At 40.6% G+C, this 256,399-nt stretch overlaps 3 protein-coding genes across 5 annotated transcripts; all 3 read right to left on the bottom strand.

Moving 5' to 3' along the window:
- Window positions 1–584: 584 nt before the first annotated feature.
- Window positions 585–8,750, bottom strand: ZNF622 (zinc finger protein 622). Of its 2 annotated transcripts, XM_062500470.1 has the most exons (8): window positions 8,701–8,750; window positions 8,236–8,437; window positions 5,957–6,565; window positions 4,307–4,576; window positions 3,397–3,559; window positions 2,480–2,592; window positions 1,493–1,636; window positions 585–907 (listed from the first exon to the last, which is right to left on the bottom strand). In XM_062500470.1, exons 3-8 carry the CDS (start codon window positions 6,561–6,563, stop codon window positions 780–782), a joined length of 1,425 nt encoding a protein of 474 aa, XP_062356454.1. In that variant the 5' UTR covers window positions 6,564–6,565; window positions 8,236–8,437; window positions 8,701–8,750; the 3' UTR covers window positions 585–779. The 2 variants fall into 2 exon arrangements, with proteins under 2 accessions (XP_062356454.1, XP_062356366.1); XM_062500382.1 differs by lacking the exon at window positions 8,236–8,437 and having other exon boundaries at window positions 5,927–6,565; window positions 8,701–8,748.
- A 4,139-nt stretch (window positions 8,751–12,889) lies between these two features.
- Window positions 12,890–81,407, bottom strand: RETREG1 (reticulophagy regulator 1). 2 transcript variants are annotated; one of them, XM_062499636.1, is made up of 9 exons: window positions 81,178–81,407; window positions 67,260–67,366; window positions 65,465–65,495; window positions 22,903–23,029; window positions 20,956–21,040; window positions 19,619–19,756; window positions 17,734–17,798; window positions 16,437–16,563; window positions 12,890–13,539 (listed from the first exon to the last, which is right to left on the bottom strand). In XM_062499636.1, exons 1-9 carry the CDS (start codon window positions 81,405–81,407, stop codon window positions 13,034–13,036), a joined length of 1,416 nt encoding a protein of 471 aa, XP_062355620.1. In that variant the 3' UTR covers window positions 12,890–13,033. The 2 variants fall into 2 exon arrangements, with proteins under 2 accessions (XP_062355620.1, XP_062355629.1); XM_062499645.1 differs by lacking the exons at window positions 65,465–65,495; window positions 67,260–67,366; window positions 81,178–81,407 and adding an exon at window positions 32,634–32,668.
- Window positions 81,408–96,831: 15,424 nt separating this feature from the next.
- On the bottom strand, window positions 96,832–186,034 carry MYO10 (myosin X). The gene is made up of 39 exons (XM_062499623.1): window positions 185,876–186,034; window positions 169,078–169,265; window positions 161,701–161,835; window positions 160,562–160,686; window positions 159,651–159,664; window positions 159,442–159,526; window positions 158,672–158,775; window positions 156,471–156,600; window positions 155,426–155,544; window positions 154,579–154,725; window positions 154,299–154,399; window positions 154,012–154,078; window positions 152,847–152,939; window positions 152,052–152,120; window positions 151,790–151,872; window positions 150,242–150,350; window positions 147,408–147,488; window positions 125,475–125,599; window positions 125,228–125,342; window positions 122,006–122,112; window positions 120,843–121,052; window positions 120,502–120,541; window positions 119,171–120,073; window positions 117,815–117,938; window positions 116,292–116,535; window positions 113,953–114,048; window positions 110,482–110,575; window positions 109,649–109,704; window positions 107,999–108,141; window positions 107,363–107,557; window positions 106,104–106,261; window positions 104,694–104,817; window positions 103,426–103,723; window positions 102,496–102,703; window positions 101,788–101,924; window positions 100,875–100,995; window positions 97,783–98,235; window positions 97,224–97,415; window positions 96,832–96,942 (listed from the first exon to the last, which is right to left on the bottom strand). Exons 1-39 carry the CDS (start codon window positions 185,984–185,986, stop codon window positions 96,832–96,834), a joined length of 6,015 nt encoding a protein of 2,004 aa, XP_062355607.1. The 5' UTR covers window positions 185,987–186,034.
- Window positions 186,035–256,399: the final 70,365 nt, after the last annotated feature.

Raw genomic sequence — 256,399 nt, 5'->3', positions numbered from 1 at the left:
ACAAAACACACTGTCAACCACAGTATCTTCAGAGTTTTAGGCAGGAAATGCAAAATTTTGATTGCCATTCATCTAAATGTTAAGATAATTTTGAGCGGTTTTCCAGAAATGAAAATTCATCACATTCGACATAAAACAACTATACTGCACATTATTAATCCAGCCCTGAGCTGGAGCATTAGCTAAGCACAGTCAGCTTCTGAGGACAGTATTAATCCTGGAATTATCAGTGCATTTCTTCAAACAATTCTTACTTAACCTTCCATGAAAGTCTGCTCTCAAATTTTCACTTCAACAGTGCCAGCTAGAACTCCAAACCACCCAGCTAGTATGTCTGGCACCACAACTGAAAACATTCAATACACTACACCTGAAGCATTTAGATCCACGACCTCCTCTTGGCTTCAAACATTTAGTAGAATTGGAAACAGAAGATATTCAGATGAATGACAATGTCAACTGGCCCCCATAAATGACCTGCACAAAGATGGGTATGTACCCCATGGACTATGCATGTACCTTCAGTCATAGCCATGACTACTCTGCCACATGTTCCACTGAAGATATTTTATTGTTCCACTGAAGATAATTTATTTTTAAGTTAGGCCCACCTTTATTTCAGAAGAGACCAGTTCCCTGCCATTCTTCTTTTTACAAAGGAAGGCACAGCAGCAAACACATCAGCATTTGATAGGTACCAAGTCCATTTTAATAAGAGAATCTGCAACCCCAAAATCATTAAATTCCCCTCCCCAGCTGTAGGCAGTTCTCTTTAGAACTCAGAATCTGACTTGCATCCGGAAATGCATCTGCTTTGTAGCATTGTTACTCATTCCTGTCTTGAGCATCCACTTTGACTTCATCCTCTGCAGGTACTGCATGTCACGCTGCTGAGCAGAGACAGCCCCTGCAGGGAGAGAGAAGGAAGAGAGATGGATCAATGTCTGTCACCTTTCTTACAACTTGTATGCAAACCAGATGACCTGCCCATGTACTTCAGCAGTTACCTGCAGGTTTTCCTTTCCATACTGGCACTTTTCACTTCTCTCTGGGCAAAGCCCAGTTCCCTCTACAAATACCCAAGACTGTGATTAAGGCAAAAGGTTGTTTAGCATTGCAAGCATGATTCTTGTATTTCAAAAGTGGATATAGACCTCAACACTGTTCCCCAACTGGAAAAGCATTCTGTCAAAACATGACTTATGTTATATTGTTAAATAACAAGTGTAGTGGCTTGGACAGGCAGAAACCAAGAAATCTCAGGAAGTCACCAGAGATCACAAACAACAGAATGAAAAGCCTGCACAGCAGCTGCAGTGGATTTTAGAAACAAACTTCCTGTATCTGCTTGGATGTCAGGAATTAAAATGAACCAAGTAGAAGACAAACTACTGCGTAAACACCACGTGTAAAGCAAAGATGACCTCTGGAATTGTAGAGTGCTGACATCCCAGAGCCTCCTCCTCTGCAAAGCCCTGCCATTGTCACTCACCTGCCTGCCCCGTCCAGCCCAAGGCTCGGTACTGCTGCAGCACCCGACCCACAGCTTTCTTGTTCTTTGCAACAGCCACGGCCCTTGTCACACCAAAACGCTGCTTGTAGTACCTCATCAGGGAACGGTGACCCACTCTGGCACCTGTTCACAGCAGGGGACATCTTATTATCCATCACGAAACAGCTTCTGAAATGGAGTACTCAAGCTCTCTAAAAATATGGAAAACCCCTCTGCTGAGAAATGTTTTTAAAGGGTCCAGAACCTTAAAAATTTTAGAATTATTAGGAACTCAACGTAATTACTGTAAGAGCTGCTCGAAGAAAAAGCACAAAATGTGCTGCAGTTCAAGAGGGCCTTAGCTCAGGTAACAAACAGGCAGTTATCAGAAAAGATAATTTTAAATAGTGGAATGAGCAGAGAGGCAATGCTGTTTCACATAAACAGTGAAGCCACTTGCTGACATTCAGGAAAACTTGTGTAACTGCAGAGTTGGCAGCACTTCTCAGAATGAAAGGGCTGAGGTCCCCTCCTACAAAATCACCAAACAAAAAAAAAGCAAGTGAGAGTGCCAAATGCTGAACTAGAGAAAGGGTAGTTAATAATTTAATTTACTGAATTAGGTAGGAGCTGGCTCTCTACAAAAAAAGACCCCTACACTAGATAACCTAAGTTATAGCCTCTCCAAGTTGTACTCAAGCAAATATGGAAACTCTTGCTGGAGTATACTATGAGAGTCATATGATAATGAAGATGTAAAATGGGCAGAGCACCCCACTGCCACTGTCTACATATCAGCGCTGAAGAAGCTGAACTACTTGGCAGTGAAAATAATGAAAGGTGAGGACATAACCCCAAAGACACTTAAATACAAAACTACCTTCTCCATTCCCAGAGAAAAACACAACAATGGCCTGTGCTGCAGGTACTGGAGGCTGATATGAGAAGTACAGAGAAAGCAAGTTATAACACAAACTCTGTCCCCACCTGATGGAAGGATCAGCTCCATGGTGTCATCATCATAATCCAACTCTTTCTCTGCCGGGTGCTTTCCAGGACCCTCCACATCTTTCCCATCCTCATGATCAGGGTAACTGCTCCTGTGGAAGAGCAGCAATACATGGTTTAAAAACGGTGAGTAGCCACAGCTATCCAGAACCACTCTACAAAAGAACCACTGTGCACAGCTACAGCAAGGCACAAGCATTGTCACTTTTCACCTGCCTTGGTCTAAGAGCTCCTAACAGCAGAACCATGCCCTGAACAGGACCTGGAGACAAGGAATCTCCTTCCGCCATTCTGTTCTGTAACTTGGCACAGGTTCTGCTGCTGCACGCTTAACAGTAACTCATAGTGAAATGCCAGCACAGTGCAGGTCACCACCTCTGCACAACTACTGAACAAGTGCTCCCAGAAGCTCCACCTGTCACCATAATATGAGGTATTTCTGACCAACATAAACACAACTTAGGATATGTTGCAGGAATTTCAAGAGGCCTCTAAATCACAGCAATCCTGTTCAACTACAGCTATACAACAAAACTTATGTAAGAAACCCACAGTAAGTGTTAAGTTCACAATCTATTTAAAAGATAATGGGAAAGAGTTATGACCTTTTATGGCCTTTGCTGGTGCACTGAAATCTCAATTCAGTAACAGCAAACATAAAAAACAGAATTCAAAATGTACTTCGATGTAGGACTGGCAACAATGGTAACAGAAGAAGACAACCAATCTTATTGTTACCATTACTTAAAAGAGTAGGGAATCAGCAGCCCAAAACAAGTACTGGAACCCGAAACACCACTAAATTTTAAGAATGAATAGTAGTTTCTAATGTAATATTTAACTGTACTTTTGTCTGTCCCCACCTGTTTGTCCCACTCAAAGAGAAATGACCTCACCTAAAATCATAGAAATCTGCAAATTCCAGGGCAGCATCTCCATCTGTGAAGAGTTTGCAGTGGCTTTTATCATTCATATGAGCCTGGACTGCTTCCGTAGAATAGAAGGATTTCCCCTTTTCATTGCACCAGATGCAGATTTTCCCAACACCAACTTTCTCTCCTGCAGAAAACACTGGTAATTCTATTGGTCTGAACAAAGTCACCCTAGTCAGTAATTAACATTTCTGAGACAAAGCCTTCCCAGCTTCCCAGGCAGAGAGACCTAAGAAGAGCCTTGAGCCCTTAATTTCCAGGATAACCCAGTTGTTCCTATGCTTTGACGATATGGGCCCATCAGGGACAACTCTGGTTATTTCAAGATTTCTTGTGACAAGATATGGGTCATTAAGTGTTCTCGATAACAAATTTCACACTTCCAATAAGTTTTTCTATCCAATAATCCAAAATTATTTTCTTCTCATCATTACTTTTAGACTTGAAGGATAATATACTTTTCCCTAGCTTTTAGCGCTCTCACAAGTATTGTAAACCGGAGAGACAAATATTTGTGACTCACTGGTAGGACAATACAGCTCATATTCAAGCTGTAGCAACAGACTTTTGTCCCAAGTTTCACCTTATCTAAACAACTTTCTCAATATCAAAAAACTATGTGAGACCTACAAGGTACATGACCATGTTTGCACATCCAAGTTTTCTCTCATTCTCCCTGGAGAGACTGTGGTCCTGCTCATGATCAAAATATTGATCAGACAAAAAAAAAAAAAAAAAAAAAAAAAAAAAAAAAAAGCAGCGCTCAGACAAAAAAAGTCAACCAAAACCAGAACATTTGGTGTCCTATCCAAATGCAAATAAGCACTATCAATATAATTATCCTGAAAAAAAAAGAGAGAACATTCAGTCATACCAAGATACTTGATTAGTCCTCTGAGATCCACAAGGTACTCTATGTCTGGAATAAAGAAGCTGTGAATTTTTGTCATATGTGCCACATTTTTTGTGAGAGATCTTGAGTGATGGGGACAGAACAAGCAGTCTGTGACTGGTATGGCCCCAACAGCAGGAATGCTTTCAGCCTCTGCCTGTTGTTCCTCTTCTTCCACACTTTCCATCTCTTTGTCGGAGCCAATGTCTTCATCAGAGCCAATGTCTTCATCAGAATCCATATCTTCCCAGTCTTTTAAAGGAAGTTTAAAAAAATACATATTTATTTTATACTTTTCCCAAGGAAAATAAGTCCCAAGTAGGTTAGAATAAGCCATCATAGAACATATTATATTTTTTGTTCTTACAGCTAAGTGCCATTTCCAGGTGCAAGAATTTACCATTGCCAGTAAAAGACATTTCTTTTAAAGATGCACAGCAAAGCACAAGGTTGCTCATAAAAACCACTGGCAGATCTGATACTTTCCCCCCTCCATTTTCTCAACTATTAACACTTCACTGCTGTTTCTAGGCCTCAAATTTAATTCACCACAGTGCAAGAACACAAGCATGTCTCACTGAAAGCAAGAAACTCTGGAAACATCAGGAAAATACTTCCAGCAGTGAGAGAAAACACACTCCTGCTCACACACTTAAAAGAACAATTAGCATTCAGAAACCTACTGCGATTTTCACAATACAATTTATTACTAACACATTGGTACTAGACAGGTGCAAGCTGGCTTCTTTAGGTGTTATGATGTATGTTCAATGCTTTTTCTCATGTAGAACAGATTCACCAAACTGCAATTGAAATTTCAAGAGCACAAAACTGCTGTAACAGATGCAGTAACGTGACACATGGGTTTCAGAAGCTGGAATGAACCCCCCCCTCATTCATACCTATCCCCTTGCTACAAGCTCAATCACCCATTCAACTGCTCCAATAGATGTGTTTGGAGCTGCACTGTCAATTACAGCACTGAAAGCATCCAGGTTAAAAATAACCCTTTTCTGGAAATTCCTAAGTTCTGATCTTTTCAGCTGTCTACTTTCCAGGCTGACCTCCAACACAAAGCTGTATTCACAGGAAGTATAGCTGGGGTGGCAACTCTTAAACCCGTTTTAACACAGACATCAACATGCTGAGAAGTGATGCCATACAGGTTAAAGAGCAAACTTTCTCCTCTGGTCTTGGTGGGCAGAGGGAAACAAAACCAAACACAGTCCCACCTCCCTTCAACAGATCAGGAAATGAGTTGGGACAACAGCAAATGATCGTAACTGGATTTTTATTCATTTATTTTTCAGAAGTAGCTTTTACTAGCTCTCTTAAAAGGAAACCTCCTTTGACATTTTATGTGGGAAATACTGCTCATACTAGTGACTATTTAGTTAAATCTTTACATGCATTAGTGTCTGTCTGTAAGTTGAACAGCTGGCAGTTCAGACATTTTAACACAGAGTCCTTGACTGCAAACATAGGCCAACCTTAACTCCTTTGTTAAATTGAAAATTTAATCAACAAGACCTTTTGTGATGGAAAACGCTGCACTGCAGAAGTAGGAGGAACATTTTGCTCAAACCATAGCTCACCCCAAACTATCTTCTGTCAGTGTGTTTACTGCCTTACCTTCTTCATTATCCTCTTCTTCCTCTGCTTGCTGCTTAGCCAGCTTCCTTGCTTGTTGTTCAAACCACTGCAGCCGTGGAGGTATTTCTGGTCGTTCTCTGCTCTGGGACAAGCTGCTGCTTTCCCTGGAAACTGGAGAGCTACTCGCATTACTGGGAGGTAGAGGTGTCTTCTTTGGAGACGAAGATGGCTGGGCTCTGATGGCTTGCTGAATAGCTGTGTTCATTTCATCTTTATTTACACTCTCTGGGGCCAGCCCCTTTTCCAGATTCTTTTCATTTAATATTTTCACCTTCTTGCTGACAGCTTGAACAGCTTTCTTCTCCAGCTCCAGGTGCTTCTTGGACTTCAGGTGATTCTCATAGGCATTGAAGGTGGAGAACCTCTTGCTGCACACTGTGCAGTAAGTGGCAGTGATTTTGTTCTGCTCCTCTGCTACTGCTCTCTGTGCCAGGACTCTCTCTTGGAAATTCTCAGCAGTGACAGGAGGCATGTCAGCAACTTTACGCTTCAGGTTGTACCTGTGCCAGTCGGTTTTGTAGTGGGCACGCTGAATGTCACCATCCTTGAAAGCCACACGGCAAGTGATGCAAGTGTAGGTAGCCATTACTAGAAAGTGGCAAAAAAGAAAATCATGCTAAAAAAAATTAAATAAGAGACACAAAAAAGCCCCAACACAACATCCTGACAACCTTCTTTTAAGGCAGTATTAGACACACAACTCTTGCACAGAATTAAATTTATTTAACACCAGCATCAGCAATGAGTGCAGTACTCACAGGCAGGAACAAGAGAGGAAACTTATAAATAAAAGACTCTGAGTTTACTTGTACCACAGCAGCAGCTGAGCATTCCAGCTATGGATGCAGAACGCTGTGACTGTTGGGATTAGGATGCAGAAGAGGGGCCCTAGTCACAGCAACAGTATTTTAGAAGCTCTACACTATTCACTGAATATCAGTGACTAAAGGCTCTTAACAAGCTCATGTTCTGCCAACTGTAAGACTTTGAGGAGATCAGTGATTCCTCAGAAATAAGGGTAAAAAAGAGAAAACCTGCTTACAGGCCTATTTTCTATTTTCCAGTGCCTAATTAAATGGCAAGAAAACCCTGTTACTGCATTTAAAAACAAGGCCTTCTTATCTACTTTGGAGCAGTGCATGTAGTGTTGACAATACTTTACCCTGCACAGCTGTTCATCTGGAGATGCAGTGAGCCATGCCTAGATCTAGCACTTGAAGCCACTGCTAACCCTGGTCTCCCTCCACTTCCCACCATCCAGCTGAGCTGTGTTACTGGGGCTGGTACAGGACAGCTGCAGAGCAGTGACCTGCCACACTGATACTGTCCTTTACAAACCCATACATTAAATTTAACTTTGTAAAATTTATTTTATTTTTTTAATAACAAAGTTGATGGAATCTCTTAAAGGCTCCAAAAGCAAAGAGAAAAAAATCCTTATCTGGAGATCACAGAAAGCACCTTCATCTTTTAATTGATTTAGAAAAACTATGGCTTAATCAGGAGAAAAAAGAAATAATACATAAGGATGAGGGGGTCTGAAAGCAGGGAGAGGAAAAGCAATCCCTCCCTGAAGCTACTAGCAATGAGAAGCAGTGGCAGAAGTCATCAACATGTAGAGTCAAAACACACTTTATGAAACACTCATTCCCTGGAACCACTGGGCTTCGTACTTATCACTGCTTGTGCTATCTACAGTGTGACAGCTACAGGGGGGATGCAGAAAATAAAGGCCATATTATTTTATCTGGAGCACTAAAAGCATCTACTCAGTGTAACGGATGCTTTTTGTGTTTCAGAGAAAAACGTACTCTCCGCCCTCTGAGAAATCCCGAGTATTCGGTCCCTGCCCCTCTCCCCACCCAAGAACCAACCTTGGCCATAAACCACTGACCCAGAGCCACGCTGGCTGTTAAGTGATAAACTCCTTGCAGGACTCTGAGGCAGAACACTGTTCTGGTCCATGACGACAGACAGAAGCCACGCAACACTGCCACGGGTGCATCTAAAAACACTCCTTTAATCTCCTCCCGCTCCACCCCACCCAAAAGAAAGCAGCTAAGAAGGGGTTTGTAACTAAGAGAAAATATAACCATAAGCCTTCACCTCTGACTACTACGTGGAGTCATGTTTACAACTCAAACTGCATAAACCAGAGGAACACCAGAGTACCCCTGTAGTTACACGAGACCTCCCCATGGCCCGCCCGCACTTCCCCCTCCCGGTTTAGGCCGCAGGACCGAACCTCCGAGTCCTACCTTGTGTGGGGCTCAGGAAAACGACACCCCAGGCACTCACAAGCCCGCAGCACAGCCAAGCCCTTCCAGACAAATCACCACCTCCCCTGAGGCTCTTTATTGATTTTTATCTGCCTTCGGTTGGATTTAAACTGAGCCCGTGTCCCAAATCTTGGCACCAGGCAGGCATGTACCACACGGACAACAAAAATTCGGGCAAAGCCTATGGGTAAATAAATACAAATAATTTTTTTTTAAAAAGAGATAAGACAGGGCGTAGGCGGCAGCAGGGAGCCACCAGGCCAGGCGTGGACCAGGCCGGGCTCACAGGGAGCCTGCATCCCAAGGGAGCACAGCCGGCTCGGCTGGGCCACACCGCCTGTCCCCCACCCTCGCCGTGCCGTGCCGTGCCGTGCCGTGCCGTGCCGTGCCGTCCCGTCCCGTCCCATCCCATCCCATCCCACCCCCCAGGCCCGGGACACGCACCTGCGGCCAGCGGAGCTGGCGGCGCCGGGACCGGAAGTGGCCGCGCGGCTTCCGACGGGAGCGGCCCGCGCCCGCCCCCTGGCGGCCGGAGGGCGCGCAGCAGGGGCGGTGCCCGGAGCGGAGCGGGGAGCGGCCCTGGGGGCTGAGCCGGGGTGCGGCGTCCTGCCGCTCTGAGGGCTCGGGATTGCTTTGGGTTTTGTTTTTAATTTTTGTTTCGTTTTTTTGTTTGTTTTCACAGAATCAGTCAGGTAGGAAAATATATGTTAGATCATCGAGTCCAGCCTGTGGCCGAACAGCACCTTGGTGTCAGCTAGGCCATGGTACAGAGTGCCACATCCAGTCTTCCTGAAACACCTCCAGGGGCCGCGACTCCACCACCTCCCTAGGGCAGCCCATTCCAGTATCTGATCACCCTTTCCGTGAAGAAATCCTTCCTAATGTCCAACCTAAGCCTTCCCTCTTGCATCTTACGACTTCCTTGTGCTATCACTGGTTACCTGGGGGAAGAGGCTGAGCCCCACCTGGCTAGAACCTCCTTTCAGGTAACTGTAGAGGGTGAAAGGTCACCCCGTTTGTTCTTACAGGGTTTTTTCCATTTCTGGAAGCAAACACACAAGGAGATGATGAAAGATAAAAACTAACACATATTTATTAAAACAATCAATATAATAGTTCCATGTTTACAAAACAGTGATCAGGCAGGTAAAGTGCTGCAGAATACTTAAATACGGACATTTTGTAATTCTCCAGTTTCTGGTTGCCCGGGTGGGGGTTACTCACGGACTGCGAGGCTGTTCATGTGCTGAGAACAGACGTGGAGACTACAGGGATTTGTTCAGAGAGGCTGGGACAGCCTGAAAAAAGTGCAGAACAAACACAGAACAAGTAGAACGAGTATCTCTTCAGATCCTGTTACTTTGAGTTACAATTATTTAACCTCCTCTGCATAGAATAGTATTTTCTCCCACTAACAAACAGAAGAATAGGTCAGTAGGTGTGTGCTACGTATGCATGGAAACCCGGTGTGCTGGAAACGGGTGGTTTTGCACTGGATTCGACAAGCCTAAGGCCACCAATCTGATGGCGATCCTGTCACCCACGTGTACGGACACAAGGGGAAGTTTTCTGAGTATGAAAGAGTGACCTGCATCCCTGCCCTGACACACGTCCTTTTCTTCCATCCGGATGCATGAAGAAGCCACTGCAAGGCACAGGAGGGTGAGCCCTTTACTGCCAGGTGCGAGCACGCACACAGCACAAGCAGCACCGATCCCAGGGCAGGATCACACACTGCTACCCCGCGGCACTGGCTCACTCCATGCCCTCTACGCTGCCTGTGTGCCTTTTGACTGGAGATCACACGCAAGCAGGCTTCCCGTGGAAAAACTGCATGTTTCAAAGCTGTGTGCTGCCTTCTACTCCCTTGCCTGTCTTCCTGCCCATGCATTCGGTTTGAAGGACGGGAAGGTGACAACAGTGCTTGGTAGGAAAGACACTATGGACCATTGCAACAGGAATTTTTAAAGGAACTGATATTTCGTGGCTGCTGCTATAACACAGAAAAATGAAGTTTTCTCAAGGGATTTCTAAGTGAGGGCTCTGTGGAAATGATCCACAAAGGAGAGAAACATTTCTTTGTATTTTGCTGGTGAACTGCTGGCAGTGGAATGTATTGTATCCAAGCAAAGTGTTTCTTACATGTGGTTGTGTGGAAGGGAAGATGTAATTTCCTGCAGAAAATTAGACATCTGAGGAAGAATATTAAATGTTACAGAATTACATTCTTCCCATTACATAGTATTTAGGGGCTTGAATGTAATTGAGTGCCCTGACAGCAGAAAAAAAAAATCTAAAGACACTCAGATAAGCAACTGTGTCCCTAACTTTAATGCTTTAATGATTTACTTGTTCAACTTTTGGTTGGCTTTTCCTTTCTGGAAAAAAAAAATAAAAAAAGGAGTTGCACTGGAGAAAAATCAATCTATTTACCTATCTTGAAACCAGAAAATGGGTAATTTACAAAAAGTCTGAGAAACTCCTCCAACTGCTTTTCTTTCTGATCTAGTCTATTATTCTAGAAGAGTGCCCCTGTGTTACATACTTTTATAACTACAAGTATTTTTCATAAAACAACAATAAAGTGCACGCTGTTACAATGCCACCATTGACAGACAGCTAGTCTGTCCTGACAGTCTGCACCAGAAAAGCCTGCGAAGGACTGCTCCCTCCCTCCTGCCTCTCCCTGTCCTGCAGCCTGTTTCCCCTTCTGGCACCAGTACTTCTGGACAAGGAAGAACTCAGTTGTTTGGGGATCCTACAAAGCTTCATCAGCAACCTGGATTTGTACTCTTTTAACTGTACAGATTGTCCTAAACATGCGGCAAGGAAATGAGGCTTTTAAATCATCTGAGAACATTTTTAAACTCACTGATTTTTCAACAAAAGCTTTTTAAAATTTTGGTTGGGTATTTTACTTTTTTTTGTTTATTTGTTTTTTCCAAATGAGAAGAACAGGCTGGTGAAAGCTAAAGAAGAAACTTAGCAACTAAGGTTGTGGAAGTGACGTGGGCCATGTTTTCTAATGATTTCCAGAAACTCGGGTGTTGAGATACTGTAATTTTGAAAGCTGCATCTTGTGGGATCTATATCCAGCATCCACATATTTCATAATGTATTTGATAATGAAGGCACAGGCTTACCCTTTTATTGGTAAAGGACAGCAAACACGGCCAATATGCGTTACTGACACAAAAAGCACAAGCAACAATAAAGCTAGTGTCAAAAAATCTCAGCATCCTTCCTTTTGCTATACTCTTTCTGGCCATCTGCCTATTTTTCCACCTCAAAAGGAAAAAAAATACAAAATGAAGTTAATTTCAAACACAGGTTTACCTACATATATATGTTAGTGGAAGATTTTTATTATCTGTTGCTGTACTTCTTGAGGGTCCTAGATAACAGTATTTACCTCTTCAAATGCCAGCAAATGGAAATTTACTTGAGTAGTAGTAGCAGCTGACATGGTCCCTCAACTTTGCTAATGGTTTGCTTCACATTAAAAAAACTAGCTTTATTTCTTCCTATTTCTTGGATTACTATTGCTTGGTATTGCAATGCAGTTTTGTCACAGGTGAACAAAAAAGCCCTAGAAAAATAAGTTATCTGCTTGAGATCCCATGCCATTCCCTCAGCATGTGTGGACTTTAAACTGGCAAATAATTTAAACAAGTTCTTTTTTTTAACCACATTTAAATTACATGCCAAGAAGAAGATTCTGAGTGTCTTCTCTAGTGACTGACCTCACCAAATGCTTCTAAATATCTCAGAATAATCAGCTTGCGACACAACTTTTGTTGCAAGTGGAAGCAGCTATCATAGAAAAAAAAGCCAAACCAAAACCTACAGAATCTCGAATTAAGGAAGTGGCACCTAAAAAACCTTTATGCTTTTTTTTTTTAACATCTCTAATCTCTACTCCAAACAATAGCTACCTGCACCTGCTCCCCAAAGGTTGTTCAGTTTACACAATATTCTCTTTAAACATAAAGATTCATTGGCTGACTTTGACATGGGCAATACTGCCAAGGACCAGACTCCATCATGGAACACAGCAGGTGGTCAGTCATAAAACATGCCACTTTACAGCTCTACAGGCCTATAACAGCAAAAAATTTGGAAATGCATCACCATATCCAAAATAATTCAAAGGTTTCAAGTATGAAACCTAGGGGGTTTTATAGTGTTGCACGTATATTTAAACTCACGTTGTGCCAGTTAATGTGTTTCATATACAGTAGATGCACTACACATAATGCTAACTGCAGGGATCCATAATTTCTGGTCGGACTGAAGGAGGTGAGATGCAGTTAATCTCACTGCAGCCCTCTGATAATTTGCCCTCACAATATTAATTGTATTACATAATTGGAAAACTAGAGTAAATAAACTACCAATATTGAAAATTTGGCTCAGGACCCCAAAATAGATGGTTGGCAAAAAGGTAAAATAAACCTTTCTCTCAACTGTTTTGAATTGACTTCCACCACACATCTGCAACCAAACAGCGAATAGATAATTCATTTCCATGCTATTACATTGAGGTATAACTACCAGAAACATTAAACTATCAGTATTAGCTGATATTTATCCAGTTAATTCACTCTGCATAAGGGAAATTATTACAACACATCTAAAGGGACAGTTAAAGCTTACAGCTCAGAATTTTCTTCTCTCTCTTTTTTCTTTTTTTCTTTCTTTTTTTTTTTTCATATGATGGTATTTTTTTTTTGTTTTATATTTAATTTCTTCTGTGTTACCAGCTGCAACTTCCAGGTTAATGACTTCCAAGCAGATTTGACAGGAAGCCTGAAGACTTCTTCTTTTCCTGGGATTCTGCTTCTTGACTTTGTGAAAGTCCCAATTCTTTCTCAATCTGCTCTAGCTCCGACTGGTCAAGCAGTTCAAAATCGTCAGCTTCCTCTGTGTCTGTCTCCTCGCTCAAACTGGGCGCTGCCTGTGAGGGAGCTTGCTGTAGGGACTGCAGCTGGTCTTTGATGGCAGCAGACACCGCAGCTGTGATGACATTGCCAGCAATTCCACTCATTAAATTAACGGTTTGGTCACTGGTCAAAGGCAAGGACAACCCTGCCGTGGATGGTCTCTCTTGTCTGGAAGCGTGATCTGCCTTGACATCACTTTGCTCTTTCCTTCGTTTTTGCTGGGTGGGCAAACCAATGCTTGAGTCATCGTCATCATTTGTGCCAGCACCATTTTCTAAAGAGGGAAACTCTAAAAGATCTCTAGCGAAAGCTTCTTCATGATCACTAGGTCGGTCAAAATCTATGACAGCATTAACAGAAGAAAACAGTGTTAACACTCACAAAAGGTTTCCTTTTTCCTTTTTCACAAAAGGCAGCCATATGTAAAAATGCAAGTAACAAGTGTTCTTCTGAATACATCTACTAATCCCTACTCTAGCAGTCCTCTAATAGAAGGAGTTTTATGTGACATCTAAAACAAAATGGTTTTGAAGTCAAAAATCTAGCACCCCAAATCAACTGGTATGAACCTAAGTCTTTGAACAAATGAACTTTCTAAAGCCAACTTTTTTTTAGGTATCTATCTGTATTGAAACAACCCATGCAAATCTTCAGCACAGCTACTTCTAAATATAGCAACCACATGAAGTGCTAAAATTTATTTTCCTTCCCAATATATATAAACTACAAATATGTAAACATGTAAAGATGTGTTACAAACTTTTAACATGCATATGGAATAATAGAAAGAATGTTTTATCCATTTAAATAAAGATATAAAACCAATGCAAAGACCAATTTCTTTTTCCTTTCCTGGCCAATGCTTCTACTATAAAGGAAGCAGAAAATGGAAACTCTACAGAAGATCAGAATTGTTTCATGTTTTCAAGAGGATAAAAAGAATGATGTAATCAAACCTTAAATTTTAATGGCTACATTCATGAATGACACAGTATGTTATTAGACATGTGTAAAACATACCATGCAGTACATGGCCTGTGGAAGAGGCTTAAATAAGCACAAGCAAATACTTTCATCAAGTGTTTGAATCAGAAAGTAAAAAGTAATCAGTTTGAACTTACTTTCTATGAAAACCAGCAACAGGAGCCTGTTGTAGGAGCATTCATAAGAATTAAGGAAATAAATCCTAAAAATGACTCGTATGTAATTTTCTCCATTTTCTTTAGGAAAGACAGGCTGGGAAGACGAGAAGGAAGGGTTGTGCTGCATGTAGAGTGGTGGCTCTAATGCCTAGAGCTTTGACAGGAGATGAGCCAGTCCTTGGATGCATCCCATTTGGTCTTGCATTTTTGTGTATGTTCCATTTGCTGAAATGCTCCATGGGGAAGAAGAGAGGATGTTGCTATTTTTCACTTAGCAAGGCTTTGAATAGAGCCAAACTGGTGAGTGAACAGGGTAAGGGAACTGTAAGATGGGTGGAAAAGTGGCTGGACTGCAGGGGTCAAGGCAGCAACACAAAGCTTCATCAGCAACACAAGGTGCAGCTGGAGGCTGGTTATTGGTGTTGTCACAGGCACTGAAACCCGCACTGTTCAAGGTTTTTATTAATGACTGAAGCATACTCTGCAAGTTCATGGGCAGGAAGGAATTGCTGTGGGGCATGTCTATTTGATATTCTGGAGGTCAGGATGCCTTCAGAGGGACCTCAACAGGCTGGAGAAAGGATCAGACTGAAAAGGAACATCACGACATTCAACAAAAGAAAATGTGAGGTCTTGCATCTGGGATGGAATAACCTGTGCAGCAGTACAGGCTGGGGGCAACAAGACAGAAAGCAGCTTTTCAGAAAAAGATCTGTGGGTAGCAAGTCAGTGGTATGCCCTTAAAGCAAGGATGGTGAATCACACACTGAGCTGTAGTAGCAAAATTGAAGGCAGAAAGTCAGTGGAAGAGATTCTCCTCCCCTGTTCAGAAACTGAAAGTATACATTGAAGTACTTTGCCAGTTTTGACCTCTCCTGCTCTAGACAGACAATGGCATACAGGACTGAATACCCTGGAGGGCCAGCATGATTATTTAGGGGGCTAGAGAACAGGATGTATGTAGATATGGAGACAATGGGCCTTGTTTGGCTCCAAGAGAAGGTGGTAAAGGGGAAATCAGTTTGACTACTGAATGGGAAGGTAGAGAGAAGATGGGCCTGACTCTTCTAGAAAATGCACAGTGAAAGGAACAGAGTAAACTGACACAAACTGGAACATGGGAAATTTTGACTCACTTTAAGAAAAAAACCTTTTTATCATGAGGGTAAGAAAATATTGAGAAGGCTTTCCAGGGAAGTTGCTGAATCTCTACCATTAGAGGTGTTCAGAACTCAAGTGGTCACAGCCCTGAGAAACTTCATACAGCTTTAATGAAGAGCTTTGAACCTGCTTTGGATAGGAAGATAGATGAGATGAATGACAATTGCTTTTTACAGCTTATGGTTCTGTGATGATACAATGCTGTCTATTTACAACTTGAAATATTAGGAAAAACCTGAAATTATTAATTTGGCCTGTAGTATCAACCTGCTTGTTATCTACAGGTAACTTTTCCTAGGAGAAATGCAAGATGAGCAGAGCAACAGATCCACAGGTGAGATTACACCAAACTACTGTTGCCCTAAATTTTTATTTCAGCAAAGTGTTTACTGATAGCTTGGTCTGTAAAAAGTAAGAAACTTTTTCTGGTCAAGATCAAGCCAAGTGCTTGAGAATCTTTTCCTAGTCTAAGTTTTCGTAGGCTCATTGCTGGGTTTCTCAATTTCTAGTAGTAAAACCTGACAATACTTTATTTAATTGGCTGTTTAACAAGTTAGTGTATTCACTGTTTCTTCTTCAGCTTTTATTTGCTTATCTTACCCACAAAAGCATTGGTAGTAATTTTAAAAGGTTTACTTGCTTAGAAGGTTTGGTAGAAGAGAGTGCTACGTCTGGCATGTATTGAATGTGTTGGTTTTACCCAGCACTGTTTATTTATTCAGACCCTTGCTGATGTACTTCAACAGTTTTAAGATGAGGACAGTTCTTATACAAGATGTATCCCAAGCTACACAAAACACTAAGATTAACCTCAAATTAGTTTCAGAGAAAAAAGTAACAGTCCTGAAACCTTCTGTCCTCAAATTGTCTGACAATCTTGAGGTACCTTGCGTGTGTGGAATCCACTGATGATACCAATGAAGCTGTTACATACCATCAGATGTGTCAGTCTGTGGAGAATACCCCTCAGATAAGTTAAAGGTCCCATTATCGGTCCAGGATACTTCTGAGACATCTGTGTCAGACACTGACAGCTCTTTGGCAACAATTGCAGGACTAACCTACAAAGAAAACAGTCCCATACATGGTATTCTTATATTAAAAAAAAGAAAAAATCTTCACAGATTACACACTACAGAAAGCCAATGCTTAGAGACTGAAAAAAAATCCCTTTTGTATGTCATAGCAACATAAATCATCTCCTATTTAAGCCTAAATTGAAGAAACATGAAAATACTATACAATAGTTAGAAGTGAAGCATCCCTCTTTCTAATAACTAAAGGTTGTATTATACTAAAGAAGCATAGAAAATGCCTGTTATTCATTCTGAAAGCAATCCTACTGTAATGAAAGCAACATGAGCCTGCAAATACAATATATGCATAATGTAACAAAATGAATAAACTTGGACCAGAAAAACCAGCCCAATATCTATCTGTTAGACCATCAAAAATTAGCTGACCAAAAAAAAATGATTATCCTTTACCAATTTATTCAACAATATTTAGTTTTGTCAACTACAAATTTTTATCCCATGGGATATTTTTTGGTCTTTTTTTCCACCCCCCCAGCACAAAACCACATCCGAAGCAATCATTGTTGAAGTCAGGCTTTACAAATCCTGCATAGTAATTCCTATTAAGATTATTTTTTAAATATTAACTGGTATTCTGATTATAACAGAAAAATATTTGCCATACAATCACTTAGAATACTAGGAGAAAAAGGAGAAATTTGATTGTTCTCATACAAGTATCTAGAAAGATTTTACAGATAATATACCTATTTGCACCATCATTGAAAATTATTAGATAAGTTATTTAAAATTATTTGACAAATTATGTAGGTTTTCTATTAATATTTCCCTTTTGTATTTTAATTTGATAAAAGTCAACTGAAATTTCACTGTTGGAAATAAAAGTAACCACCTTTGCTTTTAAATATTAATGTAATCATTCTACAGCCAATACAAAATAAACACATTCATAGGTCAGTAGGCCAATGAAACCATTACTTTGAAGGCCTGAAGTCAGAAATGCAGTAGGCTGATTAGTATAAGGCTAAAGGTGGAGACTATGAATCACTTCTAAAGCATACTGCTTAGTTCAGGAACACAGCCTCCTGGGGAGGTTAAAATCTTCCTCAGAAGAACAGAGACAGCAATCTAGATAGCCTCCCATTATCTATATAGATTTTAAAAGCAAGACAGGGCTGACTGAAAAAAAGTCACCTTAGGACACAGAGCTGATATGTCTAATTCACTGTCATCTTCTGTAGGTTTTGTTTTTGCTGTTTCTGAAAGAAAAAAGATATATTTTTTATCCTGCTCATGACAACGGGTTTCTAGGTTCAGTGTGTGTTCTCTGTCACACAGCTTGTGTAGCATAATAACCTTCCACCTGCTGACACAGTGCATCATTTATGTGCTATGCTACCAGGGAAACAAGCCTGACTGAGAGACTGGCTGCTTATCAAAATACAGCAACCAAAGAGGGAGAAAGAATGTTATTCTGAAAACATTCCAGTAGATCTATTTACCTGCACTGTACTTCCTTCAGGAGTCTTTGTTGCTCACTAGAATGTCATCTGGCAATAAATATCTCTCTTTTAGACTACACTGCTGGTAAAATGCACCGGTGTAATGTACTGTTAAACTAGGCTGTGTAGTCATCCCACCACATTACTTTACATGAGAACGTGCAATCTTCTTCATAATTGCATGTAATCTTCATTCACGAACCCCTTCTTCTGCCAAGACCCAGTTACCCTTCATTCACAGTCATATGCAAATATGCATACAAAGCATCCTCTGAAAGAATGTTGCTCCTTATAGAGAAGCAGAGATACAAATTTTGTGTCCTCTGTCTGAGAATCTTTCAAACCAATATGACATGTAAAACACAGCCATAGTGTTCTTGGTTACTTTATCCTGTAACTTGCTCTTTCCTCTCTTGTGCCAACACAAGGTTTGTGAGCCCATGTGGTGAATCCAAGGGGCAAAGCAAGGGAGAGAACTTGTCTGGGTTAAATGAAACTGGAAGATGACATGCAGGAAAGAACACATCTAACCTCAACCATTTTCCCAGTGCTGGCTTATGAAGTTTATTAAACTATAGTCTAATCTTTTTCTCTGCCGGTTTCACTTAAAAAACTGAACAAGTAGAATAATGCATGAAAGAAAATTTCCAAAGCATTATTCCTTATTTCCAGTTACTATCACATTACATGTAAGAGAAGGGGAAAAGACACATGGTAGTTCTCCTTGGGTCTAGGAACAGCACATTGTATAATCAATTGCATATGGTTACAAGAAATGCATGTTTTAAAGCAGATATTAAGTCTACTGATGTAGCACTAATTAAAAAGAGTAGGCTACCTGCAAGTAGTGTGACTACACTACAAAGGTTTAATTACCAAAACTGGAGCATGCACAAAAAACAAACTAATACTGTTCATACACAGATTTTCCCTGAAATAGCTTTATTGTTTAGAATCTAAAAGTTTCCAGTATTAGAAAGATTTTGGGCAAGATAGGCAAGATTTTGTTATAAATTGATTTCTCCCCTTTCCATATAGAAACTTTGATTAATTTGTAGCTGCTATTCTTATATACTTTAGGAGTATTTGGAGAAGAAAACAAATTCCTTTTGCTGGAGGGAGTGAAACCATGGCAGATTTAGATACAGGAACAGACTTTTGTCTCTTACTGAAAATTCTGTTATATATTTATTTTGAGAGTTTTGAGTGAGTCTCTCTGCTGGGCAAGTTTTCCATATCTAAAGAGAGATAATCATTACAAGCTTACAGCAAGTAGTTTTTTTTCTGAAAACTTATAAGCAATACATTTAATTATGTACAAAGAGCTTGCCTTGTTTTTGTTCATGAAGTAATAATTTCTTTATTATCATACCCAGACATTTGATATACATTGTCACTTCTTATAAAGCTAGTAACAGTACACAGGCTCAAAGCAAGAAATAGCTCTACAGTTGACTTCTTAGGACAAACCAAATCTTCTTCAAGGTGAATAAAATGCTATGCATACAGAAATATATTGATATTATCTAATAATATATATCATATAATAATATATGGGACTATAATTAACTACTCACCAGATCTCTCTTTTTTCTTCTGGTTGATATATTCCACTATTCCAAAATCTAGTTTCATCAGAAAAGCCTTTATTTTGCTGCACAATTTCTGTCCAAATTCATTGCACTTAAGGAAGGGACATAAAAAGGCACACAATACTGTGATAAAAATGAAGACAGAGAAAAAAATTGTATTTATTTATTGCTGTACAAGGAGTCACTCAATAAAGCTTAAACAATGCCTTTGCAGAAGATAACTACTCATTTTACATAATACAGTTAGTTTTACATAAAAATGCACTGTGAAATGCCCATGTCAGACACTTTTGTGGTAAATACAGTTTTCAGGAGCCATTCCTACTCATCACAGAAAATACCATTATGATCATGTCAACTGACACCTTTTTTCCTATCAGTAAGATATGATTTATGGTCATGATAACATTTATCATTACCTTGATTTAGCCTGATTTGGGTATCTTAACTTGACAAACATGACTATGCAACATTGTGCCAGAATCAACACACTGAAAAAAACTTGTAAGCTGACTTCCACATGACAAAAAATTGTATTTTTTTTCCTTATATTTAACTTAAATTAGCCCTCCTTCAGTTTAAAACCATTACCTCTTGTGCTATTGCAACAGGCATTGCTCAAATGTTTGTCCCCAGCTTTCTTATAAGCCCTCTTTAGGAACTGAAAGGCCTCTCCCCAGAGTGTTCTCTTCTCCAGGCTGAACATTCCCAATTTGCTCAGCCTGTCTTCACAGGAGAGGTGCTAAGTCTCTCTGATAATCTCCATGCACCTCCTTTGGACTCAACAGGTCCATGTCATTCCTGTGCTGGGGATGCCCAGGACTCCAGGTGGGGTCTCACCAGAGCAGAGCAGAGAGGCAGAATCCTCTCCCTGGCCCTGCTGGCCACTCTGCTTTGGATGCAGCCCAGGACAGGACTTGGCTTCCTGGGCTGTGAGTGCACATGGCTGGGTCATGTCCAGCCTCTCCAGCACTCCCAAGTCCTTCTGGGCAGGGCTGCTCTGGATCTGTTCACCCCCCCCGACTGTGCTGATACTGGGGGTCACCCCAAACCAGCAGCAGCACCCTGCACTTGGTCTTGTTAAACCTCATTAAGTTGTCGTGGGCCCACATCTTGAGCTTGTCCAGGTCCCTCTGGATGGCAACCTGTCCGTCAGACTTGTCAACTGTACCACAGAGACTGGTGTCTTCTGCAAACTTGCATGAGTGTGTAAACAGGTATACATAAAAATAAATAAATAAATAAATACTCCCTTTACAGAGACCAAATAATAAACAGCACACACATACACAAATCATGACTGGAAAAATGACCGTACTTACACAAGACATAGGAGAGGACAACTCCAGGAATGTAACTTCCCAAGACAGTGAAAAATGTACATATGCTGCAGACTAGTAGGCAAAACTGGCAAAAACATTAAAATTCACAATTAACACTTTCATTAAATGATTAGATCATTTTGCAAAATAAAGATGTTGCATGCTAGTGAAGTCTAGAAGGCAGTGCAACTTCGAAGTTTGTTTTTTAAAACTGGGAATTATTTTTAACACTTCTGGTGAAAATAAGCATCAAACAGTCCATTTTGGATAATTAGGATGCATTCCCTCTTCTACCATAAAAACATACTATTTTTATTCATTTACTGTAAAGCTTTAACAAGCTGTTGGTTATTGCTAGAATTACTAGAAATTATACCCTCATGGCATGAAAATAGACTGGACAATTTATATGCATGAAAAAACCCATCTCGCTAATTGCAATATTACAGTGCATGCTTACAAAAGCAAAACAACCTTCCTCCAGCTAGAGATCTCTCCCCTGTTGTGTTATTTTGTGAAACTGTTTTCGCTCATATGCTGGTGAGCAATCTCTTGATGCTTGTTAGCTACTGTAGCACCCCTGTTAATGACAAGACTGAGCCAAATTTTCAGTATAAAAATTGAGATTTGGCCTTTGTGGTGACTGAGACATAGCAGTATATTTTTCACAACTGCACATTGCTCAACTGATCTGTTGAAAGTGTGCAGAGAGGATCCATTTGCTTTTGGAGCTGAACTGCAATAAAATGGTTAATTCAAAGAATTGCAATAACATGATTAACTCAAAGAAATTTTGCACACAGCATTACTGCCTAATTTGCTTCTAATTATAGCAGTAAAATAATGACATAGCTTAGAGAATGAGGTCAGGGAAAAGAAATGAAAACATGCTATCAAAATTATATTTTCTAAACTAGTATTAGATATCTCTTAACATACAGTTAATGTCATGTTACCACATTACTGATACTACATGTCCTTCCTTCACTATAAACTTACTTCTTTTAAATGTAACTTTATTGTCCAAACACACAACTGCTCTTTATATAATTTATTAATTTTTCTAGATAATTTTCATTCTTCTATGATTTTTTTTTTCATCCAGTTGCTCATCTGTATTTTCAGTCTAAACTGCTAATATTTGAGTGTGGGACTACATACTTTCTATTTGCTAATTCTGAATGGCCTGTTTCCAGGAAAGATTTTCTGGCAAAATTAAGAGAGATTAAAAGAGGAGAAAAAGCCTTGTAATCTTCTTTTAACTTGTATTTTAACATGTATTTAGCAATACAAATATAAAAATGAAATCTACTATTATCATAATATACATTTACATTATTCATATTTCTCTTTGGAAAAAAAAAAAACAAACACAAACCTGCTTCACTTTTGACTAGAACTAAATAATGATATTATTCAAACTTGGAGGAAAAAAAAAGCCTTACTCTTGCTTCCCCCCTCATGAACTGGCTTCTCCAGCTAAATCCAGTAAAAAAAAAAAAAAAACACCAACTAAGTGTATAGGAGAAAAAATGCCACAATAATTAGAAGGAACTCTCTTCATACAGCTATTCCTGAAAACTACAGTTATTTGATAAAAATCCCAATGTTTACATTTAGGATCATGCCTATTTACTTCTTTAAGTTTTCATTAAATTGTGATGTTTTATATTTCCTTCAAAAAGTCAATGGAATAACTGGAGAAGTTCCAACAGTGTAAGGGGATGGACTGTATTGCTATAAACTTTACTGTGAACAGATTTTCTCACTGACTACCTACACATATTCTTCACAGAAAAAAAAAAAAATGTTAGCAGAAACTCATGACTGCATGTGTCAGAATATACGTTTTTATTTTTGCTTGTTCACTTGGTTTTTTTTTCCTAAATCTCTCTCACCTTTTTATTAAATCATATAGAACTGTTAATCTTACTGGGGAGTGCTTACCTTGCCAGGGTTTTGTTCCTTAAAGTGGGACATTTCTTGAAGAAATACAAATAAATTCATCAGTGTTTCTGAAATGCACTGATTTATTCTGGGTCTGTAGTCTTGACTGGAATCGGTGACTTTCCAGCTGAGTAAAACAAACAAAAACACCCGACTTTGTTTACAGCTCATTTGGAAGTTGAAACTGGTTGAAAACATCATGTAAAGCCTCAGCCTCTGGCAATCCAATGGCTGTTGTTATGCTAGAGACACCTATGCTTATTTCTTTGTATTTTATATTAAGCTAATTTGATCTTTTTAACTAAAAAAAAAAAAATTAAAAAATCATCTGTTCAGTAGTAGAAGTTTTCAGTCCATACAAAAATTACTGCTTATTCATTCTGGTCATATGAAGACATTGAGTTCAAGGCACAGTTGTCATCTAAATCAAGCAACTGACCCCAGACTTGTTTTTAATATTACCTCCTTTTTAAAAAATATACCATAGTACTTTTCATTGCCACAAGATGGCCACACATATTAATACATTTCATTTTATGCATATAATCCTTGTGCTTTCTCTTTTCTATTTTTTGGCTTGTTCCGCAAACTGTGATGAAATTGCTACCCAACCCAGAAAAACAGAAATTGCTCTTGAAATCTTGCTGTTTACATTCATCTTCCTACTGAATTTTAATTTTTCTATTGTACTGAAAGGACTGTTTCTAAAGCTTATCTGATAACTGTTGAGTAGTTTTAATAAAATAACAACCCTCCCAAAAAACTGTACCAAAGAATTTTTGGAAAACCATGGGATAGCGTATGTGTGTATCACATTTGGGGTTGATCAGTTTATCCAATATTGAGCTTAAATGGTCACATCATACACCTTTGTGGAGTATAACAAGGCTATTTTATAAAACAACAAATAATAACGCAGACATACACAGGCCAGTCAATGTCAAGTCAAACTGGTACAAAGAACGGAGGAACCACCACGCAAACACTGAGAATCTGAAGTAAATTCGACACCAGCTTTATTGAGTTACTTTTTGCACAATGCTCTGCTGAGTACACACAGCTTTGATCACAGCGAACGCAAGCCGGCCATGAGCAACGCCGCTCATTTCACTGAGCTATAAAACCCATTACACATCTAATCCATCACTGCACCAACAGTAAACATTCTGTCACAGGCAGACTGAATTACAAGGTAAATAAGGATCTGCATTATGAAAAAATGACTGTACACGGGTGGGTGCACAGCCATAAGGGGGACACACGGACGGTCGGATCAACCCCCCGACTCCTATCAGCTACACACGGTCTCCGCAGCCTGGTTTTTGTAAAACCGCACCATTTCGGTCAAAAATGGCCCGCGGAGACCCTTCCCTGCCTCCCGGCTACCCTCGTTCGCCAGGAGGTGGTGGCACAGCCTCGCGGGGACACAGAGGGGACACACAGGGGACACAGACACGCTGCCTGCGGCACCGCGACCTGCGCCGAACAGCGGTTTCGGCCACAGCTTTCCCCCCCCAAAACTGGTGCCCTATTCCTGACCGCATTGTAGGATTTACGGTATTGCAGTGGCGTGATTTGCTCCTACATTACAAAATGGTCAGGGTGAGGGTTTTTTCCTCCTCTTCGAGGAAAAAAAACCCCAATGAACTATTAAAAACAGCACACCTGTAATGCATAGGATAAGAGCCCTGTGTCTTGGACTAGGTGACTTTTGCAAGTTCCCTGCCATGCAAGGCACTGAGTGCAGGTATCTGTCCGCGACAGAGGATGCAAATAAAACCATCACTCACAGAGATCACTGCAGGAACCCAGCTGGAGGGATGAACAATGTTACAGAGGACTTTCTGTCTGCATCCCACCCACAGCAGAGATTTCAATTTCCATAGTCTCTGATAATTGTTTTGGCCTACAGGAATGGCAATTTTTAGGGATAAGCTACTCCCCCTAAAGAAACACTGCTTCCAGCTTCTGTAAACCATTCTACAGCATTTATAGTAAGTATTTTAAGAGCTGCCCATTTATTCCAGTACTGAAAACTACTATTATGGCAGTGCTCTGAAAAACAAAATCCTTTTACAGACCTTTACTCCTACCTTTTATTTTAAATTCTTGGCAATCAGAGTAGAACTTTGTGGAAGCACAAAGCAAAAATGAACAGGTCTGATGCCTGCTATCAAATTAGAGCTTTGAAATACCTAGTACAACTGTAGATACTAATTTTAATAATTTTAAGCTAATAGCAAAAATAGAGGGGGGAAGACAAAAGCATAAAGTATAATAAAAATGCAAACTATTTTCACATATGCCAACCACTAATATAAAGACAATATAGATTAAAGAGAAGGAGCTATAACAAGGCACAATGGGATAACTAGCAACAATTTTTAAAAATGCAAATTATGAAGAAAAAGTGCTTATTTGCAGGGAAATTTCTCTGCAGTTGCCTCGCTTGGTGACAGTGATGCTTTCTTTAGTCAAGTTGTTGAAAGCATGAGCTGCAGTGCAGATAAAATATATTGCTATATGCTTTGGCCCTGTGGTCCACGTGTGGTGCATGGACAAGAAGACAACCAAGAGGAGTGGAATTTGTTAAAGTACAGGTGAAACTTGCTTCAAAACTTTGCAAACCCACTACTGAGTTCAACAAAAGAGTACTTGGCAGCTGCTTATAGGCCACAAGAAATCATAAAACACCTTTGTCAGTTCTACAACAGATACAATTTTCTATTTTACAAGGAACACGAGGGACTATTTTGAAGCCTTATTCTGTTCTTAAGCAATTAGAGGTGTAAGGTCAGCTTGCTGATCTTCAGTGTGAGCACCAGATGCACATGCTGCCTCTTCTTGTTCACACCTCCCAACAACTACCAGCCTTGGTGATATCTATCTTTCCTGGCTTTTTACCCTGAGCCAAATTAAATAGCAGTGTTACCCACAGTCCAGAGGGTTGGAACAAGGGGGAAGCAACAGGTGAAGGGGGAGTGAGAAAGAAAGGAGACACATCATATAGCTACATACATACATATATATATATATATATATATATATATATATATATATATCATATATATACAACATATAATGTATGTACACAGAGAGGTTATGTCATGGCCCTGTAAAAACAGAGATAACTATTAAGCCTGCATTAGATCAAAAGGAAACAGGCACACAGTGACGTATACTCCAGAGAACTTAATTTTCCAATGGTCACATTTAAAGATAGAAAGGGAAAAAGAAGACATGTGAAGTGATGTAGGTGACGAATGTGCAGTGCCTGACTATGACATAAGCCAACCAAGAATATAAATCTATTTCAGCATAATATTAGTGGAGTTAATTAAGGAATTCATAGTACCTTAATGCATTACATAAGTGTGAACCCTGCACTTCTTGCCGAAACAGCTCTGGGGACTGCTGTCTGGGTGCTCCTTTTGGGATAAGTAGCCAATTCTGAATACTTTCAAAGGCCTTTGTGGATCATTTAGAAAGAAGAACATTTTATGCTCCCATTGCTTATCCTTAGTTTGATATACAATGCTACACTTTCATCCTAAAACTACCATTAATAAGGTTGAGGGTGTTCAGAAAAAAGAAATTACTCACATCCTTCTGACTGCCTATTGCATCATTTCAATAACTGAGCAAATATATAAACTGTTGCCTAGTAATTGTAAAAAAAACCTACCCAAAACACTCTACCACCCAGACGCTTCCACTGATCACAGTCACAAACCCTGGCCAGAAGACCCAGTGGCATTACATTCGCTAAAAATGACTTATGGTGTCATGCTCCCATTTCGTAGCTAGACATCTGTTCAAGCAAAGCGCCATCACATTTCTCTCAGAAAGGTCAGCAGATCTCATGTTACTGGTTTGAAGATCTCTTCGTGATGTGCTGGATTTTTTTTAATTATGCGTACACAGTTTTCTATGTATCTTCATGTAGATACGCTACTCAGAACTGCAGCAGTGACAAGAGAACACCATGATGTGGTGGATCAGAAGGACTGCACCCACACAAACACAGAGTTAGTAATTACAGAGCTTCTAAACCCTCTTGATTTCCCAACTGTAACCACATACATTTGAAGCCTGTGCACTCTGTAATTTTCAGGATAACTTAGAATGTAGTAGTCAAGGTGGAAGAACTGAAAGTTACATTCCCAAAGATATGTAAATCAAAATATAGGCAATATGACTATTTGGTAGTTTTTTTAAAAGGAAATATATGGAACTTATAGAATGGTGCAACTGTAAGGGTTCTGTAGGTCAAAGGACAAACAGGCAACCCAAAATTCATCCTGAAACTTAATCAAATGAAATCCAGTGTGTAAACTGTTAGCAAACCCCAATCAAGCAGGTCTACCTTTTCAGAGCTTTTACAGGCTTCTGCTGTAAGAACAAAGTCACCACAATGCAGAAGAGAGTGATTATAATGATACAGTTTTTCTCTGAAGTAAAAATTTTATACCTGAAGACCCATAGAAAAAAAAAAATGTAGGTTTTGAAATTTTTCTTCTAAATTATTAAGGTACAGAGATAAGGGATTTAAAAAAGTATCTAGACTAAAAAAATTTTTTTAGCACGGAAATATCAGGAGTACATATACTGAAAATGAAAATAAACACCCCTTTATCTTTTCAAAATATAAAATAGTGTTAAAAGGAAATTTTACAGTTAGGTATATTAAAGTACCAATGGCAAAACCTCTAAAAAGTACTATTGAACTGTGGTGGAACACAATGCACTATTGATTAGCCTTTCAGGCACACAGCGGAGCACATTTGTGAATATTATGTGCACTGTAAGAGTGGTCAGCATTACTAAACTCACAGCACAGCATCCCAATGACCTATGTGGCTAATTTTAAAGGTGACTATGTAGAACTGGGCTCTATCCTGCACCACTTTTGGATCCTATGCAATCGTTAAGTATACTAAAATAATTGTAATTGTGTCATGTGGCCATTACCAAGTCATCAAGACCTGCAATTTGAATGAATCACTGGGATACCATGTAAAAGTGTCCTTGTACCTTGCATCTTGTGGAAAGACTTCTACAAAAGAAAAAGCAAAAACAGGAAGCACCTACAAATAAACTCCATTCTTAGACTTCAGGGAGAACTTTCATCTACAACTTCTTTGCTCCAAATATTACAAAGCCTTTCTAACAGAAATCTCTTCAACTTGGTAAATATCCACATGCACCCTATTTCCCATTGCTAACCCACAGAGGCTGCACAGATTTAGGCTCACTAACATGTCATACTGTGGCTAACATTGTTTAACTAATCACATTTGACCATCCCTTCAATGGGATGCTTTGGCATTTGAGGCTTTGGCACCCTTGGAATCTCTAAGATATAGAGACAGATCTTGTTTTTAAATGGAAGCTGGAGAATGTAGTTATCAGCCTTAAAGAGTAGCTAACATTTCCCAATCCCAAAATCTCCTTTAACTACCATACCTCCAGTAGTTCAAATACATTGTTTATAAGAACTAAATGAATTGTGTTAATACTGTGTAACACTGCTTCTCAAACTCTTAAAAGTATTTTCTTCTATTTCCATCTGACAATTCAATTTTGTGCTTTTTATTAAGAGTGGATCAGTCCAATTTGCTGTTCCTGTTTTGTTTTTTTTTTCAAGGGAAGGTGTGGAGGAATAAAAAGCTGAAAAAATATCTTTCACAGCTTTCCCCCTTTCATTTCCTGAACAAGATTATTTTTTTGTTACATTACTGTACAAGAAATATGTTTAAATCACCAGCATTTGATGAGGTTGGATGTGCCTTTCTCACTGCACTGCATAGCAGACTGGTGGAGCCATGTGACAGATAAGCAACCTTTCATCCCAGACTCTATATACTCCTTGCACAGAGTGTTAAACTAAAGCCATAACTGTATTTTCTTCTCTTCAACTGACACAGGAATATTTTAACACTGGTGTCCTGCTAAACAATATAAATCCAATAAATTAAGGTAGTTTTTTTTTGCTTATATTACTAGTTGAGAACAAAGTTGTCTGAAAACTCTTATAAAAATACACTGAAGTGTTCTGCAAAGAGCTAGGGCAATTAATCCTGTCCAACAGACTGCTTAAACAAAAAAAAATGACCCATTACTAACAAGATTTTATTTGGAGGGCATGTGTTCATCTCTTCTATTCAGGTATAATACATCAGTCATCTTACGAAGTCTTAATAAGGAGCTGCATTGTATTTCTTCAGCTGGCCAAACACGATCTGGTTAATTCCAGCCTTTTTTGAAGGGGATTCCAGTATACAAGGTCCTCAACACAGCAGACAGTATTAAATGTCACTTTTTGCTGAATGTCCTGCTAAGACAAACAAAATATACTCCAGCTAAATTGGGGCATTTCATTGTTGAGCTCCTCTGGGAAGACTCTGGTGAGCAAACTGGTAGGTCAGCTCTCACAGGAAACCCTTCCTGTGAGCTGTACCACTCCCATCCAGTTCCCCTGAGGAGAACAGCAGCTACTACTGCAGTTCGAGGTCATTCAAAGCATCCTCTGACACTCAAGTGCCATTAGTCCAAATTCATTACTTAGTCATTAAAATTTTTTAAAACTTCTCTTTGCATGAAAACTGAGTGTTTCAGTGCCATGTAAATACTATTATTGACTTGCTTTCTGTTTAGCAAAGACTATAATGCTATTTACTATGTGCTGCTGTCTTTTTACCAGAATGATCCAAGGGCTGGGATCTTTCAAGTCAGGTTCCCATTTGTAACTGTTACAAACACAAAAGAGATGGTTTTGTTCAGGAAAATAAGGAAACTCCTTAGCAAGCAACAAGACCATAAATCTAGTTCCATCTGCAGAACTTTAAACAGATCTGCCCAGCTGTTGGAAGCAATTCTTTTGGAATTATTTTTCTCTTGCAGACAACTCTTTTAGTGCGTTTTCACAAAGTCAATTGATTTTCCTCCTTCAAAGCCTCCATATTCTTCAACTGGGACATAACTAGCTCAAGGCCTTTCAAAGTCAAACAGCTAGGAATGATGAGCTTAGTATTCCCTGAAGTGCAGAACAGCTGCACAAAAAGAAACAAACAAACAAAAAACCACACCACCCAAAAAGACCTGTATTTCCAAATGCAAAAGAGTATTTTCTAAATTACTTTCTGTGTTACCTAGCAAGATGACTGTAACTTTTTCTGTGCACAACTTCATTTTGACTCTTTTCCATGGGTTTTAATGTATTTTGTACAAGTAGGTTATCACTTATATTGTGATGGATTAGTGAGAGTTCCTAAAGCTGTGTTTCCATCACTTCAAAACCAATATTCACAGTGTCTTTTATACATTTTTGACTATCATTAGATTCCTCACAAAATGCGAATTTAAAAAAAAAAATTATACTGTCTTACACCAAAACTGTAGTGCACCTGTTGATAAAGAATGACTGAGGGAAAATATCTCCTTATGCTAAACTGTTTTCAGTTTACCTGTGGCCACGTATTTCCTCACTATTCTTCCTCTGTTACAACACGTGATCATGTGCCAAAACAAAACAGAAGATACGAGTGGGTACTTGCTCTTCACAATTCTCTGCTTTTTGGCTAGCCTTACTAAGTATTTGTGCATCTGTTCCTTTGATTATTTTTCATTTTAATTTGCAGTATGACTAACACAATATTGACCAATGCCACATATTTAACTATGATGTAACAATGTTCATGAAATACACTTGTGACACAGTATTACATGTTTTCTGAAGTAGGACATGAACTTGAGAGGAGAGAAGATGTAAGAAGCATTTGCATCTGAGAAGGGCCTACAAGGAGGGTAGTGCACTGAAACCAATCAGGGATCAAAGCTCATTCTACAAAAATATTTTCCACACAATAGTACTGCTCTCCTTTTTTAAATGCATACAAGTTGAAGCTTTGATTCGGTGTGCCCTTAAAATTACATTTACAATTTCTTTTTTTGCAATTCTAAGATTAATTGATCCTGTACAGTTCCCATAGCTCCTCCTTCTATCCCCTCGTTTAACTTGGACCAAAATATTCTGACCTCCACCAAACCTCATTAGCACTTCTTTAGTAATGTTCTCCAATTATATCCTATTTGTAATGACCAAGACAAAAAGGCAAATCAATTTCAGAAAAAGAAATTGGAACCTTTTGATTAAACCACATTCTCAAACCTTTTTGCTCAACAGTGAAGACACAAAAGGATGAGGGATGAGCATCAGGGTCAGTTAATTTAATGGTAGGTTCAAAAATGATAAATGGGCAGAGCAGGCTCTGTTATGTTTTTCCAGGTTACTGCCAAAACCTCCCAACTTTGATAGAAAAAGAGGTCTTAGAGTCTTAGGCCTTCTGTTTAGCTGCCAAATCTTGCTGCAAGCCTTTATAGAGAAAAAATTGTGAACAAAAAAAAAGATATTATTACAAAGCTGAAAGCTTTTTTTTAAGGGGTCACACTTATTTCTGTTTTTCTTTATTGAAAAATAATCAATTGAACTAAGTGGAGACCTCACTAAACATTTTTTGAAGAACAGCATTTAACACCTTTGGTGATTATCAGTAATGAGTCAACATTTCCTTAAGAGAATAAAAAATGCTACCTGCAACTACAATTACTTGTAATCTATGTCATATATATTTATAGGGCACAACCCAGATATCCGTGCAAACGGAAATGTGTAGGTGACCCCACCTCTGCAGAGACCCAATTGCCCCTGGGAATCCATTCACCCATGCTCATCCAGTTAGGCGGCTGTGCTTGAATGTGCTGCTCTGCAACAGACAACCAGATCTCCTGCATTTCATCTCACAACACGCCGACAAACATACTGGAAAAACAGTCAGATAAATGTTCGGATTTAAATTTAAATAGAAGAAAGCAAACCCAAAGCCGTAATGAAATGCCCAATTCTGATCCCTGTAGTTGCTTAATTTCTTAGATTTGCCTCTGTATTCTGGCATTTTGTTCACTAACTTCTAAAAAAAGGCATCTATTTCTACATACATGACAAATACTCTTTTTACAACATCAAATATTTAATCGACACCATTTTAGAGCCAACATTTTGATTAGCATCCAGACTATAAAAGTGTGGATTTTAAGAAATTTACATTATAAACTCTGTCATAGCTAAACATGAATAACATTTACTTTTCAAATACCTATTTTAAAAAATATTTGTCTAAATTTAATTAGGGCATTTATTTCACATGAATCTGTTGAATCACATTTGAGAAAACAGTATTTTTAATACCGTTATTAAGTTTTTGATCCAATTACTTTGTTTTTGTCCTGACTGTTGGTTTGATAATTAAAACAAAGGCTGAACTTCAGAAAAACAGGCATACCTCAAAGGGACACAGTGCCCTATCTCACAGAAATGAGTTAAGTGTTCTGTCAGTAGCATGGCTCCAACTAAACTATTTCCATGCCTGACATATTGAGGCTTTGATGGAAGACTGACCAGGTAGAAACCACACAGTATTTTTTCCCTTCGGCTTCAGTTGAAGAAGCACCTCAGAGCTGTTCCATTTACCCTCTATCAGACACTAAGTCTCACATCTCCCTCCTGAGAAGGCTAGCATTAGAGGCAAAGCCCTCAAGAAGGAGAAGATTGGTTACAACGCAGAGAAAACTGATCTCAGGCTGAGCACTCAGGAGCACACACAGATTAATTACATGAAGCCTCAGTCCCTGCTGCACTGCACGGGAGGGCCAGCACAAGCGAAGTACAGTACCTGTCATCCTGTCCCAGATCCTCACTGTCTGGCATTTCAGATGTAAGAGGGAATTCTCAGTCTCTCTCTACCAATCTAGATAATCCAGGCAACGATCTTCTAGTCTGTTTTGTGTTTTAGGAGCCACCAGCCAGGCACCTGTGCTGCTCGCTGCCAGGAAGAATGCTCCTTGCTCAGAGAGCAAATGTTTACAAGACATCCTAAGTGCTGCTGGTCTTGAATGAAGTTCAGAGCGGTCGGCTTTGATTGGCCGTAGCTATAAATAAACAAGTCGTGACTCACCTCACACACTATGACAGGGTGTTTAGTAGCAAGCACAGTCCAAAGCCAAACAGTTTGTTTTCCTTCTGGTCAGGTGAGGGAGAATCACCACCCATTTAGTACTTTTATGTTTCTGTTTCTACTGGAAATCTTCCTCCATGTGTCCCATTTTTCTCAGGTGTAAGCAGCAACCCAAATGATGAGAAGCTAAATTACTCACACTTTATTAAAGTGAAAGGCTTGAAAATACGAGAGTGAAGAATTTACTCTTAAAACTATGAACTATAAAAAATTCTTTTTTCCCTCCCTGCAAAGTGCCACTCACAAGCTGTCAGAAGAAGCCAAATTATTCTCCAGTTAGTAAATTCACAGATGAAAAACACCCACAAAAACGTAGTAATTCTTTTAAATAAGGAATTGGAAGAAAAATGTTCAATAATGATTAATTAATTGTTTTCAAGGTCCGATGACAAGATCATCTGCCACAACTAATCTTAGATAGGAATACCAGACGCTGTGCTGAAGGAGTCCTGAAAAACTAAAGTATGCTGACAGGGAGAGGCTTTCTGACAAAATACTTTGATTGCTTCTGCAAAGGTGAATTGAATATGGATTTGCTCCTATGGCTTTTCCTCCTGTTGCTGCATGCATGACAAGGATTCTGTCACTCCAGCTACACCAGCTATGTCTCTATTAATTTTCAACACCCCTGCAACCTTATCTGTGTTGGTGAAGCTTTGTCACACAGTCCAGACTCCAAGGATCCCGTATGTCTGTCGTTCAGCATATGACTCAGCACTGCTCCTTCACACAGCTTCCTTCCTCCATTGAACAGGCTGACCTGTTGTTCTCAATATATTTTCAAATCCACATTACGTCCAGACATTTTCATGTAAGAAATCTCTTTTTCTAGGAAGGAACCCAGCAAGATTTACACCTGCCTGTCCTGCATGAGACAGTAATAATTGTCCTGGGGATATCACATGTTAAAAATAAATTTAAAAAAAAATAAGCAAAGCTGGAAAAAGAGTATGCCATTTACCTTTGAATTGCTAAGCTATATATGATGTGTTGTGAGTAATACATAATTTCTGGAAAGCTGCTTAACTTTTAGACTGATGAAGGATTCTACCCTTTTTTTTTTCACATAAATTTCTTCAAATGGACTAGTAAAATCTAGAAAAACTGGAGTAAAGTCCTCTGACAATTATGCAATGCAATATATAAACAAGCATTAATAAGTGTCCTGCCTACAACTGAGTGTTTCCATGGTCACCAATACCTGTATATTCCAATGTAATATTTTTTTCTTTCCTTTTTCTTTTTTTCCTCTTAATTCTGATAGTTATAGATGAAATAATTAAGAGGTGAATTTCTTCAAGCTTACCCTGAAACAACAGAGCTGCTAAATTCAAAAATCTTAATTAATGAAACAATTCTGTGTAAGAGTTTCATCTTCAGATCAAAGTTGTGATGTCTTCTAATTAGGAAATGAAGCAAAAGAAATAATTTAAATCTGTAAGCACATATGAGCATCATTCAAAATTTAAATGCAGCATCAATAATGAAAGCAAACAAAACTGAACCTCTTATCAACTTGGTGTGCTTTACTTTGCATCCACTGCAATATACTCTTACACAACCACATACATTTACTATGTAAAATGCCCTTTTACAAAATATCCCATTGTAATGCATTTGATGATCACACTCAGAAGCTGGAAAGTTTTCAGTATCATATCAATCTCTGTATTTCAGCCTTGGAACTTGACGTACTCCGAAGTCTTCAAGTGAAGCTTTGGACTATTCATTTCTTGGTCACACTCTGTACAGAGAGGTTATTAATACAGCAGAAAAACTGCTTACTTTTAAAATTCCTTACAACTCTTCCAAGCCCTCACTGAAGCAAGAAGGATAATATCACCTTATTTACTTATTCATAAGGAAGACCTGGACAGATTTGGTTCAAAACTGTCTGTAACTTTTTGTTGTGTTCCCCTGCCCAGTTGTTGTTGGGCAGGGCAAAGTTCCAAGGTTTGTGAGTGCTGGCCTTTCAGGTGCTCAGCTTCATGGTTTCTCACACAAACCTGTACTTTCCAGCTGGCATAAAAAGACCGGGAGAGCAGCTCAGGCTTTTCCCACAGGCTTTATTATCGTCCGTGAAGGGGTCAGGCCACAAATCCAAAGATGGGGGATCACACATGTACTTTTATAGGGTTTGGGGGAATCACAAGTAAACCAATGGAAAACAGGGTTAACACATTTTGGCCAACTACATTATCTTTCTCTGTTTGGGACAACTAATTATAAAGAACCAAACCTAACCAATAATATTCTAAAAAGAATAAGAAGACCTTGCATTTTTCTAGCATGAGTCATTTTAAACAAGTAGTTTTTCTTATCTCAAAGAAGGTTCCAGGGGGCTGTCACAGGACTAATTGCAGAGGGATTCATCTCCTCTACACTGTCTACTAAATTAGTACCTATCTAAAATGTCAAGGACCTGTTAGCTTGGACTTGGAGCATTTGTAAAACACTTCAACACTCAAAGGCTAGTTTCTACTGGTATCACTGCTCATCACTTTTGAAAATCATACTTGAGAACAGTATGAGTGCATAATTAGTGGAACTGCAATCACACTGAAGTATTTTCCTTGGTATCACAAAGAAGACTATTTAGAAAAATCATCTCTTTTTTTTTTTTTAATCATCCCAAATTCTTCTGCATCCAAGGGAATTAGAATTTGTATTGGCCCATCTGGAGATTTCCTGCAGATCAGGTTCCAGATTATTTCACAGTGGCATGAGATGGAATGACCTCTCCATGAACACTTGGGTGGAACAGCACCAGGTGAACAGAAGTACTGTACTGAATCAGGCCAAAGGACTTTGGCATCTTCTACCGTGTCCAAAAGGAACAGTCAAGGGAAAAATACATTGCTGCCTTCTACATATAGTCTTACAGACTACAGCTTGTGGAGATTTATTTTTTAGCTCTGAGTGGACTTCCATCCTATGATAACACCTGTAACATCTTGTGGCAAGGGCATCTGCAGCTTAACTGCATATTGTTTGGGAACAAAAAAACAGCCAACCCCCATCCAATATTGTCTGCCTTGGTCTAGCCACTTCAACTGCTTTCCAATAAGTCTTATACTGGGACAGGCAGATGACAGTTAACTCTCTTGATCTTTTCACAGTGATTTATTGTTTTCACAGATCATTATAGTTAGGTTTTGGGGTTTCTTTATGGGACTGCAAAATTGAAAGACAAAGCTGTTTAGGAAAGAGCTTACCACTTTTTATCATTGCTAAAAATCAGTTTTAAACTTCTCCAGTACAGAAAACACAAAGTGGCTAGAAATGACAGAATAAGGAAGGAAAGTCTTTTCCTACCCATGTTATTTTTCAAGGAGATTCTGATTTCCTTGCTTAGTTGATGCTGAGCACTGCATTAATTGCACTGGACTTGAGTCACTCTTGTCTGTCCTAAGTTCCTTCTTGCCACTTTTGAGGCCTCAATTTGCATGACTAGTGCTTCTCTGAGCAACTTCTTTGTATGAGCAGCTACATTCCAGTCTTGCTGTGTCTCTCTCACTTCTTGCAGTGTTTTCTGAAATTTTCCCTCCCTTAAGCTCTGATCTTTTTGTTCTTCAACAAAAAGAAAAACCCTTTCCACCCCTTCCACCTTACAGCGAATTCCTTCCCCTTGTTGCTATTACTTCTGAAAGGAACATGGAAGCTCTTGGTTTTGTAATCAGGAGGAAGAAGATTCTATCTACAATGTCCTCCTCTTGGTTAGCTCATTCAGTTTTAAAAGCTCTGTTTTGCTTACCTGTTTTCACACATGTAAGCTCCTGCATGCCCTCAAACATCCTCACTATTCTTTTGTAAATTCTTCCTCTGTTTACTATAACCAATTTAAGGTAGAAGAGACCAGAAATGTAGTCATTTCCAGTGAGAGCATACTATTATTTACACATTTCAAACTCTTTTCTAAGTTGTTCCTCACGCTCTGTTGGCTGTCATAACCACATTTTTACACAGAGCTTTCCAGAGTATATAAAGCTTTCCAGCTTTATATTACTTGGATAAATAAATTCTTCTTGCTTGTATATAAAGCTTTCCAGCTTTATGTTACTTGGATAAATAAATTCTTCTTGCTTCTGCTTCTCTCCATTATCAAGCTAACTAAGCTAACCTCTTCTAGACCTTTCTGGAAACTTCCTTGAGAGCTGTTGAGTTAAGAGCTCTTCCATGTCAGGTATGAAGACACCCCAGAAGATGTGCTGGCACACAGATCCAGTTGACGCATTGCCTGACATTGCTTGATCAGGGATCTTACGAGTTCTGCTCTTGCTGAATACGGACTTGGACTGAACATGTACCATAATTATTAAGGAAACAGCCTTTTCCCCAAAGAGTATGAACATTTATGCAATTTTTTTCTTTTACAGGCAGGCACCAAAGACCGTGGAAGTCTTCAGCAAAAGAAAGGAAATAAAAGCTATGTTCTTCCCAGAGACAAGGAAGCATCCTTATTGAAAAGCTAAAAAGGATTGGAAGTAGTGTCACATACACCGTTTTACACACTCAGACAGACACTGACAATGCTCGAGGGGTTTAGGAGCTAGGTGGTGTGTCCCATCCAGGCTGCATGTTTTCAGAGACTTTAATTAATCAGCCTTTTGTATGCTTTAGCTGGACAACCAGCTCCAGAACTACTCACAACCACTGCTGCCTTCCATGTCTCCTCTCACCTAAAAGGAAAGACAGTGCTTTCAATGTATAACCCTGTTCTAATTATTCAGCTATGAATCAGTCTCACTTCCAATAACGTGAACTCCCTACTGTATGCTTAAAGACACCCTAAAAACCCTCAACTGACAATAAAAAAAATTACATATATATATATACACACACACACATATATATACACATAAAAAATACCACATCCAAAAGAACATCTAGTTTAGTTTGTATTTCCAGAACTAATGGAAAAGTCTAGCATTATACTTTAGTTTGATAGTTTCAACTGATGTTATCTTCAGCAACAGCATGGGTTTAAAAACTGCCATCATTATCAAAGACATGTTTAGGATGAAAATTAATGTGAAAGGACTTTTAATGCTGTTGAAAAAAAATCGTGTTATTAACATAGATACAGTCCCCCAAAATGGCCTATTTTCCCTCTTTTTCAAAATGAGAAACTGAATTAAGTGATCACATTTGTGTGTGCGTGCAGGCATGGGTACGTTATATATTTATAAGTACACATATATGAAAGTATATGTTTTACCATAATTCATCAATTTGAAGGACATACCCAATTTTCCTGTATTTTCAACCAAAATTTGCTACAAGTTTCCTGTCCTGATTCTTTCTATGTAAAGCTGACTTCAAACTGCAAATACTTATTATATGTACTTAACTTTGATGTCTCACTGTGAGGTATACAAAGGAGTCTGGTTTTAAAAGAGAGGAAACCTTTAATACAAAAGTGAATGAAAAAATCCTCAAACTAGACCTGCTGAACACACTAATTTCTTTGCTGGGTATTATACCAGGTGTAACCACAAACAATAAGCAGTGTGCTAAAAAAGATGAAGACACCTATTACACAAAAAACATAGCCTGGTATTTAGCAGTACCAAGGTTCAGGATTGAAAAAAAAAATGAAAAAATAAAATCTTTCAACAGTCAAAGACCAATAAAAGCAAAGAAAAAAAGTGCTTGAGAAAATTTTTCTTTCTTCATGGAATTCTGCATGTTATGCAGGATTCTTATTTGTACCTGGATGAAATAATTAACTGTTAAACATTTTTAAGATCACAAGCCACATTTTCAGAAAAAAAAAACCCAAACAAAGAGCATTCCATTTTGACAAAAAATAAGTAGAGCAACATTCAAAAAGCTAAACAAGATACCACATGCAAGAAATATTCACTGGGAAGAACAAAGCACATGAATATGTATTTTTAGAGAATCATTAAAAATTGAAAGCAAACTGACTATCAACAGACACCAAAACCTGGCTTGTATCAGCAACAATGAACTGTCACTATAACATTTTAGTGTTTCTCACAAAGCACACATAATAATGCTCCCTGGTGCATGACAGTATTTCTAAGTTTCAAACACAAGCAGATAGAGGAGTTAAAGGAAGTTAGAGACACTTCAACTGCAGTTTTTTAAAAGCAGATTATCACATTGTAGTCACATGAAGATAGCAAATATCGCTCTTTACAAATATGACAGATCATGCTGGATTTGTGTGACAAACAGAAAGGAGCTGGAGACAGGAAGGTAGATCTTACCACTAAGGGTGAAAATCTCAACTGCTCTGTGACTTTTTGGCCATGGAATCTTGTTAAACAGCTATAAAAGAAACATATATTTGGAGGCAAAAAAAAAAAGACTAAACAAAAAACCCAAACCCACCTAGCATCGATGTAAACAATTTCTAACGATAACTGATTATTTTTTCAACATTTTCAAGAAACCTTTTACATATTGTTTCATGCAATTATTTGATTTATTTTTCTACATTTCTACCAAGGTACTAGTTCATCTCATGATTTGTAATTCAGTCAAGTCACATTAAAATGCATTTTCTTTTCCCTAGGCATACATGCTACTCAATGTTTCAAGAGAAACCTGTCTCTTGGTTTGTAGCACTCTGAATCTGCTTCTTCTCAGCAGTTGTTTTCTTTTCCTACTGACAAAAAGATCAACTACATGAAAAGCAGACAATAGAGCAAGATACTCAGACCACATACTGAGAGCATCTATGTCTAAAAGACGTTTCTGGTTATGCTCACAGTTTGCTTAGATGACCCACCACTACTTCAATGCTGCAATCATACTATGAACATGAGGATAGGAGCCAGTTTTCCACCTAATCATATAATTTCTTCTTTGGTGCAGTGTAAGAAAATCTCTCCAGAGAGGGATTACTGCAATTGCAAGCCATAACTACATCCAAGTCCAGGTCACCAGTTCGGAATTAAACCTTAGAAGCTTAACGATGAATAACTGCAGGACTTCAAGTACATTATAATGTAAGCACAGCACACAGTCATGTACCATTCATAATTTTCACTGACACCAACCCTACTCTTCTGTCCCCGCACAAAGAGCCAAAGTTTTGATTAATAGTAAGAATTGCTAGCCAAATGCTTTCATAGTAGGTATGATTCATTTTGATTCCTTAAGCTCCACAGCCTTTTTCAATGCCTGTATAGTGGAAGTGAGACAGATGACTAAATGACTGCAAATTTATTGACTTACTAGCATTAACTTATCTATTTGTTTGCTTACAATGTGACAAGAGATGAACTCTCCAGTATTTACATGTCCAATGGTAAAATTACAATCATATTCTCTCCCTTTAGAAAGAGCTTTTTTCACTAGAATTGCCTTTCTTCAGTCTCAGTGTGGTAGTTTATAAAACTGTGCAGCTGCAGCAAAAGAAAAGATTATTAAATTGTCACTAACATGACTTCAAGGCCATATTTTCATCTGATGGCAATCTGTATGCTCAATCTATATCCTACTTTCCAACTCCAACACTTGTTACAGCAAATTAGCAATTCTGATATACTGTAAGAGAAACAGTAACATACAATTATATAAGCAAAGTTTAAAGTATCTACAAACTTAAATCAGGGAGAAAATGTCAGAGTGCATGCCACTTTAAAAGGCACATACATACTTGTGTACCCTGAACAACCAGGTGGTTTAAAAAAAATATAGGAACCTGTCACCACAGTTCATATTACGTTTGGACCTCTCATTATAGCCCTACTAGCTGAAGAGAGAAAGCAGACATAAACTTCTTAAATGCTAACATCAAAACTTAAAGAAAGTAGTTCTTCACACAGTATCACTTGTGCCAGCATAGAAGGGTAAGATAGCTAGTAATGAGAAGCAGCAGCAAGAAATTCATTATACAAAGCAACAGTATGTTTCACACAATGGCAATTCATACACATACACAAATTAGAAGCTGGATAAGATGGTTAATTCTGAGTGCACTGATTAAAACAAAGCTAACTTTATCCTGAAGTGACTGGGTAAATCAATTTCTTCACAGTTTCTCTAAAGTGAATACTTGTCAAACTCAACCATTCTGCTTTTTTAATATCCAGCCCTCTGTGAAACATCTGCAAATTTAAAGCAACGGGAGGCCGAGGCAACACCACACAGCTCCATGGAAAAGCAAAGAGGCAGCCAAGACTGCAAGAGAGACCTCGGCGCTCTCCTGCAACCACACCTACCCCCAAAAACTACAGTCCAATGGCGCCTGGGCTAGTAGAAGTCAAGAAGGGTTCAGAGGAGGGATGATGACCAGTGAGGGCCTGCAGCTTAACCCATTTGTCAGCAAGGGCACCTGCTGAGCTGTGACTGTGAGGAATCCCCTGCGCTGGCCAGGCGAGCCCTGCCAGAGCGCTCAGCCTGAAGGGCAGAGCACCCGATAACCTGCACCCTCAGCAGAGGATGACACTGCTGAGGGGCTGACAGAACTGCTGGGGAGACAAAAGTAACTTCAGTCAGCTAGGCTTCTGTCCCGAAGACATATCTGCCATCTCCTACTCCTTTACTGTTAGCTGCTATTTAAATTCAGTGCATTTTGTAAGGTGGTTGAGAACACAGGTAGAGACCATTTGTATGGTACAGCATGTCAGCTGATCCTGTCATCGCTAAAACTTCCTTTTCCCTCATTTTTAAATGGACATCAAAGATGTATAAAGAATCCTTTTTATTAAGCTGTATGAAATACATTTTAAAAGTACAATTTGCTGCTAGAAGACTGAAAAACTAAGTTTTCAATTTAGAAGTTGCTTAAATATAAATTTGTACATATCTATATAAATATGTAAAACACACAACAGCTTTTGCTGTTTCCTTTAGAATCTTGAATAAAGATCATTGAACCCACCTCCCTGGACACTCCTATAGATGTTCCCATAAAGTAGGAGGGTGGCAAAAACCCTCTCTACTCAGACTTTTACTTCAATTCAGTGAGGTGGTTTTTTCATATTAAAAACCCAACAAACCACACACACGAAAAACCCCCAAAAAACCTAAATCCAAAATAAAACAAACACATAAAAAACTCCCAACCCCAAAAATAATTTATTTGGGAAACATTCAGAGGACTTGAAATACAAAATTATTCAACTGCTTTTCAGGTAACCTGCAGAGCTTTCCATCTCCTTTCAGAAACTAAGAAAGCCACAAAATTTCCATCCACTAAAATTATTCATTACCAAAAAAAAGCCTCTTCAGTATGTTTTGAGATTGATTACTGATTGAAGAAATAAGCATTTTCCAAGGTAAATCTGCAAGGATTTTGAGCAAAGCATTTAAACTTTTAACAAAAAAGTTCTACTTATGCGCCATTTTCAGAAACTTCTGTTTACCATCATATTGAGTTTCCAGCTGAATTCCCACACTTCAAGATTTCAATTACAATAAAAAATATGTGATCCAGCTTACCAGTTAGGACAGAAGTTGTCAAGGTACACATTCTAAGAAAATTGTCTATTTATGGTGAACACAATGGAAACAGCTTGCTCCCGTACAGCCCTGACATAAGAACTTCATACAGCAATTGTTCAGACACACCTCAGTTTGTGTTCTAAGGCAAGCTACAAGTATTTAGAACAGTATTTTTTAAAAGATCAGACATGCAAACCTCAGATATTGTTGCTCTGATTAATTATATTACTCTGATCTCATGCCTAAATGCATAAAAGCGCAATGTCAAGGTACACGCTGACCTTGCAACTTCCTTGGAATGTGGTGGTAGCAAGAGGCACTCCATCTAAAACTGAGCAACAGCTATCTCACGTGCCCTTCTCCGATTTCTCAGAGTTTAACATTTATACACAATTTATATGCAAATGCAGATATAAATAGCTACATTTATTTCAGTCTTATTGTGTCACTCAACTGAATAAAAACTTAATGCTTGTATTACCGAAACCAGCTAGACTGGGTCTGCCAAAGACCTATCTAGCCCTGTGTCCTGGCTTTAACACTTGCCAAACTGAGTACCTGGGGATACCTAAGCAACAGAATAAAAATATGGGATAATACATAATGATAGCTCCACAAAACAGAACAGAACTTCTAACGATCTGCAGCTCGGGGACTTCCAAAGCCAGAGGGGGTGATTTTTTATTTAAAAGCCTTCAATTAATTTTCTTTAAAAAATCTGCCCTGTAATCTATATTTAAAATCCATCTCTAGTTCTAATATTCACAACAATCATGTATCAAGTATTTTTATTTTTCCTCAGCTTTCTGACTGCTATTTTGATGCCTCTGTATTCCAGAAGTGTGAGAGGGAAGGCATGTTTTGTGAGGTATTTTGAGAGACCTCTATTGTATTTCTCTTTAATTATTCATTTTTTCTTTTCAAAAAACCTACCTCATTTACTTGTTCTTCATAAGGAAATATTCTATTTGATTTACCTTGTTGCTATACTCTGGATTATTTTTTCTCTTGTACCATTTTCTGGAAGGTAGCAGGTCAGTCCCACATAGAGTATTCGGGATTTGGATATAAAATAGATTTACAAGAGCGGCATGTGACTGTCATTGCTTTTTCCCTGCATGTCCTTTTTACTGATATATCTTTTACTGATATATCTTTAACAGTAGTCTGTTAATCAATGCTGGATTTGTGAGACAACATCTTATTCATGAGTGGTTACAGTTACCTTCAGACACTATTATTTTATATGTGAATTTAGTACTGCTACTTCTGCATAACGTCACAGTTATCTACACTGAATTTCAGAAGCTATTTTACCGAGAAAGAATCCTGTAGGATCTTCTAAAATTCTTCATAGTTGGTCCTTGTTTTAATTGAATTATTTGGTGCCTGGCCATCCTACTATTCACTGCCTTTTCAAATCCCTTATGAGTACATTTGCCACAATAGCTCCAGCACAATTAGCGAATATTTTTTTTATTCACCCTGAAGTTCTCTTAAGCATTATCTCCTCGCTATGAACTGACCTACAGTAACCTCAATGGCCACAACTGCATCAGTGATCTATTAATCATATTACTAATCCAAGCACTCGGTAAAAAAAGGCTGAACTTCTGAAAGAGGAGCTAGGGAAAAGGGAAAATCTAAGCTAGGGAAAGGAAATGTGTGTCATATGGTGCTGTGGCCATAACATCCAAGTTGGGTCGGGAGAATGCGTGGGTTTGTGCTACAGCAAATGTTTATTTCTGAAAATTTTATTTAAACTGTTTTATTTAACTGTTTTAAATTTTATTTACTATGTCTGATTGTCAGTATTAATGAGTGTGGAAAATGGCAGAACATGCAGAATATGAGCATATGTTACCTTCTGTTTCCCTTAGTGTAAAAATAAAACACTTAGAGCTGTCTAGAACTTATCTTTGGTGTTATTTAGACTCTAAAACATTTTGAATATTAATTAAAAATGTTTAAAGCATGAAATATATTTAAGTAAGTAAACATGCAACATTCTCTCCTATCAATAAGAAATAAGAGAAGAAAATGAGACTTGGAAGGAATACCATGAAGTTTGTTTCAAAACAGCTGAGCTGTTTTACTCAACTGTATGTTGAAACACCTAAAAGAATATAATATGTTATTCTGCTGATAGGGTCACATGCTTGAACAAAACTGTGCCAGGACATTCCTTACTAAATTGGTGACTAATCAGATGCTGGGCTGGGAAGCACACCCTCACATGTTACAACCACCCAGACGTCTGCAGCATTAAAAAAAACAAAACAAAAAAAAAAACCCACTATACTATATGTTCTTGTGTTCCCTATAAATAATTTCCATCATGCGTTTTGTAATCTAATGCTTGCATTTGGCAAACCAGATGCAATTAAAGGTCAAAACCTGACTACTATAGAAAGTACCTGACTACTTCTTCTGGTGTTTCTCTTGACTATCACCATTCTAAATATTCTAAGCAAGGATGTCCTCTTCCTTCCATGTCAGTGACTACTATATATTTCTAAATACCTTGTTTCATTGATCACAAATGTTTCTTGCTTCTTTTATCCAGTTCCCAAATTAATCAAAGTTGTCTGCTTATTTTTCCTTCTGATTACCCTCAGATTTCCATTATTCTTTAAAAATTGTTTAGAATGTGAAAGTTTGACAGAAATTAACTCAATAGGCTGTTGGGAGACCAGCACTTTTTTGTGTTGTTTTTGTGGAACAAACACTACTCTTCTCAAAAAAATAAAATAGCAAAAGCACCATTTCTGCCTACAAGAAACAATTCATATAGGCCAATGTTAAAAGAGGATAAAAGCTACTTGTATTTGCAGGAGAAAAACATCTTTTTCACATGTTTAGCATAAGCCATTCCATTTCCTTTTCATGCAGTCTTTAGTGATAATATAAAAATACTGAATATTATTTAGCTTGCTACCCATTTTTATGGAGTTTTTAATCAACCATCGCTAGACTTACATTTAAGAAAAGCCATTCAAAAATGAAACAATCCAATTTTCTTCTTAATGCTAAAAGGAGTCTCTCTATTTAAGGTAACACTGGGGGCTCCCTGAATGCTACAGTTTATAAATACCCTTTAAGATGACAAGTCAAATGACTTCAGGATTGCAAGTTATCTCTCACAGTTGTTCAACTGTTAAAATGGAAAGTGGTAAGAATAGAATAAAAACACCGAAGGCAAAAATATTACATGTGCAATGGAACAAACGTAGCACACAGGACATGACCATTTTAACATGATTCTTTTCACTTAAATTTACTCTCTATCCTTAGAACATGTCCACTTTGGGAACTTCTCTCCTGATGAGCAATTTGAGGTCTGTCATTCCATTCACACTCTTACATTCATCAAAAATGCAGTTATCCTTTACTTATGATCTGTCTGGTATTTGTTGCCACAATATTCTGCTAGTTTAGGCACTAATTTGATGCAATCCACCTAATTCTAGAATAATGTACATTTTAAAATGTAAAAAAAAAAAAAAAAAGAGTAAAAATAGCAACATTACATTTGGAAGCAAAACAAACCTCTAAGGAAGGCAAACATATCCAGCAGCTCTGTGGTAATCAGACAGGCTGCTTCTGGACTAGGCAATAGTGATATTTATTTTATGTTGTAAACCTACAAAGAGCTATAAAAGGATGTTTCAACTGTATGTAAGGTTTCTGTTCTCTTTAGCAAGGCTTGATACCTTGGTACTCTACAAAAGTATTATTGCCTATTAACCAGTTCAAACCAACAACAATGTGCAGCTAAGGTCTGACTGTCCAGACATCTTACTACATCTCTTTGAAGACTCTGAACTAGAAGAGATAGGCTTGCTAACTTGGAGAACTGCCCTAGTAAACAGATGTCCCTTGCAAGGAATTTACTTTTTCCACTTTGTGCAGTCTGAAAAGCTGTGGAATACAGTATCTCCACTTGAAAATAAGCAATGAAAGACTGCACTCCAGTCAGTAACTGTCATTTCTACTGTATGGATATGAAGTCATATGAAGCTACTTCTACATAGTCACAACTACAAATTGCAAGACATATGGATTCCCAACAAAAATTAGAAATTCCCAGAATACGGAATAATTGTTCATAAATCTTTATGGATTTGAGATAAATATTTGGGATGAGAACTGACAGAGACAGTGACCAGTTGTTTTGTTCAAAATGATGTGATTGAATCCAAGTTATCTCCTTTCCCTGTCTGAGCTGGTTGGTAAGGCTGTTGCCACCCTTCAAGAGGCAGTTCTTGTAACTTGAGCCTAGTAAGTTCAACACATGAGTTTAAGTACATGACATTACTTTTTGGCTGACATTTTCTAAGATTACATCCAAGCCTCTTGGATCCTTCAAATGGAAGAATCTTTATCTAAGATATGAGGGGTCTTTGCCACTTTCTACCACATACACTCGATTGCAAGTTTCACTTTCTTATTGACAAAATACCTGTCAATCACATCCCTGACAGGTTTTCATGTAATGCTATTTAGGCCAGCAGCCAAATTAAGAGTGTATCCTTATACAGCCTGCCGATGAAGCATTCTATTTATAGTAACAATTTTTAAACAGAAACAAATAAAAAACCAAACCAAACAAAAACAGAACCCAAAACAAAGCATTTATACTGAAAGTGCACTAATATCCAGAATTGACAACAATATGTAAGTGTGCATGCCAGTACTGAGAATTTCCAAGCAGCTTTGAAAAAGAATTAGGGAAAGAATAACAGATGCTATGGTTAGCATGAAAAAGCTGACCTGCTCAAGAACAGCCAGAAAACATTTCATTAGATTCAGGAGGTAACCAGATATTGCCCTTTTAATTCATTTGATACTCTCTGTGGTGGTGTTGCACTCCACAACAAGATTAATTGCTTGCTTCACAAGGGGTCCTTGAAAACAAGAAAGAGTAATCTGAGATGGATGGTACCAGCACAATTCCTCTGCAGTTTTTAATACAGATCTTCTCTCCAGAGATGTCCACGGACTTAAGTCAACCCATGAAGATGGGATAGGCAAGTATTTTAAGAAAAGCTTGTAGCTTTCACTGTAGGACCAAAGTGCGGCCCACATCTCAAAACAGAAGAGAGTATGGTTTGTTTTCCCTGTAATTAATAGTTTTGAAGCTTTAGCTCAGTTGGTAAAAAATACTGGTGTCAATATTGCTGTATAAGTAAGAAATATGAAAGTATTAAAAAGTGAAGGACACCTCCAAATTCCCTTGCTGAAAGCTGGGAAATCTTGCCAAACAGCAGGCGACCACACCATCCAAGTCTGCAAATTCAAATGCAGCACCTGCCATACTTGCTCTTGTCTAAGATGGAAGTCTAGATCTAAGCACTCCTTACTGAGTGCTTACTGCAATTTTCTGTATTTGCTTTATAAATTTCCTTCCAACTCCATCAGCTTTAACAAGTTCTTTTATTTTCAAAGTGCTAGAAAAGGGCTGAACTAAAAAAAAAAATAATACCTTGAATTCTAGCTGTCTTCTACCTCATGTTCACCTAGTGCTGTGATCAAAATTAACATTCTATCATTACAATAAACACAGTGATAAAAAAAATACATGAGAAAGTTGAGATGATGGCAGGCAGCAGCGGGGAGGTTGCATTTTTTCCCCAGTGATGACAACAGGGGTGGCACATGACATGCCAGTGACCATGTCAGTACTGGGTCAGCTCTGAATTAGCAGCTCATAGATTGTTCACAACAGGCAAATCCACCTGCCTGCGCTCACAGACGCTTTAACAGAACTTCATTTTAGACAAAGTGGATCCAGAAGCAAAGCTCTCAGTTCAAATAACTGAACAGTGACTACAGCTCCATACTTCAAAATATTAAACATGGACTAAAGCTGGCTTTACTATATGTTGAAAATTGCTGAAGAAAAAAATGCACTATGTTTAAATAAAAGATGACCAACAAAAGCTGGATATCCACCTTCCCATCACCACAGACTATGACCACACTTTCCAGCTGACTGTAGCATTTAATTTCTACCAACATGTAACAAAGGAAATTAATTACTGATTTACTTTTGCACAGGATGCAGCATACCCTGCAGGTTGCACAGACTGCACTTACATCAGGTATTTATTTCACACATTTATTCACAGATACAGAGACTTCACTTGAACAAAGTATTACAAACTTAAAAAAAAAGAAGTATTGCAAACTCAGTTTATGTAAGTATAGTAAAAAAATGCATCTCACAGTACCCAGATAAACTTTTTTTCCCCAGCATGGAGGCAAACTGGTAAAATAACAGAAACATTAAGTTTGGCAAATGCTTTCAGATCATCCAGTCCAGCTGAAAAACTAGGTGTAAGGATCACCTCCATGTGAAATTGCCTTGAGTTCTGTCATGAAATTAATCCTTCTGGCTTAACAAAGGAATAATATTTGTTTATGCCTGAGAGGATACAAACAGAACACACACCCACCCCAAAAAGCTTTCAAAAAATATGCTTAGAAATTATAATTGAAATCACCTATTTGTGAGAATAGCAAGACCAAAAAATAAGTGTCAAGTAAGACTATATGAGTTGTTCTTTTGAATCTCAAAATTTTAATTAAATATTTGTATAAGAACACTTCTGTTACCAGAACAGAAGAAAAAAAATTTCCAGAGGTACACGACAGCAGTCTTCCAAATGATTCATTAGTATCTCAGTACTGGAACCCCAAAATAAACAACATGGAATGCTTACAGAGCTCTCTAAATAGAACTGAAAGTTTAAAATAATTTTGAATAATTTTGATTTAAACTTGACAATGGGGTAGAAGAAAGGACAAGATTGTGGGACAAATAAGTAGAGTAATAAATTTCTCTAAGAATTACAGTTTATGAAATAAAACTAGGAAAAAAAAGGGCTATCCAAGCAATTTTAGATCAACTGCTCTCACTTGGATATTATAAAGATATTGAGCAAGTTAGTAACAAAGCTAAGAAGCCGTTAAAACAGTCAAGGAGGATTATCAGTATCCAAAAAAGTAAAAAGAAGGCACATTTCTTTTTTAAAAGCACACAGCCTGTCCTGAAGAAAAGATGAAAGCATGTATCTCAACTGCTACAATGTTTTTGAAATTCTGCTATATAACACTTAAAAGCAAACTTCAAAAATACATATTGCATATATGCAATCCCCATGATTTCACATTTATTTGAAAAGCTATACCAAAGGGCAAGGACAGGGTATTAGAAGTGCCTCATTATATGAGACTGGTATATCCTTAATATTTTCATTCAGTATTTACCTTAATCCTTCAGATGAGGGAGTTGCAATACTCCAGGAAGAGTGGCAGACACTGGATAGGACAGAATCAGGGCTCAAAATACATAGGAGCTCAGACTGGGAAATGACACAAAAACAACTACCCTAACTCATCAGGGACCCATTGTATTTGACAAGCCAAGTGCATAACCACAAAATGGGAAACAACTTATTAGAAAAGGAGAATGTTTTTATTTGAGTTATTTACAAGTCTCAAGAAAAAAAATTTACACCTGAGGTGCATTTACAAGACATTTACCATATACAGCACAAGTCATGCCTTTTACATAATACTGATATAAGGGCTTACTTATGATGCTCAGTTTGAGCATCATGCTCAGAGCAATACAGATACTGACAGACAAATAATGACAGTTTCTGAAACATAACTGGCTTAGAAGATATCCTTGTATAAAAAAATCAGCCCCAGTACAATTCTGCTGGTCCTTGGCTTCTGCCCTTACATCTTCAGAAGTTGCTCTTCTTGTGGCCAAGATAATGTTTAACCTTTAACTTTAACTAACAGGTATAGAAGACAAGTAAGGCTTACAGAAAGAGGAATGCATTATTTGTTTGGTAATTCCAACATTTTCTCCTCATATATTCTGTGCAACCTCCATAATGAAAGTTGAGTTGAGCTTCTGGGGAGAAGGAAGAGAGGAAAATGCCTTGTGATGGCTAAGACATAACTGAGATATAACCAAATTACTAGAGAACCACAGAGATTAGGACTTCTAACGTTTGCAAACCACTCTATTTGAGGAGAAATTGGTTATATGCACTACATATTATTTCTGGCAAATATAAGAAAAATAACAAGTCAAACAAGCCAACTATTTCTACCAGTGAGACACCTACAAATGCTGTGTAACATCTCTCATTTCCCCTCCCCTTAAACCAAAAAAGAACCAACCGAACACCAACCTTTTTTGTGCAATTGTACAGAAAAAGGTATTAAACATTTTATAAACTAAGTGTGACACTTCTGCCAAAGTTACAGCATTTCTACTGAAGTATTGGGTTTTATTCCTGTAAGAAAACCTTTACCAGCATGTTGGTTTTATCATGTATCAATACAAAACAAACAAACTGTTGAGGGTTAGTTCTCTCCCTTTTTCCCTCTGTGGAATTTTCCCCATTGTCATGCTAAGATACCTGTTGACTGGGCCCTGGTGACAAGGGGGAGGGGACGGGAGGGAAGAGGGAACCCCGCGAGATTCAAACAGCCAGAAGAGGAAGCGGAAGGCTGGGTCTCGGCCCATTTCCCCTGCAGAGTTCGGACGAGAAGGACGATCGCCGCCTGTGTCCCATCCCAGCGTCGGGAAACCACCATCGGACCCTGCCCTGCTGTCTTCTCGCTGTGAACTACCACCATCCAGCACTCTGCTGATAACCGGGACCCACACCGTGAGTGGAGGGCTCTCTCTCCATCTCTCTCTCCCCCTGGGACAGCTCTGCCATCACCCCCAGCCCTCCTGCGGCTCTGCGGGACCCGCCCGCCCCCAGCACCGGGAACTGCAGCTCAGGGAAAAGGTGCCTGCAGCCAAAAAACACTGGGACTGAGTTACTGTTCTGTTTGTGGGTAATTTCATAGCTGTTGTTGTTCTTGTTTGTCTTGTTAGATATACTAGTAAAGAACTGTTATTCCTACCCCCATATCTTTGCCTGAGAGCTCTCTTAATTCCAAAATTATAATAATCGGAAGAATCACATTTTTTTTCAGTCCAAGGGGAACCTTCTGCTTTCCTTGGCAAACACCTGTCTTGCAAACCAAGACAGATTTTGGCCGCCCAACGTGGGGCCCGAGGGCATTGAGAGAAAAGGGTGAAAAAGGAATAACAGCTCTTGAGTTACCTCAGTTTTGTGTTAGGTGGCATCATGTTGTCCAGCTTACCGTGGTTTGGGCTCCATGTGGCCACAGCTTTATCTCTCCCATTTGCAATCCCTTACTTGAACATGGGTCCTATAACTCAGGCTGCTGTAACTATTATCCAGTTCCTTTTGTGGGCTGATAACGTGAGAAATTCATGGATTTTTAACTTCCTCTGGAAGGTGGGCACATGGATTCAGAGCTATCACACTCTAACTGTATGTTTTTGGGGTTACTTTAATAATGGTACATACTGTGAGGATATGACACCAGGGAAAATTTTGTCCCAACCCCTTACACAGTTTTTTGGGTCTGCTCCACCAGCTTTTGAGGGGTTCAAATCTCTTCTAAGCAGTAATGATATCATACAGTGGCTGACATTGCTAATAGGCCTTGTAAACCTGTTCTATTTAACATTCCGAGATGAGGGGAGATTGACTTGGATGACAACCTTGATACGTCCCCCAAGGAATAGGGATCCTGCCCCAGAGCCTGGCCCTGCCCCAGAGCCTGGCTCTGCCCCAGAGACTAAGGATTCTGCCCCAGAGCCTGACCCTTACCCTGCCCCAGAGACTAAGGATTCTCCCCCAGAGACTAAGGATTCTGTCCCAGAGCCTGACTCTGCCCCTGCCCCAGAGACTAAGGATTCTGCCCCAGAGACTAAGGATTCTGCCCCAGAGACTAAGGATGTTGCCCCTGAGCCTGATTCTGCCCCAGAACTCACCTCAGAAAGGAACCATCCAGAGTGGGTGGGGTTTCTAGTGAAGGAGATGGGCCAAATGCTGAAGGAGTACCTTTCCCCAGCTCTTGAGAAACTCTCCCCCTGCCTTAAAGAGGGTGAACCTGATGGTGCAGCAGTGGAACCCACAAATGTTACATCTCTCCAGGCTCCAGCTGAACTGCAAGGGCACTCACAGCCAGCAGTAGTTGCCCCTGTGGAAACTAGAAAGTCTAAGGTGAAAAACAAAGCACCTAGATAATAATGATCAGAAAGCAGGGCCCTCACAACCAGCAGGGGAGCCAGAGGTTGAGATCGTCACGGAGTCCCTGTCATACGAGAGTCTCCGTAATCTGCGTAAAGATGTTGTGCGAAGGGGGCATGAGGCTTTTACAACGTGGTTACTGTGGGTCTGGGACCTTATGGGTACAGGTGTGCAGCTGGATGGTACTGAGGCAAGGAATTTGGGACCCCTAACCCAGGACTCAGGTGTGGATCACATATTCGTAAGGGAACCAGGCCCCCTTTCCCTCTGGGAGCGGCTTTTAATGAGTGTAAGAGAGAGGTTTGTCCATAGAGAGAGAATGCAGGAGCACCACCATAGAATGTGCTGGAAGACTGCTGAGGAGGGGATCCAACAGCTGAGAGAAGTAGCAATACTGGAGGTACTCTTTGGGAGGGGTGGACAACATGACAATGACCCCGACAAGGTCAGGTGCACAGGGCAGATGTTGTGGAATCTGGCACACCTGGGGCCATCTCAATACACCACATTCATTGCAGCCATTAATGCTGACACCAACCACGAGACAGTGGGTTCTGTTGCCAATAGGCTCAGGAATTTTGAGAGTATAATGAATGGTCCAATGCAGGCTCAGGTCTCTGCTGTGATTAGGGAACTCAAAGAGGAGATGAGAGAGATGAGGGAGGAGATGAAGAAGGTCAATGCAGCACCAGTGCGAGTCACAGATGCCAGAGTTAGAGCCCAACGCCCCCCAGCTAGGGATAGAGGATACACCCCACGAGCTGACCTGTGTTTTTTTCTGCGTGACCATGGGGAAGACATGAGAAGGTGGGATGGGAAACCCACTTCTGCCCTGGCAGCACAGGTGCGTCAACTCAGGGAGGGAAACACTAACCAAAGGAGCTCCACTAAAGTGAAGGTAGCCTCAACTTCCCATAACCAAGATGCAGGGTATTACAAAAGGGAGGATGATTTGTCAGATCCCCTTGAGGGAACCTCCAACATGTATGCCCAGGAAGGAAATAATAACCAGTGCTAGAGGGGCCCTGCCTCTAGCCAGGGAGAGGCACGGGAAAACCGGGTCTTTTGGACGGTGTGGATCCGATGGCCTGGCACATCAGAGCCGCAAAAACATAGGGCATTAGTTGACACTGGTTCACAGGTCACCCTAATACCATCAGAACATGTGGGGGAAGAGCCTGTTTCTATTGCTGGGGTGACAGGGGGATCACAGGAATTGACTTTGCTGGAGGCTGAGGTGAGCCTGACTGGGAAGGAGTGGCAGAAGCATCCAATTGTGACTGGCCCAGAGGCACCGTGTATTCTAGGCATAGACTTCCTGAGGAATGGCTATTACAAAGACCCAAAGGGACTCAGGTGGGCTTTTGGAATAGCTGCTGTAGAGGCAGAAAACATTAAGCAATTGAACACCTTGCTTGGACTGTCAGAGAACCCATCTGTAGTGGGACTCCTGAAGGTAAAGGAGCAGCAAGTGCCAATTGCCACCTCCACAGTGCACCACAGGCAGTACAGGACAAATCGAGATGCCGTGATCCCCATCCACAAGATGATCCGTGAGCTGGAGGGCCAAGGGGTGGTCAGCAAAACCCACTCACCCTTCAACAGCCCCATCTGGCCTGTGCGCAAGCCTGACGGAGAATGGAGATTGACTGTGGACTATCGTGCATTGAATGAAGTGACTCCACCGCTGAGCGCTGCCGTGCTGGACATGCTGGAACTCCAGTACGAGCTGGAGTCCAAGGCAGCAAAATGGTATGCCACCATTGACATTGCCAATGCATTTTTCTCCATTCCTCTGGCAGCAGAGTGCAGGCCTCAGTTTGCTTTCACCTGGAGGGGCGTGCAGTACACCTGGAACCGACTGCCCCAGGGGTGGAAACACAGCCCCACCATCTGCCATGGACTGATCCAGGCTGCACTGGAAAAGGGTGAAGCTCCAGAACATCTGCAATACATTGATGACATCATTGTGTGGGGGAACACGGCAATGGAAGTATTTGAGAAAGGAGAGAAGATCATCCAGATTCTGCTGAGAGCCGGTTTTGCCATCAAGAGGAGCAAAGTCAAAGGTCCTGCCCGAGAGATCCAGTTCCTGGGAGTAAAGTGGCAAGACGGGCGGCGCCAAATCCCCACTGAGGTCATCAATAAGATCACCGCGATGTCTCCACCAACCAACAAGAAGGAAACACAAGCTTTCCTAGGTGCCATAGGCTTTTTGGAGAATGCACATTCCTGAGTACAGCCAGATCGTGAGCCCTCTCTACCTGGTCACCCGGAAGAAGAACGAATTCCACTGGGGCCCTGAGCAGCAGCAAGCCTTTGCCCAGATCAAGCAGGAGATCGCTCATGCTGTAGCCCTCGGCCCAGTCAGGACGGGACCAGAGGTGAAGAATGTGCTCTACTCTGGAGCCGGGAACAAGGGCTTATCCTGGAGCCTTTGGCAGAAGGTACCTGGTGAGACCCGAGGCCGACCTCTGGGATTCTGGAGCCGAAGTTACAGAGGGTCTGAAGCCAACTACACCCCAACAGAGAAGGAGATCTTGGCTGCTTATGAAGGAGTTCAAGCTGCCTCAGAGGTGATTGGCACAGAAGCACAGCTCCTCCTGGCACCCCGACTACCAGTGCTGGGGTGGATGTTTAAAGGGAAGGTCCCCTCTACCCACCACACCACCGATGCCACATGGAGCAAGTGGATTGCCCTCATCACACAGCGCGCCCGTATCGGAAACCCAAATCGCCCTGGGATTTTGGAAATAATTACAAACTGGCCAGAAGGTGAAAATTTTGGTCTTGCCGATGAAGAGGAGCAAGAACAAGTGACCCGGGCTGATGAAGCCCCGCCATACAACCAACTGCCAGCAGATGAAACTCGCTATGCTCTTTTCACTGACGGTTCCTGTCACATCGTGGGGATGAACCAGAAATGGAAAGCAGCCGTATGGAGCCCCACACGACAAGTTGCACAAGGTACTGAAGGAGAAGGTGGATCAAGTCAACTTGCTGAACTCAAAGCTGTTCAGCTGACCCTGGACATTGCTGAAAGAGAGAAGTGGCCAAAGCTTTACCTTTACACTGATTCATGGATGGTAGCCAATGCTCTGTGGGGCTGGCTGGAAAGATGGAAAAAAGCTAACTGGCAACGTAGGGGAAAACCAGTCTGGGCTGCTGATGAGTGGAAAGACATTGCCAGTCGGGTAGAGAAGCTACCCGTAAAGGTCCGTCATGTAGATGCCCATGTCCCCAAGAGTCGGGCTAATGAGGAGCACCAACACAATGAGCAAGTAGATCAGGCTGCAAGGATAGAGGTGTCACAGATAGACTTAGACTGGCAACACAAGGGAGAGTTGTTCCTGGCTCGATGGGCTCACGATGCCTCAGGTCACCAAGGCAGAGATGCTACCTATAAGTGGGCGCGAGACCGAGGGGTGGATCTCACCATGGACAGTATTTCCCAGGTTATCCATGACTGTGAGACGTGTGCTGCCATCAAGCAAGCCAAGGGAGTGAAGCCCCTCTGGTATGGGGGGCGGTGGTCCAAATATAAGTATGGGGAGGCCTGGCAGATTGACTACATCACACTGCCTCAGACACGCCAAGGCAAGCGCTACGTGCTGACCATGGTGGAAGCCACCACTGGATGGTTGGAGACCTACCCTGTGCCTCATGCCACTGCCCGCAACACCATCCTGGGCCTGGAAAAACAAGTCCTTTGGAGACATGGTACCCCTGAGAGAACTGAGTCAGACAATGGGACTCATTTCAAGAACAGCCTCATAAACACCTGGGCCAGAGAACACGGCATCGAGTGGGTGTACCACATTCCTTATCACGCACCAGCGGCTGGGAAAGTGGAACGGTGCAATGGGCTGCTTAAAACCACCTTGAAAGCACTGGGTGGAGGGACTTTCAAAAACTGGGAGATTAATCTACCAAAGGCCACATGGTTAGTGAACACCCGAGGTTCCACTAATCGAGCAGGCCCTGCCCAGTCTGAGCCCTTGAGAACACCAGATGGGGACAAGGTTCCAGTGGTGCATATGAGAGGTATGCTAGGAAAAACTGTTTGGGTTAACCCTGCCTCCAGCAAAGACAATCCAATTCGAGGGGTGGTCTTTGCTCAAGGGCCAGGTTGTACCTGGTGGGTGATGCAAAGGGATGGAAAGACCAGATGCATACCCCAAGGAGACCTTGTTTTAGGGTGAACTACCTACAATACTGTGCCTGTATCTGTAACTGTATGGATGTCTATAATTTGAAGATTTTAATTTGATTTGGCATGATGGTAGGGGAAAATTTGGGGTGGATAATGTTGAGGGTTAGTTCTCTCCCTTTTTCCCTCTGTGGAATTTTCCCCATTGTCATGCTAAGATACCTGTTGACTGGGCCCTGGTGAAAAGGAGGAGGGGACGGAAGGGAAGAGGGAACCCCGCGAGATTCAAACAGCCAGAAGAGGAAGCGGAAGGCTGGGCCTCGGCCCATTTCCCCCCGCGGAGTTCGGATGAGAAGGACGATCGCCGCCTCCTGCCTCTCTGTCCCATCCCAGCGTCGGGAAACCACCATCGGACCCTGCCCGGCTGCCTTCTCGCTGTGAACTACCACCATCCAGCACTCTGCTGAGCACCAGGGCCCACACCGTGAGTGGAGGGCTCTCTCTCCATCTCTCTCCATTTCTCTCTCCCCCTGGGACAGCGCTGCCATCACCCCCAGCCCTCCTGGGGCTCTGCGGGACCCGCCCGCCCCCAGCACCGGGAACTGCAGCTCAGGGAAAAGGTGCCTGCAGCCAAAAAACACTGGGACTGAGTTACTGTTCTGTTTGTGGGTAATTTCATAGCTGTTGTTGTTCTTGTTTGTCTTGTTAGATATACTAGTAAAGAACTGTTATTCCTACCCCCATATCTTTGCCTGAGAGCTCTCTTAATTCCAAAATTATAATAATCGGAAGAATCACATTTTTTTTCAGTCCAAGGGGAAGCTTCTGCTTTCCTTGGCAAACACCTGTCTTTCAAACCAGGACACAAACAAACCCAGCAGAATACATTACTTGAAAAGGTAGCTAATGATTTGGAAATAACTAGACAGAAAGCAGGAATAAGGTCACAAAATATTAAAAAAAAATTAAAAATTGAAGCATTGAGAGGTTTTTGCAATGTAGACAAATCTTTCTGCAATCTGCTTTAGGTTTGATCATTTATGAGTAAAGTGCCTTAAGGAAAAGCCCCCACCACACATATTGCTGCCTGACTTTTGTCAACACATTATATAAAACAAAGAACAATTACAATCTGGTATTTGAACAGTACAGTGGCTACTGAAAAAGTATGGGTTTAGGCTGCAAATAAAACTCAATTTTCATTTGCTTTCCACAAGTATGCATCCACTTCCTGAGGGACTGCAATACACTGTGATATACTAAGAACATCTGGAGGAATCTTATTTGAAGCAGAATTGTTTGGGGTATGTTAACCAGCCACATATATCTTCCAAAACAAACTCATAGGAAGATATGAGCCAAAATGAACACAATAGCAACTGCTATGAAATACCAAGGCTGAAAGTCTTTGAGTACCTCAGATGCCTTCAGATTACACTGAAATAACTGAAGAAGCAAATATTTGCTCTCTGGAGCCTATTTGTATCTATTTATCTGTTAGACAATATTCTGCCCTCTGCCTTGCTGTAGGTCTACAGGAAGTATTTTCTTCAGTCTGTAACCAGACTGTGTAGTTACGTAGGGCTGTGTGAGGAATGGATCCTGTCTGGATGACCCAAACAAGACAAAGAGACTGCGCAACAGAAACTGGAACTGATGTAGCTGTGTTTTAGCTCTGACTGGCCCACATGACTACCCTTGGCTTACATTACCTTTGTTCCTATCTATTACATCAAGGAAATGGATTAACAAGTACAGAACAGGAACAGTTCTGCTACAGCCTTAATCTTGTTGGAGTTCCTAATGGAAGAAGACCTCTTATTTCCTAATCCACTCATCTGCAAAGAAATCTCTTTGCAACATCCTGAAGGACAGGACTTTTATTTTGAGATACAGTGAAGCAGCATATCCTTGGTGTCTCAAGAGTGATCTGAATACACAATCATACTGTGCCTGAGACTCATTTCGGAGAAACTTTTCGTACATAAAGAGGTAAATAAAGTTCCCGTTGTAACTGCTGTGGATTGGTATTCCCATGTGTTGTGGCAAGAGTCAGCTTCTTATTGTAACCACGAGTAGCAGTCAATGGCATCTCCAAAGCAGACAGGCCTTCAGATGGACAGGGAGCAATGACACAAGGGTTGTAAATGCCCTCATTGTCTCACCACCTTAGGCTTCCTTAATATATTCAAGGAAAACAAACAGTCACCATTAAGACACAGCATACCTGACCAGCCTACAGACATTTTTTTGGGGAAGACATAGATCAGGATATACATCTCATGAAGTATTTCAAATCTTTCTCCACTGATCATGAAATCAGACTAAGCAGACTACGTCAGAAATATTTAAGCACATGACTCGCAGATCGCCTGAAGCAAACCCATCAGGCAAAACATATGCAAATTAAAGGTATGTAAAGCCTCTGATACAATAAACAAAGCATGGTAACTAGATGAAAGGGGCAACTGTCTCATTTATATTTTGGGACAACACGAGAAGAGGTTTTTTTCATTGCTCTCTATGACATATTAAGAATAATCTTGCACAAGTGCATTATAGAGTTATGATTAGGTTCAAAAGATTTTTTTCTTCTTCTTCTTGGAAAAAAGCCCAATAGCCACACATTATGTGAAGTCTGTCAAGCTCTGATTGGTGCTAGCACAGAATATTGTTCTTCAGAACACACTGACCACTGTAATGCATACAAATGTCTATGAGCTGGATTGATGCAAGTGTGAAATCAGTGTAGCTCAAAAGATGAATTCAGGTCTGAAAAAAACCTTAATTTGAATCTGTTCTGTCACATCAGCTGACCCAGTAATGGATGTTGTTACCTACCAAACAGTATTGTTGCCTAGAAGTGGGCAGCTCTGAGAGTCCACAAGTATCACCACAGCTAACTCTCATAAAAAGAATCCACAAAGAAGGGACTGGAGGAGAGAGGTGGTGAAGAAGAGGAATGTCTTTGGCTTAGAAAATAATCTCTGTGTGTCTGTTTGTAACCTTCCATCAGTGAAGGCTGCTACTTCAGAAATACCCCAGTTAGCTAACTACCCAGCTTCAAGAGTGCTTCAATATTAACCCATGGTTTTTAACATCAAGTCCTAAAGTACTTCAATAAAGACAGCTGCCAGTTAAAAGCTTGGACCAAGAAGTGTCATTTTTCTCTTTGAAATGTTACTGTTTCTTCTTACAGAATTCCAAACCTTCATTGACATGATCATATGAGCAGCAGTGGATGAGACATGCTGTTCATGGTGCTGCACTCGCTTATTTTACCTTCCTCTTGGGAGCAGAGGAGAACATGCGCTTTGGGAATAGTAAATAACCTTTCTTTCAACCTACAAGCCCAGGAGGACTCCTTCAGGATTTATTTTCACAGCCCAAATGATTACATCTAAAACATTCAATGTATAATAATAGAGTGTTGCCTGGAAAGGCTGACCTGGAACAGAGACTAGACAGAGCAAAAGGGATACAATAGGTATTTACTGAAAGGATACACCTTGGGCAGTGCAAGAGCCCAGCTGGGGTTACACCCAAATCAAATCCAAGATGGATCCTGGTCATGAGTCTTTACACTTTTATAAGTTTTGGTTCATCTACATAGTGGAGTCAATTATCCAACCACAGGCCCAGGCTATGAAGTCTCTGTCCCCTGGCTTGACCCCTTTCCCTCACTGTTGTTTATGCTTTTTGGGTACTAGTTGTCCTTGATTCTCTAGCTAGAAAGGAATTATTTTGTCTAACTACCCTGTAAAGAGACCTCACTAACACAAAGTTTCAGAGTTACACACTAAGCAGCAGAGATTCTGAAAAATATAAAAGCTAAAACCCAAGACATCAGTAGTAAGCGGTACATGCATACTGCAGTCTGTGTGGCTGAAGCAGCCATTAGTGCAGCAGGGAACTTAACACCACCACTGGTCAGGCAAGGCTCCTCCCAGAAGTCAGTAGCTTTGGTTTGAGAAAATAACAAAACATAACAGCAGACTGAAAACAAGCTATGCAGAGCTGCTGATCTTCAGAGCATTAACTCCTTTCTTTCTGGCTTATTCTGTTCAGTCACTCTCTGATGGCTATTTAAAAGGACTGTGGCTTAGTCCCTTCTCAAGCTGTCAACTAGGGGCTTTTTTTTAGGCTTGCTATAAAAGAATAATTTTGTGTTAATGTTAATTTGACCTTCTTAAGTTTGACCACTCAAGAAATGAAGGTGTGCTACAATTCCTGTGGATATTCTAATACATCTACTGACAAGAGAAGCATCAGATTTCACAGAAATCTCACTAGGATAGGGAGAAATAAAACAGCTTTATAACTAGGAAGAGTAATTTAACAAGTAATCTTTTCCAGTGCTCCTTTAACAGCTGTCACCCATTTTTCAAAATAAGCAAGGCACCAGTACAGCAGTTCCTCAGAAACAGAACCAGATTAGGAAAAAAAAGGTGCTTTTTCCCTAAGGTTCAGCTTATCTTCAGTTTGAAATTTTTAACTTAAAATGGTACTAAATTACTCCAGTAGAAAAACAATCACAGGTCTTCTTACAAAGACACATTTTACAGTGAGACAACAAGCATTTTATATTTAAGTTATGGCAATGAAAAAAGTGAGGCTGTGCTTGCTTTGACTAGTCAGCAGCGCTCAATGAAGACGAAGGAGGATCAAGAACAAGTGCCACAAATTAACAGCATTTTCATTGAAGTACTTCAATCTCTGACACTTGGAATGTACACCCAGCAGACTAAATACACAATGCACATCAATGTTGAAAAAATGCAAGTTTCAGAACAGTCACAGTTGGTAATTCACCCTCCAACTACCAGAAGGTTATCATTTCACTATAAAACTCATCAGAAATCAGTGGCACCATTTATGAAACATCCTACTGTCACAGTGACTGACTTTGATATTAATTTTCAAAACCAGAACCGCATAACAAAAAAGTAGGGCAGGAAATGAGCCTGTTCTGATAATTTTTGGTACTTTCTAGCTATATCTGATTTGATAAACCAAACTGTGTGTGGCAATTCTGCCAGGCACTAGAATTGGTCAGTTCTGCAGTTAAACCACTAAAATAGCTCTTAGAACATTTTTCACAGATGCCAACTAGCACTTGCCAAAACAATCCAAAAGGAATTTCAAAGTTGGCAGAGACCAGAAATCCTTTCCTGCCTGCACACAGTCATTCTGCACAGTCCTTAAGGCAGTTATAAACTATGGATGCAGGGCTGTAGGGCCATGATGCCAAAGAAAAATCATGCACACATTTATTAGAATAGGAATTGTCTCTCACTGAAAGTATCACAGATCTACTACATTTTTTCTGTGTAAGCTACTTAAGAGCAGGTGATTCTCTGCTGGATATGCAGATACACTTGGCACGTCTTGCTCTTATATATGATAACATGAAAACAGTTTTTCATATCCAATTTTGAGTAAAATGGAAAGGAACCATGCACCCAACCTCAACATCTTACAGAAGTTCTTTCAATTTCAACACAATTAACAGGCACATTTACAGTAGCACTCAGAAAAAGAAAAACCTACCCACAGTGCAATCAAATGCAAAGTCTTTGTGTGAAAGTATAAAGGATATAAATGAAAGGTTGGGTGCAACAGTTGAAATTTCATTTATGTCAAACAGCGTCTCTTAAAGCTGCCTTAAGGCACAGGACTATGAAGTGTCCAAAGCAATATCTATTTTTAGGGAAGGTACGCAAGAGCCAGAGAATTGCAAGCCACTAAACACTCATCTCCGCTCTGTGCAAACTGTCAGGAAAACTAACAAAGGACATGCATGCCTGTCCTAATGTAAGCTGTAAAGGACATCCTATCACAAACCTTCTGCCCTTTCAAAAAGTGAACCTGCTTTTAGATGAACATTCATGTTCATAAAAAATCACCTGAATTTCTGAGAAGGCTTTCAACAAGGTCCCTCATCAAATGCTTTTATGGAGCCTGAGAAGCCATGAGAAATGAGAGGAACTACTCTGGTAAAGACAGAGACCAGTTTCAAGGAACAGCAGAATTTAATCAAGTACCACATGATTTCTTGCAAAAAGGCAGATGAAATGTGAAGAAATTAAAAGAGAAAAAAAGCTCCAGAAACTTTTAAAGTCACATTGGCTTTAAGCTGATCTTTACTACTACTACTATTACTTAACTAGGACATTACCTTGAAGTGATTATGTATCCATGAAAACATCATCTCAGAGTTCAGTAGAGGTTTAAAAAAAACCCTATCACGTGTTAGGATTTGTCATGAAAAGAAGGGAGGGACAACATATAATCCAAGAATCTTCTTGGATGCTGAATGCTATTTGTAATTCTGTCCCCCCAGCAAAAAAGAGCACAGATATGGAAGAAAAGTGCAGCAAAGTACAATGAAGACATCAAAACTCAGAAAACCTCTATTTTGGGAAAAATTAAGCAGTCATGAACTGAAAGAAAACAGGACAGGACAGAAGTTTATAAAAGTCACAGCTTGCTGGAGAATACTAATGGAGAATAATTGCCCAGTATTTCTTCAAACAAGAAAAAAATGTGAGAAGAGTTACAAACTATTATAGAGCAGTAAACAAACAGATGACTGTTCACAAAGCACGTGGTTCAGCTGTGGATCTCTGTGCTACAGGATGTTGCCAACAGCAGCAGTTTGTAAGAACAAAAGCAATGAGACTAACTCACAGAAGGTCCACCAAGAACAACTTGAGGGGGTGTGGTAGGGGTAAGGTTCAACTGGAAGCTGCAGAGAAAGTACACCAGGAGAACCTTGCAAGCTTATCTGCTTTAATGCAGGACATTACCCAAGGTCATGTTTCTCCTGGCTGGATCCCTTCATAGAGCAGATGCTGGGCTAAATGGACACATACAATGCTTGTATTATATTACCCAAGGGCATGAGCTATGGTGAGCTCATCAAATTCTCTTTTCCACTCTCTGCATTGTTTCCCCACAGAACAGCAAATCAAGTCCAGGGTTCTGAACAACTGAAAACCTGAATCCAAGTTATTTAAAGTACTGTTTATAGTCTTTTCATTAAAATCAAATATTCTGGTTTGGAGACCTGATGAACTGGGGAGTAAGAGAAAAAAAAAGTATCAGACTGCAGAATTATTTTTTGTGGAAACAAAAGACATTCAAAAAACCTATGTTTCCTTCAACTTCACAAGTAATTTGACTTTCTTTGCCTTCCTCTTCTCAAATGTGAACAGACAGGTAAATTCAGATTCAAAACCCCAGAAGACAGTAAATTTTCTGTAAATTTACAGGTGGAAGAGATGAAACATAAATCACACTAATCAACTGTACCACAGCAATAGCTTCTCAATTAAAATTTTTGAAGAACTGCCACTCTACACAGATACACAAAGTAGCAAAAGCTATAACAAAAGAAGCATTTTACTCTGCTCAGTTAATGAACTAAGCTGTCATCAATTCCACATTGCTTCATATCATGCTTATAGGAAAGTCTGACGAGATTTCATACCTGTGGAAGTTTAGAGGTATGAAACTGAACAGGAGCTGCACATCTGAACTACTTTCTGTAATTTCTATAACACTGGTATCTGTCTCTAGAAGGAAAACAAAACCTGGCATCTTCCCTTTTTTAACTCTGCATTACTGTTTCTTCACTGTCAGGCTATAATACAATAGTGTACCAGTGGTTATGCTTTCAAATTATGTCAGATGTATGTATAATAAATCCTGGTGGTCTGCTTAGAAGAACAATGCTTTAAATATGAAACCTTTTTTTCTGAAAATGGATTATCTGCAAATCATTTAGACATTGCTTATACTGCTGCCATGCTTAAGGAATGGTGCTCCCCAGTTCAGTGCTCCCACTGAAACACTCCAAACCATACACTGCTTGCTCACTCCCCCATCACCCCTTCTCCTGTGGAGGGCTGGACAGGAGAACTGGAGACAAAAAGGCAAAGATCATGGACTGAAATAAGAAAAATTTATGGGCAACACCAACTAGAAACAACAACAAACAGCAATAGCAACAATATCAGAGTATATGTGGCAGGTGAATGATTCATACACCATGTGTAAAACTCCAACCACACCTGATCCTGCTGCCACACTACTTGACCTGCAAGTGACTCCTGCCCCCATCCCTGGAAAATGAGAGGTGGTAGAGAATAACCTCTGGGTCCTGGCCATGCCCCTTCTGGCTACATGCCCTTTCTGGCAAAAACTAACCTTGTCCTGGCCACAAATTAAAAAAAAATTATATACTCTGCACTAACATAACATAAACATTTGCCTAAGATAGGTCAATGACATGTCAACTGGCTTCAGAATTATTAATTTCTATTCATATGGCTATCAACTAGTATTTATTGGCAGTTGCAACGATCAATTACTTGTGTTGATTTAAAGAGAAACCCCAGCAAGCTTACCTACTTTCAGTCAGCAGTACTGGTATAATGAAGTTCTAAAAGTTACCTTCTTGACCAACACAGTATTATTCCACTTTTCAAAGAAAGCACTCGTTCTCAGAAAACACAAAACATGATAATCCTAGTGTAAGAAAAAGCATTTCTAGAACTATTCTGATATATTACTCTATACTTTCACATAACTCAAATCAGAAGAAAGAATTTGTTAAAAGCTATGAACAAGCAGTAATAAACTTAGAGAGTATTTTCAGATCAAAATAATTCAGCAATTAATTAGAGGAAAACAGACTTTAAAAAAAAATTCAAGGCCAACCATAAAAAATAAAGGAATAAATAACCATGCATTAAAAATAAAATACCTACTTGCTAGTGATGGCCCTCCAAAGCTGCGCACCTGCAATTGTAGGAATGTAAGATGAAACACAATGCACTAAGTCAGAAATAATTTTTATTCATAGAACACGTTCAGAACTGGGACAAAATGACCAAGGAATTCTCTGTATCAGTAAAACAGGAAAGCTATGTTATCTTTATCTTACAGTAAACGTTCTTGAAATGCTTTCTGTAAATTAACATACAGTTAAAATCTAAATGGAAAAAGTCAAAAACTTCTATGGCTACATTTCCACATGGAATGATGTCATGAAGATGATAATCTACATAACTTTTACATCAGCATACCCTTTACTTTGACAGCTGCCAACCACTTTACATTCCTCATGAATCTGTAATAGTCATGCCATCTAGTGGCTGACTGGAAGCGTGAAGCAGCGACACAGATGTGTTATACCGAAATATTTTCTGGTTTTTGGAGTGGCACTTCACTGATTTCTATTCATTACCACGAGACTCCTACAGCATTACTTTGAGAGCCTGATTTTTCTTGAACTATATCTACAATGGCATCAAAGAAAATAGTACAATAAATGAGTTGACTACAGCAAATAGTTATTTTATAAACTAGGAAACACAGGTTTTCCTAGCCTCATCTCTAAAATGAATGGTTAAATAATCATACAAACAGGAGAGTGGTACATCGTGGATTTGGTCACTACAAAAATATTATTTACAGGTATGAGTGAATTTACCTAAATCATTGCCTACCAGCTAGCAAGGTATTCAATGTTTGTGGTGATTTATGCAGCACAGAGCTTAAAAAATCAAATTCTGCTTAGCTTTATAAGTTGGCCCCTGGGCATGTAATACTCAAGCAGGAAATATAATGGTAACCAAGACTCCCAGAAAAGGGAACGCCAGTAAATCATCCTTCAGAATAGGTAGAAAATACCTGCTGTAATTTAGCAGGGAATAATGGGCTTTAGTAGTCAGAAATTACATATTATTACATTAAAAAGGAAAACCATGCTTCTCTGACATCTATTTCTTACTTTTGTACTATGTTCAGATGTTTTTTTAATAAAACACTTTGCATGGGACTTAATAACAAGCAAAAGGCAAAATAAGTATCTTGGGGAAAAAAACCCCTAATGGCAATGAAAATTAAAACTTAGGATGAACATTTTGTCAAAGAATTTTCAAGATGGTAATAAAGTACAGGGCAGGAATTGAAAAAAAAAAGAAAAAAACAGACAAACAAACAAAAAAAACCACCAAACCAAAAAACCTCCAACAAACCAGAACAGCAAACAAACTCAAAATCCCTTTCAAAATTATTCATAATTCACATAAGACTTTTTACACTCTGGAAACTAAATGCTTTACAAAGTAAAAAGAAAATATTGCTTACTTCTTACTACAACTGTGCTAAGATAGGTAATTTCTCTATCTATTTACAAATTCCACTGATTTATATTGGATGTCCCTAAATTTCAAAAAATTATATCATTAATGTTGGAAGAAGTATGAATGTTTATGAAAACTCTGTATTTTAGAAAAGATGCATTTTTCAGACCTAGCAGTTAAGAAACAAGTATGACTGTCCACTCCTTACAATTACACTCATCTAAAGGCTAAAACAAATCTCCCTCCCTATAAAATACAGCAAAACTTCATTGAAAATAGACCATCACAGATCTACTATCACTCTCTAAAATTAGCTGATACTTTTACAATAATCATAATATTGACCCGGTTTTAGTAATGAATTAGCATGCTCCAAATTGGGTGTTTAAGCACAAAACTCTATCAGTAAACTTACCTTTTAGCTTTGAGAACACCAAATCCTTCATTATCTGAAAAATTAACACTCCAAGTATTACAAGAGAAGTCAGATGATACACTCTCCAAGGGGTCAATGCAACAAACCTACAATGTCAAGAAGAAATAAAGGTTGAATACTTTAAAACTCATTGGAAGCATGCAAACACTGACAGCTGCTACTAATACCGAAAATAAATAGGAAGAAATAGACTCAGATTGCAATAATTGAATTCCGTTTCTCCCCACAACCTTTCCATGAGAAGCAAGTATTGAGAGGTCTGAGCATGACATTCAAAGATACAAAGATTAAACACTGAGTTTGTAGTAGATTTTTGTCCATACATTTTTTTACGCATAGAGAAAATAAAAAAAAAGAAAATATTTTAATCATTGCACAGAAAATACTACTTTAACTGTGGTCTCATTAAAATTAATTGTCTTGGCACAATGCACCAAAAAAAGGTTAAAAATTTTCTTTTGTTCCCTACAGAACCTATGTTTAAGCAAGATTTTCATACAAATCATTGCTTCAAACACAAAAATGAGCATAACACTAAAACTTGTCTTCATAACAAGCTTTCATGAATTTTGGTTTTAATTACATAATTTTTTAGAACATGTCTATTCAAGTCAAACAGACCTAGACTCAGAAAGTATGAATTATAATCTCATGCACTGCTGACTTTGCTATCCAGGTGTGTTTGCAGATTAGCTCTTCTATCTGTTTTACTGGTAAATATCCTAACTCACAAAAGAAAAAAAAAAAAGGGGGTGTGAAGTAAAAAGAATTAAAATTCAACTAAATAAATAAAAAAGCTAAGGTATTTTAATAGCTGTTTTTGAGCACTTTAAATCAGAGTTCTGAATAGAAACAGAGAACAAGTTATTTTTTCCAAGTAAAAGCAATTAACTTTAAAAAGTTGAGCTTAGCCAAAACCAGTAAGAAGCCACTGTCCAAGGCCCTGGATCAAATGAGAATACCAACAGAAACAAAATCGTACAAAACTGGGATGATTTCAAGAAACCTCTCAGATTTGAAAACAGGGCTGCTATCCAATGAGTTTCTGCTGCAGAGGTTTTCTGCAAGAAAGAGGGAGAAGGGGAGTGAAAATTGCAAATGTAGCCACTGCAGGAAGCCTAGAGGCACCCTTTGAGCACACTTGGGTTTTTTTAGAAAGAAAATCAACTTCACAATATTTCTAACGAGATCAAGACATACTGCTGTAGTAGCAAACTGCTCCAGTATTCCTTGAAAACCTCAAAAAGAAAGACTGCATTAAAGAAAATGTCCATGCCACTAATTTTCACATTTAACACAAACTTGTAATACCAATCACCTTGAGCAGACCAGTATATGAATTCCAACACAAATACAAAGCTCACTCTGAAGGTTTTATCCAAGTACAAATGGTTTTTGTATCTGTAGAGAATTTTAAGACTATTATATAAAATATATTTATAAAATCAGCATATTTGTATAATTCAGACAGCTCAAGAAAATCAGCAGAGAAGTATAGAGAAAAACTATTACAATGCAACCTCTATCAAAACTGCCCAATCATAGCTCACTAAATCAAAACTTGTAACAGCTTTGCATGTTGTCCTACTATTTTTCCTGGTAATATTATTAAGCATTAACAATCTTTGACTGCGTGTAAGTGTTAAGTTTGACACGTGATGCTGTATAAAAAAATCAAGTGAAGAATTTTTTCTCCAACTTCTAGGCAGCAGAAGTTTCTAACAAATGCAGACCTTCAAATCGTTTGGGCTTAGTACCATGTCCATTCTATATGGTCTTCATGGTGCTTGTGCATGAATGTTTACAGAATGACACAGAATGCCCTGACTTAGCAATTACCATCTGCGACTCTTTGTTCTTTGCATTTGGTCTCAAATACGTACACCAATACAAAATTTGATATACAAGTGTGTGCATGTGTGTACGTATACGCACATCTTATTAGTTTTCAAGACAAGATCAGATGCTTACTAAGAAGGCTTAGTGTGTCTTTCAAAAAATGCACAGAACATGTTTGACCTACTTTATGCTCACCACTAAACCATACTGTTAGTTTCACTGCAATCACAGCTGTCACCTGCTGTTAAAAACAACTGCACTAATGCGAACCAGGATTAGCAAACAAGGATTAACAAGGTAGCATCCTCTCTGAAAGATGGGAGTTTCCAAGTCATATGCTATTCCACCTTCTTGATACTGCAGTATTCCTGCTCCAGTATTTGAGGAAAAAAACTGTAATCTAGTTGAAGCAGCTAATGTAGTCACCAAACAGGGACTCTTCATTTTTTTGGAAAGCTTTGAATTGTTCTGACTGAACCTCCCATGCCTTAACACTACCAGCTTTTTATCTAGACTGTGATATTTGCAAGAAAGACCATCCCTTGTGCATTCATTCATCCAGCTTGTGTCAGCTCTCAGGTGCCAGAGCAACACAGATAGAAAAACTGTTTGTGAGACAATATGTCAGAGATCTGTGTCCTTGAAGCCCTTCCTGGTGAAAAGCTGATAAGGTCCCCTTGTACTTTTTTGGCATACATCTATCATAAGCTTATCAAACAGTTAGTTCAACATGCAAGGATATGAAAACCAATTATTATGTTACTACCACTGTCAGGATTCAGAATTCTTCTAGGAATTATCAACACTGTGCACAGCAACTGGAATAACAGTTTCTGTGGTACTTGTGCTTATTAATAAAGGGCATTTTTCCCCTTCTTAAAAAAAAAAAAAGAAAATATAGACTGTGCTCTCAAGCATTTCTAACACACACATATGAAAAAAATAAAAGGCTCCACAATGAAATATTCATATACTGCACTGAAGAATGCTATGTAAGAAAAGCTTACTGAACATGCTCTCTTTTTAAAGTAATAAACAAAACAGACTGAAGTTCAAATTGTTTAATTTCTTCTACAAGTGGTGTGCAAGTAAAAAACATTACTAGAGACATAACTAAGACTTGTTTCCCCCTTGAATGTTTTTTTGGGGGGAATGGGGGAGGGGTTAAGAAAGCAAAGGTTAAAACAATGTACAGATTGATGCATTCCAGATAACTACAGCAATTAACAGGTCAGCTTGCACAACAAAGGGACAAGAAATTCTGCTGTAGGTAGTGCAGGACTGCAAAAAAACCCCAGTCATGAGGCACCCAGGACTCCGTCCCCATCCCTGGCTGAACAGGCAGTCCCTGAACAGGAAAGGCCCTCACTCAGACACAGCCCCAAGGCTGGGACACAGCCACCTACCTACCTTTGAGGGTGCAAGGAATGCCTGCCCCCTGCACTGATGGCAACAGTGGCCTCACTGTGAAGGATGTCCAGAGCACTCAAGTGAAAGAGCTACTGGAGGAGCTAAGCAGGTGGCAGACCACTATGGAGTAGGACTTTCAAAAGCTTTATTGTGTAAGAACCCAACCAATGTGCTCCAACCTGAGCACATTTGACAACTGATCTCTGGTTGTCCTTCCAACCTCTGTTCTTCTTTGTTGAAAGAATGCAAGTGTGAAGGAGTCAAGCCTGCTACTCAATTCCACTGTGGAAGACTGAGAAACAGGAGTTATATTTTTGTAAACTGAAACAGGAGTTATACCAATGGATAATTAAACAGTGGTTGCCCACAAAGATTGTGCAATGTCCAACCTTGACGTCTGTGAAGACAAAACCCTGAGCAATCTGATCTGAATTAAGTACTGATCTTATTTTGAGCTGCAAGTCATATTAGAGACCTCACAAAGCTCCTACCAACCTGAATGGTATTTTCATTCTGTGACTATTTTGGGCTAGTAGAAGTGGTTGGCAAATATTTTTCAGTAAGATGTTGACCTTAGAACATAGAGAGAGGCCCAACAGTTTCTGTTTCTGGGCCTGCTTATACTGAAGCTGTATATGACGATGAAATGATTCTAAACTGCACAAGTAAGAATCAAAACTTGACAACTTGCACAATTAAAAATGTAAATTCTTCAGCTGCATGATGGTAAACCTAAATATGGAAAAGTAGCCTAAGATACCTTCTCCTTCTTTTCTCCAGTTCTTTATCATATGGAATGGTCATATGTCAATACTGTCAAGTTGTTGTATCAAAAAGCAGGCATCTCACAGTGCACCAGAATTGTCTCAGAGCACCTGGGACAATTAACTGCACAAGCTAGATTGTACAAAGTTATTCAAGTGTCATGAGCCAGCTAAGAAATTATGAAGGTTAACAATATCATACAGTATTGCAGTCAGTAAACATAATAAAAACTTGTGGGGCATTACAAAAGCTATTTTTAATTGTAACATGAGATACAGGGAAGGCACAGACCTACCAAATTGTTTCAAATGTTAAATAAATTAATTTGATTCTTTCATTTCAGCTGTTAAGGTTTTCGGTTTTTTACAACACATTCTACAACTATGGATGAATTGCACTTTGTAAATACAAAACATAACACAAAACATAACATTTAATCAAAAATTAAAATATTTAAATTATCAGCAGCCAGTGCTAGTTATTTCTGGAAAGCCTTAGCAGATACATTTTTAATAACCATCTCTCCTTAGAGGAATTCCAGAGAAAATCACATAAATAAATGAAAGCTGTCAATAACACAGATGTGGGCATAGAGCTTTGCTTTACCATCAGTTTTTATGACACATTTATTGGCTGCATGAGTGACTTGTGGCCTTCAGTTCTGTTTTCCACAAACTCATACTTACATCTTAAAACCAGGGGCCAAAATCTTCAGAGTAATTCTGTGGAGTTCTAAAGAGCGCAGGCAGGTATATAACTGTTTCCTCATCAAATGTTTAGGTGAAAATTTACTGACACCTTTCAGCCAAAGCTTTCCATAGAACTGGTCTTCTCCCAGTCAGACACTGATAAGCAAGCATGGCCCTCCCCTGAGCACAGAAAATATTTCTAGCACATTCTGAGAATACTAATCTGCCAATTTCAAAGCTGTGTGTATTTTGCTCTTACAGGGGGACGACGTAACACTGTTTCAGACAAACATCTACAGTGAAGGCATTTGAGTAAGGAAAAGATGTGGTAATAATGGTTTCCTGGTGGTTACTGTTTCCTGCTTGGAGCTGAATGTAGACCATTCTTCCATGCTTACTGCTGGAGCCATCAACACCTATCTGGCTGCAATCAATTCTGATGACCATCTCAAGCAAGAGTTCTGGGTAAGGGGACTTGTTTTCTTCTAATTACAGCATGAAGTACATTGCCTGAACAATGTTTTGGAAACACCTGGTAAAGGTAGCTTGTACCTTTACCGTTCACTCGGTCAATAATCTTGTTTGCCCTTCTTTTAATCAAGAAGGAAAAATATATATTCAACTCTATTTTATTTACAGGCAATTTAATGCTTAGACTCTCCTAACTGAAAAACCACTCCAAAGCAGGTTTGCGAACCCTGGTTTTTAGGCCTACAAAATGCACAACTTTTATGTGAATTGCTCTTCTATATAAATGATTTCCATACTAAGCCTCTGTAAATATCAAAATGCTGTATCTACAAATACGGAAATCCAAGCCTCAACTATTCAAAATGTTGGAAATCAGAACTCAGTAATCCTGTATTTTTCCTATTGCTCCTTTAGTACACCTCGCTGTTGGGGTATAACAGTAGCTGGCAATTAAGGTTTCTCACCTTTCTCTCATTCTGATGAGATGGGAAGGAGAACAGAAAGAAGTAAAAGCTGGGGCTTAAGAACACTTTAACAATTTAAATAAAGTTAATAAGAGTAACAATAAAAAATGAAATGTGATACAACAAAAAAAGAGAGGAACAAAATCCAAGATCAGTGATGCACAATACCACTGCTTATCACCTGCTGACCGGTGATCAGCCCAACCCCATCAGCTACTCCTTCCAGTGGGTAGCTCCTGGCCAGCTCCTCCCAGTTTGTGTGCTGGGCATAACACACTGTGGTTTGGAATATCTCTTCAGCCAGCTTGGGTCAGCTGTCCTGGCTGTGCTCCTTCCTGACTTCTTGTGCACCTTCTCACTGGCAGAGCATGGAAAACTGGAAAGACCTTGACTTAGGGTAAACACTGCTCAGCAATAACTGAAACATCAGTTTATTATCAACTTTGTTCTCATACTGAATCCAAAATACAGTGCTGCAATGCTGTACCAGGAAGAAAAAGAATTCCATCCCTGCAGAAACCAAGACACCTGGCCTGAGCCAAAGTATTTAGATAACTTTTCAAGAATTATAGTGCAAAAATCCCTTCCCAATTCCTACACAAAAAGTGTAGATTTTCACTTAAGGCAGAGTAAGTCATGCAGTTATACTTTAGTTATACAAAAAGTTATACTTCTTTTGGTAGAATCTCTTTACAGAATAGATTTTGATAAAATACTATTATATTTATAACATATTTAACTGTCAACCTATATGTCTGAAAAATACACAAAAAATGGTACAACAGATTCTGTGTTGAAGGGAAGGAATTACATGTAAAAGCACATCTGCATATGTGCTGTCAAAAATTTTAGAAGGAACAAAGACTTAAATTCAGTCTAAAAAATCCTCCCCACCCCCTCCAAAAGGCATAATGTGTCAAACAGAGGAATTTCATAAGCATTTACTCCATATCTGATGTTAATTAAATATAAAAATATGCACACCAGCACTCTGGGTACCTTGAACTTAGAAAGCTGTATATCTGTTTAGCTGAAAACCTGTGAAATGTTGTAATAGAATGCTTCTTAAAAACACGCACATTAAAAGTGTTTTAGATCATGTCTAATTTAGTAGAGAAAATCCTTCCATAAAGACATAAATTAGAAAGAACCAACATTTTTCACTTCAACATTTTCTTTAAATAAGAGTTCCATCCAAAAACTTAGGTACTTGAGATATTTCAGAGTGAAATGAAGCACTGAAAAGCAGCTGATTTGTAACCTATGTGCCAGCTAGCAAAGAGTGTTCCATTGGATAGCACCCAGAAATCTAAAAATTCTCTCACTAGGTACATAAGAACAAACAAATAATTTAAAAAAAATAACCCTCAAGCAGAAGAGGCATGCTTATTATTCTAAAACTTGAATCACTTTTTAAATTTTTTTTCTTTGTTAAGACAAAGAAAACTCAACTATCAACCTTTTATTCAAAGAGCTTATTTGTCAGGTTTCATTGAAATGATTAGGATCGTATTTATTCAGCCAGAAAGCACACACAAAATCAGTTTCTTTAGAAAGCCTTCTAGAACTTAGCAGGGGGGCAAAAAAATGAATAACAAATAAACCTCTTGTCTTAAGAAGCAGACTCCCAGAAATTTAAATTACTGTTATTTTGACAGCCATCTGCAGAAAGGTGAAGGTGTGTGCACAGGTTTCAGGGCAAAAGCAAAGATTGGCTGGACAATGCTAAGTTAACACATAGAACAGGAAGTCAAATAGTGTACTTTCTCCACCCCAACTCAAGAAACCAGCTCTTAAACTTAAAAATAAGTCTAAATAAAACCAAAAATAGTTTAAGTCTCTAAGAAAAAAAAAAAAAACAAACACTAGAAAAATCGTTCCAATGCTTTGCATTTAATCACCAAAGATAAATGTGCTTATAAACAGGTACATTTGGAAGTATATTGATGGTCTGGGAAATAGGATTAAGTTAATAATTTCACATGGCAAAATTATCTTATGCTGTTTACAAGGAAACTTCTTGAGGAACGTAGCAGTTAGAATCATGTTTCAATATTTGTGCTTTTGGATCGATTTACTGCAACCTGTTCCATTCAGACAGGCACATAAAAAACAATTGAGAAGGAGAAAGTTTAAATGACCTAAACTACATACCTTCAGAGTTTACTGTGACATCAAATTCAACTGTTACATCAGTGAAAACAGGGGATGATATTTCCATGCAAGTAAAAATTATTTTGATTTAAGCACATAACATCAAATAACCTTGGCTGCTTTGTTTTTGCAGACAAATGCCCAGATGACCTTAATTAACCTGTGCTCTGGCAAAGTACAGAAGAAATCTTAATCCCATTTTCTCATACAGTAGCAGCAGTTTGAGCAGTAGCACCTCTACCATACTGCCCTAAATCTCCTTTTCTTTAATGCTCTCATTAGTCCTGTAACATCTACCATGGAGCATAGCATAGCCCCCTAAAACGCCCATTGTTCTCAAAATTCTACTTACTATTTGAAAGGTCTCATTATTTTTAAGCATTATACAAAGAAATTATAATTTCTCTCTTCAAACAACTGCTTTAGACAAAGCATATGTATGTTTCAGCAGGACAGAATAAACACAAGCCATGCTGCACTTCCTTTCTATTCTCCTTTGTTCTGGATTTCCATCTTCCATGAAGTTCTCATCCTAGATTTGATCTGAAATTGTTTAGTAATGCTTGCTTTTCCCCAACTACCCCACTTGATTTCTTTTCTAACTGATCCTGATTTCATCTTATTTGTTGAAAAATGCTGTCAGCTGTCCAGGTTTTTATGTAACATTGTCTGGCTCTTAAACAATGTCAGTGTTCATTCCTGTAAACTAATCTCTCAGCCAAAAGTATGCAAACTGTCACTAAAAAGCTGTTAATGGCTTTTAATTATATTTGCTAACTAAATCAAATTAATTTAACTTTCTGTTCCACTTTTCTACCTCCAAAGCTTTCAAAAGTTATCATAATTTGTACTGGAAAAGTGAACATAAACCTAAAACTGCCTGAGTAAAAACAAATAGGCCCTAAAATTATATCACAACTTGTGCTGAGGTTGGAATTTTAGCTTTACTTGAGGAAGAGTAGTTTTGGAATACCACCTTCTAGGAAGCAAAAAACAACAAACCAGAAACATTTTTCAAGCTTGAAGAAATATCAGCAATTTGCTATACTACAGCTAGATGTAAGAAAATAAATCTCAATACCAATAAGTTACAAAGACCTACCAAAAGGCAGCAAATTAAGTTAGAACTATCAGACTAGAAGAAACAAACTAGCAACCATACAAGAAACCCATTCAAGTGAATGCAAAGAGAATTTCAAAGCTGTCCATGCCAGAATTTTCTTCTCTTTTCTGACAATGAATGTATTATCATTACAAAAGAATAATGCCAATACTTAACCTACTCTACCATTCCTACTTGAGTGATCAGAGACACAAACTCTTAATAGAATTTAAGGCAGGAGTATTCACTTTTGTGCTATCTCAATACTTTGGATTTCAGGAAAGTAATCCCAAAACAACTACGAATGTAGCTCTAAGATTTCCTGCAACAAAGACAGCCAAAGGCCAAAATTTCCCACATTCAAAATCATATTTAGCATGTGAGTTTTCCTTAGCTATAAGGAAAAATCCGTATGTGTTCTCCTGACTTGGAAGATATTACAAATTTAATTAATTGATCTGAAGACCAATATACTACAAACTGACCTCAGAGTATCAACACCCTGCCTTACTTCAACTCACTTAACTTCCCTGTATTTTTCTTTATGTTTTGATTTCCAAGATTTCTTTCATTCCAATTCTCACTTGACATCTTGTCACCAAGAATGTCCTGAGTAGTTCTCCTAGACCACATCCCCAGTGATAGCCACAGCCAGCGCCAATAGTGAACAAAAACGTAAAGTCCACAAATATATAAAACAGGGCTGCTGCATGTCTTAAAGGTCAGTTTCGTTCTTGTAACAAAGAATAAAAATGCAAGCATACTGCTCTCTAATTGGGCAGAAATCTTGCTTTATAGGCAAGCTGCCCATCAAGGTATAGTAGTGGTAGCATTTACAAGTTGTGTGCAAATACATGAAAGAAATGCTTAACTTAGTATTGCTTTTTTACATTGAAAAAACAAATTAATAAATGAAAAGTACTTTGAAATCTCTCCGTGGTATACTTTATCATTGCCAAGCAGAGACTTCAAGTAAGAGACACTTCAAGAACAAATCTTAAACTGAACTGGATACTTTAAAACAAAACAAACACTTCAATAACAACTCCTAAAATAAACTGGATACTTAAAAACAAAATACACCAAGTCGCTAAACTCTGAATGTGTGTTTTGTTGCTAACATTTAAAGAGCAATTTGATTTTCTGTCTGGAAAATACACAATCTATACCTGATGCAATTCAGATATAAGCAATATTGTTTTCCCTCGATTGTTTCTATCAGACAATGGAAATATTCACTCGGTCTGAGACCAAACAAACAAACAAACAAAAAATACGGGTACAGATGGTGACAAAAGACTATTTTTTAGGGCAAATTAGGCCTGCACACCTGTCTAAATCAGGAACTGATACTTGCATTTTACAGAGTTGGTCAGTTACTTTGTTGGGCCGGTACAATAACATCATGCAATTTTGGTAACAACACACCTGCAGTAACATGCAAATACACCTTCCGGGGTCAGAAGTTATATTAAAACCCTCAAAGAAAAATGTGGATTTGGGCTGGTGAAGAGAACAGCAAACAGGTTAATGCAGTAACTTTGTTCCACAAGGAGACGGGAAAAGAGGAAAGATCTATTACATCTTAGTCTTTCTGCTACCTCCCTTCACAACAAAATCCTAGGGAAATCAGAAAACTGGGCAATTGGTGAACAGATGTAACTGGTGTATATAGGGATTACCTTGCAGACATTAATGTACCTAGGTTCGAAACATTTATCTGCAGATAGAAGACATATATTTGAAATAGATATATGCAAACTACAAAACACCTGGAACAGTACAGAACTACTGAAAATAAACTTGTCCCTCTGACCTTGTAGAAATTTAATATTACAGACAGGGAGAACAAAAAGCTGCCACTGTCCCCTCTATTCCATTCAAACAGCAAATAATAATTAGGATACAATGCTAGCTTAAAAATCTAGCACTGAATGTTAATATTTGGCTAAGATTAAGCCCAAGACTGAAAGTTATCAGTCAACAGCCTAACACTTAGAACACCTGGAGTGAACTTCTGGGACCAGCACAGAGTTTCTCTGTTCTCGGGCTAATCACTCACTTTTTCAGTAAAAAGGCTGTAAAACAGGGGGGAAAAAACCAACCTTCTTTTCCTGTGTTATTTTGACTTTAGTCTTCAAACTACACACAGCACAAGAATCTAAATAATATTTCAGATGGTTAGGTGCAAAATAATATACATAAATTTATATCTACAAACCTTGTTCATTTTATGGATTTTCAGTCAGGTTCATTTGGGGCAAGAGGCTTACAGCTGTTCATGGTGAAAAAATAATGGATGTGGTAACTGAAAAATGCTTTTTTGGCAGCCAGATTTGTCTACTTTTATTACTCTCATGTTAAAAGGTCTACAATTATCTGTCAGGAATATTTAAAGAAGACAAACAAGGAAATCAGAATTAAGTTAGTAAATTTCTTGTACTTACAAGAACAGTATTTTAGTAGTAACTGTCCTTATATACAATACAATGGCTAGGAGATTTTTAACGCAAAAGAGGCAACTATGGAATATATTTTTTTAAAGAATCCTGTGACACCAAAGAAACAGTTCACTCAGCAGCTCCTACCACAACAGTTTACACAGGAAGCATTTTGATGGGTATACATACAAGAACTAAACTAATCATGAGAAAAACAGTCCTAACAAAATTAAATGGATAGAAGGACCTGGTGTTGCTTTTCCAGAATTCAAAAAACCGTAAAATTAAACCTCACCTCCCCTTTCTCCCTTCCACCAGCGCTGTTGCTGTATAGTGGGAAAAAGTCTCCTTCTCAACTCCAAGATCCTAATTAGAGACTGAATGCACTGGGAGTCCCCCTGTGGGGCAGGGATACTTGCAGGCACACGACAAAGAAGAGGCACATGAAACACCAACTAGGAAATGCTCCTTCTACCTACAGGCTCCAGCCAGCACAAATCCCTGTTAGGAGAGACTTCCCAGGCAGCAGGGGTGGACACTTGCTCCCAGTGCTGAAGCAGTAGTGACTGTCTGAATCATCACAAACCAGGCTGACCAGCTGGATCTCAAACAAGAAGAGGAGAAGCAGCAAACACTGTGCTGCAAACACTCGCAATTCCAATACCAAAGCAGGGAAATGTGAACTCAGATTTAAATCATTGTTTAATTTTCACAGTGTCAGATTTCATAGGTTTGTTAACAAGATCTTTCCTGGTGCTCTCAAACCACAGAAGTTTACTGGTCATCATTCCTGCTTCTACACATTTCTTAGTCCATCGACACTTTTCCAAACTCCCTGGCACTAGGATAGTGAGTTTCTTTCTGAGGTAAAATACCACCAAATTAAAATGTGCAATCTGTGCCCTGACTTCTGCTGTTCCAACTCATCTTGAAAGTAATAGAGTGAGCGATAAATTTTGATAAAATAACTTCAAATATTGGTCACATAAGCTGAAAGTAAGACTACCAAAGGAGACTTCCTACAAGCATTGAATAACGCAGGCATTTTATACCTTGCTTTTGATCAAATCTCAGAAAATAACAGCCAATGGGTTGCCCAGCAGCTACCATTGCTTGAGACATGGAAATGTATTCTGCTAGATGCTGAAAATTTTATCAGAGCCACATTGAAAAGAAACATAAAGCATTATGACTCTTCCAAATGGCAGAAAGAACAGGTGACCTCTGAAGTACACAGAACATGAGAGCAAAACCATGTCACTTTCTCAATGAAAGGATGTACCATGGATACCTAAGAGCAAGACAGATAATAAAAGTCAACCTAAATTAGATGTCACATGCACTCTGCTCCTGGGATCAAAAAGGATAAAATGATTTTGAAAATATTTGCAGATATTTTCTTGTGCAGCACAAAGCTCCAGAAAAGTTTCTTTCTCTGACTTGGATTTCATGTTTAAACATCACACTGTTAGGGTTATAGAGAACAAAAGAGAGTTTGCTATTAATCCACAGCATTGGTTGTTTACCTCTTGCTCATTTAGGAGGAAAGGAGGCAGTTCCAGCCGAAGGAAACACTAGTCGGTCGTAAGAGCCTTTGCAGTATTATTAGACAGTGCACTAATTTATCAATTGCTCTACATGATCAAGCAGACATAAAACATCATTTTAGATCAGAAAGCAAAAAAACATAGGCACTGGCAAAACCTAAGTTCCCGGGAAAGCCCTGAAGAAGTTTCACACAGAAAGACAACTTTATTCCTACAGAAATTAACAGAAGAGACTTGACAAACACAACGATAAACACATGCCTATGTCATTCTCTGGGGTTTATTCAACTGAAGTGTCTCCAACTATAACAAGCTTAGTCCAAAAAGAGAACTGGTGCACTGCAGTAACATTCCGGCTGTGCCCACTTCACAAAGACTCCACTAAGTAGGCCACCGATTTGGAAAAGCACACATACCCAAAGTGAACTCTGAAGTACTGGACCAGGGCATCAGCACAGCACTGCCGATGGGCTCGGGACCTGATTTCAGCAGGTTTCAAAACTCCGCACAGAAATGCAGGCCCGCGGCTCATCTCGGCTGTGACAAACGCGAGTTCTGGGAGGGGCGTCCTGCAGCCGCCCTGCTCAGCTTCCATGTGAGACTCCTCACCACCGTCACCATCACGCATCCTGCCACGGGATATGGGGAGAGGCCGTGTGTGTGCGCGGGGCTGGGGCAGACACCGACGGTGAAAGAAGCCGGCCAAGCAGATGCACCCAGCGCCAGGGCCACGGCCGGACCCGGAGCGGCGGCGGGGGCAGGGAATGCCGTGAACGCGCAGGTGAAGCGAGAAGCGGGACCTTCCTCGGCTGGGGGCTCGGGCCAGCTCCCCCCGAGGGGCGGGCGGGAGAGAAGGGCAGGGGGAACACGCTCCTCGCGGGCGCCCAGGGAGGCGCGGGCCGGGGGGAGGAGACGCCCGGTTCGGGCGGGGCGGCGGGGGCCGGGCGGGGGCTTTCCCATCCCGGGGGCGGTCCCGACCCCGGCCCCGGCGCCCACCCCGGCTCGGCGGGCTCACCAGAAGAGCAGGTTGGCGCAGATGAAGCCGCCCAGGCTGCGGAGGGGTCGCTCCCAGCTCAGCGCCGCCGCGATGCAGCAGCCCACGGCCAGCCCCGTCTCTCCCAGCGCCGCCGCCGCCCCGGTCCCGCCTGACACCTCCGTCGGCTCCGTGTCCCCGGGCGCCGCCACGCCTGGCTCCTGCGGGGCCTCCGGTTGGCGAGGCTGCGCGGGCACCGCCGCGCTCGCCATGGCTCGGTGCGGCCGCCGGGCTGCGGCTCGGCCGGGCGGAGCTGGAGCTGGAGCTAGGGCTGGGGCTGGGGCTGGGCCGGGCCGGGGCGGCGGTGGCGGGGGCGAGGGCGGGCCCGGGGCGGAGCGCGGCGCTGCCCCCGCGTTACCCCGCTCCCGCCTCCGCGCAGGTGCGGCGGGGGCGGCGCCCGGCGGGCGGGGACGGAGCGGCCGCGATGGCGGGCGGGGGAGGCGCCGGGAGCGGGCGGGCCGGCCCGGGCCCGCCGGCCGCGGAGAGAGTTTCCCCGGGTGCGGGAGAAACCGGCGGGAGTATCCCTGTTCTCTGCTGGGGGAAAGCTGGGCAACCCCGTTGCGTTCTGTATTTGGGAAGGTGGAGCTCACCGGAAAATGTTGCCAGTGAGAATCGTCCTTCATGTCCTCGTCGCGTGTATGTGCCGCTGCCAAGCACGGTCGGAGCGCGTCCAGGGGAGGGCCACCAAGTTGATAAGAGGACTGGAGCACCTTCCCTACGAAGACAGGCTGAGGAGATCGGGGTTGCTCGGCTTGGATAAGAGGAGATTGTGTGCAGATCTCATAGCAGCTTTCCTGTATCTGAAGGGAGCCTGCAGGGAAGCTGGAGAGTAACTCTTTGTCAGGAACTGCAGTGATGGCACAAGGGGTAATGGGTTCAAACTGAAAGAGGAGAAATTTAGGTTAGACATTAAGAAGAAATTCTTTACTGTGGGGGGTGGTTAGACACTGGAAGCAGTTGCCCAGGAATTTTGTGGATTCCCCAACCGTGGCAGCATTCAAAGCCTTGAGCAGCTTGGTTTAGTGGGGGGTATCCCTGCCCATGGCAGGAGAGGTGAGATTAGATGATCTTTAAGGCCTATTCTAACTCCTTGACATTCTGTGATTCCATGATTCTAGAATACCAGTCCCCAAAATGCTAAAAAAACCAAATGGAAGTAAGTTGCCATTGCATAATGCTGGGAGCTTGTCAGATCACAAAGGAGTCTATGGCAGTTTGGTGGCTTACGTTTTTTTCCTAAATATCCAAGAAAAATACTTAAAATCTATACCGTGCTGTCCTGTCATTTGCATTACTGCCTATCTGGCCAGCCCTAGGCTCCAGATGGAAGCGTGGCTCTAGGTTCAAGCTGGTGATGTGTGTAATAGCTGATGTGACTGCTGGGAATCTGAATTCTGGGGAGCATGCCTGATGAGAATTGTCACTTGAGCATCTGTTGCTGAAAAAGAAGAACCAAAAATTTGAATCATTGAACATGTTTCACAGGGTAAAGTGTGTAAAAGAAATTATTACTGCAAGAGCAAGAATAATAATTTTGGATTGGAAATTGACATCTGTTTCAAGCTTGAGTTACCCTGTTAGAATGTGGGGTTTTTTTAATGGGAAAACGAGTCGCATCCACTTGAAGGTCAATGTGTCTTTTTTTTTTTCTCTGAGGTAAAAGAAGACAAAATAAAATTACAGCATTAAGTTGTAACATTGGTTGTGGATTGCAAGTCTACTGTGTGTTTTCACCAAATAACCTTGGGAAGGAATTACTCTGTTTTTCTTATTCCACATGCTCTCTCTAGCACCTGAGAAGAAACATACAGAATGTTATTCTACATAGCCAATAAACATTTTTCTAAAGGACATTTTAGTTTTTTGCTAATTAGTCATACTTCTATGCTCTTATGTCTAAGAACCTGCAGCCAGACAGACCTACCTGAATAATAAGTCCAGCTAAAAGGTGATTAAGTGTTGTCTCTGAAAGTCTGAGAGAGCAAAAGGAAAGACACAGGCTCCTCTAGTAACCTGAAACACACATGGAAATGACAGGGAAGTAGTTGCAGCAAGGCTGGAGAAATACTTTGTTCTCTTGCTTCAGTTTTGTGCTGATGAATAAAAATTTGTCCTAAAATGACTTGGTCAAAACACGGTGTTCTCCGTGTGCTGGAAAGCAGGCAGCTGTCTCCTATGTGTGCAAGCAGCTGCTCACTGTTACTGAGCACTCCTCCCGCTGTCACTTGGGCATCTCATGCTTTCCTAGGCTGAGTAGTTGTTTGCTTCCCTGGTTTTAAGAGAGGGAGCAGAGGGAATCCTAACAGGAAATCTTAACAGTCCTCGGGAGTAAAAACAGCCTTTTTGCAAGGAAAAGGAGGTAGACAGATGGGCACAAATGAGAGAGCTTCTCCTATATTCACCCTTTTTTCAGGTCCTTTTTGCACGTTGCTAAGCTGCTGCTCTAGTGAACACTGTCCATAACTTGCAAAAACCATCCCCGGCTTAGCCAGCGGCAATTTACTTTCCCTTGCTGGCATTCAGTTATTTCAGTAATGTGGGCAGTTCTGTCCAGCATCCAAATCTAGCTAACGCCAAACAGTTAATAGGTAAGCCTGGGAAGGAGTCAGATGTTCCTTGTGCACTTTTAAAGTGACTATGGGATAATCGGACTCGGAAAGCAAATGAATAGGTTAGTGTTAAAATTTGGGTTTAAGCAACTGTAGGACAATGGCGATATAATCCCACTGCCCTAAGGATTATAACTATAGCAGGTTTGAGGCAATCCTCCCTTACTAATATTCCACTTCTTTTTTGAAACATGGGGATGATTGTATGTTGCCCCTGCCTCAAATTTTTAACTTCTGCGACACTCCTTCCAATCACCAGTGTTCAAAAAGTCCCCCCCTCTCCTCAGAAAAGGAGGGATGGAATCTGGGGAGGGGGAGGATGAGGTGAGGTTTCAGTGGAAACGGTAGACTGCAAATAAGGGAACTCTTTTGGGTTTTGATTAAACTTGCATCCATTCTAGATTATTGGCCTCTGCTTTCCTGACATTTACCATGAAGGATATGGACAAAAATTAGTGAAAAGCTCTTTCAGAACAGGTTTTTAAATTTAGCTAATGAAAAAAAAAAAAAAAGAGTGCTTGATGGATGCCAGTTCTCCTTTTTCACCGGTGATTTTTCTTGGGCTTAGTTTATATGAATGATTTTACTGAAAACACTCTGATACAAACATTAGCGGGAGAGAAGATATGGATGCTTCATTCCCAGCCATTGAAAGTTCAGATGTTTTTTCAGAAAAAAAAAAAAATGTAGTAAACAGGTTGTCTGGCTTTGATCTTCCTGTACTTTGATGTTTTGCCTGCCAGGTTTAAAAGGTTTATGTGCAATTTGAGTTTGGGTTGGGAAAAAGTAGGACTAGCAACCAGTGAGCAGTTGCATGTGTGAGCTGTAATGCACAGAATTAGACTAGGGACTGTGTGGTGCTAGGGACTACAGTGTAAATGATGGATGAAAACCAAGGGGAAAGCCTTGTAAGTGGTTGTTTCAAAGAAGTTACAAATATAAAAGCATTCTAATGCTTCTGAAATATGTTTGAAAATGCTGATGTCATCATAGAGTAAGTATTGAATTCAGCTGAGGATTCTAACTCAAAATGGAGTGGAATTCCCTATTTTTTAAGCTTGTTTTCCATTAGCTTCATTCCATCACAGGATCAGAGACTAGGCTAGTCTGGAAGGAATGCCTGTAAGACATTTGGTCTGACCTTTTTCCCCACATATACTCTCAGCACCCCGTTACTTGGCTGTGATGTGTTGCTCTATGTCATGCCCAGATCAGCTCTGATCATCTATGAGAGCTGGCGATTCTGCAATAAACTCTGGGCAACCTGTTGGAACATCTGGCCACATGCATTGTGAAGAATATTTTCTTATTATCTATTCAAAATATCTTACTTCACCCATTTCCTCTAATTTGGTTCTGCACCTTGTGGGGAAGGGCTCTGGCCCTATCCCTTCTATAACCATACATCAGGTACTCTGTAAGTAGAGCCCTGTTAACCTCTGTCTTCCAGAGTGAGTGAACCTGACTCTCCCAACCTTTCATTCTATGTCATCAGCTGTGTGCCACTGACCTTCCAGGGGCTCTCTGGACTCCTTCCAGTATGTCAGTGTCTGTCTTGTCTTGGGTTGTCCCAGACTGGACAAAGTATTCCATATGTAGTCTCACAAATGGTAGGAGCGGAAGAATTGCTTCCCTTGTCGTACTAGTGACCTATAATTAGTGCAGGATTATTGACTCTTTGCCCAGTTGTACCCACTTTCTTATTTGTCTCTGCTTTGAGGCTGAGGAGTTGTGTCCTAGTCACTCTTACTATTGCAGCACTCTTGTGTCTTAGTCACTCTTAATAAGGTATGACTTTGAACATCCATCTTTGCTTTACCTGATTTTTTTTCTGTTCTATAACTGAAATAAGATCTCTCAACAAGAAATAACTTTCATGTGTAGTTCTAGTCACATCATCTCTGCATTTGTTTGAACTAGGAACAGATCACAGATTTGAATAGTTTCATAACACTGTGCTGTGGTTTGCTGGCTTGCTTTTGTAATTATTTCTAAAGACTGCTTTCTTTTTTTTCTTTTTTCTGTAACTAATGAAACATCACCATTTTGTCCCTAAGTGCTAACGTTCACTTCAGAGCCTGCCATACAGCTCATTCTAGTACTGGGCTTCCCCCCTCATCTCACCTCACCTCACCTTCCTCTCTTACCTACTTGGAATTTATTTGCCATTTCATTGGCAACTATTCAGTTTCATAATGTCATGCATGCTTTTTTAGTCTGGACTTATCCTGACTTTCCTAAATAACTTGATGTCATCACTAAACTCTAAGCTTGCTCTTCGTCATTTTCCAGTTCACTGTTCAATAGGTTGAAGATTATAGAGCATCTACCAAACCTCAGGAATTATCTCCTTCCTTTGTTTGGAATGGATTGTTTGCTCTTACTGTCTGTTCCGTACCTTCTAGCCAGTAATTCATCCACATCAGGCCTACTTATGTAGATACATAGCTTCTTGTAAGCCTTAAGTGATGAATTTTGCCAAAACCCTTTTTGAAACTGGGGTAAACCAGACTGCCCTCACTGAGATATCTGTCAGAGAACTTTAGCAGACTTCTAGGGCAGAGCTTTATTAAATAGAAACTATGCTGTCTCTTCTCAACAGATCATATTTCTTCAGGTGTCCACTCATATGCTTTATTATAATATTGAGTAGTTAACATTAAAAGTCTTTAGTTGCCTTGATCCCTCAAAATTCTATCAAGATTGGTATCATAGGTGACATACATATCATGCACTTTCAATTAATCCTATTTCATCCTGAAGCTTCATGTATGCTATTGTGGAATTTCTCCTGTGTTTTTTCACCAAACTCTGATATCTTTCCTAGTTAACATTTAAGTGTAGAATAACTTTCCAATTAATAATTGGCAAACAGTTTTCTCCTTTGATGCACACCCTCTTAGTCTTTGCAACATTCCTAAGGTCTCTATTGAGGAATATGTTTGAAACTACATCCCAAGCTCTTTGTTCTTTTATTTAGTTGTAATATAATATTTAACTATGGAACAGAAGTGCATTAAGTGTTCTCCTGTGATATCCAAAATACAATTAGGACTGTGACATGTCTTTAAAGTATTTTATGTACAAGTCTCTGCATTTCAAAATACTCTTGTGTTCCACTGAAATATTTATCTGTTGGGCATCTGGAATACATGGGACCTGATTAACCTTGTAAACTAAAACTATGTGGTAGCTTGGCCATGGCTTTGTGCCAGATGCCCACACAGCCACTCCATAACTCCCCTCCTCAGCTAGGAAGGGGAGAGAAAATATTATGAAAGGCTCGGCAGTCAAGATAAGGACAGGGAGAGATCACTCACCACTTACTGTCATAGGCAAAACATTCAGCTCTGGGAAATTAGTTTAATTACCAATCAAATAATGAGAAATAAAACCAGATCTTAAAACCACCTTCCAACCACCTTTCCCCCACACCTCCATACTTCCCAGGCTTAATTTTACTCCTGATTTCTCATCCTCTTCCTCCCCACAGTGGTTCAGGGGAGCAGGGCATGGCGGCTGCAAGTGAGTTCATCATGCATTTTCTCTGCTGCTCCTTCCTTCTCAGGGGGAGCATTCCTCACACTCTTCCCCTGCTCCAGCATAGGGGTCCCTTTCATGTGGTGCAACCCTTCAGGAGCAGACTGCTCCAGTGTGGGTCCTCTGTGGGGTCACAAGTCCTACCACTAAAGCTGGTCCAGCGTGGGTTTTCCACTAGGTCACAGCCTCATTTGGGCATCCACCTGCTCCAGTGTGGGGTCCTCAGTTGGCTGCAGGTGGATCTCTGCTCCCCCATGGACCTTCTCAGGATGCGGAAGGACAGCTGCCCCACCACGGGCTGCACCATGGGCTGCAGGGATATCACTGCTGCAGTGACTGGAGCAACTCCTCCCTTCCCTCTGCACTGACCTTGGTGTCAGCAGTGTTGTTTTTCCCTCATGTTCTCACTCCTGTCTCCCACCTGCTGTTGCACAGCAGTTTTTTTCCCCTTCCTACATGTATTATCCCAGAGGTGCTATCACCATCACTGATGTGCTAGGCCTTGGCCAGCAGCAAGTCTGTGTTGGAGCTGGCAGGCATTGGCTCTGTAGACATAGGGAAAGCTTCTGGCAGCTTTTCACAAAACCACCCCTGCAGTTCCCCTTTCTTCCCCTTGCTGCTACCAGAACCTTGCCATGCAAGCCCAATACAAGGTGCATAATACCAGGCGGCATAAGATTAAAAATTTAACACAAGTGACAAAAATATATGAGTGTTGATGCTGCTTCTTATTCAAAAATGCTAGTGTTTGGGACTTTTTTTCCCTCACTGCTAGAGGTTATGCTTCTTAATGCCTGTGTACTTTTAAAGCTTAATGAGTAGAACTCAACAATGAATTAATGTGTGGAAGAATAATGCCTCAAATTTATATTTTTTTGTAATAGAGCTCATGATCAGGAATCTCTAATATCTCCCACATCAGATATTTCTTTTTGTTTGGTAAAAGTGTGCAAGGACGGTAGTAAAAATTATAAGCTCAAATGCAATGTTATTCTTTTCTGAATCAAGGTTTTATAGAATTGAGCTAATGTAGCAGTTATATACACTTATTTTAGCAATTATAATTATTTATATGTCTTGAATTATTAGAAAGAATAGTATTTCTGATTTAACTGCTTAGGACTTGGGACAACAGAGTTTACAGAAGAAAATGTATGGGTCAACAACTATGGTCAAAGCCAGTTAAGCCACTTAAAAAAGTATTTTTAGCCCAGAAATAGTACTGTATGGCAATCTCATAAAATATTTATGCAACAATTTATAGGTGTTTAACGCCAAACTATGCTGATCTTCTTGTCTGTGTAATCACACCATGTAGAAGATCAGTAAGAATAATTGATTTTCATGGATCTAATTTTGGAGCTAATTGTATCCTGTAATCTCTTGGATGGCATTACCTGTTTGATTATATGTGGTGGAGAGTTGATAATGACTTTATAGGTTTAGTTCCACTCTTTGGTGAACTTTTTGTGAGAGCAGGCCAAGCAGGCCAGCAACCTTTTTGAATCTAGCATTTGTTTAGAGTTTTTGAAGCAGGCAAGCTAATACAGGAGTTGCCATTATCGAGGAAGAATCAAAATTACTGTGAATCAGCAAGTTTGGACATTTTGGCTTTATTTGTAGAAAGAGGGATCTAATTAAAAACATTAGGTGCAATGTTAGGTTTAGTAAACTGAGAAGTTCCTAGAGAGGTAAATGACTAAGTAGAGAAAACTGGACACTGGCACTGTACCTAGACATCTGAATGTTGTAGCATGGATGGGGAAATATTCTCTTAGAAGGCAGGGTGTAAGAAAGAAGGGAAATTTCTTTCACAATGCAGAATAGATAGTCTTATTTATATGGAATTGTGCAGAGTGCATGCAAGAGCCTTCCTTATGACTGAGAAAACAGAACTTGAAGATGGAATTTCATCCAAGCCTACTGTTTTTTAATTCTAACGCATTCAAATGAGAGGATGTTTCACAGTCACAGAATGGGTCAGGTTGGAAGGGACCACAGTGGGTCATCTGGTCCAACCTCCCTGCTCAAGCAGAGTCATCCATGTTCCCTAGATGGCACAGGACTGTGTTCAGACACTTCTTGAATATCTCCAGTGAGGGAGACTCCACAACCTCTCTGGGCAATCTACCCCAGTGCACAGTCACCTGCATATAAAGAAGTCCTTCCTCATGTTCAGGTGGAGCTTCCTGTGCATCAGGTTTCTGCCTCTTGTCCTACTGCTTGGCACTTAGAAAAGCCCAACTCCATCCTCTTGACACTCTCCCTTCAGACACTTATCAACACTGATAAGACTCCACCTCAGTTCTCTTCTCAAGGCTGAACAGGCCCAGTTCCCTCAGTTTCCTCATGATAGAGATGCTCAAGTCCTGTAATCATCTTTTTCACCCTCTGCTGGACCTGCTTTAGGAGCTCTATGTTTTGTACTGAGAAGCCCAGAACTGGACACAGCACTCCAGAAGTGGATTCACCAGGGCTAAGCAGAAATGCAGGATCACCTCCCTCGACCTGCAATGCTATTTCTAATGCACCCCAGGATACCATTGGCCTTCTTAGTCATAAAGACACACTGTGGGCTCATGGACAGTTTGTTGTCCATCAGGATTCTCAGGTCCTACTCCACAGAGCTGCTTTCCAGCAGGTCAGGTCCCAGCCTGTCCTGGTGCATAAGGTGGTATTCTCCAGGGGCAGGACCCTGAATTTGCCCTTGTTGAATTTCAGAGAGTTTTTTGTCCATCTCTGCAGCCTGCCAACGTCCTTCTGAAGGGCTGCATGGTGTTCTGGGGTATTGGTCACTTCTCCCAGATTTGTTTTATGACTTCAGAATTAGACATGCCATCACCTTTCTGTGTATTGAAGTGAGACTGACTGGCTGGTCAGTCCCTTGAGTCCTCTTTCTTGCCATTTATTTTTTTAATACTGGGTTGACATTTGCTTTCTTTCAGCCCTCAGGTACATCTCCTGATCTCCATGATCTTTCAAAGGTGATTGCTAGCAGCCTTGATATGATGTCCACCTGCTCACTTCAGGATTCATGGATGCATCTCATCAAGGCATATCGACTTGTGATGGACTATGTGATGTCAGGTTTGCCTAGGTGTTCTCTGACCAAATCCTCCTTGACTAAGGGCACGTCTTCTCCTGATGTTAGTCTGCCTTTGTCTCCAGGGTCAGAGATCCATGAGGGCTGGTCTTGTTAGTGATACAAAGAAGGCATTCAGCAAGGGACACCCCCTCCATTTAGTAACAGTCCCACATTATCCTTTGGTTTCCTTTTGTTATTGATGTATTTGAAAAAGCCCTTCTTTTCCTCCACATCCTTGGCCAGATTTAATTCCAGATGGGCCTTGGCTTTACTTGCCTATTTCTGCTTACTCTGACAACCTCTCCATATTCAAAGTGACCTGACCCTACTTCCATCTAGTATATACTTCCCATGATTTCTTGCTCCTCAGGATGCATTGTTCTTGAGCCTGGAGGAAGTGATCCTTGGATATTGACCAGCTCTCTTGGACCCCTTTTCCCTTCAAGGCCTGTTCCTATGGGATTCTTCCAAAACGTCCCTGTAGTGGCTAAAGTTAGCTCTTCTGAAGTCCATGGATGTAATCTTACTTGCTGCCCCCCTTCCTCCTCACCTGTTACTGAACCCCACAATCTTGTGACTACAGCCAAGGCTGCACCCAACCTTCACATCTCCAAAAAAGCTTTCCTTTCCTGTTTGTTTCTGAATTGAGCAGTGCACCATTCCTTGTGGATCCTCCACTACCTGTGTCAGGAAGTTGTCATCAGAGCTTTCTAGGGCCCCCCTGGCCTGTTTGTGCTTTGCTGTGTAGTTTTCCAGCGGATGTCAGGGTGGTTGAAGTCCTGACATGAACAAGGGCATGTGACTTTGAGGCTGCTGTAATTACCTGTAGAAGGGCTAACCCACTTGGCCCTCCCAGTCAGGGAACCTGGAGCAAACACACAGAGTGTCAGCCTGACTTGTCTGCACTTTTATCCTGACCCATAAGCTCTGGACTCGCTCATCATCCACCCTGAGACAGAGTTCCAAGTGTTGCCTCTCAGAGAGGGCAACTCCACCACCGTGCCTTCCTGGTCTGTCTCTCCTTAGCCATGTGTATCCCTTCATGGCAGCATTCCATGGTGGGTGCTATCCCACCACATCTCTGTAACTGCAGTGAGGTCACTGCACACTCTCACTCCTCCTCGTTTCCCTACTGCGGGTTGGTGTACAGGCATTTAACAGTATTTAATATTCCAGTGGGGGTCCAGAGGGATACTCCATAGTCCTGTGTAGTGTTTGTGGTTCTGTCTGCTTGTACTTCATTTAAATATCTCCTCTTAAGCCTCCTTTTGCTACTAGATTGGTTACTACAGTTCTCCCCTTTCCTAAACCTCTGGCAAGTCTGGCCCTGTCTCTGTTCCTATCCCCCTTATTGTTTGTCAGCTGCTAAATATCAGGAGTGTGATTCCTGTCTGCCCAAGGAGATGTGTGTGTGTGGGTGTCAGGGAGCAAAGGAAAATTTTTTATGCAAGAACTTTTATGCAAGAAAAAAGGAAATAACACCTGGGCTAAACTCCTCTTGAGCTCATCAGAAGTACTGTTCCCAGGAACTTGGGTTGTCTGATGAGCGCCTACTTTTTTACAAACACCTCAGAAAATTATTTTTCTTGCCTGAATAACCCAAGTGGAACAATGTTTTTGTTATCAAACTTTCAAAGAAATTACTGACCTGAATTGCTGCCAGGATGGAAAATTACTATGACTTAAGCCAGCTCTCTTGCAAACCTATAAACATTAGTCCTAAGTGGGACCCTGTGAACTCTCCAGGACCACAGTGGGCTGCAATTAGCAGCCTCTTTCTGAGTGGGGCCTCTCAGGCCCCAAATTTGCTATATTTGGAGCCACTGACAGACCTTGGGTGATACCTCTGCTGCCTGAGCTTCAACCCTTCACCACTTGAAAAGATGCAAAGGCATCCAACACATGCTGAACTCAAGGGGGATTTTTCACAGGCACATACTCCTTTAGGTCTGTGTGTGTGCAAGTGTGAATATGCCATAGAAAATTTACTATGAATACTGGTCTCTTAGATTTTTAAATATGTTAGATTAGTAAGTTAGGCCTGTGAGCCACAGCTCTGCTTGCGGTAAATTCTGTAGAATATTTTGTTGTTTGAATTAGGCTATCAATTTAGTGCTCTTAAGCATGGTTTAAATCTCTGGGTCTAAACCACTGGTCACTTCTGGGACTAAGTTTGGAAAAGGGGTCCACTCTAAACCTTGTGACTCAATAGGTGGGTTCTCCCTCATCCTTTTTATCCTTATCCTATCCTATTCTTACCCTTTTTCCATCCCCCAGCCTCCACGTAAGTTTTAGATTTTAGATTTAGGTTGATTGGTTTTTGATTTTAGTCTAATTTTCCTCTGTTTGCTTTAACCATCTAGTAAGCAGTAGGGCAAACCTTTAAAAAAATTTTGTCACGCTTTCACTTTAATATTAAACCTGCTTTGGCTGGTGCCTTTTAGCTGGTGATTCTTTGAGCAACCTGGGACAGTTGTTTGTGAGAGGTGGAGAGCAAGAATAATGAGAAGACTTCCTCCCTGTTCCCTCTCCAACCCCAATTTCTTCATAAAGACCAGGTAAATTCATACTACAGTGGAACCACTCGGTGTATAGTTCACTTCCTTGGATCACTGCTGCCCTCTCCTGCTGGCTTCCCATGGCTGTTGTGGCATGGGGATTTTTTGTATTGCACCAAAGGCCTTGTGTGTGTTCCGATGTTATGGGAGGTTGTGGAATGAAATGCAGTGATGTTATAGGGCTGGGCTGCACAAAGAATTAATTTTATTGAGGACAGTGCTGTCATAGGTGGTTGGTACCCTTTTGTACTTCAAAGAGTTGTAAATTATGTGTAGTGCATATGCTGTGTGAAAGACTGTCAGCACTGAAAAAGCAGACACTGTTCTGGCCATGTTTCTGTAAAATGGACTTGGGCCAGCATGACTGGCAGTGCTGTAGTGTGCCTGTGTTGGGCATTTGAGCTGTTGCAGACCTGTGAGTACATGTAATGCCTCAGAAATGTGGGGCTGGAAACCTGGGTTTCTGATGCAACACTTCTGAGGGGAAGCAATTTCCTCTGCATAGCTTCTCTAATTATTAAGAATTCTGGCACCCTCACAAATGGTCGTATTGTATTACAAGGCACAGGGAAAGTGCTAGACAGAAGCCTGAAGATGTAGGAGGAATTTAGGTATGGCCAGCTAAGTCCAGAGGAGAGCCACAAAGATGATTAGAGGGATGGAGCACCTCTTTTATGAAGACAGCCCGGGAAAGTTGGGATTGTTCTACCTGGTTAGAACTCCAGGGAGGCTTTAGAGCAGCCTTCCAGTACCTACAAGAGAGCTGGAGCAGATTTTTTAAGGGCATGTAATAATAGAGATAGGGGTAATTGCTTCAAAATTCCTTGAAAAAGGGCAGGTTTAGATTAGATATTAGAAATTCTTTACTGTGAGGGTGGTGAGGCACTGGCACAGGCTGCCCAGAGAAGCTGTGGATGCCCTGTATCTGGAAGTGTTCAAAGCCAGGCTGGATGGAGCCCTGAGCAACCAGGTCTAGTGGAAGGTGTCCCTGCCCACAGCAAGGGGATTGGAACTAAATGATCTTTAAGGTCCCTTCCAACCCAAACCATTCCACAATTAGATGACTTAAGGGGATGCTAAGATGAAGCTGTACAATTTTATTTCCATTGCAGCTGACATTATTCCCAGGCCTCACTGCATGGTTTCTGCCCAGCCTTGTGCTCTTGCAGGGTGCCTGCCTGGTGGGCTCCTGGGCTCTCCTTGGTGTGGCTGTATTCCACCAGGTGCAGTCCAGCAGTCTCAAGGCTGCAGGAATCCAATGCGTGCTCCCAGAAGGTTTTTGACAGAGTTGGTGTAACTACCAGGGGTAACCACCATCTTCCAAAAGGGAATGAGTGCCAGTTCCACAACTGGGGTCAGTTCCAAGCACATGGGTAGGATTTCCAGTTCCAAACTCAGGTGTGTCTATTATGTTGCAATTATTTTGATAATCTGTGCATTTGATCTGTTGAGTATCAACAATTACAAATTTTTTCTCTTTGCCTCAGTTATTGGACTAAGATTTGCATGGCAGGTTGATAGACTTGGCATGAATGAAGAAGAGAAGCTCTTAATTACAGTGATGTAGTGACAGGCACTTCTGTGTACTGACCAAGAGCAAACATCCCTCCCAATGGCTGAGAGCATTAAGAAGTCAGTCAGGAAGCAAATGAATCAAGTAGTGGTGTCTGCTTCTCAAGACTGTGACCCTCTACAAGAGTGTCATCTTGTGTATTCCTGAGTTGTTAACCAGTTACTGATTATGATGATGTGCATGGACTTCTCTGAGCATGTTTACACACAGGCAAAATCAAACTTCTTTGCTTGCTGGCTGAAAGCATAAATTGTGCCATTCCAAGGATGCCTTTTTAGGAGCAGCTAAATTCTTTCTAAACAACTTGCATATAGGGGAAAAAAAAGTCAGTCTCAGATACTGGGTGTGTAACTATACATACCGAAGTTGTAGTTTCTTTCATTCTTCTTGTCTTCCTTAATTTAAGTTCACCTTTTCTGGGAGGGTGGGGATATGAAATTACTAGTGTGATTTAGCAAGTCTTTAGGGACTGAGGGGTGGTGTCACAGATGGAGTGACTAGAAGTATCTGGCAGTGGGAGGAGGGTGGAGGATTTCTCAGAGCAAGCCTTATAGTCTACAAAGGCTATGCACAGTATAAGGGCAGTGCATGCTGCACTGCCACGATGTGACTGGCTAATAAAAACAAGCCATCTTTTTCATCAGGGCTACATAAATAGCAAAAGCTTCATTTGCACATTTCCTGTGGCATGATATTGCTCAGCAGTCCTTCCCTCTTTGTGTGTAAAGACACATTGCATGGACAAGGGCACCTGCCCCAGAACAACATACAGCACATGCACCTTTCCAAGTAAAAGCGCGCGCACACACACACACACACACACACACACACACACACACATATGTAGCCTGTGCTGTAGGTTTGCCTCCTGAGAAGACAGGAAATTAGGATTTTCTTGCAAGTCTGACTCAGCAGGAAATAGAGACAGAGCACATTAGCACATTACATGTATTTTCTTTATTGCTGGACTTTTTTTCCCTGTAAGTAGGCATGATTCCTTAAAGGCTGAGGTTTTTAACAACAGTAAGGTTTTTCAGGTTTCTTTTTTTTTCTTTTTTTTGCTGTGGACAAAAAGATACCTTTGAACAAAGTTTTGCCTTATATTACAGTATTTCTGTACAAAAATAAAAGTCCAAAATCAAATTATTATTAGCCGATATTCCCCAATTTATTTACAGGGTACTGTCAAGAACCTTTATCAGGCAACCAGGTAAAATAGAGAACTCTATATTAAAGCAGTTGCATTGTATAACGTTGCCTTCTCTAGTCAACTCTGAAGGGCTCTGGCCTTTGGCAGTCAGTCTGGGTTGAAGAGTCCAGCCAGAAGTATAAAACAGTGATGTCTTTAAAAAAAAAATTAACATTAAAAACTCAAGCTGACATTATGGAGAACTGAACTGATAACTGTATTTCCATATTAGGGTAGTCTATAAATATTCTCAGCTACATCTCTCTTTATCATACAGCAGATACAGAATGCAGACTTCTGCTACTTATAGGGTAATACATATTTGCAAAAGTAAAATCAATGTATGAAAATTTTGGAAATTACTTGTTAATAAAACTGCTTATAAAGTAACCATACAATTGTAACAACTATAACTCTGAACTATTAAAATGTACAGAAAGACTGTTTACACCATTGCACATACTTATTCCCTTTGCTTCAAAAGACTTGTGAAACACAGAATAAAATTTGTCAAATTTTACTGACAGCTCAAATATGCATGCACAGTGTGCACATCCATGGAAGCAAGGGGAAACAAAGTGTTGGCACATCCATCAGGAAAGCTGCCAGCAGCGCTCCAAAAAAATATACCTTGCTCTTCTTCCCTACCCCTTCCCACCTGTATACAGGCCAGTAGATTAGTGCAGAAAGCATGAATATAACTTTGTTTTCAGTGTTCTGAGAGGACAAAGGAAATCCTCTTGACTTTCATCAGCAATTTTAGGTCAATGCAAGTCAGGCTTAATATTGTAAGGCACTTATTACTGCTTGTATTGCAGTGGATTGAGTCTTAAGGCATTTGTTACATCAACTGAAGGTAATAATGCTTTGGAAAGTTTTGAATGAGTCAGCAGTTGTAGTATGTGACAATTTCAGCTGATTTTCCCCTTCCCCCCGTGGTCTTTCTAAAACATTGAAGATATTTTCCATTGAAGCTCTGGTTCTTGGTTTGCTTGTCAACAAAGGTGATCAATGTCCCCAGGTCGTACTGAGGCCAAGGAGTGATATAGTCTATTTAGGGTGCAGTAGAACTGGTTTTATTTTCACCTGGAGCTGCCCTGACTTCCATGACTACTCACAGATCGAGAGGTGCTGTAGCGTTTTTTCACGATCATACTGATGTAAGCTTTCATCAGCTTTGCAACATCAACCACCTGCCAAGAGCATGAAGAGCACAGTTCTTAAGGTAAGGTAACAGTATAGGAATGAATTTCTTTGGACACTTAACAGTGTAAAACTGTCAAGCTTTCAACAAAACCCTTTTGCAGCTAAACAAATAAAAATACCCAGCACTTCTGTCTATGTCATTCTGTCTTCCCTTTAGCTTTACAGGGATCTTGAACAAATCTCCAACATTTCCAGCCCTTCAAGAATTGCTAAGTAGCCTTGCTATCAGAAAAGGAAGACCACAACAACAAAACTACCTTACTCTTACCTCACTAGTTTCAAAAAGCAGTTCTCTTTCATCCACCACGATCTTGTAGGTGTTGGCAAGTGGAGCACCAAATGACAAGATATGTTCATATTGGAACACCTCCAGAGGCCTTCCTTCCCCACGCTTGTAGACAGAAACTGCATCAGCACTGACTCCAAGCCACAACTCCTGTGGGAATCCCCCTTCTTTGCACTAGATAAGAAAAAGTAAATTAACAGCAAGGGGAACAGTGGGAGCACACAACACTTACTGTTGATGTTTTTGTCTGTAACCATTTGTCAAAAGGTGTGCATTGCTTGTCCTTCTTTAAACGTAGCCCTTTATACTTCCTATACTTGTTTGTAACCTGTCAGAATAGCATTCTGTCCCTCTGTTTTACGGTTAACTGGTGGATTTAAATAGCTACAGTGCTTGCCAATGGAGTAGGCTTTTAATAGCTCAAAGTTTATTGCATCAGCTGTCTGAGCATTGTGATACTGTATTTATGGTTTCACTGCTCTGGAATGAAATCATCACCTATACAGTGTAAGCTGTAGTTTGAGTGTTCATATGGTCTTACCTCTACGTCAAAGAGTGTTGAACCATAGCCAGGCCATTCCTTAATCAAAGCCATGTACTTTGCCATGGCCTGCTCCTGATTCATCCTCTGGAGTTTTTTCCATTTGTCAATAATACTAGTCCTGCAAGCTGAGATTTCCTCTTTGACCCACATGTCTAACATCTGATCCTCCTCAACCTTCTGTTTGCTGACTGAGCCACTGCGGAAACTCCTCCGCAGTGTTCCTTCAAGAAAGCTGGCTCGTTTCTTCTCGGCCTTCTCTGATGCAGTAAATGTTTTGGTCGACTGTGTAATCCTAGACTTCAGCTTTTGCAAGGGATAGACTTCCTCCAGTTCTGGTATGGTGGTGTGCACAGTGTAATCTCCCTGAAGGTACTGAAGACGCAAAGCTGCAAGGACCTGGAGGGTTTCCTCAGGAGCAGGATAATGTCCTTTAATCACTGCTTCATGAGCCTGTCAAAGGGAAAAAAGGTAGCTTTTTATAAAGCAGCCTTTGAAAGAAATATGAGAAACAAGGGGAGTAGATTTACTCCCAGGCAAACCCAGGACCTGAAATAAACGATCCATTAAATAAATCAAGTGGGGTAAATGTCTTGGCAAATTTAAACTGGATAAGACTGGGTTTACCAGAAGAACTGCAAGGCAACTGAGTAACCTGCTAAATGGGAATTACTTTTACTAGGACAGCTTTTAGTGAACTCCCATATCTAAGAGTAACTGAACTGTGAAAAAGGAAAATAAAATGTAAAGGGAAGAAAACAGTATCTAAACAGATCTAAATCTGATTGAGAAGAAGCCATCTATGTTCAAGGGCACTAAGAAGAAATGGATCTCCAGTTTTGTTTACTGCTATCAATAATCCGGCTGTCAAAGCTGATGTTTCCAGCCAAACAAGCCAAAATCTACGACAGCTTTGTAATTTTACTGAGGGGAAACAGTACATCTTCAATGGATCCCAGATCAAGGTAGTACAACATCTACGTATTACTGTGCTCTGTAGAATCAGGGATGAGATTCTGAACCAAGAAGACTTTCAAAATCCAAGCTCTCTGCACACTCATTCAAACATGTGAAAATGTGCAGCAGCTAGGTTTTTTTCTTTCGTATGACAGTAGTAGAGAAAACAAAAACACACGTCAAGTCTGGAGATCTAGGAATTGCATGTTTAGTAAACACAGAGATAACTCACAGCTAAGTAACAACTAGCTTGTTTAGGTGTACGAAATGTGCCTTTAAACATGCAAAATTATTTACCTGAGATTGTACACATGCAGAAAAAAGAGCTGTCTTTTAGAAATGGAAGGAGAGTATTTTAATGAGGAAGAAGAGCTAAGAGATTTTCTTCAGTGCATAATGATTATTAAAGGATTCAGACTTTAAAATAAGGGAGACTGCAGAGTTAAAACTGATGACAAAAGGGAATTTTCATAATTGCCTGAAAAAAGTTGATGACTGACATCAAAAGCAGATAATTAAAAAAAATAGAACAGATTTGATGTTAGAATGTAATGTTACCTCTTCAAGGTATTGCTGTAATATTGCTGGTAGGGATTGTATGTCATGCTTTATAACAAATACTACTGGTTTTGGCAAGACATAAAGTATTTGGCTAAACACTAGTCAGCACAGAAGGCTACATGAAAACAATCTGCTTCAGCAAATGTGCTTGTTTTAGCTGTTCATATAGAAAACTGCCTGAATCTGCCTCTTAAGCCAATAATATATTGTAGCAGATTGGATGCAGAGTTCTCATAAATTTTCCTCTTGCTGTTTGAACTTCATCCCAAACATAGGCACTGGATGACTCCTCTAGACGTAACAACAGACAGAGAGAATGGCCGTGTTTCTAAGCCCAACTAAGGCAACCTTTTGCCCAGATCCTTCAGCCAACAATAAACAGTTCTGGACTGAGCTACAGTAGCAGGCTCTGGAAGGACACTTTTGGTAGGCTTGTGGGGTAATATGATGCCTTAAAATGTAAACTGAACAAGGAAGAAATACTGTACTATACTACAGGGAAGATGGAGAAGGGGAAAACCCTTCATATGCATGAAAATTGAGGTATGTCAGTTCTTGGTCATATTAGTCTTGCTCACCAACAGAATGTCAGTCTTCATGTTGCAAAGAGCCAGAAATCTTAACCCTATACAGAAGTCTTTATCTGTGTCTAGTGCCCACTGAAAGAAGGTGGCTACTGGAGGAATTTTTAATTATTTGCAATATAGTAGAACAGGAGAAGATCAATCAACAGTAATAAATGCCATCAGTGAGCTTATGAGTATCTACAGGGATTGCTATAACTGAAATCCACCTGCCAATGCATTTAATTTTCATTAGAAATCAATTAAACTTATTTTATGATTTGAAGTGTAGCCTCATTCTTGGCTCAGCACATTCACTAAGTGGATTTCTGTTCATCACAGCTGTCTTACCGTTACTGTAAGACAGTATACTATTATATATATATGTATACACAGTATATTATTATATAGTATATTATTATTATTATGTATTATTTATATATTTATTATGTTATATTATTATTTATATTTATTATTATAGTTTATTTTTATTATAAGATATTATATATAAATATACAGTATACTATTATACTGGACTATTATTCTATGGTACGTATGAAATGATCAGTTTTTTAAAAGATAAAAGGCTATTGATCAATTAGTTCTGTACAGTTGCCAGCAGGAATCTCTTATTTTTTGCCAGTTACACTTTTTTCACTTTATTTCTTACAGTTTCTTCAGAAAATGGTTTGAGAAGAGAAAAATTAAAAGCAAATATTCTTTTTAAAAGCAGTTTAGATCCAGTCATTAATTTTTCTACCACTGTGCAAACAGCAATTGACAAATAATGCAGAAGTAAGAAACATAACACTAGAGAAATCATACATGCTTCACTTATGTTAGGAAAGGCCTATTTTGACCACTGAAACATTTCCTTTGCTCTTGATGCTTGAGTAGTAGTGCATTCAGTTGAACAGAAGCAAAATAGTAACACTCACTTTGCTACCTAGATCTCTTGCTTTTTTTCCCTCCTCTTAAAAAGTGCCTCAAAACAGAACCTTTGTTCTTTACCTGCTCAAACATAAAGGCAAATTCCACGCTATCTTTTGGGACATTTTCTGTGTCCAGGAAGCAGTAGAGCTTGAAGTAGAACTTCCAGTGCATCTCCCCAGCTTCAGCAGTGGCAGCAAGCCTGCATCATTGTGTTAAGAGGGAGAGAGATCAGATCTGTGAAATCAAACTCTTTTCTAAATTGCCACCTGTGGAATCTAAGCAAGGCATCAGCTGAACTTTGCTTAATGTGTGTCTGTGTACTTAGAGCCTACAGCAAAATCAAATCTTGACTCAGTTCTCAAGTCAACGGTTTCCAACCCATATTCTCTTAATAAATGTTGGTTTTTGGATAACTCAGGTGTTAATAAAACATAATTAGGTCCTGTAATAGAACTGCACAACACTTAAAACATTCCTTTTCCCCCTGTTTTTATATGGATAAAGGGGGCTGATTGCCATGCATAAAAAGGATGACAAGTATTTAGGTTTGTATTACATTTTCTTACTACAGTGCTATGAGTGGTTTCAATTTTGCTGGTAAGAGAAATGTTGTGAGGTGTACTGTGGTGACTTCCATGTGAAGTCAGATAACAGTCAGAATGGCAGTGACTGCCTGGAGGTCAGTTTTCACAGCCACATGGCCAGTAATGGTGGAAAAATTTGTAGTAATGGAAAAGAAAATGTGGAAATAGTGATGAGAAATATTGCTCTGCTGGTGTCAGGACAGGAAAACCAGCACAAATGGATAGGTGGCTATTAAGTCTTTTAAGAAAACTAAGGAAAGAGATCTTTTTGTTCCAGAAATAGCCATGTGTGTAACTCAGCTGCATCATCACAAACAAGCAAGTCAAAGAGAAAATTCAGCATTACCAACATTGGAAATTTATTTAATTACTACTTATTAGAGTGAAGAGAGGAGAGGTACACTCACTTTTCAAACTTTGCCAAGACATCAGCTACAATGGTTCTGCTTTCAATTGCTTTATCTGTAGTTCCATTGTATTCAAACAAAGCAAACATATTTCTGCTATCCTCCATGGCCAAGCCACGAATTAACTTTTCAACCACCTAATGAAAAACAGCACATGAAAAAAGCTTAGCATGGAAAAACCACAGAGTAAGACAGATACATAGAAAGAAGAACTAGGTTTTACTTAGGCTAAAAATGTTATTAACTTGTCCTCATCAGCATTATTGATTGCTGTCAAATTCCACTGTCATTTTTATTCTTTCAGAATACGTATGTGCTATCTCCTGACCAGATATAACCCCCTGTATTCCAACTCATCAAGAGTCTTCCAGTTTTAGGAAGCAGCTTGGCTGTTATGCACACCAACATCTACTGAAGTTTCTCCAATAATGCTCTCTGCCTAATTGCTTAGTCTTTCCTTTAATGCTTCCTGTAAGAAGGAACTACAGTTGGGTAATCCTCTGCAACACAAAGATATATTTTATAGCAGGGATTTCTCCAGAACATACTGCAGGGAGGGACAGCACTGTAAACTTTTCCTTCCCATAAAGGAGAGACTGGCAAAGAAAGTCCCAGTGCTTCCAAAGTGTAACAATACTGCTGCCTGCGAGTGGCACGTGAAGTGACATGCTGATTTTGTTCCAAAGACATTCTGTCACCACTTCTCACCTCTCCAGCTGTAGTGTGTGAGTTGATTGTAATCTTACAGGAGCCCCCACCATGGCAATAAACTGTGGATGTCATCTCCTGCCTGCCAATCAGCGCTTCTATTTCATCTCGTGACGGCACAAACTCTCTGTATTTGGTTTTCTTCAGAGATTCGTAAGTAAAAAGTGCGTATTTGTCCATTTCAGTTCCTGGAAACTGGTCACGAACCCTGTGAGACAAAGCTTATTACTTTAAGCTGCCAGTCTGTGAAGCTCGCTTATTTGAGAATTTTTTCCTCGAGAGTATTTCTGTATCCAGGACACTATTTAACTGACATGCTCTAAGTACAGACAAATACTTTTAAATTATTGAGTTTGCTGGTGGACTAACTTTCCTCATGACACACTCTGCATTCTTCCATTGCATCACAGCAAGAGGAACTCCACATTCAGGTTAATGCTGAACTGACAATGATTTATTATTATTTAGTGTTCACTGATACTTTAAAATCAGATTTGTAATTGTAGATTTGTACCTCAAATACACCTTTAAATATGATACTGTTCTTTTATGTGCACGATGCATATCTCATAAAATAAAGGCAAGCAGGATGAAGAATTTTTAACAGGTTGGTTTGGACAGTTGAGAATGGGGTCTGGGGATATGGGCTGAGTTAAGTTCATACAGTTTAAATATTTAAGTTTATGCAGTTACAAGAAGTCCCCCTTTTGCCAACATTAACGAACTGTGCATTCAACTTTGTGGCACTTTGCTTGATTCTTCAAATGTGTGTTGTTCCATCCAGACCAACTCATACACACTTCTTCTCTAAGTTTCTTTTCAGATTCACTATTTGGCATGGCCAGTTTCTTAATACCTTTTCAAGTCTCACTTCTAGATATCTAAACACTGTTACAACTTGTGGTGCTTTAGTAGATCAAAGGTTCTCACCTTTTGAGATGAAACTTGAGATATTTGAGGATGCTGCGACTGGGCAGAAATGTGCAACTCATGCAGGTGAGTATTTGCCAACTATAGAGGTTCCCCACGCTGCCAGGGTTAGGCACTTTATTGGTTTGCTTGATGAGCTGACAGTAGAGCTCATCTCGGAGGGGTCGTAAATCATGTCCTGTTTGGAGGATACCTTGGATTATAGGGATGGGATCAGACATAGACTCCAGCTGCTGTAAAGAATTAAATATCTTGATGGCTTCATCCTGCAGAGTTGTATAACCTTTGTCTTTCAGCACTACAAAAGAAATTTTGGGAGAAATGTGCTTAGACTGAGATATGAAAGAAAAAACACTCAGGCGTTATGTGGAAATTGCTTAATGCTACTCTGTGACCCTTGTTATGCAGGATATTAGAATCTATATTTTCCATGTCAAATGTAGGATGCAAACTCATTTTATAAGTCAATTTGCTACTGAGATTTGTTCCAGATTTAATAACTGAAAAGCTGTGTCTTGATTGATTATTTTTTGTGACTGAGAATTTTTCCTTTCAGAGAGTCACACTGCTAAGTGTCATATCACACTCCATATTAACTTCCTACCCTCATCTCAAGGATGAAACTTGTGGTCTCAGTAATATCTTGTTTAATATGCAGTTGCTAACTAAGATATCCCAATCCTTTTAAGGACACCAAGTTCACAATCATCAATAGCTCTGAACCATTCATTCCAAAGAGACTTCTAAATTAGTGTTTGGATCAAGAATATTAAAATGGATGATTACACTCATTTCAGGACTAAATGAAGCATTACTTTTTAAAACCATGTACACTCCTAAATGTTATTTCCCATAAATAAGGATTCCTGTCCCAACTTATAAAATGTACACCTGTTAATTGGAAACTGTGGCTGTTGTAGCTTTCCGCACGGGGTAGGAAGCAACAATAATTTGAGGAAGAGAATATGATTCAAGGAGACTGAGTGAATCAGGTTTAGTTGCTTATTTCAGTGCAAGACTTTTCAAACTCTTCTTAGCTGTATTGCTGAAAGCACTAGCAACCTTACCTTCTTGTAACTCTTGCAGGAACACCTCAAGCCCAAGGCTCTGTGCTAGGCAAACTGCTATTCTCAAAAGAGAACAGAGAAACTTGTATATTTGTATTATAAACATGCGTTTTGCTACCACTACTTGACTGTAGACTTAGAAGTTCCACCTATGGTTTAGTATTTCAGAAGGAAAAGTAGTTCCATTATTGGAAAACTTACAATTTAGATTGATGTCCCCATATGGCAGTGGCAGTAATGGTGAGTGCAATGGATGATGAGTGTAACGGAGAATAGGATTCCTCTTATAAATCTGTTCAACCACATCAGCATTCAGGCAGTTTTCCTATAGGGGTAAAAAAACCACAGGTTTTGGGGTCCAGCTTTAAGAATAATGCAGTGTCTTCTGCCCTTAGGTTGGTTGTAAAAAACCTGAGCAATCAGTGTTACCAACACTGTTTGGTGAGAAATCCAGTTATGGGTTCTGTGGCTGCCATGGCATGCTGTGGGCTATGAATGCTCAGTACCTGCTAACCTCAGGCCTTGGATAGGCTTGCTTTATCTGTGCAGTAAAAATAACAAATTACAGCAGAGCTGCAGGCCACCAAAATTAAGTATCGTAACAATTTTTAAAGTGTGTTTTCATTTTATATTCATTTTTAATCCAGTAATTCATAATGGCAAATGTGACATCTGTATTCAAGTTTTATTTAAAGTATTTCTCCTGCATAACTAACTGCCTTTCAGTTAGAAACTGCACAAGCTACCAAACAAAACAGTCCAAAATGCTTCTGTAAATCTGGTGCACCCACTCTGACATCCAAATACTGCTCTTACAGTTCTTCTTGGGCCAAGTTTGACAGATGTGTGACCACTGTCTTCTATCAGTCCTGAATTCCGTATGTTTCACCTACTCTGAAGAATAGCATTCATTGTCTTGGAACTGAAGACTTAATATCTCTTTTCCATGAGAGAAGAGGTGACAGTCTCTAAGGGAAAATGTCAGTAGCAGCTCTCCCCTCTTGCCTATTTCTTTGGTCTCTTGTGAGAATCATCCTCTCTCATAAATGCACATTAGGACAAAGCTCCAGAAGGACATTCTCTGGCTGTGCATGCACTGTCTCCAATGAGATCATAAAACAGTAAACATTAATTGAATGTTTTTCTCATGACACGGAGATGTGAGATGCTTACCGCAGGCTATCATAAAAAAAGAAAAGGACCATAATGACAAAAATAAAGTCAGAAGAACTGTTTAGTCCACATCCTGGCATGCTGCTTACTGTGAACTAAGCCAAACATGTCTGCTAACTCACGAACCTGCACAATGTGCTCTACTGCCAGGAGTAACCGTGTCTGTCAAGTTACACAAACCAATAAAACTTGTTACTGTTTTAATGACAGGAATTTAGCCCTCTTGCCCTTCAAGCTACACTTCAAAGTTTGCTCTTCTACTGTTTAGATAGAAATTCTTTTATCAGGTCAGAGAATACATTCAGGTTTCACAATTTTAGTCCATGTCACTGTGTAATTAAAATGTAATTTTCTGCATTATTACCCAATATGGCAAAGCCAAAACAAAGATTTAAGGAAGCATTCTTTCTCACCCTGCGCCATCCTGCTTGTGCCTACCTTAATATCCTGAATAAGCTGTTGAGTTGGAGTATCAATGGGTGCCTTTGTGTCAATCACGTTCTGGATGGCACTTGACCAGCGGGTCGCCTCATTAAGCAATTTCGTATGGAGGCGGTAACAGTGTTTGCGTCCGTACACAGTCACATTCCAGTAACCTGCCACAACAGCAAAACTGGGCATCATACAAGCTGCACCCCAGCAGACACCCAGGGCTGCATCCCACATCATGCCAGAAGTCTTTCAGGAACTAAAATTTTGCGAGTTACTAAGTAGCACAATACAGATACTGTGGTATTAAAGGAGATTTCTCCTATAAAGAAGCCTAGGAGTAGCCTCAGATGACAACTATTCATGTAGCCCCATGTTTAACCCAGTAATCCTAGTAAAAATCACTGTAAGACAACATTCTTAATACTGTGGAATACTCTTAGGTCCTTGTAGCTTGTAGACCCTACTTCTCCAGTCCTGTCTGTCACAGGAAAATCTGAGACAGACTTGCTTTGTGTGCAAGAGTCTTTCATAGTCTGTGGCACACGTACAAACAGGCATAAAGCACAAACTACCTCTTCTGTCTTTAATTTTACACCACTGAATTGGAAACTATGACAGTAAGAGCACTTCAGTTCAAATCCTCTCTCTGCATCATTGTATAGGCTTTTTATGAAATAGATTCAGTAGAAGGAACTGTGTTTCATCTTTCACTAGTGAAAGCCTCTTTGAAGTGTCAGTGACCCCAATGAGATAATACAGGACTGTCAACAGTCGCTTCTCATTGGCAAACAGACGCTTCCAAGTTGAAAACCAGTTCTGAAAGTGCACAGTGGAGCTGACTCAGGTGTAGTATGCAGGTTACCACAAACTGGACTCTTACTCTGCATCTCCCTATACCTGCTCCAATGCTGCCTCTCCTAGTTCCTCAACACATAAAATAATGTATGAGGAGAGTGCTACCCATGTCTTTCCCCAGGTCTTTGATGTGTAAGCGTAAGCATAAGTGTAACTTCGCAGCAGTGATAATTTGTGATAATTTGAATGTTGGTGAGAACAAATTTTACTCCTCTATACATTACCTTTGTTTTTCACCCAGTAATTCCCTGTAGAACACCTCAGCGACTTCGGAACCGGATTTGTTCATGGAACTGCATCCATAATAATCCATTTAAAATATTCTTTGTTTCGTATTTCAAATATGCATTGTTTCTTGCATTGCTATCTAGAAGGACTGAAGTCATACTTGAACAAGAGCAAACATTTACCTGTTTCTTTGAAGATTTTTTCATCAGGTGGGACCACTGAGCAGAGGCTGTTCAGGACCAGCGTACCCAATTTCAAAGCATTTTTCTCTGAACTCTTGTAGTAGTCCAAAGAATTGTGCGTCAAAACAAACCAACGCTTCTTAAGTTTTAATGAGGACATCTTTGGGTTGTTCTTTACTTCCTTGTGTAGCCACCCTGTTAAGGACACAATTTGAATCCACTTCTTTTTCTTGAACAGTGTTGGACAAAAGTAGGTTGCTAAAAGTTAGTTGCATACTTTTAGCAACAACAAAAACATCGCCTGAATTAATAGACTCACATATGAAAAAACATCGAGTAACGTTCTCAAACATTGAAATTATAAAATCACTATGAAAACCTTTCAATTTCAGTGTTTCACTAGAAGAATTATCTTGTCAACTTACAAAAACACTTTTGCTGTCATGACAGTGTTTTCTTACATGGCACAGCAAGAATATAATTTCAGCTGTATTAATTTGTGAGTAAAGTCCACCACAGAAAGATGAGGCTGCAACATTAATCATGTTGGCATATTACCCACATTGTACGATGGGAACAATCTCTTCAAAGCATAATGGATGCTATTTATTTTTTACTGCCTCACTCAGTTCTTACCCCTCACAATGAATTCTTGTCCCTCCACTCTAGTGTCCCCCTTTGACCTCTGAAGCAGGGTTATCCAGTGATGCATCTCTTCAGGAGTGTCAGCATTACAGTGAAGAACACGGTTAGCAGTGATGATCACAAATGAATTGGGTCTGTGAAAATAAACAATTGAAACAGACATTATAATCAGCAAACATACTGTTTATCTCACCACCATTGTTTGCATTTTCTACCAAGACAAATACTGTCCACCTCTAATGCATTATTTAGTTATCACCTAAAGAAAAATATTAAGCATTTGAAAAGACTCAGTTTTGTTACATTTACAACAAAACGCAAGGGCTATGAATGGTGGGAAAGTTTACATTAAATTGCAGCTTGTTATATCTCAAAATAAATCTGTCCTCAGAAAAACTTGCAAACTTTAATCAGATTTGCATGTGAATCAGAACTGTTTCAGGGTCACATCTATTTAGATTGTCTGCTTCAGTAGGTAGCTACATTAGCTAAAACAAACTACAGTATACAAAGGTCTATAGTAAAGCAGTGTGTGAACACGGTTTCTTTTATTTTTAATGCAGGGCAACCCAATTCACAGAGAATACAATCTATTTTTAATGAGAGTCTGGCTTTTACCCAATCCTACACCAGGATTCACTGAAGCACGAAGAACTAGCCCAAGAAAAGTGTTCTGATGGCTCTCTGCATGAGACAGGGATGTTCCTCAGCCTACAGTGCTTGCTTTAACCCTTTACCATTTTTTTTTCACCTGGAGCAAACCGTCAAAACATAACATAAAACCCCCCCACAAGATTAAAAAATCCACGTGAAAAATGCTTACAAGAGAAATGCTTGACTTACTGCATTAACTTAGTGCAGGAGAAATGTTAATTTAAAATTGTGAAAGCTTTGGACATTTGTGTTGCATTGTTTAGGAAACCCGGGCTTGTAAACTCACTGTCACTTCTGCTATCAGTGTTTTGGTGGGCCAAGGACAAAGCACTACCTTAGAACCAGCTGTTTTACACATGTACACAATGAGGAGAAACTGGAGTAGGCCCCTACAGTTCAAATAACACCTCACATCCAGTAACCTTATAAACCAGTCATAGTCTGAACCCAGATTACTTTTTGTTTCCTTAAACACCATTAGTAGTTCAAAAACTAAGAATAACCTGACTTTTTTGTTGTTTCTATGCTGCAGTGTCTTTGTTAAAAGACATTTTTATTTTGAGGAAATAATTTTCATCCCTGAAGAATACAACATTCATGAAGGAGAAGCTGAACAGAAAAAAAAAATTAAAATTAATTTTTCTGCCTATTACATTACGAAGGAACTCAAAAATCAGCTGTTCTTTTTTTCAGGAGCATAAATGTATAAATAAATGGAACATTTAATCTTCCAGTTTTGGATCAATTTAGGAGCTGAAGAGTTCAGGTATGAAGCAGTGTCACAGAAGTTATTGAAGCCCCCTCAAAATGCACCATCATTCCTGTTCCATGTTTTAACAAGTGGTGCTTAGTGCTATGAAAAGGGAGGCAATAATGAATCATTTTAATATATGGTTGGCAAGTAGAATATATAGACTAAAGCATAAAGTATCCGATTTTGGCTAGAGACAGTAGAAAAAGAAAGTTACCAGGCATGGTTTGACTTACCTATCTGGATTGTCAGCAGCACAGACAGAATCAATTAGTCCCACATCGAGTGTACCCTATAAACAAATATCCAACCAGAAAATGAGGAAGACATTCACTAATTACATTACTCAAAGTACTCTTCTGAGAGACAGGAGAAAGAAGCAGCAGCTTTGATCAAGCAAAATGAACTGCAGGTTTGGGCATCAGTTTCTCTTAATCATTAAAACTGCTGAGGGGAAAACTAAGAGACTTGGATGAATTGATTCAGTAAAAGATTATTTGTAATTAGGATGGAGGCAGCTCAAAAATTGCTCTTTTCTATGCTTCCAAACATGCTCGAATTTTTCAGTGAAAACTGCCATCCCAATATAAATTACATCCTCTGAAAACAGACTTCTAAAGCCATTGAGCGTAAGTTTTTGTTTTCCTTGGCATGATATTAGGTTCCAAATATATTCTATTAATTACCAATGTATGTTGTACATAATGATAGATGCAGGATCAGAGAAATCTTGAAATTTTAACTCTTGGATTTTTAATTTACTTATTAACAGTGTCTTTGCAAAATTTCAAAATCAAGTATACACTGTGATGTGACAGGGAAGTGGACCAGAAAAAAACACCCCCAAAACCAAGTCATTTTTCCTCAAGGTGAATGATGGGAGAAGAATCAGAAGTCACTCTCTCTCCTTGTACAGCTACAGAACCAAGGATGTGGAAGCTCTAGCCAGTGTCACAGCTGCCACCACATTTGAACAAAGTGGGTTGTGACTCTCAGAAGCTGTGGCAACCACAGTACCCCTATTTTCTAAAAATATTTGTTTTGAGAAGTTCTTCAGATTTAGACTTACCACTGCATTCTGTGGATTTGCCTGCTCATCATGCATCTCCCGGATCTCCTGCTCTGTGGACGCATGGACTTGACTCAGTACACTGAACCACTGGCTGGGGAGAGAAAGGCAGCAGTGTAAGTAAAATTTGCTCTGCACAAGCCTTCTGTCACCTTTGTTCTGCAGAGAACTAGCAGGTTCCACAGCTTTTTGAAATTGCTTAAGATTCCTTTTGTCAACAGGCATAAAAGCAGCAAGGCTTTATGTCAGTTCAAGTAACACTGGGTGCACAAGCAAGCCCCTCCAGGTCTCCCACCCAAGCTTGTATCATACCCTTCTTGCTGACAAGTACACACGTACACTAAGTGGGATCTCTGAAAAACTGCTGTAAACACACTGAAACATCTGAGTGCTTGGAGAGTCTTTGTAACACATTCCACATGTTTCATCTGGAATAAAATACATTGCTTGCTAGACACAAAGCCTTGAATGGGAATCCCAACCTTCAGATTATAAATTGTGTCACACTGATAGTATGACTGGTAGTAATTTCTTACAGTGATACTTCTGCAAAGGCCACCCAAGTTCATTGCGTTCTCTGTAGAAGCACAATCGAGAGGGAAAAGAGAATAAAACCCCCAAGAAAATAACTCTACAGTTTTTGTTCTCAGTGGAGAACTGAAAAATCCAGCTGCTGGAAGGATGAGCCAATTTGTGCCACTCCAGTGGCACTGTATATATCCAGAACAGGAAAAATGGCAGAGGTTTCCTGTGCTTCAGCCCCTAGTCCTGAGCAGCAATTGCAGAGGCATTTAATTCCAGCCACACCTTCTGCTTCTGGGAAACCTCCATCCTTCTAGCACTTGTATATGATAAAGCTCAACTGCTCTAAGGAATGCCACTGAAATCTAAGGGCAGAGCTTGGCCTGTTCAACAGGTTCCTGAATGCCATTCTTTGAGATATAAATTTGCCATTCTAATGAAAACCACCTGGGGCCAAGTTTTCAAAGGGCTCAAAAGCCCAGCCTTTAAAAAAGACTCCTCATTTTTCTGCAGAGGCTCCTCCACCACCACAGGGTTGAGGAAACACTCAACCTACTGCCAAACTACTGGACTTAAATGTCAAGTTATCTTTTGTGCAATTGATTTTAGTTACAGAATTTTTGCCTAGGACACTGAAGAGATGCCTCCTTAACTCCAGCATACAGAAGCCAACTGTTCCCCCAAAATGTAGATTTCTGGAAACTGAACTGCTAAAATAGCTTGAGAAAAACTGTGTAGGCTGTCAAACAGTACCATCACTGCCGTATTCTAAATTCTTTTTATCAGGTCATGCTTTTATTAGAAACAGTGCAAGCAATGAAGAAAAACAAAGATTGAGCATGCTAGACCATAAAGCAGATGAGAACATACTTAGTTCTGATTCTTTTTTTAAGACTCAGAGACACCCACAGAGAGGTTGTACTTAATACTTTGCTGGATGTAAGGCAATGCCACAAAGAAAGGAGAGAAGCTGTCATCTAGAGAGGAGGAACCACCAGCTGAAGAAAAGCTGAAACTGAAGTAAAAAAACTGAAGAAAACTAAGCCTCACCTACCAAAAGATTCTCACAAATTAAATTCAGCTTTCCTTTCTGGGCTCAGGAATTGCAAATGTATTTAAACTTCTATTTCAATTAAAAAAAAAACAAAAAACAAAAAACAAAAAACAAAAAACCAGAAAGACTTCATAGCACTATATGCACATCTAGTGATAATTTATGGATGGATTTTAAAGAACAATTCAGAGTTTTCCTGATTTCATTTAATCTTTGTGTAAACAATGAAAATGAAATGAATCATGGCACTTTGCAAAAGACAAAGGCAGTCTTTATTTTTGCTTTCTTCCCTCACAGGACCTCCTTTGTTTTTCAGCTCAGTCCCAGAACACAGAAATAGGGAAAAAAGCTAGGGATTTGAAAGGAAGAAACCCTCAGCAGTGGCTGCCCACTGAAGCATCACTTCTTCAGTAATAGTAACTCCTCTTCTGGGTGCCTGTGCCATGTTTTTCTTGGTTTTTCCCTTAATTTGAACAAAAAGCAACCTCAGATCCTGATCTCACCCAGGTACAAAATATTTTTTCAATAGCAGATGTAGACCAAACACAGCCCAATGATTCATGCTTCACTTTTCACAATGCTTTGTTAACAAGGATTTGACTTAAGTGTGTCTGCAAATCCTTACACATTTTCTTCATTAAGTCTTCTGGGATGAGTGAGAAAAAAGGAACAGGAAATACACTGATAAAAGGTAATGTAATCTGGATGGTTTGTTATTCATTCTATACACAAGAGTGTATAGTGTCTCCTCTTCCATCTTTAAGAAAGAAATGAAGGAGATGCATGGCAACAGACAAGTCTGTGAGCTGATAATTGCTTATTGGTCCCTAGGGCACGCACATAAGTCAGGTAAAAGAGACTTCAGCTAAGCCTCCACTTTAAAATATGCTTACATCCCACAGAAATGTTAACAGTAACTGCTAGAAAGCTCCTAAGTTATTTCAAGGATAACTTTAAGGATAACTAAAAAAATGAGGACAGATTTTGCATTGCTATATCTACATCTGTACTCGGGCTCCTGTGATATAGGAAGGCAGTCTACCTTGGAAAAGAACAGAATATGAAAGAACTTTTGAGGCTTCTGAGTGAAGTAGCTCAAGTGATGTTGACAAAGGCCTGTATTCTGGCCTTGGGGCAGCAAGGCAATGGGTAATAAGCTCTGATTACTAAGTTAACTTTATTTAAATGCTTGATTTTTATAGGCAAGCATGTTATTATCGTGCATGAATTGTAGCATGGGGATTTTTTTTAAAATATGCTCTACAACTGATCTGACAAGTCAGACTTGCTCCTCACCTACCTACCTCCCCCATAGTTATATAGATATGAATCCTTTAGCAACAAAAGCAAGACCCTTTTTAAATATGCAGAGTGGGAAGCACTCACACACTCCTCTTACATGAATATGCTTTTGCTCCAACATACAGTGACTGCATTGCAACTTCTATCTGAAAAAAAAATTTAGGTTCTGCTTAAACAAACAGATCTCACCCCTAAGAATAAAGTGCTTCATTTCAGGCAGACTACAGGGTCTCAAATACTGATTTGATTAATGCAGCTAAACCCAGCAGGGTAATCCACAAGCCAAGCATCAGTGGCTAACAACTGCCTCTCTACAGACAAACTGTATTTCATCAAGTTGCTAGTAACACATGGATAATAGCCAAATTCTAGGCAAATTTTCATTGGCAATCTGACTCTTCCTGCTTGTTGTTGTCTTGTCACGATGTTTTTTCCTCAGCAAGCCTTTCAAAACGTGTGTTAAATGCAATGTGTTTAACACAGCTTGAATATTTTGTGACAGTGGTCAAACAAATTAGTGACAAGCCAAAATCAGAATGGCAGAGAGGTTAAAAAGGAAAAGGAAGAGAAGATAGGCCCAAAGATTTTCATACCTTGCATCTTCAGGAGATTCAGCAATTAAGTGGTAGGTCCTATCACTCATTATTAGATCAATACCATTTTCTTTGCCTGTATTATCAACAATCTCTCTGAAAATAAGGAAAACACAAAGATTGAGCATTAGAGATGGTCAACATTTTGAAACTTCTTTTCTGCTGAGGAGCTCACAAACTACTGATACCTAAAACAACAGCAGTCAGTCTTCATCAGGTTCATTTGCGAGACTCACAACGTTATTTATCAGACCCAGTATTACTTTGCCCAACTACTGCTGTGTTTTCTGCCTACACAGTACAAATATTCAAACTACTATGAATGTCACTACACCAAAGTGACCATTCTGTTACCATTTTACCAAGAACTAAAGAAAGAGCAAATCATTTTAAAACCCCGAGAAAGGCAAAGATAACTGAGTTAAGAAATGGATATATTTCTGAACTGACTGCATAACCAAGTGATTTTTGGAATGCTAAAAAAGAAGATGTTGAAGATTGAAAACTGAAAGCAAACAAAACCTGGATTAATGATTCTGTGTGGTTGTGAGTCAGCATAACGACAACTCCAAACATGACTTCCAGAAAAAGCTGAGCACTCATCTGCTGAAAATTATGTATTTCTAATTTTTCATTTGGACATCTAAGTATTGATATAAAAACAACCATGAAAATTATAGCAATAATTAATGTATGACATTAGATTTCCCTGTAGCTTAATAAATAAACTTAAGTTCCCTTTTGCTGTTTTGCTGTATTTGTCTGAAGCTTACTATTTCCTTAGCTGGCTATATTTCCTTATCAGCTATACTATTCTCACAAATCTCTGTTCTATAAACAATATATGATAGCTTTGTGTATCAGACACATGAGGACCAGCTATCTGCTATCAATACAAAAAGCTGTAATTTTGTACTGTTTGACTCCTTCCCTCTCAGTAATGGTGTCCAAGCCTGAGATTTTTTAAATTGAACACGGTCCCTAATAGAGAGTGGTGAAATACATGAGTTGCACTGTAGGTTAGGACTGCACTCAGTAAACATTAACATTATCTAGAAAAGTTATTGTTTATTTCTTATGAAATATAGTTCTTTAAATACATATACCCTTTCTTTTAGCTAATTTATACAGAGATAGTCATTGATTGAACCTACATTTCAAACTAGGTTCAGTAACCTTTGTCTGACAATTTTAAAGTACGTGCAGCAAAGAACGTCTACAGGGCACAGCCAATGAAGCAATGAGGTAACAACAGCAACAAAAAAGAATAACTGATTGAACACATTAGAAAAACAAGCTAAATAAATGTTATGGTATATGAGACAGAGCCAAATCTAGTTTTAACAAAAAAAAAAGAAAAAAACAAAAAACATTGGATCTTCAGCTTCTATTCAGAGATTTACTTGACTGCCAACAGCCCATTGGTTTTTCAGGAGCAAGTCAGGATTCTCACTGAAACTCTTTTCTGTCCTACTTGAAATCAGGCTCAAGCCAGGACTGCCAAGAAAAGATTAATCAAATATTTCAATTTAGTTTAAGCTTTCTAAATCTTAAAATTACAAACAAATTGGATAGTTGCAGATTACAAGGCACAGGGCAGAACTGAGTGTTACTAACCATTTCTGTTTCTCTCTACTTTGAATGAAAGTTTAGGTACACTTTATAGAGAAAAGAGACAACTAATGTTAGCACACTATAATTTTTAAATTAGGTAGATAATCCTAAATTGTTTAGAAGGAAAAATACCATCCAGTAGACAACTCTTTTCCTGCATGCTTCAGGAAGTGTAAAATTCTTAGGCTTAAGGAACTTCAGTTAACAAGATATAAGTTATTAGGCTTAGTTATCTTGCTTTTTTTAATGAATATATGCATTTTAAAGACTTTTCTACATTACCACAATTATTTAAAGCATGAAATAAATCTAAATACATACAGAAGATTCAGCTTTGACCCATGCAAACTTCAATATACTTGGGGCCTATTAATTCTACCCTCTTCATTCTGAGTTTGCCTGCAGCTACAGACTTGGCAACATGCCCCAGTTTGCCTTGGGAATCATTACAGACTAAGTAGGGCCTCTAATCTGGGACAAAGCATAGATGGGTTCATTACAGCAGCATTTTTCTGAAGTGTTTGGCACTGGCTTTGCTCTGGAGCACTCTCTAGACTTAAGAGAGAGCCAACTAAGGACAACACTTGCTTTCACAAACTTCACCACGCACAGTCTCCTGCTTGCATTCACACAATTTGTAGGCAGGGCACTCAGTGTCTTCCCAGACTAAGCCCCAAGTACTGCTTAGAAGGAACCACAGCTAATATAAAACCATGTAAACCTACTTGGCAGTTCGGACATCCATGGCACCCTTTAGCTTTTCTTCACTGTCATTTTCAAAATACATCAACTTGGACTGTCTGAGAACAAACCATCTTTTCTTCCAGTTCCTTCTGGAAAGTGTAGATGATCCACCCCCCTTTTTGTGAAGCCAACCCTGCTTAAGTGCTTCCTGCTTAGAACGAAACCACAGGAAGGTCTCATCTTTCAGGACACACCAGCGTCGCTTCCATGTGTTGATTAAACCACCTGGCAAGAGAGACAAATGTGGGATTATATGCAGTTAAAACAAACAGCTATGTCATAAAACAGATGCTGTGAAACAGCACCAAAACTGGAAGGTGCTGACCAACAACACTGCAGTTAAACTGAGTCTCTGCTGTAAGCCACAAAACCTCATTTTCACATATCCTTATGGCCATCAATATTATTGTCAATCTAAACAACCTTAAATTATAAACTGCAGTTAAGTCCCTGTATTACAAAAACATATCGAACACACATATAATTACATGTGCATTTACATAACATACCTATAATAATAAATTACTGAAAAGTCTTGCTGCACATGAGAATCTGATCTTTAAGGCAGCTTTCAACATATTTCAGTGATAATCTAAAAAAGATTTAGCATTAAGCTGTTTCCTCTCTCCACGTTATTAGGAGGTAATGAAGTTAACTCAAAACCACAAAACCCAGCAAAGCTGTGTTTAGAGTATGAAATACACCAGTGTGAGCTCAGTGACCCCAAAGTGTGGCCACAAAGAGTAGGCAATGCACCTTGCACTGGAGTTACATCACAGTCATAAAAACCTTAACCAAACTGATAAGCTCCTGTCATCCCACAAAAACTGACTGCTAGCTATATCAGAAAGTAAAAGCCATGCTACTGTCAACTGTACTACTTTTCACACAAACATTGTGGTGTGTACACTCACAACTGTTCCTATTCCAGGAACATAAGGTATACTATAGTGATGAAATCATACAAGGATTCAGCTAAATTATAATTTGCTATCACCCATCAGAAGATAAACCCAAGAACTTTATGCAGAAAACTCCTGTGTGTATTCTTTCACAGTCTCTCACATCTTTTTGTAACATGTAACCTTCTTCAGGTCTTCCAGATCCAAAGTGAAATTTGACTAAGGTCAGTAAAATTGGTCTGCAATGTAGAATGCTGTCTACATTACAACGTTTTGAGAGCTTTCCTCAAAATTTGTTACAATTTGCCTTTGTGAGTTATTTTTCTTTATTTACACTGAATATTTCATTGTTTGCAAGTTAGCAAACATTTAAGATGAAACAGAGGCAGCCCAAAATATTGATCTTTTTTTGCAGAGGAGAAAAACATTACTAGACGTAAGCCATTGCAAGTAACTTGAGAACAACACAAATTAAACAGTCACTTTTCCTTTACCCTTTGAAAAATGAGAAAATAGCTTAACTCTACAGGAATCGGAATGTAATACACAATAAATATTTCTGGTTATTTTGTCTATTTAGCAAATTCTGATTCATCCAGTACCTTTCATGTACAGAAAACTGTGAAAGTAGGGCAGGCTGACACAGCTATAGACTGAATCCCTCCGGTAGGAAAGTTCATCATCTGTATCAAACCTGGAGTCAAAATCTTCTTCACTGTCTTCAAACTATACAAGAACGGAAAGAAAGGTCAGAATCACTCAGGAAAGAGTGTAGATCAAATTGGTTTAGAAGACTCTAGCTAAAGCATTTTATCATATATTGGAAGGACATGATTCCTCATTGGTTTTCACCCAGGTAACAAAGGAAGGAGTACATTATAGTAAGCTGCAGCTTGAACTGTTTGATTACACAACAAATCCGTGTAAAAGCTTCGTAGATGTTCAGGAAAGTTATCCTATTTCAAGAGTATAGTCAGGGCAAGCTACCTTGTGCTAATTGCCCCTATCACTGAAGTGCTGTGGGGAACAGCTTAAAAAAATACTGGAAAGGAAACATTGCACAAGCTGTGATACTAGCTTTCCCCCACACCAGAAAGTCAGAATTTTTATTCTGTATCTGACACACATCCAGACTCATGCAGCAGGAAGGCATCCTCAACAGAGGCACTGTAGGAGCTTTTTCCTCAGGCAAGAACTGTTGACTTATTCCAACACCCACAATGGCTCTTGGACTGGTTAGCACTGCCTCAAACATAGTAAGGTATTATACTGTTAAAGTTTTCCTTCTAAACAAGTCAGTGTTCCAGAAAAATCTTTTCACTTTCCCAATCAGACAGTCTCAGAAACACTTGGATGAGCAGAGGAAATCATATTCTTTCAAAAGTATTTGTAGAAAGAAACCCCACAGTATATTCAGTAAACAGCACTGAAAAATTTCTCTGCAGAATGTGTGTCTGCCTCAATAATTTAAACATTTTCCATTGTGTGAACTTTACTCTCCAAATAATCTCAAAATATACCTGGCTTGTCATGGACTTCTTCTGAAAGCATCTTATTCTTCAATACTCTTGCAACTTGCACACATAACTAAATTTGGTTTTCCTGAAATCAATTCCCCAACATGCTACCCGGTGCCCCAGCTCCAAACACAAGCATAGAGAAGAACTTCACTGTGCACTGAGCTCCTCACCCATCAACACACAGTGCTGCATTAAAGCAGTTAAAACCATATCTGTGCAGAAGCCCAGGACTGCAAACAGCATCTGAGCTGCCTCTAATGCACTCACTCCAGTGGCATCTAGATGGCAACAGACCACTATTCCCATAGGCGCTCTGAGCAAATCAAGCCACACCATGTTTTCTCAGAACAGCTACAGAGAGTCTATTGCTGCACATCAGGGAAAAAATAATCAGAAAGCACCTATCAATTATTAGATAATAAAAACATTGCTACTTACAGAAGACTGAGCTCCCTCAGAGCTGAACCGGTATGCTCCAGAGCTATTGTACGTCCCCACTGAACAGCGGTAGTCCGGTGACCACTGGCTACTGTGTGAGTTAGAGAAGGTCACACTGCTGCCAGAAGTGATAGCGCCATCTTCATAATCATCCTGGTCGTAATCATAGTCTCCATCGGGAGAAATAAGTTCCACAGAATTTGGGGGTCTGCAGGATACATTTTCTGGCATGCAGTACGTGGATTCGCCGCTTGAAGAGTTGTGGAGGCTCACTGTGTCATGGGCAGGAGGTATGACCATGGTGTCGCTGGCAGTGGGAATTGCTGGCACCACGGTATCATTCATATAAGGATCCTCTTCTGAGGAATCATCGCTTGTTCTGATGCCGCTGGTCCTTTGATCAGAATGGCCATGCTCACTCGGGTTGGGTGAATCCTTAAATGCATCATCATCGGCTTCAAAGCCCTCATCTACCTCTTCCTCAGGATATGGCTGGCTGAAGTTAAAATTGGGCTTTTCACTGCAGGCATTTCCAGTCTGTTCAGCCAGCTCAGCAGGGTACCCACTGCCCACAGAGAGAGACCTCTCAATGTTTCGGACACATTCGTCAATCTCATCAAAGTTCAGAGATTCCAGGAACTCCTGGGCTGCTCGACATGCTTCATCCTCAAGCCGCCGGAGTTCCTCATCTCGACGCTGCTGCAGCCTCTGTAATGAAGCCTCTGTCAAGGACAGCTCCTGCTGCTTCTTCACACGCTGCAGGTCTTCGATTTCTTTTTCCAGACGCAGGATTTCTTCCACCTGCCTGCTTTCTTTCTGCTTCTCCACCTCCTGCTTCAGCTCTGCCTCCTTCTGAGCTTTCTGAATGGCAGCCAGTTCCTGCTTCTTTCTCTCTTCTTCAGCCTGCATAAAAATGAAACATAAAAATGAAAGTTAGGCCTCTAAATGCAAACTTATTTTTAAAAATTTATTTCTAAAGCTCTATACTCCACCATGCACATTCATTTAAAAGGAGCCCTATCTTCCTATCACCAAGAAATGAAAAGGAAGGAGGAAAAAAATAAAATTAAAGCATGATTACATTTGCCCAGAGATAGCTGAACAGAGGAAGTCCAAGTACGTGCAGAAAATTCAATCTTTGCCAGAAATTAAATGAAGCATCAGGTGAAGGAAATTTCCATGCAAACTATATTGAGTTTCCTTTGGCTTTATCTGCCAGCTCCTGTAATTAAGTTTAGTTTTAATGCTACAGGTACCTTTTATTTTTTTAATTGCCGGGTCGAGATACTCAAATAAACAGGGTGGCTGAAAGCATTAAGAATATAATTTACCTGCTGGGCAAGACGCTCTGCTTCTTGCCTTTGTCTTTCCCTGAAAGTGAGTGAAGAAAAAAAGTCAGTCAATCAAGTTCAACATAAGCTCATCACATTCCTTTGCTACAGCAATAGCTCAGTTTACAGAGATCATCTGCCACTGGGAAAAGACAGCCAAAAATAAGATCACAACAAATATGTTTGTGAATATGAAGCTACCATGATAGCTGTATGTGTGTTTTAGCAAAAGCAGCAAAGGTTTCCAAAACCACTTGTTCAAGAATAGCCTGAAATAAAGGCTTTCAGACCAACATTTATTACAGCACAGGCAGGAGAGTGATGCTGGCCAGAGACTGCACCTTTCTTCCTCCTCTTTTCTTCTTTCCTCCTCTTGTTTCCGCTTCTCCTCCAGTCGCTCCCTGAAAACACGCCTCGCAAGCTGGCCTCGCCGCTGCTTCTGAAGGACCATGGCTGCTTTCTTCAGGCACAGGAACTTCTTCCTTCCACTGAATGCTCTGTAGTTCTTCTGTATCACAACCACATAGTAGAGAACCTTTCTATACTGCTTTCTGGGGGGGAGCAAAAAAAAGAAGCAAATTCGTAATGAAACAGTTGTGGGGGATCTTGCCATGGTGACCTGCAATAGTGAGCCCATGACAGTTCTAGCTCTGTGATAGTTCTCCTACTCTTCACATTCTTCTCCCTCTGAAAAGCAAGATTCTCTCATTTCTTGATAGCACTGTGTATGTTTTCATTAAGGAAATGCACATGTCTTACATGTACTTATGCCAAGGAGATGCTAAAATTACAGTTCTGTGTGTGCACACATGAAGAGACACAATATATATAGTCATCCCACATCTCTCAAAAGAAAGACTATGTGCAGTCGGATAGCTGGCATTAAAAAAGGGACATTGTTTCTAAGTAACATACTGGTCAGAATATAAGAACAGGACTAATAAGCACATGAAAATAAATTACCTCATTATGCAAACAAGCTTCCTTAAACTGCCCCCAACTGACTTGTAGAAAAAGTAGAGAAATAAATAGATGGGATGAACAAGTCCACCTAACATATAAAGCATGAAGCCACGTAAACAAGTCAAACATTAATAAATAACATAATGTCTTGGTTCTCCAAGAACCAAATTGATTAGTTCTATTTTCTTTCTGTTTTCTTACCATGAAGAAGCAAGGATAAATCAGGATCTCAGCTGGTGACTTGGGGCAGTCTCACTAAGTGCCAACCAACTAGAGTTCCTACCATGGTTCTAAAGCCATGATACAATCGGATACTGCCTAACCTCTAAACTTCTGCAATGTCTTATTCATTATATTAAAACAATTCAAACACTGAGTTATTCATGGGTATTTTCACCTGCTGTTTTCAAAAGCCACTTACAGGATTTGAATGCCTGGCCCCTATGAAAAGTTGAGAATCGTGTCAAAAGGATTTAACTTCCTCACAACTCATCCATTTATCTAAAATCCTTACTATTAATATTCTCATGTAGTCACTTACCGGGCTGCATAACCTAAGATGTGTGCTCGGATGATCATTGCTGCCTTAGTGACTTCCACTTCTCGCTGTTTCTCCAATTTGTGTTCCAGGGACTCCCGGAGAAACACCTACATAAGAAAACTTCTGGCTTAGCAAATTTTGGTGAGCATCATATTGAAGGGAGAGCCAGAACAGTCCAAGCAGCAAGACTCAGCTTTGAATTCAGAAAAAAAAAGTACTATTTCCTCAGCAGAAAAGGGAAAAACAAAATGTACTTCTCTTAAAAGAAAACACCTGCAGATGGTCCTCTAACTTTGGATTTCAATGGGAAGGGTCAGATTACTCTATTGTAACTTTTTATTAGGAGCAGGGTTTTTCCAAATGGTAATTACTGGATTCATTAAACAGCCTTTCCCAGCAGAATGACACAGGCCAAAGAAGCTGCAGGACTTAGCATGAACTTTCTAATCAGAGTGGCAGAAGTAATAATTTACTTTTTTCACAGGCACATCAGGCTCCACAATCCCTTACAAGGCTTGCTGCTTCCAAAGACATTGCTACAGGACTGCAGAATTAGGCAGAAATGAGAGTGCCTTCTTGTTCATATCGACTCAACTCTGTTTTCCTGCCACTACATGGAGAGAGCTGCAGGGACCAGGCACCCCACCACAGCCAGCCACCTTCCCAGAGACAGAATGCTTCCCAGGCTCTCTTCCAAGCACTAACCTGCATCATTCACCTGCACCACCCAGTGCCTCTCAGAGGCAGCTTTAGCACATGGCACTGACATACACTAAGCTAACACAGCCTATTTTGCCTTAAATGAGTAAAGCTGCTCTCCAGTCAAGCAGGGGCATGGGGGAGGCAGCTTCCCTCTTCCACCTGCCTTGACATCTGCTCTTTACCACACACTCACATAGTGGTCAGCTATCTGCTGTCAGCGCTTTTTCCAGCTCTTCTCAACTTTTCTTTTTTAAAGGCCAAGTATGCTGGTGTCAGCTATGGGTGACAACAGCCTGGCATGCTGCTGCCTAACACATGGGCAGCTGGAAATAGCCAGTTCAGTGACACTTTGATTATGTGGGATGAGAGCCAGGCCGCATACCACAACGTGGGGATGAGGAAAGCTCATGGACAGAGTGAACTCTCCTAAGGGAGGGGGGCTGCAAAGACATCGAAAAGCAGGAATGCATCTTTTAAGTGCTATGTGTTTTCTCTTGATGTGAAAAAAAAAACCAAAAACCCAACCAAAAAATCCCTCACTCACCACCCCCCCCCCCTCCCCCCCCAAAAAAAAAACCCACCTAAACAAAACAAAACAAAAAAACCCCACCCAAACAGCCCGATGAACTTTTGGGGGTGTTCACATGGAAAATAAGCTGGTTTTTCCTTTGTGTTTATGTGAAAAATAGCCCACCATCAAAACCAAAGCAGCACTCTTGAGGAGAGGCATGGTTCTGAGTTTTGAACAGAGCTAGAAAGGGACTTTCTAACACAAATAACCCAAGAAACAGGAACAGAAAAAGTTCCACAGAAAGTCTTGAAGTCCCAGTGTCGAGCTGCACTGGACAGCTCTTTCTATATGAAGTTTTCCCTCATGGAAAATGCCTTTTCTTTCACTCAGTGGGCAATCTTTCTTTGCTCTACAGGCAGACCTTCAAAAACACAACAAAATTCTTCAGAAAAGCATTCAGTTACTTCTGGAACAAAAATGGACGGCAAACAGATGTTAAGCTAAGGCTAGCTAATGCCTTTTCCTGACCAGGTGAGTTGCAGCATGAGATGTAAAAGACAAGGAAAAAAGCCACACTGAAGCCAAACCATTGCAATACCATTATTAGCCCTTTAAAATAATATAGGGGCAGGATAGTGCCTCATCCCATGTTCAGTCTGAAAGCAGTGTCCTCCCGTGCTCTTCTCCTGTTTATGCAGTCTCACAAATGTGCAGGCAGCTCCTGGGGGAGGATGAGCCCAGGCCACAGTAAGGGAAGTTACAACAGAGCTCTGGTTCCTGCCAAGGTCCTGTTGAGCACTTGATAAAAACAGTTTCTGATAAACATGTGTCCCTAAGATGCCAAAGCACTCTCCAGGGTTCATGCACAAATACTGTTAATATGCTACATCTGAAATAGAATGGGATGCACAGCCCAGCTCTGCTGCTGAATGCTACCACTGTGCTATTTGTAAGACATTGACTACAAAAATGTGATGGAAGATGACATTAACTGCCACCAGAATATTTCTGATTCTTTCTTCTTTCTTACAGTAACCGTAAGATGATTAAAACAATTTTCCCAATGCAAATCTAAGAGTCCTTAAGCATATAGAGGAAGAGAAGAAACCCTTCCAAACCATCCAATTGTGGAGAGAAAAGGGGGAAGGGAAGAGCATTTCCTACAGAAATCAATCAGATTTTACAAAATATATTTGTTAACTTATGGCACTAAAAAAGCGTTTAAAAAGTTTTTAATGTTTAGGAGATCTCAAATCCTGAAATGAGTAATCTTCTCCAAAGTCTGTAGTGCTTTCACATCATTTGCTGAATTCCAAGAGCACAAATCACAACCTGTTGTCTACAATCAAACTTGCAAAATAAGCATGTAAAAACACCTTGTTTTATTTCTCAAATTAAAATTTGATTCTTTAAGTTATTCCAAAATATTTTTTTTTTCTTTAAATAAAAAAAAACGTGGGCAATGTTCAGGTCATCTGGTAGAACAGATATCAAGGTCTAATGTACGTCTGGAAAAGACTCTCAGACTAGGATGGCAAACACACCTGGAGCTCAATTCTGCCATGCGAACACTGACTAAAATTCTTCCCCCTGATTCCTGCCACTGAACAGGTATTGGTTAGGTCAGTTTACTAGTCTGAGTGGAGCTTCCTGCAGAACAGAAGTGTTACCCCATGTTCCATACTTCTAAAAATGAAAAAATCAAAATACCACATCTTAAGTTCTGATGCTCACCAGTGCTTCCGCTTGTGAGCAGTGATAGAAAATTCAGGTGGAGTCTCTCTGATGAAATCACCAGTCAGTTTCTAAGTGCCTTAGAGAGCAAATTCCTCAGCACAACCATTATTTGATACTTTAAGAGTTTCAAGAGCACCAGCATGCACAGCTTCTTTGAAGGCCAGAAGTAACTACCATTAGAACTACATCTCTGCAGCTGTGCAGTCTAAATCCTGTCCCCTCAGCTTTCTATACACACCAGCACCACAACATGCACAGTCAGGTTATTTTACCTTATTTTTTCCAAGCTGCCATTCAGTGCTTGTGTTGTCATACAGACGAAGTAAGACGGCACATTTCTCATTTAAATCTTCAGGGAGAGTTAAGTTTCTCATGAGGACTTTATACCTGGCAACCAAAAAGTATTTATTGCTTCACTTGAGAGAGTAAGTTCTATTTTTGCCATATGATTCTTTTTACTTTTATTCCTCAACATGGGAATATTGACTTACACTTGAGTCCACAAGTCAGTCTGTTTACCTTTTATAAAAGTCCTGAAAGGGCCTCCGGACTGGGAAACCAGCCCTTCGAATCCTGACCGTCTCCAACATCCCAGAATAGCGCAATTGGTTGAGCACCACTGTCTGATCAAACTGGTCTGGCATCTGAAATGAGCAGGTTCATAACAACAATTTTAATAGCAATGGTTAGAGATGTCAGGGGAAATAAAGAAGGGCAGACTGTATGAATCTGAAATGCACAAAGCCTAATAACTGGCTACACAATGTCTTAAAGGACATTAGCAGTTCAGAACATATAAAAATACCTACAGAATGGAAATCACAGGTTAATTACAGAATATAATTTCCACAGACAGAGCATTTACAGACATTTAATCAAATAAACTGCCTCTTTCCATTTCATGTGCACTTGTAGGCTATTGCTGTGCAGGGAGAAACAGAAAGAAGCCCAGGCAACTAACAGGTCAACAGCTATAAGCTTGAGTATTTTGTTTCATCAGTAGCTGCATTTAAAGTCCCTGTAGAGAATCCCAAATGTTGAAGATACACAAATACAAGTCATATAGATTAAATGAAAAAAAAAAAAAGATAAAACAAACCAAAAGGACAGAAAATATTCATTTTTTTAGTGTATTGACAATTATCTGATATTGACAGGGAGGAAAGTTTGCCAGTGGTACCTCAAATCTTAAATAAGCTGTATTTAAAAGAGTTTCTATTTATTGCTATTCTGAATAATAGAAATACTCTCTTCTGTAAATAGAACCTGACCCCCCCCCCCCCCCCCCCCGATTATCTGAAGTAAGTTTCCCTTAGCTTGCCTGCAGTTTTTCAGCATTGTTTTCCATTCAGTAAACAGACAACCCCACAGCCACTCAGTTATGGAAACCTGTGAATACTGATCAGTATGGTTCTGCCATTGGGAGCCTCAGGAATGCTCTCATCCCATCTGAGAACCCCCAAGTCACCTGTGTTTTCGCCATGTTTTGAGGTGACCCAGACAGAGCCATGCAAAGCTGCTCAAGTCAGCACTAATTGCTGCCTGACAAAACATGGGCAACCCCCATATGGAAATGCCACCACATGTAAACACACCATTTAATTCATCAGCATGAGTTATCATCATCCACTTTAACCCATCAGCTGACCCTCCTCCACAGCCATTTCCAGAGCTGGAGCACAGTGTTCAGTATTTTTCAAGTTCAGGAGATGGGATCTCACAGATATGGTCAATGGTTCACATAAAAGATCTGAAGTTCTTCAGCTGACAGAAATGACAGCAAGATCAAACCCTGAGAAACTGTCAGTCAGGGACTGTCTTGGTATTTATTACCAAGTATTGGTATTTATGGCTTTAATCATGCCTCTTGTTCAACTTGGCAAACAAATTTCTCCCCCTTATTTTAACCTGACAAATAAATTCAAATTAACAAATAAATTACACCCCCAAATTTTAACTTTTTATAAAAAGTACCTTCAGGAAAGCACAGACTCAAAAGTTCATTTTGACTATCCACTATAACCTTTTCCATCAGTGCCTTTATTCGTGAAACAAAACACTGCGTGCTAGTGGTGACACCAAAGGGAGAAAACTTCTCTGCGGAAGATGCAAACAAACTCATGTTCCTCAACAATTCTTTCATTTGGATTTTGCCACCACGAGTAAAATCTCAGTATTTCAGTGAACATGCAGCATGAATGCTTTCAGTGAGGCAATCAATATTGTCATGGCTAGTATTGCCAACAGGGTTTCCTGTACGTGCCCACTGTATGGCAACCAAGTGTCAGGGAACCAGCCTGGCAGAGCTGCCATTTGCATGTCCATGCCTGCCTCCTTCTGTGCAGGTGGCTGATGATGTCCAACCTTGTCACGTCAGGGTTTGTGTGGCTCTGAGACCAGACCAGCTGGGGGATGTGGCAAAAGAAACAGGGATGGGAATGACGGAAATGCCCCAAAAGAAACTTTAATAACAATAAAACAATAAAGGACAAAAGGCATGCATTGTATAGGGTGATCTCAGAAGACCACAAAGTGAGGCAATCACAGCACTATATAACCTAGGGTCCAGGGTAGTGAACTAATGAACAGCAAGAACTCAGAACATTATCTTGTATGTAAAACATAACCATCTAGTCATCAATGAGAACCAGGAACATAACCTTATATGGAAACATCTCATTTACTTATGTAAATGGACTTCTGGATTCCCAGAAGTCCATCCTTCTCACCATACCCTCACTAAGTGTTTTCTGTGGCCTAGTACTTCATTTCTAAGGGTCTCAGGCTGATGGCCACTTCACTGTCTGCCAAGGCCAACTCACTGACAGTCCCTGCCAGTCCAACTCCCACATAATGGGAAAGGCAGGGAATGGACACAGATGTGCACACAGAAATTGTAAGGAAAAGCTTTCACTTTTCACCTTGAATAACTCAAGGTTGATCCTTGTCACAAGCAGACACAGCTCTTTTTTCTTTTTCTTTAACACCAAAACTACTTTTTGGTCTTTTCACCCCACCCAAACTTGCTGGCTCAGAAGGGGATGTTTTACTCAAGACTTGCAAACACAACAGTATTTTTGGTGTGCTGAGGTGGGGAGGAAGATGTATGGCTGGGAGTGGGGGTACACCACAGCCAGGCAAAATGCTGGTGACATGACAGATGTCTCTCTCACTAGGCAGCCTCTCCCTCTGCTTTGAGAGACAGATGGCTGCTGTACCATCTAAACCTTTTATTGCCACCTCCAGGCACTTAACAAGCCAAAAGTCAGCACCACACCTGGCTTGAAAGCTCATATTGCTGTTTAAAAAAGCCAACAAACTTGAGTCACAGAGGAAGAAACAACATTTTGATAACACTTTTCCCTACAACTGCAGAAGTTTGAAACAGCCCTGCTCTGTTACCAGAAAGTGGAAATGTCACACAGATACCTAACTTCAAACACCTGCACTTTTTAGAAAAGTATTAAACATTGCAAGAGATTCTAGCATGCTATCAACACAGGACAACACAGAGACCATAGTGACTTTCATCAACCACTTTAAACGCCTACTCCATCGCTTTACATTACTCACTATTTTTAATTAATCACAGACACATAAGACATTAAATTGAAGGGTCAAATCCTCCTGGCATATCATTGGAATTACACCTGCAACAAGTAATGCTGCTTTGAGTAAACCGAGGGTTGGTGATAAGAGATGTGCTGGACTCATCTCTTAGGCTTTTCATTATGAAATACTAAAAGACTACCCCCCATCCCCTCAAAGCAGGGATAACCTTAAGCATAACTTCCAGCAGGACCCCTCACAATTAAAGAAATCAATTGTGTGTGCCTTTGTTGAACTGCACATATCCCACTGCTGAACTGCAAACACTTCTCAGACTGACAACCCCCTCCACTTGAACATTGCTTGGTGCAGCAATGAGTAAAACTGCATTAGTATCAAACCTCCATGCAAAGGGTTTCTTGTGCAGCTGATGATCAGCTTTCCCTCTTTACTGGTGCTCCTTCAGACTTCCTGTGGTAAGCAAGCTAACTTTCCAATAGATACCAAAGTAATGCAGGACAGCACTCAGCTCTAGGGTCTGCTGAATTGCTACCAGTACTGCTGTTAAAGCTTGACTTGGTTCACAAATGAACACCTAGGAAGCAATCGTAATCTCCAGGAAAACTTCAGATAGACAACAGAACCATTTTAAAACAGTACATCTTCCACAGTAAAAATTTAAAGTCATTCCTAAAACTAACACTCCTGCAAAATAAGATCAAATTTACAAAAGAGAAGGCAACAGAAAAAAAGTCAACAGATAGCTTCCAAAATTGTCTCTGAGATGCAATCAACTGAATTTTCAATAGCTATTTCACTTTTATCATAGAATGGCAGTGCTGAACCACTCCAGCACACAAAATCACTGGACAATAGCTAGGATCACATCAATCAAGTCATGTTAAGGCACTGAGCAATATCGATGTGAAATTAATAACTACTAGTCAGGTCTGTTCCACATGATAAGGGTGCTTTTTTTTTGTGGTGCAGACACGACTTGTAATTCATACTTTCCTGGATCCAAAAGTCTCCCCTGAATTTGCGCCAGACAGCACCAAAGCCAAGACTTTAATATGACCTGGAGTCTCAACTGGTGAGACTTTGGTTCCTTAAGCTGCTACATGCTTGCTCTGATCTGTAGTGAGTCTTGCAAAGGGCAAAGCTTCTGCCTGAAATCACAATTAGAAGCAGCCATTAGGACAGACATCTAACACCTATGCATAGTTTTAATAATAAACTAGTTCTTCAGATTAGAGCCTGACTGAGCTTTAAGAAAAAACACTGTCCCCTTTTCTTGCACAGTACTCTTAGTGAAGACCACAAGGTCTGAATAACACAGAGAACACAGCACTTTTTCACTCTGTGCATGATTTGCACAGAAATCAAGCATCTGCTGAAACACAGAGCACACCTGACTTCATCCTGTGAAAATCCTTCTTCCTCCCTGAATTTCTGGCAGCCTCACCGGAGTATAGGCACAATAATGATGAATTACAACACCCTCATAGACTTTAGGTAGGCAGGAGGGAGTTCACAGAGAGACTGGCAAGAGGGATAAGGGTGAGAGGACAGAGGGGAAAAAAATCCCACTCTGTTGTTTCTAGATTTCTCTACAAGAACTTGAGCAGAACTATGTCAGATTTGCAACTGTGTCTTAAAACTGTTGATTTTCTTGGCTTAGGAAAGTCTTTTGTGGAAGATACATGCAGAGAAAGAAAAGATGAAACAGATAAGATGTAAAAAGTAATTTTTTAAATTTAAACACCAGTAACTTTTTTCAATGTCTTAGTTTCTTTAAATCTGCTCTTTTACTGCTAATATGAAATCCTGGCAGTTTTAGTCAGGAGAAAACCATCAGAAATTAAAAAGAGGCCAGTCTTTCACTGCTTTATAGGGGGTTTGGAGTTTGTTTTCACATACAAATGTGTGTATTTTGTCAGAAAAAGCAAGACTTTCTAAGCTAGATGTTTTGGAAATGGTCCCCATGTTGTTCTGATTGCAGTCAACACCTCCATGAGTCAAAACAAATGCCAGGCTTTCCTCACAGAGAACTTTGAAAAGCACATTCTCATTTAATTTCTAATATTTACAATCTAGCTGAACTGAAATGAAGAATTCTGCATGTTCATTGCTTACCTTTTTCTAACCCAAATTATGCTCAGTGATTCTCATCTGAATGTACTGCTTGGCAGCCTTTACTGATGTCAAGAATTCAAGCCAGTAGCCTGAAAGAAGTGAAAGGGAAATGCCCTCGCCTTCAATAGGAAAATGCTCTATGACACCAGGACAGGCAGGGATAAGGCCTGCCTGTCAAACCTGGAGACTGCAGCTGCACTGCTGTGTGTGTCATCCCTCTACCTTCAACAAATCATTTCATCCCCTGCTTTTCTTTTTCATCCCCCTTCATTTCTTCAGTCATTTGCATAATCAGCTTTGATGACAACAGTTTATTCAACAGATTTTCAGTCTAAGGATTTATGTGCGTGCAGCACAAGGAGCATTAAAACCTGTATGTGTCCTGCCCACTGACCTGGAGCATTAGGTCCCACTCACCTAAAAGACCTATTCAAAAGAAGAAACCCTCTACCTTTTTTTCTAGCATGCAGCCAGCTCTAACTGGAAGTGGTTTGGAACAAGTTTGATGCCTCCTTTGTTTTGGAAGGCATTCCCTTACTGTCCTAGAGTACTGTGTCCCAATAAACATCATAAAAATGCAGGACAATAAAATCAAAGAACATACCATAGCTATTATTTATTTGGGATTTCTACTGTATGGCAGTGGCAAGTCAAGGAATATTTGAATAAACCTGAAATAACAGTAAGTGTTTCCCATGTCCAAAGTTCTCCTTTTTCCACACCCACCCCAAAAATCCATAAAAAGCCTCTAAAAATGACTCACAGGGCTGGTGGTAACTTGCTAGAAAAAGAACATGGGTATATTGCAACAATCCTCGTGCCTCAAAAAAGTTCCACTGCAAACTCCATGCCAGATTTCACTGCAAGCTTAGTAATGACACACTGGCTCTTTTTACAGTCTCTACAGGTCTGAACGTGAAAGCACTGCATTTACCAGCAGCAATCATTTACACCCTTAGCTGATCACTTCAGCTCCCACTGCTGCATCTGACCTGCATCACTCATCTTTCAGCCCTGAGTATTTCAGATAAGAGACAGACTGCAAAATTAGCCACTCTCATGCCACAGGTTAGAGTTTCCTGTGCTAAAAATAGTACTGCACAGAAGGTACACTGTAATTTTAGAGGTCTTCTACTCTACCGAAACAGTCAAAGCAGCAGACTCAATAAATGAATGTGAAAATGATGTAGTATTTATATTCAGCCTGTCACTCAGCCTACTTTACAAGCAAGGGCATACCAAGGACATTTTTAAGACTGCAGCCCATTTAAGAGCTATCAGGCAGTACCTTGCTACATTGACTACCTGCACTAGTGTTTAAAGATTTCAACTAGGTCAAGACACTGTTGAAACAGATCCATCCACAAAGATGCTGTGGTCATTTTTCAGGTCCTGCTGGACTATATTCAGCAAAGAGAAGAACTGGAAGTAGCCTTTTTGTCGGTGAAAAGATGCTCTGGTGAAAAAATGATTCTGACAGGTTTACTGAGATTATAAAGCTTTCATCAACAACAACAAAATCATAATTGCAAAGCTATTTAATATACTTTTATTAGTTATTGTCCCTGTATTCTTGCATTTCAATCCTTTGGTTTGTATGGACTAAAAGCAACTCCTGAGTAAATATACAAGAGCCTCTTTGTGAACCTTCCTTTTAAAAGGTATCCACGATTTCTTCTAAAGGAACCCAGGATTTGCTACTTCTCTCATATGGGCCCAGAGGAATGCTAGCTACTCAGAATGACTTATTTCTTACACACTGGTTACAATTTCATGGAATAGAAAGGGATTGTTAAAGGCACAGGCTTAAACGCTGGAGATACCAAAGTTTTCTAAGGGCATGTTTAGAGCTCTGTAAGTGACTGCCTAAACTTTCAGCTGAAGTGAGCCCCTGTTGTTTGAATACATTATTCAGGACCTCCATTGAAATGCACAGCAAGTCCCATGGGCTGTTTGTCCCAGAACTGCAGGGCCATCCATGTGAGACAGGCAATTCAAAGCATTTGGGAAATAGTGATGTAAGTTTTGAAGCCTTGCTGGCAGGGTCTCAGTACACTGACAGAAGGTGTGATTGGCAGCACGGACCCCAGATGGAACTTTTCATGGACCCTCCTTTCCACCTGTATGTAATCTGATGCCATTTCATCTGAGGTTGTCCTTTACTAAAGCCTCCAGTCCCTGCAGACTAAACCCCAATCTGGCCTCATTCTCCCCACACTGTGAGTAGTCAGCAGGCTTCTTCTGAACAAAATCAATCAGGATGCCTGAGCCACAGACCTACCGTGAAGAAACATGCTGTGAGGTACTAATTGCAGGGACAGCTATCCTTCCTTACCAACCCCATGTCAAGACAACCAACACCAACACCTCCAGTGTTCATTACAGGTTAAGACGTGTGCACACACCAGATCTGCAGAGGCTGCACACAGACCAGCTGCAGGGAGAATCCCTGACCCTCTGTGTCATCAGATCACTTACACAGACTCAGATCTCACCCTTCTTTTTCTTTTGGGGCTTTTTGTTTGTTTGTTTTGTTTTAATTTTTCTACTGTACTGTCACTCCTCCATGACAGACTTTTTATCAATACCTTACAAGAGTTTTCTTGTTATTTGACAATTTACTGGCAGGCTGGGCATATAAACACATTACTAAATGCTTAAAAGCAGTAAGACACGTTTTACCATGGTCTCCCTAACATGATTTCTTCAGATAATGGTGCTTGGTATAAAGCCTTTATTCCCAAAAGATACAAAGTTTCATCACAGAATAGAAAACTAGGATGGAAATACTTGAGAGAACATGTTCAAGACGTATTTCCTCTTGCACAAAGCCTGCTGTAAAACCTTGTAGCAATCTGTGTAAGAACCAAATCCTGTGTGTTTCTAGTACCTGGTGTACTGCTACTTCAAGTAATCTCATCCTTGAAACCCTCCAAGAAGCCAGTTCTCACTGATATACTAGCACGGGATCACTTCAGCAGTACATCCTCAAATGGTATTGCAGATAACTTTGATCCACATTATCACATTTTTCTTTGCTCTTGCTCTCCCTGGTGACACAAAACCAAGCAACCTCTTTTCAGACTACAGCTGCATGCAGGGGAAGGGAGGATATAGGGTTTATTGCCTCCTCTTCTTTACTGCAGATTAAGTGAAAAGGAGGAGGTGGAAGAACCTCACTTCCTGTTCATGGGTGGAAGGCACTAGCATTGTTTTCAAGGGAGGGACAAGGGACATCCACTTCTAGAGCACAAGAAGAGTAGAAGAGGATTCTGAATCCAAATCTGACTTTAGTCCCAGGTTCAGTCTTGGGCACCCACCTGCTGCTTCTCTAGATCTCATCAGACACCATCTCTTTAGGATCCCATGCCTAAAAGCCATTTACATCTTGATAGTCTTTTATTTTGAAGCATTGCTTTAAAGAGAATACTTAAAATTTGCCTCTATTTCAGAAGTCAGTTCAGTGATTTGTGAGCAAACCTGTGCTGCTCAGCTGTGTGACATAAAAACCATGAATCACGCCTCTGCAAACTACAAGATTTAGAATAACAAAAGTGTTGGTTGGCTTTAGTTGATTTAAATGTGGAATGTTCCTGCTTGTTGTAAGGTCCCAAGGGCCAGCAACTTCATAGCTAAAAATATTAAAATCAAATTCAAGAAATGTTAAAAAGTCAGCAGTTGATCATGTCCCTTTTTCAGTACTGAGGCCACCAGCAGTTTCTCCAATGAACTTTGCCCCTGCACGCAGTGCATTCTCTCCATATAAGATGCCTACAAAGCACAAGGCTGACATAGTGCTCAGACTTGCTGCTCCGTGCTTTCTCAAGCAAGGAGATATTTCAGAGCCATTCCTCTGCTGAAAAAAAGTTTTCTCCCAAGTAGCCCTTTCTCCTTTCCTTCCTGTACCGAGCCGAGCCTGTTGTTCAAAAGCCATAATGGGAAATCAGCCAGGCTTAAATCACAGCCAATCTCTGACATGTGCAAATGAGGAACGCAGCAAAATATTCAGCCGAGCAGCTTTGTGTTGCTAGGACACAGGAGGTCGGGCAGCCCTGAAAGGGCAGATTATTCCCACCCCAGCACAGGGCTCCATTCACAGCTGCCTCTCTCCTGGAACATCCCTGCCTCCCAACTCCCTGTGCTGGCCCTTCCCACAGCACCCAGCACACAAGCTCCTCTGCACCAAAAATGCCCCAGTAGGGCTGCACCTGGTTCTGGCTGATGTGGATAATTTCCAAAGGCTTGCTTCAACCTGAGGGAGCCTAGGGTACCAGGGGGGCTGCTCCAGATCTGGGCTCCAGCAGACTTGCAGTGTGTGGTATGGAGATCTCCTTTAAGTATCAGGAACCCTGTAACACTGCATTCAAGACAATTTTTAAGTCTAGAGACAGGCAATCCAAGTTTACAGAGGTGATGGAGATCCCTGTGACCAGTACAGACATCTGCCTAGCTGACAGCAAGAACTGTGTGATGACTTGCCATGAACAGGCCAGCTCAATCTCATGTAACTGGTGTGTTAATTACTACTACATCTTATATCTCAGTACATCTCAGAAAGTGTCAGTTTAATTTTGCCACTTTTCTTGGAATTTGGTCCTCTGAGCTGCTGTTGTATTTGTATACATTTTTACATTATATACTCAGGACTTGCTTTGCAAATCTGCAACTGACTAGACAAGAGACAAGACAAGTGAAATGTGTGTATGTGTGCGTTTGCAGGGCAGGGGCAGAAAAAGAAGGTAGTTATTCGTTCTTGCATACATTAATTTCTCAAAAAAAGGCAATAAATATGTTCTCCTAGGACGGCTTTGTTGTAACACAACAGTGCTATCCCATCCTCCCACTGAGAGCTGGAGAGTCTCCTCCTTCAGTTCTTTGATGTTTCTGAGAACTACATCAAAATCAAATTAGGTATTTCTGGTAATTGAAATTCCCAGTGTAAGTCAAACAAAAAGCCACTTTACTGATTTCTTCACATTTTATATAAACATGAGATGGAGGAGCTGCGTGGATCACAGCTCTCCATGCTGCCACAGAGGCCACACACAGGTGAGTCAACATCACCTTGGGACAGAATAGCAGGAAGCTCCTGTGTCTTCTGCATTGATACTAACTGCATTCAGTAGAGAAAAAAAAAATAAAACAACCCACCACTGTCACTTCATTACAACAGGCTATGCATTGACAAGCATTAATATTACTTTTTTGTTCCACTTCCTATACAACTGTGAAGTAAGAGTTAACTATCGAGTAAATTCACTTTGCTTTACTAGCATGGTGCAGGGTTATCCAAAATGAATGGCAATTAACCTCCTTAATATCAATATGATTATCAAAGTAACTATTAACTGACTTACTCACATGTGCACACCTAAAGAGCAAGAGAAACAATGAATTATAATAAATGGTAACAGTGCATCAGGATCTAACTAATTTAACATTCAACTGCCTTCTGAGTGACACCACTGCTCATCTCCTCCGAGCCTGCAGAATTCACAGCCATGGATGCTGGTCAACAGCCCTTTGTTTCAGTAAGGTTTAGTTCAATCTTCATTTCATTACATGAGCCACACATTTGGTTGACTCTATCAATTTTTAAGATGATTTTGAGGAGAAAACTCCTGCCCTTACTTATGGCCTTACCATCTGTCGTGTCATATTCAAATAAGAATATGTCTCTTGTCCTAGAAGTGCATTTTTTTCTATCCCTCCTGCATATTTTCTGATCATGGTGAAAACAGACTGTTGAGACTACATGACTGGTTGAGTTCATTTTCACTGCTGCCTTATCAGCACTCTTTTCTCCAGGAACTGGAACACACACGACTGGAAGCAATGGACGCAGTAAGTCTTGTCTTCTCTGCACAGATGATTTGTGACCTTAGGCTGGGCATGCACTGTAAGGGAGCTGCACAAATGTCTCTCCCCTTCACAGCTGTGTGACAAGAGGTACCGTGGCTCCAGCTGCTCTGTTACGTACTGGCCAAAGCAGCATCAAACCAGTAATAACTTAATCAAAGCATTTACATTTGTGTTTAGAGCTCATTGAGGTCAGTGAGATGTACGCATCCTGTACCAACCAGACTGATTTGAGATGTGCTGTGTTGTGCATGCCAGGGACCACCATGAAATACAATTTTAGATGGCTGAACAGCCATTTCTTCCCTGAGAAATTCCTAGGCTGGCTTAAGTATACAACCCAACATAACCCTTAATGTTTGACTCAGAAGGGGACACTCCAGATAAAATCAGCTTTCCTAAAAGCAATTTTGTTTGACATGTGAATTGTTTGCCTACATTAAAATCTTCCTTGAAGCTAATTTAGGTGCTACACCACTTATAATAAAAATCATAATTTCTCCCTTTGCAATACTACTTTTAATTGATGAGGCTGGTCACTGTTTCTTTTTGGCTAAATATGAAGTATGCACAAATGGTTTGGCAAGCTGCAGATGGACATACTCACCTTCATCATGCTGAATCTGGGGCAGCTGTTCCTTTGAGAAAGCCAGTATCACAGGTGATTTGGCATTTATCTGGTTTTCTGAAGGTTAATCTACATGATCTCTGCTCCACTAATAAAGGTTTGGAGACCCCTCCAAAGCACCTACTTGACACATACTTAGGAGATTTCCAGATCTACAGACAGTGAGTTTCAAAAATGTCATGATTTATTACATCATGTAAACAGTGGAAATAGAACATAGTACTACGAGTTTGGTGACAAACTTGCCTTCTCTACACTGGATATTGTATAATGCTCACGGGTATGAGCCACAATCCAAGGTGGATGCCAAAACAAAAAACTTGCCAGTGTCCCAAATGATTTGAATGGTGCAATGGGCTTCTTGGCAACTGGCAACAGACCTGAACTGTGAGTGCTTGCCAGGTGCTCGGGACCAAACAATGAAACACTGCCCACAAAGCCTGAGGAATCATGCTGTCACCTCCCAGCAAAGCTCCTGTAAGCAGCACCAGCTGCCCAGGTAGCTCCCTGTTGCCCAAACAGGGAATACACACCAGGAATGTGGAAAGGAGACAAACCAATGAGAGCAACCTCAAACCTCATGAAGTGCCAGCCAAAAACTTCCTGTAGGTTAGACAGACCATCCTTGCTGCTATGATGATGTCCTCATACACGGACTTTACAGCTACTACATTCCACTTCATACAACTGAAACCACAACTTGACTACTGATGACAGTGTTAGGAATGGACCTGCCTTGCTACTGAGGTTTATAAACCACCTAAACCCACCAGAAATGGTAAACTCTGAGTGTAAGACAACAAAGATAAAATGCTTTGATGTGCTTTCAGTAAGCATTTATGTTTAATGTTTCATCTGATGAGGTGGCAGCAGATGTTCTGAAGTATACTTAGTGCTTACAAATGCATCGTAGTGAGGTTTCCCCCCAAAGTCCTTGCTGCATCCTGTAACTAAATTAAGAAAACTCACATATATGTTTGTACATAAACAGATAGATACAAAGAGAAAAAGATCTAGTAATTGATCCAAGTTCAACTCTTAAACAACATTAACTTCTACTCTTCACAGATTTTGTGTTCTGAGGTTAGCTTTGACAAAGATCTGTGAACAGCAGGGACAGCGTTCTAACTTTCAGTAATCTCCTTATGTTATAATCACTTCTGTTAAGCTTTCATTTATGTTACAGGTTGCAAATACATTTTTCTGAATAAGCCAACAAATGAGAAACAAAATAAATCTTATCTTTTTTAAAACTAAGAAGATTTAGCAAAATAAATACTGAATGCACATCATCAATGTGCATACAACAAAACCAGCTACATTTTGACTTATCACCACTGTTACCACTTGGGGTTTAAAAGGACATATTTGAACATCGCTGAGAGAAGAACAACTACAAGTTATGGCAACACTGTTTCCTGATCCCATAGGCACTTTATCAGATCATATACCCTCCCTCTAGATTTGCAAGGCAAATCTAGGGCTGCACTTCTTGAGACCAGAATAAAACTCCCATAGACTTCAATGATGCAGGATCAAACCCATTCCCTTCATAACAGGTTCTCTCAAGCAATTTTATCCTAATTTTCTACCCTGTGGCTGAATTCTAATGTTTGCAGAGACAAGCACTTTAAGTGGGAAAGCAAGGCACAAAGTGCAGATTCCAGAAGCAAAGGCAACCAGTGGTGAAAAGCACTATTTTACCTGCTGTGTTAGGGGGTTATTTCACTGGGGGCTGAAGGGAGAGATGACACAGCAAAGAAGGTCAAAATATACCACTGCTATGCTGTCCCTTCCACTACTACTGCAATATTTTTTTTTTCCCCAGGCCTATTCCATTTCCTGTATTTCTATGGAAAAAAATAATACTGTCTTAAGTGTGCCCCATCAAAGTTTTTCCAGTAAAACTACAGAATTTAATTTAAGACTTCTGGGCTCTGAAGATACCTTGCTTGACTCCCCCACCCGGAATACACTAGCCCCCAGTATTACTTTCTTATCCTCCAATCAACACAAAAATGCATACCTTATGCCTTAATAAATGGCAGGGATACTATAAACCTTAACTTTACACAGCCAGTTTTCCTGAATATACACTACAGACTGATCAACAGAAAAGATCTTTCTCCAGAAAGCAGCCCATCACTACAACACAGGTCTTCCCCCCTCTGCACACACAGCTCTACTTCTGTCAACTTCTCCCCAGCTCTGCAAACAATCACCCCTTTAACTTTCAAACCAAGTGTGATTTATTAAAGCAGACTTTGCTTGGCAGCAAAGCTCTCATAATGTTCAAAAATATGATTAGACGAGTAAATTTAGATATTGTTTTTTCATAAACTCGATTCTGCATGCATTTACCCTCTTTAAAAGAAAACACAAGCACAGAAACATTTCCAGTACAGCTTGCTCAGGAAAACTCCAGGAACTTTCTATTCTTTTTCTACAAGTCCACTGCAGCTTCAAGTATGCAAAATTAAAATAACTTAAAAACCTGCATGAATTAAAGCCCTTACCTTTTAAGATGTTCACCCCTTCAGCGTTCGTCCATTGTAAAAAACTGAATCTTTAGCAGTTGCAGCTATGCACACACACACACACAGACGCACACAGAACAGAGCTTTCTTCAGCTCACTGGTATTTCAAGTCTTTCATGTGATATCTTTGGCTGTACTTGCTTAATTCATTCCTGCTGCTACTCAAAGGAAGTCAAGCCTAGCGAGGGCTGGCTCTACAGCAATCACTGAAGATATTCCTGACTAACAGGACATGAGGGCTAATCTCACCTTATAGGCAGCAAGAATGTAAATATATTTCACAGCCAACAAATTCCTAAACTTTAAGAGATAAAATGCACACTATGTCTTAAGACACAGCTTACAAAAGAAGAGACTTGTGAACTTCAAAGTTTTTGCTAAAGAACAATGCTCGTACGGTACCCCAGTAATGATTTTGGAGCTCTAGAGATGTCTATTTATCATGGACTGTGCATGTTCCCTTGGAATAGTTACCATGAGAACACAGCAAACAGGATTTGAATGTAAATTGCCATTTAGAGATGAGGGGACTTTTTTTTTGTAGTAGTTAAAGAAGAAAACTTCCAGAGCTTAATGAAGTACACAGTTTTTCAACGCATACATTTGCATGACAATATTTGCAATTCAAATGCTTGGTAGAGCACACAAGAATGAAGAAAAGCCAAGTTCTTTGCTGGTATTTCTAAAAAGCAAATACTTCAGACTTGGGATCAGTAGTTGCAGTTGCAGTTCCACAATTGCCTATCCACGCCACATAGCCACATATAAAGGAATTCATAAGCCACAAAAAAAATCCATCAGGTGGTACAACATGCAAGAATTATTATAGTGCCTGAAGTCAGCTGTAGGCAGTAAGATGCTCTGCTGCTGGCAGATCAATGGCTGAAGCAGTCAAAATCTTTCTCACTTCTAGATATTACATTGAACTATACAGCAAACATTGCACATTAAAAATATCCCATCCTTGGGCATTTGATTTTTCCACAAAATTGTTCTGGTACTTTACCATCTGGGCTACCCCCATCCAAGTCCCTCCCAAAACAGCAATTGCTCCCCATGTGCCCCTCCATCCTGCTTACATTCTGCTGTGGTTACTATCCAAGATCCAGAAATTGCTCCTACCACCTGTGGACAGAGTCCTACCAAATGGTACGTGCTGCAAAACTCTTGCAGATGATGCAGAACTCTTGTTTGCCTGCTCTGCCTGGAGTTGGGTGCACCTTTACAGCAGGGAGTCTGCTCCATTGCCTGCAGCATCCCATCTCAGCTCTGTCCCTAGCCTTAAACAGCTCAATTTTAAACTCCTTAACCACGGTCACTGAAAGACAAACCATAATACACTTAACAAAAGAATGCCTTGTCAGCCCTGCTTAGCAAACAACAAACCTTGATGAAGAACATGACTTGTCTGGGTGACTGCCTGGAGAGTGGAATGACCTACTTCAGCCCAGCAAGCGGAGTGGGGACACTCTGATATAGGGACAAAGGGACAACCCGGTGGCTCTCAGGCAGCATAACCAAGAGGCGGCACCACAGCAGTGATGGGAGTGATCTTTCAGAGAAGACACTGAAGAGAGGCATGGCTTACATGTAACATGAAACACCTTGTTCTTTCAGACAAGGATTCAGATTCACATGTAACATTACTGCTAGCACTCTTCGAGCAGGAGCCAGTGCTTTCCTCACACCCACCCTCCTTATCACTTTTACCTAAGGAATGAATGAGTCTTCTAGTGCCTGACCTAATTACTCAAGTGGTGTGTCAGAAAATGATGCAGCTGGGACAAACTCCACAAGTCTTGATCTCAAGCTATGTAATTCTGCAAATCCCAAGGCGACAAGATCCAGGTAGCTGAATTAAGTGGCGTTGGCCAGGCACGACACCACACCTTCCAACTGCGCCTTCCTGGTTATGAATAAGAAAACCTTATGAACTAGTTAAAGGGTAAGGAGAATAAATAGTTTTCAATTGGCCTCATGCACTTGTTGACCTCTGAGATCAGGCCAACATGCTGTGTTTCTGGGAAATGGTTGCTCTCCTCCCAAATGATGAGCCTGAGCAGCAGCTTTTCAAGTCTGACCCGAGCAAGGGCAATCTGTGCTCAAAGCCTGTGGCTCTGCTGCCTCCAGAAGCAATGACAGCAGTAATTGGCAGCCAGAAAGCCATCTTAACCAAGTATTTATTGAGAACAACTGAGATTAAAGAGAGATTTTTTTAAAAAGGTAATAAGGATCTCTAATATATGAGCTGTTTATACAGCTGTAATTGAATCCTGCTAGACCTTAACTTTCTACAGACAGCCCCACACACATGCCCAGCAGCTCCACCTGGGCTATATTATCTATTTCCTCTACTTTCAAAGTATGACACAGTAACTATTAACGTGATCAGGCTGTTACCTTTTTCTTATGGACAGCAAGTCAAATTTACCCTGTGATCTGCTAGCTCCCAGTACCAGACACCACTGCAGCTTTGCTGCAGAAGAGCTACCCTAGGGCTTGGCGACTGACTAAACCATAGAGACACCTCCATTTAGAGCCTAACACTTTTTAGCTTTTAACTGCTGGGCTCAGCCTCTCTGGAAACCCATAAAGGCATTCCCTGTAAGGAGACCCAGAGTCTGCTGAATGTTACTGTATAAAGCAAATGCTTGGTATACAACTCCAGTAGGATGAGCATAGAAATATGACTATCCTTATTAAGGCAATTTTTTTCAAATAAAGACTTCTGAAAGTAAAGTTATCCAGATGCTTAGGAATCTTGTACTTCAGGTACAGTAGAATATCCTTCAAGTTCAGAGTTTATCTCCCTGAATCTTTCAAGGTTATGTCTGATGCAGCACCATTAGACCTGCACTCTTCCTAAACATATTTCTGCAAGAAAAAGAAAAAAAAAAAAAAAAAAAGAAGGTCTCCCTAGAAGGCAAACTCAGTAATTCATACAGTCAAGTCTCAATATGCAAGCAATTGCAGCTTGAAAACCAGCTCACCTACTGCGTTCTTTGCACTTGTACCTGCTCCACAACCTGCACACAATCATTCTTGCAGATGGGGTCAAGCTCTGCTATCACTGTTCCTATGCACTGCATTCCTGAGCTGTGCTTCTACCTGGTGTTTAGGCTGGTATCATGCTATACTTACATTTGTAATGATTCAGAGCTATTTTAAGAACACAACTTTAATTCAGGCGCCAAGCAAAATAGGTTTGTATCTTATTTCATATTACAGGACAAACTGTTTGCTATTCCATGGTGTCTCATGGTCATTAATGACCTATGCCTCAAAGTACACTGCAGGTGCCAATAGCCATACCTTGATCCCTTCAAATGGCTCTGTCCCCAGAAGCGGTGTTAACAATCTTATTGCCTTGATACTAATTTTCCCAGAATGAATATGGAGCATGATAGGGCTCTAAGAAGCAGTAGAACTCACAAAATTTATTACAGACTTTTTTCTACCAGTCTTCCTTTGAACTGGTAAGGTATTACCAGTTTCATTTTTCCTGTTGCTCCCTGTAGCCCCTACCCTGCAGTAGGTTTACAATACAGGTTTAATTTTGTCTCACTTATTTACCTGACCTAATTAAATTTTAAGATTAAAAAAAGTTAAAGAGAAACAGAATTGTCCCTTTAGAGATCACAAGGTCTGAGAGAAGGCAGCTCTTATCTTGATAGTGACAAGATCATCACTACAACAGAGGAATGAGACAGACAATAAATGAGTGGCCAGGGACATGAGTAGAGACCCTGCAGTATGTTGCCTAGTGGCACACACCAACACAAGTTTCCTGTAAAACAATTTAAATAGTGAAATCTGTGTCTACATCAAATATTTCACGTGAACTATAATTAAGCCAGGATTTTGTCTAGCAGGAGTAAACTGGCCTTAGATCTGTAAACAAAGAGCAGTGCATGTACCTATATATGTGCAGGAGACAACAGCCACATCTGAACTTGCTGAAGTCACAAGAACAGGGGGATTATAAAAACAAGCTGTAAAACTGAGGTTCTGAGAGACCAGCACAGCTGAGGCCCTGCAGATGCTGGAGGGGGGGGCACTTGCTATGATTATACCAGTATGGTGCCACTGGAGATTATGCCAATATATTTTCAAGAAACAGCCTAAATGGAAAAGGGAACCTGAGAAAGCACTTGAGGCATGCTGCCCAAGCCTGGCTGCTTCTGGGCAACAGGATAACTTCTGCTTCTGAAACAGTTTGAATAGGAAGTTTAGATCTTAAATTTACTCAGATCTGTCTCCTGAATAGCACCAATGATTAGCAACTTTATTAATAGCAGCAAGTTGGAAGAAACATTCAGCTGATGATTGTAGCAATGGCTGCAGCTTCTTTTTAAAAACAGCCTTTTTGTCGTTGGTGGTTTGGTTTTGTTGTTGGGGTTTTTTTTGTGGTGGTGTTTGTTTTTAAATTTAAGGTACACAAAGAAAAGGAGACAGATCAGAAAAGGCAAGGCTGCAGGGAGGAATCATTATCAAATGGAACAGGAGACAGAAAATGAAATATGAAACCAAGAAACAGAGAAAAATGTGCTAAAGTTCAAAAGGATGAAATGATACATAGTTCTGCCAGCTGTAGTGAAGATAAGGGGAGCTGAGGAGAAAGACACTTCATTAACAGAAAACACTCATTAAGCATACCAAGCAGAAAAGTTTCCATGTTACGGATAGCTCAGAACAGACTGGAAATTGCGAAAACAGATACTCTGATTGTTCTGGGGTCTCCCAAAGATTAATGGGTCCTCTGTCCTGTCTGAGGCCTGCCTGCTGAAATGTCTTGTGACAAAAGGTCACGTACTCCATGCGCTCCCTTTAGGAAGCTGCACTAATGAGTGTAGAACCTGCTTTCATATGTAAATGTTCAGTGGTTTACTGCTTATGCTGAATTGTTTTTGCTTGACACTGCAATATATTTAAAAACTGAACTTTTGAAAAATTAAAACAATGAAATAATTACTGTTAATAATCACATCTGCTACCAACATGAATATGCTTCAATATCTAGAACAGCAGAGAAAGTAGTTTGCTGTACATTCTGCTTTTCAAAGGCTTGAATTTAACTTCTATTTGCTTAACTTCATTCACCTACAGAATTCAAACATGCTTCTTGAGTTCTCCCAGCTCCTCCCCTCCAGTTACAGAGGATGTCCACCAATAGGTGTATCCCCTATTTGTACCCAATCCAGAGAGGAACAAGTAGATGGAGAGGCATTGCTCCCAATAGCACAACTTCAGCTCTCTCCTTGACAAATCTCTCTGATCCAGCTCTCCTTTAATGCTGTGTATTTCAAAAAAGCAGTAAAACACCCCTTTCCTCCACATACTTAGGTATTTGGCAAGCACTGTTTAAATACCTTACAAGTGACATTCATCATTCCCTATGACCACGACTGCATATGGAAAACACAGAGGAAAATGCTCAGTGAAGACCTTTACTTTCTTTTGATGCAAGTTTACTTCAAGTAGCTCAGCTGAACCTTTCAAGCAGTTTTTTTCTAACCAGCCCTGCACAGCGAGTCATGTGTGGTGATCCCTGGTAGTCCATGCACAGCTCCTGTGTCTCTGAGCCATGCTGGTTCACAGCTGTGCAAGCTGAGTCACCTTACTTTCCTTTGCCTAACTGAAAAGAAGCCACATGTGTGTATGAGAAGATAAACTACAAACTGCTCAATGGGATGTGCACCTACAGAATCCAGCAAAGGTACACAGCAGCCAAATGTTGTTTTTGTGCCTGCTCCAGTACCTGCACTGATGCAGAAGGAGAGACACCAATAATGTCACAAGGTCAGCACTAAAATCACTGTGTCTGTTCAACGTGGAGTGGGGGACGGAGCAGCATACAGCAGGTAGAAATTCCAACAGTGACTCTCAAAGGTGCATTTTGGTAACACTCCCCTGAATGAAGGATGCCATCAACAAGCATTATACATGGCTTTCCTTCTCATTTCCAGTCAAATCTTCTACTGAGTCAGCTACAACAGAGAAGCTCTGTGACACTTGACTCCTGTTCTTCAAACAGTATTTCTTGTTTAGCAAAGCCATTGATTCAGGTGAAATTTGCAATCAAATAAAGGCAAAAGGAAAACAAATATAACCATTTTTGCATAAGATTTCAGTGAGATATTACATGTACATTGAAATGGACTGTCTACAGACACTCCTGCATTTAGAGGTAGTCCCCAGAGACTGTCTCAAACTTCTCCTTGCACAGCTGCTAATTCTGTGAGAACTGTGTTTCAGTGGTAGTAAAATATATGTGCAGGTACAGCAACACACACTAAATTTGTCAGGAATGAAGCATTTTAGCAGGAAAAGACTGGAAGAACAAGGAACATAGGAGTGGGAACTCAGTGTTTTCCTCACTATGGAAATGCAAGAAGTGCCTGGTTCTTTCATCATTCACAGCAAAACTGCTACTGTGAAGATGAGCCTTATCAGTCAGGTATGAAAAGACAGGTAAGGAAAACCTGTGAGTTTGTTAATGAAATCCTTCATTATAAGGGTCATGGGGCTTCCAGACAGAAACAGGAGCAGTGAAGCAAACAAGCTTTTCAAAACTGCCTTCCTTCTGTGATCGAGGACTTTGCCAAACACGCCAGCTCACAAATCCCAGCTACTTGCCAGGGCTCTGTCATCCACGTGGGTTCAGCTGCCTGGTGGCTTCACACCTCAGAGTACCAAACACCTCAAAACACAGAAAGTTGCTTTTATTTGCTTCCAGGCTGTTCCCTCTTGCTAAGGTGCCCAAAATCTGTATGTTATTTGGCACAAATAGCAGCACAAAAGCAGAGTAAACAGTGAGCAACTGAAAATATGCAAAGTCAAGGATGTCCTGTCCAGGTAGCACTAAAACCTACAATGAAATGCACATGGTGGTTTTGTTAGTATCCTGATTACCTAAACAGCCCTGAAAAATGGAACATGTAAATATGAATTTATAGTAAAGTCACAGATCTCCAAGTTGCCATGTGAAAACCATAAATCAGATTCACTAGTGCATCTGCCTGTTGTATTTTTGACAGAAGCAGACCATGCCTGAATTACAGTTTATTATGCCCAAAACAGATGTGCAAAACCCCAGGATATCAGAACCAGGCTAACAATATTAATTTTAATGACAACTGTACCATTACCACTACATTTCTAGAGAGCCTTTTAAAATATTTAGGCAAATCTTGACACTGCCGTATCTGTAACTCAAAACACAAATTGATACTGTAAGCCTTGGTCTCCAAGCCTGTTTTAAGAACAGTAAAAAATATCCAGCATGTACAATTCTAGGTATCTTCATAAATGGAAAGACTAAGAGTCTGACAACAGAGTCATTCACACCAATTTTTCTATACACATCTGAATCACTGGCTCTAGTGACTTAAAATAAACTTGGCAATTTTGATATTTTCTCTCTAAAAAGGCTCTCACGGAGTTGTCACACAAGAAATGCAGCCTTCTACCTTCTGTTCATAACCTTCCTTAGAGACAGTCATTTACCAGAGTTCTGAGCAATGACTATTAAGGAGGTGCAAAGGCTATGTGCAAAAATAAATAATAAAAAAAAAAAAATTCAAAAGCCCTTCCCAGTGCCACCTTCTGCCAGAGCCTTCTATAAAATCAGTGAAGAATGCTACCCTCTGCTTCACACAGTAGTAAATGACCAAACAGGCAGCAAAAGATTAGGCCTAGGATTAGGAGATGTACAGAAAAAATGGACACCATTTAAAATCTTACCTTCTGCACGTTGGGTTTGATGCACCGAACAAAGAAAGGGTTTGAAGAACTCAGCGTTGCCATTAAAGAATGAAGTGATTCCTGAAACACAGGTAGAGAGAAGACAGTACTTCACAAGCTGGATTTTTGTACAAGCCACATAACCCTGGACAAGAGCTCCTGCAGCTCAGCACTGCAGACAGCATCTAACTGCAACACCTAGTGGTGCACACCAGAAGTTACTGCACCGTGGAAGCTCTTGCTTCCAAACACACTGGCTCAACACCTGTGTGCTCACTTCTTCCACTGGCTCTTCTGATCACAACTGGCAGCACTGTTTTACACTGTTCACAGACTGATATGAAGAAAACTGTTCAAAAGGAAACACCAAACTGTTGTTTCAGGTAGCTTTCAAATGATCTTTCAAATGCTTACAACTTAGGATCCCCATTCCCAAACACCTAAACTTGAGCAAGTCAAAAGGAAGGATAGGGGGTCCATGGTGAAATCCACCAATTCAGATTTCCTCTTTTCAGTTGAACTCCCCTAAACCCACTCATTTTCCATCTTCCCTGAAGAAAACAGGGGTTTTTTCCTAGCTTTAGAACTCTGAATGATCCAACGCACATTAGACTATCAGTTGTCTGAACCTCAGCCTGGAGATAAAAATCACAAAATCCCTCAGTCCTTTTATGATTATTACTTTAATTACACATCCACCCCTTTCCTGTCTGAGCCATCATTCTGTATCTTATTCCAACTTGCCTCATTCTGTACCATTAAGTGTGATGAACCTTTTTAAACTGAAGTCTTGTGTTTACTTTGCAGAGATACAAATGATTGTACAGGAGAGGAGCTCAGCCTCTGAAGGGCCTACTAAGTTAGCTATGGTAAAGTTACACCCCTCAAAGGTGGCACTTTGTGCTGGGCAGAAGGGAGAACATAGGAAAGGTTGCCAAGGAAGCAGAAAGTGTACCTTTTAAAGGACCAACACTGTGTGCCCTGACATATGTCTTGGAGCGAAACTGTCAAGGTCATTCTGTTATAACAAATTCTTGTTTTAATCTGCAGACCAAGCACTTACTTGGTGATTGAATATTCAGTGATAAAGGCAGTAGGCAGAGTTATGGCTGTGCACAGGAGCTGGTGCAGGGCAAAGGGAGCAAACAGGAAAATAACCGGGAACATAAATGAAAGTTCTTGGTTCACTTGCCTTTGCCAGCCTATGGACCAGGGAGTTGGGCAGCAAACACCAAACAGAACGTACAAAGACAAAAAACCTTTGTGCAAAGACAAATATTTACAGCTTTGAAAAGTAAAGGCTTCATTCATATTAAACCCGTGTGAACATTACATCTATGGACAATTCTCTCATCCCAGGATCCTACTTACAGAGATTGGAAAAGTTGGTCGGTCTAAACAAAAATGAATTAAACTATTTTCACTTTCACCTGTGGTACAGCCAGCCAGATTCTGCACAGTGCTGCAAGCCTCTAAGTCACTGTCAGGTGATGAGCTAATCTGGAGTTTGCCCTGCTGTAATCAACAGGCTGAAACAGATGGTATCTAAACCCTGCTATTCTGTGTGCACCCCCAGGCCTATATTAGGCAGGTCATCAAATGAAGAGTCAAATAATTTATCATGAGCATAAAACTGTGAAGACAAAGTTCTTAAGATCTTCAGTTGAAATAAAATGGACTAATCCCTGTAAGGCTTTAAAACATGTAAAAACACCCGACTTAATTCTCTGGGGAAGGCATGATGTGAAAAAGGCATGATCTTGTAAAGCAGCCCAGCTGGTTAATGGTCAGTTACTGCAGTGTTAGGTAAGAGGCAATAATGTTTTGATTTCATGTTTTATCACCCTTAAGTTTTCCAGGGTTCCTGACAGAGAACAGGACTACTACACTTTGTTCTACCTTGCCAAATGAGTGAAAATATATGGTCTGTTTTTGAAAGGTTAACATCTTAGAGGTCTACTTTGCACATACACAAATAACTAAGAGGAAACAGTACCTTCTGCTACCCCAGAGAATCAGCAAATAACACCATCTCATGACAAGAAATGGATACTTCTGAAATGAGTTACAATAGCACAAAGCAGTGTTTTTTAATAAAAGACATTGTGTATGCCCCACCATACACTCCTTGCTGTTCTGTCCAACACTTAGTAATAGCCTATTAGGATAAAATCTGCCCTTAAGGGGTTCGAGTCTGCTCTTTTTTAAAAAAAGTGAATGAACTCTGCAAATGTATATTAATTCAAACAAAATGAAAGGCAACTAATCCAGACTTGTACTCATGCAATTTAGGAGATGTTTCATGCCAATCTTTCCCTTTTAAATAATTTGCAGATAGACTTTATGCTAGATTTCAATTTGGTGCCATTTTTGATGAGAGGCTATGAAGCCTCATAAAAAGGTGTTTAACAAAAATGCCTTCTAAACTTTAAGTTTAAGCAAGGCAACACCTTAATGAGGTATTTATTCACCACTTGTTTTTCTTTGCATACAGGCACTGCTGTAAGGCTTTGTGGGATTTTGTGGCTGGATTTAGATTATAAAGACAAACCAGGACAAGAGAGACCAACTTCATAGATGAGCTTTAAAAAAAGAGCAAATAGGTAAGTGGGGAATGCAAAAGGAATTTTATGGGGATGGTGTGATGAAAAGGTTAGTGTCTACTTGAAGCTAGCCAGGACAGTCAATCTGTTAATTAGTAAGGGCAGTGTCACAATAGAGACAGCTATGTTTTAATGCTCAAGTTTTGCCTTTTTCAATCTGCACCTGCTCTTTATTGACTGGGTCTGTCTATCACTAATTAGCTAAACAGCAGAGATGACACATTAACTAACCTTGAACTGGAGACTGACAGTGGGTTTTCGGTGCTTGCTTCCACATTTAAGAGTGTCCTGATTGTTGCGACTTGAAACGTGTTCAAATAGATCATAGATGAAATCAAGACTGAAATGGAAAAGGAAAACAGTATTTCTGAAGTATATCTTAACAGACTATGAGGTTCAGCACTGTAGAATGCAAAGAAAGCTCCTCCATCAAAAACATACTTACTGGTTTTCTCCACAATCTTTAATAAACTATAGATTTTGCCTTAGCAGAATTTATCCAGGAGAGAAAAAACAAAACAAAAAACAAAACAAGGGGGTTCTTTCTTCTCCACTCCAAACACATCATTAGGGAAATGAAGTGTGAAGTCCTAGAGGCTTTACTGCTTTTTACTCCACTCACTCAACCAAAACTCCAGCTGACTGCAACTGGAATTGTACCTGAACAAAGATTAAAAACAAGACTTCCAGCTTGGTTAGAGACATAACATAAAACAGACACCCATGCAAGCCTCACTTTCAGATAACAGCTGTGCCTGCTGGGTTTCCTACCTCCTCTTAGCATTTCTACAGAAACACAGACATTTTAATTCAAGCCCCACACAGATGTTGGTGCAAAAACAGAACCAGGCCCAGCCAAGTTTAACTAATTTATTCTTTTTACCTAGATACTTCAATTGACAGATGTTAGATCAGAAATGTCATAGATCCAGTACAAATAACATAGAGAGGGAATTGCTTATTAACAAGTTTCTCCAGCACAGAAGGGCTAAAGGGATTTACAAACAAGCAACTTGCACAGCTATGCAGGATGACTGAATGGTATAGGGGAGGCCAGCAGATGAGACAGCAACATCCAGGCTCAGCTCCCTGTTTTTCTGCCATTCCTCTGTGTGTCCTGTAGTCTCAATCAAACACCTACAAAAAAGGGCTGTGGTACCACCACAGCTCACAGGGTACCACAGTAAGGACCCTAAGACCTTACACAGCAGAATGCCATGAGACATGCAGGTACCAAAGGTATCCAAGCTCAGACTTGCAGTCAGATAAATCTTAATAGAAGTTCTCTCCTTGAAGCAATTACTATAAGGCAGTTTGCACTGTGGTAGTCTCTGACAGCAAGTGTTCAACCAATTAGGGAATGCCAGAAATACAAACATGAAGCAAGAAACCACATATGCACACTGCCTATGAAGCACTCTAAAACAGGTAAAAACCATGACCACCTTCCAGCATTGTTACTCATTACAGAGCAGCAAGTTAGTTCTCTAGGAACCCCCTGGACTGAACAGCAAAAACAGTACAATGCAGGTAAATCCAACCTTGTGAGAACTGATTACAGTCAGCCCTGATAACACGCAACTCAGATATGCTCAATTCTGTGATATGATATGCTCATCTCTATTTCATTCTATGCTCATTTCAGGTCTGTCAAGGTCTGCTGCTATGCAACACCTAATGTACTCAAACCTCAGCAGAATTAGATGTTCGATCCCAGCACAATTAGTTGATACAACACCCCTTAGTATCATGTACTTAACAAAAATCGCAGAAACTTACCTGCTTTCACGTAACAAGTTCAGCAGATCATCTCTGAAAGTATCTCTGTTCTTCTCCAAGATCCCCCTGACATCATACTGGACCTAGAAGGAAACAGAGCTGGTTCAAACAACAAGCCAAACAGTCAGGCACCTCTCACAAGAGTGGTGCTGTAAAAAGTGCTGAGGGAACAGAGTGCTTTGGTTAATTTTGAGCAGCCTCGGGGGAAAATTAAGCTAATGAAAGTTCTGCTTGGAATAATTTCAGCAAATGAAAAAATTACCTCCCCAGCGTAGTGCTTCACTCCAAAGTTGTGAACAGCAACCCTTGGTTTTACATAAAAAGGATTGTTCTAATTGGAGGGGAAAAAAAGAGAAAAATATTTGGAGGGGGTTGTCACATTATCCTCTCAACCCATACCTAAACAGACCATTGTCTTTCAGTAAACTCCCTGGAAGATTAGTGCTCCAAAAGCAAACAAGCAACTCATGATAATAGGATTTGTTAGTCTGGGCTGCTTCAAATGCAGTAATAACAGATCTATAGCACATAAAAAGGCATTATACTAAACCTGAACCCCATCTGGCAGAACCATTTATAAAAGGCACTTTGAAGGAGAAGGCTCTATCTTGAACTGACAGTTCTGAAGACTGGTGGATATTCTTGCATCCCAGAAATTGTGAAAAATAATTTCAGTATCACAAATAAAGGTAACACTAATCTGGACAGAGAAAACAGCAAGCTTTCAGTAAATGACATCAATGTGAATGCTTTATTACATCAAGGGAAACTGAAGATCTAAATAATCTGAGCTACTGCAGGTTGACAGAGCTCTCATTAAGAGCAGAATTTGACTTGTTCACCACAGTAGAAACCTTTAAGTGAACAACAACAATGATATGTTCTTCCAGTAACCAACTCAGCCTTGACAGCAAAGTATATGGATTGCCATGGAAGTATGATCACATTCAAAAAAGCCTCTAGAACTATGTACCCATATGTTTGAACCATTAACTTCTACCTAAGCAAAGAGATCCGACATAATTTGCACATCAAGTATCAGGAAAACATCACATACAGCATGCTGGGCATTCAACTTCTCCAGTAAGGTGGAGTCAGTAGCTTGAGGAAAATGGCTCTCCTCATTGATGAGTGCCAGCAGTCCCAGTTTCTAGAACAGCAAGAAGAGGTAGAAGATTAATTAGTGTACAGATAGACATAGCTGTTGTCCCCAGTTTGGAAAAAATCACGAAGTCCCTGAATTTGCTCTGTGCAGAGAGGCACAAAACCACTCATACACAACTAAAACCCCACTCTTGAAAGTGACTACAATCCTGTTTTTCTGGCAACGCTCCTTTTGAAACATAGAGCATATGATCTGTGGGCAAAATAAAGAAAAACAAGCTAATGAAATAATCAGTTCTCCTGATGTAGGCAGTTTTTAGACCCATACAATGACATTGCCCCAGAATACATCCCCAGCCTCCAAGATCTCCAATGATCAGGAGTCTGAAGAGTTTGTGTAAAACAACCTTTCAAGAAAGTTTCTTCCATATAATTATCCACCCAGTCCTTGAACCAAGGCAAGCTTTTAGCACCCACAGTGCCCAGGGGCAGAGCAGAAAAGCAGAAGATACGCTGTTTAACTTCACCCTGCCTGAAGCACAACCCCCCTTTGCTTGACATATGCCTCTGTGTAATTTTTGATGTTCCCTACTTCTCCTGCTAGAAGAGGTGGTAAGCAAAGCAAGCTACCCCACAGTTAATGAATGTGTCCAGCAAGCTCCAGGTTGATACAGATTCTCAGAAAAACTGGGTTCTCCAGGTGCACATTTTAATAAGCCACTTGCCAAGGGCTCAGAGCAGCTCCTGAAAAGCCACACTGCCCTGACTGCAGTCACGTCCTGCCAGCTGGATCCCCTGCCTGCTGCCACTTGCTTCTGTGCTCGTCTGAACTCTTGCAGCCACACACCCTGCCACAGAGATAAGCTCACACAGCCTGCCTGTACTGATGGCAAGAATGAGCATGGATCAAATTACTCTTTTTAATCATCTCCAAATATTGCTTTTGTATATAATCACACAAGGAGAACAGTTGCTGCATGGAAAAGAGCTCACAATATAATCCTTAACACGGCCATATATGAAAATTATCTGATCGAAAGTTTGCTATTTAAACATGCAGGATCCACCATTCTCTTCACTTGTTCTTTGTGTTGACAAATGTTTTAAAGACATATTACCTTTTCAATAAGGTCCAAGCATTCTCCATTGTCTGTCCAGTCAATATCCTCCCAAATTAGTCCTTCCCTAATGAAAATAAAGTGGGTCTTTTTATTGAAACTATTTTGGTTGTAGAAATAGGAGAAGCTGGTGTATTTATCTTGCAAATTACAGCAAAATCAGCTTGCTTTTAGAAAATACACATCTCCAGAGTGAGACTTTCAAAGGAAGCTAAGGTAGATATGAACTAAGGCTTCAAGTGAACACAATATTGTCAAAATTCTTTCTAATTTCTCCCCTCTCTTACCGGCTGTATTCCAGTTGCTCCAAGGAAAAGATGTGCTTATTGAAATACTCCTGAAGCTTCTCATTTGCATAATTAATATTGAACTGCTCAAAACGGTTTACCTAACGAGACAAGAAATTTTCAGAAATGCACACACTTCAAGTATTTTACTCTGCAAACGAGGGAATGGGTTAGGTAGTAACATGTTTAAAAATCAAGTACCAGAGAAGATGATAAAAATATGTAAAGCAATAAAGCATAAATATCAGACAATCCATTTGGATAGGCTTTTGAAACCCACCTCAAAGTTTTCAAATCCAAATATGTCCAAAATTCCAATGGTCTTGAAGTCTTCCTTGCTCCTGATTCTGCTATTGATTTTCTTAATGACCCATGCAAAACACTGAGAATAAAGTGCCATAGCCATAGAATCTCTGCTGTCTATTGCCTGCATTAAAGAGGGATTACACAACACATCAACCACCCCGTGACTGAGAACTGACAAGATCTGCTGGTCAGTGTCCTTAGCACAGTACAAAACAATGTGTAATGCAGCTTCCTATTCCCTTGTAGCCTGGCAGCAATTGTATCAACACACACAAGGCATCATGATCCAAGCTTTAACTTAAAACAGCTGTACACCTACACAGCTTTAAAATTACATTTCAGGGTTAAATCAATCAAAAAACTAGGAAATTAAAAACTTTAGGTGTGGAAGAAGGAAAGACAAGTGTAGGAAACAATATCTTAATTCACCCTTTTCCAGAGGGAAACAAAATGTTATGCATACCTAATTCTCTTCTTGTATATTATAAAAATATTTCTCCTGAAAATTTTGAAAAAACACGGCTCTGACACAAGTGTCCATAGTGAAAAAAGTATCAGCCTACATGTTCAGAATCTGAGAAAAATGGGAACTAATCAGATTTCATAAGAACAAGAGATGAGCTATAAGCCCTGGCCAGAATGGCCAGGACGGGATCTAAAGAGATTACACCCTTTCCAAAAAAACTATGTAGTACTTTTGATTACTACTCTGATGCATGAGCTAAGCTTCTGCTCTTGAGTGATCAGTGATTTTTCTGGACTTGAAGACTAAGACATCTTTCAAAGACCCTGAAAACATGTCAAAATTGAGATGCCTTTACCTGTTGTATACTAAGAGGTGTAAGGATTTCTTCTCCCCTGAGAATCATCGACCTCTGAGTCAATGCTTCTGTTAGTTGTGTGGAGTCCAAGCCCAGTAACTCAGCAGATCTACCCAGGGCTGGCAAAAGAGAAAGACAAATACAAATATGTCCTTAAATGTATAAAGCTATGAAACCAATTTGTTTTTTAACTATTATTATTATTATTATTATTATTATTATTATTACCCTACCACCATTTAAGATGCTCCTAAAATGACAGAGATTAGAGATGAAAATACACTGGGAAATTCTAGGATACTGTTTTGCTGCTCATGAAAAGGCATAAATATGTGCAACTGATGGAAATTAGCAATAGAAGTACATCACAGAAAAGTCACAAAAATTTATTTTCGTCTTAATGCTACATGTCAAGAACTCCAACAATCTACTAACACATTTTTTGAGATAGAAACAGTAACTGACTCTTTGTCCACATGAATATGTTTCTGTTTTGCTTGGGATGATGAGGATAAACCAATGAAATTTTTCTTCTATGCACACTTTAACTTTCAGTTTGGCTATAAGGTGGTATATAAAGCAGTACAAAATGCTACTCTCTAATGCCATATTTAAATGAGCATTTTAAATGCCCACCGGCTCAATCTTTAGACACAGCAACACATTATTTCAGATATCTAATTCTAGTATTGAAAGCGCTAAAAAAAGATACTTTCAGTAGAGACCTTGGTTAGGGAATGTATTTGAGTATTTATGTTTTATCAGAAAGAGGGAATTAGATTCAAACAGAATTTCATTAATGTTAATGGGGTAAATATGTGCCCAAGGTTTTCCCAAATTAAGACCCAGCATCCAGCAGTAGACTACTTTGCCTTATCTGTCAAATCCCATCCTCCCAAAGTAACATTTTTATCAACATTTGGAGATGTTAAAAAGCAGTAAAACCCTTTCATTCCTTGTTCTTGCTATGTTCAGATATACTAACAACAAATAAGGCTTTCAGAACCCCAAGAAACATTTAGATTTGGATGCACAGCCATCTCACCTGTTTTAAAGGAAACTTGTGCCCCACCAGCAGTGATGAACTCAATGTTTCCCAGATGCAAAATGCCAGCCAACAGCCTCAGAACTTCTCGTACTTCCTCCCTGCTGAACTCCATCACTTCCATTGCAGTCTGGAATGACATGTGAGCTTCTTCAAATAATATGCACAAACCCAAAAATGGGAGGCCTTAGGAAAGCAAGTCAAGACTAAAAGAGAGCTGGCTCAAGTCCATTCCTTTCGTTTCATCCCATACTGAATACACTCTAAGGCATCACTGGGACATCTTGGAACATGTAAGTATCACTCTGCTTTTAAGAAATTTCATTTTGATGCTGTAATGATGTTGGAATTTGCTTTCAAATTCATCATTAAAATCATACAAATATTGGAACAAATGACCTACTGAGGTGTGCATCAAACGCAATTACTACAATTTCAATTATTAATTGATTACCTCCTGCATGTTTTTACCAAAATTTGCCTATTGGCCTTGTAGATAACAAGGCATGGGGGAGAAAACACAGCAGCATGTAAGATTTAATCATTTTTATGCCCCAACATGCACCTTATCAATGTGGTCTGACAACTTCCTGTCAAATTGAGGAAGAAAGGTATCCACATAACAAGTGTGAAATTTATGAATAAACAGTATGGCAACTATCAAGGCTCAACTACATAAATGAGGAGAAGAGCAAATAGTAAAATATTTAAAGAAACACTAAAACAAGAGGAACACATGCTTTCCTTTGACACAGAATTGTATGCCCCCTGAAATAACCAAATTTTTCAAATTTGGGTGTAATATGAACCTGTCTGAGACCAGACCACAGTTTTTTACTCTTACAGTCAGACTCATTGTGTTATAGTCACTGCAGGTGTTTGACAGATGACATATTTTATCTTTCGTAAATCATCCATTACAAATGGAAAAGCCTCAGAGTCATCCCACAATTCAAAGCAGGGTAGATAGTGACTGAAGGATTACTTTGTAAAGAAGACCTCTCACAACTAAAGGGCAGCAGCACTAAAAGTTCATCTCACTGTGCCATTCCTTCCTGTCTCCTATAAAAGAAGTTTCTCTTAAGTAACATTTCCAAGACTTACACTGCAATGAAAACAGGCAAAGGAGATGACTGTAACAGGAAAAGACAGGTGAGGGTGAGCTGTGGGGGCTTCTGCCCACCTCCTGCTCTGGGAATGCAGCCTGGCAGCCCCACTCCCAGCCTGTTCATGCTGCAGGCAGAAGGCAAACATCACCTGCTCAACTGATTTCACAGTCTGCCTAGCCTGAGATGATTAGCACAAATTAAATGTCATGATAATCAACTTCAGCATGTGACTATGATATAGGTAAGTTACCAACGTTTCCAACACTTGCTTCTGCCATACAAGATGAGGGATTTTTACACTGAAAAAATCTGCTGCATCCACTACACATTAGTTTGTCAATATGGCAAAAAAGATTAACATAGCTAAGCAAAAACAGTTTGGTGAAGGGTATAAAACCAAATGTTTTACCTGATTTTTAAAATCTAACACATCACCTCAGTGCTACAATACAAAATTAGCATGGCCAGTGTAGACTAATTGCAGTGGAGGTGAGACAAAGCCATTCAGAGAGATTCCATCAGGACCTGGGTTTCTAATACGTGCTTATGTTTTCATAACTCCATTGTGTAAGTTACTCCCCACAAGTGGATTTCCCAGCTGCAACTGAGACACAGGTGGTTTGCTCCCTTTGTGCTGCACTGCAGACTCCACCCAGTAGATGCCACATGATTTTGGCAAAGCTTTCAGATTGAAAAACAGTGATACATACATACATATATATATATATGTATACGTATATATGTGTATATATATATATGTAATAAAAAACAATGCAGGGAAAAGCAAAGGCATGTAAAAGTCTTACTGACTTCCCAACAGATATTATTTTCATTTCAAAACATAAGCATTTTGCTAAATTACAGTACACTTTGAAACAAGAGAGTAAAAATGAAATACTGGAGGAAAGATAAAGGCATGCTCAGAATGACAGTGAAGCATTTTGAGAAAATATAAGATGTAAGATGAATACCTCAATGAGAGAGCTGCACATGGAGGAAAGCACAGGAAGGCTTTACCCTTCTCTGTCAATGAGCCCCACACACCTGAACGTCCAGCACTTTTAAAGCAAAAGAACTAGGGAAGCAACTCACAATGACTTCCTTGAAAGAATCTTTGTCGCTGATTGTCTTATCCACTATACATCCAGACTGGTTCAGGTAGTGGTAGTTCTCAGGCACAGATAAGTAAAAAGCATCTAATGAGAGAAAACGGGGTGAGTGAAAAGAAATACCAAAACAAAAGTACTCCACAAATTACTATGTCAGAGTTACACAGTTCACAATTCATTTGCTCAGAAATTATGACAATGCACAAGACAAGGTTTTATATTAAATTCAGATGGGGGGTTATTTTGCTGGCTTTTGTTTTATTTAGCTGCATAATAGAGTTAACTCTGCTTTTCAGCATGCAAAGACAGCAGGCCCACAGGGAGATGCTGAGACAGCTTTAGGCCATTTTGCACATATACAAATGTAATTTCTTTTGTTCAGTGGATTTATTCTTTATAAGAAAGGATTAGAGGAACCAGAATTATTTATCTTTGTTGCTGTGGAGTTATTTAGTACCAGCAAAAATATTCAGTTTGAACACAATGAGGCATGTTTGTCCCCAAGTAATTTTCCCAAGGCCATAGCAGAAGCTGGGGGGAAAACTACTGTCAGCTCAGTGACATTCTTCAGCTAAGTGGGTTTCTTTATCAAGTTGAGCTCAAATTCACACTCACTGAATCCCAGCTGAGTAAATAACCTACTTCTCAGCTTGGGTTAGTGGGTTCCTGCAGTTAAATTCTCCACTGCTGTCACCAGTGCTGACTGCTATCAGAAAACCACAACAGTTGTGTGATTTGTGCTTTGCCACTCACCTTTCTCTCTCTCTTCTATCCCTGCCAGCAGAGCATAGAATATATGATAATTTCTTTCCCCAGGGTTTTGTCTTACTACACGATTCTGTCAAAGTAAAAAATAGTTTCCACTTAAGTGATCATTTTTAAAGACAAATTTTTTTATCCATAGTTTCAGACAAAAATTAAATCAAACACAATTAACTAAGCAAAAGCAAACATCAACTTACTTTTTCCAATAAATCTGGAGCCAGCAAGAAAAGCTTCAGTCAAGGAATAAAGTAAAATCAATTAATGCAGAAGCTTTTTATAATCTTCCTTCTTTTGTTTGAGACAATAGGAACACTGTCATGGTCTTTTCCTACAACATGCTAAGCCTGTTTCATACAAAACACCTACAACAAGATAAACGAAGTAGCAATAATGGTAAGATTGTAGCAGTTCTAATATCAATGTATCAACACCCATCAATTCTGGACTTGGCAGATACTGCATTTTAATTGACATTTGTTTTCCTTTGCTGTTTATTCCCCCCTAAAACTTGGAAACAAACCCAAGAATTAAATTTTTCCCACTGAAAAAGCAGTTTATGCTTAAAACAGCTGGTAGGAACCCCTTGGAATATTCCTCATCCCCACACCTCTGGTGCTCTGGTGGAGCTGGCTCACAGTCTGATTTTGACAAATTCAGGGCAAATCCAAAGATTTAACTCACCCAGACTCACACTGCAGAAACCGAGCAGCTCTGCTCTTTCAAGAGCACTTTTCCAGAGAACTAAGCAGCTTATCTCTGGATACAGTAATGAGGGAAATGGCTGACCTCAAGTTATTCCCGAGGATTCAGGCTGGTTTAGCTCATTACATGGGGAATGCACACGAGCCACGTCACGCTAGCGGTAGCAACACAAAATGCTGCTCCTCCAAGAGTACATACACCCCACGCTGCCACAAAAGCACATGTGCATGTGTGAATTTGGTGTTGCTGCTTCCCCTTCCCACCTACAGCAGCTCAATTTAGCTGTGTATATTTCAGGATGGGGTGAAAGGACAGACAAAGGCAAGCCGGTCCTCCATCAGTCCTCCATCAAGGAGGTACATGGGCACTTCCCACAAACAGGGGTCAAATCACAAAACGAGGATACAATCCATAATTCTTCCCCCCTGAATGTTTCCTTTCTGACAGATGTTCAGCTGAATAAACTTCCCAAAGCGACTGGAGTTGTTGTTGTAAACAGTCTTCGCGTTGCCAAAAGCTTCCATAATTGGACTGTGAAGACAGAGAAAGACAGGAGAGTTAGCATGTGACCAGCATGCCAACAGCTTCACATGGGGCTGGTGAAAGGAACAGCACTCTGACAATCTCCCCACTGCCGCTCTCCTCAGCAGCAGCCTACATCCCAGCATTACCCTCCATTTAGCAATGGGCATCTCAGTTTCCTAGTAGAAGATGCAAGTATTCATGCAACAGGATAAATCATACTGAACTAGTCTGCAGCTGCAGAGTAATAACTGCTACTTGCTACTTCTTTTGTAATCACTCAAAAGATGCACACGATTCTCACTTCAGTACTCAAATCATAGAAATAAGCAATCTCAGCACATGCAAATTGCTAGACGTATAAGGAGTCCTTGTCCTAGGGCAATTAAAAAAAAATAACTACATCAAGATACAGCATGTACAGCAGAGATGAAGCAAGATAAACAAAAGTAATAGCGTCTCAAACTGCCTTTGTTTTTAAATAGTTTAGAACCATGTCATTTCACGTGAACACCAAGATTGCTATTTTGCCTGCACTGATTGTGTCCAATTTATCTGATACATTTACTCATCTATCTTATCAGTTCTCCTTATCCTCCCTTTCCTCAGCATGTTTTTACCACTTGAGCACTCTATCCTCACCATGCTGTATCTTGTTCTACCGTATCCTCAGGCTACACAAACGGAACCAAAGGTTTCTCTCTCCCATCACCCATTTCCCCTACTCTGATTATCTGAATTCAGCCCCAAACAAAAATGAAAGCCACCATTACAAATGCCACCATTACAGCTTCATCCATTTCAAAGCTCTGTATATTTTTGCTTCACTAAGAGATACCACTGTGCTCACAACTCTCTAGAGCAAGCAGGTACTTTTGTTTAATGACGTATCTCCCTTTCTCCAGTATACATTTTACTGTTCAGTAAAAACACATGCATATTTGAATACATTGCAAGCTCTTATTTCAATGTCAAGGCTTATGTCTTCTGAAAAAAATACCCATGTATTGAAAGATCAAATACCTGCTCTCAAGAATAGCTTGCTCCACACAGGAGGTCTTCTCTCTGGAGGACAGCTCCAGTGAATGTTGGCTCATTGCAGACAAGAACTTTAGAATCAGCTTAGTGCTCTCCGTCTTACCCGCACCACTTTCGCCACTGAAAGAAGAGGAGGAAATTGTCTGCAGAGCCCCAGTGGCCAGTGAAGAAGCCTTCTGGCTGGCCACCCAAACTCTACATTGCAGGAGGTCTGGAATCCTGGGGTGATTAGAAGTGATGGTCAAATGGAGCCAGAGAACCCTGTTAAACTTCCTGAATATTATATCCAGGGAAAAACACAAGCTGTGCTTAAGCTTCATACCACTGCTCAGACAGCATTTCAAGGCACTGACTGCATATGTATACACTCACCTAGGAGGTAACAAAGAGTTCTCTGAATGTAATCAATTATCCAACACTTCCCACCATAATGTTAAAACAAACTCAAAACAAAGGCAGGGCAATGGTGAGGGATAAAGACCAAACTAAAGACCAAACTAAGACTTAAGATGGGAAAGTTTGGGATACATGTGGCAATCTAGCTAAAGAAGAGCCCTGCTGTGAGGAGGAGGAAGTTAAGAGACACCAATGCACATTCTAACACAAAAAGACTACTCATATAATTAATAATGAAATTCTTAGGGATGTACATACCCTTTAACTTTTTATATACCTATTGAAACAAACCAGATTCATGTGAGTTCAAAACATACAATTTCCACCTCTCGTTACCATCAGAGATATAAAACCTCTCATCACCACCACAGGAGAACAAAGCTATTTGATAATGCTAAATTAACATTTTAAAAACAAATTGTTAATAAGCAACTCTGCTGAAACAAACAGAAGGCAATACACACAGTTTCTCTTCAAAACCCACACTCTAAAAAGGGAAAGTTTAGATTTGGCTCATTTCCCCAGTACTCTTTCCCTTCAATTATGTAGCCTAAACACATACTGTGAGCCATTAAGAAATACAGCTTGTGGGTAAAGTTCGTCTAGGTTGCTCAATCTTCATCTATGCTAAACTGTGGCCTAGCACCTAACTAAGCTGTTCCTAATTCCAGTTTACTCCCAAAGAAAGAGGGTACCTTTTGGTCTTCACCTTTGCTATTGTAGCAAGTGAGAATTTTGTCACTGAGTTTGATGGAGCACAACTGGGCATGTGGAGCAAGCTTAGATAATTTGACAGTTTTTTGTTGACCCATTGCTGAATAATGAGCCCACTGATTTTAGGTTACAACAAAGTATAATGATGCTTTCTAGTAACAAGCAAAGAAAGGTAGTGCCAGAAAAACCAGCATGACAGTTTCCTGCAAATGAATGTCAACAATAAATAAAATTAGGGAAGAGACATTCAGGAAGCATGAGACATCTTTGCAACCGCCAATATGCTCCAGCAAGTGTGATTTGCCCATTATATTTACACCACATCAAACAAATTCCGTAATGTTCTTTATGTAATATTACCTTTGATGTCTAGCCTTTTCAGTATTCCTTCTCTTTTTCCTTGCAGGCCCTCATTCACTCATCTTTTCTGCCCAAGAAGCAAATACTTAATATTCCTGCATTCAATACCATAAAAAAAATAAACATCTCTATTAGTAGTTTTGAGAGAGCTTCACAAACCCTTGCATTATTCTTGTCTAGTGCAATAAACCATCAAGGGATACACACCTCTTCCTGCTTAACTCTCTCGGAGCTGTGCATATGGCTCAATGGCAGGCACAGGGTGACACTGAGGATATCACCTCTTTTCATCCTTCCTCTGCCTCCACCCACAGTCCCTTAATCTGGAGGATCTGTAGTTCTATGGAAGCTGAAAGTTACCCCACTGTAATTGAGAGCCATTCCACAAGTGAGATATTCAAAGCCAATGGAAAAATATCTCCCGCACCTCTCTCTGGTACAGCTGGTGTTATGCACAATTACATGATCTTGTTTTTTTCTTACAACAGGAGAGACTCACAACTGGTTTGGTTCTGAACCTGCCCAGTGTCCTATTCTGACAGCTGCCAGTTGGAGATGCCCATGGAAGACATCCAACTATTTCCCTTCTGTGTTCTTCCAGCTTCCACTTATTTGCTGTTCAGAGGCTTCCTGATCTAACCTGTTTTTTTACGTGTCTTGTAACCCTAAATATATTTATCTTCTATGAGTTTCTAGCCATACTCCCTTAAAAAGCAAATGGTCTTGGTTTTTCAGCCCCACCTCCTATTAGCTTCATTTGATATCTCTCAGTTCTCATGGTGGAAGGAGAAACCAGTGATTTACCCTGGCGCTTCTTCTGCTGTGCATGACTTGATGGTTAGTGCTCCAAATTCAAGGTGACTGTCTCCATTAGCCATTTCCCATGCTACATTCTTTTTAATACTTTTTAAAATTTTCCTCTGAACCACCTTCAGTTCCACAAAGTCCAAAGTACAGATTTACACTATGTTCTCTACTCATTTAGTAGTAACCACTCCATTCTATTCACTTTTACAGTTACATGTGAAATCTTTCAGAGTTCTTAGAAACCTTTTACCTACAAGGTCAGTAAAAGGGTGATTATTTTAGTGCAACCTTTCCAGCAACCTTTCCAGCCCATGAGTTTAAGTGCCCAGCTTGTTCCACATCACTGCGTTCAGGACTGTGAACATACTAAGTCTGACAACAGGCCAGAAGGCTCACACCTAAAAGATCTCTAGATTTTCTCCATGACTTGCTCTATGCAGGGCTAAGGGCACAGTAGCTTGGACTCATGACTGCCACAGCATAAAAGGGATCACTGAGAGAGACTCCTCATTCTGAAGGATGTAACACAAAGTAATTTCCCTGATCTGGCTGGGCAAGAGACAGAACTGTCTGTAGTGGCTGCTAATCACTGGCACACTAAAGGCACTGCTCTGTGAACACCTCTGGAACTCCTAACCCAGCTCCTGAGGGCCAAATGACCAGAAGCCCCACACAGGGGAAGGCCCAGGAAGGCCAAAAGATACTTGAACAGGGACAGGAGACTAGCACATGTCTTGACCCTACTTCTTTTCTTTTCTTTTCTTTTCTTTTCTTTTCTTTTCTTTTCTTTTCTTTTCTTTTCTTTTCTTTTCTTTTCTTTTCTTTTCTTTTCTTTTCTTTTCTTTTCTCCTTTCTTTCTTTCTTTCTTTCTTTCTTTCTTTCTTTCTTTCTTTCTTTCTTTCTTTCTTTTTCTTTTTCTCCCTTCCCTTCCCTTCCCTTCCCTTCCCTTCCCTTCCCTTCCCTTCCCTTCCCTTCCCTTCCCTTCCCTTCCCTTCCCTTCCCTTCCCTTCCCTTCCCTTCCCTTCCCTTCCCTTCCCTTCCCTTCCCTTCCCTTCCCTTCCCTTCCCTTCCCTTCCCTTCCCTTCCCTTCCCTTCCCTTCCCTTCCCTTCCCTTCCCTTCCCTTCCCTTCCCTTCCCTCTTTCTTTCTCTCTCTCTCATTCTTTCTTTATTTTTCTATTTCTTCCTCTAATTCCCTTGTCTCAGAGCTTTGTGTAACTGAAAATTTGATGAGCTTGGAGTTTGCAAAGTTGGAGTACTAAGTTAATGCTCAGAGCTGTTTCATGTTGATGGAATGCTGCTCTAAAGCTCTCTAAAAGTTCTCTGATTTTCTAAAGCTGACAGTGAAGTTTTTTGTTGTTTTGACCCCTTGAGAATATCAGTATTTCTCCCATGCATCTGAGTACATGAACAACTATAAGTCCTTTTAAGAATCTTGTCAAATGAGGTTTTTGGGTCCTTATAGTCTGCTGCCTTTTAAACCCTAAGACACAGATACACACAGAAAAAAGAGATCCCTTCAGCAAATACACTTCATCAAACGCACATCTGAACTTTGGTGCGTCAGTCTCACCAGGACACCATTCCCATCACAGGTCTGGGTCCCATATAAAGGGTTTGGTTCATATTGATTTTCATGCTGAAAAACGACAACAAAAAGTTTGAGGCCACCAGATAGTAACAGAGAGAACAAACCGGTTTCAGACAGTGATTTCCCACTCACAGCACTGACTCAAATGTCATGCACAGCAATGGCTGCAGCACCCTTAACACTTCTTTGGAGTGCTCTAATGTGGATCAATTGCAATTTTATCTGAGAGAAGAGCATGTGTTTGTTTCTGTACAGACTAGATCACCTTAAACAGAGCAGCAAAAAAAACCCAAACCAAACCAAACCAAACCTAAAGATATTTTCCTATTCTTGTAAGAAAGGCTATAGGTAGAGGTTTGAATTTGGTCTCAACTTGTGAACTGCAGCTAATTATGGGGAAGCTCAGCCCCTTTCCTACACAAGGACAAGCTGTTTGGCTATTGCTCAAATTAGATGGATGTCCTGGAACCAACCCCCAACAATGGACTTCCTTCATGTTTGAGGCATTCAGCTGAAAAGTCAGAACATGATTTTAACATGGTGGGCTTTTTCCTCCCCTTTTTAAATGAAACTGGACCCTGCAGTAATGGTTCAGACCAACACGAAACTGAGAATTCATTGATGCAGATGTATTTGTCTACAGAAAAGCTCTAGTTTTTTAGCCTGGGAGAGTTAAAACACCATTTCACAACTATGTGTATATTCTAATACATCAGCTGTGTACAGCTTCTTCAGTGTGCTGTTTTGTTGACATTTTAGGCTGATAAGTCCTCTTTATGCAGAATTATTGCAAATTAATGCCTGTATCACACGCCAATAAATAAGCATCTTTGGGTGATTCAATTTATCATCTCTTCTGTATTGCCTTCCTTTTCACCTCTGACCTGGATGGTTATACTGGAAAAAATGGTCTCACATTTAAATTGTACTCTGAGTTTTTCTAATTCGTGCTCTGCAATTCACCCTCTCACCCTATCCCAGTATTAATATTTGAAAACACTAGAAGCTTTTTCCCAGGTTTCTGAACCCAAAGCCTGAAGAAAGCAGCGCCAAACCAAAGTTGAGCTAATTCTGGGGACCAGCAGAGGGCACTTCAAGTCCAGAGGATCACCAGAAAGCGTTCCAAGCACCTTCCTTTGTGAGGCTGTTAAATCGGCTACCTTGTGCTGAGATCCCAAGGTCAGGAGCAGCTCAAACTGCCTATCAGACCATGAGACCTACCTGAATAATTCCCTCATTTTAACTACTATGTTTTCGAGATGCAACATAATTTTTCTCTTTATCATCTCTTACATTAAATGCAAGACCAGAATATTTGAATTCAAACACTAAAGAGCTCCACTTGGCTACTTTATTTTTCAAATGTCAGTATTAACCAAGAAAGTTACAGTGACAGTACAGTCACTTGTTGCAACGTCTAGTTCTAAGCCAGTAAAAGATGCAGGAATGACCAGGATGCTGAATTTGCCAAGCACAGTGTTATACCTCCACTTACTATGCCCTAAACTAGGTATGTGACAACAGCAACTTTATTAAGCTGTAGGAAGGCCATGGAAACTTTCAGTACTTTTAAAAATCCTATTCTGAGTGACTCACAGATAAAACAGATAATGTTCTTTTAGGAAAGCTGATTTAGCATTTATTTTTTTAATTTGAATTGCAGGTTTCCTCAATTTCTGCAGTAACAAGATACCATTATATGGTTGTATTGTGACACTTATCTGAAACACAGAATTTACACAAATCACTGTTGCAATCCATGACCACAGTAAACAATTTTAAAAGGGATTCCTAATACAGAACTTCCCCATAGTATGGCTTATCTGTACCAAAGCACATGGTTTACAGAGCAGAGAGTGCTCAAGACTCCCCTTTAACTTCAGAGTCTTCTGCTTATGCCCATTTTAGGGCATAACCTGCTTTCCTCTTGGCAGCTTGTGAGGAAGTGGAATGAAAGGTAAAATACTGAAGCTAATACAGAATGGCAAATATACCAGTGGTCACCAGAAACTGTTTTGGTCCCTAAACTTGTGTACACAGGCTGTTCACAAGTAACTGCCTGGCAATAAAACACAAAATCATGACTCCAGACTAGCTATTGTCACATGACAAAGGCCTCTGTGAATTTAATTTTTGCTTGAACTCTTACCTGAACTTACCTTTTTATGTACAGAGAATGTATTATGCAAAAAGAAGGAGAAATACAGTCAAGGAAAGCTGAAAAAACACACTCTACAGCTTTGTGTCACTGCAAAGCAGAACCTGCCTAGAGGTGAGGGCAGGTGGGCACCATGACCTGAGAGCTTGCAGAAAGTTGCAAGCAGGCCTGGATGTTTTGCAGCTAATCCACATTTCTAACAACAGCTTGGGTGCTGAACTCCATACACCAAATCTCCCTCTTATCCACGAAGCTTTGCAACTTAGCCCATAATCTGAAATGTCAGTAGAAACTGCCTGCTGCAAAAGCTGCTGCTCTCACTCTGCATCATCTCTCCATCCCACCATCTGCCCCATGTTGTAGTCAGTTCTACAGCCACCACAAGGATGCCTAGGGAGGTCAGGAGACAGCCAAAATCACGTCAACTTGCGCCTGAAATCTCCACACATGTACCTTCATGGTGCAGGAAGGTGACAGCAAGTAGGCCTAATCACAAAGATGTTGTGAAGGTAAGAGGGGAGAGGGAGGGAAACACAAGGTCTTTTACTCCCCTGAGCATATCCCCCTTCCCGGAGCCCGGTGGCTGGCGCCATGCTGCAGTGACCTGCTGCTCCCTATCTGGCGGGCAACACTCTGGTCTCCCTGCCTGTGTGCGAGCCAACACAGCTGAGCTGGCAGGATAGGGAATGGGAAAAGAGCTGGCTGCGTTCTCAGCTCTTCTGGAGCCAGAGGGAAGGAGGAGCTGAAAGCAGTGAAAAGCTATTGAAATGCCAACTGCTCCCTAACGCACACTCCGGCCACAGCCAGATCCTGAATACCAGTGACACAGTGGTTCAAACGGGAAGCTATTAAATCACCATTAAATTAAAGCACAACAAGATTAAGCAAGGAAGATTAATCAGGCAGAATTAAGTGGCCGAAATGTGGAGGGGTTTCTCTTTTGCTGTTCTTATCACAAGAACCGGTAGGTTATTTTTTCTTTTCCTCTCCATACAGGAATCAGGGGCTGGTGGTGACAAACTACTGAGCTGCAGAGAGATGTTTAAAGTGGTGAGAAAACACTTAGGGTAACATTTGATGTGCAAAGACCAAAAAATGCACCAAAATTCAGCAGATTTTTTGCACTAAATGTAACATGCATAAAAAAGATTAGCGTTTTGTTAGAGGTGCACAGAATGACACAAAACGAGTTCAGAACTCTCTTAAAATTGTGCTGTTTTAAAAGCCTGCTTTCCTTTGGAATTCTCCCCACATGGCCCACAGCCACACTCCCAAATCACCTTGAAAGGCTGACCATCAGAGACACCCAAAGCAGCAGCAGCAGCCACCAGCACTCACCTGATGAGGATACACTGGTTGTCGTGGCGCTTCCAGAGGCAGCGGTAGCACTCGTTGGCCACGGCGAAGATGTGAGGTGCGATCTCTCCCAGGTGGTGCTTGCTGTATCGCTCCATGGCGGCGCAGTCGTACAGCCCCGGGATGCTCTTGTAGGGGTTCACGGAGGCAACTATCGAACCAATGTAGGTCTGCAAGCACACAGCACCCCCAGAGCTGTTATCACACCTGGCCTGGAACAGACTAACGCTCTGCTCAAAGGATAGACAAAAAAATACGCATTTGCAAAACCGTAGCAATCCTTTGGATAAAGGCGGCCAGCAACTTTCCCTGATTTCCTCCTTTCAAGAAAAGCAGCAAAAGGGCAAAAAAAAGTTGTTCCCACTTCTGTCATGTTCTCAGGCTTACCCCACCTGTAACACTGAGCTTATTGACTGTACAAATCCTTGCATTAATGCTGCTTACAGCTGCATGGTAATGCCTATCAGTGCTGGCCTACAGCTGCTTCTCATGTGTCCTTAGGGACTTGCTGAACTTGCAAAAATCTGACTGAGCCCAAAGTAATGGTGGAAGAGCCTGTATTTCCATGTGGTGTATTCAAGTCCTTCTCTGCTACTCACTTTTAAAACAGAAGTATCAGGCATTACAGTAGACACTAGGACCATTATATTTAGAATAGCAGGCTCTAAGAAAAGCGTGTGAAGCAGCAGATGCTCCAAAAAACATTGTGTTTCCACAATATTTTTAATATTATTTGGATGCAGAACAGCAGCTGGCAAGTAATTAATTTCTATCCCACAGCAATTAGACAGCACATCAGTTAAAACCACCCAGGTAGCAGCTCATGCCCATTCCCATTGCCTCAACTCATTAGGCTGTGGTAACCTGATCACTGGCAACAGTCTGTTCACAATGCTGCTCCATTTCTCCCTAGCCTTCTATCCACGTCAATATATTTTTCTAATAAAATCACATTAAATGAGGTAGGAGATAACATTAAGCATACTATCTCCAGAGTTTCTGGGGCATGTGAAATTAATTGATACACTTTATGGCACGTTCAGCGTTACTGCTGCGATACCAATTTCATTCTGTTAAACGCCCTTGCTGTGGTCACAGGCAGGAAGCTGACACCCGGCTTCGACAGCCCTGCTCTGGACTGGTGAGGAGCCAGGCTGGGCAACCTCCAGCCCTGTACCGCAGCCCCCATGGACAGACAGACACCTCACCAGCAGTCAACCCTCTCACTGCCAACAGGAACAAGCTGTGAAGCTGACAGCAGGACTGGGGCTCACTCACTTCATCTCCACAGCACCTTAACCAGAGACGGATGGACAAGGGGAGCAGCATCTTGCAAACCACCGAAAGGCAGCCCCATGTGCACCTCCTGCAGCCTCCTTCTCTAAGCCACTACATAGCATTCGCTAAGACAAAGGGACCATCAGTTCCCCCATACTTTTCCTTTCCCTTCTGTCAGTCTCTTTTGTAGCATTTACAGCCTGCATCTACCTGCCTCCCTCTTTTTCTCCTTAATTAACATGCAATTATCGCTGTGTATCAGCTCTCCTTTCTCACTGTTACCCTGCTGTTACAGGCCCCATTATCCACCTGTTCACCCTCCATCAGGCCCGACCCAAATTGCAGCTTTGAGCTTTTGCTAAGGGAACTGCAGCGGTGTCCTTGAAATCGTGACAATTTTATTAGCAATAAGGGGAATATCCCTCCTCACTGTAACTCTAGTACCTTTTACAGAGTGGTGAATTTCCAATCTGTGTGTTTTATAACACCACCCCCCACCCTCCCATGCTGTGCAACAGCTCAGAAAATTTCATCTAGAGAAGAGATACCATTTCAACATGAGATTGTATCTCACGGCAATTACAGTGCTGAGACAATAGCTTAATTTCCTGGGATCATCCCCTCTTGGATTCTTAAATAAGTAATAAGTAACAAGGAAGGCTCTGAAAACAGACTTCCTCTGTTTAATACATATTTCAGCACAAATTGCACAGGGAAAAATTTTAAGAGGCTTCTTTTTTTAATTACATTACTGCAGTGCAAGTATGACCAATAAAATAGACTGCTACAGATCTTCCTCTTTCCCTTATTAAAGTCTGTCTGAAGTCTTTGGAAAGAGTAACTTGAGGCACACCATCACAACAGATGCCATGGCAAAGATGTAAATTAAAAAATCCCCATGAAACATGATACCATCTAGCTTCATAAGTAAATAATCACTCTATAGCTCCTGCAAGATTAAGTACCTGACAGAACAATACCTCCACAATAAAGCACTGGCAAAACTGCAACACTATGGGCTACACATTGTGACTTTTCTTGCTTCTCTTCTAAACAGTAAATATCAGATATGCTGACAGCAGTCCACTTTGGCATACACTCATTTAAAATGGGGCTGTCTTTCACATGACTTAAGCACAATTTTTGTAAAGTGACAGAAAGACTTCAGAATATCAGTCATTACTGTGAATTACAAAAGTTTATTAAGTAAAGCGAGCTGGCTTCATTGCCTTGTAATTCAATAAGGTATAACAGAGAAATGGGCAGTGTATTACGGCAATAGAAGAAACCTGGTGAACAGCAGTAATCATACTAGTGAAAATAATTTCTAGATCACCTCATGGAGTAATGCTTAGGACATGCCACCATTTTAAAAATCCCTTCTCTCTATCTTTTTCTTTCAGCAAAGACATGAAGAACCACAACCTCTACTGACAAAGGTGCAGCTTTGTGGTTTCAGTCTTCTGGTGCTTTAAGTATGTACTACCTCTTTTTAGGACAAGTTAAGTGCATGCACAAACTGCTACCAAAGTATAATGGTACATGATAGAACAAACTCAGGACTTCAAAAAACAACTTGCTCATCCCAAGGCAAGATCACAAAAAAAGTATATTCTTTACAGACAATGTGTACCACATTTATCACCTACCAGGTGTCACAGTACAACCCAGGGGTAGCCAGCTTAGTCTGCATGGACTAAGGAGTTAGCTGGCCTGAGCAAAAGTTCTGCCTTTACCCAAGGTAGTTCAGCACAGTATCAATGGGTTGAAGCAGCACTGTTAAAAAAAACACCCTATTCCAATTATTGTAAAAGTTCACATTAAAAGACAAATCTTCCAGAAGTCTTTGTAAATTGCCTCTGAGATATTCCACTACAGCAAGATCTGCTGCTGCAAGAATCATTTCTTACGTAATTTCCAGGCTTATTACTTATCCCATCCAATTCCTATCACAAGGTCTTACTAGTAGCAGTATCTTGTAAGCAGTAGATCCTGGACTCTACCCTGGCAGCTCTAAGAACCACAAAGTTAGGGACTTGGGAGAGGAGGGGAGGATACACATACTCCCATGAAGAATGCTACCACCTCCCAATTTCATAAAATCACAGAATGGCCTGGGTTGGAAGGAGAGCAAAGATCATGTAGTTCCAACACCCCTGTCATGGGCAGGGACACCTTCCACTAGAACAGAATGCTCAGTGCCCCAACTATTGTGGCCTTTAACTTCCTGAGACTGGGCATTCACAACTTCTCTAGGCAAACAGTGCCAGAATCCCCACTCTCACAGTGAAGAATTTCTTCATAATATCTAACCTAAACATACTCTCTTACAGTTTGAAGCCATTCCCCATTGTTCTGCCAGTACATGCCCCTGTAAAAAGTCCCTCTCAGTCTTTCCCATAGGTTCTTCCACTTGCCCTCCCCTGGAGACCCTGAACAGGCACACAACACAACCCTTCTCTTGCAGGGCAGACCTTCTGGTTTGGCAAATGCAAGCACCTTAGCAACAGGTTAAATTGGTTAAAAATACACAAAAATGCAGGTCTGCTCAGTGGATGTGTGTTGTCTCCTGAACACTACTTCTGCACCAGACATCATCATATGGCAAATTAAATAGGTTAGCAATCAGAAGCAGGATTTCTAAATTACTATATAATGCCAACATCACAAAGCAGGTGAAATCTATTTTCACAATTTTTTAATTGAAATTTAATTTTCAATTTTTTTATTGAAATATATTTTCATATAAGAATTACACTTCCACTTCACTTGTAAGACTGTAATCTAAATTTTCTTTTTGTTCTTCGCAGTTTCTAATCTGATTCTGGAAGTCAATAATTACTTATTTTAATGAAAGCATTCCAAAGCAATTATGAATAGGAGAAATGCTGCCAGAGCAATAGCAAACTGACAGGGGGGTTTTGAAGATTTCCAGTTGAAACAGTTTGAGAGTTTTTTCAGTGATATACTGTGAGAACTCCTGTTAGAAGCCTGATCCCTTAAATCTATGGCAAGGAACAGGGCAGTTTACTATTCCCTGTTATATGACTGACTCAATGCTTCAGATAGAACCACACATAAACTCTTGAACTACTATGGTACAGACTAAACCAGCAACAACTTGTTACCAGATCATGGCTAATGTATTTATTTAAACCAAAGAATAAATGGAAGTTTAGCTGCCCAGCCTGAATCTCAATGCAGCACTTTACTGTATTAAAGGCTGGGTTCTTTTCACACTTTCAAACTTTTACTAGAATTTTACATTGTTAATTCATCTCCTAAAACACTTTCACTCACAAGCCACAGACACTCCTGCTCCCCCTTCCAGCAAAAAAGAAAAACAAGACTGTATGCTGATCCTCTGCAAGGACTTTCAAAATTAGAAGTTCCAATCCTATCTTCTCAGCTAGACACTGAGTAAGCTAAGACAAAATGAAAGATGTACTTAAGAAAGGAAGAGAGTTTTCATTGGTTCTTTGAACGCTTTTTGGTTTGCTTGTTGCCTTCTGATAGCAATTAGCTTTGAGCCTCTGTCTTAAAATCATCCCACAGTTCTCCAAACACTGAAAAACAATTTGTTCTTTCACAAAAGCTCACAAAGACTACTGATACCCAAAAAAATACTCTAGCACAACTTAATATAGTCAGAATAGCCCTGTCTAACATGATGGGGTGCTTGTTTGTTTTTTAATAAAGACACAATCAATTTATTTTAGTTTGATGCCAAACAAATCAAAATGACATAAAAGATTTTACTGATCCCAACTCACTTTAGTGGATTTACACTTAGAATTACAAGAAAAAATTTTGCAATGTATGAACAAAATGCAGTTTGAAATGTCTTACTTTCTCACATAGAAAAGGCTTTCAGACTAAAAGAGAAAAAAGCAGAGTAAGAAATTTCCCCCTCAATTTTTCTTCAGAATCTCTATAATGAAAAAGAAAACTACCCTAATGGAAGACTACTTCATTAGTCCTATAAACCAAACATACTGAGTACACCAGAAACACCCTGCTTTTGATCTTTTCCTCTTCACAGATGCTTTTTAGAATTTTGGGGTATATCTTTTCAGGTTTGTTACATATCCAGCAACCATACACCTTCTACTTCTTCCTTTTTATGTCAAAACTTCTCCACAATAACTTTCCTGTTTCTGAGGATTCTTTATGATATCTGTGTTCTACCCAAGCTTGTTTTTCCCATGTAAGGTCATTAAATTTATTCTACACTGCGTTTCTCATGACATTTTACCCTCTACATCAAGGTGTGCCTCTGTACTTCACAACCTTCTAGAATCTGAGCTATCCCAGCCTTCCTGCTTTCATAAATAAATAAATAAAAAGGGGGAAGCAGGGAAGTACACACACTTCTTTTAGGCTTTCCATATCTCATGCTACAGGGAGAGTGGGAGAGAGAAGGCAGAAGCAGACAGGAGGATTCTATTGAAGCGCATTGTGCGCTGCTCCTGAACTAAATATTTGATCAACCGTCTCAAGAGAAACCAAAACTGCTTGCACTATCAAAATGGGCATAAGAAAGACTGCATTACTCTATTTCTTTCTGTCACCGTGTTTCTTTACTACCACCAAAAATCAAAATATTCTTCACAGATTGGAACTAGAGATGCTGGAACAGATCAAATACAGAAATTAAGATGTTTTGCTACATATATATATATACATCAACATCAAGAAACAGGACTTTGTCCAATTCTCTTAAGAGTACTTTCAATCCATTTTGCTTTAGAACATGATAAATCTATGTTATTACAGAAAGAAAAACATGTTTACTGATGCCTAAAAGTATGTTTCTGGATCGATTTTGAAAAACTCCTGGCTTTCCTGGAGTTTCTTAAGGAAGTGATTCTGTGACTGAAAAGTAAAAATATTTTTTAAAATGGGTTATTGGTATCAACCTGCCAATTTATTCCACAGGTATTGCTTTCTGGGCTTACCCTTAATATATGGGAAACTTCAAATTAAACTGCAGTACAACTGGCTTACCTCAAAGCTACTAATATGCTACTTTTACAAAAGGCATGGGAAAGATTTTTATCACCATTCCACACAACCTCTGCATCTCACTTACCTTTAAATCATCACAGCTACACGAACATTACCAAATAACAAAACCAGTGTTTTCACAGAACACGCAGTAGCAGGCAACTTTTAAAAGACCACAAAACAGCCATGAAGCTTTGCTATGTTTTCACTACCAAATTTTAAGGTGCCAGGAAGAATAACCTGGGAACAGAAGAGTTTGCTCCATACTGCAGATATGGCCTTTGTGGTTCAGAGCTTTTTCAGGTGAAAGGATTGATGGTATTAAGGGCTGAGCTTACCCTGTGGCAAAGACAACCAAATGTCTACCACATACACATCAGCACAAAAAGGAGAAAATGGCTGGGCCACATTTTGGTGTGCTTTTTAGGGGAGACAGAAGAAGGGGCAATAGTATGCCATAAAGAGGATGGTAATTAATGCCCTCATTCATGGTAGGACCTTGATTTATCCTCACTGTGGTGACTGTGCCCTGTGTTTCAGCTAGTCCCATGCTAATTTCAGTGGGACAAAATCCAGTTGTCTCATGTCTGAAGCAAAGCTTCTTTCTTAAAAACCATAATCAAAGTGAAGTACTAAACTACAATTTTAAGGTTTTTTTAAAACTACATGTTTTAAATGTTTTCAACCAGTCAAGCCATTTCTAAGATGGAAATGCCATACTCTATAATCATCTTTACATGCTTCGGCTCCTGAAGTCCTCACCATGTCTGGTGACTCTTGGTGAACTTCCAACTGCCCAAATTTACATCAGTTTTGCTTTTCTCTATATCTGTGTTCCTTGTCAATTCACTCAACATTATGACCCCTAAACTGTCCTTTTTCATTCTTAAGGACAGCTGTAGGATTGATTGCAAAATGGCAGCAGCCTCTCCTACCAACCACTGCAAAGCTGGCCTCTCCTTCTGTGCTGAGCACAGATCGGATCCAAGGCATAACAGACCAAGGCCTTTTCAAAGCCAGCCTTTACGCTTCATTCCACCAGCACAGTTCACGAGAAGATTTTGGAATAGTTTTGGATTATTTTAAAATGTGATTTCAGATGATCACAGGCACCTGTTGGGCAACAGGACACCCTCTAAGATGCAGCCCTGTCTGTTATGTTGACCCTTCAATCTGGCTAATGTGACCTTAAGCTTCCCTTGGTGCAACAGTATTATGCAACACCATCCTGTTCCCAAGTCCCTCCAAGGGCAAAGGCTGAGCTGTCTCTTCACAAAAAAAGCTGTACTTTGTAACCCAGCTACCCTAATTTCTACGCTATGAGAATCCTTCCACTCCCTTCAGCTTCAGTCTTGCACATTCATTGAGTCCGTGTCCTAGGAAGCTAGCTGAAACTGTCTACGTCTGTTTCTTAAGGGTCAAAAACTGGGGTTTGGTCACCTTAGTTGCCAATGTAAATACCCAAAACTGCACAGAGGCAGACACCTTTCTGCTTCCACAAAAGGCCCAGAGATGGAAAAGACATCTCCACTTGTTTGAGATATGCTCACAGCTTAATCTCATCTTCTTTTTCTCTTAATTTTCTCCTACTGGACAGACTGTTCCATGTGGATGGGGATTTCTCAAGGAAACACTACAGCTGTTATCCTGAATCCACACAAAAACTAATCCAGTTAAGTATGAAACCAATATGAAGAAAGGCTGACAAAAGAACACTGTTACAGCCAAAGGTAAAAACCAAACCAGCAGATAATACAGATGTCAGATAGACATTTTTCCTTCTTTAAGATATTCACAGGTTTCTGGCAGTTTTTCTCCTGTATAAAAAGCAACAAGTCTCTTTGCTTTTACTGTACTTTTTTTTTTTTGCTGAGTAATAAAATACAATTGCTACCATGCAGCAATCCTATCTACTGGGTCAGAATAATGATCTTTTGTACAGTTTTCATATAAACCATTACTGAAGAATTTCTCTCTTCACCATTGTCAAGCAGATAGAGGCAGTGACCTCCTGAACACAAACATGATTGAACAGAACAAGACATTGATTTTTGTTATTTTCATGGGCTCAAATCCAGCATGTGAAAATAATTTAGCACATGAGACTGTGGCTATCTGTGTGCACAGTTTTAACCAGGCGAGCTCTAGCTCAAATCAAAAAATGCCTCACAAAAAGCAGAGACCCCATGGCTTATCGCTTCATTTCAAATGGCCTGTGGCCACACACTGGTTCTTCCTCCTGTTTTGTTATATCACAATGCTCAAATGAGTGTTTCAAAACCGTCTGAAGGTCTAATTTACCCTCCAGCAAGGAAAAGGAAAAAATGGTCTTCTTCCTTCCTATACATTCATACTGGAGAGATGAAGGGGCTTTTCAGAGAAAATACATACAAAGGAAAAACAAAATGCTGGTAAAATAATGAACCAAGGAGCAGTGTCTCCAGAACACTGGCAAAATATTTTTATATAAAGCTTCACAAATCTGTTTAGTTCTGCCTGCAAGTACTTTACATACTGATATCCAGATTTCCATAACTTCTGTGGCTCTATAATATTTGAAGACCTCTTCTATAGAAAGGGCTTTTTTAGGAGGAAAGGAGGAAGAGCAGGAATTACTCTTTAACAGAGCATGAAAAGAGAAATCAAAAGCCAGCATAACTGAAATCTAACCCTATGCCAGGTAGTTTGCTGGATGGCACTGAACTGCTGCCAAGTCTAGAAATCAGGACTGAGATGGCAAATGGAATTAACTGTCAAAAATCTGCTAAATGGAACGTTTGGAGTCCATTTGCTTTTAAAAGGAGAGACTGACAAACATCAAAGGGAAAAAGCTGAAACCACTTGTGAGAAAGGGACCACCTCTGTTCAAATAAAAATAAAAGCCTGGCTATGAATCAATAATCCATTTACACAGATGAACAATAGCTATAAAAGTAAGTTAATTCACTCCCAACTTAAATGGGTTGTTTGCAGCCTTTCTAGTATTAAACTACTGGAACATGTGCATAAGACAGTTGGACGGTGCAGCACAAGTAGTAAATTTTGTGCAGCTTGCTTTACAGTAAAAGCCTAACTCATGTAAAGAAAACGTGCTGGTGACAGGTAAACACCCTATGTTTTAGAGCACAAATTCCTGCCCTCCTTTCAATGACTTTGCTGGACTGGGAACAACAGACCTTACAGAAAGGAGCCAAAGCTTACCTCCAAGTGAGGCAACAGCATGTGCAGAAGCATTCAGCACCATTTGCAAAAGCTCTGACTGAACAGCACTAAGCTGCTGTTGGCATTCGTGCAAACGACTGATTATTTTTCTTTTGATTCGGCATGTTGGTCTGCTTTCTGTTCTTGGGTCATAAACAGTGACATGCAATAAAGGTATGGAGAAAACAACATGAATACTAGCCTTCAAATTTGGGAAGACACTAGCAGTACATACCACCACCAATGACAAAGCCAGCACACAATGACAGATTTTCTACTTCGCAGTTTTCTGTATGAAGTTACCATCAAATACAGCTTAGAGCTTTTGTATTGCAAATAGAATACTCATGGAAGTCAACAGAAACTGACCCTGTTGTGAGTCCACCTATTATTTATTCCCCAACCAACCAACTAACCACCTGAGGAAAAAAATACTGCTGCAGAGCAGAATAAAAAGAGCAAGTTCTCATGTTTTAATAAAACATTGCCCTCTCCATTTCACTAAAGCAGCCCACTGATGCTAGCAGGTAAGATCCTTACTGCAGTGTGTACACCCAGCAGGTTACCAGGAACATCTAATATAAATGTATATCCTAAACCATGATGTAAATGTATGTGTTGGTGTAGGCATTGCACACATGTAGCCACTGCACACACTGCAAAGTGTTTGTGTAGCTGTGGCATACATGGCAGTGTACTCAATGAAGTACACCTTTCATTTCTTTTAATGGTATCATATTGATCACAACAGCCCAGGTTTAAATACTTCCTGAGATCTGAAAATACACACCTTTAAAATCCCCAGTATTTTCAGTTGAGGACCTTGTGAGGACAAAGTTCAGAAAAACACTCTTTATTGTTGTTGTTGTTATTATAACTATTAGCAGTTCCCCAAGTCATGCAGAATGGAAGAAGTCAGAAGCAAGGTTGGTTAACCAACTGATGGTATTTGTTTACTTCTCATATCATTACAGCTATGTCTCTCCATTAGCACATATTTAAAAAAAAAAACAAATAAAAAATAATGATAATTTGCTTGTGGTAGACAATTGTTGATCTATATAACTGACCAGCCTTTAGAAATAACAATTACCAGTAATAAATTTCACTAGATTTCCAATTAAAAGCCTGCTGTGTTTTTATAGATCTTTGTCTGCTGCTCTCTAGTAACAGATGTGAAATGGAAGCTGTAATTAATGCTTGGAGACAGGAACTCACTTTGAACCACATTTCGAAAACATTATCTGATGTGTGCAAGCATAACACTCTAATTATGGAGGTAAGCAGCTATGTATAGACATTTGTCATGCATTCTTAGCAACAGCATTCCCTGCTCTCTACACTTCCATGGGAAGAGCTGGTGGCAAGAATTTTCCCCATCTTCTCAGTAGCACAGGGAGGCGTGAAGAACACTGTGATTCCTCAGCACACTTTTAAGATTTCTTTACTGTAAAAGCAGAGCAATTTAATAAACAGCAGTTTCCTCAGTGACCATAGAGCAGATCCTACAAATCAGTTACCTGGGACTGCTCTACAGCACTGGATGCCTCTGGAGAGGAACTGTGCAACCACAGGTGGACGGTAGACAAGATCAGGATAAATGTCATTCTTGGGGCTAGAGTAATTGTTCTAGGTACATGTACTATATTTATATACATGTTTTATGGTACTAATTAATGACACAGTTTCTGTGTACCGTTGTCGGGGCTTTTTAAGCCCATGGCCCACAGTTATTTATAACAAGGCACAAGACAGGCCAAAGACCAAGGCTATCGGGCTGCCCAGGGTGTTGTAGGAGTCCATGATACACATTCTCTTTAGGTTCAGCATCTGCACGAAGTGTGTCCAAGTTTTTCCATTTAACAAGCCAGTCATGGGGTTTTCTCTTCATTAGTAACCACTTTAAGACTATGGTTTAGTGGTATTTATGGTGGCATTCAGTCAAAGGTTGGCCTTGAAGACATTGGAGGCCCTTTCCTACCTCAGTGATTCTATGACTCTTAGCTTCTACTGATCTTCCTTTGTCTCTCTGCCTTCATCTACAACCTGTGTCCATGTTAGAGGACATCTGAGCAGGAGTGCTATCGAAGTGTATGAATATGTCTGTCTGCATTACATCAATCATGATTTCAGATTTCAGCGTGCCCCACTATTTTCTCACTGTAACATGCAGCAATAGCCACTTCCTGCTGACCATCATAATACGGTACAAACCAACTGCACTGGATCCAAAAGGAGTTTTACTGTACTCAGAAAAAAACCAAACATGCAAAAACCCAGAAAAACAAGCCACAGAGAACAACTGACCTAGATACTAAAAAGTGTCTGGGTTTGCAAACAGAATTTGAAAAACCCCCTGTGGTGATTATTGATTAATACTGCACAAACATCAACTAGTTGCCTCTGGGAGCCCTCATGACTTCGAGGGAGATAAATTATCTAATTACTGCAAGCTTAACAAACTACAACTGAGCATGCTGCTTAATAAATAAACACTAACAGATTTAAAAATCAATGCATAAATAACTGAAAACACCTTTAAAGAACAGACAGAACTGAGCATTCTGTACAATGAAGTCACTAGGAGCTCTGCAACAGCCTTTTCAGGGAAGAGACAACTTTTCCAGTTTAACACCTTTTTGAAAAAATTGAAAAATTTTTTCACCCAAGGTATTCAATGTTTGTTGCTTCAGCTGAAGAGAGAAGAGAAGCTAGCGATGAAAACTGAGCTCCTAATTACCATCATCCTCCCTCTGATGTGGATGTGGCTGGTACAGCACTACATGTCGACGTGGCTGGTACAGAACTTTTCATACATATGCAAGCAAACATAACAGATGGCTATAATTACCAGTGGGCGAGCTGCAGTACTAATTTGAGAGTGAGCAAAAATAGTTTGTGCTGTCCCTCACCCTTCTTGGACACCACACCCAACTGTTGGACAACCTGGAGGTCACTGTGCCCACCATCAGGGGACGGTGACAGAGGGACCTCCACACTGCAGCCCAAACAGAATGCCACTCTGGGCATGGGGCACATCCTCCACCTAAACGAGACAGGCACGTGTCAAATGATCATCATCACTTCAAAGGGGAATGTGCCTACCTAGCATTTCTTAATTCAAAAGGAAAAAGCTAATCAGAAAGTGTTTTGAAACTTGTTTATTTGCTCAAACAAGCAAATGAGGGTGGATATGACACCGAAAGCTTTTGCACTGACCTACACAATATAAACTGCAGTTACTTCCAACCTGCCTCTCACCTCAGCAAAAGCTGCTGTCTCATCCTCCACTCTGCTCTTCCAAAATTTGCTCACCTGCATCAATAACCAACCACTGGCAGAGACAAGACAACTGCAACTCATCCCAGAGCCAGCCCAAACACCATAATTTGTGCGACTCACAGCACAGTCCACAGCTGTGTGGTTTATGGCATTCTCTCCAAGGCTGAGCCAATCTGCTCTGCAGTGTGTACTTAACTAAAAGTAAACCAGAATCAACAACTTGGGAACAATTTGCCTTTGAACAATGACAAGAGTGGCTGCCACAGCACTTGCCCTCTCCACACCATGTGCCCTGCTGATGGTCTCGCTTCAGAGGTGACCAAATCCCCTAAGTGCCTTCACAAAAGGCTCTGTTTTCAAATGTGGGCACCTTCCATTTTTAGCGCTAGTGTTTATCTTTCCATATTTTGCTACATACCAGTCTAGCATTCGAGCTAATCTGAGCATGCAAAGATGAGGATTAAACCTTATATGCTGATGTCCACAGCTGGATCACCCACTGCTGCTCCCAATAGTTCCCAAACAACAATTTGTTGTTCCCAATATGGGAGATGAAGCAGCAATGAAAGCCCGTGCACTGTATGATCACTGCCATCCTAAATTTTGTCCTTTCCTGGTCAACAAATGTTATGATAGCACAGAACCATACTTTCAGATAAATGAAGTATTATCACAAAGCCTGAAAAAAACACCAGACAGTACGAGCCTGTCTGGAAGAATCAAAAAAGGACTTGTATATCCTATGCTTCTCACAGGCCAAAAAGGGAAAGCACACACTCTTTTATGGAAATTCACACAAAACATATCACAAGATTTTAACAGACTGATACAAAAAGATGGCTGCACATAGACAAGAACGACATTTTGTCATTCATCTTCTCACAAACAGCATGGATTCAGCTGAGAGCCTCAATTCATTATGTTCAGAGCCAGCCATCATTCACACTATGAACATAATCTGTAATCAAAGTCAATATTCTTCCCTCCCCAGGGGATACCAGGAAATATAGAAAATCCTCTGCTGACCCTTTATAACTGCAGTTGTTGGCAGCTGCAAATAAAGTCACTGACATGTTTGACAAAACTTGGCATCCATAGAAAATAACTTTGTAGTATGAATTAGAAAGTAGTGAAAAGTTTAGGAACATGGGTATGAGTATGTGAGACAAAAATGTTAATAAGTAACAGAAGATTAAACTGAGCTCAAACATCTGAAGATATTTATTTAAATGCTCATTGCTGGAGAAACAGCTCTTCAAATGCAGAAAAGCACACAAGTTAACAGCGGAAGATCTGCATAAATAATTGTCTTTCTGGTTAAAGTAACTGTTTAAATTTCCCTTTAATTGTTTCTTCTGTACTTTTGAAATTATATACACTGGACACTACAATTAAGTATATGGCACTTGATTTGATTTTCATGTGTTTCTGAACAAGCAAGCCCCAAAACTTAAATCCCAACTAAATGTATTCTTTGTTAAGGAATAAACATGCTTCCTGGTCTCAATGCCACTGAGAAAATTAACAGAAAGCTGCCATGCTCAAGAATCACACTAATATATTTGTAATACTACAATCATAGAACTCAAAAAATGACAGCTTACACCTCTGCCTATCTCTTCCCCCTACTCAGGATGTGGACATGGAGGTGCACAGAAATGAGGTAAAAAGGGATCTGTAAGCTAAAAGCCAGAACACAGCAATTACATGGTGGTTTTTATCAGAGGAGGGCAAGAAGTCTTTCAACAGGATGATCAGCCCCTAAGCCCACAGTGGAGAGTGGTACATGCCTTCCCTAATTTATCCCTAATGCACCAGTGGCAGATACGGCCAAGGTGATGAGGCAGATACAAGAAACAATGTGTGAACTACAATGATGAAGTAATTCCTGTTCAAGTGAGAAGGCAAATGTATAATCTGGAAAGTTTTGATTGTTCCTGGCATAAATTCCAATGGCTTTTACTATCCTGTACTAGAAACAGTTGGGTCCCAAAGCAGAATGATCGAGGAAGTTTGATCAGCTGCAAAGTAACCTTCAACAAAGGTAAGCTTAATGCATCTTCAGTCTTTTTTTTTTAATAACATTAAACATGAATGTATAATTGAATTGCTCAATATAGTGAAGAAATTTTGGCTTAAAATAACAGACCTGCTTTTGCAATGACAACACTCCCTTCTAAAATGCATGCTCCTATATTTATGAACTTTCGTGAAATTACTCAAGATATCCAATCAGCTTTTTGGGGTATTTTTGTTCCTGAAGCCCTTTCCAGCTAAAATACTCCTATTGCTGCAGTAGGAGTGGGGTACCTATGAGTCTGGAGAAAAGAAAATGCTTCTATAGTCAGGTACTGGTTACACATACAGGGCAACAGAGTATTTCATTTTGCAGAAAATTTCATATTTCAAAACATAAGTTTTTTCCCAACCACCTCTTCGATAATTTTTCAGGGAGATTCAAAAGAGTAAGCAGTTAAATTGCCAAAACTGAAGGGACAATGCATAGTCAGTAGCAACTGCAGATCTGTCCTCATTAAAAGCACACAAACCTGTTTGTCTAGAAACGTACACTGAACTAAGCACACCAAGGATCAGAACACCCTAAACTTGCCTTGACAAGCTAAGAAAGAACAAGGACATGTCTCTTCAGAACAAAGTTGTTCTATGCCTCATCAAAAAAAATCACACTCGTACCCTCATAGTTTTTTAAAAGGGGGTGTGTCCTCTATGTGAGTTCACATTGGGAAACAATTTTTTATAATTTTGACTCACACTGAGTACTATATGCTAATCTAACAATACTGATGGAAAACTAAACTTTTAACAAATACATGTTTTTTCATCACACGTGCAGGATTGTTCATTTATGCTATTCATTTTTTTATTTGCTGATTTTTCTTAAAGGTAAAACAGTTCCTTTGTCTTGAGAAAAGAATATACATAAAGACCTATGTAAAGAGAACTGCCTCAGTATTGAGGATTCCCCATACTAGCCACTTTTAGGGTGATGTGGAAAGAAGTATTATTTTACTGTGCCTTTTTTTGCTTTTCATCAAATCTTGAATACAGGGAAAGTTTATTTTTTTCACTTAGATATGTTAATATTTAAAAATAAGAAGCCAAACTCAGTAGATGAAGCTTGAAATAAAGCATGTACATGGTCAAATCAAGGGCCCAGACATGTGATGAAACAAAAATTGTGCTCTGCAATTGTTAGTTAAAAAACCCAAACCAAAACGGCCAACCACTGAACCAGTGAAAAGTGCAATTTTGCAACCTGTAGCAGCGGCTAATATTCCTTGTATCTTTCTTATGTTTAGCACAGTTCCAGACTCAGGAAAGATTTGTATCTAGTTAGTTCAAGATTAATGAAAACACTGAAGGAGCAAGTAAATCTGATTATAAAAATATTCATTAACAGTGTTAAGAAAAGGAATTCTGTGTAGAGTAATTCCTAGTTTTGGAAACTGATAAACAGTTGTCCGTTCTCATGGTCCCCAAACTCCAACAACCTTTATTCAACAGCACAAATGCTCAGCTTGACAATCGTATCCTTCTTTCCTAATAACCTTTCTACTACAGTACAAGAGGGGAAGCTCTCTTGAATTGGATCTTGGCCTAACAGGATCTCAGATGGTAGTGACAGACTAAGTTCCACCACATCCTCTCTGGTGACATACACAGCACATTTTGTTGGGGCAGAGAGTCTAAAGGAGAAGAGGAAAACAAGAGTCCTTTCCACAGCCCTGTCATTGAAAGTGTAGAAGTGTACACAGCATGCCAGTTTTTCAAGATTCCCAAGGGACTGTGTGTCCAGCCTGATCTACCTTCTCCTTCCATCACTGTGGGTGAGACGTCACTCTATGAGGCATGCTTCAGCTCTGTGTGGATGCACAAAGAACTGGAAAGCATTAGGAGATGAAATAGCACAGAACAGCAAAACACACACAGCACTTACACATTCAAAAACATTCCCTCTGGATATTTTTTCTTAAGTTTAGAAAAAACTTACATAGATTTTATCTTGCTGATATCGCTGGAATAAGTTGTGCATAATGGAACCTTCATGGAGATCTACAAGTGCTGCCATGTCTTCCACACTCTCTGTGCTGGTTTGATGCATAGGCGTTACTTTTTGGTGTGTGATCGTGCTCTGTTTATAAGTGAATACCTGAAAGAGGGCAAACAAAACAGTATTAATCAGAGCACATATTCAAAAACTCCTGTCTGAGAATGGAGCTTTCATACTCATTCATATCCCTGATCCAGCTTATCAGTGTGCAGTTTTCCAAAATATAATAGCCTGGCAGGTATACCTTTCTCTAAAGCTTCTCTGACACTGACTGAAGCCCCAAATACCTACATAGGTCATAAGAAACTGGAACACAGTGACAATGCACTGAGGACTTTTCCTGTTTAAGGGAAAATTCAGTCTTGTTTCACACTGGATTTCTGCTAGACTTTATCAAGAGAAAAATAAGCCAAGCAATAACCATTCCTAAAGACATGAAACCAACCAAACAATAAACCACCTCTCACAGTAAAACCCACTTACACTCAAACTGCTCTGGGAGGAAATGTTTGACTGTGCAAAACAGCAAATTAAAATGAATGCTCTAATAGACTGAAAGTGTTCACACGTTTGATCTGAAATCCACTTAAATGTTTCCATTCAACTCTCCAGTCAGGAAACAGACATTACTCCTAATGTGAATAGCATTCTAAGTTCTGTGAGCAGTAGATATTTAGAAATTAATAAGCCAACAGATTTGTTAATTGACTTTTGAGACTAGTTTCTGGAGCCAGTTCTTAACAAACAGTAAAAGCTCTAAAAAAGAATTTAAATGGTTGGAAAACACTTCCATACATCTACTGTAAAACTATTACAAATATACTAGAAGATATATCCTCAATATAATTAAACCTTTATGAATACTAGTAACATCAATAAGGACTACAAAACAATTGATTCTGAATTCAGCAACCCATTTCCTGCAAATTTACATCTTGGCACCTCATCCTTACGGACATATGCCCACATCTGCAAAGCCAATGCTCCTCAGGCAATACTTGTCCCTGCCAATGGCGCCATTTCAACGTTAAAAAGTCAAAGCATGGAATTAATGCAAATACTTAGTGGAAATACTAATGTGGAGCATTAGAAAAAGCCCAAACCCTTCCAAAATCCTTTAAAATAATATTTATGAAGCCAAGAGAAGCAGAGCCATAACTGTCAGCCAAGCACCAGCGAGCACTGCAGGAACGCTGCTGCGGGCTGGGGGTCAAGCAGTGCCTGAGGGGCCACCTCTGCACAGGAGGAGCAAACCCCTCTGAGGTTTTTCACCATAAAACCTTATGTATGTTCCTGGCAATGAAAGACTGAACAAGTGACATTGTAGGAGGTTATCCAGACAAACAGTCATGCTGTCTGTCCTGCTGAGACAAGTGAGAAAGAGAAGCTGAAGAAGCAAGAGGCTGAAGGCAGATCAGACTAAACACTGAAGCTCTGTACTTGGATATCCTAACAGCTGACAGAGGAGTACAGCCTGAAGACATTTCTTCATTAAAACAGTTATCTAAACATAGCAAATGCTGGCACAGGCCATCACACCATTACAGGTATCACTTGTACCAGCACAAAGCATACTGAAGGAAGGCTGGAGAAGAAAGGAGATCTAGGAAAGAAACTTCTGACAGGAGCTGGGAGGCATCACAGACATCAACAGAGTATGTGAGCAAACCGTCAAAGTTCTAATAGGTTCAGAGCATCCCAGGTACAATCCCTGGCTGAGAGAAAAAGACAGACATGGAGAGATCAGCATCTTACTTTGCAGTGAAGAACCATAAAGAAGACAAGTATTTGTACAGGCAGAGGGATCCTGCCAAGATAGAGAAAGCAGCCACTTGTAGGAGTATGTGGTCCAGACAGAACATCTAATAGAACGAATGTGAAAAGTATCGACTGATAGCAAAACTGGGATGAAAACTGTGTTAGCAGTCCAAGGACTAACCACACAAACTAAGTGGAATTAGAGATAATACATCTCAAAAGTTATAAACTGCAGTTCCTAGTCAGAAGAACCACAAAGGAAAACTCAAAGGCCATACTGTAGAACAAAAATACCACAAGCTGAAGGATTTGGAAATAAAAGTGATATAAGGAGAGCAAATCCTAGAAAAGTAAGCAACTTAAGAGAGGCTATGTATCATCCTGGATACAGAAAAACAGACTCGGTGAGAGAATTAGGAAACCAAAAGGAGATGACACATATCCTGTGAGTGCATCTCGTGAATATGGAAAGGAAGCAAAATATCACTTCTAGGAGGATAACCTCCATATTTGCAATGTCTGTCCTTTAATGAGTCAGTAGGGTACAGGTTACTGTAAAGAATTCACAGACAAACACCAAAAAAACCCAACATGACAAATGAGTTGTCATATGAGGTAGCACTACAGAAGATCGTCTCTGCAGATTCATCCTTCCCACTCAAACTCACTATTTTCTCATCTTCAGTCTAGTTGTTCTAACACTTCCATCTCTGCCACACACTGCCTTCTAGTTTGGGTGAGGAAATTCCTCTGTGAGCTGATTCAGAGACAGGATTGCACATCACTTAGCTAGAAAACACATCGAATTCTAATAACAGCTGCCACCCAAATAAGAAAGGAGGAGGAGCTCTTCTGGAAAACTGGATAGCTACTTTTCCTTTATTTTTAATTTTTGCCAGAACCATGCATCCCTCAGATTTCTTAAACCCACTGTAACACTTGATCAAAATCATTTAACAAGATCAAAAGTATGAGAGAGGGCTGCAGGTTCACATGCACAGACCACACCTCCTTAAAATGGGCTTTTTGCAGCCCTGCTGCTCAAGCTCTGAAAAGCCTGCTTTGTTTCATTTAATATTGAATCACGCCTTTATTAGGATAAGGATGTGGAAAAACTACCTTGAACTTTATCATTACTAACTAGAAGATCACGTTATGAAATATTACAGCACTTGAAATCTTCAGGAAATAGGAACCCAGAGCCACTCTGCAGGGTCAGCACAAAGAACAGGAAGACAACCAAGTTGGCTCCTGAACTTCAAGAGAACGCTGTTGGCAGAGTGCAGGAACATCCATCCTCAAAGACTCTCCCAGAATTTCTGGAAGGTCAAGTGAAATATGCAGGAAACTAGAATAAGATTTAAGATGAGCCTAAATGAGAATTCAGCAAAAACTTCTTTCCTTTCTAGATATAAATGGTTCAAGATAACAAACATGCTGAATCCATGGAAAACTTTAAATTAAACCTTAAAGAGACAGCATGCAACATAAGAACTCAGTGTTATTCTGGAAATGAAAATTAGAGGTTGAGATAGAATGGACCAATGCAAAGAACAACAAAAAGAACAAGCTTAAGAAATATAAAACGAAACAGCAAATTCAGCCTAACAACAGTCAAGTGCAGATCACTGAGAAAGGAGACCCCTCCAAAACTGCCCTGCTGTTCCTACCACAGCTTACTAGTGCTGTGATGAATATGCCAAAAAGGGATTCAAATGAAAAAGTGGCCTAAAAACCAGAGGACTAATGCTATCATGCACTATTAATCTGGCAAGTGAGGAAAAGAAAACTGTCTTTCAAGCTTTTCATTTAAGGGAAATACCACAAAACAATGTAAAATTAATTTTCTGCATTGAAAAAATACCCCAAAGCTCAAGATCTAATGGAAATTGTGTTTTAACAAAAGATGTAATTTGCAATACAATTTATTAACACGAGCAAAGTACATCAAAGTAGGCTCTCAATGACAGGAGTACACATGCTTTCTCTCTTTTGGTACCCTTTTGTGACACAATGCCAAATAATAAAAAAATCCCTACTTGAATCAGATCATTAAATGGCATCAAGAGATTTCACAACAGCTGAGTCAGCTGAGTTAAAGAGAATTCTGAATTAAGTGCTCATGTACATCATAAAAAACCCACAATCCCCACTTCTTGCTAAAGCTACAAGTCACATTTGCGATTTCCAGCCTGCATGGAGCCCATACACCACTGAATCCCTCAGGGTGTTTTTCACAAGGAGGAGAGGTTTTGGTCTGGTGCTGATGACCCATATTGGATGGGAGGGAGGCAGAAGGTACCCCAAAAGCTTCCTGATCAACAAATCTGTGTTTGAATTACAACCTTCATTGTTTTAATGAGACTTCTGTGAGATTCTTATTCAAAGGTAGGAGTAAGCTCATATGCACCTTGGAAGCCCTGACATGAACTAGATCATTACTGAAACTACTCTCTGAAAACGTGCCAAGTCACCTACTGAAGAGTTCACATATTGGAAGCAATTTAAAACAAGCCCTTCTACACCGTGACCCATTACCCACCACTTGGGCAGCAACTGTGTCAGCTGGTCACCTTCCATAGCCTCCCCATTAATAAAATGTGCTGAACATGGTACTGCCTGCCTGGTGCCAAGTATTGCCTGCTTGGGCATGGTTATGCAGCTTAACATCTCCCTGTTATCAGCCTTGTTCCAATAAACTGAGAGGGTTTATCAGTAGGGATAACAGACATGGCTGTCTTCAGCTGCCCTCTCCTGCACAAGAATATTTTTTATCAACCCTAGGTGTATCCTATAAACTGCAGGGCCTTACAGAAGATAATACTGATATCCAAACACATAAACCAGAAATATTATAATTTTGTCACACACTCAATTTGGATTAAGTTTCTCAAATCCATATAACCAGAAGGATAATGTAAAATATGGCAAACATAAAATTCAGTAGGACAAGAAAAGTGAAATCAAAGAGCTACTGTACAGCAGCTGTCTGAGAGACAGGTTTTCAAAATAAAAATATACGAACAAACAACCACAGTTTTTTCTGTAATTCCTGTGATATTAGAAAATCAGCTGCTACAGCACCTGGGCAGTCCACAAGCACCAGAAAGCAAAACTAATTGACCCAAAAAGTAAAGTCCACAGCCTTCCTGTTGCTGTCCCGTGGACTACCCTATGTGAACTCTTCACAGGGTTAATCCCAATGGCTACTCTGATGTCCATGAAAATCCATGACTCAAGAGCATCTCCAGAGGACTTGGCTCATACGTTCACAACATCAGTGCCCTCTGTTTTCTGAGGTATCTTTTTGCATATTATCACTGACCCCAGAGCAGAGACAAGCATAGTGCAGCACACAGGACTGTATGGAGAAATAGCCACTTAAAAATAATATTTTTTCTTTCATTCTCTGCTGTTGGTCTGAACTGAGGTTCATCATCTATGCTTCCCTCGTATTTAGAAGTCAAAAGAATGCAATAAATCTTACAAAATGTCTTTATAGATGAGTCCTAGCAGAAAAAGGAGGCCCATTACAAGCTGTGGAATGCAGCATTCCAGGGAGAAAAATAAATCATGACAAGCCCAAGGACCCAGAGATTAAAAACAAATATATAAATGTAGTATTTTACCCTTTTCTCCTGGAGAGATCTACTGTCAAATTAGATTTTTAAAATACAGGAGAAGGATGCTCTCTTATACATCTAAAGTAATTTAAGATCAAATGTAAAGCACAAGAACCATTGACATTGTAAAATTCTACAGCTAATCATGACAAGAATGCAACCCAAGTAATGTTTTTGTCCAGTAATTTACTATTCTTCTGTATCAGTTGACCTTAGACGCCCACTCTGTTGTTCCAAAATAGTCTTTCAGACAACGAGATACACCAGGGCCCAAGGTTTGCTTTGATGTAATGTAATTGAATCTCTATCTAAGTAACCAGAAAACTCCACAATGAAGTTTCTTACCTATGAAACTATGAAGAAAAATGAAGTATTTTTATGTAAAACATTTACTGATGTCAGGAAAAAATTATTACCAATCTGCTATCTGTGGCTTTCTGGCCTTTTCTTCAAACAACTATCCCATACACACATCAACTGAGAATCACCTTATTTCCCACCTGTTTTGCAAAATTCTCCCCATTTTGTGCTGCACTGCACTCCCTGGCTTCCCTTACTCCTTAGATGTTAATCTTGATCTCTAATGGCAAATGTCTAAATGACCACTTTGTACATCATTGTAACATACCCAATCAGTTGAGTAACAGGCACAGCCTGCAAGTTGTGGTAATCCTACATTTTATCCTTACCCTCTGCTTGCTTTGGTTCCTGCCATTTTCAGTCTTTGTTCTTTGTCCTATCAATGAACCTTCTTCCAGACCCTTCCTCTCAGTGCCCAGGTTCTCACACCCACGCAGAATATCCCTTTCTGCTCCCTCCCAAGTGAGGGAAAGCATGCTGCCAGGATGACAGCCCTGGTCAGTGCCACAGCAGGGCTCAGCAACCCACTGAATTGTGCCTCTTTGTTGTTCCTCTACATGCTGACCATTGTCAACAATCTTGCCTGATCAACACTTCCAACCTAACGCCCATTCCACAAGAGGTATTTCAAATTTAGTTCGTTCTCTGAACCATTTCCATTCATAGACAAGCTCTGCCATCAAGTATGAATAAGCTTCTAATTACAGGTTCACTACTTATGAACCTTCAACTGGGCTTCCCTACACAGACAATTAAGAAATTTAATTTGACTAAAACACATCCCATTGACCTAGATTAGATTACTGTACACTAAGCCTCTAGAAAGTCCATATAATTCTTACAAGGAAAAAACAAAAAGGTGCATCTTTAACTTTCTTTCAAAGTGACCTTGTAGAACTTCCAGTTCCTGTGGATACCACAAAGCTCAAAGTTTAAGAGGCCATAAATACTGCAACTGCAGTACTACAGAAAATGTGCAACATCCCTTGCGGGTCACCAGCACCTTCTTCACCACGTGAAAGTGCTCCTTGCTGTTTGTGAACAAAGAAGGGAGAGAAAGGCAGCTGCCCAAGCTTTCCCACAATGCTGGACCAAGTGGAGCAGTCCAAGGGATACACAGGAGATGTGTCCCAGCACGTGTCTCCAGCTCCCTGACAGGCAGCCAGTCTGCAGCAAGGTCTGGTCACACAGAAACCCAGGGAGGAGGCTCTGACTGGCATGTCACTGCAAGATGAGACAGAGAGCAGACCCTGCCTTGTAGCAGAGAAAGAGAAGATCTGGGCCCATATTCCCCATGGGTTCAATCTCCATCTGTCTTGGGACACCCCACCAAAGGCACTCCCAAATCAGTGTTACTGTAAGGAGCAACCAGTAAACAGATGTCATGGCAATCACTCCTTTTGCTTTCAGCGCACACCACCTTAACTAGCTCAAAGGACAAGGGGGTGAAAACTGATGGTCCCTACAGGAGAAAGAAAAGAACACTAAAAACTCTCACCCTTTATTCATCATTTTCCACACAATGAGAAAGTGTGTCTGTGGGCAATGCCAGGCACTGAAAGCATTAGCTTTCCTCTCAACATTACTTACTGCATCAGTGAAACTTCTTCAAATTTGTATTTATTCTGTGATTTATCGGAATAAACAATGACTATTTGCAATTGAACGAACAAAGCTGAATTTGAGTAATATGCCCCACTATCAAGAAGTGGAACAACTATGGTCAATAAGCAGCCTACAAATTATACCAGCTTTTTTGAGACACACAGCAATTAATCTCTTTTTTCTAAGAACAAAATAAAAAAGGAAAAAGCCCTGCAGATAGCTGACTGGAGTGTCTCCAAGACTAGAATAGGAGCAGCCTGTGTGCAACTCCACAGCAGTGAAATCAGAGGCAATATTTCTACAGGAGCTGGAGCTCTAAAGGAACATCCCTGCAGAGCAAGCCTGGTCCCAAATGAAGGCTCGCCAGAAAAGGCGATACTCCAGTGATGCTCTCCAGGATTCCAAACAAAACCTGAGCAATGCCATTGTGAGCCTTTTGGCTTCATCCTCCTACATTTTTCTCAACCCAACACTTTATGTGAACTGACCCTGTCTGGGCTGCCAGCATAGCCCCCATGGCCTGTGGGTGCCAGTGGTGCCCAAACCCCGTAGGAGTTGTCCCATCTGCATGAAGTCATGCACCAGGGGACCAGGAGCTACCTGGGGAGCTGCTACCAGGCACAGCTGTCCGGTAGTAATTTCCCATCAGGAAAGTTTCTGACACCTATCACCACTGTGTTATTGCCAAGACCAAAGAGACTCTGCCACAACACCAGCTGTAATGGATGAAAGGTTCTGGCATCAACCCAGTGCAGGCTGTTCCCCCCACACAGGGGGACCACAGCCACTGGGTTGGGATGCCCCTCCCCCTGAAAGGCTGCTGCTGCAGAGGGCTGGGAGGGAATTAAAAGAAAACAGACCCAGAAGAAAGGTTTTTGCATGGAAATTGATGGTCTTCAGGGCATATTTCCATGTGCTGAGACAATTTAGGGCTTAGGTTTCCTTCAGCCCTCCTACCAGGCAGCAGCCAACCCCTCAGCTCTGGTCAGAAGCAGCCAGACACCGGAGGTTTTGCTCCAGCTCATGGCTTGCTCACCTGGTACCGGCTGGGTGTCAAGAGCTGGCAGACCTGCAGGAGCACCCCAGCAAGCTCCAGTGCTGGGGCCACCCTCACACCAGCTGTGAGACAACCAACATGGCCAGGAGCCAAGCTGGAGAAGAGCCAGCACAGACTGCACTTGGCTGCTGGCAGCATGATCCAGTGCACTCCCACAGCAATGCACCAGTCAGGGAGGTCTGCAAGGTCTTACAACTTTAAATTACCGCCATCCTGAAAGACACCACCCACAGAGGATCCAGCAGTAACCTCCCAGACCCAATTCACACACATCTTCTTCTCCTGCAGGTCTTATACCACTGGCAACAGAGCAAAGCATGCTTCTTCTCCAGGGCTTTCCACCACCAACTCCACCTCTGCGTTCTTCTTGCAAAACCTCCCCTATTTCCAGTCATTTCTCCTTCCTCCCCCACGCCTCTGCCCCTTGCCATTATGGTCCCAGTTTCCCTCCTGGTGTCCTCTCCGGCCCATCACCTCCCTACAGGGAGATCTGTCCCTTTGGAACCACCCTGTCCCAGCTGTCAAGGCAAGAACTTGCTTTCCCACCCACACACGTATTTCATTTTGAATTCCAAGTGTCCAGTCCCTGAAACACTGCCAGAGGTGTACCTCAGTTCAGCTGTCAGCCAACTGGCTCCCTATTTGTTCTGCCCACACCCAAGGGAGGACCTAAATGTCACAGGAAACACAAAAGGGTTGTCAGACAACAAATTAATGCTCTACTTGAAACAGGAGTGCAAATGTTATGTGAGACGCCCTAAATACATTGGGGCAATAAAATAATATAGAGCAAGAATAGGATACTGGCAGGCATTAGTCATGAATCCAGTGCTGAGGGCAAAAACACCCTCTGAACTGCCTATTTTTAAAGCAGTTTGTGAATTAAAGACATGACAACTTGCATACTTATAGAGGAAGTCCATAAACACGCAATGTCAGCTTTCACATCTCCTGAAAACTTTTAACTATAAAACTCTCAATTTAGCTTCCCTCAGTTTTTTTAAATTTCTCCAAATCTTGGTTTGATTTTTGCTACTGTAAGTACTGTATTCCTCACATTAACAATATTTGATTGTACTCAGCTTTTTAAACAAACAACCTTTTGTTCATAACAGCAATGTGCCTGCTCCTAGAGGACCTTCCTGCCTTAATTTAAGGAAACACCTTTTAAATCTTTACATATTGACGTTTCCAGAGAAGCAGAATAGGCAAGTGATAGATGAGAGTGAACTGGTGGAGCTTGAATTTATCCTTGAGGGATTCATTTTCAAGTTCTATTGAACCAACTCTAGTGAAATTTAGAAAAGGGTCTACTGTCCTATTTGCTTGTTAAAAAAAACGTTTTAGGTTTTTTTCCCTTTATGTTCTAAGAATAAAAAATCTAAATGAGAGTTGGTACAAAGCTCTGTAGGAGTTTGCAGAGATGACAGATCATAGATAATAGATTATCTCAAGTTGAGAGGGACCCTTAAGGATCACGGAGTCCAGCTCCCTGTTCCTTGCAGAACTACCTAAAACTAAATCATGTGATTAACAGCATTGTCCACATGCTCCTTGAACTCTGTCAGGCTTGGTGCCAGGACCATTTCCCTGGGAAGCCTGCTCAAGTGCCCAACCACCCTCTGGGTGAAGACTCCACCCCTAATGTCTAACATAACCCCTCACACACACACACATACACACAGACACACACACATATCATGTAATTTCTGCTTGTGAAAGCTTAATTGAAGCATGAATTATTTGTTTCAGAAGACAGCAAAAACCCTTTTATATTTATTTTTAAAGTTAACTTTTAATAGTTTTTCTACAATACTACAAAATGGCATTTCTACAGTATCCCCAATTGACTTGTGAAGACAAACCAACCTCTTCCCTTTACTGGCACACCACACTCCCACCCACACCCCAGGCACTACTTGCTGTTGTTCAAGCCCAGAAAGCAGGAACTGGGTACAACTCTGGCGTGATCATCAGCCCCTCACTCACTCTTTTCTCATCTTTAATGGATCAGAGGGACTTTTCATTAAGCCAGCATTTACTACCTGCTGTTCCAGCGGGTTGCCCGTGGTGAGAGGTTTAGACACAGCTATACTCCTAGGAAGACAGCCAAGGGCATATTTTATCTACAGCTCAAAGCGGTTCTTTACGCGAGGTAACTGTCTACTCAACTTCCCTTCCCCCAAACCTTGCAGGTGTACAATGGTAACTTAAGCTGAGGGGAGGAGAGAGAGGGCAAGAGGTGGAAAAGGGAGAAACTGGAGCTCTGAATACAGTAAGCTCCTAAGAATGTCTGTCCATATAAACAAATATGGACGTGATGAGCCATAACACACAATGGAAGCACATGGAAGGTGCCCTTAAATAACTGCAGGAGGAGGTGACCTCTTCTTATTTATGTGCCTGGTACATGCAGAGGTCATTGTAATTACACTGCAGGCAGTGACAGACCAGCGCTCAGCAGGCATCCAAAGCTGCCTTTTTATCCTACACAAGTTAGTGCTGGGTCCCCCAACAACATAGTTTCCCCTGCCTGAGAAGGAACCCTAAATATCAACAAATTATTTTTGCTAGCATGGAAGCACTGTCATATTAAAAAAAAAAAAAAATAAGTGCAGGTGGTTTCTCCAGACTCAGAATTAGCCAGTGCCATCCATGACCATTGCCAGGGACAGCACTGTCTTGATGGTAAAGAGGCTTTAGCCCTATCTCATAGCCTAGGCTGGAACTGAATCTCAGCTGGCTTCACACAGCATGAGTACAGCTTCCTCCCACCCATGTGTGTTAACCAGGATCCCAGCACATGTGGTCCAGAGGCACACAACAGTCCATGTATAGAACTAGCCTTGGTCTAGGAAGGGATTGACCATCCATTCCATTTTCCTGCTGATCTCCCTGGGCCCTGTAGTGAAGCTTACCACAACCCATGGCAGTGCCAAAAGGGGTAAGAGGCAATGGCAGAAAGCTACATGCATTAGGCATAGATTTACTGGCTTAGCCAGAGATAAAGAGATCAGCTTCAGCTGTGCACCCCAGTGAACCCCTCTTCTCAGAGGCTCAGACACTGAACCTCAACAGCCTGCTCCACAGTGCAGTTTCTGTGGCTAACAACCTGCCAGTGTCTGACTGCTGCAAGGCTGGCTGCCCAAGACTGCAATAATAAATGCAGTAATCCCTCCTGAGAGGCGCTGTTCTCACACACCCTGCTAGCAGGACCGTGACAAAACATCATGTGCCTGCAGAGGGAAGGAGCAAGGGACCTTGCCTCCCTACCAGCAGACAGCCATGGGTCACTGCAGAGGGCAGGGGGTCCCTCTGCCCCTACCACTGCTCAGGCAGCTTGGCAAAAATAGTAACTGACAGGTGAAAGGTGGGAGAAAGGAGGAGGAATTCTGAATTTCTACGTAGTAAGCAAAAACTTGGGCTTTTCTTAATAATATATTCTGATAGGTTAACTAATCAAGGAGATTACAGCATCAAAAATTATCATAAACATTATCTTGAAAAAAAAGCACAAAGCCACCTTATTTTACAGTTCTATGGAGTATATTCTACCCTTGGAATCTTACTTTTCTCCAGGACCACAGTGCTTATACAACAGCAGCAGTCTCCAGCAATGACCACTGACAGCTCCTGGAGAAGCACTCCTGGTCAGTGATCATTGCTACTGCTCAGCCAGAATGTTGCAGCAGGGCTTTGCTTCAACCTCTTCAACCAGGAGTTCCTCCTAAAAAGTTACCCAGGCCCTTCGCTAACTGTGCCACACAGCAAAGCATAAAGCTTCAAGCATGGCTCTCATGTTTACATGTTATCCTCATAACAAGTTGCCCACCAACATTTTAGGCTGAGCTGTGCTAGAGAGCCCCAACAGTGTTCATCAAGGAAATCCGAAACTTCCCAAACCTGTGTAATGGGGACTGGCTCTCCATCCCCCCCGCCCTTCCCAGCACTGTTAGCTGCTGTAAGAGGAGAGTCTGCTGACAGGAAGAACAAAACAGGTTTGGACAAGCATGAAACCAAGCTGCACGTATCTTAAGATAGCAGCCAAGGCAGTTAAGCCTTTTTCTTCACAAATGTGAAACCCAGATCCACACCCCAAAAGCCCAACTGGCCCCTGTCAACTGAGATCCCCCAGACCCAAGTGCAGCTGGAATTGGAGGTTCCTGCAACTTCAGGAATCTGAAATTCAATCTGATTTCATATCAACAAAACCATATTATTATTGCAGAATGGTTCAATCATGGAACCACAGTGAAGAGAGATGGAAGCAGTGGAGTAAAAAACAAAAAAATTAAAAAAGGAAAAAAAAAGGCAACATATTCATAAAAAAATTAAAATAAACCCTATTGTATCTTGTTTTGAAAAGGTGCAGAAATAAGGGAAAAGGCATAAATACATATTTATCCTCTAGTTCAAAATCTTCCAAAAAAAAAAAAAAAGATGCAAAAAAGAGGAATTGCTTATTTACAAGCAGCACAGTCACCTTCTCACTTGCACTGAAGTTGCACACTGCACTCCTGGGCTGCTGCAGGAGCATTACTCAGACTGATTACACAGTCAGGTACAAATTACTTAGGCTCTCTCGAATGCATACTAGTAAATTTATTTTATTATTACTCAAATAAAGCATACATTGTTAGGAATGCGAGAGTGGGTTCTTTCTTTGACTGAAAGCTTTTTAGGAAAAAACCCTACCTCTTTGCTATAAAGTTTTACAGTGTCTAGTACAGAGACCTCTTGGAGATTTTTTAAGTACAAATATGAAAGCACTTCTAAATTTTAATATGTCTAGTTTGGGGAAAAACAATATTACATTCTTCTGCTTGGTAATATTACAAGGGCTCAAACAAATATACCAGGCCCAGGAGCCCAAGAATTCACAGAACAGCTTAAAGGACCTTTTCTTCTTTCTGTCTTAAGAGTCTCTACTAGTTCCCCTTTCTTACATCCTTAGAGATAATATTGCATATAATACTGTTAATTTTCTGTTATTGTGCAGGTAACAATCTCCCTTCATTGCACTTGGGAAAAACTTGTGGATGTTAAATACAAAATCTTTTTTTTTTTTTTAAACGAATAATAGAAGGTTTGAATATAGGTTGTCTTCGTTGTATTCCTATGGTAGGCTTCCTTGAAGAAAAGGACAAGCAGCACTGCTAGAACTTGGTGAGGAGACAGGAACACCAGCTGTTCATTGCAGGGCGTGAATCCAGAGATACAGGCAGATGGAGTGGTTGAGAGATGCAACACTTTCCAAAGCCATGTCATAAGTCTTATTGCATGGCACAGATATTGCTTTATGTGTGAGAAAGTGCACTATATACAGATAAGAGAAAGAAGTTGCTCTTGGCTGTAAAAGTTTGAGAGACTGTTCTATATATTACTCCCATAAAATCTGCATGTAAACTGGCTGGTTTGCATTTGAACTATAAAAGTCCTGCCCTGCAAGAAGCAAAAGGGCAAACTGAACACATATGAAGGTGGCTCTCCTTATTAAAAGGTGTGTGCACAATTTTATTTTCCACAGCTTGCCTGTGCTTACATTTGAAAACCACATTTGAATCACATACCAGACAGCATGTATGTGTATGCTGGAGAAGCCCAATTACAACCAGTTCCCATGATACCAGCAAAGAGTAATTCACAGTACTATTTTTTCCACCCCAAATAAGGAAAGTACTACTTCAGTAGTTGTGTCAGAATTATGGAGACAGACAACAAAGATGTCTTATATTCAGAGAATTACTTGGTAGCTTAACACATAACCAGAAAGTTTATAGCTCTGGAAAGAAAAACCCAAACTGTTGCTGCAAACTAAAATACACCAGTACTTTTCTGTCTTTGTAAAGATACTGCTGTTTGTGTTTGAATTTACTTTGACAAACCTCCAGCACATGAAGCTGTAAAAGCTTCAGTTTATATTCTTTGAAATGGGGGGTAGCCAGAAGTCCAAGATGAAACACCGTGAGACTACCTTAACATGTTAATAAAAACCAATTAGAACCGACAGATTAAAATTGGACCACCTTTTCTGATTGCTTGCGTTGGACAAAAGGTTGTGAGAGAGACACATGGACATGGCAATCTCGTATACTAGCAAACTGTGTTGCCCTCTACTTACCTTCCCAGGCTACTTTCAGTACCCAAAGAAGTTTAGTTTACTGTGTTTCCTGATAAATACACGTCTTAGAATTCAGCTTTAGAGATCCCTGCCAGCAACAAAAGGCTGCCTTCTCACTGTTCTCTTCCCCTAAAGATGTGACTCCTCTCACATCCCAAGACAGGTTCAGCTTATAGATGCACAATCTCGTCGAGGGTGCAATCTCCCTGTCAGGACACCAACCAGTAATTCTTTTTGTAACAGACACTTTCAATGCATAGGCCTGAACATTAAACAAGCTTGGAGAACAGCTGCATGTCCACCCAGGTCAGAGCTGACCTGATGGCAGATAAGCCCAGGCAGGTGTGAGTCCTAATGCCCTGCACTGACGGACACTGCGGATTGTATGGGCTGTCTGGCTCTCTACATCCCAGTCCCTATCCCTCCAAAGGCTAGAATTATTCACCATAAATTTCCAACAATCTGAAGAGTTAATTATGTTGTTCATTATGATTTCTGGTGGAATGTAATATGAGCAAGGACTTTAATTTTTCTCATTTTCTCATATTTTTTTTCTCCTTTTCATTAGAAAGAAAGCAAGTTCTGCTGCAAGGGATGTAGAAGTAAAAAAAAAAAAGCAAGCAGAGTTGGTCTGAGTGTTCTTTTCCATGTAGCTTACAGGTTGATGGGCATACTTGCCTTACCTACTGCAGTACAGCATACAAGCAATAACACTGAAAAATCCTCCTACAGAACAAACAGCATCAGATGAGAAGACAAAGGATGCATTACAGACCCATTTAATTTAGCTACCAGGAGCCTGAGCTAATGCCACTTCTCCCTTACAGTCCCGACCTAACATGATTCAAGCAATGGCAGTGCTAGGTTAACACTTGCACTCAATGATCTTTGCAGTCTTTTCTAACCAAAATGATTCTATCATTCAATTGTTTTTCTCACCTGTTACATCTTACCTGCGTATGCTTCAGACCTGAAGGCTTATGCTCTGGTTAAATCCAGTAAGTTAGTTCTACATGAGCTCTCTCCTGCTCTGACAATGCCATGATTTTTTTGCAAATAGCTTCAGTCTGGCAAATTAAATCAGAGGTTTCCAGAAACAAGAGCATGTTTCAATCCTACAGCCAGACTATGAAGCTAAAGAGACCATTACAATCTTTTGATGTGAGCAACTGTGTAACAGGAAAACCCAGAAATACCTAAATTTAGTTTCTATTTATCAAAGTCTGGGCCCTGAAATACTGCAAATCTCTTTCCTTCCCCCTAAAGTATCTTGCATTCACTACCATCCATTTGGATATTGATTTTTGCTATTCACAATATTAACTTATACTAGTAGAGGGAACTTCTCTACAGGCATTTCTTGTGCAAGATCAATGGCTCCCAACTCAATGCCCATCTGATTTTTAAAGCCTGAGTTTACTGATGCTCTGTGTGATACCCAACCACAACTGTCCTCATTCAAGAGCCATGAAGCCCATGGCTCCAATAATTTACCATCACATTTTACATCATGCAGGCAAATCTACTCTCAGTGGTGTGCAAAGTAAATACCATAAGACAGACACATCTGGGTATTTCCATAAAGGTGGGGCAGAAGTACTACCTAACACCCATGTTCAAGTGTGGTTGTAGTTCAGGTTAATATCAAGGCAATGACGGAAACACAGCCTCAGCAATAAAGAAAGATGTTTCATGAAGCAACAAATGAGCAAAGTGCATTTGTAGACACAGTAGGGCAAGACTGGTCCCCATTGCACCACCATGTGCAGCACAGCTGGACTCCAAAAAGACACTATGTCTTGTCAAAAGTCAAGTGCTCTGGACTGAAGGCCAGACTTGAGCCTTTGAGCAACTGTTTATGCTTGCCACAGCTAGAACACAGAGGTGAGGAAGGGAAAAAATGTGCATTCCATTAGTACAACTTGAAGTAGCAATCTTTATACCAGTATCTTCACACACTTTTTTTCTTAGCATACATTCTGAAAAACAAAACACAGCTAACAAGGCAAAGCCTGAAAAGACTTCCAACAATAAATTAGATCTGCAGGGGTAGCGGTGAGGAAGCACCCAACACTTCATTTAGTTCAAGACAGGTAGGTAAAAGAAATTTTTTTTTCCTAGTATGGTTTAAAAATTACACTTAGATTAAAATTTAAAAATTAAGTTATTCTTATGAGATGCCCTAATTGTAAAGAATATAGAACTACTGCTATATTGGAAATTCTCAACTCTGGGCTTCATTCCTCTGAAAAAGTTCAGCCAAACCAACAAATTTGCTGATATTACCCTTACAAGTCCTTGCATGCTTTGCAGATTCAACAGAAAATACACAATCTTGTGCTTCTCTCCAAAAATACTACTATTGCTGTGGGAAGAAAAGTTTCCAAAGTGCAAGTCTCCAAAGCACCAAATTGAGTTTCTTTGTAACTGAAATCTTCAGAGAAGGAAATGGCTCAAAAAGGCTTCAACTCAGGTGCTGGAAGTTGAGCACAAAATCTTAATATCAAATATTCAGCAGCGGCTGGGAAGAAATGCAGCATCCCTAAAAGCCAGCTATACAGGTTCCTACCACTATCTAAATTAGAGCACCTGATTTCAATTATCATTTTTATTAGGGTTTGATTTAACTGATCTGACCTAGACCAAAATAGGTCCCCTTATCAGATGTTGCACAAAAAGACAGAACCTCCACCCTACCACGAGACTGTCCATAAACACAGCTTCATGTTCCCAGGCAGGAAAGCAGTACTTGCAGCCCAGGTACTGGCAGAGGAAGCCTGTTGGTGAGGGGAAGGTTTAACCTGGACTATCAGGATACACTTGTGGAGAGGACAAGACAAAGAGAGCACATGCCAGGCACACAACTCATCAGAGGGATTAAGTCAATAACGAAGTTGAAGCAGCACTCACTTTGATCCTCTCTGTCTGCTCCTGCTCCTGTGAGGTGACTCAAGCACCCAGATATGCAGGGCTGCCAACACAGAGCAAGCAACCACTGCTCTCCACACACATCCACTTCCCATCACTAGAGGCTTCACCCGTTAGAACAGGTCTACACCACAACCTGCTGATGCATCCTGTGAATCACAGATATGAAGTTTTCCCAGCAGAGGACCTTGACCTCACCATGATTACACTGACCGTGCTTTTTCAGTGAATTTTCTTTGGCTCGTGGGGCTACTGGGGTTACTTGTTCCAGGGTTAGCAGGCTGTCCATACAGTCGGGGAAGTGCTAGCACATCTGCCAAAATGTTTTTTCCAGGCCCCTTGGGGCACAGTTCAATCCAATTAAAACACGCACAAAAGCAATACAACTCAAAAATTGTTCCCTTGGCACAATGGGCTACAGCAGTCCAAAGGTCCTTCCCACTACTATAGTGCCAGCAACATGAAGTCAAACCACCTCCAGCAGAGCTGTATCAGCTATTTCTGAAATCTCTTGACTGTTTTCCATATGCATTCAAGACACAAACCATGCTGACTGGCCTGGGGTCCCTGGACATAAGGGAAATTTTTCTGCCAGTTGAGAAGAAACTAAGAACATCTTTGCCCCCAGAAAGTCAGCACCTAACTGCAAGCATGTCCTTCCTCTCGTACAACTGCACCACTACAGTGAAACCACTCTGCTACATCAGCTGAAATTACAGTGGTAGCAGTGCCCACACAGAGATTTTTATTTTGACTTTGCACAACCCACTTCCTAGAAAGAAAAAGTGCTGTGAAGAAAAGGAGGTGTGAAAGACAATCTCCTTTCTAAACAGCAGTGCAAAATGTGAGTTAGCAAACAAAGCCTTGTCAACTCAGTGATCTCTGGAAGATGCTTTGAACCAGTGGAGAGAGATCCTCTTGGAACACACTACTACAGGCAGATGCTTTGAATGGGATACTGACCACAGGAAACAGATTCCACAGTTCAAGCTATCAAGGCATAAAATATGACACAACAGGAAGGGCACAGGACATCCTCCCAAAACACAAAGGAGTTTTAAATGTTAGTAAGACACTACCATCTTGTCTAAATATCTCAGAAGATAACAATGCTGAGACAGGTTCAGGCAAGCACTCCCGCTAGATCACTGGGCAAAGAAGTGCATTCAGATCATCAACCAGAAAATGTTTACTTCCAGTGGGAAGAGGCTGCCAGGAGTGCATAACCATAGGATGGTTACTCCATCAACCACACACTGTGCTCACATCAGATAGACAGCTTTCACCCTGCTGGATGCTCACCTCGCCAGCCTCAGGCTACATCCACCCTGCAGGGATGGAACAGGATCTCTGGCTAAGCCCAATACACACATGTGAAAATCAGTGCAGGTCCTGCCCAGAGAATAGCTGCACACATGGCTCCTAAACTTACTGGGAGCTGGAAAGTGCGATGGGGTGTATTCGTTAGTATTGTCTATTAAGAAAAAATGCTTATGTTCTCATGGTTACAGACCTGTTTCAGACTATTGCAATAAAAAAGTTGCAATTCTTCTCAAACGAAGCAAAAAACCAAAGAGCACTGTTTGAGGGTGGTTTGGGTTTGTCTTTCTTTCTGACCCACAGACCTATTTTCAAACTCAAACCAAGAAGTGAATAACAGACCTTTTAATACTAAATTTATACACCCAGAAATTAAGTTTTCCATGAGCTCAGAGACCAAAGCTCAGACACTTACCACCACCATGTAGTTCAATACACTTGTAACAGATTCAAGATCTTTTAAAAGAAAGTTCAAACTCCATTTGTACTCTAACAGCAAGAGCTGGCTTTTCTTCCAAGCCTCTTCACAAACCTCTTGTTCAATAATGAGCTCTCAAAACTATAGTAAAATTCATTGCTCCCTTTATACTCATCTCATTATCCTGGCCTCTTGTTGTGCTTGCTCCTTTTAATGGATGGAGCAAGTATTAGCTTGATTTCCTACCACACATCAAGTTTTCAGCTGAGGTTAGTAATATACATCTCTAACAAATGATCTCTATTAATTTACTATTAAATGCATAAAGCTGGAGATTTTTTTTTGCCTTGCATCTGACAGATAGTGAGAGCACACCTTACTTTTCTGACATGCTCTAACTTTTTTCATGCAGGCACAAATAATAAGAGGAATTCAAATCAAGGCCAAAATCAGGTATCATAAAAGAAGTGAATAGGATACATCCATTTGCATCCATATGTAGAAGACAAAAAATAAAAGTATAAAGAAGTGCCTCAGGAGTACTGCAGTGAATGCACAACAAAAGAAAGTTTTAAGACCTGAAGCTGGCAACAGCGCATTTTGATGAGAAAATTAAATCAAACCACACACCTGTTCAAAATACAGTTTACTGAGAAAGTAAAGAAAATAATCTAAACAAAACAGTTAAAAAATCATTTCATTGCTGCATTTTCCAGACTTTATTCACGAGGCCTTGCACATTCAGACACAGATAGCCAAGTGTGAATTCAGATGAAGCAGCATAAAGGAAGGGAAGCTGGAATTAATGCTGACAAATCATGGAAGTCCCACCACTCTGGGTGACTCCAAACTCAGCAGACGTGTCAGGACAACATAGCAAGATGCTCTGCTGTTGGCAAACCTGTGCTGACACAGACACCAATTGTTTTTCCAGAGGTAGGCTCATAATTTTTTTGTCTAACAGAAATGCAGACCACTTCTTAAGTTTCATAACTAGAAATTAGCAAATGGCATTCACAAACTTACCTCAGTCACCAAGCATCCTGTGGTGCCCTTGGCTGAAGGCAACAGCCAGAAGCTGACATCTATATAAATGCTGGAAAAAGTTAAAATCAGAAGCACAAAAAACACGGAGAGAGAGCTCTAAACCTAAGGAACCTCTCTCTTGCAAGTCCAGAGCAGCAAGAGCCAGTCCCTCTGATTACATGTATGACATGTATAACATGCATACTGTGTGTTCCTGTAAAGGAAACTGCCAGGGAGGAACTTGCTGCCAGGGCTGGCTGCAGAAGCCCCAGCCATCCTCACAACTGCAGTTCATCCTACCTGACTGCAACACACCAAGATGCCAACCTAAACCTTCCATGAGTTTTTGAATGGTTTTGGCACTGTATGTTTGTTATTTCTGCTTTTATGCCCTACTTGGTACAGTGGTGTTACAAATGGATGAGGATCTTCACGTGTTACTGCTCTGCCACAAAGATAAAACAGTAGTAGCTGATGCACAAATCTACTTGCATTAAATTTGTGGGTTTAAGCACTCAAACCTTTTCAAAGAGTGAAAAAGAACTGCCACAGTAATTTTCAGAATTCCCTGCTACACCAAGGACAAGTCTGAGCCTATCAGTACCAATCAAGCTCATTTTAAATAAGCATAATAGCCCCCATAACATTTGTTTATTGAAATTCACTGTGGGGCTGAGGATAAGTTTGGTTATTTTCTGCATTAATTTGCAAAGCCAGAGCTGTGTGCTGGAACTTTCAAACAAAGTGCTGGAGTCAGCAGGACCGGAGGTTCTTCTCAACCACGGATTCAGTGTCTGACCTTGAAAAGTCCCTCACCTCATCATAAATCTGCCAGCCCAGCTGTGAAACTGGATGAAAGCAGGACTATCCCACAAGATGCATGCTGCAACTCGTTTGGCCTTCTGTTAAATAAACATAACGCCCCCTCAAAACAAACCCGACCAACTAAAAAATGTGTTTTTTTTCTGTATACAAAGCACTTTGTACTGTACAAAAATGGAGTGCTTTACCAAGTGGGAGGGAAATGGATGTAAATATTTACACATGTACTGCAAAGAGCTGTTACTCACTCTAGGGATGTGCATGCTGGTAGCTGTACAATTCAAGAATGACATCAGCATAGTGGGGGTGCCTTCACAGAAATAATACTCTGGTCTCTGGAAAGCATGCCAAGGAGGGTAAGGAAAAACCTGACATGAAGGGGACAGTTCCTGCCAGATTGGAAACCAAATTAGCTTCAAATAAAACAGAAATTCAACAAAGCTACAAGTGCTCACACCTTAAGTACAGGAGTAGATAAAACTGCTAGCTTAGCATCCAGATTTTTGTTCCCTTTGTCCATCATCTCACAAACTCTTCCAAAAGGCAAGAGTATTTTGGACTGGTAAGTAAGTCTGGAAATACAGAGGACAGCTCTTTCTCCTTATGCGATTTATGCTTGATTGCCCCTTATGCCTGCCAAGAAAAAAAGTTAATGCCAAGATTGTGAGGAGAAGGGTCACCTGCTACTTTACATCCCTCCACACTTGAGCTACTATGGAGGTGATAGGACACTGTCTTCAGAGTAACGCTTCTACTAGTGTATTTCAATCACTGACACATAACCCCAAATGCAAATTAAAAACAGAGGTAGAACCTGTGCAGTGTAAGGGCAAGAGGCTGACTGGATCCCCTTTTACATGGCCAACTCTGGCACCATTAATTCACGGGTCCTAACAGCTCAAGACACCACCTACCAGTGTTGAAAAATCCCGGAACCAGGTTCCAACAGCTTCCTTATAAGTTAATTTAATCTTCCACTATAAAATATCTTCCACTATTAGCCTGTCCCTTTAGAAAAGTCTCAACAAGAGACAACTGGCTGCTGTTTCCCATTGCTATCACTTCAACAGCAAGTTTTCTTTACAAGTGTGATAGTGCTTGTCCCTAGTTTGCTATTCAATTGAACACTTCTAATAAGACATTTCTTTCCATTTTCATATATAAATAAAGGAAGCACTGCTTGTAACTACAACCTTGAACCACATGTGATAAGGCACTTAGTATTTACACAGAGTCCACACTAAAACTGATAAGTGCATCACGTTGTACACAAGTTAGAAGTTATGCAAAAAATGCGTGACTCGAGAGCAGTTTCCACAGCTCTGAATCTCTGTGGCGTCTGAATCTTTATCGACTTCAAGCTGCCTAATCTGCTCTAAGGACATAATGTACAGTACGCTGTTTATTCAGCTTGTGTAGAGTCAGATTTAAGGATTTCATAGTCAAACAGCACTGACTCAAGTAGCGATGTTCAAGGACTTTTCAAAGTGCATCTGTGGAGCTTATCAATACCACAAGTTGAACACTACTCTACCTGACTGTGTTTTCTTTAGCCAAGGCCTCAGATTTTGCTTTAATCTAGCATCAGCATGATGCTGTAACTGAAAAATCAAGCCTTCACTTAGAAAACTTCTGTAGGCTACTGTTGTCCACAATTTTTTTCTACAGATGTGGACCTGCATGTGATGCAGAGTAAACACGTCCTAAGTCCATTGATTTTAAGAAACAGTACGCTTATATATATATATGTGTGAGAACCTACACCTACATGACAATACTTTCCAGAAGAGCTGTATCAGCCTATTAGGGGCATTAAGACACAGCACTGCACTGCAATAGCTCTGCTCATTTCTGAAATGTGAACAAATGCATTTGATACATATGCTGTCAGCATGCTTGGGATTAACAGAGATCAGCAACCAATTTGGAGTAATTGAATATTCACTGTAGCGTCTGCTCTGATCTGTTAACACAGTCACCCACAGGGAATGTACAGCAAGCATTTTTAAAAATGCCCAGAAAAACAACCCAGAAGAAAACCAACAGTAGTGCTTAAGAAAAAATGGACCCTCAACAGCCTTATGCTTCTTGGCCTCCTGTTCACCTTCTGCACAGTCTCTGCTGGCTGCAGCCCATACCCATATCAAGGGTTTTGTTCATGTACAAACTCAGTGAAGTGATTACATTCTTCCTAGAAATTCATGCTCATGTGCTGGACTTACCAAGCCTATGTCACGCTCCCTTTGCCTTCCTGATCACGCAGTAATGCTGCCTGCTCTTCCCCCCCACTGAGGACATGTGAAAAACATTAACATATCTCAAATGCTTAGCAGACCTTGAAGTATCCTTGTCAGAACTTTACATTTCCTGGACAAATCTTGTGGTGACAGAAGCTCTCTGTAATTGCATTTAAACCGGTAATGACGCACTGATAACTCCAATGAAGTCTGACCATGAGATTTCAATGTATATTAAATGCCTACCTGAAAGCGGCATTAACAATTGAATGGATTTATTATTTACTTCTAATCAGAAATCATAGCTGATGCTAGTGAAAAAACACACTTTCAAGAGAGAAATAATCAGCAGTAAAATACATGTAATTATTTTCATTATAGACTTGTGGCACTTCTAGGTATTAAGATTGCTTCCTTCCCAAATCTGTTTCCCAATTCTGCTACATGTGGAAAGCTTTCGACCAAGTATTCAGTGGGAGGTACACATCTTATTATTAGGAATGCATGTTTTTTCAAAGTAGCTTGTTTTGTCATCATAGGCAAAACAGTACTTTTGTGTCATACAGGCCTACAATAACTCTCGTGACTGGATACATGAACATTCTACCAGGCTATTCATCGCAGGGGCAAGTTTAATTTAAAAATGGAACAATTGTTTCCAAGAGGCAAGATTTTATCTTTAATGTAAAAGTCATCAGCTCTACAAAGTTGCAAATCACTGGAGGAAAATCATGCAGCAAGCCTTCAGCGGAGCCTCAAGACATTCCGCAGCCAAACAAACACCTTGGGAATGGCCTCCTGTCCTTGGCACACTCTAGATGCTGCCGAGCAAGACCTCCTGAACTTCCCCTGGCAGCTCCAACATGCTGCTATTCCTGCTGTCCCTGACCAAAGCCTGCAAATGGAGGATGAGGAGTCCATCTGATCCTCCTGCCCATGGTGAGCCAAAGGAGGGGAGCTTTGTGCTTTACTGACCTTTGCTGGGTTTACAGTGAGGTTCCCCCGCTGCCCTGCTCCTGGCTGGGGAGTGCAGTGGTCCTGGCCATCACCCACCCACCCAGACAGACAGACAGACAGACCAGGTGCCGTGCTCCCAGCGCCAGGGACTGCCAGCCTGCCCTGTGCCCTGCCCTGCTGGTGTGTGTGTACCTGCGCTCGTGTGCCAGAGAGAAAAGCAGGGAGAGAGGCTGCAGGCATGAACGAGCAGGGTGAATGGGAACCGACTGTGAAGCAGAAGCTTGGAGAGACCAAACAAAAGCACAGGAGCCCATGCATGGAAGACAGAACAAAGGGCAGGTAGGAAGCACAAAAAAAAAAAACAACCTGTCAAACAAATAAAAAATGAACAAGGAAGACTACTTGGGCGCTTTGAGGAAGCACCCTTTACTTCTACCCTAACATGTACTCATCCTTGTAACTCCAGAACACCCAGAGGCTGCTTGGAGATGACTGATACTGCTCCCCCTGGTACAGATCCTTCTCCTCTCCAGTGTGTGCCACAGCTGCCTAACTGCAAAGGGGCAGCACACTGCTTTTCCTACAGTGCAAAAAGAGACCCTGCAGCATTTCCAAACTCTCCAGGGCATGACTTTGCAACACAGAGGGGTTTTCTCCATGTCCATTTTGTGACTGTCCTTGGTTAAATCAGCTTGGGCAGATAAATCTCCTTAAATCGTCTCTCAGCTTCACCATGTGTATGCTAAACAGGACCTGGCTTGTTTTACAAAATAAAGAGTGCTGAATGAGGAAGAGGCACATGACCTACACTAACATTTTCTTCCCCTGGTTTAGCATAAATAAAAGCACCACTATGAAAGAGTGCTTAAAAGTTCCTTTTGCAGCTAACATTGAAAGAGTTTATTATCACAGTGCAGAAATGCTTTAGGGGAAATCTTGCTCTGATAGTGTTCTCATGAGAACACTTGATGTTTTCAAACAAGTCACTTTGAAATGTTCGAGAATACAAATGTCACGAGGTTCCCAAAGTTGCAATGACACATCACAAAGGGAAGCTCCTGTGCTCTCTCCTAAAAGAACCTGAAGCTCTGCAAGAAGTACTTAATCTTTCAAACAGTATTTCAAATATCAAGCTTTGAAAGTGATCTGACATTGAAACACCAATGTGGCTGCTCAGACTTAGTTTGTTTAAAGTTAGCTTGTATTGTGATGGGTACCTGGAGCTGCAGAAGATTCCCTCCCCCCCCCCCCCTTGTTTTTGTATTTCTTTGGTATACAGAGGTAACACAGATTTCAGGAACTATTTGAGTGACCACAGGATAGGCCAAAGATCAAACGAGCTTTCCATCTACAGAACCAGCACTATGTAGCCAGAGGCACTGCAGCCTTCCCTGGAGGAAGGCCAGTGGACACAGCCTCCCTTCCTACAGATTCATGACCCCACCTCACCATACCTGCTGTCCAGCCCATGGACTGGGATCACCAGCACAACTAATGCAGTACCCCAAACACCTGTCCAATGGCTACAGTTTTTAATTTCTTGAAATGACTTGAAATGGCAATGAAAAAAAAATATTTTTCACAGCTCACACCCTTAAGCACAGTCCTCATTCCTGATGAAGTGGGGTGGGGATGGGACATGGCTCTGCCAAACAGTGGCTCCCAGGTGGCTGACTGTAAAGGAGAAAGACAGTGGTCTCTGCTCACCACTAAAAACTTTTTAAAATGGTGCTTTCACATGTACTAGCATTTTCTCAGAAGCCATCAAAGTGTAAAATCCTGTCCAGAATTATCCAGTCATTTGACTTTCCAATTAAAAAAGACAAAACAGTATGAAAATAAAAAATCTCTATAATAAAAATAGGGCACTCTAGGCCACTCAACTCATCCTCTCCAAGTAGAAATCTCAGGGTCCACCCACCATTTATCTGCACTGTAAGGTATAAAGCCTCACCAGAGCAAAACTGAGCAATGCCCTGCTGCAGAGCAAAGTATCCCCACATGTAATTGTGCTTAATCTAAAACATATGCTCCTAAAAACACCGACAATGCTGAACAATGTGGCCAGCCTCACATTCAAGAGAATTTAGGAACAGGGAAACAACCAAAGTGACAAGCTTGCTCATCACAGAGCTACAGATTCATTGTTGTCGTTTTTTGGCATGATGCTGCCTGAATTCCTTCCCATATTTTGTGAACAGCTGAACTGTGTTCCCTTACAAAAAAAAATTAATATGGCAGCCTGTGTACATCTGCTTTAATCTTAAAACAAAGCAGTTTTGCTATCTTTAGTACAAGCATAATAAAGGCACCAAAAAAAGACAGATGGTTTGGATTTTCTTTGCAGAAAGCAAGAGAGAAGACTGACATCTCAACTGTTTAAAAAGCCACAACCCATTACGTGGTCACAGCAAACCAAGGAGAGATGGAAAAGAACCACTTGGTCAGCATCTCAGATGCCAACTGCTTTCAGTCAGGTCTTATAAAAAGCATAAAACAACTCTGCTCACAGATAAATGCTTTTGTTCATACAGATTTAATTTATATTGTTAGGAAAACACTTAACAATGGCCACACTAACGCCAAACAAATTAATTTCAGTAAAGTTAGAGCAAACACTACTGTTATGTTTAGGCAGCACAGAACAAAACCCTTGAAAATCCAACATTAAAGGAGTTATTTATGGTCATTGCTCAGCCCTCTTGCCCTCATCATTTGTGCATTAGAAATCTCCTGACTGCTCACTTGCAAACTCCCAGACTTCTGACTAAAACTGGCTATGCACTGATAACCCAAATGTTCATTTTGCAGGGATAATACAATCACGCTGGTTTGCCAGTTGGGATGGGTTTTGGGATTTTGTTTTGTTTGTTTTTGTTGTTGTTTGTTTGTTTTTGTTTTTTTTTTTACATTTCAGCCTTTCTTTTAAAATATCTCACTATGTCTCACTTCAGGATTAAAACTTTCCCCTTTCTGAAATCAATCAAACTGATAGTGGTTTTGGCAGAAAAGCAAGTAACAGGAAAAAAGTAAGGACAGAACATGAGCAACATGTCCAAGAAGTAATTCATAACTTGCTCTGTGTTTTTTATGTAAAAGATACATAGCTCAGGGAAAAGTACACACAAAAAGAGGCTTTTCCCTATTACCCTTTAACAAATATTCAGAAAATGGCAGTCATGTAAAAATATCACCCTTGATACGAAGGGATAAAAAGCCAAGCTGAATTAGTTCCTGAATTAGGGGCAGAAAAATGTTCTCTGAAACAGATATTGCTTCATTTAGCATAATTAAATGCCTTTTAAATATTTCCATGTTGGAGAATTTAAGAGACTCAAATTAATGATTTTTCCAATCAGCAAGTACTTAGAAAGTAAAAGAAGATGGCACAGATGGAAAAAAACCAAAACACTTGTTCAATTTGAGAATGCTTCCACTTGAACCAGTGCTCAAACATGGTACTGACAAGTAAGGCGTGGGGTTTAGAAGCAGCATTTCCAGTAAGGAAAACATTTGCTGCAGTTGCATTAAATCCTTACCAGGCACAGGGAGGCTTTTGTGTATTGCAGTTACAGTCCCTTAAATGCTTCCCAGGAGGACTGGGGTGGCACAGCTCAGTGGGCCTGTGGGACACCTGGGCTTGCAGGGCACATGCAGCCTCTGCTGCATCACTTGCTTCACTGGCACCTTCCTGCAAAGAGCACGGGCTGGAGCAAGCACGGGCAAGGGGGGCACAGCCGTGCTCCTCGCAGCTCCTTCTAGGAATGCCCCTCAGGCTGGGGTACCAAAGGGCCCCTGGGACAGCCAAGAGCAGTTGTGCAAGGCAGGGGGGCCAGACTCCCTGCAGATGCTCCCGGAGGAAGCTGCCGGCTCACATCTGTCACGAACTCTGTTTACAGGCGCGTCAACAGATGCTTGCAGCGAGAGTCGCTGAACTTTGACATCCAACAGAAAGATGTAAACACTTCTCCACAGAAGATAAATCCTGAGTCCTAAAAGGCACTCTGGCTGACTTCTGGCCCTCCACAACCCCACACCTTCCGCCAAACCCAAAACTCCCACACATATTCCCTAAAACCAGCAAAAATAAAAAAGACCCAAGGCACAGAAGACCCCCTCCCAAGAAATTAACATACTAATAGCCAGAGCACCTAGATTTTTTAAAGTATGCTAATCAGTAAAATTATTACGAGTAAGCCAAATATAACTAACTGGAGAATAAAATGAACTTTACAATGTTTAGACAGATGGAATCTGATTTCCTGCTGTAAAGCTGCTGAATTTGGCATTGACCCTGAGCCCCAAAGGCAGGGGATCTGCTGCCCAAAACACACATGAGCTACCCCATGTCCGGAATCAGTAGTCACTACCCTTCATACGCACCATTGAATTATAAAGCATGAAGGTCTTCATAAATCATGTTTGAAAAAAGAGATGGATTCATTTAGCATTAAGAGCAGCCAAGACCAAAGCCCACTGCATATATTTGTGTATTTTCTTAAAAGGCTGTATATACAAGGGAGCTCACAAAGGGCTTCTTTAAAATGTTCCCTTTTAAATGTGCGTTTGAAGGGCAATAGATATTGAATTCAGGGAAATGTCAAAAAAAAAAACAAAACACTGTTTGGAAATATTTTCAGGCCTTCACGTGGAAGAACTAGAAGCAAGCACGATGCTTTTCAATGCTAGCTAAGAAAATCCTTGTCCAGGATTTACTTCCCTGATGCCTATGAACTATGAACTATGGATGCAGCCAAACACAGCATTTACTGATAAAGTCCTACTGACTTCAGTAACTTAAGCCAAGTAACTTCAGTGGTGTTATTCATGCCCTGTGAATATGAACGGAAGACTCTTGTTTAAAAGGGCTCCTCACAACAGCAAAGGCTAGCACAAGAGAGTCCCAAGTGAGGGTGAGAAAGGACACAAGGCAAAGAAAAGAATCCTTATGAGAAATGCTTAGCTATTATCTGCAGGTTTGGGGCTTTCTTTTTAATTTTAAACTGAAAGTGAGGAAAACATGAGCTCTCCTGGTATAACCACACAGTAACATCAACATAATCCTATTGCTAACTCAAAAGTCAAATAAAAGGACACCCCTCCCCTCCCCAAACTAACCAAAACAGATAGAACAAACCCCAAACCTCAAAGCCCAAGTCTACAACTTCTTGAATGAGGTCAAAATAAGAAACTGTCCCAGCCTTCAAACCAAAAAGAAAAGTGAAAAAAAAGTGAAAACCTCCATGGAAAACATACTTGAGCTGTGTTTAACAAGGAACATCTGTAGCCTTCCAATTCCTGAGATGCAGAAATGCCGCAGAAGAGCCACAATAAGTTAAACACACAGGAAAAAATACTTTTGTTGCTGCTCAAACCATTTACAGGTGCCTCTGATTTGAAACTAAGGATACCAAGCTCGGCTCTGTTTGCTGACATAAACCATGCTGTGAAGGACCTCTTTGTGAAGAAAATTCACTGAAAGCTGGTTTAACTGACAAAGTCTTAACTGGTGAAATATGACATCTGTTTTTAAAGAGGCTACATTTTTTGGATATTATCACTCACCTGCTTCTATTTATAACATTTGATGTAAAAGTTTCACTCAGTCAGCTAAGTAGGTATGCAATTATGTATCCTGAAATTTTAGTGTCAGACTAAGGACAGTTTACAGCAATTGATTCAACTTTTACTTCTCCCTGGATGAGTTTGCTCAGATAAGATTTCCCTACACACACATACATTAGTTATGTCTTACATATATGCAATTCTTCCCTTGCAAGGGAATGGATGTTATTAAAAAATATGTGTTCTTAGGTGCTGTTCTGGAAGTCCTCAGTTCTGAAAGGCTTAAACATAGTGCTACTTACACCAACAGCCATGACTGCATTAAAAAAAAAAAAAAGGATCCTGTTCTTCGATGCTGACTGTATATTTATTGGCATTACTTTTATATATACTTGGATGTACAAATGGAAGAAAAAGTAGAGAGTCCTATTTAGGTGACTAGGAAAATGTTCTTGAAATCAATGCCACACAACACAACACAGCTTTTCTGAAATCTTTCACTCCCACCAAGCTTTTTGTATTTGCTATCTGTGTTTTCACTGCAGACAGTTTCACGTGTGTCTGTACAAGTCAGGAACACAATGCAGTCCTCTCTGATCTGAAATAAAGTTTGCAGTATTCAGAAAAAAAAAAGAAAAAGAAAAAGGAGATAAACTGGAAAGAGCTTTCTTCTCAATGGAACCATTGATTACTGAACATACACAAGTAAGTAATTTCAAACAAAGCACAGAATGACAGCAGGGCTTTTGGGATTTTATTTGAACATTCACTTAAGTACTTTATAAGCTCACACAGCTTCATTAAAAATACAGTAAGACAATGAGGAAATGTCTACCTTGCTGCAAATAAAACCTTTAAGGAATAAATAATTTTAACCCTAAAAATAAATGCAGCACAAATATCCTCAAACATGAAAAAAAAATCAGTAACTGTAATGTAATCTTATGTACAAATGTGTATCTAAACACACAAGTCAAAATTAGGACTTACTTTTTTAATTCTAAGTGTTCACAGAATTCATTAACATATTTAATATGTTCCTACTAAGTATGAATATACTGTATTAATACGATAGAGTCATAGGCATGGTGTTTCCAAAACATCCAGGACAGAGCCCTTCACCAGCTCTCTGCACTAATAGAACAGAAAAAAACCAGCACAACCGACTCACCCACCAGCCAGTAAATGAGTACAGCATCTTCTCTTCTGGAAAGTACGAGGTTTGTGCTTATAAAGGGAGACATATTTACAATATTAATTATCTGCACATCATAGCTTTTCCAGTCACTGCAGACTCTCTGTTTTGAAAACCAGCTTTCAGGAAGCTTAGGAGAGCTACTCCAGAGCCAGCTGCAGCCCAGCATCATGAATGTGTGCTAAGAGGGGGGGTCACACCTTTCATCTTTATCTTGGGCCAGGATGCTGAAACACAGGCCAGACGTACTCTTCCACTCCTCATATTTAATGAGGCTTTTAATGAGGCTACCACCCTACAGTGCCACATTCTTCTTCTTTTCATAAAGAGCTATGAATTTTTCATAGCTATTTGCTCAGGGAAATCCAAACTTACAATGTGATATTCCTCATTCTAGTACACTGTATCTCATTTATCAGGTATTTCCCACAGACCATCAGATCAGACAGTTTTGCAACCATCTTACACAGAGGATGACAAAGCAGAAGATAGTATCACAGTTGCCTATAATGATAATTAGCAAATGAACTGTTTAACTGTAACACTCAGACAATAAATACAAGAACATTTGAGGAGGAATTCTATCACCATGTGATAATCAAGAAATTGCTATGCAGCTTGTTGTAGTATCATTATATAATCCTACCTTCACACTGGGTAGGATTCCCTACAACCATCCCTTCAGCATAGAATCATACGCTGCTACAGGTTTTTGTGGCAAATTAATTTCCACCACTCACAACACAGAAGAGAAGAAACTAAGAAGTAATGCTACGAAATTTTAATAATTCTGCAAAATAACACTAGCAAAGACTTCAAGTCCAGACCTAGAGAAGTCAAGTCCAAAGCCAATTCCAGCAACACACCTTCCCAGTCCCACTGCCCTGCTAATCATGTCTTCAGAAGACATGCAAAATGCTCAGTGGAAAGGTGAGAAGTGCAAAGTCCAGTAGAAGCTACTGAATCAGAGAAGATGAATAACAATGCTGTGCTTTGATAAGGTCCCAATGCTTTCATCAGTTTGTCATTAGACTTGAACATTAACTCCAGCTGTCAAAATGATGTGGGAATCAATACACCAATCATGCTTTCAAAAGCATCATCACCCCCTATTTCTGCAACCTCACCCCTTGCTTCTCCTCCCTGGCTCTTCAGAGTGATCTCAAGCATTGCAGGGATTGCCAAACAGTCAGAGGTAATAGTCAAGCATCACCTCAGTTCCATTTCACCTGCTTGCAAAATTCTGCAGCCCACAGGTAACCAACCAGCAAGAGCAGGATGGCATAAAAGCACATCAGGAAAAGCAATGGGAGAAAAGGTATTAACTGACCAAAGTCAGCTGGTACAGTCCTTTTACACACGAAGTCCACTCCTGAAACTGTAAGCCCTGAAAATGACTAAAGTTATCAAATGCAGTGAATTTCTACTCTGCCTTTGGCTATGCAGCTGCCAGCTCAGATCCACTGAGGAGGTGGAATGCCATATGTCAGGCTGATCCCTCTGTCCTTCCCATTTTGCACCACCTGGTTTTAAAATATGCACACCCAAACAAAGGAGGCAATTTTTTGCCCAGTGATGTTTATAACATCAGGGTTTTCTAAGCGAATTTAATCAAATGGATGACTTGAGACTTCTTCCATATTACCTGAAGTTTCAGCTCATATTATGGACACCATGGAAAGGCAGTAACATCACACACAACACACACACAGAACACCATTAACAAGCAACCTATCTGCTGGTGGATGTCAGCACTAGCTCTGCCATTCTTTTCTAGGGCACCAAAGCAAGCTGTGGTTCCCTTAAGTATAAGAATTTTGCACCTCAAAACACTTCTAAAAGTCAAGCTCTGTATGTCTACACATCCAATTACAAAATCTTGTGAAAATTATAGGTGGTCTCCCATGTAAGCACGTGGGTCATTCCTACTAGGAGCTGGACAGGGCTTGTGTTTAAGATGAAAGACGTGTTTAAGACGACATTTCCTGGAGCATGTTAGTGTAACAACACACACAACAGCCTTTCTACACTGCAGCTCAAATGTAATGGTGATGCTTTAATGTGATGGAGCCTTCTTGGTTTTTTGCTTGAAAAAGCCAACAGAAGAGACAGTTAAGTTTCCACTTAACTGGACTTCAAATTTCAGTAAGAAAAGTCAAAATATGCATAATCCCAAATCTGAGAACCTTAAAGGCACAATTTAACATGCAGCCCACAGAGAACACATCAGCACATAGGTGACTTTCTTGTTTCTCTGAGAGGAGGCTTTGTACCTAGTGGTAGTTGTTCTTCTCAGCCTAATTTTGTGGATGTCTTTCCCCATACTATGTGTGTCTGGATCACCAATAACTTGGTGCAAGACAGAAGGATGAAAGAATCACAGAATGCCTTGGATTGAAAAAAACCTGTGAAGATCGCCTAGTCCAGCCCCTCTGCCACAAGGGGGAATACTTCCCACTAGACCAAGTTGCTCAAAACACCATTCAGCCTGACCTTGAAGACTTTCAGGTATCCACAACTTCTCTGGGCAATATGTTCCAGTACCTTACAACCCTCAAAATAAAGAATTTCTTCCTTAATCTCATCTAAATCTACCCTCTTTTAGTTTAAAACAACTACCACTTGTCCTACTGCAACAGGTCCCTGCTAAAAGGTTTGCCCCCAGCTTTCCTGTAGGCTCCTTTTCGTACAGGAAGGTGCTATAAGGTCACCCCTCTTCTCCATGCTGAACAACCTCAAGTCTCTCAGCCTGACCTCATAAGAGGTTCCATCCCTTTGATAATTTCCATGACCTTGCTCCATGGCTCCAACAAGTCGATGACCTTTCTGTGCTGGGGGTCCCAGAGTTTGACACAGCACTCCAGGTGAGGTCTCACGAGACTGGAGTAGAGGGGCAGAATTCCCTCCCTTGACCTACTGGCCATGCTGCTTTTGATACAACCCAAGATACAGTCGATTTCCTGGGCTGTCCACACACTGCCAGATCATGTCCAGGTTGTCATCCACCAGCACCCTGAAATCCCTCTTGGCAGGCCTATTCTCAATGAATCTGTGTGGATACCAGGGGATGCCCCAACCCAAATGCATGGATCGTGTACTTGACCTCACTGAACTTCATGAAGTATATGTGTGCTCACTTCTCAAGCTTGTACAGATCCCTCTGGATGGTACTCAATCCTTCAGGCCTGTCAGCTGCATCACTCAGCTTGGTGCCACCAGCAAACTTGCTGAGGCTGTGCTCCATCCCACTGCCAATGTCATCATTGATGAAGGCATTAAACAGTTCTGGTCCCAGTCCAGAACCCCAAGGGACATCCTTGTCACCAATTCAACTCTTGACCACCACTGTCTGAATGCAACCATTCAACCAATTCCTCCTCCACCAAAGAGTTTATCCATACGATCCTTATCTTCCCAGTTTAGACGGAAGGATGGTGTGGGGTTCTGTGTCAAAGGCTTTTAGAGAAGTCCAGACAGTTTACATGCTCAGCTCTTCCCTTCTTCACTGATGTGGTCACGCCATCATTTTCATCCCACAGTGTCAACACAGCAGCAATTTAATCATGAGTACATTACATCCTGCCCATTAAACGGCACTCTGCAATTCTGCCGGGTTCCTTTCCTGCCTGGAGAAAGGCATGTAAAGAAAGCAAGGGTACCCTGTCTCAGAAAGATATGCTCTTTTTTTGGCCATGTGCCAGCCCAAACTTTCTATTACTGTGAGGGAATATAACCCTGGAGAGGCCATCTTCTCCCAGTAAACTACATAATCGCCAACCTATGTGGAACAAGGCTCTCACACCCAGAAGCATTACTTCAGCTTTGTCAGACAGTCATAGCAACAGACTGGACAGGCAACAGAAAGAACTATTACAACCAAGTTGCACATTCAGGTCATACAAAATGAGTGTTTTATTCACAGACCTTAATTTCCCACTATGCCCTCCACACAAGGAGAAAATACACAGCTGGTATCATCACCGTAATTTTGGGGGTTTTGACAACAGAATGGCCTACGCAGTGCCAGGCATGCTGGCACAGATGTGACTCAACTTTGCCGAGTGAAGTGAGACTCCAACCTTATTGTGATTGTGGAGATGTGCTGGGATAGCTCCCACAGTGGAATGCTGCCATGAAGGGCTATACATGGCTTAGGAGAGATAGACCAGGAAGGCACAGTGGTGGAGCTGCCCTCTCTGAGAGGCAACACTTAGAATGCACTGAGCTCTGTCTTGGGATAGATGACAAGCAAGTCGAGAGCTTATGCGTCAGGATAAAAGGGCAGATGAGTAAGTGTGCTTACTCTGTGTGTGTTTGCTCCAGGCTGCCTGACTGGGAGGGGGAGGTGGGTGAGCCCTTCTACAGGTAATTACAGCAGCCTCAAAGTCACACAAAGGAGGGGGGCTTTAACTACCCTGATACCTGCTAGAAAGCTGCACAGCAAAGCATGAACAGGCCAGGAGGTTCCTGGAAATTACTGATGGCAAATTCCTGTCACAGATACTGGAGGATCCCACAAGGAATGCTGTGCTGCTTGACCTCAGAATAATCAACAAGGAAGGCCTTATTGGAGATGAAGGTTGGGCACAGCCCTGGCTAGAATGGCCATGAGATTGTGGGGTTTAGTATTGAACAAAAAGAGAGTAGAGCAGTGAGCAAGATTATGACCATGGACTTCAGATCAGTTAACTCTGGCCTCTTTAGGGATACTCATGGAAGAATTCCATGGGAGCCAGGCCATGCAGGGAAGAGGGGCCCAGGAGAGTTAGTCAATAATCAAGGCTCACTTCAGGCTCAAGAACAATGCAACCCAATGAGAAACAAGTCAGGCCAAGGGTACAAGAAACCTCTGTGGATGAATAAAGAACTATCATTGCTCATGTATAAGCAAAGAAGTTCACAGGAGAAGAAAGTAAGGTAAGGCCCCCTTGGAGAGAATTTAGAAAGGTGATCAGGATCAAGTAGAAACGAGACTAGAAAGGCCAAGGCCATCTAGAATTAAATCTGGCCAAGCATGTAAAAGATAACAAAAAGGGCTTCTTCAAAAACATTGATAACAAGAACAAACCAAAATGTGGGCCCATTAATAAATGGAGGAGGGGACCCTGGTAACAGAGGACAGAGAGAAGCCAGAGTTGCTGAATGCCTTCTTTGCACCCATCTTCACTGACAAGACCAGCCCTCATGGATCTCTGACCCTGGAGACAAAAGCAAACTAACATCAGGAGAAGACGTGCCCTTAGTCAAGGAGGAATTGGTCAGAGAACACCTAGGCAAACCTGACATCCACAAGTCCATAGGCCCTGACAGGATGTATTCATGGACTGCTGAGAGAGCAGGTGAACACCACAGCAATGCCACTCATGATCACCTTAGAAAGGTTAGAGAGATCAGGAGAGGTGACTGAGGGTTGGAAGAACACAAATGTCACCCCAGTCTCCAAAAAGAACAGGAGGACACAGGAAACTACCAGCCAGGCAGCCTCTCCTCAATCTGTAGAAAGGTGATGGAGTGCCTCATTCTGTAGGCCATCTCAACCTACTTGGGAGACAAGAAGGTGATCAGGAGTAGTCAGAATGGGTTCACTAAAAGTAACCCATGTTTGATCAGACTGATTGCCTTCTGTGCTGAAACAACTGCCTGGATGGATGAAGGGAGCACAGTGGATATCTTCTACCTCAACATCAGCAAGGCTTTTGACACTGTCTCTTACTAAATCCTCATTGGGCAAACTCAAGAAATGTCAAGTTGGATGAGTGGACAGCAGAATGGATTTGGAATTGGCTGAGTGGCAGATCCCAGAGGGTTGTGATTCGTGGCACAGAGCCTGGCTGAAGTCTGTCTCTCATGGTGTCCGCCTGGGTTCTGTACTGGGCCCAGTGTTATTTAATTTGTTCGTTAATGGCTTGGATAAGGGAATAGAGTCCCTTCCCAGCAAGTTCACAGCTGACACAAAGCTGGGAGGAAAGGCTGATACTTCAGGTTGTGCAGCCTTTCAGAGGGACCTGGACAGGCTGGAGAGATGGGCAGAAAAGAACCTTCTGAAATTGAACAAAGACAAGTGCAGGCTCCTGCACAGAAGGACGTGGGGATCCTGGTGGACAACAAGGTGTCCATGAGCCCAAAGTGTGTCCTTATGACCAAGAAGGCCAATGGGATCCTCAGATGCATTAGGAAAATCATTGCCTGCAGGTCAAGGGAGATGATTGTGCTCTTCTGCTCAGCCCTAGTGAGGCACATCTGGAGTGCTGTGTGCAGTTCTGGAGTCCACAGGACAAAAGAGAGACATGGAGCTCCCAGAGCAGGTCCAGTACAGAGCTATGAAGTTGGTAAAGAGTCTGGAGAATTATTATTCTCAGCCTTAAAAAAGGCTGAGGAAGCTGGGTCTATTCAGCCTCAAGAAGAGGAAAATATGAAATTACTTCATTAATCTGTACAAATATTTGAATGGAGTATGCCAAGAGGATGGAGACAGGCTCTGCTCAGTGATGTGAAACAACAGGTGAAGAGGTTACCAGCAGAAATTGATGCACAGGAAGTCCCACCTAAACACAAGTAAGAACTTCTTTACTGCAAAGGGTAACCAAACACTGGAACAGGTTGCGCAGAGAGGTTGTGGAGTCCCCTTCACTGGAGATATTCAAGAACCATCTGGACACAATCCTGTGCCATGTGTTCTAGGATGACCCTGCTTGAGCTGGGAGGTTGGACCAGATGATCTCGCTGTGGTCCCTTCCAACCTGACCTACTCTGTGATACTGTGAAAAAGACAAAACATAGAGGAGCAATGCCCATACCTGACCATAGTCCGTCCTGAATACTACAACTCCTTCTGCACAGGAATGAACAGTGCTGGGATAATGCTGATTATTTTCTCGAAGCCAGACCCGCGACCCCTGAAATAACAAAAAAAAAAAACAAAAAAAAAACAACAGAGTTATAGATGACATAAGAGAAAAACTGAAAAAAGAATTCTACTCACCATTTTTCTCTAGAAATACTTATCAGGGAATAGAACAGAAAGAGAAAGCAAAATCCAAATAAGCAAGTGAAATAAAATAAAATAATCTCTTAGTAAGTATTTGTTTGTTTCTGCTTGATGAGTAAACACAGAACTACACTGAAGTGCCTTTTTTTTTTTTTTAACAAGTTCCTAAATGCCGGCAAGAGCAGCTGGAGCCAACCCTCTCATTCTCTGAGTCAACTGCCTCGTGCTAGCACATGTAAAATTACAGAACAGTGTTTGAATTTACACAGGATTTAGAAGATCCACCCCAAAGCCAGCTGGCTCCCTACCTGTTTATTTTCAACCTCGGTCAGACACTCCCACCACTTCTTTCACCTTTTTTCTAAACTACTCCCCTTTATATGGGTTCTCCTCTCTTGGTTGCACAGCAATGCAGAGGATTAAAAAAAAAAAAAGACTAACTAGTAGCAAGCAAGGTTACAAAGAACTGGTATTTGCTATGGAGGCATTGGAGACACTATCAGTGAGACACCTAAGTCAGTCTAGTAGAGCAGGTTAATTAATCCAGAGCTTAATGCTGCATCTACCACAAGGTTGGTAGATGCAGCATTAAGAAAACAGAAATATCTAGCACCAAGAACAAGGAAGCAGGACCACAGCTGATACTGCAGCTGCAGCAAAAGCCATCCCTTAAGTAACAGCCACTCGAGTTGCTCCTGCATAGGAGAAGACTTTAGCTGGCATAAAAACACTGAGCAGCAGCAACCCATGGCCTGACTTCCAACCCAAACTACGCTCCTGTTCTCCTGAAACATCTGGCTCCATATCAGGGCAACAGTATTTTAGTGACTTTCAGAGAACAGACATTTTTTTTCACCAGAGAAGTCAAATACCCTCCTAAAGAAAAAGTAAAGGAGTGGCAGGAAAAGTGCTGGGATATACCCTGACAATCATAAGGTTTGCGTGTACAATCACAGAAAAAAAACCAATTAAAATACTTTTGCGTGCTAGCATCCAAAGGCTATCCTTGCCTTAATTCTCACACAGAGAAAACAGACACAAAGTCTTTTTAAGGTGAAGGGGGTGCAGTCCTGATTAATAATCAAGACAAATACAAATTTTTATTCTGTTGCCTATTTTAAGGTGAGTGGCTTTTGAACTTACCATGAACTTGAGCCACATTACAGGTTACATATGCTTTTATGCTTAATGCTGAATTAACACTACTCCTCTTTCTATGATGGGACAATAGCAATACTGAGATAAAATAGTACTCATGGAGAATTTTAAAACTCCAGCTGTCTCCCTAAATGGGAAGAGCTCAACTGCACACAGAGGACAAGGCAAGAGCATCCCTCTTTATTTTTTGCCACTGCATTTTTCGCAAACTGCTTTCCATTTTCAATGTCACAAATGCCTGTGGACCATTTGCCCTTTTACTTCCAAAACTTCGAGTCAGATGGTTTCTAGGGTACACAGCAATTCTGAAGCAGTTCAATTGCAAGGCTTATCAACTCAGAAATGCAGGGTTAGGGCAGGTGGAAGTGGAAAGGAGAGTGCCAGTACCTGGCAGGGGGGGCAGCATGGCAAAGCAAGGGACTGGAAACAATGGGGATACTGCTCCCCAGAAGTGGCAAAAGCAACAGATAAGACTTGAACATTAAATTCAGAATTCAGGAACAGCAGCTGGAACACTTCCACCCACTCTCCTGGGTCTACATCAGACTCTGGTCATCAGAAAAGCCAGGGTACTGCTTTGTTTTTATTCTCGTTCTGCACTTCCCAGAGGAAGGAAGGCTGATGTGAGGGCATGGCTCTTGGACTTCCTCTGCTACCTCTGCACCAGAGCCAGCAAACAGAAATGTCTTATGTCCCTCAGGTGCAGTCACAGGAGTGATGACAACTTAGAAGGCTACAAATTTGGTACTAAGGAACAGCTACCGCAACTGTCATGTAGAGACAAAGGGGTTTTTTCACATTAATGTAGGTGCTGCCATCAGCTCACTGTCCCCAAGAGTGCCCGAGAGTGAAAACCTGAGGCTTGCAGCTGCCCATCAACCCCTGTGGGGCTGGGTGATGCAGAGCCCAGTTAACTCACCATGGAATGGGTCCAAAGCCCATAAGCATGAGTGCACAGCAAGAGAGATGAAGTGAGGATGCACCTGTGCTGCACCATGCCATACAATGAAAGCAAGGTGAACAGAGCTTTGCCTGGGATTCCTGTATGTCATCAGCCACTTCATTCCTGCATCACAGAAAATTGACAAGGACCACTGGAGAGCCTCTAGCCCATGGGCTCAAGCAGGCTCACATAGAGCTGGCTGTGAAAGCACTCAGTCACTCCCACAATAGAAAGTGTCTCCTGATGTTCAGTGTGTCTCCTGTGTTTCAGCCTGTGCCACTGCCTCTGAGCCTGTCACTGAGTATCACCACAAAGAGCCTGGCTCCCTTCTCTTTTATCTTCCCTCCAGGTATTTACACACACTGGTGAGATTCCCCCTTAGCCTTATCCAGGCTTAAGAATTCTAGCTCTCTCAGCTTGTAGTCCTAGGAGAAAAACCCTTCATGATCTTTCTGGTCCTTTGTTAGACCCTATCCAGTATATCCATGTCTCTCCTGCACTGGGGAGCACACAACTGGACACAGCACTCCAGCTCACAGCTAACCAGGGCTGAGCAGAGGTGTAGGATCACCTCCATTGACTTGCAGGCAACACTTTACCAGCACATTCAACAGTAATGCTTATAGAAACCTCACGAAACGAGATACTCCTGACTTAACACAGGACACCAGAAAAAAGAATCCTCATTAAACCACCCCACTCCATCAGAAAACCACTGTTCCACGTTCTAATATTTTGCTGTTATTAGTGGTATTATTATGGCATAAAATGAAAGGACTAAAAGGTTGTCTAGGTCTCAGAAAATTCTTATTTCACTGGTGTTTTCTGCCTTGACCTAATAACCCTAGAGGAGCAAGGCACAGCAAAGCTTCCCCCCACAGCAAACAGTCACAGTTTGGTTCACAAATTGCAAGGGATTTAATGATGGTCGCTACTGTCACCATCAGGCTCTGGAGACCTCATGGCTTGAGAGGTGGATGCATGTACTACTGCCACCCCAAGCAGCAAAGAGAATTTGGTCACAGCCTCCTCCTCCCTCAGAAATAGTTTTGTGAGCCTACCGCTGAGCACTAAACACCTGTCCTGGTAGGTCTCCACCACCTCCTTCTACAAGAGCTCAATCCATGTAAATGCACACATAAAGAACAAAAAATCCTATCTGCCAAAATGCAGTCAAGTTTTCAAGTGTTTCAGGAAAACCAAACCACTGTTATTCCACTGGTTTATTATTTGCCAGCATCTCAGAAGCTCAAGTAACATGAAGTTTATGCTTTCAAGAGCAATGAAAAGCTTGTAAACATTACACCACAATAAAATTTGCCAAAACCTAAGCATTCAAAATAGCCTCTCAGAAGGAGGAGAATGTTTTCCATCTTGCAATTAAATAATTAATGTTGCAAAGTATTTTTTCTTGCTATGAAAGGGAAAAGAAGGGGCCTGAAGAGAAGCCTTCACTTGGTTGGGCTAGTGCTATAATAAGCTTTTTAAAGCAGGGAAAGCGGTTGATTTAAACAAATGTACATTGTTAGGGGTCAATAGCTGCTATTCAAAGGAGGCTGGAACAATGCAATCCACAAAGCCAGAGGCATCTGGAATGCAAATACAACATGCTCCCTGGCAAGGTAGCTCTACAATGGAGTGTCTGTCCATGGGCCTTCCCCTCTGGGTGGGGGCAAAACAAAAAGGTCCTGGCAAGAGATACCTCGACAACTATGCAAGCTACAGACATTGATCCAGCTGCCATCCCTCTGCAGTGCAACAGCCGTGGCGACAAAATCTGCACCAGGGCGTAATTTATGGACAAGACTTGGCATGCAAGATCCACCTGAGGAAGGATTCCTCTCAGTGCACATTGTGGCTACAACTGACCTCAACCTCTTTCACAGGGAGAAGCCTGGTGTCTTGGGTTACTCCAGAGCTCCCTGACAAGCCAGCCTTCTGTGCTAAGTGTGCAAAAAAATTCATGGAGCACTAACTACAGCCCAACATTTTTTTATTTCCATGAAGTAAGGCTGTAAAAATACTTGGAATAGTGTTTGTAGAAGAACAGCTGTATGCCATCATTTTCGTAGCAAATAAATTTCTCCTGACTGCAAAACTGCAAGGAAATAGCTTTGCAAATGTCACAGCTGCAAGACCACCTGGAGAAGTCCAGGGTCCTTCTACCTCACAAATTTTGATGCTGAAAATGCAAACACTACTTCTTGTCTTCCTCAGTACTCTGTTCTTGTAGGTGACAAAAATCCATTCTTTTTTTTACTTTCTGTTGGATATATATGCTGAAAATCACAAAATTAATGAAGAACTTTATCTCAATTAAACAAAATGGCGGAGCATTCATTGCAAAACTCTAACTAACAGGTTAGATTTTATATGCATCCATGCTATATGCTGAATAAAGTAACTGCACATGAATTACAATTTATATACATACATATCATATATATGTATACATATGAAAAATAGATACTGTATAACAACTGTGTTCTCATCTCAGTGTAAACACTACTCATTCATACCTTGTAACGTGAAATCCAGTCAACACACAAACGCAGTTGATTCAAAACTGTTAAAACTGCTTTAAATTAAGAGCTACAAATGTAGGTTATGCTGCATCTGCTTTCAAAAAGCACGTCACTACTGAGGCTTGGCAAAGTGAAAGGAACAACAGTCAATATGTATTTAGAGAACCTTTTGTTTATGCACCTCAGTAGCTTGGCTCCAAATACAAAGTCTGAGAGACAGGAAGAGATGTTATTAACTAGGTCAAGCGGGGCACAGCTTTTTAATGCAAAAGATAACCAAAACCACATTTTTCTTCATTCCTTCCCTTTCCTAAGTCACAAACCAACGACAATTAAGGAGGGGCCACAAAAAGAAAGAGGTCATCAAGAAAAAGACACAGTTTTGCTAATTTCATATTAACAGTCAGTTATTGTTCTGAAAACTCATCCTTCCCTGTTGGCTTGGCTACTGAGAACAGTTAAATTTAGGTACCCAAAAACATATTAAATGCCTGGCCAGACTACTCAGTGGAAAGTTCACTGGAAGCTGAATACCCCTCACTGACTTCAATTCACATATGAACTATTCAGACTCTTGAGCAGAAAACCAGACCTTCTCCATATCTAAGCCCAGGGAAACAAGCAGTAACAGCAATTTGCCTGATGTATTGCTCTTTAATTCAGAATGTTAGTCTAGATGCCCTCCTTTGCACTGCCTGGCTCCCTTGGTGCTGCTTTCCATCAACAAAAGTCTTCCAGAAGAGCTGGTCATCAGTGGTGGCTGAATGTGGGAACTACTATGAAGATCTGTGATTACTACTGTCACACAATGTACAAAAGGGAAATCAATGAACACTCCAGAAATTGCTCCGAGTCAGTGCCACCAATTGTCTCCATTTCTTGACAGCTGGGCTACCCCTCTCTGCCAACAATCAGGAATCAGCAGTGCTTATTCAGGGATGACAGGGTGGAAGGAAGGAGAAGGACTAGTTGAACCCTGTACATAGTGAGAGAAAGCACAACTTTGTAAGTTTATTTGAAAATGCAATCTAAATTTCAGTTCCTTGAACTCAACTTCATGAAATTATTATCTACATAAGTCAAGGCACATACTTAATCCATCTTAATGGGATAAAATTACTTTTCAAACCCTTACAGTAGTATTCACAATTTCCTCAGAAAACACTCAGGGACAAAATACTAACACCTTCCTCTCAACAAATTTAGTACTGTTTCTTAAATAATACTATTCTTTCCTGTTTCAAAGCAGTACAAAGCCATGGAGATGCTTCCATGGGATATAAGGTCAGTTCAGGGGGAGTTAGTTTCCTGCAGAGCAAAATGTCCTTGAAAATGAGATGTTTCTGTTGTCTGTCAATCCCCCACATCAGATCAAAGCACCAGCTCTCCTGCTCCTGAGGTCTGTGCAACAGCTGCTGATTAACCTTGAACAGGCTCCATCTCCTCCTGTTTCAGTAACTGGAGATAGCACAGAGCTAGTGATGGTATACTACTTTAAAAACAAGAAACTGGATTAAAACATATATTATTACTGACTTGAAAGGGAACCAGAATAAATCTGTAACTTCCTCAGCCCTTTGAAGGCACCAGCACTTCTTAAAAGACCACTGCTCTATGTAAGATAGTATTTAAAAAAAAACCCCACGAAATAAACAGCACAAAAATTTTTATCTTCCAATTTTGCCCAAGAGAAGCAGCACACAGACAATATATGCAGGTGGACAAGCATGCTCCTCCTCATCTTCTGCTGTTGAGTGTGAAGACACCTATCAGTAATAGACCTCACTCAAAAGCCAAAAGGCAGTTCCATCAAAAAGCTATTACACTTCTCTGCTAGAGCTTCTGAAGATGTGGTTGCCAGCTCTTGAGGACAACAGATTTCTGCATGGATAGGAAGCAGCAACTTTACCACACTCTCAAAAGCAAACCCAGCAAGAAGATACCATCAAGTCTTTTTGGAAGAGTTACTAGTATTGGTACAGTCTGAGTTATGACTTCCATGAGAGATTCAGCAAACTTCTTTTGACAAATTTTACTAAATACTTTTTTTCACTTTCAAGACTACCTAACCCATACCGAAGCATCATGGCTGCAAAAACATGACAGGGCAGGAGTTTGGAAAGCCTATTGCCATTACCAGTTGTGGTCAAGTTAGACAGACTGCTAGCAGACAACAGCTTGTTCTCATGCCTGCAAATGAAAGGTAAAGAAATAAGCTTCTGTGCAGTTGAGAAAATGGCATTTCTGATTAATTCTGAAATCAAAAATTATTGCTACAAGTACTACTTAGCAACTATGAACAGAACGACAAAAATGAAGCAGGGAAACACATACAGCAACTTTTCTCTATCTACTGGATCTACTTCAAGTAGTTTCAAGTCCCACTTTACATCATCATCATCTGGTAACACAGACTTGCCTGGCTTACGGCCCTGCCTCCACCACTCACACCCCTCTACCTTAGCTTGGAAGGAAGAGACAGGATTTTAATCTGCTCAAACTCAGTAAGGAAGATAAGTAATTCAAAAGGAAAACAAGTGGGTGAGGAGAAGGAGGAGGAAGGAGCTACTGATGACAGCAGTGAGATGTAGGGACATGGGCAAAATAGATTGAGGCCACTGTACATCTTTCCCTCAGGGGTCTACACTGGAGTAGGGGGTAGCAATGGCCAAGTAAATGACAGACATCCTGGTGTATTCACAGCCATCTTAAAAGCAGCAGGTAATTCTCTCCCCTTATTTGAGTTCCTGAAGAGGAATATATAATACACTCAACCCCCCACTTAAAATTTATCCTGAGAATCAAACAAGCCCTAACTCTGAATCCACAGAATTCAACAGGAATTGCAGTTCTGTCTTTGATGACAGCACGGTTTTGTAAAGCATTCATATTTCTTTCAGAAACTAATTTTTAAATTAATTACAGTCATGACCACACATGCAAAAACACACGAACAAAACAACAGCAACAATAAAACCCTAACAACAAAGCCAAACACAAAATTTCCAACAGGTATTTTAAGGAACGCAGAACCAAGGAAGGGCAGCGCCTAAGAAAGCAGCAGGGGAAGAGAGAAGAATCGTTCACCAAAGCCTTCAGCAGTGCAGCCAGAAGGAGCAGCTGTCCCAGCACCACTGCCCAAACAAGACAATTTCAAATCACCACTAGCTTCTGCTTACATACTCTTTGCCACATCATCTAGTCAGCTCTCACACTGCTGTCAGCTCTACCAGTGACTCAGGGAAAAGGAGAACAGCCTGCCAAAATGCCTGCAAGCTCATCCACCATGCCTGGTTGGGCCTGGCAGTCCCCAGTTCAAAAGCTGCCAGCTTGGCAATGTTTTGCTTATGCTACATGACATGCTTATAAATGCATATGAAGGGAGAGAAGGATTTTTAAATCCATACATGTGAGAAGTCATGCTAGCACTCCCTTCTCATTCCCTGCTTAACCTGCCCTCTTGGGACAGCATTTTAAAGACACTGAGGCAAAGCCATGGTGTAAATTTCTTCACTACCCTCTTTGCTGGGGCTCAGCCCCACAGCTTTGCTCTTTTTCAGAAACTTTGCCCTTAAAAACTTAAAAGTCATCTGCCACAGGTGGATAACGGTCTCAGAAACACTTTTCACAACCTTTGCAAAAGACCCAAACAGTTTTTTCACCTTCCTTTTGCCTCTCCTGTCTGGACACAAAGCAAAGGCCAGGCAAGCCAACTCATGAGCATCAGCCACAGGGCATGGGAGAGACCAACCATTCTGAATCAAGGTTTAGTTTGAGACTGAACCTGGGAGAAGTTTTTCATTGACTGCCTGTAAAGGCCAAGGAGAGTCTTGCTCCCAAAATGCAAACTTCTGCTTGCAAATGTACATGCTCACTCTCATTCCAAAACATTTTGTTGAAGAGGAACATCTTAATTCAGTACTTCAAAACTGATTAAGTGGAAAAAGAAAAACATTTGTTTTGGCACATCCGCTCCAAAGAGAAGCATTTACCATTTACCTTCATAAGACATTAGACTTTTCATTAGGTTCATTAGTTAAGCACTGTTCAGTTCTTAACATTGCTCTCTACTTATCTGGATATGAAATTTTTTGAAGATAAGCCAGTATGAAATAACTATATAGTAGTACTCGTTTTTCTACAGATGCTACTTGTGCTTCACAGGCATGGGGATATGCCCTGTCTAGAGGGGCATTATAATGACTCAGCCTGACTCAAATTTGCAAAGCAGATGAAATTTCTGATTAATATACATTTTCTGCCTTTGAATAGTCTTTGTCAGCTATTTGATTTTATTCTGGTAGTATTAGTCAAAGCCTTCTTGCATCAAGAAACATCACTGATACAGTGCCAGTGTTGCACCTAAAAGCAAGCAGGAGGAATTGCATTTAGCAAGGTAAGGACTATTCCTGGCTTCTACAAGGCTCAGCATCACCTTTTTCTTTTTTTCCCCGTCTCATGCCAAAGAAGCAGGCAATTCCAGGAAAGCATACCATTACCCAAGTGGGATTCTGGTGTGAAGAAACTAATCCATATTAAACAGCAGACCGTGTAAGGTAACAAGCATACTTAAAAATTATTCCCAAGCATAATACTACAGCTTTCACTTTTCAATTTACTGGTATCAAAGCATAAAAGGTTCCACTTCAGTTTTTTATTCCATATTGTCAATTTTCATGATCCTTTTATGGGTCTGAAAACATTAGAGAGATATTTTTTTTGTGTTTTGTTTATGTCTCCCTATAAGTCAAAAATATCAGTTTACACATGAACAATTTTCATGTGTTGAAACAGCGATGGGCAAGCAAGGAAAGTATTTCCAGACTCAAAAAACCAGCTGTACAATCAGAGCCATAAGACCAAAACAAACTGACCCACCCAGCCCACCTTCTTTGTAAGTAGTCTGAGGTATTTTCCCCTATCTCTTCTCCCAAGCTCCATATTTGCTAGAAATTAAAACTCAGGATTTTGTAAAGATACAGGTCACACTTTGGTGCCATGAGACTTAGAAAAGACTTCATTCCAAGGCTAAGAAAGTAAGTATGAAAAAGGAGTGAGAAAAGAGGATAATGGACCACAGTTCTTTCATTCTTTTATTAATAGAAATGCTGATTATTGAAAATAGGAGAATTTTAAATGTCAGGTCATAAGTTCTGTCGCTAAGTTGTATTGATTCCCTCACATTGAATTTACAATTGATGATTCAGTATGCTTCATTTCACTTGGCAGCTTTGCTTTCACAATAGGATCGCAATACATCTCTCTCTTGCCACAGGAACACAAGTATTAAAAGTATGTATTTTACACTGAATTATTTCTTTACTTGGCTAGTTCATGCTTCAGTTTGGGTGGAGTTTTCTGGGGGGGAGAGAGTGGTGTGTTTTTTTAGTTTGTTTGGGGGTTTTTTGGCTGGTTTGGTGCTTTTTTGTTCACTTTGGTCTTTTTTTTTTTAAATCAAATTTTGGCAAGTTATACAAACACCAGAACTCTCTGCTAACTTTGCCCTATGACGTCCTTCAGAGGTCCATAGAACCCTGCATATAGGCTCATCATACAGTAGGTTCAACATCTATGGAGTAAGGAGAAACAGATGAAAAACAGTTGGTAAATTAGGATGTGCTGTTGCACCTATACAGTAGCCTTTTGAACAAGCATTTCAGCCTTGCCTTTCTGAAGCTTATCTGACTGGTCTGACCCCTCGCTGAGGGAACAAATCCCAGCTACATTTTGACCACAAGCAGCTGAAAGGTTTGGGCTGCTCAGACCTTAGGAGCTGGAGCTCAGGTCCTCCATTCCCACGAGCCACAGTGACTTACCAAGCAGCTTCCACCAGCAGCCTCTGCTTTATCCTGTTTATATTCTCTGCTAAAACTCAGGGACAATATCCTGGATTTGGAACAAGCACCTCTTCATTGCACCAGCTCCAACAGATCAGACACTTGGGCAGCCCAGCAGCCTGCGCCACACACATGTGGTCCCTCAGGGTCAGCACAAGGCAGCACACCACAGCTCAAAGGCAAGAATGGGAGTCCAGGGAAGCCTGCTGAAGATTAAACACATCATGTCTACACCTAGCCACAAAAACATGGATTTCTGGCCTGCAGCAAGTGGGTAGCAGCAGCACTGAGGCGCATTTGGGAAGCTTGGGCAGACGTTATCAGGCTTGCAGCATCATACAGAACTGGTCCAACATAGGCTATGAAACAACCTGAAGTGGTGGGGAACCAATACTACATTCCCAGGACCTAATCATCCTTAAAATATAAACAAAAATACTAAAAAGCCAGGTGGTAGGGAGTAGGGGAGTCATACTCCTCTGTGTCTGAAGCCCACCTGTGCTGCCTGGCTTCTAGAAGCAGGTTTGGAAAACGGGGTAACACCTTTGCCAGGGCATGGATGTCCCAGCAAATGGCAGGCAACACAGTGTCCTCCCATGCTCTCCCTCCTTGCCTTTCGCAGTTCGGATGAACACTGAAAGAGCCGACACTGCCACTAAAGTCCTAAATTGGAAGGCTAATGTTAGCAACTTCCCACACTAATTTGTACACTGCAAACCACAATAATCACCGAGCAACTCCAAATTGCCTGTCTGGAGATCACCTGATGAAAACACAACCAATTAAGCAAAACGTAATGGCACACTTTATCATTAGAGAGCAGAGTACCAGCTTATTCCCATGCACCCGAGGCAGAAAGGCTGGCAAGCACAACGTATGCTTACTGGGAGTGTGGGGGATGCAGAGGTACATTGCTGTGCTTGCTGAGCACTGCCTGAGCTCAGCCTGGCTCCTCACACAGAACATGCATGACCAGCCTCACTGTGAGGAAGGTTTTGTAACTCAGGAGGACATGTGCGCTTTTTATGGTGTGTAGTATCTGATGCCTGTTGCCCTCTGACTTTGTGAAGCTCACTGCCTTGCATGCAGCAATGAAATACACATCTTAAAAAACAAAAGCAAGCAGGCAACAATCCCAGCAGTGTATGAAAGCATTCATAACATACTAATGGGTATTGTACTTCTACACAGAAAAGGGAAAGGTTCTCTGCTTGACAGTTAATAGGAGCTTTGGTCTACAGAACAGAACTAAGTACCCAAGTAAAAGAGTAATATGGGTAACACTGTTTAAACAGATTTTCTCTATTTTTAGAAGAGAGGGAGTGGTGGGAAAAGAGTTGAAGGGTGACCCTCAGACTCCCCAGCACACCTGTGAAGAGACACACAAGTCTACACACACAGAGGGAAAAAAAAAAAAGGTTTATTCCACTTTCCATTTATTTTAGAATTGGCCTACATTTCCAGCATCTGAAAAAAAGGATACTAAGAGGACCCTCTGAAATTATTGCACCTGTCTACAATACTGAAGAATGTCCTTTCTTCCACTTTCCTATATCATCTTTTTCTTTTTTTTCCTACATACCTTGATCAATATTTTGGGATGCCTGGGAGGAAACACTCTCTGAGGCTTTGGTGGACACTTCTCTTGGGCTTGGAGCAAACAGGAGAACTGCTACCTCTTCCCATTCCCTCTTTCTCCAACGATTACCTTCTTCTCCTCCTTCCCAAGTCAAGAACTCAGAAAAGATTCCCAACAAATTTTAGAACTCAGCCACGAACAAATATGTAAAACACATAAGATTTGATCACTGTTGTCTTTCAAGGTTTTTCAATTTTCTTGTGAAATACTAAGAGAATGTGTCATACTGCAAAGAATAGATGTCTATAAGCTAACTAACTTGTTATTGAATTCAAAATCATTGCTTGTAAATAGTTTATAAGCAGGATCTAACCTACCAACCATAAAACAAGCACAAAGACTTTAGTAAATATGAAATAGCTGATTATGAGTTACTTCTCAAACCTGTGATCATATATTTTTAAAGAAAAATAAATTGCAACAGGCAGTTGAGAACACCTAATTCACTTTGCCAACACACAGAACAAGGAAAATCAGATGGCAGTAGTGGAAGAGAAATTTAATCCCAACCGGGTCTCCTTCTCAGCTGTTGCATAGTATGAGCAGAAGACTGTCAATCAGGGCTAATCTCCACTTTCCCAGAGGCAAACTGACACCAAAGCAGGCTGCACAGGTGGCGCTTCACACCACTGTAATACAGGCAGAAGGTGCAACTTAGTATAAAAGAGTTTGGGATCCATATTGAAGGAGGACTTAGCAAAAAAGTTTATATAGTGGGTAAAGTCAGAAATCCGTGAGTTTCAGGTAAAAAAAAGTATTTCCTACATGTGCTTTGAACACTTTTGCATTTTATCAACTTTAAACTTCTCTTGGAAACAAAGCGATGCTTTGCAATGTTCCCCACTGCAGAGCCTGGTCGCTGCTGATGAATACCAATGGTATGCAGCAGTTGCAAGGTAAAAAGGCAGCTTGAACACTGCATCCATTATATTCAGCTGCCCAAGGTCACAACTCTCTGAAAAGCAATCTCCTGTTTTTTTGCTTAGTCCACTTCTCCCTGACCAGATACATTTCCTTGCAGTAATGCTACCCTTATTAAGGCATCTGTTTTGATTCTTCTGCACTTGTGCAACTGCAAAATGAAACATCTACAGGGCAAGTCAGCTGAGTCATTATTGCAAATCATTATTGCTTTTACTGGCATTTTTCCTACATATTACATTAAAAAAATTTGCTCCTTTGAAGTTCATTGACTACTGAACTGTCAGAAGGGCGCACCCTTAGTAGGAAACACAAAAACAGAGCATGTATTTTATATGAGCAAACCTTCTCTCCTCCTGTCATAGACACTTGCACATCATATGCTGGACAGAACCCTGTAATTGCATATTGTTCCATCTCACGTGTGTGGACAAACCCCCAAGGCAGTCATACAAAGCAGCTCACAGGTTCCTTGGATGTACAGTGACACACCTTTCCCCATGGCTTACAGCACCTTTCCAGAGAAGCTTAAAATCTGCACTCCACCTTTCTACAGAAAGGTGTGTCACGTTTCCTCATTTGCAGGCACACCTAGAGACTTGACACATTCCCATTCTGCATCCTTGTTTCCGTGACAAGGATAGACATCTACTGTATGACTCTGGTATTCAATTTATTTTTCCTTTTTTTTAATGCATGTTTACAAGAGCTGGTAATTGTCAAAATGAAAAATTACTACCTCAACCTAGTACTCATGGCAGGAGCAGGAGAAGCAGAAACAGAGAGAAGTTGCTTCTGTAATTTGTTTTTTTTGCACATGTATGTTTTACTATATACAGCAGGTTGCTGAAGATTTAATCCAAAACTAAACCACAAAGCAATTACAAGAGCTTAAATCAAACAAATTATTTAAATCATCACTCCCTGACATAACAGGCATTTATCTCAGAGATAACCAGGACTAAGGAACTACATCTGAGTTCAGACTCTCTTCTAGTTTACTATGTCCAGTGTGTAAAAGCATTGTTAAACTAGGGTTGAACAGCTACGTGTCTGTCAGCAGGTAACAGACCTCCTCAGCCAAATGATTTTGACTGTACATTGTAACCTCCCAGAGATGCACTGTTCATATATCAAGGTGGGAAACCCTTGCAGCTGGGCGTTTCCCATTAGCCAAGGGGATTAGCTCAAGCAGTTCCCCCCTCCCCCTCCCCATTTCTGTAGGATCTGGTTTGAAATAAAATTACACTCTTTACTAACTGATGTGACCTATGTGGGTCGAGATGCCAAACTCAACCATGGAGTACATGTTCACAAAAATACCTGCCAGCTGTGACTGACAGTCACGTTTTCCCCAGCCTACAAGAGCCTGCAAGTGCCAGCTGTGGAAAGCTGTGCTTTCCCCATATTAGAAAAACTCAGAAACCAGAGGAAGGAGTGGCAAGAACACAGCTGCTTTGAGACAGAGATATATGAGACAAAGGAAGGCCACGAAGATGACTGGGGGTATGGAGCAACTGCTATGATACCAGAGAGCTGGGGCTGTTTAGGCTGGAGAAGAGAAGGCTCCAGGGAGACCTTTTTTGTGGTCTTCCAGTACTTAAAGTGGGCCTATGAGAAAGGTGGAGAAAGACTTCTTAAAAGAGCATGTAGTGTAAGCACAAGGAGGAATGGCTCTAAACTGAGAGAGGGCATGTTTACATTAAATATAAGGAAGTAACTCCTTACTCTGAGGTTGCCCAGAGAACCTGTGAATGCCCCCTGCTGAAAGTGCTCCAAGTACAGCCTGGATGGGACTTGGAGCAACCTGGTCTAGTGGAACGTGTCCCTCCCCAGGGAAGGGGAGGGCACATGCAGAGGAGAGTTGGAACTAAATGGTTTTTAAGATCCATTCCAACCCAGCCAATTCCATGAGTCTATGATATTCAAAAACTGAAATTCAGCAGACTTTCAGACTGGTGGAAGCAATGAAATGACAGCAGAAGTGTAAGGGGTGTGATACACTATTTGCATGTAGAGCAGAAGTATCTTTGTGGTGAGCTCAGCGTGTACCAACAGGTAGGGGGATCGAGCTGCTAGCAAGAGCTAGCAAGACCATAGCCAAGAGCAAGCTCCTCTTTCCATTCTACATATCTTGGATTCAAGAAGCAGTCATATTTCAGTACACAGTATCCAATACCTCAGACTACCCACAGTCTAACATAAAATCACAGAATCATTTAGGTTGGAAGAGACGTCTAAAACTATTCATCACTCCCCAAGTGTCATGGCTACACATATTTTAAACACCTCCAGGTGTGGTGATTCCCTCACCTCGACATCCTGATACAAAGCTTGATTACACTCTTGGTGAAAAAATTTGTGCTTATTTCTAATCTAGACCTTCTCTGGTGCAACTGGAGGCTGTTTCTTCTTTTCCCACCACTTGTTACTTATGAGAAGAGACCAACCCCACCTGGCTAACACCTACTTACAGGTATTTGTAGAGAGATACTGCTATCAGGCAACAGATAGACAACACACACAGATCATAGAGCAACTTTAAGTCTGACAAAAGCCTAATTTTCTCCTACAAGGTAACTGCTCCAGTACATTTACACATCCCTGCTTTGCATGTCCCAGCTTCCTCCCTCACCCTGCCACCCAAAAGGTATGCTGGAAGCTATGAGCCAATACACTAGACAGAAGGTTCTCACAAGCACCCCTCAACCTTTGACCCTAAAGCCCAAGCAACCATGACTTCATGACTTTTCTCTTCAGTTACCTCTGAAAGTGTGTCTACTCAGCAGCATGAACATTTACATGGAAATTCATTTTACTTTGCAATGAACTACATCAACCAACTCCTCTGTAAACTTCTGAATTAAATCAACCAACTACTCTTTAAAAGTCAGCCCAGACAATTCCATAAACATCTGCTTCCCACAGCGTGGTGCAGTTCCCCAGTCTGTGAGACCTGGGAGGGCTTTGCAAGCTTTCCATCACAAGGATGATGCTTTAAACTATCTATAAAGAAGCTGACTGCACAAAAATTTCAAGTCAAATTACCAGTGTGCCTAAATTAAAAAACAAGTGCAGCACTCAAAATGGAATATTACTATGCAGTATTACTGATTCTTCCCTGCTTGCAGAGGTGCTTATTCTTATATTAACATAGAAAACAGAACAAACCCTCCCCCAAACGAACAAACAAACCCAAAACCCTAAAGCCCTAAAAGCAGAAGTAATAAGACAAACTAAACTCAAAGAAAATGGGCTTCATAGCAGACCTGCAGAAGCTCAAACTGGGAATTTTCCATGACTGCTTCACACAGTGCTATTAAAACATATTTAATTGTACATGCTCATAATCAGATTTTTATGGCACAAAAGAATGCAAGTATAAAATAAATATAAATGCCTTCCTCTGCCTATACCCAGACAATATCTTTTACTACTTTTCATGCTAATAATGAAGTCACTCCTCATATTACTATGCTGTCAATAAGTAAATTTAAAAAACAAAGAAAGAACAACCAACAAAAAAATACCCAGCTATTTTTTCTCTTTGGGCTGTTGTTTTTGTCTTGTTTTGTTGGGATTTTTTAGGAACTCTTAGGTAAAATAAAATTACCTAAACACTACTGAAAAAAACTCTCTCACAAATGCTGAGGCATGGAATTGTGCAAAGAGAAGCATTTTTAGCTAATTAGTGTAGAAGAGAAGAAAGTCTTCTTAGTCAAAAAGAGCATGTGCTTGATTTCAGCCGATATGAATGTGACACGAACCCAAGAATTAATGATTTCTTCTTCAGCCCAGACCTCCTCTGGGAAAAATGCTCCAACTTGGTCTCCTGGAGGGGTACTCATTCCTACAGCGTTACTCTCAGAAACGTCGTTAAAAAGAAATTGAATGTTTTCAAGCATGTTACTAATTATTCATACTGCTTTAGCCCAAATGGTACTTTTACTCTTCAAAAAAACAAACACAACAGTCTGTTATCACTAATGTCAGCAGCAAAACAACTGAGAAGCATCTTGCTCATGATTACCAGAACACTCAGCCTTAGAAGACAGTTTTGCTGCAGCTGGTGGTTCTTGAGCACTCCTGAACTCTAGGAAGTAGGAAACATGAAAAGTCGCTTAGGCTTTAGTCCAAATAAATGTTGCAGTAGCAATGTGTTCCTACACTGTCAGCTCTGTATTTATTTGCTTCCTCCAAGCTTTTACTTGGCTGGTCAAAAAGATTTGGCCTTAAAAATTACTGATTTTCTTTTCAAAGAAGTAATAAATCATCATCTCATAGTGGAGCAATAACTTTCTGCTTGCTCCACATACTACCCCTAACCTACGATGCAGCACATGAAATACTTCGTTCTGCAAGCAGGAACAGAGATTTCCTCACCTCTAAGGAAATTAATTCTGAGTCCTCAGCTCCATACCATTTTCATGTGTGCAGTGGAAAATACTGCAAGCTGCAGGGACTGTGTGCCTGCTGCTTCTCCTCCAAGCAAGTTACCCAGAATTTGGCCCCCTGCTCAGCACAGGCAGTAGATCTTGTTTTATTTGCATGGGTGCAAACTCCCAGGGAGGGCAAGAGCCTCACTTATACACTACACCTCTCCACCCAGGGAAAGGGAAAAACATACTGGGAAGGGAAAATGCTGTAGCAACTGGACAACCATGACAAAAGCAGAGTGGAGCTTTTGTTGAGGGCTGCAGCACTTCAGCGCGTGCAGCAAAGCAGTTTGAATCATTCAAATCCCATGACAGCATTCACAAGACCTCGCCTCTCCCCAATGCGCATGAGCCACTCCTACAATTCCACTGTTGCTTCAAGTACCAGCTTGTTTTTATTTTGACAAAATTACTGTAATTTCATCATAATTCTAGCTGCTTACTTATAAGATGAGCACAGCTCAATTCTGGCAGTGTGTTTATCACTGAACATAGATCTTTTGAAGAGAGTGCTGACACGACATTGTTTTGGTCACGTTTTCAGCGGCCTTTCATCTTCAGAGAAACACAAGCGCATTTGTTTATGCACAAAGTTGACCTTCAGAACTTCTGTGTATATTTTCAGATATACACATGGTTTCATGGTGTTCTCTTCTTGTAGGAGTTAAATCCACACCTCATGTTCACATAAGCAAGATCCCATTTGTACAGGAGAACTACAGAATCCAGACCTATAGCTAGCATGAAGAGACACTTGCTCCATTTTCATTCCTCTAAATCACATTAAGACCCACTTCAAACATATACAACTTCCAGAGGTAATGCACAACTTCACCCAACTTGCACGAAGCTTATTTGGGTTATTTCCCTCAGATAAAACTGTATCCATTTATTTTTTGTCTAAAAATGATTTATGGAGACATACACAGAAATAAGAAATGTGACTCATTCAGTGGTTCTTCTCTTGTGAAGGGAAAAAAAAAAAAAAAAAAAAAAAGCTTCTTGCATAAATTTTCTCCAGCAAGTTGATTCTTGAATACTCAAGACTGAGCATGGGCTGGTGACAGATCACCCCGAGGGCACACACATCCACACCCGCTGTTCCAGAGGCAGCTGCCCAAGTACACTGTGCTGCACCGCAGGTGTGGAGCACTGCTTGCCCTGTAAAACACAGTTAACCATTTTACACAGTAATTTTTCATTTGGAGGAAAGAGCAATGTCCAATTCTTCTTTAAGTCTGTTTTTTACACTGGGTTTCCAACCTGGGGCTTTTTGTTCCTAACAGCATACCATCTGGTGCCTAAAATACAAAGGCTGATGTGCCACTACCCCAATCCAGCCCTGAGGCAATTCTGTTGCATTGGTAGAGGTAGGAACTGCATTGCAACCAGTCCTTTACTCTCAACTTCATACACTGCTCTGCTTCCTTTCTGATAATTTAAAGGAAACATCATTGAACTTGGCCTTCTGTGTGCCAATATAGCAACAGTATCTGTAGTCTTTCAAAGACAGTACTCTCTTCAGGACAGTTTCAGAAAAAACAAAAAAAACCTCCCCTATGGATCTTGTGGGACAGTTTTGAACATCTTCCTTACAAAATGCACTAGGGGTAAATGTTCTTCCCTCAATACATTCCATGCCCTGTATAGGTAAGGAGACAGCTTGGTGGCTTCATTAAAAGAAATTAAGTAGAAACAAAAACCTGATTTGTGTTTTGCCAAGGACATGCCTGCAATAGAAGCAGCTCTACGGTCAATGCACAAATCAATGTAACAATGATGCTGAGATGGGTTAAAAAGCAGTGGCAAGTCAGACAAGTCATCGGCTAACAAAGCCACGTCTGTGTGAAGAGCACAGAGACCTGATTGTGGCAGAGGCTTCCTGCCCTCGTCCCTGACAGGATGGACACGGCTGTGGAGGCCACTCCAGGCTGTGCCACCCACTGCTGCCCACCTGGGAGCTACAGCAACAATGCAGAGGGGTCCTGCAGCAAGCACTGCAGTGAGGGTGACAGCAGACTTGCAAGAAGCTGTGCTTGGACCTTGGTCACAGCTACTTCAATATAGCTTGTACCAAGACTGGCAGTAGTTACCGCCTGGATTTTAATCACTTCTTTCCTGGCTACTGTTAAGTGGATTTTTGGGAGTTTCCTCAGTCACAACAGATGTAGTGTTCACATAGACTGGTTTATGCTGGAAGGAACCTTTCAAAATCATCTAATTCAACCTTCCCTGTCACAGTTAAGGATATCCTTCCCTAAATGTTCATTAATTCTCCCACAGGAAGCTTGGATTGTGACGTGTAAGAAGCCAAGCAACTTGCACTCAGCTACAAATGAAAAATAGGAGGTATTTCAGAAAATGCTTAATTTTAAACATATTGCGACTCTGCTTTCAGTCAGGTGGAACCATGTCCCATATTTATCCTGGGATTACCACGTCTTTACTTATTTTAAGTAGAGCAGTATCAGGAGCTAAATTTCCATGGAAAAAATTACACAACCCGGTACTATGAAGGCTAAGGCGCCAAATTTTAGAAACCCAAGCCTCAACACGAACTCCCACTGCTTGTTTTGGGTTCATTATCTTTAGACATGACCACGTAGCTTAGCTACAGATCACCAAAACCCTAAAACTCTTCTGTGCCTTTCAACCTACCCACCCACAAGCCTATGCTTACCCAGCAACTTCCCGCTCCTGCACAGTTAGAAACCACTATTGCAGCCACTTATTTGGGAACTGCCAACATCTGCTGATAAGAGAAGCAAAACTCACAGACTGGGAACAGTCTGCTCACCTGCATCCCCCATGGCTCAAGAGAGACCTTTGTAACGAACAGCCCCTTCAGCTTCAGAAGAGCTGCTGGGCAAAATGCACACAGGGAGTTGGGAGCCATCATTAGGACACTCAGTGCTAAGCTTTGGACTCAGGATAAGCCCAAGAGCATTTTATCTTTATTATTACTTTCCAAAGAAGCCCAATAAATGTAACATGTCCATAAACACACTTGGCATTAAAGGGGAAAGAGGACATGACACATGTCACTGCTCGGTCAGCCAACACCAAGGCAGGAGAAATCCAGCTCTGAAGATGAACATTCTAGTTCTGCACCACTAAGTCAAAGAGAGGTTAATTATTACCCAGCTATTCAGGCAAACCCCAAAATCCTTCACTTAATTGGGCCAAAACACAGCTAAGCATATAAGGGAGTTGCTTCTTAAACAAAGACTTCTGAAAGTGTAATTTGCGGGTTTAGCACTGTACACAGTGAAATAAAGACACAGAAAGACCCAGACTGCACTTGGTGCCCTTCTGAATAAGGTTAATCCCAACACCTGGAGCCTAGGAAAACCAGCCCTGTCTGAAGTGGCTCCCAAACTCAGCAGGGAGCCCCTGAAGTCTTCCAGACTCTGTCATGGTCCCCAGGGCAATCTCAGGGCATCGCTACTTCAGGCTGGTTTATTCCTCCTCATTTCCATGGCCGTTGTCCCCAAGAAAGATCAGTCTGCTACTTCACGAGGTTGCAAACCGTGTTTTATGTTTCAAAAGACAAGGCAAATTTATCCATGGGTACACATTAGCTACTCCTGACACCATTTCCATATTGCTCCCATGATCACAGATATGGCTTAGAAACAAAATTCAGAGTTTTATCAGAACTGTAAATGTACTGACAGAATAGACACTGCCTTGAAGGGAACACAACTTACTAAAAGTGAAATGATTCATAAATTCATGTATTTATTTCAGACTGGGGCCAAACAGCTTTTGTCACTTATCCAGGTGTGCTTGAAAACCTTCTAGTGGAAAACAGCACAAGTGGAGCTACTTTTAAAGCCATCTTAAAAATGGCAGGGCATGACATACCTTACTTTTTACCACATGGTAAAGATGAAAAACTGGAACAACTTCTCTCTTTGATCCGTCTGAGGGCTGAAATTATTAACTTTATTTATAGCCACTAATGGCTACTACTTCTGACCTTATTTTTCCCCTCAACAAACCACCTTTCCATCAGGGAATTTAAGCTTTCAGAAATTCAGACATTTATGTTATTCTTGCTCAGTATGGCTTTTGAGTTGTGAAAAAGCTTCCCAGGCCACTGGGGAAAATAAATAAACAAGCAGCAATTTTTTTTTTTACTGCTTCAGTTAGTTCCAACTACAAAGGTCAGAAAGAGGGAGAAGATACACAAACTAATCAAATATTTTGCTTTTAAATAACCTTGAAGCAATTCTTTGCCATATGTTCCCTCCTGTGCAGACACAGCAGCTATGCCAAATAATTTACTTAAATTCAAGAAATTATAAAAAATACATGCAATACACAAGAATCGTAGGTAACATCAGCATTAGCAAGGAACAACAGGTTAAGAGAGGGCACAAATATCCTGTTTAGATCTACATCAGCAAATAACACAAGGTATTCTCTTCCCCCACACCTTTCCTCTTCATTGGTATGTAGGGAAAGGAAGGAACAGCACAGTACTGCAGCTGGAGTACAATAAAATATGGGCAAGCTAAATAAATATACACACCCACAAAGGAACCAGCACCTTACAGAGTCATACCTTTGAGCTTACTGACACAACCTGTTCTTTTTCAAATCACACGCAAAGAGCATCCTTACTGCCCAGTGGTCTCAGACCCTTCCACAAGTGAAGAGTGAAGATGCAAGTAGCAAACATCCCAATGGTCTCAGGTACAGACTACCTCCAGCAGCCTCAGCAGCAAAGCATTTGCCAAATGACAGAGAACTTGGGAACTTTTTCCCTTTCCTAATATTTACAAAGACCTGATAAAAATGCAGCTCTTTCCTGAAAAACAATTGGTAATACCGGAACTGGACTTCTGGAGAGAAAGAGCCACTTGCTGAGTATTAGTTCCTCTGGTAGAGTGTCTCGAACAAAATGAGTGGAAGAGATGATCCCATGGTAACAAAAAGTAGGAACTTCAGTCAATAAAGCTGCAAAGGGAAGATTTTATTAACGTAACTTTTGCCACCCATGAAGCACTATTAACAATGCCAAAGTCCTATTTTTTGCAACATGTTATAGCAGCTTTTGTGAGAAAAAAGTCAGATTTCTCCCATATGCCCTATACCAAACTACCTAGAAGCTCATCATTGGTCAACACCACTTAAAATATATATATATTTAAAATTTACTTTAATTATATATTTATTGTATTTTAAAAGACTACTATAAAACACAAGATTTTCCAAAATTTTGGCATTTATAATGGAAGGAGCTGTTGAGTCCCTCACAGGAAGAGAGGCCCTGCAGAGACACCTAGACAAATCAGAGGGCTGAGCAATCACCAGCTACATGAAGTTCAACAAGGGAAAGTGCTGATTCTGCACCTGGGATGGGGCAGCCCTGAATGCATGTGCAGGCTGGGGAACAAGAGGCTGGAGAACAGCACTCTGAAAAGGGTCCTGGGGGTCCTGGTCCATGGCAAGCTGACCATGAGCCAGCAGTGCCCTGGCAGCCAGGAGGGCCAAGCCTGTCCTGGGGGGCATCAGGCACAGCATCACAGCCGGGCAAGGGAGGTGATTGTCCTGCTCTGCTCTGAGCTGGGACAGCCTCAGTCTTAAAGTCCTGTGTGCAGTTTTGGGTGACATAGTATAAGAAAGGTACAAAGCTGTTAAGGAGCATCTAAAGGAGGGCCACAAAGATGATGGAGAATCTGGAGGGGAAGCTGCATGAGGAGCAGCTGAGGTCACTTGGTCTGTTCAGCCTGAGGAAGAGGAGAGTAAGAAGAGACCTCATCACCATCTACAACTTCCTTCTGAGGGAAAGCAGAGGGCAGACCCTTCTCTCTGGTGCCCAGTGACAGGACCCAAGGGAATGACATGGAACTGTGTCAGGGGACAGCCACGCTGGATACCAGGAAGAGGTACCTCACCTCACAGAGGGTGTTTGAGCCCTGGAACAGGGTCCCCAGAGAAGTGGTCACAGCACCAAGCCTGACACAGATCAAGAAGCATTTGGACAATGCTCTCAGGCACATGGTGTGATTCTTGGGGTGTCTTGTGCAGGGCTAGGAATTGGACTTCAATGATTCTTGCAGGTCTGTTTGACCTTAGGATATTCTATGATTCTCCAATACCAAAGACCCAACCAGCAAATACACACTCAAAATCTACATCTAGAAAAACACCAGCTGGTTAGAGAACAGCAACAGCAGATTATTCTACAAATTTGAAAGGAACTACAAAGCCAAAAATCTGAAAGCATCTGCTCCTGCTCAGAGCCTGATGCTAGCTCCACTCCTTCACCTTCCCAGGAGTCCCTGGGGCCATCCCAGCAGCAGCGTGACCCCATGATCTGTTGCTGCAGGTGTCTGAGCCTTTGCTGCCTTAAGCCTTTCTTGTCCCTTCACATTAGCCACTGATTTATGTGCAGCCACTCTTCTTGCCTAACGTCTACATGCAGAGTGGGAGGCACATCCCTGTGCTCTTGGACAGTCACAGCTCATACTGTCTACCAAAACCTCTGATGCCTTCCAGCAGGAAAAGCAAAAAAATCCCAGGAAAACAGCAAAGCTTTTGTGGCCTCTCTGACTGCATAAAGCAACTGTGTACTTTTAAAATCAAATGTTTCCAAGCAATATAAAGAAGCATTTCTAGAAGTGGCACACAAGTTCAAGAAATTAAAATTCAGAATTACAGTCTTTATTTGCCTGAGTCCAGAAGCACCTGGAACACAGTAACTCCTGAATCCCTGTCTGAAGGATTCCCTGACTCAGTGTCTTCCTTTTCCACTCAGTAAGGACTGCTAAGAACAAGCCACCAGCAAAGGATCACAGGATGCTCATAAGAAAATGCACAGATTTCCGTACCATTTTCTGTCCTCCACCAGGTACCGATGGCATCTTCACCATAACTGCATGGTACAAAGGCATCCTACTGACAAAGGTGTAGCAACACAGCAAAAGTTTAATATAACTATTTCATCACATTGCAGTTAAATTTATTCATGGGCTTCTGTACAAAAGAAATCGGGGGTATTAAACACTGCACCAGAGTCCTAGTCATTTAAGGTACTGGATCACCATGGCAAAATGATGGCAGAAACGGCGTGATAGGAACAGAAATTGGGACGAGAGATTCCTAAAACTAACACAAAACAGAGAATCAGCCTTTTGCCTTAAGTGCTGTGAAAACACCAAAATTCCATCTATCATCTGTTAAAACTTCTCAAATTTGGTGTGCAAATTCTCAGAAAATGTTATTGCAAGGAGGAAAAAAAGGGGCTGCTGCACAAATTACATTTTCTAGCATAGTTTGCTGTGTATGTTTATTCCTTGAAACAGCTTATCAAGTATCACACGGCAGAATCCAACTGGAGTTTCAAGAACAAAGAGCTCGCTTCATGGGACACTCCTCCTGGTACATGGTCTGAAAGGCAGCAGGAAATGCCACTCTTCAAAGCCCTGCTGTAAACGCTGCTCTTATTTTCTTCTGGGGAATATACTAATTGATTGGACACACCAAACAAACCTATTCATCGTACCCATCACCAGAAAGCAGTAATGAGGGGATAAATCCTAATCACAAAACCAGTCAATATTTAATAAGGGGAAGAGATCCAAGAAGACAACCAACAAAGCAAGAAGTCTGACCTACAGAATGAGCATCTACTCCTTGTCCTCACGTGAACTCCAGTGTGACTCCTGACGTGACTCATGTCCCGCCAACTTGGCTCCTTTCTGAAGCAAATAATAATATAACCTAACCAAGACACAAAGCTGGGTTTGATCCACTAAAATGGTCAAATAGAAATGATGTCCACTGGCTCTGTAATCAGATGCGTACATTAAACAAAAGGATTTGACTTCTCCTCAAGATAAACAACTTCATAAGAAAAACAATCCCATTCTCTTAACAAATATATTTAACTTAATCTGAGAAAACATTTTAATGTCACTCTAAACAACAGCAACTAAAATAAGAACAAATAATCCATTTCCGATAATGCTATAAACATCAATGCTGTTTTAAAACAAGGAATAAACTTCTCTTATCTCCTGTCCCCAAACCCAGGGCCAGTTTGACAGAATGCAAGAGAAGGCATGAGAACCTTTCAGAGAAGTCCTGCACTTCTCTCAGCAAGATCAGCAGGCACATGCAGCACGCAACACCAAAACCACACAAGGCTTTGCCAGTAGCAGCACTTTCACAGTTTATAGTCATTTCAAGAACTACAGAAATGTTTTCTCCAGATGTTGGAAAGTTCATCAAAAGTAATTTTCTAAAGCCTTCTGAAAGCCTGTAAGGGAAAGAGGGCCAAGGGATTTGGGGTGTTAACTCTGATGACAACCTTCAGTAACACTCTGCTTTGTAATACCAGCTGACTGCTGGTACTCAGCAGCCCTTGAGCCTCAGGTCTCTTTCTACCTGAGGTTGTGCTACAGGGACCACCATCAATCCTGACTTTAAAACCATGATAGCAGACTTGGGCAGCAGGGTGCCACTCTGACAGCATTACCATGCCAATAAGTTAAGAACAGAGAACACAACCCAGAAGACCCTCAGTACTTTTAATGACAACCCCAGTATAGAGTCAGAAGTGCCACGATAAAATGCCCTTTGGTAAACCTGCCCAGAGTGGGAATATAGTTTTGCCCCCCAGGGGAAAAAGCAATAACCAAACATTTTCCTCTGCTAAGGTGTCCTTACAACAATGCCCTTAAGGGCATTCTCCAAAACAAAAGAGACTTGCATTAACACACTTTTGTACCACTGACCTATAATAAAGGATTATGAATAGCTTCCCAAGAATATATAGGAAAAGGCAATACTAGTACATCAAAGGGCAGTTAATATTTTATTTCCCGAGTCCTACAACACAGCCCTTCACCCTGCACACACCACCAGCCCGGATCCTGTGTGAAGACACAGCTTGGTCCCTGAAATCTGCTGCTGAGCTACCCTCTCTTTTTTCCTCCTTCCCTCATTTGGAACAAACCAAAAATGTCATAGAAACATTTAATCCATTTAAGGGATGGAGTAATAAGAACATTGATTTCTTGAACATTTACCTTAGCTTAATATTAAGCCAAAATACTACCAAGGCTTGCCGCATGATGAAGACAACATACTCTCAAAGAACAGAAAGTCTGATACCATAAAACCAGGCAACATGCCCCATTGAAACAGTGTATGTATCTGCTATGATGTATGAACATACAAATACAGGAAGCCTATTCAACTCTAAAGTCTAGCAGGACACTAGATTGTACAGGAGTAAAGTCTACCCTCTAGAAAGCTTTCCTGCAGTATGCCAATAATCCTAGAAGGAATAAAAGGTACTACACTGACTCCCATATTTAGGCTCTGCTCAAACATGCTTACATTTTGCCCACTGGGGACAGGGTCATTGAAAGACGTAAGAAATCCAGCATAAGGTGTACTGCATGTGAATTTTCAGAGCAAGTTTAGTAAACCCTGTAAGTCACCAGTACCCTTTCACTTTTGAAGACTTCCTTCAGTACATCAGAATAAAGTGCAGAGTTTTCCTCAAAGCCTCAAAAGGGCTGAAGTATACCTTGTTTTTTTTCCAGTTACTAACTGTGGCTACCCCTTGGTGAAAAATACCTAAGTAAAACTGCACACTAGGAAAAACTACAAAATCTCACACAGAAATTTTATGTTAAACCCCTCTACAGAAGAGCCTACAGAAAACAGAAATGTTAACTTTGGCCAGCAAAACCAAACACATCCCAGTTTCTGCCATGCTGTCAATGTGAGCCAAAACTGTGTCTGTTCCTAGTAACCTATTCAACAATAAAACCCATATATTATCAAGTTCCTCCAACATCATTTAGATTTGTGATTTCAGTGGGAAAAAAACCCAAAAAAATCCCCAAAACAAACAAACAAACAAAAAAAAGCCCTAACCAACCCAACTCCCTAAATTTCATATCAAATAAGAAGGCTTTCACAGGCTGGACTGAAAAAAAGTCACTTGGTCCAAAGGAAAACAGCAGCTAAATAGAGAGCAAGTATTTACATTTATGAGTAAAACAAGCACAGGTATGATGCATTTACAGCTGAATCAACTCAGCAGCCTTTCCCCGTCAGTCACTGCTCTGCAATGGGAAAGTGTCCATCCAGTCACAATGCCCACAGAATAAGACCTTGGAGAAAAGCTGCTAGACATCCCTACACTGGCTGTCCTGGCTCAGGATATCAGGAACAAGCACAAATGACATTTGAACCTACTTGAGATGACAATATCAATCACCAGCTTTGCAGAAATGAGTCTAGAAGTGGACAGTATATACTCCCTCAACATCCCCCTTCTTCTTACAGAAGGATTTAGAAATACAAGCAATCTTCACTCATTCCTTCTCTCCTAGTACATTTTCCCAGAATATTTTCCCAATATAATGCTCATATTTTCCACATAGCAAAGCAGTAGTTTCTTCTTCAGATTGGATATAATTTACTTCACAAAGGCAGATCTGCAATATAGTCAATATCACTTCCCATTCTGAATTAAAACTTTGAAAAGTTCTGCCCTTGTAAGAATAGTGTTTGAGCTACTTAACAGACTTCTTAAGAAAAGGATAATCCACTTAACCTTTCTTAATCAGGGGGCTGTCTAGAACAAAGTTGCATTACAGTAAATATGGCCAATGGATAATGCTCATATTTCAGACATAGGACATCTTAGAAAATCCTAAATAATTAGAGAGGAAAAAAAGCCTTCATGCAAAATTTGAACCAATAATTCCTAAACCCAGTAATTTACCATTAGCTATGGTCCCAACTCCAAATCATCCTCATTTGTCTCACTAATGGTTTAAAATGTCATGTAATGATAAATATCAGGAAAAAACAAGAGAAACAAGAATGTCTAAGCCATGACCCTCTAATACAAGCCTGAAGTCATAATCAATCTAGCAAGTTTTGAGGTCACATCCCAAAACTTGCAAAGTTGTCCCAATTAGTGACTTAAGGCTGATAATTTCTTTCTTTTGCCCACTCAGCAAAAGTCTTAATTCAGAGTGACTTTTACCTCTTGCCCTTCTACCCGTACTCCAACCAAAACTATGTTCCTGGCTCTGACAACATCTGGAGATGGTGATTCACTAAGGAAAAATACTGGCCCTGCAGCCAAAAAGGTTGGTTAGATCTAACTACCCAGAGGACATGGTTCTTTTCAGAACTGCCACTGCACTACAATCAACATGCCGGACGCTCCAGGGGTGGAGCTGCTGCTCCTGCTCTTGGCTGGAGGCTGCTGCACCTTCCACTGGGTCCACACCCGTCCAAGAGAATTATTTTTTAAAGTACCACCAATATTAACAGTCCATATTGAAAGAAAAAAAGAAGGAGGCATATTATTCACTGTATTATTGATTAGCACAGTGACACTGTATACAGATATTCACACATATGCTCCAGCACACAGAGCCAGGGTCCTACAGCTTTTCTTCAGGTATTTTCTAAGTCAAAAAACAAATTCATGATACTATATTGGTCTTACCACGCTGAAAACAAAGATTCAGCTGAAATCACCAGAGCATTTGTACCACTGTGGTACAACCATGCATAATTAAGGGGCCCCAAACTTTTCCTTCTATCTTTTGAGGCACTAGGGCAACAACAGCACTGAAAAGTTGCAAGGTTTCTCAGGTTAATCACTGGACCAGTGCACTAAACTCCCCACACGACACTGAAAGCTCAAGCTACCCTTCCTTTTTGCTTCCCTCTCTCCCCCAAAGTGGTCCTCTCCTCCCATCACAGAATCATGGAAAAAAATGTGGAACGTTTCTGACAAAAGCCCATGGCACTTGGCCTTAAAAATAAGTTGGGACTAGCCATGCTTTCAAACACTATTCCCTTTTACAAGCCAGCAGGCTGTGCAACAGCTCTGAAACCAAAAAAAAACAAAACAAAAAAACCCAAACAAACAGAAAAAAAAAACACAAACAAAAACCTGAAGAGGCTCACAACCATCAGTATCACCCATATACAGTACTCACTGAATGAAAACATATATAAAGAAGAACATCTTGTTAGGGCAAAATACCTTACACACAAAGTGCTAACACAAACATACAATTAGGGAAAAGATCAAAAAAAAAAAAAAGAAAGTCAACATTACAGTGAGGTGTCACCAGAATGTTAAAAAACAAACAAAAAAAACCCCAAAAAACCCCAGACTTGGAAGCAGCCAAATCTTCTGTAATAGTGGGTTTCACAGCTATTCTTTGGTTGGAGACTGACTGAACATAGGAAAAAAGCCACAGGCAGACCCTGCAGAATGTAGAGCCTCCATCGCCAACTTCAAAACTTACGTATTTTGCAGCTTTAAGAGAATTCTTGTGTCATTTTTACAATATGTGCAGTGCCAGAAGGGTTGCTAGGCTCTAGCACAGCTACGACAATGTTTCAGTTGCACAAATTTGTCTTATGAAAGGCATATGTGAAGTACCAGTGGTGGACAGTAACCATTACATGATACTGATGAGCTGAATGTGATTTCCAGCTTGGAGAAATAAACCTGAAAAAAACTTTATCTTTCTCACTTGATAAGGTAGTGCTAAGCCCCCTTGAAACATCTTCTATTCAAAACACAGTGCTCTCTAATTAACCTAAAAATAACTGCAGACAAAACAACCATCAGCTTTCAAAACAAAAAACCTAAATATATGATGTCATAGCTCAGAAAGTTCAGAGAACACAGACAATGTCGACAGCCAAAAAGAGCCACTGTTTCTTCTTGGCATGGCTTTGGCACTCAGAAGGTCTCCAGAAACACCTTTATGCCATTACTCACAGGATGATGGTTTTGCCCCACCAGTCTAAAGGGCAATTTGCTGTCCTTCAGACAGAAAAGCCAATACCAAAAGCTGGAACATCAGACCCATGCTTGTGTTATCATCAAAACACTTGTAAATGAAAACTGGGGAGACTTCAAAGGTCATTCCAAACGCATACACTGTGCTGCACAGCACAGCCAGAATCCATGTATATTGATTCAGGTATTTATTTGCATCACCAGGTTTTCTCTTTAGGTCAGTAACCTTGGTGGTGTCAAGGCCAGATGTCTGCAGATGATGAACCCCTCAAAGGACTCAGTGCTGTGAGGCTGTGATCTGCCAAATGCTGCAACAAAGGAGCATCCAGAAAAACCTTGCTGCGAGCTGTGTAACTGAATTAAGAGCTTAGAGGTTCAAGGCAGATACCTCATCTGACAGCTTCCTGAAGCTAAATTTTTGTCCCACATTCTTCCCACAGAGGAAGGTTCAACACTTACTCCCTCAGAATATCTGCTGGTAGGCCTCTCCTTAAAACAGGGAACACAGGCAAGTATGTGCAACTGTGGAGAGCAGAAATGAAAACCATTCTGAACCCAAGGTACTGTGGTAATGCTACAAATAAAAGCATGGTAGACACAGAGGATCTGCTGTGCCTCAAAGGACATGGGCAGGGCACCCTGCACTTGCAAATAAACTCCTGTATAGTGTTGGAGAAACATCAGCAGGACCTCTATGACGGTGATGATGAAGGAGATCACTATAAAACATCACCTACCCAGACATGCTACACAGAAGGCAGGACACAGTCGTTCACCTCCCTTCTCCTCAATTTCCACAGTTGCAAGGGTGGGGGGAATCCTTTAAGGTTGGCAACAGCTAAATCCAAACAATCCCTGCACAGCACCACAGCTCAGGGGGCTGTGCAGTCTGCAGCACACTGTGCTGCAAGTTAGTTCCTCAGGAGCTGAGCACCAACTTGGAGGGCAGGTTTGGACAAGATGACCTACAGAAGTTTCTCCCAACCTCAAGCCCTTTCTGACCTCTGCTGGGTCAGCAAATGCCACACTTCTGTGATAAGGACAGCAACCACGGTTCAGTGCAACATCCCACACATGTTGGTGAAAGTGACTACCATGCACGAGGAAGAAGAGAAACCTGACTTCTGCATTCTCTTCCCCTGCTGCCCTGACAAGCCCTGCTTGGGAACTTTAGATGCTGAAGGGGCAGTCTGAGCTCCCCTCTCCTTGTCTTCTGCCTCATCTGGAAATTACTTTCTTCCTTCCCTCATGGCGTACATCCCCTTTTAGCAGGGATGCATTCTCACTGGAAAAAAGTCTGACCTCAGCTACCACAGGAGCCTGTTCCCTTGAGAGCACTCTGGCTGTTGATAAAACATATGGGAACAATTTTTTTCAGAGTCTTTTAAGCAACACAGCCAAATGGCTCTATTGCACATACTCATATAGGATTTCTACAGGTTTTAATACTTTAGATAACCAAATACGACCGCAAAAACAAACAAAAAAAACCCTCAAAATTTTACCTCCAATTTTCCTTCAAAGACTAAGTTAGCACAGACCAATCAACAGCTCTTAAAAAAGCCTCAGAAAACACTTTTTCTCTGTATTTTGAATGCAGCTTTGTTATTACATTAATACCTTGCAGCAATTAAAGCATGTTGGGGAGTAAGCTATAGGACACACTTTTCTAGCCTAATTTTTACTTAGAGCCATAGGGTATTTTAAATTGGTCAAGCTAGAAAATTGGGATAGGGATGGAAATCAAGGCTTCCCAGGAAACAAGTACAACCACTTGTTGTCCTTTAACAATATAAGCTAAGAATACTAAGAAAGAGTAAAGAAAGGAAACTGGGCAGCAAGATGGAGAAGTCAAAGAGCTGCTAAGTCACATATGACAGCAGTGTCAGATTGGCAGGAGCCTGGCATTATCCCACACCTCACTTAAGGCAGCAAGTCCCAACAGGAGTACCTCCTGTGTGATGCACCTCCTCCTCTCTGGAGGTGTCTCACTCAGTTGCCTCATTTTTTTCCAGTAAGCATCACCCTATACTGAGGCATGTTATGTTTAGCATTTAGCTATGGAAAATATGGGAGAAATAATAATAATGTAGGGGGGTTTTTTTCCTATTATCACCTTTAATTTATACAATACTTTCTGAAACAGCCAAACTGAAGACACTTCTGCCTCCAGTGTGGAGAACAGGAGCTTCTTGGTAATGCTAAAAAACG

This window comes from Cinclus cinclus, chromosome 1 (assembly GCF_963662255.1).
Source record: "Cinclus cinclus chromosome 1, bCinCin1.1, whole genome shotgun sequence".
In the NCBI taxonomy this organism is placed as follows: domain Eukaryota; kingdom Metazoa; phylum Chordata; class Aves; order Passeriformes; family Cinclidae; genus Cinclus; species Cinclus cinclus.
Note: the sequence above shows the minus strand (reverse complement) of the source record. Positions and strands in the feature narration are given on the sequence as shown.

Bases quoted from the DNA above. Each gene is read 5' to 3' on its own strand.
- MYO10 (XM_062499623.1), bottom strand. From the start codon at position 185,986: ATGCATCAAACCAGCACAGAGAGTGTGGAAGACATGGCAGCACTTGTA. The intron at 169,266-185,875 runs GTAAGTTTTTTC...GTGTGCTTGCAG, and splicing joins ATCAGCAAGATAAAATCTAT to ACCTACATTGGTTCGATAGT. The intron at 147,489-150,241 runs GTTAGTTAATGT...CCTGTGTTTCAG, and splicing joins CTGTCAGTCTCCAGTTCAAG to GAATCACTTCATTCTTTAAT.
- ZNF622 (XM_062500382.1), bottom strand. From the start codon at position 6,563: ATGGCTACCTACACTTGCATCACTTGCCGTGTGGCTTTCAAGGATGGT. The intron at 2,593-3,396 runs GTGAGGTCATTT...GCTCTTCCACAG, and splicing joins GCAGATTTCTATGATTTTAG to GAGCAGTTACCCTGATCATG. The intron at 1,637-2,479 runs GTGGGGACAGAG...TGCTGTGAACAG, and splicing joins GGAGCTGATCCTTCCATCAG to GTGCCAGAGTGGGTCACCGT.
- RETREG1 (XM_062499636.1), bottom strand. From the start codon at position 81,407: ATGGCGAGCGCGGCGGTGCCCGCGCAGCCTCGCCAACCGGAGGCCCCG. The intron at 23,030-65,464 runs GTAGGTATTTTA...TGTTTTACTCAG, and splicing joins TGGAGGGCCATCACTAGCAA to CTGGAAAGTCACCGATTCCA. The intron at 13,540-16,436 runs GTATGTAACAGC...ATGCTGTCATAG, and splicing joins ACAGACTGACACATCTGATG to ATTTTGACCGACCTAGTGAT.